This window comes from Oreochromis aureus, linkage group 6, assembly GCF_013358895.1.
Source record: "Oreochromis aureus strain Israel breed Guangdong linkage group 6, ZZ_aureus, whole genome shotgun sequence".
Lineage (NCBI taxonomy): Eukaryota > Metazoa > Chordata > Actinopteri > Cichliformes > Cichlidae > Oreochromis > Oreochromis aureus.
In genome coordinates, this window is record NC_052947.1 from 4,061,767 (window position 1) to 4,347,274 (window position 285,508).

The 285,508-nt window shown below is 43.0% G+C and overlaps 14 protein-coding genes across 26 annotated transcripts; 9 read left to right on the top strand and 5 right to left on the bottom strand.

The window, feature by feature from the left end:
* Positions 1-36,790: 36,790 nt before the first annotated feature.
* LOC116326959 (T-cell surface glycoprotein CD5) lies at positions 36,791-50,980 on the bottom strand. Its single transcript, XM_031748409.2, has 6 exons — positions 50,771-50,980; positions 45,749-45,892; positions 43,453-43,575; positions 42,762-42,812; positions 39,224-39,289; positions 36,791-38,610 (listed from the first exon to the last, which is right to left on the bottom strand). Exons 1-6 carry the CDS (start codon positions 50,820-50,822, stop codon positions 38,540-38,542), a joined length of 507 nt encoding a protein of 168 aa, XP_031604269.1. The 5' UTR covers positions 50,823-50,980; the 3' UTR covers positions 36,791-38,539.
* Positions 50,981-54,803: 3,823 nt separating this feature from the next.
* Positions 54,804-66,739, bottom strand: vps37c (VPS37C subunit of ESCRT-I). Of its 2 annotated transcripts, none has more exons than XM_031748397.2 (5): positions 66,132-66,739; positions 65,631-65,740; positions 63,418-63,589; positions 61,449-61,531; positions 54,804-59,209 (listed from the first exon to the last, which is right to left on the bottom strand). In XM_031748397.2, the coding sequence occupies exons 2-5, from the start codon at positions 65,721-65,723 to the stop codon at positions 58,493-58,495; spliced, it is 1,065 nt and encodes a 354-aa protein (XP_031604257.1). In that variant the 5' UTR covers positions 65,724-65,740; positions 66,132-66,739; the 3' UTR covers positions 54,804-58,492. The 2 variants fall into 2 exon arrangements, with proteins under 2 accessions (XP_031604257.1, XP_031604259.1); XM_031748399.2 differs by lacking the exon at positions 66,132-66,739 and adding an exon at positions 65,881-66,108.
* Positions 66,740-73,716: 6,977 nt separating this feature from the next.
* Positions 73,717-88,505, bottom strand: si:dkey-9i23.16 (uncharacterized protein LOC571915 homolog). Of its 2 annotated transcripts, XM_039613446.1 has the most exons (6): positions 88,369-88,505; positions 79,212-79,278; positions 79,003-79,113; positions 76,035-76,091; positions 74,172-74,330; positions 73,717-74,030 (listed from the first exon to the last, which is right to left on the bottom strand). In XM_039613446.1, the coding sequence occupies exons 2-6, from the start codon at positions 79,272-79,274 to the stop codon at positions 73,923-73,925; spliced, it is 498 nt and encodes a 165-aa protein (XP_039469380.1). In that variant the 5' UTR covers positions 79,275-79,278; positions 88,369-88,505; the 3' UTR covers positions 73,717-73,922. The 2 variants fall into 2 exon arrangements, with proteins under 2 accessions (XP_039469380.1, XP_039469381.1); XM_039613447.1 differs by lacking the exon at positions 74,172-74,330.
* Positions 88,506-88,510: 5 nt separating this feature from the next.
* On the top strand, positions 88,511-114,804 carry tmem176 (transmembrane protein 176). 2 transcript variants are annotated; one of them, XM_031748408.2, is made up of 7 exons: positions 88,511-88,645; positions 92,809-92,937; positions 93,692-93,802; positions 93,878-93,934; positions 94,061-94,210; positions 109,596-109,712; positions 114,000-114,804. In XM_031748408.2, the coding sequence occupies exons 2-7, from the start codon at positions 92,812-92,814 to the stop codon at positions 114,057-114,059; spliced, it is 621 nt and encodes a 206-aa protein (XP_031604268.1). In that variant the 5' UTR covers positions 88,511-88,645; positions 92,809-92,811; the 3' UTR covers positions 114,060-114,804. The 2 variants fall into 2 exon arrangements, with proteins under 2 accessions (XP_031604268.1, XP_039469379.1); XM_039613445.1 differs by lacking the exon at positions 109,596-109,712.
* A 3,691-nt stretch (positions 114,805-118,495) lies between these two features.
* Positions 118,496-121,592, top strand: tmem109 (transmembrane protein 109). The gene is made up of 3 exons (XM_031748407.2): positions 118,496-119,333; positions 119,599-119,701; positions 120,697-121,592. The coding sequence occupies exons 1-3, from the start codon at positions 119,235-119,237 to the stop codon at positions 121,068-121,070; spliced, it is 576 nt and encodes a 191-aa protein (XP_031604267.1). The 5' UTR covers positions 118,496-119,234; the 3' UTR covers positions 121,071-121,592.
* Positions 121,593-121,669: 77 nt separating this feature from the next.
* zgc:165520 (uncharacterized protein LOC571872 homolog) lies at positions 121,670-130,625 on the top strand. 3 transcript variants are annotated; one of them, XM_039613922.1, is made up of 12 exons: positions 121,670-121,742; positions 122,896-123,005; positions 123,119-123,307; positions 123,807-123,881; positions 124,025-124,124; positions 124,206-124,280; positions 124,433-124,503; positions 124,806-124,914; positions 127,243-127,316; positions 128,229-128,363; positions 128,839-128,949; positions 129,467-130,625. In XM_039613922.1, the coding sequence occupies exons 3-12, from the start codon at positions 123,278-123,280 to the stop codon at positions 129,542-129,544; spliced, it is 858 nt and encodes a 285-aa protein (XP_039469856.1). In that variant the 5' UTR covers positions 121,670-121,742; positions 122,896-123,005; positions 123,119-123,277; the 3' UTR covers positions 129,545-130,625. The 3 variants fall into 3 exon arrangements, with proteins under 3 accessions (XP_039469856.1, XP_039469855.1, XP_031604274.1); XM_039613921.1 differs by lacking the exon at positions 121,670-121,742 and having other exon boundaries at positions 121,776-123,005; XM_031748414.2 differs by lacking the exon at positions 121,670-121,742 and having other exon boundaries at positions 121,776-123,307.
* A 661-nt stretch (positions 130,626-131,286) lies between these two features.
* Positions 131,287-151,061, top strand: kdm2aa (lysine (K)-specific demethylase 2Aa). Of its 2 annotated transcripts, none has more exons than XM_031748405.2 (25): positions 131,287-131,426; positions 136,235-136,373; positions 140,655-140,733; positions 140,830-140,876; positions 141,352-141,530; positions 141,662-141,768; positions 141,842-141,935; positions 142,119-142,272; positions 142,343-142,458; positions 142,538-142,664; positions 142,798-143,027; positions 143,113-143,190; positions 144,277-144,404; positions 144,738-144,861; positions 144,962-145,090; positions 145,804-145,887; positions 147,166-147,201; positions 147,308-147,413; positions 147,503-148,126; positions 148,210-148,363; positions 148,873-149,124; positions 149,210-149,373; positions 149,448-149,594; positions 149,943-150,161; positions 150,384-151,061. In XM_031748405.2, exons 1-25 carry the CDS (start codon positions 131,421-131,423, stop codon positions 150,563-150,565), a joined length of 3,705 nt encoding a protein of 1,234 aa, XP_031604265.1. In that variant the 5' UTR covers positions 131,287-131,420; the 3' UTR covers positions 150,566-151,061. The 2 variants fall into 2 exon arrangements, with proteins under 2 accessions (XP_031604265.1, XP_031604264.1); XM_031748404.2 differs by lacking the exon at positions 131,287-131,426 and adding an exon at positions 131,730-132,239.
* Positions 151,062-152,115: 1,054 nt separating this feature from the next.
* spcs3 (signal peptidase complex subunit 3) lies at positions 152,116-157,729 on the bottom strand. Its single transcript, XM_031748406.2, has 5 exons — positions 157,483-157,729; positions 157,018-157,091; positions 156,449-156,525; positions 155,350-155,465; positions 152,116-152,341 (listed from the first exon to the last, which is right to left on the bottom strand). The coding sequence occupies exons 1-5, from the start codon at positions 157,623-157,625 to the stop codon at positions 152,209-152,211; spliced, it is 543 nt and encodes a 180-aa protein (XP_031604266.1). The 5' UTR covers positions 157,626-157,729; the 3' UTR covers positions 152,116-152,208.
* Positions 157,730-162,275: 4,546 nt separating this feature from the next.
* Positions 162,276-169,693, top strand: LOC116326953 (ankyrin repeat and SOCS box protein 5-like). 2 transcript variants are annotated; one of them, XM_031748403.2, is made up of 8 exons: positions 162,302-162,438; positions 165,434-165,528; positions 166,256-166,335; positions 166,441-166,548; positions 166,626-166,779; positions 166,871-167,005; positions 168,319-168,510; positions 168,611-169,693. In XM_031748403.2, the coding sequence occupies exons 2-8, from the start codon at positions 165,477-165,479 to the stop codon at positions 168,748-168,750; spliced, it is 861 nt and encodes a 286-aa protein (XP_031604263.1). In that variant the 5' UTR covers positions 162,302-162,438; positions 165,434-165,476; the 3' UTR covers positions 168,751-169,693. The 2 variants fall into 2 exon arrangements, with proteins under 2 accessions (XP_031604262.1, XP_031604263.1); XM_031748402.2 differs by lacking the exon at positions 165,434-165,528 and having other exon boundaries at positions 162,276-162,438.
* A 424-nt stretch (positions 169,694-170,117) lies between these two features.
* Positions 170,118-184,977, top strand: galnt7 (UDP-N-acetyl-alpha-D-galactosamine: polypeptide N-acetylgalactosaminyltransferase 7). Of its 2 annotated transcripts, none has more exons than XM_031748410.2 (15): positions 170,118-170,620; positions 173,749-173,860; positions 174,352-174,670; positions 175,730-175,896; positions 176,341-176,471; positions 177,483-177,562; positions 179,054-179,236; positions 179,852-179,969; positions 180,065-180,187; positions 180,524-180,639; positions 181,304-181,406; positions 181,919-182,017; positions 182,261-182,389; positions 182,569-182,599; positions 183,262-184,977. In XM_031748410.2, exons 1-15 carry the CDS (start codon positions 170,498-170,500, stop codon positions 183,366-183,368), a joined length of 1,941 nt encoding a protein of 646 aa, XP_031604270.1. In that variant the 5' UTR covers positions 170,118-170,497; the 3' UTR covers positions 183,369-184,977. The 2 variants fall into 2 exon arrangements, with proteins under 2 accessions (XP_031604270.1, XP_031604271.1); XM_031748411.2 differs by lacking the exon at positions 179,054-179,236 and adding an exon at positions 178,680-178,862 and having other exon boundaries at positions 170,119-170,620.
* A 4,093-nt stretch (positions 184,978-189,070) lies between these two features.
* Positions 189,071-204,920, top strand: pex6 (peroxisomal biogenesis factor 6). Of its 3 annotated transcripts, none has more exons than XM_031748394.2 (18): positions 189,071-189,612; positions 190,186-190,791; positions 191,999-192,168; positions 192,257-192,340; positions 193,064-193,169; positions 195,755-195,876; positions 196,031-196,136; positions 196,279-196,481; positions 196,771-196,957; positions 197,256-197,332; positions 198,057-198,174; positions 198,633-198,838; positions 198,970-199,031; positions 199,758-199,866; positions 200,070-200,186; positions 203,711-203,788; positions 204,070-204,209; positions 204,619-204,920. In XM_031748394.2, the coding sequence occupies exons 1-18, from the start codon at positions 189,091-189,093 to the stop codon at positions 204,753-204,755; spliced, it is 3,150 nt and encodes a 1,049-aa protein (XP_031604254.1). In that variant the 5' UTR covers positions 189,071-189,090; the 3' UTR covers positions 204,756-204,920. The 3 variants fall into 3 exon arrangements, with proteins under 3 accessions (XP_031604254.1, XP_031604255.1, XP_031604256.1); XM_031748395.2 differs by having other exon boundaries at positions 196,034-196,136; XM_031748396.2 differs by lacking the exons at positions 203,711-203,788; positions 204,070-204,209; positions 204,619-204,920 and adding an exon at positions 200,593-201,840.
* An 11,223-nt stretch (positions 204,921-216,143) lies between these two features.
* LOC116326961 lies at positions 216,144-224,107 on the bottom strand. 2 transcript variants are annotated; one of them, XM_039614063.1, is made up of 3 exons: positions 223,842-224,107; positions 219,776-219,850; positions 216,144-217,150 (listed from the first exon to the last, which is right to left on the bottom strand). In XM_039614063.1, exons 1-3 carry the CDS (start codon positions 224,090-224,092, stop codon positions 216,772-216,774), a joined length of 705 nt encoding a protein of 234 aa, XP_039469997.1. In that variant the 5' UTR covers positions 224,093-224,107; the 3' UTR covers positions 216,144-216,771. The 2 variants fall into 2 exon arrangements, with proteins under 2 accessions (XP_039469997.1, XP_031604272.1); XM_031748412.2 differs by lacking the exon at positions 219,776-219,850 and having other exon boundaries at positions 216,145-217,150; positions 223,842-223,972.
* Positions 223,359-239,723, top strand: LOC116326962. Its single transcript, XM_031748413.2, has 4 exons — positions 223,359-223,476; positions 236,581-236,910; positions 237,632-237,925; positions 238,044-239,723. The coding sequence occupies exons 1-4, from the start codon at positions 223,416-223,418 to the stop codon at positions 238,151-238,153; spliced, it is 795 nt and encodes a 264-aa protein (XP_031604273.1). The 5' UTR covers positions 223,359-223,415; the 3' UTR covers positions 238,154-239,723.
* A 7,307-nt stretch (positions 239,724-247,030) lies between these two features.
* On the top strand, positions 247,031-253,585 carry LOC116326948 (ladderlectin-like). 2 transcript variants are annotated; one of them, XM_039612955.1, is made up of 8 exons: positions 247,032-248,265; positions 248,471-248,561; positions 248,873-248,926; positions 249,388-249,441; positions 249,544-249,635; positions 249,722-249,847; positions 250,110-250,209; positions 250,319-250,784. In XM_039612955.1, the coding sequence occupies exons 2-8, from the start codon at positions 248,498-248,500 to the stop codon at positions 250,390-250,392; spliced, it is 564 nt and encodes a 187-aa protein (XP_039468889.1). In that variant the 5' UTR covers positions 247,032-248,265; positions 248,471-248,497; the 3' UTR covers positions 250,393-250,784. The 2 variants fall into 2 exon arrangements, with proteins under 2 accessions (XP_031604252.1, XP_039468889.1); XM_031748392.2 differs by having other exon boundaries at positions 247,031-248,561; positions 250,319-253,585.
* Positions 253,586-285,508: the final 31,923 nt, after the last annotated feature.

Genomic DNA, 285,508 nt, shown 5'->3' on the forward strand with positions numbered 1-285,508 from the left:
AGACTTTTTTGCGACCAATTTTAGCCAGTATTCCGTCCCTGACGGTGGCCCGATTGCTAATGCCCTAACCAAATTTATCGTAGCCAAAAAAGCGCAGATACCGTTCCAAACGGTAAAGTGGTCCAACCACTGGCTTATCTCAGGATGCCCTGTACCCCACGGTCAAGCCAAACCGAGCTAACCCTATTCGGTGATAGGTCAACAATGCGCGTCCACATCGAGGAGGGATCGCAACGTCCCGGCTATGCGCTTCTTAAGGGTCCCAGACTCCTCATCCTAAAGTAATTTAGAGTAATTTGAAACAACAATCTACACCCAAAACAGGATTAAGATTGAGGCAGATCTCCCGTTGTGGACATAGGGGACTCTAACCCACAAAATGACCATCACACGTAGACCAGATGACCAACGGGACTTTAACCCACACAATGACCAAATTCCCTATCATTCTAAGTTCACTTAGCAGTCCAACTGCTTGGCAGTCCAACTGCCTTAACTCTCTTCATTCCTTTATTCTCATTACTCAGTACTGTCACTTATACTTCATTATCATTACTTCAACCGGTAAACTTCATGAAAACTTCACCAAAATTAAAAAACAGACATTCACCAGTAATTACAGTGACCAGGCTTTTAATTTGACATGCCCAATGTGACACCTTTTGGAAATATATTTCAACAGGCAGTGTCTTACCTTTAAATGCCCCAGGGAATGCCTGCTCACTTTCACCACTGATTACCGTCTGCCCGTCCAATTACCACGGACCCCGGATCTCTCAAAGTTCCTCCATCTCTCTCACCGGACGAAGCCCCCAAATGTTAAGGGTTCAATGTTGAGAGAGGAATCCATAAATAACCACAGATCCGGTCCAGGGTGCAATTAGACGGCATTTTAATGAACACGTGTGAGTTCAACAACCCAATCAGTATTGAACTGTCTTTACCATATTCAGACAACGGTTTTATGGGGTTAAGATAGTACAGCCCCCTTTTCTGTTGCTAGGCAGATTTAAACAAAGCATACGTCACTCCAAAACCACAATGACTCTTAACATAGTCTAAAACAGAACATCTTCTTCGGGTCGACGGCTGATGCTTCCTGTCTCCATCCTGCCCAGGCTTATCTTCCTGGAACATCAGGTGCACTTCCTGTACAAAATGTCACTCATGCACAACTTTGCAGTCATAAACTCTTACCTACTAAATGAGTCTATCTGTGTGTGCGTACACGTGCGAGGGCGCGTGCATGCTGTGTACTGCGTACGTGTCATGACCTCTCACTATTTGTGTCTGTATGTATATGTCTCGTCTGTCTGTACGTGCAGAGTTTGCATCTGCTTTCTGACCCTTAGTTGACCTCAACTTAGGCAACCAACCAGGCTAAGGCCATCCTGTGTGTAATGATCTTGACTTATATGTAAAATATATAAACAACTGTTTCAATCTACCACAACTACTTAAGGCTTAATCCGCAATAAATGCATAATAAACACCCTACTCTTTGGCTTGCACTTAAACTCTGGTTTCAGTTTCACTTCTGCAAAAGCATGCTCTGCAGACGCGTTTCCTGTCTCATTTTGGCACAGAGTGTATTTTCCTGTCTCTGCCCTCTACACAGAAACACTGAGATCATAGAAGCGTTAAAAACATTTACAATTATAGATTCAACTCAACCGTTTAAAGTGATTCTTCTTGGACCTGTAATAAAGGCTAATATAATACCAATATATTTGAACATCTGAATGCAATATCAATACCTCTTGTATCAATACTTCTTGTATACATATGCTTGCTATATGTTTATGATGCAACAGTAATGACAGTAATACCAATAATAACAAAATAATAAATCAAAATGACAAAACATACTACTCCCTTCTCCACAACGACTATAATAATGATTGAATGAGATGAATCGTTAGCTGGTGGTTCTAGGCATGAATTCCATCAATGTGACATCAGATCGGAAGCGCTGGTTGTAGGTGTTGGGCGTGGCCCGACGTGCCGGGGTGCGAGGGCCCTCATAACGCTGCTTGCAGCTTTAATTAGGGCCCGAGCACTTCGAGTGCGAAGGCCCTATTGTATCTGCTCCGTTTCTTCTTATTAGGGCCCGAGCACAAAAGTGCGAAGGCCCTATTGTATCTGCTCTGTTTCTTATTATTATTATTATTATTATTATTATTATTATTATTATTATTATTATTATTATTATTATTTCGCAAATGAATCGGCCTTTTGAGGGCCTAAACATGCTCGAAAACTCATGAAATTTGCACACACGCGTCAGGTCTGGTGAAAATTTACGTATTTTAATGTCCGTGAGACATGTCCAGATAAAATTGGCTCAGTAGCGCCACCTAGAAAAATGAGAAACGCGAGCCCCGAGATGGGTATGACCTACATGTATAAAACTCGGAACACATATCTAACGTTCGGAGACGCACATAAAAGTCTATTATGGCCATGTCCTAAACCCAACAGGAAGTCCGCCATTTGGAAGTGACGGTGACATTTTGGCTCTAATTTTGCCATTTCCATGCCTCGAACTTTTGCGAACTCCTCATTGGAATTTCATCGTACAAGCTTCATATTTGGTCAGTGTCAACTACACACCTGGGCCATGTTAAATTGCGGAGCTTTTGAGTTTTCGGGTTACTGTGAGGCCGTGGCGCCACGGCGAATTTCGATGACTCGCCATGAAAATCTTATTGCCTCTCGTTCTGTCATACATTGTCCGACCTTGACCAAAGTGGACACATATGATAAGGCTCCACCCTGAACATATTTCAACTGCCATATTTGACACCAGGGACAGCGCCACCTAGTGGGAACAGGAAATGTCATGTTTTACACTTTGGGGTACAGTATTGTAATGGGTGACATCTGCAGCCTCAAATTTCTCCAGGAAAGCCTTAAGGAGTTGGTCTTGGGTTACAGAGAAAACTGTGAGTTTTCGCTGAAGGGTGTGACCCCAGCAGCATGGCGAACATTGAGGTCTCGCCATGAAGAAACAAATTAGTGTAACTCAATGAAATCCAATCTGATCAGTACCACATTTTACAGGGATGATGTCAGACCCGCCCTGAACAGATTGATATGCCCATTGTCAGGAATACGTAGAGCGCCACCTAGTGGCACCAGGAAATGTCATGTCTTTCATTTTGTTGTACTGATTTTCACAGGTTCATCGTGGCCACCTCAAAAGCGGTGAATATCACCATCAGTCCCTCTTGATGCTTCAGTGAGAAAATTGTGACTATAAACTGAACGGCACACCCTGGTGGCAGCGCAGTTCACCATGAAAGATGAAGTGGCTTTTGAGGGGCTTGAAAAGTTTAAAAGTCTTGAAATTTGGCGCACACCTCTAATGTGATGAGGATTTCTTTTATATGTTCATTTTCCTTGAACAGCGCAAAATGGCTCCACAGCGCCCCCTACAAAATTTCAAAACAACAGCCCCTGCTCTGTGTTTTATGTATGAGTTTGAAACCTGGCAAGCTTATTGGAGATATCAAGATGTACAAAAAGTCTCTTGGAGCAATATCCCAAATCCAACAGGAAGTCAGCCATTTTAAAATTAATGTGTAAATTTGGCGACATTTTCCCTCTTTTCAGGCCTCATACTTTGACGAACTCCTCCAAGGGATTTCATTCGATTACGCGATCTCCTGTGTGTGGAATCTAAAGACCTTTGTGATGTTAAATTGCGAAGCTTTTACGTTCAGGGAAGCGGGTGGTCATGGCGGCACGTGGAGTTTCAATCCCTCGCCAAAAAGCAGTAATCTGCTGTCACTCAAAAACACAATGTCCAATCTCTCCCAAAGGTCGCAGGCGTGATGAGACTCGAGCTCGGAAATGTTTGTTATGCCATTTGTCAGTAATGGTTAGAGCGCCACCTAGTGGGACGACTATAATAATGGTTGAATGAGATGAAATTTTAGCTGGTGGTTAAATGCATGAATTCCATCAATGTGACATCAGATCGGAAGCGCTGGTTTTAGGTGTTGGGCTTGGCTCGACGCCGGGGTGCGAGGGCCCTCATATCGCTGCTTGCAGCTTTAATTATTATTTATTATTATTATTTCGGCAAATGAATCGGCCTTTTGAGGGCCTAAACATGCTCAAAAACTCATGAAATTTTGCGCACGCGCGTCAGGTCTGGTGAAAATTTACGTATTTTAATGTCCGTGAGACATGTCCAGGGAAAATTGGCTCAGTAGCGCCACCTAGAAAAATGAGAAACGCGAGCCCCGAGATGGGTATGACCTACATGTATAAAACTCGGAACACATATCTAACGTTCGGAGACGCACAAAAAGTCTATTATGGCCATGTCCTAAACCCAACAGGAAGTCCGCCATTTGGAAGTGAAGGTGACATTTTGGCTCTAATTTTGCCATTTCCATGCCTCGAACTTTTGCGAACTCCTCATTGGAATTTCATCGTACAAGCTTCATATTTGGTCAGTGTCAACTACACACCTGGGCCATGTTAAATTGCGGAGCTTTTGAGTTTTCGGGATACGGTGAGGCCGTGGCGCCACGGCGAATTTCGATGACTCGCCATGAAAATCTTATTGCCTCTCGTTCTGTCATACATTGTCCGACCTTGACCAAAGTGGACACATATGATAAGGCTCCACCCCTGAACATATTTCAACTGCCATATTTGACATCAGGGACAGCGCCACCTAGTGGGAACAGGAAATGTCATGTTTTACACTTTGGGGTACAGTATTGTAATGGGTGACATTTGCAGCCTCAAATTTCTCCAGGAAAGCCTTAAGGAGTTGGTCTTGGGTTACAGAGAAAACTGTGAGTTTTTCGCTGAAGGGTGTGACCCCAGCAGCATGGCGAACATTGAGGTCTCGCCATGAAGAAACAAATTAGTGTAACTCAATGAAATCCAATCTGATCAGTACCAGATTTTACAGGGATGATGTCAGACCCGCCCTGAACAGATTGATATGCCCATTGTCAGGAATACGTAGAGCGCCACCTAGTGGCACCAGGAAATGTCATGTCTTTCATTTTGTTGTACTGATTTTCACAGGTTCATCGTGGCCACCTCAAAAGCGGTGAATATCACCATCAGTCCCTCTTGATGCTTCAGTGAGAAAATTGTGACTTTAAACTGAACGGCGCACCCTGGTGGCAACGCAGTTCACCATGAAAGATGAAGTGGCTTTTGAGGGGCTTGAAAAGTTTAAAAGTCTTGAAATTTGGCACACACCTCTAATGTGATGAGGGATTTCTTTTATATGTTCATTTTCCTTGAACAGCGCAAAATGGCTCCACAGCGCCCCCTACAAAATTTCAAAACAACAGCCCCTGCTCTGTGTTTTATGTATGAGTTTGAAACCTGGCAAGCTTATTGGAGATATCAAGATGTACAAAAAGTCTCTTGGAGCAATATCCCAAATCCAACAGGAAGTCAGCCATTTTAAAATTAATGTGTAAATTTGGCGACATTTTCCCTCTTTTCAGGCCTCATACTTTGACGAACTCCTCCAAGGGATTTCATTAGATTTACGCGATCTCCTGTGTGTGGAATCTAAAGACCTTTGTGATGTTAAATTGCGAAGCTTTTACGTTCAGGGAAACGGGTGGTCATGGCGGCACGTGGAGTTTCAATCACCGTAAAAAGCAGTAACCTGCTGTCGCTCAAAAACACAATGTCCAGTCTCTCCCAAAGGTCGCAGGCGTGATGAGACTCGAGCTCGGAAATGTTTGTTATGCCATTTGTCAGTAATGGTTAGAGCGCCACCTAGTGGGACGACTATAATAATGGTTGAATGAGATGAAATTTTAGCTGGTGGTTAAATGCATGAATTCCATCAATGTGACATCAGATCGGAAGCGCTGGTTTTAGGTGTTGGGCTTGGCTCGACGCGCCGGGGGTGCGAGGGCCCTCATATCGCTGCTTGCAGCTTTAATTATCATTAGGGCCCGAGCACCGAGAGTGCGAAGGCCCTATTGTATCTGCTCTGTTTATTATTATTATTATTATTATTATTATTATTATTATTATTATTATTATTTTTCATTGAAATGAATTGCCTTTTTGAGGGCTTTAACATGCTCAAAAACTCATGAAATTTTGCACACGCATCAGGTCTGGTGAAAAATTTCGTATTTTAATGGTTTTACATATGAGCATTGGAAAATTGCTCTAGAGCGCCACCTATGCCTTTATAAAATGCAGCCCTACGACCACATGGTTTGAGCTACATGTATGAAATCTGGTACACGTATGTATCATGCCAAGACGAACAAAAAAGTCAATGGGCCCATTGACGCAAACCCAACAGGAAGTCCGCCATTTTGGATTGAAGGTCACATTTTGACTCTGATTTTACCATTTCCATGCCTTGTACTTTGCGAACTCCTCCTTGGGATTTTGTCATACAAACTTCATGTTTGGACAGTGCCAACTACACACCTGGGCCATGTTAAATTGCGGAGCTTTTGAGTTTTCGTGATACGGTGAGGGCGTGGCGCCACGGCGAATTTCGATGACTCGCCATGAAAATCTTATTGCCTCTCATTCCCTCATACATTGTCCGCCGTGCACCAAAGAGACACATATGATAAGGCTCCACCCCTGAACATATTTAAACTGCCATATTTGACATCAGGTACAGCGCCACCTAGTGGGAACAGGAAGTGTCATGTTTTACACTTTGGAGTACAGTATTGTGATGGGTGACATCTGCAGCCTCAAATTTCTCCAGGAAAGCCTTAAGGAGTTGGTCTTGGGTTACAGTGAAAACTGTGACTTTTCACGAAAGGGTGTGACCCCAGCAGCATGGCTTAAAGTTTGATGTCTCGCCATGAAGAAACAAGTTAATATAACTCAATGAAATCCAATCTGATCAGTACTAGACTTAACAGGGATGATGTCAGACTCGCCCTGAACAGATTGATGTGCCCATTGTCAGGAATATGCAGAGCGCCACCTAGTGGCAACAGGAAATGTCATGTCTTTCATTTTGTTGTACTGATTTTCACAGGTTTATCGTGGCATCCTCAAAAGCGGTGAATGTTTCCATCAGTCCATCGTGATGCTTCAGTGCGAAAATTGTGACTTTAAACTGAACGGCGCACCCTGGTGGCAACGCAGTTCACCATGAAAGATGAAGTGGATTTTGAGGGGCTTGGAAAGTTTAAAAGTCTTAAAATTTGGCGCACACCTCCAATGTGATGAGGGCTTTCTTGTTATGTGATCACTTTCCTTGAATAGTGCAAAATGGCTCCACAGCGCCCCCTACAAAATTTCAAAACAACAGCCCCTGCTCTGTGTTTTATCTATGAGTCTGAAACCTGGTAAGCTTATGGGAGATATCAAGATGTACAAAAAAGTCTCTTGGAGCAATATCCCAAATCCAACAGGAAGTCAGCCATTTTAAAATGAATGTGTAATTTTGGCGACATTTTCACCTCTTTTCAGGCACTCATTCTTTGACGAACTCCTCCAAGGGATTTCAACACATTGCCGCGATCTCCTGTGTGTGGAATCTAAAGACCTTTGTGATGTTAAATTGCGAAGCTTTTACGTTCAGGGAAACGGGTGGTCATGGCGGCACGTGGAGTTTCAATCACTCGCCAAAAGCAGTAATCTGCTATCACTCAAAGACACAATGTCCAGTCTTTCCCAAAGGTGGCAGGCATGATGAGACTCGAGCTCTGAAATGTTTTTTATGCCATTCGTCAGTAATGGATAGAGCGCCACCTAGTGGGACGACTAATTATCATGATTGAATGAGATGAAATGTTAGCTGGTGGTTAAATGCATGAATTCCATCAATCTGACATCAGATCGGACGTACTGGTTGTAGGAGTTGGGCGTGGCTCGAAGCGCCAGGTGTGCGAGGGCCCTCATAACGCTGCTTGCAGCTTTAATTAGGGCCCGAGCACCGAGAGTGCGAAGGCCCTATTGTATCTGCTCCGTTTCTTATTATTATTATTATTCAGGCAAAACAAGGGCCTTTTTGAGGGCTTTAACATGCTCAAAAACTCTTGAAATTTTGCACACATGCCAGGTCTGGTGAAAAATTTTGTATTTTATTGGTTGTACATATGAGCATTGGGAAATGGCTCTAGAGCGCCACCTATGCCTTGTTAAATGCAGCCCTACGAACACATCGTTTGAGCTACATGTCTGGAATCTGGCACACATGTGTATCATGCCAAGACGAACAAAAAGTTCATGGGCCCATTGACGCAAACCCAACAGGAAGTCCGCCATTTGGAAGTGAAGGTGACATTTTGGCTCTAATTTTGCCATTTCCATGCCTCGAACTTTTGCGAACTCCTCCTTGGGGTTTGATTATATAAGCTTCATATTTGGTCAGTGTCAACTACACACCTGGGCCATGTTAAATTGCGGAGCTTTTGAGTTTTCGGGATACGGTGAGCCTGTGGCGCCACGGCGAATTTCGATGACTCGCCATGAAAATCGTATTGCCTCTCATTCCCTCATACATGGTCCGACGTGGACCAAAGAGCACACATATGATAAGGCTCTATCCCTGAACATATTTCAACTGCCATATTTGACATCAGGGAGAGCGCCACCTAGTGGGAGCAGGAAATGTCATGTTTTACACTTTGGGGTACAGTATTGTGATCGGTGACATCTGCAGCCTCAAATTTCTCCAGGAAAGCCTTAAGGAGTTGGTCTTGGGTTACAGTGAAAACTGTGAGTTTTCGCGAGAGGGTGTGAGCCCTGCAGCATGGCGAACTTTGATGTCTCGCCATTAAGAAACAAATTAGTATAACTCAATGAAATCCAGTCTGATCAGTACCAGACTTTACAGGGATAATGTCAGACCCGCCCTTAACAGATTGATGTGCCCATTGTCAGGAATACGCAGAGCGCCACCTAGTGGCAACAGGAAATGTCATCTCTTTCATTTTCTTCTACTGATTTTCACAGGTTCATCGTGGCCACCTCAAAAGCGGTGAATATCACCATCAGTCCCTTCATGATGCTTCTGTGAGAAAATTGTGACTTTAAACTGAACGGCGCACCATGGTGGCAACGCGGTTCACCATGAAAGATGAAGTGGCTTTTGAGGGGCTTGGAAATTTTAAAAGTCTTGGAATTTGGCCCAAACCTCCAATGTGATGAGGGCTTTGTTGTTATGTGATCATTTTCCTTGAATAGTGCAAAATGGCTCCACAGCGCCCCTACAAAATTTCAAAACATCAGCCCCTGCTCTGTGTTTTATTTATAAGTCTGAAACCTGGAAAGCTTATGGAGGATATCAAGATGTACAAAAAAGTCTCTTGGAGCAATATCCCAAATCCAACAGGAAGTCAGCCATTTTAAAATTAAGGTGTAATTTTAGCCACTTTTTTCGCCTCTTTTCAGGCCTCATACTTTGACGAACTCCTCCAAGGGATTTCATCAGATTAACCCGATCTCCTGTGTGTGGAATCTAAAGACCTTTGTGATGTTAAATTGCGAAGCTTTTTACGTTCAGGGAAACGGGGGTGGCCATGGCGGCACGTGGAGTTTCAATCCTCGCCAAAAAGCAGTAATCTGCTGTCACTCAAAAACACAATGTCCAATCTCTCCCAAAGTTCGCAGGCGTGATGAGACTCAAGGTCGGAAATGTTTGTTATCCCATTTGTCAGTAATGGTTAGAGCGCCACCTAGTGGGACGACTATAATAATGATTGAATGAGATGAATTGTTAGCTGGTGGTTCTAGGCATGAATTCCATCAATGTGACATCAGATCGGACGTGCTGGTTGTAGGTGTTGGGCGTGGCTCGACACGCGGGGGGTGCGAGGGCCCTCGTATCGCTGCTTGCAGCTTTAATTATTATTATTATTATTATTCAGGCAACACAAGGGCCTTTTTGAGGGCCTAAACATGCTCAAAAACTCTTGAAATTTTGCACACATGCCAGGTCTGGTGAAAAATTTTGTATTTTAATGGTTTTAAATATGAGCACTGGGAAATGGCTCTAGAGCGCCACCTATGCCTTGTTAAATGCAGCCCTACGAACACATCGTTTGAGCTACATGTATGAAATCTGGCACACATGTGTATCATGCCAAGACGAACAAAAAAGTCTGTGGGCCCATTGTCGCAAAACCAACAGGAAGTCCGCCATTTTGGATTGAAGGTGACATTTTGGCTCTAATTTTGCCATTTCCATGCCTCGAACTTTTTCGAACTCCTCCTTGGGATTTGGTCGTATAAGCTTCATCTTTGGTCAGTGTCAACTACACACCTGGGCCATGTTAAATTGCGGAGCTTTTGAGTTTTCGCGATAGTGTGAGCCCGTGGCGCCACGGCGAATTTTGATGACTCGCCATGAAAATCTTATTGCCTCTCATTCTGTCATACATGGTCCGACCTGGACCAAAGAGCACACATATGATAAGGCTCCAGCCCTGAACATATTTCAACTGCCATATTTGACATGAGGGACAGCGCCACCTAGTGGCAACAGGAAATGTCATGTTTTACACTTTGGGGTACAGTATTGTGATCGATGACATCTGCAGCCTCAAATTTCTCCAGGAAAGCCTTAAGGAGTTGGTCTTGGGTTACAGTGAAAACTGTGAGTTTTCGCGAAAGGGTGTGACCCCAGCAGCATGGCGAATATTGACGTCTCGCCATTAAGAAACAAATTAGTATAACTCAATGAAATCTAGTCTGATCAGTACCAGACTTTACAGGAATGATGTCAGACCCGCCCTGAACAGAATGATGTGCCCAATGTCAGGAATAGGTAGAGCGCCACCTAGTGGCACCAGGAAATGTCATGGCTTTCATTTTCTTCTCCTGATTTTCACAGGTTGATCGTGGCCACCTCAAAAGCGGTGAATATCACCATCGGTCCCTCATGATGCTTCAGTGAGAAAATTGTGACTTTAAACTGAACGGCGCACCCTAGTGGCAACGCGGTTCACCATGAACAATAAAGTGGCTTTTGAGGGGCTTGGAAAGTTTAAAAAGTCTTGAAATTGGGCGCACACCTCCAATGTGATGAGCGCTATGTTGTTATGGGATCATTTTCATTAAATGGCGCAAAATGGCTCCACAGCGCCCCCTACAAAATTTCAAAACATCAGCCCCTGCTCTGTGTTTTATCTATGAGTCTGAAATCTGGCAAGCTTATGCAAGATATCAAGATGTACAAAAAAGTCTCTTGGAGCAATATCCCAAATCCAACATCAAGTCAGCCATTTTAAAATGAATGTGTAATTTTGGCGACATTTTCCTTCTTTTCAGGCACCATACTTGTGACGAACTCCTCCAAGGGATTTCATCAGATTGACGCGATCTCCTGTGTGTGGAATCTAAAGACCTTTGTGATGTTAAATTGCGAAGCTTTTTACGTTCAGGGGAACGGGGTGGTCGTGGCGGCACGTGGAGTTTCAATCACTCGCCAAAAGCAGTAATCTGCTGTCACTCAAAAACACAATGTCCAATCTCTCCCAAAGGTCGCAGGCGTGATGAGACTCGAGCACAGAAATGTTTGTTATGCCATTTGTCAGTAATGCTTAGAGCGCCACCTAGTGGGATGACTATAATAATAGTTCAATGAGATTAAATTTTAGCTGGTGGTTAAATGCACGAATTCCATCAATGTGACATCAGATCGGAAGCGCTGGTTTTAGGTGTTGGGCTTGGCTCGACGTGCTGGGGTGCGAGGGCCCTCAAATCGCTGCTTGCAGCTTTAATTATTATTATTATTATTATTGTTATTATTATTATTCAGGCAAAACAAGGGCCTTTTTGAGGGCTTTAACATGTTCGAAAACTCTTGAAATTTTGCACACATACCAGGTCTGGTGTGAAAATTTTGTATTTTAATGGTTTTACATATGAGCACTGGCAAATGGCTCTGTAGCGCCACCTATGCATTGTGAAATGCAGCAGCCCTACGAACACATAGTTTCAGCTACATGTATGAAATCTGGCACACATGTGTATCATGCCAGAGACGAACAAAAAGTCTATGGGCCCATTGTCGCTAAACCCAACAGGAAGTCCGCCATTTGGAAGTGAAGATGACATTTTGGCTCTAATTTTGCCATTTCCATGCCTCGAACTTTTGCGAACTCCTCATTGGAATTTCATCGTACAAGCTTCATATTTGGTCAGTGTCAACTACACACCTGGGCCATGTTAAATTGCGGAGCTTTTGAGTTTTCGGGATACGGTGAGGCCGTGGCGCCACGGCGAATTTCGATGACTCGCCATGAAAATATTATTGCCCCTCATTCTGTCATACATTATCCGACCTGGACCAAAGAGCACACATATGATAAGGCTCCACCCCTGAACATATTTCAACTGCCATATTTCACACCAGGGACAGTGCCACCTAGTGGGAACAGGAAATGTCATGTTTTACACTTTGGGGTACAGTATTTTGATGGGTGACATCTGCAGCCTCAAATTTCTCCAGGAAAGCCTTAAGGAGTTGGTCTTGTGTTCCAGAGAAAACTGTGAGTTTTCGCAAAAGGGTGTGACCCCAGCAGCATGGCGAACTTTGATGTCTCGCCATTAAGAAACAAATTAGTATAACTCAATGAAATCTAGTTTGATCAGTACCAGACTTTACAGGAATGATGTCAGACCCGCCCTGAACAGAATGATGTGCCCATTGTCAGGAATAGGTAGAGCGCCACCTAGTGGCACCAGGAAATGCCATGGCTTTCATTTTCTTCTACTGATTTTCACAGGTTCATCATGGCCACCTCAAAAGCGGTGAATATCACCATCAGTCCCTCATGATGCTTCAGTGAAAAAATTGTGACTTTAAACTGAACGGCGCACCCTAGTGGCAACGCGGTTCACCATGAACAATAAAGTGGCTTTTGAGGGGCTTGGAACGTTTAAAAAGTCTTGAAATTTGGCGCACACCTCCAATGTGATGAGCGATTATCTTGTTATGGGATCATTTTCATTAAATGGCGCAAAATGGCTCCACAGCGCCCCCTACAAAATTTCAAAACATCAGCCCCTGCTCTGTGTTTTATCTATGAGTCTGAAACCTGGCAAGCTTATTGGAGATATCAAGATGTACAAAAAGTCTCTTGGAGCAATATCCCAAATCCAACATCAAGTCAGCCATTTTAAAATGAATGTGTAATTTTGGCGACATTTTCCCTCTTTTCAGGCCTCATACTTTGACGAACTCCGAGGATTTCATCAGATTGACACGATCTCCTGTGTGTGGAATCTAAAGACCTTTGTGATGTTAAATTGCGAAACTTTTACGTTCAGGGAAACGGGGTGGTCATGGCGGCACGTGGAGTTTCAATCACTCGCCAAAAAGCAGTAATCTGCTGTCACTCAAAAATACAATGTCCAATCTCTCCCAAAGGTCACAAGCGTGATGAGACTCGAGCTCGGAAATGTTTGTTATCCCATTTGTCAGTAATGGTTAGAGCGCCACCTAGTGGGACGACTATAATCTTGATTGAATGAGATTAATTGTTAGCTGGTGGTTAAATGCATGAATTCCATCAATGTGACATCAGATCGGACGTGCTGGATTTAGGTGTTGGGCTTGGCTCGAGGCACCGGGGGTGCGAGGGCCCTCATATCGCTGCTTGCAGCTTTAATTAGGGCCCGAGCACCGAGAGTGCGAAGGCCCTATTGTATCTATTATTTGCTATTATTATTATTATTATTTTTCATTGAAATTAATTGCCTTTTTGGGGGCTTTAACATGCTCAAAAACTCATGAAATTTTGCACACATGTCAGGTCTGGTGAAAAATTTATTATTTTAATGGTTTTACATATGAGCACTGGGAAATGGCTCTAGAGCGCCACCTATGCCTTGTTAAATGCAGCCCTACGACCACATCATTTGAGCTACATATATGAAATCTGGCACACATGTGTATCATGCCGAGACAAACAAAAAAGTCTGTGGGCCCATTGACGCAAACCCAACAGGAAGTCCGCCATTTGCAAGTGAAGGTGACATTTTGGCTCTAATTTTGCCATTTCCATGCCTCGAACTTTTGCGAACTCCTCATTGGAATTTCATCGTACAAGCTTCATGTTTGGTCAGTGTCAACTACACACCTGGGCCATGTTAAATTGCGGAGCTTTTGAGTTTTCGGCATACGGTGAGGCCGTGGCGCCACGGCAAATTTTGATGACTCGCCATGAAAATCTTATTGCCTCTCGTTCTGTCATACATTGTCCGACCTTTACCAAAGAGCACACATATGATAAGGCTCCACCCCTGAACATATTTCAACTGCCATATTTGACACCAGGGACAGCGCCACCTAGTGGGAACAGGAAATGTCATGTTTTACACTTTGGGGTACAGTATTGTGATGGGTGACATCTGCAGCCTCAAATTTTTCCAGGAAAGCCTTAAGGAGTTGGTCTTGGTTTACAGTGAAAACTGTGACTTTTCGCGAGAGGGTGTGACCCCAGCAGCATGGCGAACATTGATGTCTCGCCATGCAGAAACAAATGAGTATAACTCAATGAAATTCAGTCTGATCAGTACCAGACTTTACAGGGATGATGTCAGACCCGCCCTCAACAGATTGATGTGCCCATTGTCAAGAATACGAAGAGCGCCACCTAGTGGCAACAGGAAATGTCATGTCTTTCACTTTGTTGTACTGATTTTCATGGGTCCATCATGGCCACCTGAAGAGCGGTGAATGTCACCATCAGTCCTTCATGATGCTTCTGTGCGAAAATTGAGACTTTAAATTGAACGGTGCACCCTGGTGGCAAGGCGGTTCACCATGAAAAATTAAGTGGCTTTTGAGGGGCTTGGAAAGTTTAAAATGTCTTGAAATTTGGCGCACACCTCCAATGTGATGAACGCTTTCTTGTTATGTGATCACTTTCCTTGAATAGTGCAAAATGGCTCCACAGCACCCCCTACAAAATTTCAAAACAACAGCCCCTGCTCTGTGTTTTATCTATGAGTCTGAAACCTGGTAAGCTTATAGGAGATATGAAGATGTACAAAAAAGTCTCTTGGAGCAATATCCCAAATCCAACAGGAAGTCAGCCATTTTAAAATTAAGGTGTATTTTTGGCCACATTTTCCCCTCTTTTCAGGCATCGTTCTTTGACGAACTCCTCCGAGGGATTTCATTAGATTTACGCGATCTCCAGGGTGGGGAATCTAAAGACCTTTGTGATGTTAAATTGTGAAGCTTTTTATGTTCAGGGAAACAAGGTGGTCATGGCGGCACGTGCAGTTTCAATCACTCGCCAAAAAGCAGTAATCTGCTGTCACTCAAAAACACAATGTCCAATCTCTCCCAAAGGTCGCAGGCGTGATGAGACTCAAGCTCGGAAATGTTTGTTATGCCATTTGTCATTAATGGTTAGAGCTCCACCTAGTGGGACGACTATAATAATAGTTGAATGACATTAAATTTGAGCTATTGGTTAAATACATGAATTCCATCAATGTGACATCAGATTGGACGCACTGGTTTTAGGAGTTGGGTTTGGCTCGACGTGCTGGGGTGCGAGGGCCCTCGTATCGCTGCTTGCAGCTTTAATTATTAGGGCCCGAGCACCGAGAGTGCGAAGGCCCTATTGTATCTGCTCCGTTTATTATTATTATTTTTCATTGAAATGAATTGCCTTTTTGGGGGCTTTAACATGCTCAAAAACTCATGAAATTTTGCACACATGCCAGGTCTGGTGAAAAATTTATTATTTTAATGGTTTTACATATGAGCACTGGGAAATGGCTCTAGAGCGCCACCTATGCCTTGTTAAATGCAGCCCTACGACCACATCGTTTGAGCTACATGTCTGAAATCTGGCACACATGTGTATCATGCCGAGATAACCAAAAAAGTCTGTGGGCCCATTGACGCAAACCCAACAGGAAGTCCGACATTTGCAAGTGAAGGTGACATTTTGGCTCTAATTTTGCCATTTCCATGCCTCGAACTTTTGCGAACTCCTCATTGGAATTTCATCGTACAAGCTTCATATTTGGTCAGTGTCAACTACACACCTGGGCCATGTTAAATTGCGGAGTATTTGAGTTTTCGGGATACGGTGAGGCCGTGGCGCCACGGCGAATTTCGATGACTCGCCATGAAAATCTTATTGCCTCTCGTTCTGTCATACATTGTCCGACCTTGACCAAAGTGGACACATATGATAAGGCTCCACCCCTGAACATATTTCAACTGCCATATTTGACACCAGGGACAGCGCCACCTAGTGGGAACAGGAAATGTCATGTTTTACACTTTGGGGTACAGTATTGTGATGGGTGACATCTGCAGCCTCAAATTTCTCCAGGAAAGCCTTAAGGAGTTGGTCTTGGGTTACAGAGAAAACTGTGAGTTTTCGCTGAAGGGTGTGACCCCAGCAGCATGGCGAACATTGAGGTCTCGCCATGAAGAAACAAATTAGTGTAACTCAATGAAATCCAATCTGATCAGTACCAGATTTTACAGGGATGATGTCAGACCCGCCCTGAACAGATTGATATGCCCATTGTCAGGAATACGTAGAGCGCCACCTAGTGGCACCAGGAAATGTCATGTCTTTCATTTTCTTGTATTGATTTTCACAGGTTCATCGTGGCCACCTCAAAAGCGGTGAGTATCACCATCAGTCCTTCATGATGCTTCTGTGCGAAAATTGTGAGTTTAAACTGAACGGCGCACCCTGGTGGCAACGCGGTTCACCATGAAAGACGAAGTGGCTTTTGAGGGGCTTGGAAATTTTAAAAGTCTTGGAATTTGGCCCAAACCTCCAATGTGATGAGGGCTTTGTTGTTATGTGATCATTTTCCTTGAATAGTGCAAAAATGGCTCCACAGCGCCCCTACAAAATTTCAAAACATCAGCCCCTGCTCTGTGTTTTATTTATAAGTCTGAAACCTGGTAAGCTTATGGAGGATATCAAGATGTACAAAAAGTCTCTTGGAGCAATATCCCAAATCCAACAGGAAGTCAGCCATTTTAAAATTAAGGTGTAATTTTAGCCACTTTTTCGCCTCTTTTCAGGCCTCATACTTTGACGAACTCCTCCAAGGGATTTCATCAGATTAACCCGATCTCCTGTGTGTGGAATCTAAAGACCTTTGTGATGTTAAATTGCGAAGCTTTTACGTTCAGGGAAACGGGGTGGCCATGGCGGCACGTGGAGTTTCAATCCCTCGCCAAAAGCAGTAATCTGCTGTCACTCAAAACACAATGTCCAATCTCTCCCAAAGTTCGCAGGCGTGATGAGACTCAAGGTCGGAAATGTTTGTTATCCCATTTGTCAGTAATGGTTAGAGCGCCACCTAGTGGGATGACTATAATAATGATTGAATGAGATGAATCGTTAGCTGGTGGTTCTAGACATGAATTCCATCAATGTGACATCAAATCGGACGTGCTGGTTGTAGGTGTTGGGCGTTGCCCGACGTGCTGCAAGTGCGAGGCCCCTCATAACGCTGCTTGCAGCTTTATTATTATTAGGGCCCGAGCACAAAAGTGCGAAGGCCCTATTGTATCTGCTCTGTTTTATTATTATTATTATTATTATTATTATTATTATTATTATTATTATTATTATTATTATTATTATTATTATTCGGCAAATGAATCGGCCTTTTGAGGGCCTAAACATGCTCTCGAAAACTCATGAAATTTTGCAGACGCGCCAGGTCTGGTGAAAATTTACGTATTTTAATGTCGTGAGACATGTCCAGGGAAAATTGGCTCAGTAGCGCCACCTAGAAAAATGAGAAACGCGAGCCCCGAGATGGGTATGACCTACATGTATAAAACTCGGAACACATATCTAGCGTTCGAGGCGCACATAAAAGTCTATTATGGCCATGTCCTAAACCCAACAGGAAGTCCGCCATTTGGAAGTGAAGGTGACATTTTGGCTCTAATTTTGCCATTTCCATGCCTCGAACTTTTGCGAACTCCTCATTGGAATTTCATCGTACAAGCTTCATATTTGGTCAGTGTCAACTACACACCTGGGCCATGTTAAATTGCATGGAGCTTTTGAGTTTTCGGGTTACTGTGAGGCCGTGGCGCCACGGCGAATTTCGATGACTCGCCATGAAAATCTTATTGCCTCTCGTTCTGTCATACATTGTCCGACCTTGACCAAAGTGGACACATATGATAAGGCTCCACCCCTGAACATATTTCAACTGCCATATTTGACACCAGGGACAGCGCCACCTAGTGGGAACAGGAAATGTCATGTTTTACACTTTGGGGTACAGTATTGTAATGGGTGACATCTGCAGCCTCAAATTTCTCCAGGAAAGCCTTAAGGAGTTGGTCTTGGGTTACAGAGAAAACTGTGAGTTTTCGCTGAAGGGTGTGACCCAGCAGCATGGCGAACATTGAGGTCTCGCCATGAAGAAACAAATTAGTGTAACTCAATGAAATCCAATCTGATCAGTACCAGATTTTACAGGGATGATGTCAGACCCGCCCTGAACAGATTGATATGCCCATTGTCAGGAATACGTAGAGCGCCACCTAGTGGCACCAGGAAATGTCATGTCTTTCATTTTGTTGTACTGATTTTCACAGGTTCATCGTGGCCACCTCAAAAGCGGTGAATATCACCATCAGTCCCTCTTGATGCTTCAGTGAGAAAATTGTGACTATAAACTGAACGGCGCACCCTGGTGGCAGCGCAGTTCACCATGAAAGATGAAGTGGCTTTTGAGGGGCTTGAAAAGTTTAAAAGTCTTGAAATTTGGCGCACACCTCTAATGTGATGAGGGATTTCTTTTTATATGTTCATTTTCCTTGAAGAGCGCAAAATGGCTCCAGCGCCCCCTACAAAATTTCAAAACAACAGCCCCTGCTCTGTGTTTTATGTATGAGTTTGAAACCTGGCAAGCTTATTGGAGATATCAAGATGTACAAAAAGTCTCTTGGAGCAATATCCCAAATCCAACAGGAAGTCAGCCATTTTAAAATTAATGTGTAAATTTGGCGACATTTTCCCTCTTTTCAGGCCTCATACTTTGACGAACTCCTCCAAGGGATTTCATTAGATTTACGCGATCTCCTGTGTGTGGAATCTAAAGACCTTTGTGATGTTAAATTGCGAAGCTTTTACGTTCAGGGAAACGGGGTGGTCATGGCGGCACGTGGAGTTTCAATCACCGCCAAAAGCAGTAACCTGCTGTCGCTCAAAACACAATGTCCAATCTCTCCCAAAGTTCGCAGGCGTGATGAGACTCGAGCTCGGAAATGTTTGTTATGCCATTTGTCAGTAATGGTTAGAGCGCCACCTAGTGGGACGACTATAATAATGGTTGAATGAGATGAAATTTTAGCTGGTGGTTAAATGCATGAATTCCATCAATGTGACATCAGATCGGAAGCGCTGGTTTTAGGTGTTGGGCTTGGCTCGACGCGCCGGGGTGCGAGGGCCCTCATATCGCTGCTTGCAGCTTTAATTATTATTATTATTTTTCATTGAAATGAATTGCTTTTTGAGGGCTTTAACATGCTCAAAACTCATGAAATTTTGCACACATGCCAGGTCTGGTGAAAATTTTGTATTTTAATGGTTTTACATATGAGCACTGGGAAATGTCTCTGTAGCGCCACCTATGCCTTGTTAAATGCAGCCCTACGAACACATCGTTTTAGCTACATGTATGAAATTTGGCACACATGTGTATCATGCCAAGACGAACACAAAAGTCAGTGGGACCATTGGACGTCCAAACCCAACAGGAAGTCCGCCATTTGGAAGTGAAGGTGACATTTTGGCTCTAATTTTGCCATTTCCATGCCTCGAACTTTTTGCGAACTCCTCATTGGAATTTCATCGTACAAGCTTCATATTTGGTCAGTGTCAACTACACACCTGGGCCATGTTAAATTGCGGAGCTTTTGAGTTTTCGCGATACGGTGAGGCCGTGGCGCCACGGCGAATTTCGATGACTCGCCATGAAAATCTTATTGCCTCTCGTTCTGTCATACATTGTCCGACCTTGACCAAAGTGGACACATATGATAAGGCTCCACCCCTGAACATATTTCAACTGCCATATTTGACATCAGGTACAGCGCCACCTAGTGGGAACAGGAAATGTCATGTTTTACACTTTGGGGTACAGTATTGTAATGGGTGACATCTGCAGCCTCAAATTTCTCCAGGAAAGCCTTAAGGAGTTGGTCTTGGGTTACAGAGAAAACTGTGAGTTTTCGCTGAAGGGTGTGACTCAGCAGCATGGCGAACATTGAGGTCTCGCCATGAAGAAACAAATTAGTGTAACTCAATGAAATCCAATCTGATCAGTACCAGATTTTACAGGGATGATGTCAGACCCGCCCTGAACAGATTGATATGCCCATTGTCAGGAATACGTAGAGCGCCACCTAGTGGCACCAGGAAATGTCATGTCTTTCATTTTGTTGTACTGATTTTCACAGGTTCATCGTGGCCACCTCAAAAGCGGTGAGTATCACCATCAGTCCTTCATGATGCTTCTGTGAGAAAATTGTGACTTTAAACTGAACGGCGCACCCTGGTGGCAACGCAGTTCACCATGAAAGACGAAGTGGCTTTTGAGGGGCTTGGAAATTTTAAAAGTCTTGGAATTTGGCCCAAACCTCCAATGTGATGAGGGCTTTGTTGTTATGTGATCATTTTCCTTGAATAGTGCAAAATGGCTCCACAGCGCCCCCTACAAAATTTCAAAACATCAGCCCCTGCTCTGTGTTTTATTTATAAGTCTGAAACCTGGTAAGCTTATGGAGGATATCAAGATGTACAAAAAAGTCTCTTGGAGCAATATCCCAAATCCAACAGGAAGTCAGCCATTTTAAAATTAAGGTGTAATTTTAGCCACTTTTTCGCCTCTTTTCAGGCCTCATACTTTGACGAACTCCTCCAAGGGATTTCATCAGATTAACCCGATCTCCTGTGTGTGGAATCTAAAGACCTTTGTGATGTTAAATTGCGAAGCTTTTTACGTTCAGGGAAACGGGTGGCCATGGCGGCACGTGGAGTTTCAATCCTCGCCAAAAGCAGTAATCTGCTGTCACTCAAAAACACAATGTCCAATCTCTCCCAAAGTTCGCAGGCGTGATGAGACTCAAGGTCGGAAATGTTTGTTATCCCATTTGTCAGTAATGGTTAGAGCGCCACCTAGTGGGATGACTATAATAATGATTGAATGAGATGAATCGTTAGCTGGTGGTTCTAGACATGAATTCCATCAATGTGACATCAAATCGGACGTGCTGGTTGTAGGTGTTGGGCGTTGCCCGACGTGCCGGGGTGCGAGGGCCCTCATAACGCTGCTTGCAGCTTTAATTATTAGGGCCCGAGCACTTCGAGTGCGAAGGCCCTATTGTATCTGCTCTGTTTATTATTATTATTAGGGCCCGAGCACTGAGAGTGCGAAGGCCCTATTGTATCTGCTCCGTTTCTTATTAGGGCCCGAGCACTGAGAGTGCGAAGGCCCTATTGTATCTGCTCCGTTTCTTATTATTATTATTAGGGCCCGAGCACTGAGAGTGCGAAGGCCCTATTGTATCTGCTATTATTTTATTATTATTATTATTATTATTATTATTATTATTCAGGCAAAAGAAGGGCCTTTTGAGGGCTTTAACATGCTCGAAAACTCTTGGAATTTTGCACACATGCCAGGTCTGGTGAAAAATTTTGTATTTTAATGGTTTTACATATGAGCACTGGGAAATGGCTCTGTAGCGCCACCTATGCCTTGTTAAATGCAGCCCTACGAACACATCGTTTTAGCTACATGTATGAAATTTGGCACACATGTGAATCATACCAAGACGAACAAAAAGTCTGTGGGACCATTGACGCAAACCCAACAGGAAGTCCGCCATTTGGAAGTGAAGGTGACATTTTGGCTCTAATTTTGCCATTTCCATGCCTCGAACTTTTGCGAACTCCTCATTGGAATTTCATCGTACAAGCTTCATATTTGGTCAGTGTCAACTACACACCTGGGCCATGTTAAATTGCGGAGCTTTTGAGTTTTCGGGATACGGTGAGGCCGTGGCGCCACGGCTAATTTCGATGACTCGCCATGAAAATCTTATTGCCTCTCGTTCTGTCATACATTGTCCGACCTTGACCAAAGTGGACACATATGATAAGGCTCCACCCCTGAACATATTTCAACTGCCATATTTGACATCAGGGACAGCGCCACCTAGTGGGAACAGGAAATGTCATGTTTTACACTTTGGGGTACAGTATTGTAATGGGTGACATCTGCAGCCTCAAATTTCTCCAGGAAAGCCTTAAGGAGTTGGTCTTGGGTTACAGAGAAAACTGTGAGTTTTCGCTGAAGGGTGTGACCCCAGCAGCATGGCGAACATTGAGGTCTCGCCATGAAGAAACAAATTAGTGTAACTCAATGAAATCCAATGTGATCAGTACCAGATTTTACAGGGATGATGTCAGACCCGCCCTGAACAGATTGATATGCCCATTGTCAGGAATACGTAGAGCGCCACCTAGTGGCACCAGGAAATGTCATGTCTTTCATTTTGTTGTACTGATTTTCACAGGTTCATCGTGGCCACCTCAAAAGCGGTGAATATCACCATCAGTCCCTCTTGATGCTTCAGTGAGAAAATTGTGACTTTAAACTGAACGGCGCACCCTGGTGGCAACGCAGTTCACCATGAAAGATGAAGTGGCTTTTGAGGGGCTTGAAAAGTTTAAAAGTCTTGAAATTTGGCGCACACCTCTAATGTGATGAGGGATTTGTTTTTATATATTCATTTTCCTTGAACAGCGCAAAATGGCTCCACAGCGCCCCCTACAAAATTTCAAAACAACAGCCCCTGCTCTGTGTTTTATGTATGAGTTTGAAACCTGGCAAGCTTATTGGAGATATCAAGATGTACAAAAAAGTCTCTTGGAGCAATATCCCAAATCCAACAGGAAGTCAGCCATTTTAAAATTAATGTGTAAATTTGGCGACATTTTCCCTCTTTTCAGGCCTCATACTTTGACGAACTCCTCCAAGGGATTTCATTAGATTTACGCGATCTCCTGTGTGTGGAATCTAAAGACCTTTGTGATGTTAAATTGCGAAGCTTTTACGCTCAGGGAAACGGGTGGTCATGGCGGCACGTGGAGTTTCAATCACTTGCCAAAAGCAGTAATCTGCTGTCACTCAAAAACACAATGTCCAATCTCTCCCAAAGGTCGCAGGCATGATGAGACTCGAGCTCGGAAATGTTTGTTATGCCATTTGTCAGTAATGGTTAGAGCGCCACCTAGTGGGACGACTATAATAATGGTTGAATGAGATGAAATGTTAGCTGGTGGTTAAATGCATGAATTCCATCAATGTGACATCAGATCGGAAGCGCTGGTTTTAGGTGTTGGGCTTGGCTCGACGCCGCTGGGGTGCGAGGGCCTCTCATATCGCTGCTTGCAGCTTTAATTAGGGCCCGAGCACCGAGAGTGCGAAGGCCCTATTGTATCTGCTGTTTCTTATTATTATTATTATTGTATTGTTTATTATTATTATTATTATTATTATTATTATTATTATTATTATTCAGGCAAAACAAGGGCCTTTTGAGGGCTTTAACATGCTCGAAAACTCATGAAATTTTGCACACATGCCAGGTCTGGTGAAAAATTTTGTATTTTAATGGTTTTACATATGAGCACTGGGAAATGGCTCTGTAGCGCCACCTATGCCTTGTTAAATGCAGCCCACGAACACATTGTTTGAGCTACATGTATGAAATCTGGCACACATGTGTATCATGCCAAGACAAACAAAAAGTCTGTGGACCATATGACGCAAACCCAACAGGAAGTCCGCCATTTAGAAGTGAAGGTGACATTTTGGCTCTAATTTTGCCATTTCCATGCCTCGAACTTTTGCGAACTCCTCATTGGAATTTCATCGTACAAGCTTCATATTTGGTCAGTGTCAACTACACACCTGGGCCATGTTAAATTGCGGAGCTTTTGAGTTTTCGGGATACGGTGAGGGCGTGGCGCCACGGCGAATTTCGATGACTCGCCATGAAAATCTTATTGCCTCTCATTCTGTCATACATTGTCCGACCTTGACCAAAGTGGACACATATGATAAGGCTCCACCCCTGAACATATTTCAACTGCCATATTTGACATCAGGTACAGCGCCACCTAGTGGGAACAGGAAATGTCATGTTTTACACTTTGGGGTACAGTATTGTAATGGGTGACATCTGCAGCCTCAAATTTCTCCAGGAAAGCCTTAAGGAGTTGGTCTTGGGTTACAGAGAAAACTGTGAGTTTTCGCTGAAGGGTGACCCCAGCAGCATGGCGAACATTGAGGTCTCGCCATGAAGAAACAAATTAGTGTAACTCAATGAAATCCAATGTGATCAGTACCAGATTTTACAGGGATGATGTCAGACCCGCCCTGAACAGATTGATATGCCCATTGTCAGGAATACGTAGAGCGCCACCTAGTGGCACCAGGAAATGTCATGTCTTTCATTTTGTTGTACTGATTTTCACAGGTTCATCGTGGCCACCTCAAAAGCGGTGAGTATCACCATCAGTCCTTCATGATGCTTCTGTGCGAAAATTGTGACTTTAAACTGAACGGCGCACCCTGGTGGCAACGCAGTTCACCATGAAAGATGAAGTGGCTTTTGAGGGGCTTGGAAATTTAAAAGTCTTGGAATTTGGCGCACACCTCCAATGTGATGAGGGCTTTGTTGTTATGTGATCATTTTCCTTGAATAGTGCAAAATGGCTCCACAGCGCCCCCTACAAAATTTCAAAACATCAGCCCCTGCTCTGTGTTTTATTTATAAGTCTGAAACCTGGTAAGCTTATTGAGGATATCAAGATGTACAAAAAGTCTCTTTGAGCAATATCCCAAATCCAACAGGAAGTCAGCCATTTTAAAATTAAGGTGTAATTTTAGCCACTTTTTTTGCCTCTTTTCAGGCCTCATACTTTGACGAACTCCTCCAAGGGATTTCATCAGATTAACCCGATCTCCTGTGTGTGGAATCTAAAGACCTTTGTGATGTTAAATTGCGAAGCTTTTTACGTTCAGGGAAACGGGTGGCCATGGCGGCACGTGGAGTTTCAATCCCTCGCCAAAAAGCAGTAATCTGCTGTCACTCAAAACACAATGTCCAATCTCTCCCAAAGTTCGCAGGCGTGATGAGACTCAAGGTCGGAAATGTTTGTTATCCCATTTGTCAGTAATGGTTAGAGCGCCACCTAGTGGGACGACTATAATAATGATTGAATGAGATGAATCGTTAGCTGGTGGTTCTAGGCATGAATTCCATCAATGTGACATCAGATCGGACGTGCTGGTTGTAGGTGTTGGGCGTGGCTCGACGTGCCGGGTGCGTGCGAGGGCCCTCATAACGCTGCTTGCAGCTTTATTATTATTATTATTATTATTCAGGCAAAAGAAGGGCCTTTTGAGGGCTTTAACATGCTCGAAAACTCTTGGAATTTTGCACACATGCCAGGTCTGGTGAAAATTTTGTATTTTAATGGTTTTACATATGAGCACTGGGAAATGGCTCTGTAGCGCCACCTATGCCTTGTTAAATGCAGCCCTACGAACACATCGTTTTAGCTACATGTATGAAATTTGGCACACACATGTATCATGCCAAGATGAACAAAAAGTCAGTGGGACCATTGATGCAAACCCAACAGGAAGTCCGCCATTTGGAAGTGAAGGTGACATTTTGGCTCTAATTTTGCCATTTCCATGCCTCGAACTTTTGCGAACTCCTCATTGGAATTTCATCGTACAAGCTTCATATTTGGTCAGTGTCAACTACACACCTGGGCCATGTTAAATTGCGGAGCTTTTGAGTTTTCGGGATACGGTGAGGCCGTGGCGCCACGGCGAATTTCGATGACTCGCCATGAAAATCTTATTGCCTCTCGTTCTGTCATACATTGTCTGACCTTGACCAAAGTGGACACATATGATAAGGCTCCACCCCTGAACATATTTCAACTGCCATATTTGACATCAGGGACAGCGCCACCTAGTGGGAACAGGAAATGTCATGTTTTACACTTTGGGGTACAGTATTGTAATGGGTGACATCTGCAGCCTCAAATTTCTCCAGGAAAGCCTTAAGGAGTTGGTCTTGGGTTACAGAGAAAACTGTGAGTTTTCGCAAAAGGGTGTGACCCCAGCAGCATGGCTTAACATTGAGGTCTCGCCATGAAGAAACAAATTAGTGTAACTCAATGAAATCCAATCTGATCAGTACCAGATTTTACAGGGATGATGTCAGACCCGCCCTGAACAGATTGATATGCCCATTGTCAGGAATACGTAGAGCGCCACCTAGTGGCACCAGGAAATGTCATGTCTTTCATTTTGTTGTACTGATTTTCACAGGTTCATCGTGGCCACCTCAAAAGCGGTGAGTATCACCATCAGTCCTTCATGATGCTTCAGTGAGAAAATTGTGACTTTAAACTGAACGGCGCACCCTGGTGGCAACACGGTTCACCATGAAAGATGAAGTGGCTTTTGAGGGGCTTGGAAATTTTAAAAAGTCTTGAAATTTGGCCCAAACCTCCAATGTGATGAGGGCTTTGTTGTTATCTGATCATTTTCCTTGAATAATGCAAAATGGCTCCACAGCGCCCCTACAAAATTTCAAAACATCAGCCCCTGCTCTGTGTTTTATTTATAAGTCTGAAACCTGGTAAGCTTATGGAGGATATCAAGATGTACAAAAAGTCTCTTGGAGCAATATCCCAAATCCAACAGGAAGTCAGCCATTTTAAAATTAATGTGTAAATTTGGTGACATTTTCCCTCTTTTCAGGCCTCATACTTTGACGAACTCCTCCAAGGGATTTCATTAGATTTACGCGATCTCCTGTGTGTGGAATCTAAAGACCTTTGTGATGTTAAATTGCGAAGCTTTTTACGTTCAGGGAAACGGGTGGTCATGGCGGCACGTGGAGTTTCAATCACTCGCCAAAAAGCAGTAACCTGCTGTCGCTCAAAAACACAATGTCCAATCTCTCCCAAAGGTCGCAGGCGTGATGAGACTCGAGCTCGGAAATGTTTGTTATGCCATTTGTCAGTAATGGTTAGAGCGCCACCTAGTGGGACGATTATAATAATGGTTGAATGAGATGAAATTTTAGCTGGTGGTTAAATGCATGAATTCCATCAATGTGACATCAGATCGGAAGCGCTGATTTTAGGTGTTGGGCTTGGCTCGAGGGCCTCATAACGGTGCGCTTTATTATTAGGGCCCCTCATATCGCTGCTTGCAGCTTTAATTATTATTATTATTATTATTATTATTATTATTCAGGCAAAACAAGGGCCTTTTGATGGCTTAAACATGCTCGAAAACTCATGAAATTTTGCACATGCCAGGTCTGGTGAAAAATTTTGTTTTTAATGGTTTTACACATGAGCACTGGGAAATGGCTCTGTAGCGCCACCTATGCCTTGTTAAATGCAGCCCTACGAACACATCGTTTTAGCTACATGTATGAAATTTGGCACACATGTGTGTCATGCCAAGACGAACAAAAAGTCAGTGGGACCATTGACGCAAACCCAACAGGAAGTCCGCCATTTGGAAGTGAAGGTGACATTTTGGCTCTAATTTTGCCATTTCCATGCCTCGAACTTTTGCGAACTCCTCATTGGAATTTCATCGTACAAGCTTCATATTTGGTCAGTGTCAACTACACACCTGGGCCATGTTAAATTGCGGAGCTTTTGAGTTTTCGGGATACGGTGAGGCCGTGGCGCGCCACGGCTAATTTCGATGACTCGCCATGAAAATCTTATTGCCTCTCGTTCTGTCATACATTGTCCGACCTTGACCAAAGTGGACACATATGATAAGGCTCCACCCCTGAACATATTTCAACTGCCATATTTGACATCAGGTACAGCGCCACCTAGTGGGAACAGGAAATGTCATGTTTTACACTTTGGGGTACAGTATTGTAATGGGTGACATCTGCAGCCTCAAATTTCTCCAGGAAAGCCTTAAGGAGTTGGTCTTGGGTTACAGAGAAAACTGTGAGTTTTCGCTGAAGGGTGTGACGCCAGCAGCATGGCTTAACATTGAGGTCTCGCCATGAAGAAACAAATTAGTGTAACTCAATGAAATCCAATCTGATCAGTACCAGATTTTACAGGGATGATGTCAGACCCGCCCTGAACAGATTGATATGCCCATTGTCAGGAATACGTAGAGCGCCACCTAGTGGCACCAGGAAATGTCATGTCTTTCATTTTGTTGTACTGATTTTCACAGGTTCATCGTGGCCACCTCAAAAGCGGTGAGTATCACCATCAGTCCTTCATGATGCTTCTGTGCGAAAATTGTGACTTTAAACTGAACGGCGCACCCTGTTGGCAACGCAGTTCACCATGAAAGACGAAGTGGCTTTTGAGGGGCTTGGAAAGTTTAAAAGTCTTGGAATTTGGCCCAAACCTCCAGTGTGATGAGGGCTTTGTTGTTATGTGATCATTTTCCTTGAATAGTGCAAAATGGCTCCACAGCGCCCCCTACAAAATTTCAAAACATCAGCCCCTGCTCTGTGTTTTATTTATAAGTCTGAAACCTGGTAAGCTTATGGAGGAAGTCAAGATGTACAAAAAGTCTCTTGGAGCAATATCCCAAATCCAACAGGAAGTCAGCCATTTTAAAATTAATGTGTAATTTTAGCCACTTTTTCGCCTCTTTTCAGGCCTCAGACTTTGACGAACTCCTCCAAGGGATTTCATCAGATTAACCCGATCTCCTGTGTGTGGAATCTAAAGACCTTTGTGATGTTAAATTGCGAAGCTTTTACGTTCAGGGAAACGGGTGGTCATGGCGGCACGTGGAGTTTCAATCCTCGCCAAAAAGCAGTAATCTGCTGTCACTCAAAAACACAATGTCCAATCTCTCCCAAAGTTCGCAGGCGTGATGAGACTCAAGGTCGGAAATGTTTGTTATCCCATTTGTCAGTAATGGTTAGAGCGCCACCTAGTGGGACGACTATAATAATGATTGAATGAGATGAATCGTTAGATGGTGGTTCTAGGCATGAATTCCATCAATGTGACATCAGATCGGACGCGCTGGTTTGTAGGTGTTGGGCGTGGCTCGACGTGCAAAAGTGCGAGGGCCCTCATAACGCTGCTTGCAGCTTTAATTAGGGCCCGAGCACAAAAGTGCGAAGGCCCTATTGTATCTGCTCTGTTTCTTATTATTATTATTATTATATTATTATTATTATTATTATTATTATTATTATTATTATTATTATTATTTCGGCAAATGAATCGGCCTTTTGAGGGCCTAAACATGCTCGAAAACTCATGAAATTTTGCAGACGCGCCAGGTCTGGTGAAAATTTACGTATTTTAATGTCCGTGAGACATGTCCAGGGAAAATTGGCTCAGTAGCGCCACCTAGAAAAATGAGAAACGCGAGCCCCGAGATGGGTATGACCTACATGTATAAAACTCGAACACATATCTAACGTTCGGAGACGCACATAAAAGTCTATTATGGCCATGTCCTAAACCCAACAGGAAGTCCGCCATTTGGAAGTGAAGGTGACATTTTGGCTCTAATTTTGCCATTTCCATGCCTCGAACTTTGCGAACTCCTCATTGGAATTTCATCGCACAAGCTTCATATTTGGTCAGTGTCAACTACACACCTGGGCCATGTTAAATTGCGGAGCTTTTGAGTTTTCGGGTTACTGTGAGGTCGTGGCGCCACGGCGAATTTCGATGACTCGCCATGAAAATCTTATTGCCTCTCGTTCTGTCATACATTGTCCGACCTTGACCAAAGTGGACACATATGATAAGGCTCCACCCCTGAACATATTTCAACTGCCATATTTGACACCAGGGACAGCGCCACCTAGTGGGAACAGGAAATGTCATGTTTTACACTTTGGGGTACAGTATTGTAATGGGTGACATCTGCAGCCTCAAATTTCTCCAGGAAAGCCTTAAGGAGTTGGTCTTGGGTTACAGAGAAAACTGTGAGTTTTCGCTGAAGGGTGTGACCCAGCAGCATGGCTTAACATTGAGGTCTCGCCATGAAGAAACAAATTAGTGTAACTCAATGAAATCCAATGTGATCAGTACCAGATTTTACAGGGATGATGTCAGACCCGCCCTGAACAGATTGATATGCCCATTGTCAGGAATACGTAGAGCGCCACCTAGTGGCACCAGGAAATGTCATGTCTTTCATTTTGTTGTACTGATTTTCACAGGTTCATCGTGGCCACCTCAAAAGCGGTGAATATCACCATCAGTCCCTCTTGATGCTTCAGTGAGAAAATTGTGACTATAAACTGAACAGCGCACCCTGGTGGCAGCGCAGTTCACCATGAAAGATGAAGTGGCTTTTGAGGGGCTTGAAAAGTTTAAAAGTCTTGAAATTTGGCGCACACCTCTAATGTGATGAGGGATTTCTTTTTATATGTTCATTTTCCTTGAACAGCGCAAAATGGCTCCACAGCGCCCCCTACAAAATTTCAAAACAACAGCCCCTGCTCTGTGTTTTATGTATGAGTTTGAAACCTGGCAAGCTTATTGGAGATATCAAGATGTACAAAAAGTCTCTTGGAGCAATATCCCAAATCCAACAGGAAGTCAGCCATTTTAAAATCAATGTGTAAATTTGGCGACATTTTCCCTCTTTTCAGGCCTCATACTTTGACGAACTCCTCCAAGGGATTTCATTAGATTTACGCGATCTCCTGTGTGTGGAATCTAAAGACCTTTGTGATGTTAAATTGCGAAGCTTTTTACGCTCAGGGAAACGGGTGGTCATGGCGGCACGTGGAGTTTCAATCCCTCGCCAAAAGCAGTAACCTGCTGTCGCTCAAAAACACAATGTCCAATCTCTCCCAAAGGTCGCAGGCGTGATGAGACTCGAGCTCGGAAATGTTTGTTATGCCATTTGTCAGTAATGGTTAGAGCGCCACCTAGTGGGACGACTATAATAATGGTTGAATGAGATGAAATTTTAGCTGGTGGTTAAATGCATGAATTCCATCAATGTGACATCAGATCGGAAGCGCTGGTTTTAGGTGTTGGGCTTGGCTCGACGCGCCGGGGTGCGAGGGCCCTCATATCGCTGCTTGCAGCTTTAATAGGGCCCGAGCAAAAAGTGCGAAGGCCCTATTGTATCTGCTCTGTTTTTATTATTATTATTATTATTATTATTATTATTATTATTATTATTATTATTATTATTATTATTATTATTATTATTTTCGGCAAATGAATCGGCCTTTTGAGGGCCTAAACATGCTCAAAAACTCATGAAATTTTGCACACGCCAGGTCTGGTGAAAATTTACGTATTTTAATGTCCGTAGACATGTCCAGGGAAAATTGGCTCAGTAGCGCCACCTAGAAAAATGAGAAACGCGAGCCCCGAGATGGGTATGACCTACATGTATAAAACTCGAACACATATCTAACGTTCGAGACGCACAAAAAGTCTATTATGGCCATGTCCTAAACCCAACAGGAAGTCCGCCATTTGGAAGTGAAGGTGACATTTTGGCTCTAATTTTGCCATTTCCATGCCTCGAACTTTTTCGAACTCCTCATTGGAATTTCATCGTACAAGCTTCATATTTGGTCATTGTCAACTACACACCTGGGCCATGTTAAATTGCGGAGCTTTTGAGTTTTCGGGATACGGTGAGGCCGTGGCGCCACGGGCGAATTTCGATGACTCGCCATGAAAATCTTATTGCCTCTCGTTCTGTCATACATTGTCCGACCTTGACCAAAGTGGACACATATGATAAGGCTCCACCCCTGAACATATTTCAACTGCCATATTTGACATCAGGGACAGCGCCACCTAGTGGGAACAGGAAATGTCATGTTTTACACTTTGGGGTACAGTATTGTAATGGGTGACATCTGCAGCCTCAAATTTCTCCAGGAAAGCCTTAAGGAGTTGGTCTTGGGTTACAGAGAAAACTGTGAGTTTTCGCTGAAGGGTGTGACCCAGCAGCATGGCGAACATTGAGGTCTCGCCATGAAGAAACAAATTAGTGTAACTCAATGAAATCCAATCTGATCAGTACCAGATTTTACAGGGATGATGTCAGACCCGCCCTGAACAGATTGATATGCCCATTGTCAGGAATACGTAGAGCGCCACCTAGTGGCACCAGGAAATGTCATGTCTTTCATTTTGTTGTACTGATTTTCACAGGTTCATCGTGGCCACCTCAAAAGCGGTGAATATCACCATCAGTCCCTGTTGATGCTTCAGTGAGAAAATTGTGACTATAAACTGAACGGCGCACCCTGGTGGCAACGCAGTTCACCATGAAAGATGAAGTGGCTTTTGAGGGGCTTGAAAAGTTTAAAAGTCTTGAAATTTGGCGCACACCTCTAATGTGATGAGGGATTTCTTTTTATATGTTCATTTTCCTTGAACAGCGCAAAATGGCTCCACAGCGCCCCCTACAAAATTTCAAAACAACAGCCCCTGTTCTGTGTTTTATGTATGAGTTTGAAACCTGGCAAGCTTATTGGAGATATCAAGATGTACAAAAAGTCTCTTGGAGCAATATCCCAAATCCAACAGGAAGTCAGCCATTTTAAAATTAATGTGTAAATTTGGCGACATTTTCCCTCTTTTCAGGCCTCATACTTTGACGAACTCCTCCAAGGGATTTCATTAGATTTACGCGATCTCCTGTGTGTGGAATCTAAAGACCTTTGTGATGTTAAATTGCGAAGCTTTTTACGCTCAGGGTAACGGGTGGTCATGGCGGCACGTGGAGTTTCAATCACTCGCCAAAGCAGTAACCTGCTGTCGCTCAAAAACACAATGTCCAATCTCTCCCAAAGGTCGCAGGCGTGATGAGACTCGAGCTCGGAAATGTTTGTTATGCCATTTGTCAGTAATGGTTAGAGCGCCACCTAGTGGGACGACTATAATAATGGTTGAATGAGATGAAATTTTAGCTGGTGGTTAAATGCATGAATTCCATCAAAGTGACATCAGATCGGAAGCGCTGGTTTTAGGTGTTGGGCTTGGCTCGACGCTACCGGGGTGCGAGGGCCCTCATATCGCTGCTTGCAGCTTTAATTATTATTATTATTATTATTATTTTTTCATTGAAATGAATTGCCTTTTTGAGGGCTTTAACATGCTCAAAACTCATGAAATTTTGCACACATGCCAGGTCTGGTGAAAAATTTTGTATTTTAATGGTTTTATATATGAGCACTGGGAAATGGCTCTGTAGCGCCACCTATGCGTTGTTAAATGCAGCCCTACGAACACATCTTTTGAGCTACATGTATGAAATTTGGCACACATGTGTGTCATGCCAAGACGAACAAAAAGTCAATGGGACCATTGACGCAGACCCAACAGGAAGTCCGCCATTTCGAAGTGAAGGTGACATTTTGGCTCTAATTTTGCCATTTCCATGCTCGAACTTTTTCGAACTCCTCCTTGGGATTTTGTCATAGAAACTTCATATTTGGACAGTGCCAACTACACACCTGGGCCATGTTAAATTGCGGAGCTTTTGAGTTTTCGCGATACGGTGAGGACGTGGCGCCACGGCAAATTTCGATGACTCGCCATGAAAATCTTATTGTCTCTCATTCCCTCATACATGGTCCGACGTGGACCAAAGAGCACACATATGATAAGGCTCCAGCCCTGAACATATTTCAACTGCCATATTTGACACCAGGGACAGCGCCACCTAGTGGGAACAGGAAGTGTCATGTTTTACACTTTGGGGTATAGTATTGTGATGCGTGACATCTGCAGCCTCAAATTTCTCCAGGAAAGCCTTAAGGAGTTGGTCTTGGCTTACAGTGAAAACTGTGAGTTTTCGCGAAAGGGTGTGACCCCTGCAGCATGGCGAACTTTGATGTCTCGCCATGAAGAAACAAATTAGTATAACTCAATGAAATCCAGTCTGATCAGTACCAGACATTAAAGGGATGATGTCAGACCCGCCCTGAACAGATTGATATGCCCATTGTCAGGAATATGTAGAGCGCCACCTAGTGGCAACAGGAAATGTCATGTCTTTCATTTTGTTGTACTGATTTTCACAGGTTCATCGTGGCCACCTCAAAAGCAGTGAGTATCACCATCAGTCCTTCATGATGCTTCTGTGCGAAAATTGTGACTTTAAACTGAACAGCGCACCCTGGTGGCAACGCGGTTCACCATGAAAGACGAAGTGGCTTTTGAGGGGCTTGGAAATTTTAAAAAGTCTTGGAATTTGGCCCAAACCTCCAATGTGATGAGGGCTTTGTTGTTATCTGATCATTTTCCGTGAATAGTGCAAAATGGCTCCACAGCGCCCCCTACAAAATTTCAAAACATCAGCCCCTGCTCTGTGTTTTATTTATAAGTCTGAAACCTGGTAAGCTTATGGAGGATATCAAGATGTACAAAAAAGTCTCTTGGAGCAATATCCCAAATCCAACAGGAAGTCAGCCATTTTAAAATTAAGGTGTAATTTTAGCCACTTTTTTGCCTCTTTTCAGGCCTCATACTTTGACAAACTCCTCCAAGGGATTTCATCAGATTAAACCAATCTCCTGTGTGTGGAATCTAAAGACCTTTGTGATGTTAAATTGCGAAGCTTTTTATGTTCAGGGAAACGGGGTGGCCATGGCGGCACGTGCAGTTTCAATCCCTCGCCAAAAAGCAGTAATCTGCTGTCACTCAAAAACACAATGTCCAATCTCTCCCAAAGTTCGTAGGCGTGATGAGACTCAAGGTCGGAAATGTTTGTTATCCCATTTGTCAATAATGGTTAGAGCGCCACCTAGTGGGACGACTATAATAATGATTGAATGAGATGAATCGTTAGCTGGTGGTTCTAGGCATGAATTCCATCAATGTGACATCAGATCGGACATGCTGGTTGTAGGTGTTGGGCGTGGCCCGACGTGCTGGGGTGCGAGGGCCCTCATAACGCTGCTTGCAGCTTTAATGTTTACTTGTGTTATTGTTGTCTAATAGTTACATTTGTTTGATGATCTGAAATGTTTAAGTGTGACAAACATAAAGAAAAATAGGAAATCAACAAGGGGCCAAACACTTTTTCACACCACTGTGTGCTCCAGTTTGTGCGATGTATAATGTTAATATGTTTACATGGTTACATACAGTACATGGTTACTGACTTCGACTGGTTATATTCCAGTTTATTGTGACAAAGCCAACACACAGCCATGGTCTTTTCCTTTTTGTTTCATCAAAGTTCTGCTGAACTGTGCCAATGAGCATGGCTGTCTTCTGTTTGCTTTCCACCTCAGCACATTTACAGTTTCCATTCACAGAAAGAGTGATGGTGTCAGAGCAGGGCTGTTTTGGCTAGCAGGGAGGACAAGGCTTTGTCTGGAGCGTTTCTACATGGTTTGAGTGATTATACGAAAGATGGATTAGTTGCTACAAACTTACCTGTTCAACTCGTGTTGCCATTGGCTGCCACCAGGCCTGAAATGGTAATCTGACATGCCAGGTATTTGCCAGGTGGCATGAAGAGCATGTAGGGCAATGGGTCAATATAGTTTTTTTTCTTTCTCAATATAGTTACACAGGCTGCAGGCTAGGTTATAGTGGTCCTGCGCACCAACCCTACAACCACTGACAGCAGCCCATTTGTTCATTTTCATTACTGACACTGGATTACCCAAATCTCTTAACACAACCAGCCCCTCCCCTACCTCCTGTGTGTGCTCATGCATCTTTTGAGTTTATTGTTGAAAACGTGGTTGATACAGATAGACAAATAAAAGTGAAAAGACAGAGAAAGAGAAAGAGAAAAAGAAACTATACATAGATACAGCAAAATGCATGTGATTGGCACATGAGTCAGTACCAACACGACTAAAGGAATGAGGTGACCTTTCTGGTCCAGTGGTGTAAAAATAACAATCAATATTAAAAACATAGAGCAGTTTCCAGCTGGTTCACCAACTGGCCATTCTGGGCAGGATCCGCCCCACCAGCATACATGCCCCCACATGCTCGGCCTGCAGCCATCATCACAGTCCATGGAGCCGATCCCAAGCTCACCTGTCCCAGCCCCACATACTTGTCTTCCTGTGCAGTACCACAGTTCATTCTGTTATAGTTTTCTCTGCATTTATGCCACATTATAAATTATGAAAAAAGAAATAATGCACGATGCATTACTATTACTAGTTGTATTACAATACTTAGAGTTATTTCTTCTTGTTCAGTATACAAATTCCTTATTGGAAGACTTTTATTCTTATAAAGCTTTTATTTGGTATATCATTGGTTAGCTCTTTAAGACCACATGATGACAAAATGGCATTTAAAAAACTCTATTTAAAATCTGCAACACAAAGTGTGTAGAAATGGTGATTGTGAGGTTATAGGAGAAAGGACTCCTCTACAGTGACATCACTAAAGTTTTTATCAGTAAGAAGCTTTTGGTTCAAATCCTTTCAGTGGTAGTCCAGACACTGTGTGACGACAAACAGATCAACCCTCAGCTCTGACTTCACCACACAGGAGATGGAAAAAATGAGCATAATGAACAAGGAAGGGCTGATAGAAATGCGAAGACAACATGAGAGAGAGTTAATGAAAGACAAGAGGGAAGACATACAGATTGCACCAGAAATAACACAAACAGGAAGCTGGTGTCAACGGCAAAGGAAACCACATCTCTGCACTCGGTAACCACCTTCATCCCTGTCTCTCCCCATTTTCTTTGTCTTTCTGTCTTCTTTAAAATCAACAAAATGTTCAAAGAAAACAATCAGGTCAACTTGGTTGAATCATTTTACTTATGACAAAAAGTTGCACTTAGTATTACAAACAGTACTATATTACCATGTTACACTCCAATTGTTCTTCTTCTGAAAATCTTTTGATGAGGAGAATATTTACAACATGTTGAAGATTGTTCCTGCAGTTCTCAGGATCATCATTGGTTATTCATACACAAAGAGTTCAAGTTGTGAAACTTGTAAGCAAGCAAAGTAAAAAGTATTCAATAAGTGAAAAGTACTGTGAAGCCGCTGAGGCCACTAACTGCACTAACACTAAAGTTATACTCGAACAGACACAACATTTAATAGAATAAAGCACAGAAAGAAAAACATTTATCTGGAAGTTACCATTTAAAAAACTGGAGTGCTTGCTTAAAATAGCATTTTCTGTTTTCCATCCTTCTTGATGACTAACTTTCATATTAAACAATAAATAAAAAAACAAAAAACAACTTTAGACATTTCTAATTGCTTAGTGGATTCTTCTGAATCATTGAGTGACGTGAGCCTGACTAAGCCCAGGAGAAGACAGGTTGAATTTTATTTGTTGTTTATGAACACGTCAAAATGTGATGCAATTCAAAACTTTATTCAATTCAGTTATATTTAAACACAGAGGTTGTCTTAAGGTGCTTTACATTGTAAGGTAGAGACCCTTAATTAAAAATGTTTATGTGTTTGAGATATTAATAGATTAAGTGGATTAAACTGAACTAAAACTAAATGGACTGTGATGGAGATAAGGCTCTGCAAAACAGGACAAAGGATTCGGTTAAAGTTTGAGACGATGAGGGCGACAACTCACATGTCAGAGATGTAGAAATGATTTAAATGGTCCTGTCTCTGTCTTATATTTATTTATGGTTAAGTTACAGGCTTTGTACAACATGTATAAATGTGTAACGCCATCTGTTTCAGTGTCGAGAGTCATTTGGACACAGCTCACAGAAACATAGTTACATTCAGACACACAGAAACATGGGGAGCTTTGAACTAAGGTTATATATGACTATTTTGGAATAGATGTGATTTTATAGCTGTGTGATTGAGAAAAAACTCAACTACATTAATGTAAACTTGGAAATCTAGGTGTGTGTAGACGCACAGCCGTGTGGTACATCCTGTATGTTTTATTGATATAAACTTTACACGACTGGCACGTAAAGCTAAATTCCAGCAAAGCAAACTATAAACAGATGTCTGATTTGATGAAGCTCCTTTTAATGACTTCTTTGTTCTTTTCCAGGGTGGAATGATTGCACAGCATACTCTGACATGACTTTCAAAACAAGAACTGGGTGAATTGATTTGGATTTTATCTACTACAAAATTGTGTGCTGTACAGTCATTCATGAATATTGTGTGTGTGTGTGTGTGTGTGTGTGTGTGTGTGTGTGTGTGTGTGTGTGTGTGTGTGTGAGCGTGTGTGTGTGTGTGTGTGTGTGTGTGTGCTCTACAGTTTATGGGTTGGTGTTGTAGCTGCACTCTGTAAGGCAAGGATGAGACCCTGTGCAACGTTTTTGTTCTCTCACAGTGGATCTCTCACAGTGGTGAGGCCACAATGAAACTCACTTTTACATAACTTTGAACCTAAATTTGTGACTTCTTGATAGACTCACAAAATAGGTGAAATATAGCTACAAATGAAAACATACTACATTTCCAGCTCACATAAGACAATGATGACATTGATGTTGATTATGACGGAGGAAGATGATGGAGGAAGATGATGGAGTAAGATGCAAGTCAGAGGTTGTAGTCACTGTTCCTATTGGATGAAGGCTCTCTGCTGTCAGAGATTACCAAACGATCCAGAGCTGTCGGCACACAGGAGAGACGTCAGATTTAAAGCAACAAAATGAACCCTTGTGTACTCTTGTGAACTCGTGTGTGTGTGTATTTATGGCCTTGTGGTGACATCTCATTGACATAATGCTTTCCCTAGCTGCTAACCCTAACCATCAAAAATGAATGCCTAACCCTGACCCTTACCCTAAACCTAACCATAACCTGACTGTAATCCTGACACTAAAACCACATTTTGACTCTCAAAAAGGCCTTCAAACTCGTGGGGACCTGGATTATGGTCCCCACAAAGATGTTAATACCCATCTACACACACACACACACACACACGCACACGCACACACACATGTTATTGTTCAGTGCTCCCCTTTTACAGACTGGACCAATAACTGATTTGGACAGTCCTAAAGTTTCCTCTACCTGGGATATTTTTCTTCTGTTTAGCCTAATTATGACCTCTTTTATGACCTTATCAGTGACTTGTCCTATTACTTTTGCACTTGTAAAAATATGTACATGTATGTAACAATGAAATTCTAAAATTTGAAATGCATTTTTGTCAGATATTGTAAAGAATTAAAGGAGGAAATAATCATATATATTTTTTGACTTTGTGTGTGTTACCAGGGTAGGAGTGTCTCTTATCTCCATCATTATTTTTAACTGCAGTTTTCCCTCGATGATAAGACACTGAAAGAGACATAGAGATGGGATATCCATTACTTTTTTATGTCTACATGTTTTTCCTTTATTTTTCTGATCATCAACAAAGCACACAAGCCACCCATGTACATTTATGAGTGCAGTCCTATGAACAAGAAAATTACATAAACTTTATGAGTCAATAGCTTGTGGAACCACCTTTAGCAGCAATAACCTTAAGTAATCATATTGTGTATGACTGTCTCTTGCAGATCCTTATTCTGCCTCCATATTCTTTACAAAGTTGCTTTAGTACACTGAAGGCCTTCAGTGTATTTGCATAAATAAATCATATGGTAAATGGCCTGTATAAATAAATACAGGCCATTTACCATAAATGTTTCTCTAAGGTCCTGTCACAGAATTTAAAATTCAATTCAATTCAACTTTATTTATATAGTGCCAAATGACAACAACAGTCACCTCAAGGCGCTTTATATTGTACAGTAGATACAGAGAAAAACCCAACAATCATATGACCCCCTGTGAGCAAGCACTTTGGCGACGGTGGGAAGGAAAAACTCCCTTTTAACAGGAAGAAACCTCCGGCAGAACCAGGCTCAGGGAGGGGCGGGGCCATCTGCTGCGACCGGTTGGGGTGAGAGAAGGAAGAGAGACAGAGATTAATAACAGATATGATTCGATGCAGAGAGGTCTATTAACACATAGTGAATGAAAAGGGTGGCTGGAAAGGAAAAACTCAATGCATCATGGGAATCCCCAGCAGCCTACGTCTATTGCAGCATAACTAAGGGAGGATTCAGGGTCACCTGGTCCAGCCCTAACTATATGCTTTAGCAAAAAGGAAAGTTTGAAGCCTAATCTTGAAAGTTGAGATAGTGTCTGTCTCCTGAATCCAAACTGGAAGCTGGTTCCACAGAAGAGGGGCCTGAAAACTGAAGGCTCTGCCTCCCAGTCTACTTTTAAATGCCGCCCCCTCGGCCTGTGTTTCGAGGTTTCTGGTAGAGTGACTCAGGGGTGTTGATTCATTTAAACCAACACAATCATCCTGCTGCAACCAGGTTTCTGTAAAGCAGAGTAAATCGATTTGTTGATCAATTATTAAGTCAGGTACTAACAGAGACTTGGAAGAGAGAGACCTCTTCAAATGCTTTGAAGTCTGGACTTTGTGCCATTGCAACACCTTGATTCTTTTCATAGTAGACCTTTCAGATTTTCTGTTTTCCTCATATTTGACCCAATTTGAGTCACGCTTTACCTGTCATTCGATGGCCTCACATTTGACTCTAGAGTATTATGCTATACAGAGGAGGTTGTGGCGTGGTGATGTGATCGTTTCCATTGTTCTCTCATAGCAAGAAGGCCCTAAGTTATAATTTACTGGCTGAATGGTTGTCTGTCTCTATATATTACAATCAGTCTTATACAGAGTGTTCCCAACCTCTTGCCCTGTGACCAGTGATGGGAATAACGGCGTTACTTTTTTCAGTAACGAGTAACCTAACTAATTACTATTCCTATCGTTACAACGCCGTTACCGATACTAACAAGAAAATGCGGAGTGGTCGTGTTACTGTTTTCCAACAAACAGACGGTTGAAGCTGTGTTTAGCTTACAGCATCTTATATCAGCTGCATGGAAGTAGCCATAAGTAATCTGGGCGCTACAGCGGCTGATCGCGCTCCCGCGGACGGCAATCACTTTCTGCCTGACGATCACTTTTTGGCACAACACCTGGAGCTAAGGGGGCAAAACAATCGCATGAGTGCTGCTGTTTGACTGAGGAAGAATAAAGTAGTCGTGGTAAGCCAATCACATGGCCACTTCAAGATGACAAAGCAACAAGGTGATATATACCAGTTTTTAAATTGTGTTGATAGGCCACGTAAAACCAGAGTCATGATAAACAAGATATACGCTATTTTTCATGAATAGTTTCGTCACATTTAACGTCTAAGCACAGCGCTAGCAAGCACTCTCTGCTTATGACCAAAAAAAACAAAATAAAAAAACCCACCCCTTTCGTGTTGGTGGAAAAATGCACAATGTCGACCAATCAAAAAATGATAGGGCAACCTGACCTTTGGTTGTTTAGGAAGAGGGGAAAGTTTTGGTGATGGTGAGAGAGAGAGAGAGAGAGAGAGAGAGAGAGAGAGAGAGAGAGAGAGCAGAAAAAGAGAGAGAGAGAGTGAGTTTTGAGATGTGAGAGATTTGTGACGTTTAGCGTGTTTGCAGTGTGTAGTTAATGTGTTGTCTTGTGTAGTTAGTGTGTAGTGTTGTGGATAGTTTTGTGTTGTGTGTCAGAACAATGAGGTGACTGCTGTCTCCGGGTAGAAAACAGGAGCAGTGATACACCTGCTGCTGTCAGACCTGCAGGTATCAGGCTGTGATGTTCTCCTTTATAGTGGACACAAAATATTTTTTTGGAGTGGCACAAATAATTTGTGGCATCTTATTGAAGAACAGCTGATTGTTCTGTAAATAGTTTGAAATGGTTATTTTAAAAAAGGGTAAAATGTAAATGGCTGCAAATAACTTTGTTTGCGATTTTAAAATTGACAATTTATATTCGCATTTAAAGTTATGAAATATGATTTGTGGTTGTTACAGTAAAAAACCTTTTCTACTTGGAATTTATGTTTTTTGTCTGATTTTAGATCAATTCTGTTAATACAGTATGTCAACATGAAAACATAACTGTAAATTCAGACATGTGAGGTTGTGCTGAAAAGGATGATACCAAACAAGGCAAAGTAAATCGTTTTTAAAGGTGAAATGGCCAATTATACCCTGGACCCCAGAGGGTTAATTTTTTTTTTTTTAAGTAACGCAATAGTTACTTTTTAAGTAATTAATTACTTTTAGAATATTGTAATACTAACTCAGTTACTCTTTTGAAGAAGTAACTATAATTAATTACTTTTTCGACGTAACTTGCCCAACACTGCCTGTGACCAATGGAATAAGCCTCTGATTTGGATGGATGGATAGATATGGCTTAGATAGTTCATGGTCCACTCGAGGACTGCAAGATGTCTGGGTTTGCTCAAAGAAATGTCAAAACACCCAGGAGCAACATCTCAGATTAATCTACAGGCTTGTGAAGGCTGATAATAGTACAATATGAAAAAGACTCAACAAGTATAGGTTCTTTGGAAGGATTTCCAGGTAAAACCTCTTTTCCTTTAAAAAAAAAAGAATATGGGAGCACAACTTAAAGTTGCATTTGAACAAAACACAAGACTTCTGGAACAGTATTTGGATCAATGAGACCAAAAATGAAATCCTGGCCACAATGCACAATTCCATATTTGGGAAAAACCAAACACAGCAAAAGTCTGGAAACAATCTAAAGCAACATTGTTACAAACAGGAGTTCCACAAGCCATTGAGTCCTGTGAAACACTTTTTACATGACCATATATCAAACAGGGCACTATTTTGAAATACAGTATGTGATCAATGATATTAGAGCTGAGACTTAGAGTTCATGACTCACCGCTGTGACTCTGTGTAGGTCCTATCCAACGATTCTGCCTCCTGTCTGACACTGGAAATCAACAGTGAACATGTGTGTCAGCACTTTAGCTATGCCATATTCTGGTTTCTCTGTTGTGTACCAATTAAAAACACTGCCAGAAAGTTGATTCTATTCATCAGTACATTTACAAAGTGACCAAATCTAGCACCACTGGCTAACAATGGGCTTTGAGGTCAGTTTCATGATCATTAATATGCAAATTGTCAATATTCACAGAGAGTTGGGGAATGGCTGCAATCACAGCATTGTAAGATGGTGACAGATGTACCCTTAGGCCCCCTCTTTGATTCAGAGATGGTCTTTTCTGGAGATGGTCTCCTTGACTCCTTGATCCTCCTGGCACTTACCAGTGTACTCTATATTACTCTGTTTGTGCCAATGGAACTGATCCTTGGGGTGATTTTTTGCAAAATGATCCTATTGGTCATTGTGCAAATGTACTGTTTATAATGTTGGGGAAACCTGGAGTCAGCTGAGACTAAAGAAGTCACTTGAATTGACGAAATGGTCCCCTCATTGTGATGTGCTGAATGAACTTTCATTATCTGAATGACTGAGTATGCATCAATTTGAATCTGAAGTCTTCCAACAGCACGTCATCTATTCTATTTTATTCTGACAAAAACCTGTGGACTGTGTGTGTACTCACATCTCTTCTGCAGGGCTTTTACAGTAGGTCTGGTGAAGCGCATCAGGAAAAGGATGAGCAATATGCAGAAGAGCAACGCTGTCATCACTTTGTAGGTCTTCAGCTGTGTCGCGTCCTTCTCAGCTGGACACACACAAACATGCAAACACACACGTTATCTGAATAGTACATATACTGTATGTATAAAAGCTATACAAATAATAGTTTAGTACAAATAATAGTTTAACGCAATAATATACAGATAATTTATTTACTTGATAATAGTACAAAGGTGTGGCATCATCTTTTTGAAACATGTAACATTTTTGTGAAGAATCTGCATGGAAGCGTATGTTGCTCCTAAACCTGCCATGTAGCATTAATGTGGTTTTACACAGACTGCTCCAAGTTTTTATCAGAGTACAGCATGAAGCCAGTTATACTTTTGGGAAGCTGCTCTGATCAGTTAAGTAGTGGAGGGGGTCATTAATTAGTTTCAGCTGCTATTGTGTTCATGAAATTACCAACATGTTCACTAGAGGGACGACAATGAGACAACCTCCAAAACATGAATGGTTTTACAGGTGGAAGCCAATATTTTTCCTTCCTCATCTTTTCTGACTGTTTTTTCACTAGTTTTGCATTTGGCTAAGGTTTGTGCCACTACTGGTAGCATGAGGTGATACTTGGACCCCACAGAGGTTGTGCAGGTAGTCCAACTCCTCCAGAATGGAACATCAATAAGTGCTACTGCCAAAAGGTTTGCTGTGTCTCCCAGCACAGTCCAAGAGAAAGGCAGATAGGGCTGTAGAAGGGCCTTAATCCAGCAGGAGGACTGGTATCTGCTCCTTTGTGCAAGGAGGAGCAAGATGAGCATTTTACAGAGCTGCAAATGATCCTTCGGCAGGTCACAGATTCTGATTGTTCTGATCAAACAATCAGAAACAGACTTCATGAGGGTGCCCTGAGCAGGCGACATCCTCTAGTTCGCTCTGTGCTCACTGCCTGGCACCATGGAGTTGGACTGGTATTTGCCATAGAACACCAGAATTGGCAGGTCCACCACTGGCACCCTGTGCTTTTCACAGATGAGAGCATGTTCACTGAGCACTTATGACCAATGTGAGAGGGTCTAGAGAAGCACGATGCCTGTAACATTCTTCTGGATGACCGATTTGGTGCTGCATCAGTGATCCAATCCAATCCAATCCAACTTTATTTATATAGCACTTTTAAAAACAACAAAGTTGACCAAAGTGCTTTCCAAAACATGAGTAAAATAAACAATAAGATATACAATAAATAAGATTAAGAAAGTAAAAAGATTAAGAATGACCAACAGCTGACTAAAAACTGACTACAAACTGACTCTGATAATACTCCTAAAAAGCCTTTGAAAAAAAATGTGTTTTTAAAAATGATTGGTCTAGGGACAGATCTATGTGATATCACAGGCCTCTACAGGCTTGGCAACAGCACCCTGACTCCCATTAGCTATCAGGATGAAATGCTTGGACCCTTGGATCCTACGCTGGTACACATTCCTCCTCATAAGGAGAATGTCGCAATGTTGTCAGGCATGCATACAAACACATGGGGGCTTGTGTGCATGCTTTATTGCTGCAAAGAAATCTAGGTAAAATGGACTAGCCCGCAGCACCCGTCTTTGAATTCAGCCCTCTGTAGGCTGATAATTTACATTTCCATCAAACAGTGTGGGATCCTCTCACTCCCTGGTCCGTATCAGTTTAGATATCCAGCATGGTTTGTTTCCCCACCATCACAGAGAAGGTGCCTCCTCTCCTCAGGTCAGAGGACATGGCATTCATGGTTTTCATTCAGTGAAACCACAGCATCATTTCCACCCTAAATGTGTTTGTGAGTGCAGTGACGACCCATGTTTACAGGTAATGTTTGTTAGTGTTTCTGAGGCCTGGCAATAATTACCAATACAGAATCAATATAGAATCCTGTATTTATTTTCCCTCAGTGCTGCCTAGACTCCAAGATCACAACTGGTTTCAATTGTTGATCATAAATTTAAGAGTATCACATGTGTTGCAGTTCTTAAATGCACCACTTGAAGTCTGCAGCGATAGACAGCGGACCAGCCTTTGACCCACAGCACAGGCTGGCATGTTGTTTGCTACTCTCTCAGTAACGCTGTCACCTTGATGATCTCTCCCTTCAGTCCGATCAAGCTGTGTCTCTCTGATCTGGCACACATCTTTCAAATGATGCCTGAATTGCGTTTGTTGTTTTTTTTTGACCAAACAGGAAGCAGTGGATAGAAAATGCAGGATTCCCACAACATTACCTTTACATTTGGTTGAAGAAGTGAAGTTATCCACGAAGTTTGTACTTTTAGAGGTGGTGGCAGTTGTCGCAGGACTGCTAGTCAGGGAAATGGAGCTGACAGTGTAGTTTTCAGTTTGGTTATAATCTGGAGTTTGGGTATTTCCTGGAGGACACATATCAGTTAGTATATATAACAAAAGTACAACAATAATGAATGTATCCCTCTGTTGTGGACTTCAGTATGTGGACTAGAGATGCTGTGAATCAAACCTTATACAGACGACCTGCAGGGAAGAATAAAGTTACAAGAAACATGGAACAGAATCACACATTTACAAGAGAAACAAAGATATTCTTTAAGATTAAGTTTGTGTGAAAATAAAAAACAACAAACAAAAAGATTTTTCAAGGAACGACATTCTTAAAGTTTATGTTCCATTGGAAGGTCATTGCTGCGAAGTTGACTATGACCCAGCTAAGCTGCTGCAGATTACAGCACTATTATGTTTTATAAACCTTGGATCAATAACTGCAGACGCACATTCAGGACCTGCTCTACTCAAAGCACTTTGGAAATTGGTGAAACCAGAAGAAAAGACTTGATGTTACAAATTTTGTAAAGTTTTGTGAATTTTGTCCTGCATGTTGGAAATTTGTGCGAGATGGTTGGTTAGAGATGATTAGAGCCGTAACAAACTGTAAAAAATGACATCAAAGTTCATTGATTGGATATTTAGTTTTTAATCAGTGATGACTTTCTTAGTAAACTAGTAGCAGGGGTACGTGAGCTCTGATGTGTTTTTAGATATCACCTTCTTATTCTCGAAACACCAGAAACTATCTTCTATTTGGTGCCGCTGAGCTGTAGTGGTGACACAAGTTTCAGCGGCATGGATTTCAAAGCCTCTGCAAACAGAAGTGAAACTATGTGCACGACTAAACCGCTGTAGGGAAACATGTACAGATAAGACCTTTTTATATAAAGATGAACAGTACAGACTGACCCACATTTCAAACTTATCTTACTAATAAAATATAATAATTTTATCTGGAATACATACAAAACATTTCATATGTATGTAGGTTATTTTTAATTTATTTTTACTGGTGTTTTTTTCTTATTTATTTTATAATCTGGCTTGTGTCACGGTCGAGGTCTGTGTGGATCAGAATGAACAGGAAAGCTAAAAAGCAATCATTTTTAGGGACAACTGGTGGAAGAAATTCTGAGATCCTTTCGGCAGCATCAGAGCAGAAAGAGTAAAGTGTAAATTTACAGTAGTACTACCATTAAAATGTACCCGACGTATCAAACCAGTAAAATTACCCTTTGAGTATATCATACACAGTATCAGTTCATTGGGTGCTACTCCTAAAGCATAATTCAGTGCCCATTTGAATGTTAACTCTACTGTATTTTTGCTAACGATAACAACGACTGTTCGCGCTACGACAAGCAGATAAAAAATGGCCGAAGAGGCTGACGGCCACTCTGAAGCATTTTCTCTTTATTTTCTGCAACAGTGTCGGGCAGTGATCATCCGAGGCCGCCTGTGAGGACCCTGAAAGCACCACAGGTGACCTTTGTAGACGGTCTAAACTAATATTACATCTTGAATTCACCTTGAATTTATTCCCTCTTCCTGTTAAAAACGAGTCTTTGTTAGTATCTCCAACACATTGTCTCATGTTATCGATCCATTGCTCAGGATTATTGTGCTGCTGAAGTATCTGTGGAGGGTATTTAAGTACGTTCTACTTTTCCAGCACTAGCTTTTACACTACAAGCCCCAAAATGTACATTCATAGAGTGTTTTCTTCTTCTGTTACCTTTACTACACACACTCGCACCAACAGATAATCAGCAGACTGGGGTTCAGTAACTTGCTCAAGAACATGAAGGAACTCTGCAGAAACCGGGGAGCGATACTCAGATTAGTGGACGAACGCTGTGCTAAAACGTATCTATCAGTAAAACTAGTGTTAAATAAGAGTGTGCTTCTCTCTGTCAGTTAAAGCAGGTTTCAGACTCACTGATGTCATTTCTAGTTTTTGTGTATGAAGAATTCGTTCCAGGTAAATCATTACCTGTAAAAATGGCTCACAGCACATCGCTATCTCTATATATTTACTTTAGTAACTAAACTCATAAAGATTTGTAGACTAAATAAGATCAAAACTTCAGCTGATGGTTGTTTCTGGAGCGTATCATTGATGGCCTGAAATAGGGCAGCTACACCACATCGCACAGGCTGTTAGATGGCTGTAACTGCGCTGTGGTGTCAATGTTGGTGATTACTCAGTTGGTTGTAATAAAAATGAGTTTATGACCTTTTTACAGTTCACAGCAGTTTACCATTAATTTCTTGCATTGGTGTTATGACAGCATTTTTTATTTTGGTTAGAAAAATAGCATTTTCTCATTACTATCCATTCCAAACTAGCGATCGTCACAATAGTGAGCATCACCCTGAATACGCAGTCAACGGTGGACAAACGCTATCGACCCAGCTGCTGGAATATCACAATATCAGCATGTTGGTGAAGACAAAAGAGTCATGCGAACAGCACGCATTAATGACGAGTCGGCCTCAGAAATACTTTTCCTGTGCTCTGATTAAAATCAGTCCCAAATAAAAGAAAGATGAACTTCTGAAGACAAAGTATGATTTGGGTGATACTTCACTAAAAGCTTCCTAGTTCACTGAGATAACGATGAAGGTTTTGACGCTGAGTAAAACCGGCAGGATTATAACTGCAGGGAGGATTTGTGCTTGTGTCAGTGGCCTTTTTATTTAGCTGTGCTCTGTATTGTTTCCTGCTGAGCTTTGCATCATCACGTACTGCATGAAATAATGTGCTGCACACGACTTGGAATCATCAACATTTAAACTTTGAAATCTCTTATTTTAATGGATGTGAATAACCTGCATCTGGTCTCTTTATTATCATGTTATTTGTAACTATCTTCTGTCTGTTTTTAAAGTGTTATTTTATTTTATTTGTTTTTTACTTCTTTCCCCGTTTAAAAGAAGTTTAAAACCATGTTGCAGTCACGCTTGCTTGGTGCAAACACACAAAATAAAACATTAAAAGTGTAAAATCTATGCTTGAAACTTCCTGCATGCAGTGTGGGTGTCTCCTGTAATTTATATTCAGCATTGTTGTTGCATAATGTTCACAGAACCTAAACGACCATAAAGCAGGTCAAATCTCATTTAAACATCCCACATTGATAGTTTTCATTATTTTTCCAATCGTGTGAGCAATGATGGTTCTAAAACAGACATGAATTAAATGTTTAATAAGAGGCTAAAATATATATTTTAATTTTATTTTAATGTTCAAGTGTTCAACAGTAATTTTCTTATTGTCTTGGTGTTATCGATCTCACGGCTTTATAAGAAAAATAATGCATTTCTCAAGTTTATGACAAACTTTGCGGTGCTTGAATTCAAATACACGCTTCTGGCAGCAGTTTCAGGTCAGGTAACAGCTCTTCATTAAAAAGAAGATTTTAGGTGATGGAAAGATGATGAAGGCCGATCAGACCTGTTAGGCTGTGGCGACAGTCGGCACAAAATCACCTGGATAAAAAGGTGAACTGGAAGAAATGAGTTATGGTCTCAGAGAGCGGGTCAGACGCCACCCTAACCCTAACGTCTTCGTTGGAACAGCGCTCTGCACTCCCATCAGCAGCAGCAAACGGACTGACGCTGGAAGGACAGAGCCACTGACACCGTGCTGTTGTGTCTCTTGTCTGCGTTTTATTTCCCAGAAGCAGTTTTTGTTGCAGTGCATCGTGAGGCTGACTGGGCCACACCGATCGTTGATGCTCCTGCATGTTTTCACTGACTGATGGCAAATGACGTGACGCACAGTGTGAGCGTTCCTCTCCAACGCCTGACGTGTGATATGTTAAAATTACTTTGTTGTTGAAAAAAGACTAAACATGCACAGTACTAGCTTCCTGCTGTTCCTTTTGTTTCCATGTCTACAGTATTTGTGAGTGTTTAGGGTCCCTGGACCACAGCTTTGTGCTGCTGGGAGACACTGAAGCCCACGGCGTCAGTGCACATGTTAAACTCGGTGAACAAATAGGAGTGGGTGGCCAGTATTCACATTATCTTTACTATAATTTTAAGTTTGTGGGGTGAAAATAAGTGTTTGCTGCTGCGGGGGTCTACTTCACATTTTGAGGAAGCACCTGCTAGTTAAGTTCAGCTCCACAAAGAGGCCTTCAGCAGAGGAGCAGGACGCTGCTGCTCAAAGCTTTGAGTTCTTAGTGACGGTGACAGTATTTAGCTCATTGTTGGTTGTGTGGTATAGGAGATGCTGCCAGTTAGGTGAAACCAATACGATGAGATACAGCAGACTGTCCGGACTGTAAAATATCCAAGTTAATTTTTGGTGACACGGACGTGTTCCCGTGAGTTAGTGCTGGAGCCATGCTTTAGTAACACAGTGACCGCTACCTTTATTCTCATTTAAGCTAAGAAGTTGATCTAAAGGTTACAGTGCAGGTCATCAGCTCAGCTTCAGCTGAAGACTTGAATGTTTTCAGCACAAAGGCAGTGACAGCACACACAACAACAGGGCTGATACTGTAAGCTGGTCGTGTTGTGATAAGGGTTCAGTGCTGTAGTGTGATGCAGTGATCACAGAGTCATCCACGCGCTTACTGCAGCTTCACTCTTTACCTGATGTTTGTTAGCATAAAATCAGCTCCGAGTGTTCATTCATCCTCATGGTGAATATATGAAAACATGTCGTTCAGCTGTGACAAACCACGAGCTCCACATTACAGCTCTAAGCTCTCGATTATTGCTCGATCATCAGGGTTTGTCTGATGAAAGCAAAGTTTAATGAAAGGACGGACTTTACTGACCACTCGCACCAAAGTGAGGAGTTTATCTTGTGCCCCTAAGCACTGTGTCTACAATGCATCCACAGTTACAGCAAAATGAGATGAACCGGTCTGACTGAGCTGGGCCTTCTTTGCTTTTAGTATTCAGTTTGCCCCAAAATAAAGCAGACTTACCATTAGTCACAAGAGCGAGCGCCGAGATGATCACAAGAGCCCTCAGATCCATCACAGTATCAACGTGCCACCAGAAGGTAAGTGAGAAGGCAGACAGACGACACAAATCAGATCAAGGCACCAACAACAGCAAACCTCATGTGAAAGGAAATGATGCAGAAGTGTCAAACTCCTCTGCCCTACCCTCCCTCCCCCTTCTCCATGCTGTGAATCACTTCATCCCCAGCCTGCTGCTGCTGCTCGTGCTTGTGCAAAAGTGCAAATTTCCTCCCTTCAAAGCGAGCAGAGTGAAGAAAGGCAGAAAGGGGTGGGGAAAGTAGCACGATAAGAATGGAGGAAGAAGGAAGGGGTAGGAGGAAGAGGTGAAGGGAAGAGTTACATGCATGTGTGTATTCATTTTCACTTCAGCAGTTCTGACTCACAAGTCTCTGTCGCCCGCCAAGTCCGACTGCAGCAACATAAACCTGTTTTTGGGCGGCGGCGCTCTCTGTTGCTTCAAGCTTTAACAGAAGGTCTGAGGCTGAAATGGAAATCTTACACTAGTGTGTGTCACTCTGATTTTCATAAAGAGACCAACACACACACACACTGTGAAAGCTTCCTGCGACACCTGACTCAGGTGAATGCCTGACTTTAGGGGTAACAAGCCCACACGTGTTAACATCTATATGTAAACACACATAAAGTACATGTTTACAGTTATGGTCAGACGTTTACATGCACTCATCACATGCTCGAATGTCATGTTAATTTGGGGCTTTTCTTTTTCCAGGGTGGAACGATTGTTCAGCTTTACAAAGAAGAGTTTATTTTGGATTATCCAAAATACATGAACTGTTTCAAAAGTATATATACATACACCCCACTAACATTTGGTTAAGTGTCTCTTAGAAGGTTGTAACTTGACTGGACATTTTTGTAGTCATCAACAACCCGCCTGACATTCGAGCTCTTAAGCAGAGTTCTTTTAAAGTGGCTGGTTTCCCGGCACAGAGCCGGCTTTGGGAAGGCCATTCCAGAAAAACATGTGTGGTGAGCTTTGACTGTAATGAACCTGTATGTTGTTCCTGTGGCTGACTAACTGATTCAAATACAAACAACACAGTTTACAATGTCTACATTCAGTTCATTCTTTGGACCTTGTCTGCATCTTTTTTCTCCCCCTTGGAAAAATATCCATGCACACAGCACACTTGTAGAAGTAAAATTTATACAACACATTATTCCTGAATAAAGTAGGATTAGCGTGAGGACACGAATCACAGGTTTCCTTTCTGTGCGGGCAGGATGGCTGCGTTTCTGCACCTCCCACATTAAACAATGCTCAAAATAAAATCAATACAAAACACAGAACAGTAGCTGTGTGCTATTCTAAGCTAAACATAGAGGATGAGGTACAGGCATGTCTTTTCTTCACTATCTGTGTTTGACAGATAGTATCATACATGATACTGCACATTGTACATAATCTAATGTATAACAGGCTTACAGCAGTTTTAAGATAAATTTAAATTCTTAAAACACAGCATAAAGTCACATGATGTCTAAAATTCACACAGCATATTTATTCATTTTTATTTTTTCTTCTCTGCATCTTTGTTGTGCATTTATTTATTTTAGTGGTATTTCACATTGTAAAGTACTTTGTGCAGCCTGTTGGTAATGTAAACTTGACAATAATAAAAATATATATTAGAGTAAAATCAAGTGTTGACTTTTTTTAATTCTCTATTTTTAACATGTTTGATTTTATTTTCTGTTTATGTTATTTGTCTATGTTTAGCACAACGTTTGACTTTAAAGTGCTTTATAAATAGAGGTGCTGAGAGTCGTTCACCGTCACCCTCCAAAGGGACGCTGCAGCATGAAGAAGAATAAAAACAGTACAGCCATGTTATTAGCAAACTGTAAAGACAAAAAACCAAACTTACTACAAAGTTTTGACACAAAGTACAAAGTGCTCACAGTACGGCACACTCAGTATGTGTCAGGTGTCAGCACACCATGCTGTGTGCAGACACAGACTGGGGGTGAATACAGTTTGGCTGCTGGAGCAGAGCCGAGCATCGAGTTGGCTGTTTGTGGTCATGAATGTAAACGTTTTCACACATGACAAATTAAAATGTTTATACCAGGTTATAATAAATGTAATGTGTTTATTATAAATATCTATCTATACATATATATATTTACATTTTATTAACAGTGAGCTCTCAGAGTACATGCTGATATGAAGAACTGTAATTGGCTGCACTGGAGAAACACGAGAGCTGTGCTGCTTACAGCGAGCTACAGCTGCAGAACGTAAATATCAAGCACATTGTCAGAAATCTTTCAGTATAAGACATGAAGGCAGTTACAATGTTCCAACGTAAAAATTCATATAATATAAATAGTACAGGTAGGGATGGGGTGGCTGTAGCTCACCAGGTCGAGCTACTCATCTGCTAATGGGACGGCTGGTGGTTTGATCCCGGCTGCTGCCGTCTGCATGCTAAAATGATTTCATCAGAGTGTGAATGTCAGATTCACATAGAGGAAGGTGAGACATGGTGTATAACGTGCTATAATCACTGCGGCTTTTTAAACAATGATGTGTTGTGTACATGTGACAAAAACATCTACATTTCCTCACACAGCCTAAACGTGAGCAGTGACTATCACACAGCAGTATCTGGAGGCCCTTATTAGTGTGTGTGCCGTCATGTTAGCAGCAGATTAGCGTTTCCTTAGACTTCAACATGCGCAAAGATCCGAGCATAAATTATGACACAACAAGATAAGATGACAAGTTTCCACAAACACTGTGAGCGGAACCATGTTTGTGCAGGAACTGTGACTAAGTGAACTCAGACATCATCCTTTGGTTCTGTGACAAACAAAAATATCTTGTGTTGTTGATTCATTTCGGCGTGGACTTTGCACACTACTTTACTCCGTCATCTTCATCACTCTCGTTTTCTCTCATTCTCCGCCTCTGGTTTACGGCGCCGTAGATACGACAAAAACCCCACAACTTTCAACTCCTACTCCTCTCTGCACTGAATTTCCCAAATGTCTGAGCATTTTCCCCTCACAGGAGCTGGCGTCATGTGCTTCACAAACCATCAACCACAGCATATCCACGAGCTCGTATCAATCTCTTAGGCAAGAACGTGATGTTTGGGAACAGCGTTAGCAGCGTATACAACAAAACTCACTAACCCTTCCATCTCAAAAGAATTGTAAATGAAAAAGTCTTTGAAAAACCGTACTGAAGTGAAGGATGTAACATTTATTGACATATTAGTTCCTCAGACATGATCAGAAGAATGTTTTTTGCACATTGACACTGATCTATGAATCATTCAAGCATGAAAATTGCACCATGTATCATTTTTAAATGTATCTTTAGTAACTTTGTCAAAAAACACATCATGTGTTCCCATTTCTGTACTCAAGTCTATGAGAAATGAAAGAAAACACTTTGACAGCCATAAAATAATAATTTTACACCAATAAGGTGAATCCCAAAGTGCTAAAAAGGGAAACTTGTGAAGTACATCCTTAAAATATCTGAGGAGGCTCTGGCGTCCTTAAGACTGTTTGAGTCCAGCCGCTGTCTGTGAGTGGTGCATGCTGTGGAGTCTTGCGTCCTTCCACAATGGCTCCTCTCCTTCGTTCTCAGGTTTCTGCTGTCAGTAAGAACACTACACTTGGACGCCATCTTCCTGTGTTTGTGTTTCCATCCCGGATCCTCTCCAGTCCTCGGCCTCCTTCCTTCCACTTAGCGTGCAGTCTCATGGTCCTGGTGTAAAACCCTCCACTCATGGTAAGGAGCTTCCTTGTCTTGATATCAGTGGCTCCTCATTGATCCAGTTAAAACAGGGTTTTCTTGGTATTAGAGAACTTTACACTCCTAACTTTGTGATGAGTGAATGTTTGGATAACATTTAAGATTCATTTTCATTCTCTACAGCATCCCAACCTTTTGTTAGACTCGATGCACCACACAGAAATTCAATGAATCCTAACGTAATAAAGACTCTGAGCATTTTACTTCAAATCAACTTGTTTAATTATTCACAACCAAAACAAGAAAGAAAACATTGTTTCTCTTTTTCCATCTACATCATCAGTAATATAGAATTCCTCCAGATCAGAACCATTAAATCAATCTGATATTTCCCTCCAGAATATTAATGCTAACTATATTAAGACATCTGCCTTGTGCTTTTTCTAAAACACTGTAAAACTATTATTATTATTGTTGTCATTCTTCCTAACAACACTGAAGTCCTCAGGACAAAGCCACCACCACCATCATCATGTCTTCATTGTATATGAAAGCTCGTCATGCTCGGGGTATTGCAGCATCTCTATGTGAAGCAGTCACCTACTCGTGTTCACGTAAAACCAACTGAAACCAGTGAGACATCTGTTGTGTGTGTGTGTGTGTGTGTGTGTGTGTGTGTGTGTGTGTGCGCAGTAAGACCCCACAGGTAACACAAGAGGGCGACGTTAGCACCAAGAGAGGTGCAGCATCGGGACGTCAGCTCTCATCCAATCAGACGGCGCCAGTCTGTCAGCTGGTGCCACTGTGTGGACGTCTGAGGTACTGAGAGCTGGGTTCAGGTGAGCCATCACATGCACTCTGTGTCAGCTACAGCCCATATTTACCTATGAGGAGTAAGGCACCCTTTATAAAAGACAAATTCACCTAATGCTGAAATATTTGTTTATATGTTAGTTTCTATCAAGCATTTAATAAATTCAGAGTTCGCAGTAATCTTAAAACCAGGAAAAACAGTGAACTGCCAATTCCATCTACTACTGCCATGAAACATTTAAAACACATTTCCAGTCACTGCCCTCGGGGTACATGGTTCCCTGCAGAGGAGCTAATGCTGGTCTCTTTCCTTCAGTGTCTTTGCTCTGTGACAGACATCAGCATGGTGAGCGAGCTGTTTATAAAGAGAACCTTACTGCCATGGGTTAGTGCTCTGTGGCTAGTAACAGACAGGGCAGGTCACAGTTACACTCAACAGCTGACTGTACCTGTGCCTCACAGTGTTTTCTATGTGCAGATGGTATACGAGTGACAGTTTCACCAGACTCCCTCCTTTTTGTTCAGAACAGCAAACCTTCCATCTTTGTTTCCAGCAGACCTTACAGCAAGTCTGATGCTCGTCTCTGTGGTGGAGCATGTTCTCCTTCACCACAGCGAGCCGTTTTATATTTCTGCTTTCTTTCTGACAGTCAGCCGTCCATCACAGGCTCTTTCAGACAGGCGGAGGACCGAGGTTGGTTATACTAACCTGGTTAAATAAAAAATAAATGACCTCTCCAAACACCATAGAAACCTCTGTGTCACTGAGTGTACAGTGACTGCTCCAGACTTAAGAGTGTTTGCTGACTGACTGAACACAGCACCTGCTACTGCCACTGTAAAAGCCTTTGTGCTAGCAGTCTTAGCGACAGCTCTTAAACCAGGAAGAATGAACAGTGATCTTTGACCTTGGCAGGGAAGTCAGCTGATATCCAACTTCTTCTAAATCATGTGACATCTGAAGAAGCGTGGCTCACACTGGCTACTACGGTAATGACTGAATGTATCCGCACAGTGCTCGCCCTAGCATTAGCCAGCTCTCAGCTGAAGCCTGCACAGCCTGTCTTGAGGTACTGACTGCACAGGTCCGGCCTGCAGCTATGATGCAGATTTACTGTGTTTTGATTAACAGCTGCATCTCGATTAAATAATCCAGCAGGTTCAACTTTGCTCTAAAAGGAAATCTTTAAGTCTCTGACATGCACTGAAACAAAAAGGATTTCTGCATACTGCTCTCCGCTGCACAACCACACTGGGATTCCTCCCCCTCTTTAACAGCATCATCATCATCACTCAGTCGCCTAAACTCTGAGCTCGCTTCACTAATGCAGCTTTCTGGAGCGTTAATAGCGGTGCAGTGTTTCTGAGTCCCAGATCACTTTAGATTCAGTTCAATCACTTCGAGGGACATAAGGTACAGCTCGTCACCAAAGAAATGTGAGATTTACGCGTTTGTCTGTCACAATATTGGCACTTCAGTTTAAAAATACACACATACTAAATTCCCTTCAACACCTCCACCTCACCTACGATGGTCTACAGCGCCAAAGTGTTTGAAGCCAGCAGGCACACGTACACAAAGCTCGACTTTGGAGAGCCTCCACGGACCAATCAGAGAGGTGCAGGGAGTGCACAGCAACATGAGTGACACCAACTAATCCCTTTGTGTCAGCTTCTCCATGATAAGACATGCTTATAAGGAAATTAAGAGTGTGACCGTTAGTCTCCTGTTAGTGACCGTTCTGACAAGCGACCCTTCCTGGGTTTCCCTTTCAATTACTTATTGGAACAAAAACAAAACAAAGGATCATGAAGATGTGCGGAGAAAACCAGAAACCTGCGTACAGTGTCGGTTCTCCAGCTAGTGCTGCACAAACCAGCCCTGTGAGTCATCTCCAGCTAGGCTTCCACTCACAGAAACAGACATGTTTGTTGACTGTACAGAAAAGTAGGAAAGGACATCACAGTCGGGATCAGGAATCTGAAGAATTTTCCCAAGTCTGCCTGTTTCCTCTTCAAGTGTTTTAAGCAGGGCTGAAAGGAGAAGACGCTGACACAGCTGCAGCTGGGGACGTCACAGCACCAATGTTTACAGTAGCTTCCATACCAAATGCTGTACATGTACTGTGACCTGAAAATACACTTGGTATTTTCTATGTAGTGTACTGTAGGGAACACACTGTGGGCTCTTGTTTTAAAGGGGCAGTGCACACTGAGCAGTGCTCTCGTCTGTCCTTACAAACACTGCTGCTGCTGTCGAGATAGTCACCGGGTGTTTTTACTTGGGTATCTAGAATGCTACTGGCATTGGTGTGCACTACTACAAACGTAGTACTGTGACATCTCTTGCTGCAGTTTGCTTCCTCTGTCAAACACTAATGAAAGGAAGAGGAATGAAAGCAGTGTCATCAGCAGAAGTTTCTTTGGTTAAAGGAAACAAAGTGGCCGCATTCACATTCGCCTACAACTGGAAGAGCTGAATATCCGGGCAGCTACAGATAAGAATATGGGAACTTCAGACCCTGCGCTTTAACTTCATGTAAGAATCTTACTGTGTACCGGCCTTCTCCGTTTTAAGGGCATCGTTTGAGCCCAGAGGTCATCAAAGCAGAACATAAAGCTTCCATATCTCGTCGGTGCTCACAGAAAGCAATGTGAACCACACAGATTATGGCAGGGGATGGGGACACTGTCAGAGTGTGATTCTTGCCATGTATTTGTCATAAGGGGGAGTGCACTTGTGTCTATAAGGACTTTCTGATTGCCAAACAGCAACACACACACACTAATGACACGGAAGAGGAGGGAGGAGACAACGATGTGCAGAAGGAAGAAGGTGAGTGAACCAGAGACAGTGTTTGAACACTTAAACACAAACGCAACAACCTGAGACCAGAGTGGGGGGAGTTAGTGGGTCGACAAAGGAAGGGCAAAGAAATAAACAGAGACAGACTGATATTAGAGAAATAGTGCAACAAAGTAAAGCGAGAGACCTTTTGAGTCTGGGAGCATCGGAGAAAGGACAGGGAGAGGAGGATTAGGGCAAGGAGAGCAGGAGTGAGGGAAGAGAAAATGGTGAGACAGCAAAGGAGGAAAGATTTAAGAAGAAGAGAGACAGTGGAGCAGTAGTGCTTTCAGGAGTACGGCTGTGGAACTCCATATCCCGGTCTGTACATGGGTCTCCCTGGTGCTGACTGAGAATTGGAATAGGCAGGCCCGGATGGGTAGCTGTAGCCCCCGTAGCTGTAGGAGGCCGGGTAGGGCGCAGGGCCACTCTGAGTGTGGCTCGGGGTGTACTGGCCAAATGCTGAGCCCGGATGTGGCGAAGGAAAGGAGGGCTGGGCCGGGTAAGGGCAGCTGGCCGAAGCTGGAGGCCCAAAAGGGGGGCTAGGGCCAGAGTAGCTCCCTGCCGGAGGGAAAGGTGAAGTGGGACCTGGGTAAGGAGGGAACTGTGACGGGGCATTGGCTGGAACAGAACCTGCTGCTGCCACTACAGCAGGAGGAGTAGGGCCCGACACGGGATATGGACTGTAGGGGAGCCCAGAGGAGCCTCCTGCAGACGCGGACACAGGCTGAGAGGCGTTCTGAGGTTTGGAACTCGGCTGCTGTTGGTTCGTCGTCGTTGCTGTTGTCGTCTGTTGATCCCACGGTGACAGCGGGGTAGCAGAGTCCTCTTTCAGGCATGCTGACGACGTCATGGCGGTGGTATTGCCCTCGCTCCGCTGTCGCAGGATTTCTTGGAGTTTCTCTATCCGTACGCGTCTTTTGTGAGCGAGTGAGCGTAGGGAGAGGAATCGGTCGAGGAAGGAGTCCAGTGGAAGAGATCCCTCCAGAAACTCATCTGCTAGAGCCTGCGGAACGAGACAGGTAAGACGAATGAGCGATGCTTACTGCTGAGCAGGTCTCAAACTACCTCTAAGGTCAAATAACTTATAGGAGCCACAGACTAATGATGTGGGCTGTGGGGTGGGACCCACTGCTTCACAACCTGCACATCTAAACTCCATTTAGTGAGAATGTGACGGCACCCTGAAAACAAGCCCAAAGCCGGCCACAGCCCAGATAAACAGCAGCCGCTGTTAAAGGAAGTGCAAAATCCTTCAAAGTAAAAGCATTTCTAGTTCGGATAGGTCTGCACTGCTGAGCTGCCCAACTAGATAACACAGTGTGCCCAGGGGCGCACTTAGTCCAGCTAGTCTTTAGTTGAATTTCCTGATGAATGAAGCAACTAATCCAAAACACAGCACAGAGACACAAGCTGTTCAAACAACACCACAGGTCTCCACTAGGGTTGGGCAATTGGATGAATATATCGACTATCGCCGATAGGCTGAGCCCATTGGCAATCGTTTTCACACGGACGACTTATGTATTTATTTGCCCATGAGTAGGCTTGCTAATAATGATGGAGCTAATAGAAGCAGTCAACAGAAAAAAAAATAATAATAGCGCTGTTTTAACAGCACCCTCTTTCATCTGTCAGCAAATGCCCACTCCTCAGAGTGCGCCCAAATGCTTGTTGGAGCTGCAGAAGCTGGTGATAGCCCAGCATACTCCGCTGGATGGTGGACACGTACATGCTCATGCAAGTTAGTCATGTTTCAGTACTTTGCTCACACTATATGTCTGCACAAGTGACACACCGCTTTGGTTACATCCTTAGGTTTACCCTTTTCATCCCAAATTGGTGATTTTATATTTTTTTATTGCTGTCAGCGTTAATGCGCTGTCATCACGACAAACGCGATTGTATGACAGACTGAGTCAAAATCCCTGAAATGTCTCTGTCAACGCATTTCGGGCAGATTGTCCAAAGTTTGTTCATTCTGCACTCCAGATTTTAATCGCGTTAATCATGATGACCGCGTTAATGCAGCGTTAACGCTGACGGCCCTAATTGTTTTTGGAAATTAGTTCGTCCATGTTTGGACTTCTGTGTCGTAAACACGCAAATCAGTCCGTGCATATTTACATTGCTGCGCCCATCAAAAAGTCTGTGCATGCGTGAATATATCACCCATCGTCGATTATTGGACTGACGATTGTCGGTTGGAAAATTTTTACATATCGCCCAACCCTAGTCTCCACCATCCTACCACAAACAGGTGGGTCACATATTTACAGGCATCAGGAGGAGGAGCAGAGATCATGTCGCACACAGTCATCAGGAGGTCACGTGGACCCTCACACTCGCTGCCTGATGGTGACGTTTACGTCATTCACATCTGACTGGAGCATAGTGAGCTCTTGGGAAGTATAATCCCAGCTCACCCATCCATTGCTGCTTATCACGGGCTGGGTACCAGAGGCAGCAGCTCAGATGCCCATCCCTCCAGCTCTTCCATGAGGACAACAAAGTGTTCCCAAGCCAGCTGTAGTCTGATCACTTCAGTGAAAGCTGACCACATCCTGACGCCTGTGGCTGTAGCTCAGCTGGCAGAGCAGGTCACCTCCTAAACAGACTAACTAACTTTATACTGGCGTAGATGTTCACAGGCTGAGACCTTCTGAACCAAAGACATCATCTGATGGTGATATGTGTGATTCCAAAACCTGCATTTATGTGTCAGCATTAATTGGCTCTTCACTCGGGAGCAAATCACCGTACCATGTGCACTAATGCACAGCCCATCATAGATGCAGAATGCATTGTGTAATGATATCAGACCAGGTGGTCTATCTGTTCCATCTCAGAGACGGTGGAATCAAAAATCATTCTGATTGGTCAGACCACAGAACAGTTCAGTCCATCTGAAACAGCCTCAAAAATCCAAGTTAAAACTCATCAATGTTTCATCAAGTGGTACATGCATTAGTGGGTGAAGCAGGAAACGCTGTTCCTGAGCCCACACACTGACTTCCACCACACTGTCATGTCTGCATGCATGCAGAAACTCATAAGAAACAACACATCCCATCTTCAGGAAACTCTTTAATCTATTCGTGATCGTCGTCGTTTAGAACTGAACTTTAAACTGTTGCCTTTCGTTCATATTACCTGAACATGCTGACCCCACGTTAAAAACATCGAAGCGTCTGCCTGTACGTTAAATGATGCACCTGCAACATGTTTGACAGTCCATCACTGACCTCTGACTCTTCTTCTGTTTTGCTGCCCTCTGTCTGTAGTCTTGAGAACAGTGCTTCTGGAGACACCTGACCTGCCATGCCATCTGAGGAGAGCAAGAGTTAGAAAGAGACTGAGTATGAGCCTGGGCGTGTCTGATGATGGAAGCATTAAATCCTCAGACTGATGAGAGCTGTGGAGTCACATTATTATAATGGTGAGAGATTAAAAACAAAGGCAAACTGAGAGGCATGCTGGGAAATTCCCACCTGTGTGTCCCACAAATAGACTTTACCTGGGTGGGCTGCACAGGTACAAGTCCACCTGTTAAGGACAGAGATTCTGCAGGCTGTTTCCAAACAAACATTCAATAACAGTGCTGAAGTGCACACTTTCAGCTTTGAATCAAGAGGGTTTATACAAATTCTGAATGAACCATTTTACACACAGTGCCTCGCTCACTCTGGCTCGGTGGCTGTACACAGACTCAATACTAAAGAGGTACCATGGACTGGACATGGTCCCCTCATGTATTGATCCATCTATCTGACAGCTCCTGCACAGCACTGTGCAGGTGGAGGAAGAACTACGACTCACTACAACACTGCACATTCATCTGGTGCCAGTTTATTAGGATTTGTATGTATTCGGCACATATAGACTGCTTTGCCCTTGACTCAGCTCTCTGAAACTGGCGCTCCCTGCTGTTTTTGATTGGCTTTTTTAAACACAGACACAGATAACCATGTACTGTCACACAATGAGCCACTTTCAAATCACCAGTTAGCCTCCCAAGCAGGTTTTTCATCAGGTTCAAACTGGGAACCCTTCTTCACTGAGGTGATTGTTTATTACTGACTCACTCATGTAACTGCATCTGACTACACTATCAGGTCCATAAGGTTTGTCCCACCCGGTCTTAGTTTAGCCCATGGTACATGGTCTGTCGTTTATAAGGTGTTTTTCACTCTCACCTAACACTTCAAGGACATTTGAACTTTGAGCTGCATCCATGGACACATTTTAACACCCTCACATGCAAACGTAGATGGATGCATGAAAGAGTACCTGGGGTATCTTCTCCAAAGGCACTTCAAACATACGGATGCAGGAGAGAAATGCATCAATAATAAAATCCTGAGTGACATAAAGCAAGGCTTTTAGGGGCCACGGTGAAGAATGGGTCCAGTCCCCACACTGTGTGTACTACTACTACACCCAGGGCCCTGTCACTGCCAGCCTCCTACTAGGAGCACCTGTGGAATAAATGCGAAAATCTTAGGTGATTTTCAGAAAAGCTGACCTCTGATTTTGAGAGTCAAGGTCACCGGGATTCAGAGTCATCTGAGACTTTAATTTTAGTAGATGTCAAACTCATTTTACATTATCACCTGACCCTGACCAGTGACACTCCACTTTGTGTGTTTAACTACACATTAAACGATAGAGAAACACTGCTGTAGTAAATGATGCACGACTCTGAAATTGTCAGAAATAAATGTGTAAAATGACACCAAGTGTACCTATGTAAAAAAAAAAAAAAGAGAGAGAAATCCTATAACAGACTGAAAAATAGGAACAGTTTGACAACCACACCCCATCAGATGAAAAACAAAAACAGAGAAACACTTCTCAGTGACACTATAGGTCACTTACTAACCAGAAGATTGGTGGTTCGATCCCTGCCTCCTCCAGTCTGCATGCCAAGATACTCAACCAGGTTCAAGTTCATCCATCAGAGTGTGAATGTGTGTGAATGTGTGTGAATGTTGTATTAAGAGCTCCGAGAGAGGAGAAAAGTGCTGTACATGAATCAGTCCATTTCCCATTTTAGACATTTAAAGTCAACTTCCAAAAAGACAAATCTACTTTAACTTTTTTTGACAATCATTGTGGCTTTTATGTGTTCATCAGAAGTGATGAAAACTTACTCAGTGACACAGTGAGTCAGGTGTAGTCACTAGTGTGCACAGTGTTCATCCCTCCCCCTACCTTTCAGGGAGCAGTGCTGTCTATAGGTTTCTCTGACTGCCTCTAGTTGAGAATATCTCTCCACCAGCAGCTCCTTCTGTGACTCCAAGCGAGGCTTCATATCCAGGTTTTGCTCAGCCAGGCTGCGATTTGATGCCAAAGCCATTTCTCTCTCCAGCTGGATGTTCTGGATCTGAAACAACAGCATGTAATGCAATGGGAATTATAACTTTAAGTGTTGGCATCAAACACATGTCTATGTAAATCCTTCAGTGTGTCTGCATTACCACATATACAAGTACTGAAATGTGGCATTAAGTAAGACTCAGCAGTCTTCTTTAAAAGACCGAACAATGGACTGACTTGGTGGAAGGATGTCAGCAGATTATCCTCGTGTAGAATATAGAGTCATATCAAAAGTACTACTGCAACCACAGTGACTAACACAGGAGCCTCGTGTGTGCTGGAAATGGGCCGGATGCTCCATCTTGTTCTTGGCTTGTAAAATAACTGCAGTAAATAAGTTTGTTAGGCTGACATAAGTCTGTGCGTTTCCTGTTCCTGTACTGTGTGGCAGAGTACGCATCACAGCCGAGCACAGAGAGGTGTACAGCTGAGAGATATCTTTACAGTTTCAACACGAGCCTGTGTATTTGTGTGTACAGCCCTGTGATGTGAAACACCTGAACAACTTTCCTAATGCTGCGTTCAGTAAAGTCCAGACCAGGATCCAGCCCTGGTCTGGACTTTGGTGGGATCAGGTGGACGGGACAGCTCTGCTGCCCTGACCCGTCTGCTCTCTGCACAGCTTACCAGTTTTATCTGACTGCTGTTTTTCATGCGTTAGTATATAATGTTTATTATTTTGTGACGCACAGCTATGGGGACATTATTTCCATGATTACGACCCAAAAACATCACTCGACTTTCACAACAGTCTTAATATGAGACGACTAGAACTCAAAGGAAACTGTGTCACAGTGTCATTATTTACTGACTCAATACTACACATTCGTCAGTGGAAAACTTCTGTTGGCCTCTGGGATTAACAGCATGTTTGAAAGTGTCTCTGGAGTCAGGCTGGCATAAAGTGTTGTCCAAAAAGCCTTCGCCTCATTTCTTTCCATTTTGCTTCCACGCAGTCAGACGTGTCATTTTCAAAGTGAGCAACAGTTCTCAGGCTTTTCTTTGGACACTGGCTCTTTTCAGTACTTGTACCTGATCATGTTCAGAGGAATGTTATTTTGTTTGTTAAGCCACCTAACTCTGACCTATAAATCACTCAAGCATAAAAATCGCCTAACTCAAGGGATGAACCAGTATTGTGTCTGCACATAACAGGCAGCTTAGTAAAGTTATAAATGACATCTTCAGGCACTTTGTTGCTAGCAGCATGCTGCAAAGCACGCCATTTGTTCCCATTTCTCCCAGTTGAAGTTATGAAAACGTAACACAGTCTGACAACTGACAAAGTGATTCTCTACAAGCTTTAACCTGAAAACCTGCTATATCTTGGCGTGCACTCAGTCCTTAAAAATCTGATTAAACTGGATGACAAATGAAGAAATGGCAGATAAACCACTGAGACTGTTCTGCACGTGTTCCTCTCACAGGTGACTGTGCTGTCTCTCTTCACCTTGAGCAGCTCAGGTTTCTGCAAGCTTGTGTCAAATCAGCAGTTGAAAGTCAGTATCTAACCTAATGATTTCAGGAGATTTGCCATCATCAGAACACTTTCACCAAAAACAAAAACACCTGAAGTATTCTGGTCTCAGTTTGACCCAGCTCAGAGACAAGGGGACATGAGTCAGTCGTTTGAAATAGGAGGTGATGAAGAACAGGAAGTTCCTACGTACAACTCAACTCTACAATTTTGCATAACTGCAAACAAAGCAAAGGTTACAGGGACATAGGCAAATCCCTATTTGCTCACTTCTAGGACAATTATAACAACTCCTAACTTTATCATTTTGAAGAAGAAAAATATCACACAACTACTGAACATTGTTTTTAAAACTAAAATCCTTCCCACTGACCGCCTAGTCTTTATCACTTTTCACTGAGCTGATGTAACCTTGGCAGGAAGACCATAACTTTATAGACAGTTTGAGATTTAAATTAGAAACCAGTTGTAGGGTCACTGCAATGCCACATAATCAAATTCCTGAATTCTCATTAAGGGAATTTAATCCGCCTTTCGACAAAGGGGTTAGAAGAAGAAGCACTAGTTTCACCTCATCGGACTCCAGAGCCATCGATTCCACCCTCTCCGGGCTGTCCAGGAGCTCCTGTAGCTCTGATTGGCTGAGGTCCTGAAGCTTCTCCATTTGATTTGCCAGGATGGCTGTCCAACATAAACAAATCAGGAAAGAGACATTAAAAACGCTCTTTAGAGACAGAAAGTTGACATATACAGTCTCTGAGCAGCGATGAGCCGCTCACACAGCTCTGTGAGCCAGCTCGGAAAATCAAGAAGACACTAACCACGTCCCTCGCTGCTGCTCCCTAAAGAAAGTCACCACGATGTAGGCGATATATGGAAACTGTACTTAGTTATTTTCCCGCAATATGCCATTAGACAAATTATAATACAACAAATTAGCCAATGACGGCTAACAGCTAGCTAGCATAATAAAAGCGCATATGGAGGCAAGTGACTGTAGGCCCCAAAACACAACAAGCTGTCCGGGCGCACAGTGAAGCAGGAACACGGGTGAAAATGAACCGGTACTTACACGACGCTAGCAAACCAATTTCAGTGCGGCACAGAGTGGCGGTGACATCCAACAGCACCTATTTATTCCCACTGACAGGTGACGTGACACGTCCTCAGGATCTGTAATCTGCCCCGGCTCGATCCACAAACACAAACACCAACCGCTTTGTTTCCGACGCCCTTTGGCCGCAAAGCTATCTACTGCTAATCGGCCGACGTCCAACCTCACCTGACGGCTCGGCGCTAAGCGATACGATGACAACAGTCGCTATGATCGCAATGTCAGGCACTCAGCTACCGTCAACTTCGAAGGAAGCTCAGCGATTTGGTACTCAAAACCGGAGCTAAGAGTCACCCCCTCAGTCCTGGCGACGACTGTCAAACGTCGGTGTCTTCCGAAGATGCCTACTTTAATAAACACTCGACTACAGTCGACAAAATGCTAGAATGGAGGAAGAATTTCGCTAAAAATAGGAAAGTTTCACTCCACACTGACAGAAACCGCCGCCATTTTTGGAAGCCTACACGAATTGCGGGTGGTATTCGGAGAAATCCCAAATATTCTGAATACAGCACTTGTGAACTTTAACAACATCGAAGTTTGTATTTATAAATGCTTCCCGATAATTATCATTTGTGGGCACACTTGGGTGTAATTATTTTAACTGTGTCCGTTTTCCCTAGTGTGTCCCCCATAAGGCAGGGTAATGGTACAGTCCGGTGCTCAGCTGATATAAGGGAAACCCCTGTGTGACGGTAATGTTCCGTCCTCTGCTGTGATCTCCACTTTCCACAGCGGCAAAAACACCACCAAATCCATAAAAGCGAGCTCTCACATATTTGACTCATATCGCATACGAGTTTGTGAGCAGTAATAGCTATATTATTAATACTAATAATAGCCTATTGTAGTATTTTTTCGAGACTTGTCTTCAAATGTTATGTTTTCCTAACTTGTCTGTTGACGACAGCACAGGTGTGTTGTTGATGTCATGGTGTTCCAGGATCAGATGCAGATTTGTCATTAACAGACTAAATAAGACTGTCGTTGCTGCGGTAGAAACTAGATGCACAAATCACTGATGCAGATTTAAAACACACTTTAACTGAAACATAGTTCCAACTGTTCTTATAATGCGGGGGCATTGCTGTGATTTATAAAGTGTCTGCTTATTTTTTACTTGTTCTCTAAATAGCGTCTAAAACGTGCGTCTTAAATCACCGGAGATTATTAGCTCATTTTAACCTTCCGAGCCACGAGGCTAGAATCCCAACTAGAATCATAGCTAGCTACCTGTGATAATGGGAAGCTGCATTCATGTTAACTGGGCATTGCATTGTGATTGTTACCGGGCACAGTGTTGTGGGGAGAGTGGAGTAAGATTTTTTATGCATAGTGGTTCCAGATAAGGCAGCAGTTTATTTGTCAGCGTCTAATCAAATGATTTCAGGAATCATCCGAAGGCCTTTACAAAAAAACAAAAACACAAATGTTCTTGTGACCCAGTTTGTCCCAGCTTATGGAGGTGACACATGTTGCACCACCAAACTGACCGTCTAACTGAATCTGATTCAAAGCCACGAGAAATGTTAAAGCTAGATTTTTCAAAGTTAAATTAATTTCTTTTGTTTTCCTTTTTGCATATTTCTTTTCTTACAGCAAACCTTTACAGATGTAAAGGAAAAGACTATTAGTGCTTGTGCAGCCGAACTGCTAATCCCTGGGTAACTTCAGAAGATCAAGCCATTTCCAACATAATGGATTAAAGTAAAAATTCATCCATGTTTTAACAGCCTATCTAATATGTGGTTATGAAAGTGCACACATAAAGCTGTAAAAGTAAAATATAAATTAGTAAACACTAAATGTTTACTCTCCAACTTGGCTACAGGAATACATGCAGGAAAATTCTAGTTAATAATAATAATAATGGATTGCATTTATATAGCGCTTTTCGAGAACCTCAAAGCATGGTACAAATTCCACTATTCATTCACTCTCACATTCACACACTGGTGGAGGCAGCTACAGTTGTAGCCACAGCTGCCCTGGGGCAGACTGACAGCAGCAAGGCTGCCATATCGCACCATCGGCCATCACCAGTAGGCGGTAGGTGATGTCCAAGGACACAACAACCAAGGCTATCCAAGCTGGGGCTCGAACCGGCAACCTTCCGATTACAAGACGAACTGCCAACTCTTGAGCCACGATCGCCCCTAACAGGAAACATAACACAGAGACACGGACTTGACAAGGACTTGTCAATGTAAAGCGTAAATATGAAGGATTTCTCTCTATTATTTTATGTGTACTTTTCTGCAGAGAATAAAAGCTACTGTGACATCATCTATTAGTCCTGTTTTAAGGGTAGGATGTGACGAAGAGGGCGGGTCTGACTGTGAAACTGTTTGCCCATTTCCTGATGACTCGTCAATCATAAATCCTCAGTCTAGATTAGATTAGATTAGATGAAACTTTATTAATCCCTCGGGTGGGTTCCTCCGGGAAATTCAGTCTGTGTAATATAATGTAATATATTCCTCCATTGTGAAACATAGTATCAGTACAGAATGCAGGTTTAGGAGCTTTGTATTTTTGCACCCAGAAGCTATTGCAATGGTTTTGATTTATAGGTTTTTTTGTTTGTTTCCTTTGGTGTAGAAGTCATATCCTTTAACCCTTAAAGCTCTATCTAACCATCTCTGTTTTATTTATTTTACTTTATTATTCACATTATTATCTGTGCCCTGTGACTGTCCAGGCAAAGAAGAAGGCCAAGCCACCTCAGACCACAACCCCCAGGAGAGCAGGCCAGCAACCATCCAAAACGAGCAACGACGAGTGGGGAATGGTAGGAGGGGAGTCCCCACCCCCACCCTCAATGACAGTTTCTCACAGGGACCAAGGCTCAGCGAGCCCCAGACCCAAGTCTAGCTACACACACAGACACACATCCACCACACCCTCTGATTTGCCTGGGTCATCGACCCAGAGTTTTCAGTTTTGTGTTATTTATAAACTTTGATTTTGATATTATTTATCATTTCTAGTGTTTTGGTTTCTTTGTTAGTGTTCTGCGTTCTGGTTTCCGTCTGTGTTCCTTAGTTGCTCTGGCTCCCCTGTCTGCTGTATCCCCTTGTCAAGTCCACGTCTCTGTGTTATGTTTCCTGTTTTACTTGAAGTCCGTGGGCGTTTATCAATATGCGTACTTGTGCGTACTTGCGTTCTCGTGTACTCGTGATACGTCATCAGTCGGAGACCAAGTACTGTTCCAATTGGCACGCATCACGCCGAGAACGCGAAAAAGTCCCGGATGTGTTCTCGATCCGCCCATTTTATCGAGCATGCATCGGTGTAGACTTGGGACAGCTATATATCCCAGAATGCATTTCGTCCAAAACTCAACAGCGGACTCCCGGCACATCGCCCCCGCTCGCGGTCTTCTCACTACTGAGGTTAAAGAAACCCCAGCAGCTGTCTATAGTATTGAGTGTCCACTAGAATAGAAATAAAAGCGTTCTAACATCTCACCTGCTTGTTTTTATTAAGGTATGTACACGTATGTACATGTACACTATTTTTATTAATAGAGGTTTCACTACTGAGGTTAAAAATGATATATAAGTCACGTAGATCACTTCTAAATGTTAATGTTTGGTTTATTTCAGTGTGTTATTTGTTCCTGAGTAAACCGGTTTGGCTGTGATTAAAGGTAAGCTTCATAACATGTTACTTACAGTTACATTAAGAGGGGACGGCAGTAAAACTCCGGACCTGTGACATCATCACGCACGCTGGTGTTCGACTGTACAAATCACGAGTCCGTGCTCGCGTTTGAGAATTGAGAAACGCCAACGAGTCCGTGCTCGCGTTTCGGCGGTACGCACTCCCGTGCGTGCTCGGCGAGTACGTGCTCACCGAGCACGCGAGTACGTACTCGCGTACTTGGGCATTGATAAACGGCCCGTGTCTCAGGTTATTGTATCAGGTTTTGCTTCCCCTGTCTCGTTAGCACTGATTTGCCCCAGCTGTGTTTCCCTTCTGTCTCTCATTCACTGATTGCTCCTCTGTGTATTTAATCCCTGTGTTGTGCTCTGTCCGTGTTGTGATCTAACTTCACTCCGTACTGTGTGTTCTGCCTGCTAGTCTGCCTGTTTAGTTTTTGGTATTTTTTTTAGTTTATTTCATTCCATTTATTTATTTATTTATAAAGCACATTTAATAACAACAGGGAGTTGACCAAAGTGCTGTACAAAATAACAATTAAACAATGACATTAACATCAACAACAGGTAAGAAAACTAAAAGAAAATTAGGATAAAAGAATTGGTAACTCTCATGCAGTATCAAAAGCCAAAGTAAAAAAATGTGTTTTAAGATAAGATTTAAAAAGAGTAACAGTTGGGGCCTTTCTAATGTGGAGAGGTAGATCATTCCACATTTTCGGTGCCACAACCGCAAATGCCCGATCTCCTCTATGAACCATCCTAGACTTATGTAAGCTAAGGAGTAAATGATCACTTGATCGAAGGGCTCTAGAAGGCGTATAAAGCTGCAAAAGGTCAGACAATGAGTGAAAGCAGATGTTATGCTTCTTAAAGATTAGGCCTAGGGGTAACATATAGATTGAAAAAAGAATTGGGCCTAATACAGAACCCCGCGGGACACCACAAGTAAAAGGAGTTGGGGAAGAAATAAAATCATCAAGGCTCACGGAAAAAGTCCTCTCGGAGAGGTAAGACCTAAACCATTCCAAGGGGATACCTTTGATACCACATTGCTCCAAACAGGAGATCAGAATGCTGTGGTCAACAGTATCAAAGGCTGCAGTTAAGTCTAGGAGCAAGAGCACAGCTGAGTCTCCTGAGTCAGTGATTAATAAAATATCATTAAGTATTTTTAGGAGGGCAGTTTCTGTGCTGTGGTGGGTTTTGAAGCTTGACTGGAACTTCTCAAAAATATTATCACTATTTAGAAAGGTTTGTAGCTGATCAAATACAATCCTTTCTAGAATTTTTGACAGAAACGGAAGCTTGGAAACAGGTCTAAAATTAGCAAGAACAGAGGAGTTAAGGTTTGGTTTTTTAAGTACTGGCTGCACTACAGCGTGCTTGTATCCAGTTGGTACTACTCCAGAGCTAAGACTACTATTAAAGATAGTTAAAATGTCAGGGCCAACTACCTTAATAATCTTTTTTTAGAAAATGGGTTGGGACTCCATCTGAGGGGCAGGATGATGTCTTTATGCTATTACAAAGATCTTCCACCTGGTTAAGACATACAGGCTCAAACTGGTCAAAAGCAGTTGAGCAGGTATATGTTAATGAGACATTATACAGAGGTAGGGTAGACGCAGATCGAAGCACTTCTATCTTATTAATAAAAAACTGCAAGAATCTATCGCAAGTTTCAGCGGAGCTATCTATATGGAAGGCGGGGGAGGTATTCAAGGCCGAATCAATAATTGAGAAAAGAGTTCAGGGATTATTAGAGTTGTTCTCAATAATGCTTGCGAGAAACTTTTTCAGCTTTTACGATGGCTTGATATCTAGATAGGCTCTCTCTCAGCAGCAGGAAAGAGACTTGTAACTTGTCTCTTTTACATTTTCGTTCAGCCTTCCTGCACTGTCGCCTAGCTGATCGAGTCGACTCGTTTATCCATGGGTCTGAGTAAGTTGTCGATCGCGCTGATTTAAATGGGGCGATCACATCAAGAATAGTCTTGCATTTACTATTAATATTCAATTCCATCTGCTCATTACCATCGCCAAGGGAAGAATTCGACAGTCTTGCAAAGGCAGTGGAAAACTGTTCTGTGGCCGTTGGTTTAAAAACACGATAACGTCGTGTTGAGAATGTAGGTTTAAGATGGCAGTTTAGTTATGGTTTTTAACAATAAAGCTGTTTCAAGTCTACGTCTTGATGCATGCTCAATCATCCAGGTAAGTAAATCTCTAAAAGTTGATTCTGTTCATCTGGACGTTTTCAGTGGGAGAAACGTTTCGTCACTCATCCAAGTGACTTCTTCAGTCTCAGCTGACTGCAGGTTTCCCCAAACCTTATAAACAGTACATTTGCATATTGACTGAAACCAGCCCACTGAAGGAACAATGGGCTGTGAGGTCAGTTCCTACATCATTAATATACAAATTCTCATGACCATTGATCAACAATCACTGACCAAAACCCACTGATCAAAGAACACTGATCAATGGCCATGAGTACCATTCACAGAGAGTTGGGGAATGGCTGCAATCACAGCATTGTAAGATGGTGACAGATGTACCCTTAGGCCCCTCCTCGATTCAGAGATGGTCTTTCCTTTTCACGTAAATGGCCTCCTTGACTCCGGCGCTCAAACCAGCGTTCTTCCCTGTCCAGGATGTGTACATCCTCATCATTGAAAGAGTGTCCACTGGCCTGTAGGTGTAAATAGACTGCAGAGTCCTGGCCTGACGAGGTAGCTCTCCTGTGTTGTGCCATCCGCTTCGCCAGAGGTTGTTTGGTTTCCCCGATGTATAAATCCTGGCACTTAACAGCGTACACTATGTTACTCTGTTTGTGTCGGGGGACCCGATCCTTGGGGTGGACCAATTTTTGGGGCAGCGTGTTTTGGGGTTTAAAAGCCACAGAGACCCGGTGTTTAGAAAAAATGCGTCTCAACTGCTCCGATACTCCTGACACATATGGGATCACTACAGGTTTTCGCCTGCGCAGCGGTTGTCCTTCTCTCCTGGATCGGCTGGAGCTTTCTTTAGATGTCTTCCCAGCTTTGACAAAAGTCCAGCTGGGATAACCACATTTACTCAGGGCCTTCTTGATGTGATGTTCTTCTGCCTCCCTGGCCGCTGTGTCAGTGGGGATGGTGTTCGCTCTGTGTTGTAGCATCCTGATGACACCCAGTTTGTGCTCCAGTGGATGATGAGAGTCAAACCTTAAGTACTGTACCATAAACCTATATGGTACATATCAGATTTTAGATGTCCTACATTACTGATGGAAATCTCACAGTCTAAGAAGGCTAACCTGCCACTTTTCATATCCTCCCTTGTGAATTTGATGTGTCGGTCTACTGAGTTAATGTGACCTGTGAATTGTGGTACGTCCTGAGATTTGATTTCAGGAGATTTAATATCACGCATGAGAAAACTCATGCGTGATATCTAAACTCATATGGACTGGGGAAGGTGTGGAACAAAAGTGAAACAGGCTCTGTGTGATATGGAAGAGTTGACACATGACTGAGAAAATGCAGCAGAAGCTATTAAAAATGAGATTCCTTATTTATTAAAAATAACTATTTAATATAAGTCAGGAAAGATATTGAAAATTAAAATATGTAATAGCATAACTAATACATGGATTAGGGTCACATGATTCAGCCCTGACTAAAGGTGTTATCAAAAAAAGTTTGAAGACTAACAGTGAGGCCATCTGTCTACTGAAAGCAGACTGGAAAAGGGAACAATGGGTACAATGCATGCACTTACAAACTTGTAGCTAGGCCTCCCCATCACCAGGGGCTCAACACAAAATTGGATGGTAACTTTAGTAAAACCAAGCTACCATTCACAAAGAGGTAAAACCTGTGAGGACCACATAATACAGTAACAACCAGTAATCACATTTATTAATGAGGGTCTTTGTTATACAGTGGTTACAAAACATAAGATATAGTGATAGTAGTTGTTTGTACAGAGGGTGGGATCAGTAGATAATCTGACTTGTCAGCAAAGGAAAAGTCAGATTCCATTAAGTTTTCTTACACCAGGAATGAATGACTACTACAATGGTTTTGGTTTGCGTGTCTTAGTTTGTCTTCAGTGTTTTGAAGGCGGAGATAGAGAGGAGACAGTGCATGACCACAGCACCAGTGTCAAAGAGCAGCAGCAGCAGCGTCACACTCCAGGAGTAGTCCTGCAGAGAACAAGAGAGACACGCTGTACTACAATCCACAGGACTTTAAGTTTTAGGATTAGAAAGGGAAAAAATGAAAAGAGAACAATGTGTCAAAATAAGTGAAAGGGCAAAAACCAAAACATAACTGATGACACTGACTGCCAGTAGTTGTGGGAGGCAAACCCTCGAGTAGCCATTATAATGGTCATCCAAGCATGTGACTTTGCTGTGTGATGTGTGGAGGGTGTAGTAATACAGGCCGAAAGCAAGCAACGTCCCCAACAGACCAACCACATTGCTGCAGACACAACCTTGAAGCTGCAGAGGAGACAGACTGATTTTGTGAATCATGTGACATTATGTAATATAAGAAATGTGATATGATCATTTTATCAGGAATGTCATCAGGTATTGTGACATTGTGAGACAATAGTAGTCTTAGTCTTTTGGCATGTTTCTTATACGTACTGTACACGTTTCAGAACAAACTAATTTTAAGATTAGACAAACCTGAGTAAACCATTACTTTAAAAACTGTATTTTTTAAATGTAATGATTTTACACCGCATGCAACAGGACTAAAAAAAATTCCAAAACACTTTAGCTTTTGCCTCATCGGTCCACAAAATATTTCTCAAAATGGCATCATCACGATGTTTTTTGGGAAACCTGAGTGCCTTTGTGTTTCTCTTGGTCAGCAGTGGGTTTCTCCTAAGCCTACGCCCATGCATTTTTGCCCAGTCTTATTGTTCAACCATGATGTAGATGTAGATGCTGTTCTGGCTTCTTGGAGTAATTTTGCTCTCACTGTCGTTTACTGGAGTCCCAAAGCATTAGAAATGTGTTTGTAACATTTTCTAAACAATGTGTGGGGAACTCCAGGCCTTGAGGGCCAGTGTTCTGCAGGTTGTAGATGCGAAACGGCTAAATGACCTCCTCAACATGTCTTCATGTTCTCTAGAGGCCTGGCAATGAACTAATCATGTGATTCAGGTGTGTTGACCCAGGGTGAGATCTAAAACCTGCAGGACACTGACCCTCGAGGCCTGGAGTTCCCCACCCCTGGTCTAGACCGACAGACGTTGATGACTGTAAATGACCTCATTAATATTTTGTGAAGTAGTTTGTAAAGTTATGAGTGACTATTATATTGTTGGAGCGGATGCTTTTATTTTGAAAGTCACAGAGCGACAAGGTGCCGTAAATTAAGTGGCGTAAATCATATAGCAGAAGTGTGGGTTTTAATGCACAGAGAGAAGGTGTGCTCTATGGTTAATGGACGGAAATGGGGAAAAAGAACGGCTATTAAGGTGCAATCCTGAGTTGAAAGCAGTTTCTTAGCACCTGGTTGATGAGGGAAAAAGGTTTGTAACAAAGTTTGTCCTGTGGATTTGTACTTTGTTGTTTTACGGAGCATATAGCTGCTGACCGCTACTAAGGATAAAGGCTAAGTTTTCACCCACTAGAGGGTGCTAATGTACCTCATCATGTTTAGGCAGCGATGCAACGATTTCGCTGTTATATGCAATAATTTACAAGTTTCAGTGTTATTTGTTATGTAAGGTAAAGAGAATTGATTTGTGATTAATAAATAAGTCAAAAGGTTAAAGGTAACACACTGTTTGATTTACTAATAGTCTTTTATTCTGTATGTTGTAGCTCTTACGGTGTGTTCACATACACGGCTGTTTAATAAAAGGATTGTGAACCATCAGTTTGAGAGACCATCTTTTCAACCGGGGATGCTACAATGACTATTGTCTCAGCTGTTTCTTTAGATCGTTGCTTGCTGTGTTACTTTTTAAGGTCTTTCAGGCGACGTCACAAAAAAAAAAGAGTGCTCAATCCCAGTTATGCCATTTCAGGATACACACACACACACACACACACACACACACACACACACACACAGTAGTGTATTTGCTGTTAGAAAACCTGTCTCATGTGATACTTTAGTTTTTGGGTTTTTGGTTTCTTCTTTTTCAAATCTGACCTTCACATTAGCATTTTATGCCAACTCACTAGTAGTCTGCTAGGGTTCTTTTCATTGGCCATTGTGAAGGACCCCCCTGCCATAACCTGCAAGACACACAAGAAATATAACTGGAAGGTTAATGTTGCTTCAATGATAAATGATAGCAAGCATGAGCGCACAAATCAAACAAAATGCAGCAGTGTACAAGTTTGAATGATGAGAGATTCCAGTTGTTCTACAGTTTGTGGCCTCCTTGACTGTATGACCTCTTATGAGGCACCATGCTTTTGGAGTACATGTAGGACAGGATTCACACAAGGCCTTCTCTGAACAAAAACAACATGCATACTGTATGTATATAGAGGCAATGGGCAACTTTTTAGCTCTTTTCTACTGTACTTGATCACTTAAAGCACTTTATACAACATGCCTCATTCATACAAGCACTTTTTTTCTACATTTTTTTCGACTTTTCAGTCGAGGTGAACTCAGTCCTCCTTCTCTGACCTCTCTCACAGACAGTTTTGGGTTAATGTAGACAACAGGGCTGTCGACCCAAAACAGCCCCCAGGCTTCTGTTCGAGGCATCCATCTACAGATGAAAAGTAAGGGTGTGGAGTAGGGGTTCCCCACAGGGAACTGGTAAAATGCCACGTGGGACTGGTCCATCTGTCACAAAGTGAAAATTTGTGTTTGTTTTATGGTTTGTTGTTTTGATCATACTGGTTTTATCCTGATATTTATATTGCCTGTTTTGGTGTTGTTGCACGATATTCTTTTAATCCACTGTGGACTAGGCGGACAATAGCAGGCACCTGTTGAGGTTTAGGCGTTCCCTGAGGCGGCCTATTAGCCATCAAACTGACTTGTTAAAGGGGAGGGTGAGCGCAGAAACAAGGAAAGAAACGCGTGCAAGCCAGCGTGAGCAAAGAAGGACCTGCTGCCTGATCATGTGGTGTGACGGGTCATTTGGCGGACTGGCCAGCATAACATGGCAACCCAGTCCCGAGAGCAAGAAGAGTAATGGGGGAGGCGACGTGTGTAATCGACAGCAGGCCTTCCAGCCTTAGCGGCTACACATCCACTGAACTGGATCTGAGGCACCTTTGTGAGTGAGATCAGATAAGTTGCTGGTCAGCACCACGAAACCAAGCATGAACTAGCAGTAGTTGCCAGTCAGACCCAAAAACTGCTTCACCTCTTTTTTGGTTCTGGGATGATGGCTGTAGTTTTCTCTCTGCAGGCGCACCTACCTGCCTCCCAGGTGATGCCCCAGATAGGGTGCCGCCCTCCATCAATGTGCTCCCTTCTTTTTGGGTTGGCTATGAACCCTCCTGCCTCAGGGACTCCAGGACTACAGTAGCCCTTGGTAAATCCAGCATTGTGAAAAAACAAGCAGTGCCTAACTGGACCAGTAGCTTGTCAAACTGGGGCATGGAATAAACATCAACCTGACAGCTGGTGGTATTCCACACAGAGCCATAAAGACCCATTTCTCTTCACCACAAGTACTATGGGGCAACACCAGGTGCTATAGGGCTCTATCATTTCCATCTCCAGCATAGAAGCCACCTCCTTCTGATAAATTTGTCTTTCATGTTCAGGTAACCAATAGGTGCATGACTGAACCACCACACCAGAGCACATTTCAACAGTGCTCTGAGTGTAGTACAACCAGGCAGGGGGAGAACACATCTGCAAAATGCTGTTGCAGTACAGCAACATCTGCTATGTGGGCCTGTGTGAGATGGTCATCACAGTGGAGGAAGACAGGAATGGTGGGATCTGGCACCTCTGACTAACTCATCTTTCCTTTACCAGTCTCACCTGAGAAGCTGTTCCAGCCTCTCTATACACTTTGACTTAGTGGTATATCTGCGTGTCCCCACCCCTGTCCGATCGCACTACTTTATAGTCAAGATCACCCAATCGCTGTGTGACCACAAAGGGTCCTTGCCTTTAGCAAGGATCCTTGAGGTAGAAGAAAGGAGCAATACATGCAAAACTGTCTGAGCCTAGCCCCTCTGTTGTACAAGCTCTGCTGACGTTCCTGGGCCTGGAGCAAATTTTCCCAGGACAGTCTTCCATATGGGTGTAGCTTTGCTCTCAGGTTCTGAACGTACGCCCTAGAGCAGGACATCTACATATTAGAATTGGATGTCTCGAGACCGGTTTTGAGACCACTTTTACGTGGTCTTGGTCTTGTCTTGGTCTCAATGGATTTTGGTCTTGGTCTTGTCTTGGTTGCGCTGTCTCGGTCTTGCTGTCTCAGATCGACATAGTGGTCGGGAGATTTGGAGTCAACAGTATCCATGACAGACAATGTAATGTTCCATAATGTGTCATGTGCAAAAGCATCAGCTCTAAGAGCCGTGCTTAGAGAGTGCTTTGTAGTGAATCAGAAGAGTCGACTCCCATTGAGCGAGAGCCGGCTCCTCACTTAATTTCCTTTGGCTGCTCAGCTCTCACACAGTGGCTCAGCTATGCTCCGATCCCTCCATATTGTGGCCAATCAAATGCAAGGATATAGGATAATATCATTATGTGAAAAAAAAAAGAAAAAAGAGGGTGAGAGACGCGACATTCAAGTGGAGCGTGCGTCTGTCCTCTCAGTGAGTGAGACAGTAGACAGAGGTGAGGAGGGCTGTGCGAGTGCATCGCAGAAACACATAAATATGCCTGACACCCGTAAACGAAGCAGCATCTGGCTGCAGTTTAAAGAATTTTTTGTCTCGGTCTCATCTCGACTTTGTCCTGATCTTGACTCGGTCTGTCTAGGTCTTGTCTTGGTCTCAATACCCTCTGGTCTTGGTCTTGGTTTAGGCGGTCTTGACTACAAGTCTACTACACATTGGAAGGTTGGTGGTTCAATCCTTGGCTCCTCCAGTCTGTGTGTCAAATATCCTGGGCAAGATACTAACCCAAAGTTGTTCTCTGAAACGTCCATCAGAGTGTGAATGTGTGTGAATGTTACGTTATAGCTGCAAATTTGTGGAGGAATCATGAAGTACATACCACAATTCCTAAGACTAGTGGCAGTATGAAGAGTTTTGGAAAACTTTGGTCAATGTAAGCAAACGGGGCAGAGAACAGCACCTGGAACAGCCCCAACAGGATGGTGAGCACCTGTGCAAACAAAGACGTGCAAAAGACAACCACTGAATAATATATATGAAGTTACAAGTGAGCTTCAGATACACAGCTTAGTTGTGCCTAAATCTCACCGCAACACTTTCAGGGTCAAACCAGGCAAAGAGGCGACGTAACCTTGCTCCCTCAGAAGCCATGTCACTGCAAAACAGGAAACGATATATCAAACTGCAGTATATCAATAGTACAAACAGTTCAAAAATAATAATATGACTAGGAGCTTCAGTAAGTGTTACTGGTAGACTAACCTAAACATGGTAACACTGGAGCACTCATTATTAGTGTCAAATCATGTATTTAAACAGGTAGTCCAATAAAGATCAAGATTCGTGTTAAAACACATATAAAACATTGATACAAACGGCTACATAGTAAAAGTAAAGATTATACATTACACACAAATTAACTATGTACAAAATACAAATTCCTATAAACAATATCTCCATAATAAAACACAGATAACACTGTAGATGTACAATGATCTTTTGACTTGTGAATTAGTGTGGTTTTTTTGTTTGTTTGTTTTTGTTTTGTTCCCCCCAATTTTTATCTATAATTTTCTTGAAAGGGCTTCCAGATGGTTTTCAAACGGGGGTCTGTTACCCAGCCTGGGTCTAAAGTATTTATAACTGTCAACATTTTGACTTTTATGACCATGAAAGATTTGGACTTTAGGTTGGATATGTTGACCTTCTCAAATATAAAACAATAAAACTAGTGTAACAGTATGATTAAGGTTAACATAAATACGATAAACTGTTATAAACACATGCACCTGAAATCTTTACAAAACATTAAAAACAAACTGATCCACTGTCAAAAGAGAAGCCTTGGATACACGGAAGTAAACAAGATACCACTTCATTTTGCAGACAAAGTCTCTAACCCTAACCCCTTACCTGGTACTCTGCATGCTGTCTTATGCTTATATGAAGATCAGAACTATGATGAGTCATTACTAGCCTAATTTGTGAAGTCTACTAATCACAAAGTCGTCACAAAGGGCAATAAGAAAATGTAAGGTAAAATGGGGTCAGTCTACAAGACATGGGGCACAATCTGGAGGCCTAATGGAGAACATTAGGAACACGCTATGATGTTCCCAAACGTTCAGTTGTTAATGTACTTTTGCTGTTCAGGGATTTATTCTTCCCGATTTCTTTTTTTCTGCTAGAAAAACAAACAAACAAAAAAATCAGTTCTGTTCTGGTCAGAACTCAAAGTCAGATTTATTCTTAATCCCACAAAAAAAATAAACCAAGTGCGGCAAAATAAAAATAAAAATAAAAACATACACAACCGGACGATAAAGCAGATTAAAAAAGAAAAAGGCTATGCACAGACCCACATACATATATGTGTGTGTATGTGCTGTTTGTTTGGAAAGGCTCTCATGCATCGAAGAACAGAGAACATAATGAGATAGGGAAAGATAAAAGTAACTGCATGTTAGTTCATTAAAAGCACATGTCAGAATCCTCTTGGGAAGAACAGGAATGCTGCAGGACAAGAAACAGATGGTGGTGAGAAGAAGGAGAAGAGAGAAGGAAAAAGAGGAAAAGGCATGAAGAGGGAAAAACAGATTGATAGGCAGGTTACAACAATGTTTTCTCCTTCACTACTCTGCAAACATTCACTCCTTTGTTCATGTGATGTATTCTTACCAACGTGGGGATCCCATATATACACAGGTTTAGAAGACAGTACAGTTTTGCCAAAGAAGCAGAACTTTGGGGAAATGGGATTCCAGTTTTATATTTAGTAGAAGTGGTTTTATTCTTTGTATAGTATTAGTATTGAAAAATCATGAACAAAAGCATAGCCTGCAGTGTGAGGGCGAAGTGCTCTAATAGGGTGATATGGTACTACAAGGTCATTAAGATCAGATGGGGCCTGATTATTTAAGACCTTGTATGTGAGGAGCAGGATTTTGAATTCTGGATTTAACAGGAACAGGGGCGGATCTAGAAGGGTGGCATGGGGTGGCAAGTGCCACCCTAAAATCATCCCTTGCCACCCCAAGTGCCACCCCAGTTTTGCATATGACAGTGTTGTTTATTAAAATAAGATAGCATTAACAGTTTGAGCGTAGTTACAGTCAGCAGTGAATATAAATGCTAAAACTGAATATACTGCATAGTGTTCCCCCCCTCCACCATTAACAAATGGTTCAGCCCATAGCAGGACCGCCTTTTTTCTTGTTTTCAGTAGCAAGCCATGCTTATGATTGTGCCAGAGCACATTTTGAACAACACCATGGGAATTTCGGATTTTACACAGGTGGTTGGATGTTACACTCTGGAAATGGAAGGAAGGTGAGTGTTATTAACCCTCTGTGGTCCACGGACACGCTGCACCTCCAAATCACATGACTTGATGTAAGCTGACACAGCAACAAGCTGCAGCCACGCTGAGTCTCTATTTCAACCCACATTGAAAGTTCAGACTTCAAAGTTTTTAAATTTTAATTACAGGCCAGTAAATCCGGAGTTATGATAATATATATAAGCCACGCTTTTTTCTAAATACTGTCGTCACGTTTTTTATGTGTGTGTGTGTTTTAAGCGTTTTCTAAGGACAGCGCGAAAACAGTAAAGAAAGGAAAAAAAGCCACCTCTTTCCTATCGGTGGAAAAATGCACCATGTCGACCAATTTTTTAAAAAGTCAACACGTGAGATTTGGTTGTTTAGGAAGAGGGGAGAGTTTTTAGAGTGACCGTAACGGCAGCGAGACAGAGCGAGCGAGTGAGAGAGAGAGAGAGAGAGAGAGTTTTAGATGTGGGAGATTTGTGACGTTTAGTGTGGAGTGTATAGTTAGTGTGTTGTGCTGTCTTGTGTAGCTGTTCTGTTGTGTAGTCGTTTTGTCTTGTGTGTCAGTGAGGGCACTAATGAATGTCACTAAGGCACATTTGCAACGTAAACACTGTCACTAAGTAGAAAACCAGCGGAGTGATACACCTGCTGTTGTCAGGCCTGCAGGTTTATCCCTGTGCTGCTCTCCTCTGTTTTTTGGTGGAAAAACTTTTTTTTACTGGCACACATCATTTGTGGGGCATCTTATTGCGACACCTGATTGTTCTCTCATTTTAGTTTTAGTAATATTTTTAAATGGTTGTACAAAATGAAAGAAACAGCAGGTGTATTGGCTGCATTTTTAGATAAATAGTTGTATATGTTTACAAAATGTACATTTTATATTTGCATTTCAAGTTATAAAAATTTACTCAACATGTCTGTTTTTTTACAGTAAAAAATACTACTAGGATTTAAAGTTCTTTGTGTGATTTCAGATCAGTGATACTAATGCAGTATGTCAGTGAAAAAAAAAAAAACTAAATTCAGTTGAGCTGAAAAGATACCAAACAAGGCAAGGGGGAAAATAAAATGAAACAATTTGAGGGTGAAATACAAACGTAAACTCAAAAGGAGTCAAAAATGGCCGGCTGTGTTTCAGACCTCAGAGGGTTAATCCAACAAATGATGAAAAATTAGGTTTAAATTTTTGTTCATGACAGAGCAGATTTCTGACATTTTGTGTAATTTAAGCTGTAACAATGTGATTGTTTTCTAACAAAAAACAGTGAAACTTAAGTTAGACTTGTGTTTGTAAATGAACCGCCCCATGTTGTGTAGCTTTCTGGGTTTTATACTTATTGGGCTACATATTTATTTATTATACAGGCTATACAGTACATAAAATCAAAACTCACATGTTTTATGTAACTAAAGTGTTTAATTATGTGGGCTACAGACAATAATTAAGTTATAGACTATATTTATATGAAAAACGTGTATACTTACTGCATTTGAATCATTTTAACCATATGTAACCACCTGCATATGTGTTTGAAAAAAAAGCCTTGATTTTGCCACCCCATTTGATTTCTTTGACACCCTCTTGCCACCCTAAGAAAATTTCTCTAGATCCGCCCCTGAACAGGAAGCCAATGAAGGGAAGCCAAAACAGGAGAAATCTGCTCTCTCTTTCTAGTCCCTGTCAGGACTCTTGCTGCAGCATTTTGGATCAGCTGAAGGCTTTTCAGGGAGTTTTTAGGACATCCTGATAATAATGAATTACAGTAGTCCAGCCTGGAAGTAATAAATGCATGAACTATTTTTTCAGCATCACTCTGAGACAGAATATTTCTGATTTTAGAGATGTTGGGCCTCGATCTTAAAATACAGTGAGACAGCTCGATCACTGAGAACAGCATTTCCCGTACTGATGCAATGTTTTTAAACAGACATGTGATCTGTTGACTTTTTCATTTCATCTGTACAATCGTTCCATACTCTGACACCTGCGACTGTGATGCTCTGATATTTTACATTAGTCCTTACTGCCAGCGTGCTGAACATGATGATTTGGTGATATTTGGAACAAGTTCTGAACATTGTGGGGTAAAGAGTGTGTGAAAGGGTGTTTTAATGTAAGCATTTAACGTGATAAAAAGTTTTTTGGACGTTTCTTTATTCTCTGTTATTCATGTATATGTGGTGTCCAGCGACTGACAATGTGTATTACAGTTCAGACAATGGGTACAGACAAGATACAGACAAACGGAAAATGTAGTGAATATGGGCAGCTATAGACAGAACACATACAAAGCTCTGTCAAGCATACTGCTTAAAGCTTCTTGTGTTCTTGGTCTATATGAGTTTTGTACACTTTGACTGTGGAACCTCATTATTTTCATCCTTCAGACCAGATTGGATGCGAGTCTCCATCTTTAGATATCATATACTTTAATCTGCTAAAGCTCCAAAACTGTGGAAAAGCAAACTACCCACTCCTCACACCTTAAACAGGTTTAAACTCTGTCACAGTGCCTGGGTAGGGTCTGACTGGTTCATGTGTGTCAATTTTAACATTGACTGTTTTATTTTACTTTTATTTTTTAAATCCTTAAATATAATCCTTCACTATATAAATACATTTAAACGTGTGTGTGTGTGTGTGTGTGTGTGTGTGTGTGTCAAAATTGGGGTCTTCTATCAGCTCACACACCAGTCAATTGGGGGCACCTGTCCCTTTGGGGACCAAAACCACCATCCCCAATTAGATTTACCTCTAACAACATTCAGCATGCTCTAAAACATATTTTAATCCAAAAATCTCACCTGTGCCCACAAGTGACATTTTTTTGGATTTTTTTTTTGTGTGTATGTGTATGACCTTGCCTCCAAAATTTTTCTCAATCTGTGTATAACTCTATGTTGCCCCTAGTGGAAGTGTGTGAAATTGCAAAAATTTCTACTGTCCCCAAAAGTGACATTTCATGGATTTTGATTTTTGATTTTTTTTGTGTGTGTGTATGACCTCTCGCTAACCCTTATAATATTGTATTTGTAGAAATGTTTAGCTTATTTTAGAGTTTAGACATGTAGGAATGTTTAGTTTGTTTTAGAGTTTAGAAATGTGTTAAGATAGAATGTAGAATTATGGTAGAGACACTGACACTGCCCTGGATATAAATAAAGGCCTCACTGTGTCATGAACTTAGGAGTAGATCTTAGGAGACCCTCCCCAGTTGAACTGTGAAAGTAAGACAAAGAGGAGTTAATGCTGAGTGGAAATTCCCCAGAGGATACCTGTGTGGGGGTCTCAATATTTGTAACTTGATAACTGTGGTTTGGAGGGGAGATGGTATTTATGGCCCCTAGGAAGAGACACACACCCACAGTGTTTTAACTGATATACTCACACATCCACATGCACACAGTCATTCACGTGCACTCACATAGACACGCGGGTTCACGCACACGCAGGCACTCACGTGCTCGTGCACATAGACACAGACACAGAGTTTGCAGCACATTGTGGGGGATTTATGATGGGGTCGCTGCTATAAAGCTGGGTGTAACTAACAAAGGGGTGAAGATTGTTTCAGAGGGACACCGGCCTCGTCTTCCCTTCTAGGCATGCTTAAAGAATGAGTAAAGAATAAAGAATAAGAAAAGATGAATGAAGATGAGTAAAGATGAAGATGAATAAAGATTTTGTAAAAATGACTACTGGGTCCGGTGCATCTCTGGAGGCCCGAGGAATAAAAAAGAACCGGGGTAAAACTGATTTCCCAACATAGTGTAAGACTTCTCTTAATATACTGATCTTTGTTGAGGATCTTTTTCAACATTCTATTGTATGAATGGTTTTATATAAATAAACTGTTATTTTCTTGACTAAAAAATAGAAATCAGTAGATTATTTGTTAGAAAGTAGATTATATTTTCAAAAGATAAACAGCACACTAGAAAATACAAAAGAGTCATATTTGATGTAATTATGATACAAATATTTTTAATATTTTTTTTAAAGAGTCATTTGGCATGATCTGAAGCAGTTACATAAAAATATCAGAGCACTTTAGGTTCATATTTGCTTTCTAAGCTGCAGCTTGACATAAATTACTCTTGGTGTTGCAACATATTTGAGATGTTTCTTGAATTTCTGTTGAATCGTGCATGGATCCAAAATGTGGTGAAAGAGCTGAGCTAAATTTAAATTTCAACCCTAATACCTTTTAGGCAGTATGTAAAATTGGGAGATAAAACTTAATTCTCACCAAAGTCTCTTTAAGGGCTGATCAAAGACTGTGGTAATTAGATATGGATAATGACAGAAAAAATTATATCCTGGATGCAAGCGGGATAAATTAGCTTCTGTAGCGTGGTTGGACTGGGCCTTAGCGATATCTGCAGAGCTTGACTCAAGTCAAAGTCAGCTTTATTGTCAAGACCCATATGTACAGATCATACTCAGGAATTTGAAATTGCAATGCTCCGACAGCCCTCGGTGTACAATGAACAACTTAAAGATAAAAACAAAACAAAAGTCTTATATACAACACAATACAATACAATCTTACATAAACAACAGTGTGCTTGTGGGCAATAGTTCATGTGCAAGTGGGGGTGGGGCAGTCAGTGAAAGGGCGATGTTTTGTGTCTGTCGGGTGGGGGGTTCAGAGGAAAGAGGTGAATGCAGGTCCAGAGTTTGTGTGTGTGACAGTCGAGATGGACAGAGCAGGGACAGCCTAAAGGCAGGGGAGGTGAGGTAAGGTCACCATAGGCCTCGATCGCAGCCATGGAGGTGTGCACTGGGGAGCAGCAGCATGTAGAGCAGCTTTAAAGGTAGGGATAGTAATTAAAACTTTCTTAGCTTCTTATAGCTATATCTTAAGGTTTCTGCTGTAAAGGAAAAATCCACCAAAAATCTAAGTTTTAGCATTTTCTGTCTGAATGTAAGAAAGTTATTTAGCAATAAATGCTAATATTGGTTAGCTAGATGTGCCCTTGATAATTTGGAAAATAAGCTTTAGCTACTTAGCCAGAATAAACTCGCCACATATAAATTAGAAATTCAGAGCTGTCTTAGATTGCAAATCAAGGCATGTTTGATTAAACTTTTCTGTGCTTTTATGATTCCAAAATAAAAAAGAGGTTTATTAGCGTCCTTAAGTTTTTCATGTGCAAGCTAACAATGAGGATTAGCTTGTTAATTAAGAGGTGCTAATCAAACTGAAAAACTAAGCTTCATACAAACGAATATTCTGATATTTGTTTAATTTATTTATTTACTGTTCTTAAATAAAGAAACATACATAGGCTGCAGGTTTTTGAATGTCCCCATTTAGGTTAAAGCGGAGTGTATTTGTGTTAGAAACGTCCCCAGAAGTCATAAGAGTCGAGCGTCTCTTTTGGCAGTTTTCAATTGTCCAATTAAGGGAAGTAATATCCCCAAAACTGAAGTAAAATAATTAGTGTATCTGTGTATCGCTGAAGACCCCAAAGGGGACATTAAACATTCCCAGTCCCCAATAGGAAGGTAAAAATACTGTCTGGATAAATGTTGCTTAAAATGAAAGCAAATAAAATTTTGTAAAATTCAGTTGCCAGCTTGCTTCTAAACCATACCGAAAGTGTTGTCCCCAAAGTGTGGGAGTTAAGAAATGCAACCTGAAATGGGACTCAAGCGTGTGTGTGTGTGTGTGTGTGTGTGTGTGTGTGTGTGTGTGTGTGTGTGTGTGTGGCGTGTGTTAGGGAGGGTTGGGTTCTTCTAGTTTCCTGTAGCTGAGCAGATTGTCACATTAAAAGAAGGGACTGGATTCACAGTGAGCACCAGGGCATTAACAACTGCCCAACATTTGTTTAATTTCTGCCTTTTTCTCTACTTATTTTTTGCCATGTTGAATTAAAGTATGAAAGGAACTGAGAAGTTGGTAATGAGTCACTGCTTCCCCATTTGGACTTTCAGGCATGACAGGAAAGGATTTCATCAGCAGCCAGGGCATTCTTCCTCTTCTGTCTCATTCAGCTAAGACCAGTTTCAGAAATCAGCATTACAATAAAATAGAGCAGTTAAGTTGGAATAAAATCAGGTGATTTAATTATGTGATTCCTATTATTTGCTTTAATGAAATATTTTGCACTTTAAAGTCCAAATTTGTGGACATTTGTAAAACTTTAATAGTAAAAGTTAAAACTTGTTAAAAAAAATAGTATTGCATCTTTTTCTTACCAGTTGCTCTAGGTCCTATTCCTTTCCTTGCCACTCAAGTATTAACCTAGCCTTTCCTCCCTCTATAATCAGGAGGGCTACTTGCACTTGAGTAGATTTTCATCATCTAGATCGATCTACTCACCAGTTTCTGCACTTGCTGTTGGGGTACACCCTTTGGAATCAGAAACTCAGACCCTTCAAAGGGAGAGTCAGTCCAGACTTCCTGTACAGGAGTGAATGGCTGATCCACATTTTACAGTTGTAAACTGGAGCCATAGAGGTACTCCAGAGTATATAACCACAGCACAGTACAGACAGGGAAAACTGTTGTTTTGGGTAATCAGCTGCATGAAGCCATTTCAAGTCATTTTCCTGGGCTGTTTGTTTTGTGGAGCTATAAGGCATCACTCCATTTTCACTTATTCTAGAGTGTGCACTACTAACTTTTACCATATACTTCTCCGTCTATTCCCATGTTTATGCTTTTTTTTTCCTCTTTTAAATATCTAAAAATTAAAAATTCAGTGCAAATAAAGTGTACTTTGTACACTCACTGTGTGTGTGTGTACACATTCTTTCTAATATGTCAACATGCTGAACTTATGGATGACATTCACATAAATAGCACCAAAACAGCAGAACATGTATTGTGAAAGGCGCGTGGGCTTGTGTATCCTATTCAACTGTCAAAGATGAAGACATAAAAATAAAAAGCAGGCCAACCTTACCTCCCGTAAAAGTCTGAGGGGTCTCAGGATTATACCACAAAGGCACAAAGGTCTATGTGTCGCTGCTTCTCTGGAATGTAGGAAAACAGAACAGGAAGCGAAGGAGGCGCTCTGCTGGATGGCAGCCAGAGACAGAGAACAAGTTCCCTCTGCCCCTCCCCGTCTCCCACCAGCTTGTTTGCTCTTATAAACGTCCCCTCAGACACTGGTCTGAAAAACAGGAGGCGCATTAAAAGAAGAAGTATTCAACTGAAGGCTAAAGTGATCAGCAGAAAGGGTAGGAATGACACAATTTGATGCTTTTTAATAACTGCAGGGCTTCTTAAAAATACAACAGAGGTATTTGGTGTTAGGCTTGTTTTATAGGAGATGACTGGTAGATCGCGCAGAGCACAGAAGTGTTTTCACTTAACACAAATCAAAATACGGAAGAAACAGCCTTAGGCAGGATGGCACAGTATCCTTTTGCATCTGATCTGATCACTTCCTTTATGGTAGAATGTGAGTGCACGCTGTTTTAACTTTTAATTCTAACTTTACTTCTTTGGATTGCTATATAACAGAGGTAGGTACCACTAGTCACCTTCTAAAGTTTATATTTAATACTCTGGCTGTTCTTTTAAAATTTAATTAATTAATTAAAATTTGAAATTGGTTAAATGTATCTGTACTGTTGTCTCTGTGTTGAACTCCCTGAGCGTGAACATAGATAAACAGCCAGCCAGCCAAACTCCTTTTCAAGAGCCGGGAAGGTGAGCGTACTCGCTCCTTTAATGACTTCGAACATAGCAATCAGTCATGTTGAACTGACATCACTGAACTGGAGTGAAACTAGAAAAACACATAAAACAAAACTCTTAATGGATTGTCATATAATCAGCAGGTAAGTATATTTAGGCACTAACATAGGAGACAACAAAATATCCTGTAGATGTACAATCTGATATTAATACAAAGAACAATAGCATAAGTATAAACTTGTATTATTAGCTCAGAAGCTACGACCTATAACTACTGCACTTCAAGGAAAGTACAAAATGTCTCAAAACACCCTATTATTAATTGCCTAATATACAAAGAACTGACAGAGCCACCTCGTCAGGCCAGGACTCTGCAGTCTATTTACACCTACAGGCCAGTGGACACTCTTTCAATGATGAGGATGAACACATCCTGGACAGGGAGGAACGCTGGTTTGAGGGCGGAGTCAAGGAGGTCATTTACGTGAAAAGGGAAAGACCATCTCTGAATGGAGGAGGGGGCCTAAGGGTACATCTGTCACCATCTTACAATGCTGTGATTGCAGCCATTCCCCAACTCTCTGTGAATGGGACTCATGCCCATTGACCAGTGGCTGTTGAGCAACGGTCGTGGCAATTTGCATATTAATGATCATGTAACTGTTTCCTCCATTTTGGGGAGTTTGAGAACAGATTTAGTGACTTTGAGGTACTTGGAACATGTTTGTTATTCATTTTAAATCCTTTGATGCAAGTGGAAATGATCTAAAACAAACTAAAATAATATGCAAAAATGTTCAGTGGAAGACAAATGATAGGAGAAGAAAGAACATTGGTGGCACTTACTATGTGGGTCACCACACTGGGAAAGGATTGCCACTGCCCCACAGTCACAAGTGTGTAACTCCACAAACTGTTTGTGTGAGTCAGGTTGGATCAAAATAGGAGTGGAGCTGTCTCAGTTTCCTTGTCTACATCTGCTGTTCATACAAAGCAACAGTGTGAAAAATCACACTTTTCTGCCTTGACACATGCTGATACAAACCAACCTTACATGCTCACAATACTGCTTCTTAGAGAAGATGAGAATATCATCAAGGTATACAAACACAAAAAGACTGTAAAACATATTGTTTACTAGGGCCTGGAAGACTGCGGGAGCATTCGATATCTTAAAAACCATGACCAGGGATCCAATGCTTACAGTGCCAGAATGAACGGAAGACTAGACAAGGTCAGGGTAGTTCTTTTCTTTAGCATGTTCACAGAGTACATTATCAAATCTTAATCCCAGTGAAATGATTCTGACGCATGCTCAATCATCTAGGTAAGGAAATCCCAAAAAGTTGATTCTGTGAAACAGTTCCTCATGGGCCTGAGGCTCATCCCTTTCAACAGGTGGAATGTTTGACCAGGTTACCAAAGAGTGGGCAAGTTTGCAAATTGCAGATACAAACAGTGGTAGAGAGTGGGCAGGCAGGTAAGTTACTGCATTGTCCTTCTCTTTACAGATTGGGGCTTCTAGATGTGGTTTCAGAGGAAAGTGGCAAACTCTTTGGACAGACTCAGACACAGATTCAAGAGAGAGGGGAAGAACGAACACAAAACCCCAACCCTGACAATCAAACCATAACATGCTTGAATAATTTGACACATTCGATTCTTGTTTTCGTTTCCTATCAGCAATGATCATCAAAATTACATACAAATGAACTTCTTCATATCATTCAAATTTCTTGAGATCCACTAGTACAGAGACAATGGTGATTGCTCACTGGAACACAGACCAGACTACAGCTCTGTTGCTTCTAATATCTTAATACTTGCTCATTTTCATGCTTTGTGCAGACTCAAAGTCAAAACCAGTGTTCCTGTCTTAAGTCTGTAGTAGTCACAGAGGACAGGTAGTTCTCTGTTAGTACTTATAGTAACTGCAGGTAAGGCTTTGATTTCTGGATCTTTTATAGCATCTTGCAGTGTTCATGAACCCGATGCTAAATGCAACCAGTGATGGGAATAACGGCGTTACTTTTTTCAGTAAAGAGCAATCTAACTAATTACTATTCCTATCGTTACAACGCCGTTACCGTTAATAACAGGAAAATGCGGTGTGGTCGCGTTACTGTTTGTCAACAAACAGACAGTTGAAGCTGTGTTCAGCTTACTGCATCTTATATCAGCTGCACAGAAGTAGCTGTAAGTAATCTGGGCGCTACAGCTTTAAGCAGCTGAGCGCGCTCCCGCGGACGGTAATCACTTTCTGGCACAACACCTGGAGCTAAGGGGGCAAAACAATCGCATGAGTGCTGCTGTTTGACTGAGGAAGAATAAAGTAGTCGTGGTAAGCCAATCACATGACCACTTAAAGATGACAAAGCAACAAGGTGACATATACCAGTTTTTAAATTGTGCTGATAGGCCACGTAAAACCAGAGTCATGATAAACAATATATACGCGACGTTTTTTCATGAATAGTTTCACATTTAATGTCTAAGCACAGCGCTAACAAGCACTCTCTGCTTATGACCAAAAAATTAAAAAAAAAAAACAAAAAAAAACAGCCCGTTTGTGTTGGTGGAAAAATGCACCATGTCGACCAATCAAAAAATGATATGGCAACATGACATTTGGTTGTTTAGGAAAAGGGGGAAGTTTTAGGAGTGATGGCGAGAGAGAGAGAGAGAGCAGAAAAAGAGAGAGAGAGCGAGTTTTGAGATGTGAGAGATTTGTGACGTTTAGCGTGTTTGGAGTGTGTAGTTAATGTGTTGTCTTGTGTAGTTAGTGTGTAGTGTTGTGGATAGTTGTGTTGTGTGTCAGAACAATGAGGTATAGAGTGTGGCATCTTATTGAATGTAGAACAGCTGATTGTTATGTAAATAGTTTGAAATGGCTGCAAATAACTTTGTTGTTTGCAAAACTTGTGCATAAGATTTTAAAATTGACAATTTATATTCGTATTTAAAGTTATGAAATATGATTAAATAAACATGTTTGTGGTTGTTACAGTAAAAAATATAACTTTTTCTACTTGGATTTTATGGGGGGTTTTTGCCTGATTTTAGATCAATTGTGTTAATACAGTATGTCAAAATGAAAACATAACTGTAAATTCAGGCACGTGAGGTTGTGCTGAAAAGGATGATACCAAACAAGGCAAAGTAAATAGTTTTTAAAGGTGAAATGTAGACGGAAAATCAAAAGTAGTTAAAAATAGCCAATTATACCCTGGACCCCACAGGGTTAAACTTTTTTTTTTTTAAAGTAACACAATAGTTACTTTTCAAGTAATTAATTACTTTTAGAATCTTGTAACTCAGTTACTAACTCAGTTACTTTTTTGAAGAAGTAACTAGTAACTATAATTAATTACTTTTTCAAAGTAACTTGCCCAACACTAATTGCAACTATGCTACACCTCTGAGTTTGCATTTTGCAACACCATGTACACAGTTTTAAAAATGATGGTGAGTCGTTGTTTTGCCTTTTTTCCAGGAGATGGTAGTAAAGAGACAAATATCTGCTGTCTACACACTTTGTTGGGATATAATTAAATGGAACATAGACTACTAAAAGTCTACATATGTGATGTAGGAAAGTTCTGCAGCTCCCCCAGTGTTCCCTGCACAACTCTGCAGGGCATGTGTTTTGATTTGCAAGATGAGTGCAGTGAGTGCTTTGCTGCTCATTTGCTCATTGCAGGTGATGGCAGTGTCAGTTTCCAGGGATCTCACAGTACGGGTGCTGGAAGACCCGAATACTCTCAAGCTTGCGGAGAGACAGCAGGCACTGAAGATTGCCATCCAGAAAGGAGAACCCAAATGTCTGGGGGTGAGTTTTGACCTCTGTGTAGTTGTGTTTGTATATGTGTGGATACAGAACGTCTGTATTTTGATTTCTTTTCCCTCCCCATGCATTTATATGCCACTTCTACATGTCATTAGCTTTTGTCCTTTCCACTCCATAGTGTGTATTTTGTCCTTGATTCCCTTTGCAATCCTTACTCTACAGCCAGTCTTGGCAGACAGCTGCCCCTAAATTGGTCAAGTTCTTTTGGCGGTTGCATCCTATTAAAAGGGAATCCTTTCTTTACATCTTTGCTAAGTGCTTGTTCACAGAGGTCGTCCGTATTGTTAGAGATGTCTCTGCAATGCTGTAAATGGCTTGTATTTGTATAGCGCTTTATTTAGTCCCTAAGCAGCACAGATGCCCTGGGGCGCACTGACAGAGGCGGTCTTTACCTTGCAAGGTCTTTACCTTGCAATATGAAGCAACTTAATTCAGTTGTCTTTGTTATTACTGGTGTACAAATGGAATTCAATGGAATTACCACCTCCATGTTTCACAGATCAGATGAGGATGCAGCATGTTCCTGTGTCATAACAGAAAGTCTCTTATTAATGTGTTTAATTTAGCACAAACACTAAGCATAAAGGGGCTGCTGTGCAAATATGTGCCTTTGTATACAGTGATAGAGACTACACAATGCAGCACCGGCACTTCTTTCTGCTATCTTGTGTCAGAGAGCTGGTTGATAGTATTCTGTGTGTGTGTGTGTGTGTGTGTGTGTGTGCACGCATCCCAGGTTAGTCAGGTGATGCTAGGACTGATGGTCATGTCCTACTCCATTCCTCTGCTCTTCACTGAGTTCACAGAGGTGGTCGCCCTGGGAGTTCCTTGGTGGAGCGGCCTGATGGTGAGTTTGTGCGTGCGTGTGCGTGTGCACGTGGGGGGGAATGGTATATTAATAAATGAATTTTCCTGCTCGCAGTTCATCACAGCAGGAGCAGTGTCAATATTCTTGGACAAACACTGCACCATGAAGATTGTGAGTCTCTTCTAAAACTTGAAACATCATTGTTTCAGCTAAGTTGAAAATAACTGAACAACAGCACCTGATTTAGAAAAAGCTAATATACTAAAGTAAAATGTTTATTGGGGGGCGGGGTTTCAGCTGCAGCTGTGTCTCACGATGAGCATGGTGTCTGTTATGCTGTCAGTGGTGGCTGTGATCATCTACTCTGTGGACATGAACAAGAATCCTGAGGAACCTTGCATGAAAACTACAGAAGACAAAAGATGTGACGAAAAGCACTACGAGACGGTTGGTGCTTAATGTATTCTGGGTGTCTTTCGGTACCTGTCATTCTGGATTTCCTTGTACTTAATTTGCACATTTTTGTTGTGCTCCAACCTTTTTCTCGTCTCTGTAGTCTTTTTCTCTATCATTTTGTACACTCATCTTTTTCTCTTTGTAGAGTTTTGTGTGTTACTTTGTATTTATTATGTGTGCCTATGCCAAGAGGCACACATATTACTATTCGTCGGATTTATTATTCTTATTATGTGTGCCTATGCCAAGAGGCACACATATTACTATTCGTCGGATTTATTATTATGTGTGCCTATGCCAAGAGGCACACATATTACTATTCGTCGGATTTATTATTCTTATTATTATTATTCTCCATCTTCCGCCTAAATTTCGGCACGTATCACGCCCGCAGTTTTGAGACAAGCTTCATATATGTTACCTCATTTTTGTGCGGCCGGATCTGGAATGGTGTGCTATGACTTTTGGTGTTTATGAATTTTATAGTTTTTAAATATTAATATTTTAGTGAAAATTTTCCAGCGCTCCTCTGCCAAACAGTTTTGACATTAGGGTTACATATGTTAGATCATTTTGTGCGGCTGGAGCTGGACTATTATGTTATGACTTTTGGTGTTTATAACTTTTATAGTTTTTAAATATTAATATTTTAGTGCAAATTTAGGCCAATTCATCTTTTGGCGCCAAATAAACAGACTTCATTTGTGGTGTGTTGGCTCTCTCTAGTGGTATGCCGGGAGTGGTACAGCCTGTGTACCCTTATTTGGATTACCGTAATGATGACAATTTCAGCGGTGCGCACAGCGTCGCTGCTTTCAGGAGCCCTTGGAATTTTTAAGGTTGCGCAAATCATTCAAAAGTTACGGTAATGCTTGGTGGAAAACTCAATATCCCACAATTCATAGCGCCTCTACAGAGTGAACAATGGCGGCCACCACTTCGTTTTATATGTCTTTTATTCGTGTTTCTAGGTCACAAAATAAGCTTTTAAGATATTTTCAGGCGAGAATGTAGGTGTGTAAACTTCAAATATCTGCTTGTTTTATCAAGACATCCCATATTTAGCGACAGTGCTCTGACTACGTCGGTCCTGCCTGACAGCTAGCCGGCTACCTAGCTGGCTACCTAGCTAGCTGCCGCACTTGGCTGCAAATGGATAGCGAGGGACTCTCTCTGTCGTTTCACCTCCCTGGTCTCTCGCAAATGCTCGCATAGAATCGGAGTTACAGCTGGATGTGGAAAAAATAACTGAGTTGTTTGGTGGTGGAGCTACAACAGAGGGCAGCTACCCACCGGTGTGTGACAGAAAGGACATGCCGCCAACGAGACATATGAGGCCGGGCAGGCGATTGCTAACGCGGTGGTCAATCATGGATCAGGAAAGCGAAGGCAGGGCGTGAGGTGAACTGAATTTCAGGTAAGAAGTTATGAACTGCACTCTATTTGGGTCAGATATAAACCGAGTTTAGGTGTAGTTTATTTAGCAGCAGTTCTCTTATGTGTTGCTGATAGTCGGCTAGCTAGCTAGCGCCGCTAGCATAGTTAGCTCGCGCCGCTAGCAACCCTTCGTGAAAAAGCACCCAGGCTTGGCTTATATTGAGGCGGGTGAAACTCGTGTCAGCACCGGTCGCTCTCTATTTGGGTCAGATATAAACCGAGTTTAGGTGTAGTTTATTTAGCAGCAGTTCTCTTATGTGTTGCTGATAGCGGCTAGCTAGCTAGCGCCGCTAGCATAGTTAGCTCGCGCCGCTAGCAACCCTTCGTGAAAAAGCACCCAGGCTTGGCTTATATTGAGGCGGGTGAAACTCGTGTCAGCACCGGTCGCTCTCTATTTGGGTCAGATATAAACCGAGTTTAGGTGTAATTTATTTTCGTTGACCTTTACAATCGTAATGCCACGGGAGTTTATATACAGCTGTGTGCGTACTAAGTTACTGACGTTGGACTTTATTTTATTCATTAGGGTTAGTTCATAGAGTTGCCGCATACAAGCGGAATCGTCCCACATTCAGAGAAAACATTATGATTTATTCTGTCGTTACTGAAGCCTCCCTGTCATTCTCTCTCGCGTGTTGAAACGTCAATCATGAAACTGATCAATGATCGGCTGTTCGCTCTTATTTATCGCGCTAAACAACAGCAGCACGTTTAAGCTTGATCAGCTGTTGTTAGAATTCTTTTGATTTTAATTTCTAGTATCAGCTGATGTTTGCTGGAGCATGAAGATGAAATCAGGAGATGTCCTTACTGAATCATCAGAGCTGAACTGGTGATGGAGAAACAGGTTTACACTTTAGGTGACATGAATGAGTTGAAGGAAGTTATGAGTTGTTTCTGAGAGACAAAGACCAAGCTCCTTTTTGTGTAGCTGACAGCTGGTAACTGTGCAGGGGCGGATCTAGCAAAGCTTTTAGGGGGGAAGCTAGGGCATTAACAGAGAAAGGTGGACACAAAGATATACTTTTCTTTCTTACTCTCATATAAAATATTTAGCTTTTATTAAATAGTTATCTGAATCTCACAACCAAAGTTTGTATAATAATACACAGGATTGGCTGTAGACCATTGTTCATAATTCAGAACACTGTGTAAAAATAACAAAAACAAAAAGTGAATGCATGTGTGAAAAGTGGTCTATAATGTAATGCTTCAAAGTGTGTTCATGCAAACATTGTCGGGTCTGCCGTGGTACAATGGGACTTCTGCTCATGAACCTGTGTGCACAGCGTCTGCAAATCGGCGCTGTACAAAGTAACTTCATCTTTACACAAAACTGTAAGCTGTCATCTGTGAAGCGTGAGCGGTGTTTGTTTTTACCATAGTTCATGGTGGAGAATGGCTGCTCTTCTGAGTTTTGCTCTCTGTAGCCGTATGAATGGCAAACTACAGTGATTAGCAGCGGCATAGGCACACATAAAATTTCTTCTGAAATTTTCGCTTTCTAGTTCTTATTATTATTATTCTCCATCTTCCGCCTAAATTTCGGCACGTATCACGCCCCGCAGTTTTGAGACAAGCTTCATATATGTTACCTCATTTTGTGCGGCCGGATCTGGAATGGTGTGCTATGACTTTTGGTGTTTATGAATTTTATAGTTTTTTAAATATTAATATTTTAGTGAAAATTTTTTTCCGCGCTCCTCTGCCAAACAGTTTTGACATTAGGGTTACATATGTTAGATCATTTTGTGCGGCTGGAGCTGGACTATTATGTTGTGACTTTTGGTGTTTATGACTTTTATAGTTTTTTAAATATTAATATTTTAGTACAAATTTAGGCCAATTCATCTTTTGGCGCCAAATAAACAGACTTCATTTGTGGTGTCTTGGCTCTCTCTAGTGGTATACCGGGAGTAGTACAGCCGAAAAGATTTATCCTTGTGTTGAAAACTCCATATCCCACAATTCATATGCGCCTCTACAGATTGAACAATGGCGCCACCACTTCGTTTTATATGTCTTTTATTCGTGTTTCTAGGTCACAAAATAAACTTTTAAGATATTTTCAGGCGAGAATGTAGGTGTGTAAACTTCAAATATCTGCTTGTTTTATCAAGACATCCCATATTTAGCGACAGTGCTCTGACAACGTCGGTCCTGCCTGACAGCTAGCCGGCTACCTAGCTAGCTGCCGCACTTGGCTGCAAATGGATAGCGAGGGACTCTCTCTGTCGTTTCACCTCCCGGTCTCTTGCAAATGCTCGCACAGAATCGGAGTTACAGCTGGATGTGGAAAAAATAACTGAGTTGTTTGGTGGTGCTATAACGCGGAGCTACAACAGTGGGCAGCTATCCACGGTGTATGACAGAAAGGACATGCGCGACCGCCCGATCGACCGGTGTTTGCTAACGCGGAGGTCAATCGTGGATCAGGGAAAGCGAAGGCAGGAGCGTGAGGTGAACTGAATTTCAGGTAAGAAGTTATGACCTGCACTCTATTTGGGTCAGATATAAACCGAGTTTAGGTGTAGTTTATTTAGCAGCAGTTCTCTTATGTGTTGCTGATAGCGGCTAGCTAGCTAGCGCCGCTAGCATAGTTAGCTAGCACCGCTAGCGACCCTTCGTGAAAAAGCACCCAGGCTTGGCTTATATTGAGGCGGGTGAAACTCGTGTCAGCACCGGTCGCTCGCCGACAGTATGTGTTTTAGCTGGACTTATTTTTCGTTTATATGGACCGATGATTTATTTATTTATTCATTTTAGTAACGGTATAAACAGTGAAAGGTGGTGGATTGGCCAGATGTAAACTTCAAATATCTGCTCGTGTTACCAAGACATCCCATATTAGCTCTGATGTTTTCGGTGCCTGCAAAGAGCTAGACAGGTAGCTAGCTAACCCGAGCTGGCTGTCTTTTTGACTCAGGGTCATAGCTGGACTTATTTTTCGCTTTTTATGAGCCGATGAGGGGTTTTTTTAGTAACGGTACAAACAGTGAAAGGCAGTGGATTGTCCAGATGCTGGTCGATGTGGAAAAAATAACTGAGTTGTTTGGTGAGTCGCTGACGCGGAGCTACAACCGAGGGCAGCTATCCACCTGTGTGTGTCAGAAAGAACATGCGGGAACGAGGCGGCGGCGCGCATCGCCGATCGACCGGTGGTAGATCGTGGATCAGGGAAACCGAAGGCAGGAGAAGCAGGCGGCTGCCGGTCGGAGCGTGAGGTGAACTGAATTTCAGGTAAGAAGTTATGACCTGCACTCTATTTGGGTCAGATATAAACCGAGTTTAGGTGTAGTTTATTTTCGTTGTGCTGACTTTTTACAATCAGTTATAATAACTCGTACTGCGTGGTAGCTAGCACGATGGAGTTTCTATACAGCTGTGTGCGCGCTAAGTTACTGATGTTGAACTTTATGACAGCCTCCCTGTCATTCTCTCGCCTGTTGAAACTTCAGTCATGAAACTGATCAATGATCGGCTTTTCTCTCTTGTTTGTTTATCGCTAAACAACACAGCAGCACGTTTAAGCTTGATCAGCTGTTGTTAGAATTCATTTGATTTTAATTTCTAGTATCAGCTGATGTTTGCTGGAGCCACAGCTGTAGAAGCGGCTGGTCGAAACCAGGAGATGACCTTACTGAATCATCAGAGCTGAACTGGTGATGGAGAAACAGGTTTACCTTTTTTTTTAGGTGACATGAATGAGTTGAAGGAAGTTATGAACTGTTTCTGAGAGAAATAAACACCAAGCTCCTTTTTTATTTAGCTGACAGCTGGTAACTGTGCAGGGGCGGATCTAGCAAAGCTTTTGCCAGGGGGCCAGGTAGGGGCGTTAACAGAGAAAGGTGGACACAAAGATATACCTTTCTTTCTTACTCTCATACAGGAGTGCAGAATTATTAGGCAAGTTGTATTTTGAGGAATAATTTTATTATTGAACAACAACCATGTTCTCAATGAACCCAAAAAACACATTAATATCAAAGCTGAATGTTTTTGGAAGTAGTTTTTAGTTTGTGTTTAGTTTTAGCTATTTTAGGGGATATCTGTGTGTGCAGGTGACTATTACTGTGCATAATTATTAGGCAACTTAACAAAAACAGATATATACCCATTTCAATTATTTATTTTACCAGTGAAACCAATATAACATCTCCACATTCACAAATATACATTTCTGACATTCAAAAACAAAAACAAAACAAATCAGCGACCAATATAGCCACCTTTCTTTGCAAGGACACTCAAAAGCCTGCCATCCATGGATTCTGTCAGTGTTTTGACCTGTTCACCATCAACATTGCGTGCAGCAGCAACCACAGCCTCCCAGACACTGTTCAGAGAGGTGTACTGTTTTCCCCTCCTTGTAAATCTCACATTTGATGATGGACCACAGGTTCTCAATGGGGTTCAGATCAGGTGAACAAGGAGGCCATGTCATTAGTTTTTTCTTCTTTTATACCCTTTCTTGCCAGCCACGCTGTGGAGTACTTGGACGCGTGTGATGGAGCATTGTCCTGCATGAAAATCATGTTTTTCTTGAAGGATGCAGACTTCTTCCTGTACCACTGCTTGAAGAAGGTGTCTTCCAGAAACTGGCAGTAGGACTGGGAGTTGAGCTTGACTCCATCCTCAACCCGAAAAGGCCCCACAAGCTCATCTTTGATGATACCAGCCCAAACCAGTACTCCACCTCCACCTTGCTGGTGTCTGAGTCGGACTGGAGCTCTCTGCCCTTTACCAATCCAGCCACGGGCCCATCCATCTGGCCCATCAAGACTCACTCTCATTTCATCAGTCCATAAAACCTTAGAAAAATCAGTCTTGAGAGATTTCTTGGCCCAGTCTTGACGTTTCAGCTTGTGTGTCTTGTTCAGTGGTGGTTGTCTTTCAGCCTTTCTTACCTTGGCCATGTCTCTGAGTATTGCACACCTTGTGCTTTTGGGCACTCCAGTGATGTTGCAGCTCTGAAATATGGCCAAACTGGTGGCAAGTGGCATCTTGGCAGCTGCACGCTTGACTTTTCTCAGTTCATGGGCAGTTATTTTGCGCCTTGGTTTTTCCACACGCTTCTTGCGACCCTGTTGACTATTTTGAATGAAACGCTTGATTGTTCGATGATCACGCTTCAGAAGCTTTGCAATTTTAAGACTGCTGCATCCCTCTGCAAGATATCTCACTATTTTTGACTTTTCTGAGCCTGTCAAGTCCTCTTTTGACCCATTTTGCCAAAGGAAAGGAAGTTGCCTAATAATTATGCACACCTGATATAGGGTGTTGATGTCATTAGACCACACCCTTCTCATTACAGAGATGCACATCACCTAATATGCTTAATTGGTAGTAGGCCTTGAGCCTATACAGCTTGGAGTAAGACAACATGCATGAAGAGGATGATGTGGACAAAATACTCATTTGCCTAATAATTCTGCACTCCCTGTATAAAATATTTAGCTTTTATTAAATAGTTATCTGAATCTTACAACCAAAGTTTGTATAATAATACACAAGATTGGCTGTAGACCATTGTTCATCATTCAGAACACTGTGTAAAAATAACAAAAACAAAAGTGAATGCACAGCCGGCTGTGTGGGTAAACCAACCATGTGTGAAAAGTGGTCCATAACGTAATGCTTCAAAGCGTGTTCATGCAAACATTGTCGGGTCTGCCGTGGTACAATGGGACTTCTGCTCATGAACCTCTGTGCACAGCGTCTGCAAATCGGCGCTGTCTGAAGTAACTTCATCTTTACACAAAACTGTAAGCTGTCATCTGTGAAGCGTGAGCGGTGTTTGTTTTACCATAGTTCATGGTGGAGAATGGCTGCTCTTCTGAGTTTTGCTCTCTGTAGCCGTATGAATGGCAAACTACAGTGATTAGCAGCGGCATAGGCACACATAAAATTTCTTCTGAAATTTTCGCTTTCTAGTTATTATTATTCTCCATCTTCCGCCTAAATTTCGCACGTATCACGCCCGCAGTTTTGAGACAAGCTTCATATATGTTACCTCATTTTGTGCGGCCAGATCTGGAATGGTGTGCTATGACTTTTGGTGTTTATGAATTTTATAGTTTTTAAATATTAATATTTTAGTGAAAATTTTCCCGCTCCTCTGCCAAACAGTTTTGACATTAGGATTACATATGTTAGATCATTTTGTGCGGCTGGAGCTGGACTATTATGTTGTGACTTTTGGTGTTTATGACTTTTATAGTTTTTTAAATATTAATATTTTAGTACAAATTTAGGCCAATTCATCTTTTGGCGCCAAATAAACAGACTTCATTTGTGGTGTCTTGGCTCTCTCTAGTGGTATACCGGGAGTAGTACAGCCGAAAAGATTTATCCTTGTGTTGAAAACTCCATATCCCACAATTCATAGCACGCCTCTACAGAGTGAACAATGGCGGCCACCACTTCGTTTTATATGTCTTTTATTCGTGTTTCTAGGTCACAAAATAAACTTTTAAGATATTTTCAGGCGAGAATGTAGGTGTGTAAACTTCAAATATCTGCTTGTTTTATCAAGACATCCCATATTTAGCGACAGTGCTCTGACGACGTCGGTCCTGCCTGACAGCTAGCCGGCTACCTAGCTAGCTGCCGCGACTTGGCTGCAAATGGATAGCGAGGGACTCTCTCTGTCGTTTCACCTCCCGGTCTCTCGCAAATGCTCGCACAGAATCGGAGTTACAGCTGGATGTGGAAAAAATAACTGAGTTGTTTGGTGGTGCTATAACGCGGAGCTACAACAGTGGGCAGCTATCCACGGTGTATGACAGAAAGGACATGCCGCGACCGCCGATCGACCGGTGTTTGCTAACGCGGAGGTCAATCGTGGATCAGGAAAGCGAAGGCAGGGCGTGAGGTGAACTGAATTTCAGGTAAGAAGTTATGACCTGCACTCTATTTGGGTCAGATATAAACCGAGTTTAGGTGTAGTTTATTTAGCAGCAGTTCTCTTATGTGTTGCTGATAGCCGGCTAGCTAGCTAGTGCCGCTAGCATAGTTAGCTAGCACCGCTAGCGACCCTTTCGTGAAAAAAGCACCCAGGCTTGGCTTATATTGAGGCGGGTGAAACTCGTGTCAGCACCGTCGTCGCCGACAGTATGTGTTTTAGCTGGACTTATTTTTCGTTTATATGGACCGATGATTTATTTATTTATTCATTTTAGTAACGGTATAAACAGTGAAAGGTGGTGGATTGGCCAGATGTAAACTTCAAATATCTGCTCGTGTTACCAAGACATCCCATATTAGCTCTGATGTTTTCGGTGCCTGCAAAGAGCTAGACAGGTAGCTAGCTAACCCGAGCTGGCTGTCTTTTGACTCAGGGTCATAGCTGGACTTATTTTTCGTTTTATGAGCCGATGAGGGTTTTTTTTAGTAACGGTACAAACAGTGAAAGGCGGTGGATTGTCCAGATGCTGGTCGATGTGGAAAAAATAACTGAGTTGTTTGGTAGTCGCTGACGCGGAGCTACGACCGAGGGCAGCTATCCACGGTGTGTGTCAGAAAGAACATGCGGGAACGAGGCGGCGAGGCGACCGCCGATCGACCGGTGGTAGATCGTGGATCAGGAAACCAAGGCAGGAGAAGCAGGCGGCTGCCGGTCGGAGCGTGAGGTGAACTGAATTTCAGGTAAGAAGTTATGACCTGCACTCTATTTGGGTCAGATATAAACCGAGTTTAGGTGTAGTTTATTTTTGTTGTGCTGACTTTTTACAATCAGTTATAATAACTCGTACTGCGTGGTAGCTAGCACGATGGAGTTTCTATACAGCTGTGTGCGCTAAGTTACTGATGTTGAACTTTATGACAGCCTCCCCTGTCATTCTCTCGCCTGTTCAAACTTCAGTCATGAAACTGATCAATGATCGGCTTTCTCTTGTTTGTTTATCGCGCTAAACAACAGCAGCACGTTTAAGCTTGATCAGCTGTTGTTAGAATTCATTTGATTTTAATTTCTAGTATCAGCTGATGTTTGCTGGAGCCACAGCTGTAGAAGCGGCTGGTCGAAACCAGGAGATGACCTTACTGAATCATCAGAGCTGAACTGGTGATGGAGAAACAGGTTTACCTTTTTTTAGGTGACATGAATGAGTTGAAGGAAGTTATGAACTGTTTCTGAGAGAAATAAACACCAAGCTCCTTTTTTATTTAGCTGACAGCTGGTAACTGTGCAGGGGCGGATCTAGCAAAGCTTTTGCCAGGGGCCAGGTAGGGCATTAACAGAGAAAGGTGGACACAAAGATATACTTTTCTTTCTTACTCTCATACAGGGAGTGTAGAATTATTAGGCAAGTTGTATTTTTGAGGAATAATTTTATTATTGAACAACAACCATGTTCTCAATGAACCCAAAAACACATTAATATCAAAGCTGAATGTTTTCGGAAGTAGTTTTTAGTTTGTGTTTAGTTTTAGCTATTTTAGGGGGATATCTGTGTGTGCAGGTGACTATTACTGTGCATAATTATTAGGCAACTTAACAAAAACAAATATATACCCATTTCAATTATTTATTTTACCAGTGAAACCAATATAACATCTCCACATTCACAAATATACATTTCTGACATTCAAAAACAAAACAAAAAAACAAATCAGCGACCAATATAGCCACCTTTCTTTGCAAGGACACTCAAAAGCCTGCCATCCATGGATTCTGTCAGTGTTTTGATCTGTTCACCATCAACATTGCGTGCAGCAGCAACCACAGCCTCCCAGACACTGTTCAGAGAGGTGTACTGTTTTCCCTCCTTGTAAATCTCACATTTGATGATGGACCACAGGTTCTCAATGGGTTCAGATCAGGTGAACAAGGAGGCCATGTCATTAGTTTTTCTTCTTTTATACCCTTTCTTGCCAGCTACGCTGTGGAGTACTTGGACGTGTGTGATGGAGCATTGTCCTGCATGAAAATCATGTTTTTCTTGAAGGATGCAGACTTCTTCCTGTACCACTGCTTGAAGAAGGTGTCTTCCAGAAACTGGCAGTAGGACTGGGAGTTGAGCTTGACTCCATCCTCAACCCGAAAAGGCCCCACAAGCTCATCTTTGATGATACCGGCCCAAACCAGTACTCCACCTCCACCTTGCTGGCGTCTGAGTCGGACTGGAGCTCTCTGCCCTTTACCAATCCAGCCACGGGCCCATCCATCTGGCCCATCAAGACTCACTCTCATTTCATCAGTCCATAAAACCTTAGAAAAATCAGTCTTGAGATATTTCTTGGCCCAGTCTTGACGTTTCAGCTTGTGTGTCTTGTTCAGTGGTGGTCGTCTTTCAGCCTTTCTTACCTTGGCCATGTCTCTGAGTATTGCACACCTTGTGCTTTTGGGCACTCCAGTGATGTTGCAGCTCTGAAATATGGCCAAACTGGTGGCAAGTGGCATCTTGGCAGCTGCACGCTTGACTTTTCTCAGTTCATGGGCAGTTATTTTGCGCCTTGGTTTTTCCACACGCTTCTTGCGACCCTGTTGACTATTTTGAATGAAACGCTTGATTGTTCGATGATCACGCTTCAGAAGCTTTGCAATTTTAAGACTGCTGCATCCCTCTGCAAGATATCTCACTATTTTTGACTTTTCTGAGCCTGTCAAGTCCTTCTTTTGACCCATTTTGCCAAAGGAAAGGAGGTTGCCTAATAATTATGCACACCTGATATAGGGTGTTGATGTCATTAGACCACACCCCTTCTCATTACAGAGATGCACATCACCTAATATGCTTAATTGGTAGTAGGCTTTCGAGCCTATACAGCTTGGAGTAAGACAACATGCATGAAGAGGATGATGTGGACAAAATACTCATTTGCCTAATAATTCTGCACTCCCTGTATAAAATATTTAGCTTTTATTAAATAGTTATCTGAATCTTACAACCAAAGTTTGTATAATAATACACAAGATTGGCTGTAGACCATTGTTCATCATTCAGAACACTATGTAAAAATAACAAAAAACAAAAAGTGAATGCGAAAGTGCATACATATTTATTTTATGTGTTTGATGTGTGTCGGGGCGTGGTCTGCAGTGCCGCTGCAGGGGAGGTGGACCCACGGGTGTAAAGTCTGTGCTCTCTTGGCTGTTTTTTGGGTGTGTGTTGGGCTATGAGTTGAAAAGCTACGGCTGCCTGTGTGGGTACACCAACCATGTGTGAAAAGTGGTCCATAACGTAATGCTTCAAAGCATGTTCATGCAAACATTGTCGGGGTCTGCCGTGATACAATGGGACTTCTGCTCATGAACCTGTGTGCACAGCGTCTGCAAATCGGGGCTGTACGAAGTCACCTCATCTTTACCCAAAACTGTAAGCTGTCATCTGTGAGGCGCGAGCGGTGTTTGTTTTTATCATAATTCATGGTGGAGAATGGCTGCTCTGCTGAGTTTTGCTCTCTGTAGCCGTATGAATGGCAAACTACACTGATTAGCAGCGGCATAGGCACACATAAAATTTCTTCTGAAATTTTCGCTTTCTAGTTTTGTTTACTCTTCGTATGTGTTTCAGTTTGTAGTTGTTTTGTCTTTTTGTAATTATGTTATGCATGATGCTCTTTTTTTTTTTTTCCCCTTTTGCCCTCACATCCTGATTAATAGTGACATGTCCAGTGTATGGATTGCATATTTAAGCATTTAGCCATCCCCATAATATATAAAATATCATTAGAAATAAATTAAGATGAAGTGTTTCTATAGTATAGTGAGATCTATACGTAAAAACAGTTCCAAACAATCCGTGCTCCGACCCATAGCTCCAACACACACACTTCCCTCTTGTGCTCCCAATCTGTGACTCTGTCCAAGTGAAGAAAAAGGCTCCGCCCCCGACCCCTGGTGACAAAAACAAACACACGTCGGCAAAGGTATCCACAACAAGCGAGGTTCAAAAAACACCGAGGAACACGGCCATACTAACGAGGGTAAACTCAATAACACAGCGTTGACTGTAGCTCAGCCGCACTGCTAAATAGGACACCCATGGAGAAGGTAATCAGTGCAGCTGGTGATGGCTTGATGAGCTGCAGGTGCGGCTGCATGTTAAGCACTAAAAGCAAAAACTGAAATCTCTAATTTGCAGAAATATTCAAAGTAGAGTTCCCAGCCTCAATGCCATTGGAGCCCTGAGTCTTCTTTTAGTTTCCACAAACATGGTTTTAAGGTTTTATTGGACTTCTCTTGTACAACACCATGATTTATACAATACTACACTGTACGAAGTATGAGTGAATGGTTTATGATGTGTGAATGTATGGCTCACTCAAGAAAAGTAGCTGGATAGTCTAGTGGTAAGACTACAAACCTTCGGAGCGGGAGTTACAAGTTCAGTTCCCACCCAGTAGCTGGTAAGGGTCTATGCTAAAAAAACCAAGCCCTGGAATGGTGAGGCTATGTCCGAAGCTCGGGCCCAAGCATTTCACTGCATGGTGGACTCCATATGATTGTGTATGTGACAAATAACGCTTCTTTGTTGAAGAGATAAACTTGCCCTGGGGCCACCGGTGAGCTGTAAAATGACATTCTGTTATTGATCACATAATCGTTTTCCTTAATGTGGTGGCACGATTGAGGAATAACCGGGAATGGTAACTAAGATGTTGACAACGCTACCTGGGGGAGGGAGTTACACCCCAGGAAAGATTTCTCTAGCCAATGTAAATGTTACACTGGCAACTAAAGCCCACAGACTCGTTATTAACGGCAGAGGTGAGGCAGGTGAATTTTTACAAATCAAAGTTTATTAAGAAGAACTACTAAAAACATAGAATTATAAAATCAAAAAGGCACCTAAGGTAGCAGGGTTGAGATGGCAAAATAGATCATTAAGACACTTTATTAACAACCGATGATGAAAACGACCAGACTCCCTACCACGATGCTACCCTAAAAACAATCACAACATGATTCAATTCAATTCAATTTTATTTATATAGCGCCAAATCACAACAAAAGTCGCCTCAAGGCGCTTTATATTGATAAAAGAATAACTAAAAATGGTGGAGACTGGCCACTTGAGGAGACAACCTACAGGGAGGAGTGCCCAAGCGTGCCACCAATTACTCACCCGTGTGATTTCACTGCAGACCTCACTCACACTAAACTCTAAATGGTGCAGTCTACCTATGCCCGGTGTGTACACTCGCATGCATCGGGGAGGGGATTCCACCTCACGTGCCTAGCCCCTCAACAAGCGGCCGCACCTCCACTAAAGCAATAAAAGAAAGGATAAAACGTTAAACAAATTAGTAAGAGATCTACATAAAACAAATACACCCCAAATTACTGTTCGTTATAAAAGCATTGCATAACAAACAAAACAGCATATGACAAGACAGCAGCAGTATAGTGCACACCTGCAACAAAAGAGGGAAACAGTTGTCAAAGTCCACCCTACTACATGCCACATTATGATAACGCAAGAGTCCCACTTACCACTCTCTAAAGGGCAATACTAAACTGAGTAGCTTTCCTGGAGAGATCTGCAGTGCTTAGCTGCCTAATGCTTGCAGCCACCTCAGATGGACAAGACTGCCAAATGCCTCCTTCTGGTAGTGAAGCGCAGCTGTTTCTTATAAGCCTGCTAATTGTTAACTGGGAAGGTGTGGATGTCAGTGGTGCGTTTGTGGACATCATGTAAAATCCCTACCGCCTACTGGTGATGGCCAGAGGGGCTGATGGCCCGATATGGCAGCCTCGCTTCTGTCAGTCTGCCCCAGGGCAGCTGTGGCTACAACTGTAGCTGCCTCCACCAGTGTGTGAATGTGAGAGTGAATGAATAGTGGAATTGTAAAGCGCTTTGGGTGCCTAGAAAAGTGCTATATAAATGCAATCCATTATTATTATTTTTAATTAAACACCAAACCTTAAACAAGCTTTCTTTGTTTTTCATCTCTGCAAGGGGCTGTGTTAGAGCGACCTTAGAGTTCTCACCATGTCCTAACCAAGGCCCTTCTTGCCATGTTAAAGGGTCTGACTGGAGGGCCAGTTCTGTGGAGTGTTTTACTGGTTGACGAAACATTTCTGTTAGGCCAAGGACAATGCTGACTACTAATATGAAATAGTGGCGATATTAAAAACAGATACAAGCCTGTGTTGGAAATCACTGTGTGGGCTCAGAAAGATTCATGCAACAACTGGCAGTTAACACAGTACACTATAACCACAAATGCAAGTTAAAATTGTTCCATGCAAAGAAAAAACAGATGTAAACACAGTTGAGACATTTCTCCAACTTCCCTGGACCTAAGCTGATTTAAGATGGACTGATAAGAATTGGAAAACTGTCTTATGACATACCAAATTTACCAAACATTTTTTCAATGGGGAGGTTATCTTGTTAGAGGACACAGACTATAGACGGCGTCTCTGACGGTATAGGAGTGCAATAGTGCACCTATGTTTAGGTTTTACATCTGTGAAGGACCAACTCATTCTGAACATACATCTAGGTTTTGCAGCAACAAATGCTGCCATGCAGATAATGTTTGTTTTGGGGGGTTTCTCAGATGATGCTTATTTACCAAACCCCATTCTGCACATATCCAAGACACAGCTTCATAGTAAATGAGCACTAAACTAGCCTGTCTGGAGTCCAAACACAGGAAACATTTGGACCATTATGAAACAAGAAATATGATAAAGAATTTCAAAATAAGAATTTCCCACTTGTAACACTTGCCTTCATACTCTTTTCAATAAAATATAGAATATATAAAATAATTCATCATTCATGTTAATGATCCATCCATTCATCTATCGAACCATCCATCCAGACATTTATTCATTAGTTTAAGTAGATAGATGGATGGATTACTTTGCTTGTATACAGCAAAAGCAAAAGTAATGGCACCGAGCATGGATAAATGTAAAACAGCATTATGCAATCATTAATGCATCTTGTGTGAAATGTATGTCTCTTACTTTTTACAACAGAGGCTGAGCAGGGGAGTGAAGTCGTCCCTCCTTGTCTTCACTGTGGCCCAGACAGTCATCGCTGCCATTCTCTGTGTCCTTCTCTTCAGGCAGAGGCGTAGCTTTGTATCATACACTGTAGGTATCTAGGTCTCAAACTCTTCATACTCTTCATATTCAAAGTGCATCTAGATTGGAGGAGATTTTAATCAAATACTGGATCAAGACCTAGATAGATCACTTCCTAGGAGAGGCACAGAGAGTAAATCTGTAGTTGCCATAAGGCAGATGACCTCAGATTTAGGTCTGAATGATATTTGGCGGACAATGCATCTAGAAGGCAGGGAATATTCCTTTTACTCTCCGCCTCATAATGTTTATACTAGAATTGACTACTTTCTTATCTCTGAAGCCTTAGTCAATAATTCTATATATTCAAGTATTGGTAATATAGTAATCTCAGACCATGCACCAATTTTTCTATGTCTTGGAAATATTTTACAGATCCCCCAAAGCCGCAGATGGCGTTTAAATGTGTCCTTAATTAAAGACTCTGGGTTTATTAAATTGATAAGAGATGAAATACAATTCTGCAAACAGACAAATAATCGAGAGGACACTACATTGGCTACTTGGTGGGATGCTATGAAGGCATACTTAAGGGGGAGGATAATTTCTTACGCTTCCTTTAAAAAGAAGGCAGCTAACAAGAATATTATTATGTTAGAAGCCAAATTAAAGGCACTTGAGGCAGTACATTCCCATACAAAAGACAGAGTTACGTTGAATAAAATTGTTAAAGTTAAATATAAGTTGAATGTACTGTACAACAGAAAGGCAGAATATGCTTTATTTCGCATTAATCAAGCATATTGGGAAATGGGAGAAAAGCCGAGCCGTTTATTAGCATACCGTCTTAAACAGAAAGACAGTATGAACCATATCCCAGGCATACGACAATCAGAAGGGGTTATTTCAACTTCTATTAGACATATAAATGATGGATTCAGGGCCTTTTACAATAATCTTTATTCAACACAAGGCAGTTTAGATAAACAGAAATTCAAAGCATTCTTTACTGATTTAAATCTGCCACAGCTTTCTGCTATTGACCAGCAGACTATAGCTGCTCCAATTACAGTGGAGGAGATTACCCGTGCAATTAACAGTATGCCACTTAATAAAGCTCCAGGATTAGACGGGTTACCATTGGATTTCTATAGAGCATTTGAAGATATGTTAAGTCCCCTGTTGTTCGATGTTTATAATGAGGCGTTTAAAGTAGGCTCATTACCTCAGTCAATGCACTCTGGACCTATAACATTTATTCCTAAAACTGGGAAAGACCCTTTAGACCCAAGTGGTTACCACCCCATATCTTTGCTTAATTCTGACCAAAAAATCTTGGCAAAGGTCTTAGCAGGTCGATTAAAAGTAGTAATGGCGAAAATAATACATGCAGACCAATCTGGTTTTGTTCCAAACCGCTATGGTTCAGATAATATTAGGCGGTTGGTTAATTTGCAAAATTATGTATATGATTCAGTAAATCCAACAGTGGCCCTATCGCTGGATGCTGCTAAAGCTTTTGATTGTGTTGAGTGGGATTATCTGTTTAAGACATTAGAAAAGTTTGGTTTTGGTGACAATTTTATTAGGTGGATAAAGATATTATATGATTTGCCTTCAGTGCCAGTATTGACGAATGGGCTCATATCAGATCTATTCCTTTTACAGAGATCCACAAGACAGGGTTGTCCCCTTAGCCCCGGGCTTTTTGTAATTGCTATAGAGCCTTTGGCACAAAAACTGAGAAATAATGTAAATATATTTGGAATTTCGATGGGTAATAGTCAACATAAGCTTCTATTATATGCAGATGATATGTTGTTACTTATGACCCAGCCTGGGAAGTCAATTCCAGCCCTATTAGAATGTATAGAAAGCTTTACGCTGCTTTCAGGGTATCGCGTCAACTGGGATAAATCAGAGGCAATGCCTATGTCAGGACACTGCCCTCATACTTTATTTAAACAGTGGGAGTTTCGGTGGTCCGTGAATGGTTTGAGGTATTTAGGGATACAAATTACCTTGGATTACACTAAGATGGTTTGAGCAAATATGGAGCCAATGTTTGAAAGAATACAAATGGAATTTGGTAGATGGTCCAGAGCAGGGGTGCCCAATCCTAGTCCTCGAGAGCTACCGTCCTGCAGCTTTTAGATTCATCCTTGTTCCAACACACCTGAATCAAATGAATGTCTTGTTATCAGGCCTTTGCCAAACTTGATGGCATGCTGAAGAGGTCATCAAACCATTTGATTCAGCTGTGTTGGAGTAGGGATGCATCTAAAAGCTGCAGGACAGTAGCTCTCGAGGACTAGGATTGGGCACCCCTGGTCCAGAGTATGTCTCACAATATGGGGTAAAATTAGTTCTATTAAGATGATGACTGCACCCATGATCTTTTATATTTTATCCAATATTCCATTACACATTCCAGATAAGTATTTCAAAGATCTAGATTTTTTGATCCGGCAGTTTCTTTGGGGTAGCTCACCACATCGTTTAAGTATTAAGAAACTTCAAGCGAGTGCAAAACAAGGAGGTTTTTCATTGCCTAATTTCGAATGGTATTATTGGGTGATGAATGTGAAACAACTTAGAGCTTGGTTACCTACTGCACCAATTAAACCCATCTGGTCCCATATAGAGACGGAAGTTAATGGTGGTATTTCTCCTTGGAGGGAGCTGTTTGATACCAGTCATAAACTTACCCATCCTATAATTGCAAATGCGAAGACATTGTGGTGTAAATTACATAGGGCGGGTTACTGGGACTTTATTAAATCTCATTCGGCAACCTTACGGGGGAATAAAAGAATTTTAATTGGAGGGACATCGGTTGACTGGTTACAGTGGCGTAAGGCAGGCATCCTTTATGTATCAGATTTATTTGACTGTGGGATCAAATGTTTTTTAAGCTTTGATAAAATTGTGGAGTTATATAAGTTGCAGCGTAATCAATTCTGGAGATATGTCCAAATACATAGTTCATTATCGAAGTGGCTGGGAACCCCCTTGAGTTGTCCTGTGGGCAGCCCTGTGGAAGTCCTGCTCTCAAGATCATCCTTGGGTAAAGGTATCACCTCTAAGATTTATCATTTATTGCAAGAACGGTCAGCTGTCCCTCTCCTTAAAGTTAAGGGCTACTGGGCCCAGGACATGGCATTGGACATATCTTCAGTTGAATGGGATTCATGTTTTCAAAATGTTAATACTATGTATAAAGAAACAGGCAGTAGATTTATTCAACTTAAGATAATCCATAGGTGGCATCGAACACCGCAACAATTGTATAAATGGAACCTGGCCCCTACGGACCAATGTTGGAGATGTGACGGTCAAAATGCTTTGATTTTACATATCTTATGGAGCTGTTCGGCACTTCGGGATTGGTGGGAAAACATAATGGAGGTAATTTTCAGTGTTTTGAAAAGGAGATTTGGTATCTCACCAAAACTGTCCATACTTGGTATAACCACAGAACTTTCTGATGGAGATTTTTCCAGTTATACAAAAAGATGGATTATTCTGGCTCTTACTAAGGCCAAACGGGTCCTGCTAAGACATTGGCGGAAAAAGAACCCCCCTCCCTATGAAGAGTGACTAATGACAATGGCTAAGTTGGCGTCTTACGAAAAAGTGACTTATGGTTTATTAGACAAATTGCATCAATATGATTGTATTTGGTCCCCCTTTACAAGCTGGCTTTCTGTAACTTGAAGAACAGAGGAGTAATGACAGAGTGGTGGTGTGGGGATTGGTGTGCGAAGAAAGAATAGGATAACTTCCCTTTGTTTTTGTTTTTTGTTGTTTTTTGTTGTTGTTGTTTTGTTTTTGTTTATCTATATGCAAAGTGCATCTAGATAAAATCAGCAACAATGTCAGCTACAATACCCATCTCAAGATTTTGTATGCTGCATGACAATCCTCTCCAGGTTAGTGCAGGAGAAACAGGTTGGTTTGCTGCACTGTGATTGATGGTTTCAAAGTAAAGACCAGTGTGTGACTGGTGCACAGTGGCTGTGGCTTCATGGTCAGAGATTCATATGAATTTTAGCTGATGATGCTGAGATCCATTGACTGAATTCCACCTTCACATCAACTTTATGCTTTGCACAAAAATAGAAACGCCCTCCAAAGAACTACTATTTGCTGTCTTACTTTGAGTACATTTTGGAGCCTGTACTATTTACTTTTACTCGAGTAAATGACTTGAATCAGTACTTCAACCTTTACTGGAGTATTTTTTAACAGTATTATCTGTACTTCTACTTAAGTACAGAATGTCTGTACTTTTGCCAACTCTGTTGTGATTTGGAAAGATGTCTGAAACACTGACTCTCTCTACTTCTTTTTTAGCCTCTCGGTCAAGCAGCTCCACCCACTTCAACTCTGCTTACGTCCCCCGACCTGAACTGATCAGTCATCCATTGACTGATTGATCAGCTGTGTCCTGATGATTGAAAGTCTTGAATTTGTCTATCCACTTACATCTACCACTTATTTACTCTGCTACCTGGCATGTTTGCACAAGTGTGCCAGTTCTGTCAAAGGGCCTTTCACACAGACGTAATAACTGTTCAACACTGGATTAATGGTTCATGGACATCAGAGTACATCAGAGTCTACACAACCGTACTTTTTATGTGTGACAGATGATGTCACATATTATGTATGTGGAGCTTTCGGCTATGTCCAGTCACAACTGCTGAATAGCATACAGGGACCATATAGAAATGCACTGCCTTGAAAGAAAAAATGGATCATGGCTTTTGTATCTGAAGAATTTCATAGTTGAAAGATCCTGATTTTGTAATCAAGAGAAAAGGTTCTGCAATTTTCAAATGACATAAACAAGAAACTTCACTAAATGTTGAAGAAACGTACCTGCATGAAGAAGGCACCCAGTCAGAAACAAACCCTGTGACTTCTTTTTCACAGTCCAGTCCAGTTTTTTTTCCTCTTTCAGTTTTAAACGCATGTATGGCGCATAGGATACAATATTGTGTGCAGTGTTTAGACTATGTTTAAAATAAAAATATGTTATTATGATAAGATTGTGTTAAGAGAATTGCTCATGCCATCTTTGACAGTATTTTGTGTAAAATTAGAAAACAAAGTCATAAATGAATAAACACATCAAACCCACTGTGTGAAACAAAAAGGCACACTGTCAACATTTGTGTTAGCATTCTCACTTGAGACTAATTTTATAGCTCATAGGTATGTATGTAAAGTGCTCTGAGTGGTCAAAAAGACCAGAAAGTGTTCTATACTAAAGTCAATTTAATTCAATTCAATTCAATTCAATTTTATTTGTATAGCGCCAAATCACAACAAAAGTCGCCTCAAGGCGCTTTATATTGTAGAGTAGATAGCACAATGATAAATACAGAGAAAAACCCAACAATCATATGACCCCCTATGAGCAAGCACTTTGGCAACAGTGGGAAGGAAAACTCCCTTTAACAGGAAGAAACCTCCGCAGAACCAGGCTCAGGGAGGCGGGGCCATCTGCTGCGACCGGTTGGGGTGAAAGAAGGAAAACAGGATGAAAGACATGCTGTGGAAGAGAGACAGAGATTAATAACAGATATGATTCGATGCAGAGAGGTCTATTAGCACATAGTGAGTGAGAAAGGTGACTGGAAGGGAAAAACTCAATGCATCATGGGAATCCCCGGCAGCCTACGTCTATTGCAGCATAACTAAGGGAGGATTCAGGGTCACCTGGTCCAGCCCTAACTATATGCTTTAGCAAAAAGGAAAGTTTTAAGCCTAATCTTGAAAGTAGAGATAGTGTCTGTCTCCCGAATCCAAACTGGAAGCTGGTTCCACAGAAGAGGGGCCTGAAAACTGAAGGCTCTGCCTCCCATTCTACTTTTAAATACTCTAGGAACAACAAGTAGGCCTGCAGTGCAAGAGCGAAGTGCTCTAATAGGGTGATATGGTACTACAAGGTCATTAAGATAAGATGGGGCCTTATCTTAACAACTTGCCCAGAGGTTAAAGTGGGATTTGAATAGTGGGAGAACCCAAGCTTCCAGTGTAGCAGTGCTGCACAGGGGAATGAGCCACATTGTAATCCCTGTTGTGAGTTTCTGTCACAGTCCTCCTGTGTTCTCTCAGTTTCCCTTGGGGCTGTATTTCTCACTTTTGTTATTCACCTTAGCTTCTCTGTGGAGATAGACTTTACAGTATTATTGTTTCAGTATTTGTTAGTTTGGTCAAGTTTGTTGTTACAGCTTGGTTGATAAGGCTTTGGAGGCGTACCAGTCCAGGGTGTCGTCTGGCCAGCTCCAAAGACGGACGCAGGGCCAACACAGAGAGATGTTTTCAAACCTGTGTGTGTGCAGCAGAGGGGCGCTTACATGGTGGTTTGTGAAGGACAAGTACTCACTTGTTAACCATTTTATCTTGCTGTATATACTGCAGATCTGCAGTGTTGGCATTTCCTGTTCTATTAAAAATGACCAACCTGCAGGCCTTCTTTGTAAATAAAGAATAACCAGTTCTTTCTATGGTGAGAATTAAAGTTTATAAGATGACAAAAAAGACATTAAAAACATTACGAGGGCACTTACAGGGCCTCTGCTGCCATCTTCAGGCCAAAAAGCTAAAGCATTTCAGAACATTTTGGAATAAAATATGCTCTATTCATATTTTTTCTATATTTATATGGTTTTTATTGCCTGGATTTGTTTGGATAATTTTCCATTTTTTACTGGGTTCTTAACAGTTAGTAGTCTACAGTAGTAGTAGTCAGTGAAAAACAAGATAGAAAAGTGACTTCATATTTTTCACAAAGCTAAAGAAAGGAGGCCCAACTGTCCGTGAGAGCTTAATTTGTAGTTTACTTTGGGTGCCAGAATGTATGCTTAAGTCTTGAAGATGTATCCATACATTGATCCATTGATCATACCTCCACAGCAAAGGAAAAACCTCTAATCTGATGCTCAGCATTACAAAAAGTACTACACTCAGTATAACAGTCACCAGTCTCTATGGGAGGCCGAGCACTTCAGAAGGTTGACAGACCAAGACTCTACTAATCCAGCTGGCTGTGTGGTCAAGCTCAGCAGTCCAGAACTATCCACACTGGATGTAGAGGTGGTGTGATCCCTGGCTGCTCCACTCTGCATGCCAAAGTATTTCTGGGCGGGCAAGACACTGAACTCCACATTGTTCTCTGATGTGTTCACTGCAATGTGAATGTCACATGGAAAGCACTTTCATTCATTCATACAACACAAACGTGCTCATATGAATGAGTGAGTGAGTGATGTTGCATGAAGTGATTAAAGTGCTCTGGTACAATACATAAGTGCTGTATTAGAACCAGTGTGTTCCCACTGAAGGATTTTGGATGTCCTGCCAAACAGATACCAATGAATACGTTGAGGAATCTTTCTGTGTTATTTTTACTGCCGTATGGCAAAATGTGCGTTACATGTTAAAGCTTGTTACCTTTTCAAACAAACATAACACTTATCTTAGTTAGGGCTGGATCAGGTGACCCTGAATCCTCCCTTAGTTATGCAATAGGTGTAGGCTGCTGGGGGACTCCCATGATGCACTGGGTGTTTCTTCTTCTCTCACTATGTGTTAATAGACCTCTCTGCATTAAATTGTACTTGTTATTAATCTCTTTCTCTTGTCCACAGCATGTCTTTATCCTGTCTCCCTCCTCTCACTCGCAGCAGATGGCCCCGCCCCTCCCTGAGCCTGGTTCTGCCGGAGGTTTCTTCCTGTTAAAAGGGAGTTTTTCCTTCCCACTGTCGCCAAAGTGCTTGCTCATACGGGCTCATATGATTGTTGGGTTTTCCTCTGTATGTATTATTGTAGGGTCTACCTTACAATATAAAGCACCTTGAGGCGACTGTTGTTGTGATTTGGGGCTGTATAAATGAAACTGAATTGAATGATCTGGGGTTTTTTTTCAGTGCATACATTGAATTTATTGCAGTCATTTGTGTAAAAGGTTATTAGACTTTTTGCTTACATTGTAGAGGTTGTGTAAAAGTAAAATACTTTGATTGTATCTGTAGATTATGACCTGGTTCTGCTGGAGGTTTCTTCCTGTTAAAAGAGAGTTTTTCCTTCCCACTGTTGCCAAAGTGCTCGCTCAAAGGGGCATGTCTGATTGTTGGGGTTTTTTCTCTTTAGCCTAAAATGTAAAGCACCTTGAGGTGACTGTTGTTGTGAACTGGTCCTGTATAAATAAAACTGAACTGGAATTGAATGTGCTGTTTATTATTGTTACTGAACCACAGCTCTACTAGCTCTCTGGCGCTGCTTCAGACTCTATGGGGTGCTTAGCACTAATAGGTACTAATAGGTCAGCATCTTTGTGAAGTAAATTGTAACAGAGCTGGTTCAACATGCATTTTGATTTCTCACACCCTCCATTTATTGTGAAGATTTACAGGATATCAAGCCAACCTTTTATTTCCAGCCATGTTTAGTGTAATATGTAACCTGTTAAATGCTACCATTTGTATCATAAGCTACTGAAATGCACCCATGAAATGCATGTCAGGTTATTTTGAGAAAAATCGTTTTTCCAGCTAACTGCACTATTTGTCCGCTCACCTGGTTCTTCCTGCTCTTGTACAGACTCTCTGTTGTCTCTCTCTCCATCCTCCTTCTTTGCACTGACAATCACACATTAATATTTTGAACTAGAATGACAAACCATGCTTTGGAGGTACACAGCGCCTCTGTGTGAGCGCTCTGACGTCATCAGATCAAAAACACTGAACAGTATTTTCATTCTGTCCTGTACCTTCTCCAGTACATGAGTTAGCAAAATATGACAAGGTAATATCAGAAAATAATACTCAACTAAATTATTAGTGTAGTTATTTCTATAGTAGAGTTGCTGTGATGAAATTTAGGGGTGTCTGAGCACCCCCAAAAAAGGTCTAAACTTGCCTGTTGGGGGTAGCCATCGACCACAACCAGTTTGTAGCTGAGCAGAAAGAGAAGAGAGAAAAGGAGAGCATAAGAACAAAACACAAGAACAAACATCCAGTGGCATATACTTCTTCCCTGTCCTCGTTCCTGCTTCTTTGAACTGTTTTATAAAACTGTGTCAGCTGCCAGAGGTTTTTACGAGTGTTCCTGTGAGGTCTGCTACACCATCCCGTTTGAGCATTGAATTTAAATATTCTGTAAATACACCCTAACACTACCAACATGGGAGAGAACAGACTTTTCACCTGCACAGATAAACAATGGCAACAAACCACCGCAGCTCAGTCCGTGTGCAGTGACGTACAGCAGAGTACTGTGATGTGTAATAGAGTACAGTGTTGTACTGTAGCGTACATAAAACTTTCATGTTGCATGCAGCTGCACACTCGTTCCAGCAGGGGGCAGACGTCCTTCCTCATTCATACGGACTTTTTCACATCCTGTTGGAAAAACTTGTGACTGTGTACTTGTAGCTTGATGTAGTTTACTTTGTAGTTCTTCGGAGTAGACAGTGTGATTAAGAAGCAGTGCTCGCGGAAGCTGCTCGCGGAAGCAAGCGTTTTTGTTTTTGTGCTTTCAGTTTAGGGGGAGACGGTGTTTGAGACGCTACCGGAGACCATGCAGGAACTCCGGGACAACCTGGCTGACTTGGCCGAGCAGGGCACGACCTACCTGGGCAGGCTGGTCGGAGAACAGACGCTGCTGTCGGTGCAGAAGGTGATAAGTAGTCCGGTTTACTTGGAGCGGATTCCCGGCTTCCAGTTTTCAACTTGTGTGTACATGATCAGGTTTTATTACCACATTAGCCTTGATCAGAAATAATAATAATTAGACATAACCAGTGTAGGTTCAGAGAGAGGAAACTGTTCGCTCTTACTGACAGTCACATCAGTGAACTTCGGCTGTAAGTGTGATAGATGCCTGGCTTCTTTTCACTGTGTTCTTACCCTCACTGTTGTCTGAAACAAACCTCCCTCTGCAGGCTTTCTCTCAGGTCCTAGCTGTGGTTGCAGGCAGTGTGGCCGGTGCTCTCAATGTCCTGCTGCCCTGCATCTCACAGTTACTGCAGGCCTCTGGGATCCAAGGTGAGCATCGTTTGTTTCTGGGCTGCACTAAAGACAACTTAAAATATGGCAGAAGTAGGTGCTGCCACCTTGTGGTGTCATCAAATCCAGAGACTGTGGGCAGAGAGCCTTGTTTTTCCAGCCTTGACTCTTCTTTTGGATAAAAATGATTGGTAGGTGCTTAACCTGCTACACATAAACCTTTTAATCAGAGATCCATGGAGCCTTTGACCTGTATCTGTTGGATGGATCCAGGTGAATAGAGACGAGACTCTCAATATGAGCGGTTCAGTACAAGAACCGGTTCTTTCCAGTAGTTTAACTCCTTGGCACTGTTAGTCTGCCTGCCTGTTGATCCTGGTTATTGGTTCTCCAATCAGCTGATTTCAGTTGGTGTGCAGGAGGAGGAAAATAATGGCTGAGTCTGCAGCGTGAACATGGATGTTACTTTAATTATTATTGCACAAAGGACGAGAGCGTGATGGTAAAGTGTAAACTGCATCCAGGACACAGCAGCTGCATTATGCTGCTAACACAACATCAGCTGCACAGACAGCATGCTAACCCCATGTTTGCTCTGTGCTCAGACCTGAATACTGAGACACAGATCACATGTGTGTGTCCTGATCTATGTTGGTGTGTGGCCTACAAACCAGCACCTGGGTTTATGTGGTTAAATGAGACAGTGAGTTTCAGGTCATTGTGTTGTACTTTAGGAAAAGAGTAATGTGAAATTAGTGTAATACGTAACTTTATAGAGGAAACACCTTCAGCATGCACAAACATTTGACCAGACAGCGTGTAATTAATCTGCATGATGTAATGTCTTTGATAGGCTGCTTAGAGATGGTGGAGCCTCTCAAAGCAGAGCCAATGAGAACCCAGTGATAGTCAATCAAATGTATAAGTGATACTGATAAATAATTTTCAGTTCCCATCTGTAGCTTCACAGTAAAACTGTCAGTGGAAATGAGCAGTTTTGTATTAAATGGAATTTCTGGTGCTTTTTTCCACAGTTAGCCTCCCCACCAACAAAGTGACTCCAGAGGGCCTGATCTTCGTCATTCAGTGGGTCCTCGCAGCTCTCATCTGCTACTGGCTGATTTCTCTTGCCTTCCGATTGGTTGCCTCCACTCTAATGTCCGCCCTGTGGTTTCTGAAAGTCGGAGTCGCTTTAACCTGTTTTGTGCTCATCCTGAGCGACTACAACGTGGGCACGGAGGTGATGGCCATCCGACTGGCTGTCCTGCTGTGTGTCTGCGTCCTGCTGGACGTTGGGACTTGGGGAGGTTTCAGTGCGGCTAATCAAACTGCTCGCCTCGAGGAGCAGGTGAAGATCCTGGAGAGACGGCTGAGGGAGATGGAGAAGTGGACGAGGACAGAAGAGTGACGGAGAGAATTTTCTGACATCCAAGTCAAACGACAGTCGCCCGAGGATCTGTTGTTCTTCAAATTCACAGAAAGCATGGCACATTACAAACAGACTGCTGAGCGGGAGCAGATGGAGCTCGTAGATGAGCTGAATGTATGCAGCTCCCTCCCAGATAGGCCCACATATTTGGATGAAGTTTACTTTAATGAGAAACACTTTCTCCTCTTCCACCATTCATCTCCCTAAACACAGTGCTGTCCCAGAGCCCATCGCCTCAGCTCACTTCTGTTAGATTTGCCCTGCGAGCAGCAGCTGGTGGAGGAGTTCCTGCGCTCGTTACACCAGCAGCTGCATCCACTGCCTCTGGCTCCTCTGTGTGTGGTCCTGTCGGATCACAGAGACGTCACAAAGAGCTTTACAGGTTTTCCTCTCACTGAATATAGTTGCACTTCAGCTGCAGCGACTCAGGAGGAGGTGCAGGACAAACTGGGACACATCAATCAGGTGATAAACTCCTAATCTCAGGCCTGTTTTCAGTCATTTCACTAATAAATAACTTTTCAAAAACATGTGCTCCTTTTTCTTTTCATCAAGTAAAAAAACCAAGTTTGAGCATGACGTCACCTCACACAGTCTCTCGCTCAGTGTGGTGGACGTGCTGGAAGTAGGGCCTTGGTTCTGGTTGGACTGGTGCGTATTTACTTGTACTTTAACTACATTTAAAAATGGGGATGTTGAACCTGTAGCGTCTGAGCTACCTGTGGCTCTGTGCAGCTTTATCAAAGAAACAAATGAAGATGATAAATGGTGCTGGAGTGATGTAAATGTCAGGTCTGCTCCTGAGTCTCCCAGGCTCAAATCCATGCTGTGGAGGAAAAGGTGCAGGTAGCGTGGACACTTTCAGGGTGTCTGATCTGCTGCAGGACTATAGTCCCAGGCTACTAGTCTGTTATTTGTATTAATTTTTTAATCAGCGTAGGCTCTTTTGAATCATTTGCACAGGAACAGATGAGGCCTGCACACCTCTGACTGTTTCACAGACAACATTCACGTACTGAGAGAGAGTTTGTCCTCCACGTCACAAATGTTCCATTGTTCTTGTGATGGGAATAAGTAAATAATTAGTAAACAGTTCTAGTTATGGTTGTTTTGTAGCTTCAACACAAACATGGAAATGTAATCAAAGCACCAAATAATGATAAATGCACTGCAGGATAGGTGTGGTGAAAGATGAGAGCAGGCTCAGTCATACTGCCATCTTTGACATGAGAATAAACTCATTTGTTACAGATGTGTAGCAAATGGCTTAAATAAGCAGACTCAAATATATTTTGGGTCTAAGCAGTCCCTGCTGGAGAGTCAAGGACAGTCATCCTCCATGGGGGTGGGGTTGTGCTGACAGTGATGAAGCAGAGACCTGGTGAAGTAGGCACTGGGCAGCCTGGCCTGTGATGGAGTGCTGGGTGGGGAGCGTGCCAGCGATGCTGGGAGTGCCCCCTCCTCCACCCCTGAACATGTGCTTCATGGTACTGTGAGGTCGGTCGGGACTGTGACAGCTCTGCTGCTGGGTCTGCTCAGACTGGCTCGTTCATGCATCAGAGGGACAGCAGGTCACAGGGTCTCGCTGCATACACATTCTTCACAGGAGACTGCTGCCTGCTCTGTTATCACTCAGGCCTCCGTTACAGTCCCCCCTCCCCACCTGCTTACCGGGCGCTGCACCGACTCCTCCCAGACTTGCAGACATCATCCTTATTCATGGTGCTTTGTGTTAATACAAATAATAAGACACAGTAATATTACATCTTAAGACAAAGGCCAACTTCTGTTTTCCTTTCCAAAGAGAAAATCCACAGGCTGCCGTGTGGGAGGAGGGACCAGGAAGAGGTTTATCATGGTCAACACTGTCGTCCTAATCCGCTCTTAGAGGATAGAGGCTTAGTGGGACCTCAGGTTAGGTTGATCACAACTTGTCTCAGACACAACCATCCATACGAGCAAGGCATTCATTGGTGTGCACGCATGAGTTATTTCACCTCACCCTCAGACGTCTGTCTTCTTCTTAGTTCTGCCGGATTCATTAAAGGAAGCAAACATTTGTCTGGGCAGGTTTAGAGGCTGTTTCAGCAGCTCTGTAGACCTCAGAGAGCACACCTGCCACACTCCAGCTACACACTAGCTGTTTCTTTTTTTGTATTTCTTTAATTCAACCAAGACTTCTGAAGATGAAAGACCGACTGGCTCAGCTGAAGGAGGTAAGCAGGACTTCTCCTCTATGGCGCCTGTGTTGTTCGCACGGGGCCTGACTACAGTAGTACTATAGATGTCATGGTGCGAGGCGACTGCCCCCACTGTGGAGCTTAACTGAATATCAGAGATATTAGCCCGCAGATGTGAAACTCAAACTCATATTTCAAAAAGATACAGAAACTGCTTTCTTCTCATTCTTTTATATTCTGACTGAATTTTTAGTGAAATCAATAAGTCCTCATTAATCTTTATTTAATGTGAAGAGGTGATAATCACACAAATGACAATTAATCATAGTTTATTTTAGATGTGTCAGGCACTGATTCAAAGTGCAGCTGGTGTCATGTGACTCTGAAACACAGGAAGTCGTTTCAGGCTCAGTGCAAATGTTCTTCTCTTATCTCAGAGACAGAAAATGTCAGTTAATAATGTGTGTACACTTTGGAAATAACAGCAAATGTCCTGTAGGTCACGTGGGTTTAAACGTGTGTGTGTGTTTAACAGAAGAGCGATGCAGGTGGTGATGATATTGAGGTTCCTGTGGAGAGTGAGGCTTTCATGGATGATTTCTTTGCTCAGGTATGCAGTGTGTCTGTCTGCTCCACTCTACATGCATCATAACACAAAATGCATTTCTACTCTTTGATGCCTCTGTGTGTGTGTGTGTGTGTGTGTGTGTGTGTGTGTGTGTGTGTGTGTGTGTGTGTGTGTGTGTCTGACAGATTGAAGATATCCGCAGCAGTATTGACAAGATTGACGAAAGTGTTACAGAAATCAAAAAACTCTACTCCACCATCCTGTCTGCACCGACCTCCGACCAGAGTAACGCAGATAAACATGTTCAAGTGTGCTGCCTGTGATTCTCAGTGTGTGTGCATGATGCTCCATTTCCCCCTCTTGCAGAAACACAGGATGATGTCGAAGCCCTCACCAATGAGATTAAAAAGTCGGCCAACAACGCAAGAAACAAACTGAAGAGTCGGTATTGGTTTGGTTTCCTTCTCCGGCACACTCTCTGGTTCCCGTTTGTACAAACATACGTGTGATCAGAATGTCTCTGTAGCACGCCTAATGTTGTGTTTACATGTGTGAGTAAAAGCAGCAGTGAACATTGTCTGTGTGTGCGTCAGGTATCGAGCGCCAGCTGGAGTCAAACGCAGATGAGAGGGCCTCGGCCGACCTCAGGATACGCAAGTCACAGGTCAGGCAGTCGTACAGTAGCTCTGATTCACCCGACCCAACGACACAGACGAGAGCGGAGCACGCTGCTGTTTCTCTTTTGAAGCCTAAAACATCCACACATGTCACGTTCAGGTTCACCGAGTGTAGCAGGCTGCACACACACACACATCCTTTTACATTCAGTGCGTGTCTCAATCGGGTGTGTAAATGAGTCAACAGTGCAGTCCTCTGTCCTCACGCTCAACTGTAAAGAGGGCAGCTTTAACTTACCGTGTGTGTGAGAGCCTGTCATTGGAGTGTCTGTGTTCTTATCTCCCCTAGCACGCAATTCTGGCCAAAAAGTTTGTAGAGGTGATGACAAAGTACAACGAGGCTCAGGTGGACTTCAGAGACAAGAGCAAGGGACGGATCGCCCGCCAGCTGGAGATCAGTGAGTGCCAGCTGCTGAATGGATGATATGGTTACATTCAAGCTTGATGTGGAGGAAACCACAGCTTCAGGATCCATTATATTTTCCATTTTTTTGATGTGATATGTGAACAGATTCACAGCATAAATGATCTAAATGCTCCTTAACCCTTAGATACACACGTGGGGTCAAAAATGACCCCAGGGGTTGTTTTTCTTCAAAATCTTTAAAATGAAAAGTTGTAATATGTTCATATTCCAGGTATTCCTCATAAAATATGTTTGTAACATGAGGCCATTTGCATTTTTATTTATTTTTTCATTAATTTAAAACAAATGCAGTTTTTGTATCACTACCCCACTCTTCCACAAGTGGGGTCAAAAATGAGCCCAAGCAGTTCCTATGGAATCGTATATGAAATGTTCATTCTTAGCAACTCTGACTGACCCACTTACACATCTGATGGATCAAGAATTAATTTTTACACAATAACATACATGATTTATAGTCAGGGCTGCACATAAGTGGTCTGAAGGTGCGCATTTGCTGTCAAAATAAAAGTATTCCCTGAAATTCAGAGAATATGCGCTTCTTTTGCAGTGGAAGAACACCAAAGTAATTTCTTACGGAGCTTGCTTATTCAACATCTTTAAGAGTTCTGAACAAATGTCTGTCCTCCTCCAGAACATCTAATGTACGCAAACGAGCGTTCCAACTTCTCATCTGGTGCGCGTCTTTTATTTTGACAGCGAATGCACACCTGCGAACCATTTATGTGCAGCCCTGTTTATAGTGTCCTGTGCATTTCAAACATTGTCCTTTATGATGGTTTTTTTTTTATATCTAAAGTAACATGGCTGCTATGAGGCCAGCTAGGATCCCTGTGGCCCTACAAATGATCCTGGACGGATGGGATGAAGAGCCCATCCGAGGCATTTACTCAAAATCTGACATCTAAGACATAGAGGACCCAGACTATTGTCCCCCCCACTGAACAAGGCCAGTCAGATACAGAGGAGTCCTCTGATGAGTCCTCTGAAGAGGAAATGGATATTGAGTCTAACAGGATGAGCCCCTCTTATTGCTCTAGTCACAATATTCTGAATTAGTCGGCCAGGGCCTGCACCTGGGTTTAGTACTGTCTCCCCAATAGATGCATGGAAGATGTTCATGTCTGATAATATAATAGAAAAGGTGCTGTCATACACAAACATGGCACGGAGAGTAGCCACAGACAGGGGAAAACAGTGGAAAAATGTAATCAAACTTAAGCTCATGGCCTTCATTTGATTGACCATTCTTGTAGGAAGTGAGAAGAACTGGGATGTACCAGTCAGTGTGTTTTTTGGGAGTCCTCTGCATAACCCATTGTGCAAGGCCACTATGTCAATTCAAAGATTTGAAGATATTCACCGTTTCTTGCACTTTGATGACAAGAGGACCAGAGCCTACCGACTGAAAACAAACCACATGGCAGCTTTCCGCTACATATGGGGCCTGTTCCTGGTCAACTGCAGGCAGAAATTCATCCTCAGTGATTGTGTTACAGTGGATGAACAACTTGTGCCTTTCAGAGGGAAGGCCCAGCTTCTGCAGTATATGCATACAAGCATACAAAGTTGATACAAGTGATACAAAAACAGCAATTTCTTAAAATTAATGAAAAGATAAATAAAAATGCAAAGGGCCTCATGTCACAAACATGTTTTATAAGGAATACCTCAAATATGAAAATATTACAACTCTTTGTTTTAAAGATTTTGAAGAAAAACAACCGAGTTTACAGCAAAATGCATTGTTTCTATTTGGGGTCATTTTTGACCCCACTTGTGGAAGAGTGTAGGTATTGGTAGGTTGTGCATCCAAGGGTTAAAACCTCACAGTACCCTGGTCACGGTGCTATCACTGCCTTCTCCTGTCCTATATCGTAGGTTTTATCACAGTTTCAGGCCGTCAGACTAAAGAGAATTCGACTTTCTTTTAGCACTGACAACTGCTAGGCTTTAAATATGTTTATGTGCCAACTTATTGTTGTGTACTGTGCTCAGATACATGCTTTAGTTTTTAAATAAAATGACAACGATGAGTCCAAAGAGCTGTGTGTGTAAAATTAGCCAATGTGGTGTTTTTATGGTTTTACTGTGTCACCACGTCAGCCCTGAGGGCAAACAATCACCTTTTACATCAATCAAAGTATTAGTACAACAGGCACCTCGTAGCATTCTCAGTGTAATCACATGCTGTTGTGTGTACAGTGATGTTTTTACTGACTGATGCATGAACAAGTTCTTGTCTCTGTGATCCGTTCTGCTGTCTTTGAGCTGCATGACTGTCCTCTGTTTCTGCCAGCTGGGAAAACAACAACTGATGAGGAGCTGGATGAGATGCTGGAGGGAGGAAACTCTGCTGTCTTCACAGCAGGGGTAAGCCTACATGCATGTGCACGCATGGGCACACAAACACCTGCAGCAAACCAGCATCTTTGGTCAGAGGCACGAACTCTTAGCGGGTTGTTGAGCGCAGAGGCTGTTACAGCTGTCTACAAACCAGAAACTATTATCATAGTCCTGCTGGTTTGTTTTTGATGGTGTCACTGTGAGCTCCACTCTGTCGCCAGCTGGTCGCCTTTTTCATATTATCTGATATATCTCATTTAATGACATCTCCATATGAATTACAATGACGTCTCTCTGTGTGTTACATAAAAACTTGTCAGGGAAATGTCCCCTCACCCCCAACCGTGGCCGCCCCTCCCTGAGCCTGGTTCTGCTGGAGGGTTTTTCCTGTTAAAAGGGAGTTTTTCCTTCCCACTGTCGCCAAAGTGCTTGTTCATAGGGGGTCATATGACCGTGGCAGTTTTCTGTCTGTTATTGTAGGAATTCTACTTTAAAGTGTAAAGCACCTTGAGGTGACTGTTGTTGTGATTTGGAGCTGTAGACTGTTCTAGCACACGGGTCAGCACAACCTTCATTTCACAACTATTTTTAACTATAAGGATAAATATTTAAGTCAGCTAATCAATAGAAAAGACATTGTTATGTATTTGATAGCCAGTGAAGTCATTTCTCATCAAAATGTCTCCATTAAACTCTCGGCTTTTCAAATGCGGTGATTTTCTGCTTGTCTGGGTGTGTGTTTGTTATGTAGGCACATTTCTTACTATTTAGTGTTGTTACACCAAACTGGGAGATATTAGCTGGACTTACAGATAGATGTATCTTCTGCTAACCTGTAGTTTGGCACTAGCAGACCCTCTGTTTGTGAACGTCCACTTGTTTGTGGTGTATTCTTTTAACTTGTGTGTCTCTGGTCACCTCACACTCCCTCCCCCACAGATCATGGACTCTAAGATCAACCAGCAGGCCCTGAATGAGATCGAGGCTCGTCACAAAGACATTATGAGGCTGGAGAGCAGCATTAAAGAACTCCACGACATGTTTGTTGATATTGCCATGCTGGTTGAGAACCAGGTTTGTGAGATCCTGAACAGAAGTGTTCTCGAGCATTCACAGTTCTCGATTACCTTACGTGGTGACACAGACTATTCTCACCCTCTGAGCTGCACTTCTTCCATCTTAGCCGTGTTATAAAACATGCAGGCTTGCCTTCTCCTGTAAAAAGGAACTGTGCCTTCCACTTTGTGCTGACTTGCATGATTTATAAAATTGAATAGTAGCCCTGTTTAGTTCTACATAGAGTCGTGCACAGCACGAGTTATTCTTTTAAAGTTTTTAAACAGTAACTCTCGCCTTGTTTCCCCAAAAAGCCCTTTCATGACTTAGGCTTCAGTGTGCAGCCGATAAGAAAAATCATGTGTAATAAAACACATGTGCCCATGTTTCTGACACAGTGGGGTACGCTCCCACTTCCTGTGTAAACAGCAGACAGGCACAAATCTTACTTTCCTAAACTTTGTGTTGTCTCTCGTGTTGTGTGCCCTGCTAGGGTGGGATGATTGACAGAATCGAAAGCAACATGGACCAGTCGGTGGGCTTTGTAGAGAGAGCCGTGGCCGACACCAAGAAGGCTGCCAAATACCAGCAGGAGGCACGCAGGGTGAGTGCAGAGAGCAGAGAGAGGCCGTGGGAATGTGTTAGTGCTCTGGGTCAGTGTTTCCTCTAATGATGGCATCGGCCTATCCTCGAGCAGAGAGCCCACTAGTGAAGGTTAGATGCTGAAGTTGCACACGCTGACTGTCTGCTGACTGTACACCTGAGTAAGAAACACCTGCTGCTGTTTAGGATCCTGCTACAGTGCGTCTCTGAGTAGTGTACCATCTGAGCCATGTCCCTGCTACAGCATGTTACAGCGTGGTGCAGCCACGTTCAGATACTCCTGGGGAAAAATGTCTTTTTGTGAAGCAAACGGGTTAAACCTCACTGACTTGTGTGCTCCAGTTACTTTGAGACTGTTGTGTTTTGGGCACTTTAGGAGACTGTTGAGACCCTGGGGGCCTGGGCTGTAGATGTAGGGTGTGCTTTAGTCTCACTCGGGCTGACCGAGAGTCATCTCGTTTAACACCACCTTCTGTCTCTGACCCCTCCTCCCTCCCCAAACCAACCTGTCTCTCCAGAAACAAATGATGATCTTCTGCTGCTGCGTGATTTTGGCCGTCGTCCTCGGTTCATTTGTCTACAGCTTCATCAAATAGAGACCCTAATAAAGAAAGTCTCCCCACCATCTGAGTCCACGGGAGGCCGCAGGACACGTCTGCACTCAGTTTGCTCTCATTTCATTACATATCAGGAACAAAGCGCCACATTCATGATCAGTTCAATCAGAAAAACATGACGACAGCTTTCTTCTTCACGGTCTCGCTCCAGTCTGTGTTCCTAACCTGTCCAATAACAAACTGAATATGACTGTGTGCACAAAACAGAAAAGAAATGCTGGAGACCTTTCAGTGCAGCGACCGACACGTCCATAATCCCACCAAGAATGTAGACATTATAGGGCTACATACATGTTTAATGTGTTTGCATTAGTTCATCTTAGCTGTGCTCAGAGAAGTGCAAATGTGTGTGATACGTCTTACCCTAACCCTGCTACAGTTGTTCTGCTGTGGAGCGATTTTTCAGAACCAAACTTGGAATTTGAAAACGTGCAGTATGAAAGGTCACCAACAATCAGGTCCAAGGCCTGTGAATTACTGAGTGTGACTGCTAGCCTGCTCCATTTCATTTTCATTCACTGATTTGTCCACTTATCATATCCATATTCAGGAAAGTGCATCTGATTTGTAAACAACTTTTGAATAATGCAGCCATGAAAAGCTTTTATTAGGAAGATTAACTGTTGTGTTACTGTGTAAGGAATAAAAAGCAGAGGGTGTCCATTAATATTAGAGTGAAGTGATTACAGCAGGTGCTGGTACCTGACACACCTGTGCTGCAGACTGCATCCTGCCCCGTGTCCACAGCAGGCCTGTCTAGAGGCCTTTAGGATTCTCAGTAAAAATCCATGTAGTGAGCTTTTAACCTTGAAGTGATTAAAAATGGCTTATCTTAGACGCTGTGCAACCAGGAATTGATGTTCATTTTGAAAGTGTTAGATTAGAAATACAAATCATTTGATGATTCAGGTATTTGGTTTAGATCTTTGTTATTTGTGTGACGACGGAATTCTCATATTTGTATAATGTGCTTGTGTGTCTCCTTAAAGGACTGTTTCTATGCTTGTTATTCTGACACTTGCTCTGACCCACACTTTGGTGTTGGATGCAGTGCAGCCCACTCATGAACTGAGAGCCTGCTTTCCTATATCAAGATTTTGGAAAATGTGTATTCCAATAAAATTCCAATTGGAAGTTTTCTGAGGCATCTAAACAAACTGATGGCAGACTCTTTAGTTGCACAGTGTGTTCAGAAAAATATGAACAAATAAAATTGTCTTCCTGGGAGAGGTCATCGACAGTCCACAGGCAGCTGTTGTGTGACAATGAACTATCATAGATTTTATTCATCTTCAGATTTGATCCTAGGACCGTTAAATATCAAATTCCGGGGAGTGAGGTGTGCATTCACAGGGCCACGCTGTATGGTCTGGTCTGCCGATGCTTCCAGCTCTTCATCGTTAGCTTCTTTGTACACGCTGTGTGTTTGTATCTGCTGCTGACTGAAGGCTGTGGCTTTGAGCACGGCGAACTATTTGTAAAAGTGCATCGTTTGTAGTTTTCTTCATTTTTTGAATACAAATCAATCTGTCATTTACAACACTTCCACTTCCATTTTATTTCACCTAAGCGTTTGCCGACGTTTTCCTCTCGCTCGCCGTACTCAAGCTGTACGCGTTTGACAAACAGTCCCTGCCACCAATCACGAGCGCTACGCAACATTTTCCAGCCAATCAACAGTAAGCTGTTCAAAGTGCACTTCCATTTATGGGGCTGCGGGCACTTCCTTGTTGGGTTGAAGGCTACAAAACGTGTCCGTCCGCCGTGTGCCTCTGGGAGAAGGAAACAGGCCACAGAGGGCGTAATACGTCTCAGATTACGGCAGGTGTTTGTAAGTGGACGGATCTCCGTTGCGATGGGGGTAGGCATTTAAAACGCATTATTTTTGTGTAATTGTGTTATTTGAAAGTAATGACTAGTTGTATTGAGTGATAGGCGGTGGTTATTGTGATAACTGTTTGCGCGATTGGCTAGTTCTTTTAACTGATTACGCATTTGTCCACTAGTTGACCTGTTTTGACTATATCAACCAATTAGATGTGAGTTTGTTTTGGATGTGTGCTGTTATTGGTCCCTTCCCAATTTCTTTATTTGTTGATTGGTTGGCCCTATCCAATCAGAAATTACAGCTCTTTCACGTGAGTGGCACAGCTGTAGTCCAATGAAAGGGTCGTGGGCATGTCTGTGAATGGTCCAGTGTCCGTTTGTGGGCGGGGTATAGTGAAAATGGCGGCTGTTCGGTGAAGGAACAAACTTTATTACCATGCTAGGACTAAAGCCAGTAATAGTGCCAGCTTGTTGTTGGTTTTTTTTTTTTTTTTTAAACGTTGATAACCGTTTCGGAGTCATGTCGACTTTGTGTCTGTAGGGTAGTGACAGGGCAGCTACATAAGCTAGAGACGAGTGCGGATGTTAAAAAGCAGATAAAGAAGCTCGAACATTAAACGGTCCTGTCGGATTTTCTAAAAGCCAGCGAGTCCGGCTCTGTATCCGACTAAGCTGTAAGAAGTGAATTAGGCAGAGAGCCCTGCCAGGACAGGCCACGCCACAGAGTCGGCTCCTGTGGGACCATCACTGCCCATTGGTTTCTGTAGGGAGCATTGGCACTCAGGACCCGCGTTTGGTTCCATGAATGAAAATGGATGATTCCAAACCGCGCTACAGCAAAAGACTGGTAAGTGTCGGGCAGATTCCAACACACTGGTTCTGCTACCTCAGCATGAGCCCTGTTTTCTGTTACAGCGCGAGACCACTGCAGGATGCAGGGACACAGGCTCTGGTTCAAGAGCAGTCTCAACACTCAGTGTCTGCCTTCAGTCAAATCACTGCAACTTTATCCCTGAGCTTCAGGTTCACGTGCGTCTTGTGCAGCACCATATCTCTGACAAAGCTGCATCACAGTATGCCCTGGGTCTGTGAGGGTGAAGCACAGAGGGTGGCATTGTTGGAAGATATGCTGTAGAGCAGGAGTGTCCAACTGAAGAGAGGTGTGGGCCACTGCTGGCACTGTTGTCTCTTTGGATGACCACTTTGGTGTTTAAGTAATACAAACAAACAGGAAAACACCCACAAATATTTGTTTGTTTTTAAATTTCAAATATTGTATAAGAAGACAAAACTGCAAACTCCCTCTTAAGTAACTGAATCCTTTCATTGATCTACCAAATAAACACACTGGTCCTCTCTCTGTCCGACACATGGCAGCACGTCTGCTATCATTGTGTTCATATTTAACAAAATAAAATGTGTGCACATTAGTTTGTGACTCTCTCACTGACCTAACACAGCCAGTCCCTCCGCATGTTAGTACTCTCTGCTCATGTTGCCTTCATATTCAATTATGTGGGTGCATTTCTGTAGCCTCCATCACATTCACATTTCTTTTGTTAATACGTGTGGTTGTTGGCATCGACCTTCAGACTTCATGTGAGCTCTTTTTCTTCAACTGATATTTCTGTCTTTTTTTTTGTAGGATAAGTAGAATAGACTTTATTGGGGTTATAAAGGTACAACAACATCTTGGCTACCATCTTTTCTGTGCCCATTTGGCTATAAAAAAACGAGACCCAATTACGTCACGGACAGGTCTTTAAGGTGTCGCGGATACAACAAAATAAAACCAGTACCAGTTCCAAAAAAAGATTTATTCATAACAAACGAGAAAAGACCCAGGGAAATAGAGTTAACGATAAAAACAATTTAAAAAAAATAACAATAAAAACCCTGAAAACTATAAATTTCACAGCTCAACACTGTGCTGGTCCGTGTCCCGGGGTTTGGGTCTGCTGGGCTAAGGAGCTCTGAAAGAAAAGCATCTCGACTTTAAGTTTGAAAACTTATGTCCGTTCTAATTATGTCTCATTAGAACTGAAGAAGCTTCTTGCATGAAACGTCTTCAAGACACTTGAAGTCGAGATGCTTTTCTTTCCGAGCTCCTTAGACTACGATGAGCTGGATGACTGAGAAACTTCAGACGTACAGTTTTTGGTGGGTTTTTGATTCAAGTCAGCTGTTTGGACCAGGTGCCCTCACAGAACTGTGGAGTGTCCACATTCTGTGCATAAAGTGGTCTCTAAGATACTTTTTGTTTTGCCTTTAAATGACCCATAAGGGGACAAATGGGGGTGCAAGCCATGATACAACAGGCCAACAGCTGCTATACACACACTGAAATCTGACTGCTGTGCAGAGAAAATGATCTGTACAAGCCCATGAACATGGAAAATATATTGAGTAGATTTATTTTTTTATTGTATTGCGTCTACATCCGAATGGAGTACAGCATAAACATGTTTTTTCAAGCTTTCATCAGGAGTTAACACACACACATTTCTGTATGGAGAGGAAGCCGGTGTGGAGTGGTGATAACCGTGCTGGTTATCACCACTCCACACCGGCTTTAATGTCCAAATTCTTTTCTTTTCTTTTCTTTTGAATAAACAGACACACTTGCTGCTTGCAGTTTTGTGTACCTGCAGAATTACTGTTCATGTTCCTTAGAAGGGTTTTGAAATCGTAGGCAAATTCATATACAGGAATTTTATTTACTATGAAAATACAGCTAATAAGGAGGTTATTGAGGGGAAACTATATAGTTAACCTTTTAGTTCTTGTACGTTATACAAAGGAAAATGCTGAATGACTTATAATGACCAACAAATGGCCAAAAGTACTAATGAATCTGTGCCTGAGGCATTAGTTAATGAAGAGTGTGTGTATCTTAGTATGAGGGGTTAGGATAAGATGGCACCCAGTGCCTTTTTCCCATCATTTTCAACTCCAGAATACTCTACAGTAGTCCTGTTTATTTTCTTTAAAAAGGACCTAATAAGGTAGGAGTCCTGAGAAAATGAAGACGGTGATGGATGTTTCACATGCAGGTTCAGTGTACGTGTGTTATCAGTATATACCCCCAAGTATTTGTTTGACATCACCATAATAATGATAATAATGCTGCAGGGCCAGGATAAATGTTGCAGCCAGCCAATGACGTCGCCTGCGCTTTCAGTTAGCATTATAAAAGAAGTCAGCAGGTGTTTATAAAGACTAACACTAGCAAACCAACATCAGTGAAATAAGTTGGCTGTTATCCTAATTTATCTTGATAACTTGTTTATTAACACTTAGGCTACGTTCACACTGCAGGCGAAAGCGCATCAAATCCGATTTTTTTTCGCCCCTATGCGACCCGTATCCGATCTTGGTATGACAGTGTGAACGGCACAAATCCGATATTTTCAAATCCGATCTGGGTCACTTTCGTATGTGGTACTGAATCCGATACGTATCCGATGTTTTAGAAAGCGACTGCTGTGTGAACGGTCAAGTCGCATTAAATCCGTCTTTTACGTCACTGACACAAGACAGACGCCAATTATCAGCGCCAGAGAAGCGCCCGATAGGACATCGCGAACGATTTCCTCCCATCCGGTGAAACTGTTAGGAAGACCACGTTGGAGAAATGTGAACATTTTATTTTTACTGTATTTTCTGCAGATTCTGACAGAAATCTGCAACTATCCTTTGAAGCACCGCTCCTCTAAAACTGCAAAAAGGATCATTATTAGGTTATTTGCATTATTATGTAAATAACAAAATAACTTAAAGCAAAAATCTGGAAACATAAAGTCCGAAGTCTTTATATTAAGGGCCATCAGTCAAACAATATTGTTTGCTCTGGGTCTAAACAGAGCGAGTTGTGTGTGACGTCTTCTTTTGCGCATGCGGGCCGCTTTGAGCGTTCACACTGGAGCGCGTTTGATGTCGCATTTTATGTGTAGTGTGAACAAGCAGACAAAAAAATCGGATTTGATCAAAAAATCGGAATTGAGCATTAAGACCTGCAGTGTGAACGTAGACTTAGAGAGCTTGTGGTTTGCTCCAGAAGACGCTGATATAAACAACTATGATATCACAACAATGTGATGGTCAGTTGCAGTCTTGATCCTGGACTAACAATATGATGATGATGATGCAGAATACAGCACCAGCTGTCCTTGATGTACACACATGCCTCTGCCTCCCTTTCTTTGCTGCAGTTCACATCTGTCTGAATGTCACATCTGTACACGTGAACCCGAATAAGTTCTGTGACGCGACAGCTGCAACCAGAAGTCTCACATGAAGTGTGACCTGAGTGTGTGCTTGTCTCCGTGTGTCAGCCCCGTGGTGGGCTGGTGTCCTCTCGGTGTCTGCTGAGGGAGGCTGCAGCCTCGGGCCCAAAGTTGGTGCTGATTTTATAGTTCCTAGTGTGTCACAATGAAGCCGTTTTCATCTTCTTAGTCAAAAAGAATTGAGGTGGGCCCTAATGTGGACTGCCGTTCAAGTTGGTCCCATTTCATTTATACCCATTCAGTACTCAGTAGCTGCTATGTCAGGCTTACAATACAACAGGGGTGATCCCTGTGAGTGAACACTTGGCAGTGCTGGGAAGGATCACCTACAGAACCTCATGAACCATAATTAGAGTTTTCAGATATTTGGCACGAGGCTATAGAAATGGTTACTTATTATCCTTTTAGCTGCCACTCTGTGAAGTGCCACTTTGAAACACCTTTATGGACTTTTTTCTTTTGTGGTTGGTTTAATAAGGAGGACTGTCCAATGTCCATCCAAAAGACTTCAGTCCTCTGTCTTTTACCATCCCTCTTACTCTGTTCTCCTCTCTAGCGTGCTCGTAATCAGCAGCGTTACCATGATGATGGCATCTCAGATGAGGAGATTGATGGGAGGAGGATGTTTGACCTGGAGGAGAAGGTTAACAGTGAGAGGTTCAGCTCTGACAGAGTGCTTCGCATGGATGGAAAAGGTTGGTGTGAACACTGCCGTCTGCATCGTTCTCTCCCAAAGGGAGGCAGTATGTCCTGGGTTCTGTCCGTCCAGCAGTCCAACAGCCAAACCCACATCAACATATTACATTCAATGTTTGTGTGACAGTAGACACCGATATCAGCTGATTTAACTGGGTCAAGGTTGTATCAAATGGTAAAAGCACTACATTTTATACGACCCATAATTTTTGTGAATAGTCTTTAAACTAAGACGTGGCTACGTGTTTGATGTTAACCTTCATTTTTTTGCCGCCCAAGGTCAAAGTTGACCTGTCAAGAAACCATTGTGAGATATGTCAAAGGAGCATTTTCTGTACATTCAATGAATAGTTCAAAGTACTATTTTACTTTTTTACATGAAAGTTAAATGATGTAAAGTGAAATGAATATGGGCCTTGCATGGCGTTATCCTGTAGCAGCTCACACTAGGTGACCCCTGTGGTCGGGCTTCCCTGAGGCCTTATTACTGCTCCCGTATGGTCATCAGAAACTATCCTGTCTGCAGAGAGTCTGTGCACTGTTAAGCTCTTACAGGGTGCGTTGTTCGGCTCGTCCAAATACCTGTTGTTACAGCGTTGCAGATTGGCTTGATACTCGGAATATAAACTAGGCCACTCCCTTTGTCAAATCAAATAACTTTTATTGTCACATCACATGTGCAGGTACACTGGTACAGCACATGCAAGTGAAATTCTTGTGTGCAAAATACAATAACAGAAGAACAAGCAAAATATAAGAATGGGAATCTGAGAATTATAAGAACAAACATATGTACAAATGTAAGAATGTATGTGCACAAACATCTATATATAAAAACAAACATCTATCTTATCTAATCTATCTGGTCGCACCGGTGCGACCAAATATTTTCGGGTAACAAAAATAAAAAAAAAAATCTCTGCAACTCTCTGTGTGGTCAACAACAGACACACATTATGCCCCTATCGTGGACTAAACCAATCAGAGATAGTCAGGGGCGGGACCTCTCTGATTGGCCATGGTCCAGTTGAAAGTGCAGGTGGAAGAGAGAGGTGAGTAGCTTGAATAAAGCGACATCAATTCATTAACGGATTCCACACAAAGACGGAAACACAGCGCGGACCGACGCATCAGAATCAGCTTTGTCTTTCTCGGCTTTCTCACCCCACGGCCCGAACACGGACACGCTGTCGGAGCTCAGCGATTCTGATGCGTCGGGTCCCGCTGTGTTTCCGTCTTTTGCGCTGATTCTGAGCTGCAGGTTTTGTCTCTCCAACCAAAATTCGCCGAGCCAGCAGCAAAAAGAAGCAGCAAACCACGCTCACATTTGATCAATGTCGTCATGAATTCACTCTGACTTTTGCTGTTTTGCTTCCACCACGATAAAAATCACACTTCATGCACAGCTCTCTCTCCCTCTCTCTCCCTCTCTCTCTCTGTACTTCAAGAACAGTTTCCCGTCTCAAATCTCTGTTTTCTGCATTATTCATTGGCTTATTACCCACCAGTCTACCGTTGTTTACAGCGCTGTCGGCCGCTGTCTTTTTCTTTTCTTTTTCTTTTTTTCACTTAAATGACCTCGGACAAGAAAGCCTAATTTCTGCTGTTCAATACTGAAGAAATTTAAACTTCTTAAAATTATGCAAAATTGCAGAATATTTTTAAGGTTATCTGCTATAAAACGCCAGGCCAGGAAAATCTCCTTCATGTTTTTCTGTGTTTTATTCTCAGTTACTTTGACACAAAGGCATCTGCTGTGATGTTCACAATTCTGATGAAGTCTCACATGTGTCAGTGCTGATAAATGATCAGAATTATAATATTTCTGACTGTCTGAGGCTAAACTGAATCGAATCAGGACTTTGAGATCTGGAATCGAATGGATTATAGAAATCAGTGATGATACCCAGCCCTAGTGAGCAGCCTAGGCCTGACAGAAGTGGATGTAGCTGTGGGTAATAAGAAAAGATGAAAAGAACTATTGATAACTTTTGTGTTAAGTTAAGGCCTGATCCGTCTGAAATTCATAGCCAGCTCTGACACGGTCCCATCAATCTTTGCATGCTGAAAAAACAGCAGTGTATCCAGAAAACACATTATATGCTGCAATAAATGCACTGCCCAAGTGTCCCCTCTCCCCACTGCCTTTCAGCAGCAGGCAGCAGCAAACAGGTCGTCAGAGGAGCCGAGATGATGATTAAGTTTAACATTTTCTACAATATTGACAAAGCAATTTAAACACAAGTTTGTTAGTTAATAATTTAGAAATGAATATTGTCTGTATGGACTTCCCCCCCAAAGAAAGTGCACATGTAAAACTGCGGTGTTAAGCGATGCGGTTGAAAAATTTGAGTGCGCCTAACTTTTGTGCCGGTATGCCTAAATTTTTAAAGTTAGGCGCACCGGTGCGCCCATGTCAAAAAGTTAGTCCAGAGGCCTGTGTGTGTGTGTGTGTGTGTGCGCGCGCGTGCGTGCGTGCGTGCGTGCGTACACACACACACACACACACACACACACCTATCTAATAATGAGTCTTGAGTTGAATGTTTTTAATAGACAAAAAATACTTAAGTTAAAAAGTAAATGTTAAAAAAAAATTTTCTTTTTTTGCCAATCCGAAAATTGATCCGATCCGTGATCTGATCCAAACTTTTCTTCTGACGATGCGGTCTGTGTTGAGCGCTCAGTGGATCTGCATTCGACTACTGTGCCTAGGCTACACTGTCGAGTGCAGATCCACTGAGCGCAGCGCAAGCTAGCAAGACAGAAGCTAAGCTCGTTGCAACATGGCAACTGCCTCAACACTACCCGAAATTGAGCCTCCCCCACCCTCATTCAGATCTGGCGTTTGGAACTATTTTGGTTTTCATGTGAAGCATGACCCTGATGGTAAGCGGGTCATGGACAAAAGTAAAACAGTATGTTGGATGTGCCACGCAATGCTCAATTACATTGGTGGGAACTAGTGCGTTAGCGCAGTTAGCTTGTTAACGTGTTAACGCCGTCCAGCCCCACGCACGGGGCGATCCGTGGTAACTCGTTAACGGAGATTTGCCGCGTTATGGCGTTAATGTCATTTTAACGAGATTAACGCTGACAGCGCTAGTGGGAACACAACGAATATGACTGCACATTTACGCCGACATCATCTTAGTGCAAAGACAAGTGGAAGCAGACAAAAACAACAAGCACACATGCTACAAACTTTACCCAAGTCATTTAGACAGCCGTTAGCACATGATTCTCCTTATGGGGACCTGATATGTTTAATATGCTGCTGAGAATATAGCCCAGAAGAAGGGTATAGTATAGCTTTTATTTTGGAAAGAGCCATTTCTCTGTAATAAACTCTCTTTTCCAAAGATGAGTGATTTCTCGATCAGATAGATTTATTATTGTGTTGTTTCAGCAACATTAAAATTAAAAACTGTACTTCTGAGTTAAAATATATATTTATAATTTCAATAAATGACAAATTAAAAAGGCATGAACATTTTTTTGTATCGAAAAAATATCGAACCGTGAATTTTGTGTATCGTTGCACCCCTAATATACACACACACACACACACACACACACACACACACACACACACACACACACACACACACACACACACACACACACACACACACACACACACACACACGTGTGTGAAGTGTTTTGGCTGGACATGTACCTGCCGTCCATGACCAATGCACAAAGACCCTGTATTCATAGATATAGTGTCTTTGTGTTTCTTATATGGGGTGCTGTTCTAAGCTTTGAGTCTGAGGTCTATTTTCAGAGCCTGACGCTTTTTTCTTTGCTTCTTAAAATCTTATAGCGAGGGAATATTTAAATGAAAAAGCATGTCATATAAAGCAACAGTCATTGCTGCACTGAGGTGGTGTCACAGAAATTTAAGAGATCGTGCTTGAAGAGTGCGACATGCCAGTTTATTAGGAATGCCACACAAAGATGTGCTTTCAGGACCCTGGACAGTGCACATGGTGTTCACCGTGATCTCATGAGCTGTGCTCTAACATGTGACCTGTAAAAAGTCAGCTGCATGCACTCTGACATCACCTCCCCCATGAAATCTACAAATCCCAGCGTACGAAACGTAACACACCAGTTACAGAGTGTAGAAATAAACTGTCAATCAGGCATTTGTGGAGGATTTTATCTGTTGAAAGGATGGAAGCTGTCCTAATATAAGAAACGACAACAATACTGTTAAATTCTTGTCCTATGGATTATAGTCCTGTATTGAATGACGCTTGTATATTTCTCTGCAGACTTTACATATGCATTCATTCAGAGAGGTGGTCTGAGGGACCCCATCATTTTTGAGAAGCCTGATGGACTGGGAATCAAGTAGGCCCCTCTGTGTAACTTCAGTGTTATTAAATACGCCAGCGTCTATAAACTAAATGAGCTGATGTAATAATGTTGTGTCCTTTGGTTCTGCAGGATGCCAGATCCTGACTTCAGTGTCAATGATGTCAAGATGTTTGTCGGTAAGACTTGTTCAGTTACACACTGCTGCTAAGCATCAGCTTCAGTCCTGGCTTTGCCTCGCTGTACAAAGTTATTTAGGTAATAAATGCTGAAATTACACACGTATTTAAAATACAGGGTTTTCTATTAACAACAAAGATGAAATTGATCCTAATTGTTGAAAATTAATTTCAGTAATACTAATTAGTGACGATTTCTAACTGAATCATGTACATAGGTGTACAGTTAGCTTCAGATTAGCACCAACTGAATTTTATTCATATAGAGCCAAATCATCCAATGAGCCTGTATGTGAAACACACTCACTGCTGATTAACTTAAGGACAAAATAATAAATAAAGTCATTACTTTGAACGTTGCCATTGTCTCGACGTTCCTCACTCAGTGAGGTTTCTGGAGAAGCTTGACGTCCGTCCAGCTGTTGTGAGCAGCCTCTTCTGTCACGCTGTGTCTAACAGAAGGCTCCCCTCTCAGGTAGCAGACGCATGATAGATGTGATGGACGTGAGCACTCAGAAGGGGACCGAGATGTCCATGGCCCAGTGGACACGTTACTATGAGACCCCCCCGTGTCAGAGAGAGAAGCTCTATAATGTTATCAGCCTGGAGTTCAGCCACACCAAACTGGAGAACTGGGTCAAGAGACCTGCCACAGTATGTACCTGCAGGCTTATTTGACTGGAACTGCTGACACAAAATAAAAACCTTTAAAGTGAATTTAATCTGTTTGTTTGTTTGGTTTTTTTTCTCACTGTTTGTATTTTGTCTTACGTTTGCACGTGTAGGTTGATCTGATCGACTGGGTGGACAACATGTGGCCTCGGCATCTGAAAGAGAGACAGAGAGACTCGACTAACTCTATCAATGACATGCAGTACCCCAAAGTACAGAAGTAAGTGTCCTGCTGTATGTAAGTGTGACGGTAGGATGTAAGCCGTGATGATGATGATGATGTGTCTCCACAGATACTGTCTGATGAGTGTTGAGGGCTGCTACACAGACTTCCACATCGACTTTGGTGGGACTTCAGTATGGTACCACATACTGAGAGGGAGCAAGGTGAGGCCACGAGGGGTCAGCTAACTTAGGGAGACGATCTCTTTCCCGTTACAGCTTCGGGTCAACGCATGAGTCCTGTTGTCAAGTATAAAGAACATGCTAGAAGGGGAGGGGCCACCTGAAAGAGTGTCTGTTTTGTCCCGTCCCAGAGCAGAGCACAGTGAATTGCACTTTTGTTTTCAGGTGTTTTGGCTGATTCCTCCGACTCCTCAGAACCTGGAGCTCTATGAGAACTGGGTACTGTCAGGGAAACAAGGAGATGTGTTCTTGGGAGACCGAGCGTCTGACTGTCAGAGGATTGAACTGAAGCAGGGCTGCACCTTCATCATACCCTCAGGTACACACTAACGTGCACTCACAACCTGCAGAAGCATTCCGGTGGTATTATAATCACCTGTGTGCTACAGGTTGGATCCATGCCGTTTTCACCCCGGTGGACTCGATGGTCTTTGGAGGAAACTTCTTGCACAGCTTTAACATCCCCATGCAGCTCAACATCTGTAGTATAGAGGACAGAACGCGGGTAGGTGAACAGGCTCTGCATGAGCTGCTGAATGACAGAGGAAAGTGAATAGACTTTAATCCTTTAACCTCCTCTGCAGGTTCCAGCAAAGTTTCGTTACCCCTTCTACTATGAGATGTGCTGGTACGTGCTGGAACGCTACGTCTTCAGCCTGACGAAGACCTCCTACCTCACCCCAGAGTTTCAGAAACACTCCCTGGGCATTGGTATGTACACGGCTCTGTTTGTAACGCCTCCTCGTTACTTTCAACCCCCAGTCACTGCCCACTGGGGGACACGCAACCGTGTTGTGTGGTCCATAGTGGTCGGTTCTGAGTCTTTCTTATTTCCTTTGTGAAGGTCTGAAGAATCCGTGTGGCTCAGATCCAGTCAATGAGCAGCTGAAGACTGAGGGGGAGGGTGTTGGCAGTGAGGAAGACTCTGAGAAACTTCCACTTAAGGTCCACCTGACCCCCCTTGAACTGGAGGGACTCTGGAACCTGCTGGGTAAACTGGAAGCTCTGCCCTCTAACAAGAAGTGTGTCCCAGCAGGGATACACAATGCCCCAGCGCTCATTACACACATCAAGGTATCGCTCCTCTGTATGTCGTCGTGGAGGTCCACGTGAGCATCGCTGTTCTTTCTGTCACGCTCATGTCTCTGCTGTCCTGCAGGCACTACTGAAGGAGCACGCTAATGACAATCCCAGCATGTCATACACAGGACGGCCCATCGTCAGGTGGCCAAAGAGGGTAAGTGGTGTTTATTCACCAACAGACTGCACACTCGTCATGGTAACCCTGCCTCCGGTCCGTGGACCACTCAGTCTTTGCAGAGAGAGATTGAGTCAGATGAAGGAGGTTTATGATCCTCTCCACAGTCCTGTGAAGTACACCTCATGATTCAGTAGTTTTTTAAAAAAGCACCTTTAACACACATAACTGGAAGCAGTTTCTGTATGTACTGTTTATGGACACGTGGCTCCACATCTGACTCTGCGTTACAGACACTGATTGCAAATCCTCAGCTCTCCACTCTGAGGTGTTCGTGCCGACTGTGGTCATAATACACAGCACCAAGTTTGGACACATCCTAACATGTCCACTCTGGTCTCGTCTGTCCAGCAGAGCTAACAGTGCATACGTGCAAAGTTGTGTGTAAATCGAGCGGACATTACAAACAATCGTAAAAGTCCCTGTGACCAGCCGTGCAAGCGGATCACAGCCGGGCTGCCTCGGGAATTTAAACAACAATAATAATAACAGTAATAATTATTATTATTTATATAACAATAACATGCACATAAAGCAAACCCAATATTCAGCTCTTTTTTTTTTCCATTTGTTTTCTTCTGCTTCACGGGGGTGGGTGGGGTGTGTGACTCCACGTCACCTGGAGGTAAATGTTTCCTTATACAGCCAAACTGGGACAGGGTAGGATGACTACCATTTGTTTAGTTGTTCGCACACTTGTTCTGTCCTGCAATTTAAAAGCGATTGATGGTGCATAAGCTAGGATGAGAAGAGAGTGCAGGATGATGGAGCAGGAGGGAACAGGAAGGCCTCAGAGGAGGTTCATGGATGTAGTGAAGGAGGACATGCAGGGGGACAGGGTGAGATGGGGGCTGATGGTCCGCTGTGGCGGCTTCTGAAGGCAGCATATATACTTCCTGTGTCATCGTACCAGTTTACACTGCTAATGTCCGTCCCAGTGTGCTGGACTGCTGGTAACTGAATTTGAACAATCCATCAAGTCCAAGTGATAAAAGTCATTTTCTAGTGTAAATGATTAAAATGTTTTTCCACCTGTACCTATCTGTTTTTCTCTTATACTTCCAGCCGTCATGGTACCAACCTCCTCCCCCTCCCCCACCACCACCTCGCCCTAAACTGTCCTCCACTCCCATCACTCCACGACCTCAAAAACCAGCGTCTTCCATGTCCGTGTTGAGACGACGCAGGGTTAGGTAAAGAAGTCGTACCTGCATCAAACCTTTTGTTACTTCAGTTTATGCAGTTTTTTGCAATTTATTAAACTTCATATTTAAGACAACATATCAAATGTTTTAACTATTTACAGTGCAGTGAAATGATTTTCACATTTAGATTTCATTCTGTCCCTCCCACAGCTGCGTGCTTTGTTTTAAGCCATCCTGTTCTGTCATTGTGTGTGTGTGTGTGTGTGTGTGTGTGTGTGTGTGTGTGTGTGTGTGTGTGTGTGTGTGTGTGTGTGTGTGTGTGTGTGTGTGTGTGTGTGTGTGTGTGTGTGTGTGTGTGTGTGTGTGTGTGTGTGTGCGCAGGTGTAAACGCTGTGAAGCCTGCATGAGACCTGAGTGTGGAGACTGCAACTTCTGCAGAGACATGAAGAAGTTTGGAGGCCCAGGGAAGTTAAAGCAGACCTGTGTTCTACGACAGTGTCTCTCTGTTAGTAACTCGGTCCTTGTTTTTATTAGTAGAGTTATTGTCTTTGTAATTAGCAACATGTAGGTGTGTGTGAGATACTTGAAGACCCCGTCTCTTCCAGCCGGGCCTGCCTCTGTCTGCGGTGTGTGAGATCTGCAAAGAGCCCAATCAGGAGGAAACCGGAGACCCCTCCCTCACTCTGATGGAATGCTCCAATTGTGCCCAGATCGTCCACCCTGCCTGCCTCACGGTACGACACACACACGGAGCATATAGGAACTCAGCTCAGTGGGATGTACTCTTCTTGTTGTTGACAGTTCAGGGCTCGTAGCCTCGCTACATCTTATGTTTTCACTTTGTTTTATTGATTTCAATGATGACATACAAAGTTAGCAAAATATACCTATTCAATATTCCGCTAGAAAAAAAAATTGAGGAACTAGGATGTATCTTACTATACAAAAACAGACAAAAGAAAAGCACAAAAAAAGGCAGGCTGAGGTATTGTTGTCCACCATTTGTGCACGGCAAGAATCAGACTGTAGGAGAAGTAATAATGATGAAAGAATGTGTGTTTATATAAAGTAAAACAGTATACACATATATGTACGTAGCAGACTAGCATACCAACAGCGGCATTAGAGCAAGGTATAAACAGGGGTATTGTAAAGGAAAATATGAAAAAAAACAGAGAAAAACAATGAGGTTAGAAATACTCGTACCATACTGTCCTCTAGGTAGCAAACCTCGCTACATCTTAAATAGAAGCTGGATCCTTAGTAACTATGACAGCATGTCATATCTGAAGGATGGGCACAAACATGAAGGTTCCAGGTTGTATTTAGATTGTGACAAAGGCAGACCCAGGCATAAACTGTGTTTTTTTTTTGTTTTTTTGTTTTTTTTTTCTTATCATTAATCCTGTGTGCTAGCATGAGTAACTGTCTGCATGTTTGTCTGCAGGTTCAGGGGGAAGGAGTGGTGAATAAAGACCTGCCAAGCTGCTGGGAGTGCCCGAAGTGTGTGCAGGGCATCACTGATCCAGAGGTACACAATACATTAATTAGCCACTGTTATCAGCCTGGGTGCACACACACACACACACACACACACACACACACACACACACACACACACACACACACACACACACACAGTGTGAGAGATCTAATGGGTTTATGTCTCTTGTTTGTTTGTTTGTTTGTTTGTTTGTTTGTTTTCATTATTATTTAATTTTGACTTTGATTTAATTCCGTCACAGTCATCAGGCAGTGATGAATCGCTGGCTGCTGGCCACCAACAGCGTATCCGTCCCCACGGCCCCCTGGTCCTCAGGCTGGGTCCAGGGCCCTCTCCTAGCATAGGGGGTCCTGTGGGCCCCCATCAGGACGGGGAGGTTGTCCGCTGTGGTTTCTTCCCTGCTCCTTCTCTTCCTTCCTGCTCTTCCTCCTCCTCCTCAGCGTCACTTCTCTTGGTGGCGGCCCCTCTGCCTTCTCAGCCAATCAGCTCGAGACTGGTGAGAGGTGCCGCCTGTTTGTGCATAAATCCACCCATCTGTCGCTTACATCACTCCTTTTTCTTTGCCATCTTTTTTCTTTCTTTGTTAAGAGAAGAGACACAAAGCTTGGTCTAAAGGATGTCAGCGACTCAGTGCCCTGGGCTTAGTGTCTGTGCTGGGACGCAGTCAGGGTCTCATCCTGACTTCAGCTGTAAAGCAGCAAATATCCATTTATGCTTGGACACATATGTTATACTGCAGGGTCTGTATAATTAACATATGACACACTGAGGTGTTTCATATAAATACAAACGAACAGAATATGTGGTTGTTGGTGTTCTGTGGTCCTGCTGACTCAGCACTGACTGACGTTCTGTGAACAGGAAATGGATATTTTGAACCATTTTCTGTGAGCGTGCTAATCATTCTGCTGCTCCCAGCATCGGAGAGCAGTAAACAAACACGAGTACCCTCTGCATCGTCTCATTGCACTTGTGTTCAGTGATAAATGTCCTTTCTCTGAAGCTAGAGAGGTACTGAGTTAAGAATGAGTGTCTGAGCTTCAGCGCTAACTTGGTGGTTGTGGTGGAGGTCGCTGTGAGCTCGTAAAACGCCGACTGTGACAGGATTTCATGTAAATGTCTGATGGTGTGCACACCGTGAGCACTGATTGGTCGATGTAAAAGCATGCTGATGTGTGGACGGGGAGTTTGTGAGGGATTAAAAAAACACGTATCTGATGTTTGTGTTGCTCCAGTGTTTAATCGAGGTTTTGAGTTGAGCTGTTGGTCGTTTCTACTCTAAAAGAATCCGTTTTGTCTTTGCAGCAGTCTAAAGGTGACCGAGGTGACAGCCTTCCACTGGTGAGTGTTCCTCAGATCCCTACTCTAAGATTGGGAACAACCATAGTCCTCCTTTTTCATTCGTTATGTCTCCCATCGCTTTGATTATTCCTCCCACGGTGTCCAGAAAAGGAAGTCCTCCTCTCTGCTTGACGCTCGTATGGCTAAGATCTACAGACGCCAGCGCCACAGCCGCGATGGAGAAGACTCTGTCAGTGACGATGACGATGAAGGTTTGTGGCTGTTAAAATCTGTTTTCATCGATTCAGTCAGCAACAGCATCAAGAAAACAGAGTTGATTTCTTTGTTCTTCCATGTGCAGCCTCTCAGAGAAGCAAGATGGCACTTCACGCTCGGGGTGGGACTCACTCTTCCAAGAGGGCCTTTGGCGCTAACAGGAGAGGCCTGCTGAGAGGAGGCTTGGCCCACAGAGGCAGCAGAGCAGGGCTGAGTCCGGGATCGTCTTCGGTCCTCAAGCTTAAGCGAGGTGTTGGCATGAGGGACGCTGGACGCCGAGGACGAGGGGTCAGGTTGCGTGGAGGCTCAAGAATGCAACGAAGAGGAGACGAGTCTGACGAGTCTGACGAGGACGACGATGATGACGAGGACGATGACGAGGACGACGAGGATGACGACGATGAAGAGGATGAGGAAGAGGAGGACAGCGAGGATGGAGATAAAGAACAGCATCGTCGACACAGGAGACGGCGCAGGACTGACGATGATGAGGATGAAGACGTAGACAGTGAGGGGCAGTTTGACCCTGAAGAGGAGGAGATGGACACTCTGGAGGATGATGAGGAAGAAGAGGTGGAGGAGGAAGGACGCTGGGATTCGGACCCAGAACCTCCGGTCCTGCTGGTGTCTGATCTGAGTGATGACCTGCTGAGTGGCTCCTACCTGACGGTGACTCTACAGCGCCCCAACAAGGCCAAGAGACAGTGTGGTAAGAAACCAGCACAGCAACTTAGGATTGGCTCACATCTGCAGGCGCAGCATGAATAACAGAAGACTCTTTTCATGCCGCAGGCTCCATAGTTCCAAAGCTGGAAGCAGCCATGGGCCCGAGGGCTGCTGCAGGGCCTCAGGGCTTTATTCAGAGAAAGGGCGCTCTGTCCAAACCTGCACGGCTCCGGTGCACAGACTCCACGGCTGACAGCATAACCCCACGAGGACCCGGCAGGTAGACTTTAGCACATATTGAGCTTTCATGTCACGTGTTGGTGTTCCATCCATGATTCAATGACGTCCGATACCTCTGAGCAGTCCTGGGACAGTCAGCTGCTGTGATTGGGCATCTGCTGTTGGCCAGCTCAATTCAATTCAATTCAATTTTATTTATATAGCGCCAAATCACAACAAAAGTCTCCTCAAGGCGCTTTATATTGTACAGTAGATAGCACAATAATAAATACAGAGAAAAAAGCTCTGCACAATCCACTGTTTAAAATATTAAATCAAAGCACAGAAAACTTACATTTCTTATAGTAGCAGAGGCCAGAGTGGAGATCTTATTGGGAAGATTTCCATCAGTCTGTCAGTAACAGACTGCTCATAAGGCTGTTTGTATGTATGTTGAACATTAGATGACCAGACTTGGTACATAAGGGAGCGATTCAGCTTTTTCCTGCCTGTGTCAAATGTGCGTGATTGCATAGCACCTAAGAACTACGTTGTGCTGTGTTGTCATAGGCCTCGCCTGCGTGGTAGCCGTGGTGAGAGAGGCGCTCGAACTCGCTCTGTGTCTTCTTCAGAGGAAGAGGAAGCTGCTCTTCACCCTGCGTCCTCCACCCTGTCTTCCCCAGCGTTGCCATCTCTGCTCTCCTTTAAGGATGTGGGCAATGAGAGAGGCGGGGAGAAGGAGGTTTGGGTGTCTGTGTTCAGATACTTGAACAGAGCTGAGCTGCTGGCGTGCATGACTGTCTGTAAGGCCTGGTACAAGTGGTACGTTACACTCGCTTCACCTTGTTCTGTACATGCAAAGCTCTGCGCTGCTTGTGAAACGACCACCGCTTCCTCCCCTGTGCAGGAGTTGTGACAAACGTCTGTGGAGCCACTTGGATGTGAGTCGGTGCAGCCCGCTCAGCAACCAGGCCCTCGCAGGCATTATCAAACGACAGCCCACCTCTCTGGACCTTTCCTGGACGCCCATGGCCAAGAGACAGCTGAACTGCCTGCTAACGAGACTCCCAGGTACGAATGCGCAGTGTCCCAAAGAGAATGTCTCCTGTCCTGAAGAGTCTCATTAAACCTTTGTTTGTGTTCAGGCCTGAGAGAGCTGAGTGTGACAGGTCTGCCCTGGTCCTGTCTGTCGGCGATGGTTTCTCCCACTCTGCCCCATCTACGGCTGCTAGACCTGCGCTGGTGCGACGGCGTCAAAGACGCCCAGATTAAAGAGATCATCACGCTGCCTGGTCAGTGGCACGGTGGGCTCAGTGAGCTGTGTTTCACCCCCCTCGCCCCCTCCTGTGGAGGGGGTGCAGCGCCAGTGCTTGTAGTTCAGTGGCCATGCTGCCGAGCAGCTCGGGACGTGTTCTTTAGTCACTGATTGTGATCAGCTGAAAACTGCTGATTGGGTTTGTTTCATCAAGCACAAAATGTTTTCAGGTGTAACCCGCAGAGAGAGAAGCACAGAAATCTTCATCCAGATACAAATGTAACCAAATCCAAATAAAAAGCAGTAGTAGTAGTACACCTGTACAGCTCATGGGATACTGTGTGATCAGAATACAAGCTATAATCTGCTGTACTTGTGTGTGTAGGTTTGGAGTCGTCCCGCAGCAGACTGAGGAACATGGTGACGCTCCGCCTGTCCGGTCTGGAGATCACGGAGTCCACTCTGAGGCTCCTGCAGCGCCACATGCCGCAGCTGGAGAGGCTGGACCTGGCTCACTGCAAGGATTTAACAGACTCCTCGGTCGCCCTGTTGGCAGCAGCTGGGACTCACACACGCAATAACCTCACCGAGCTCACGCTGGCAGGTTTGAATAAACACACTGATCACTGTTGGCTTTTTCACACACCCGAGTATAGGAAGCCTTCTGTTCCATTGGCAGACCCTCATCCCTTTGATTCCTGCAGGAAACAACTTCTGTTGGCCACTAATAATGACACATGGTCATTCATAATTGCTCTTCTTTCTTGATCCAAAGCCTGAAAATCATATAAAGACATTAAATGTGTGTCTGTGTGTGTGTTTGAAGGCTGCAATGAGCTGACCGATGGCTGCCTGTCCTATCTGAAGCGTCTCTCCTCTCTGACCCTGCTCGACCTCAGAGGCTGTAAAGGCGTCAGCAGACGAGCCTGTGACGCCTTCATCTCCGACCTGTCCCACGTGGCTGTCTACTGTATGATGGAGGAGAAACTCATCCAGCGCCTGGATTAACATGAGCACACACTAAACACGAACATTTTATTTATGATCACACAAGCTGCCAACGTTGGACTGAAGCATTAAAGCTGCCAAAAGGCTTACTTTAAGTCCCCATGTCATCTGATGTCATCTGATGTCAGTTAAATAATTTCTGTTAGTCTCTGGTCTACAAGAAACACTCGTACGCTTGAAAATTGTTATCTGCAAATGCTGCCAAAATGTTACCAGGAGATCAGATTGTTCCCTGAATCTCGAGTTACTGCCTGAATACGAAGCTCTGTTACAGTTGTATTTCCTTTATGTCTAAAATGTTCACCTAACCTAGAACCACAGATCTTATTTCTTATGAAACATTTGCACTGTTTTGTTTTTTTTAGGGGACTTGGGAAGGAAAAGTCTTGGTGGTCAGTGTTTTGCTCTTCTGCGTCTTAACACTTATTCCCTGTGTACATATGTTGTTTGTTTCATATATGATAGTGTAGCATATAAAAGAGTCCAAGTTTCTGTGTCCATTTGTTAAGCACTGTGTTTACAGATGTGCCAAAACATCCTGTGTATCTGATGAACTGTGTCCCACATATGGAAACGTTGTATCATGCAGCTGCAGCGTGGCCACCAGCACATACGCACTTGACACTCCTTCATATCTGGTTAGTTGGGCTGTTGTCTGAGTTTGCAGTGTGTCAAGACTAATGCAGGTTCAAAATTATAAGGGTGAGGTGTTCTGATAACAGACTTTCCAAGAACCGTCTGTCAGTCTTCATCCTCCTATCCAGTGGTAGAAGTCCAGACCTCCATCTTATCCAGGTGAACACCAATGAGTTCCCAGGCCAGCTGAGAACTCTCTCCAGCATATTCTCGGTCTACCACAGGGTCTCCCCGAGTAGGACACGCCTGGCAACAGGTTAGGCTTCAGAGGGTTAAAGATGGGAACCGTCCCAGTCTGCTAATACAGAGAGCTTCAGCCCATCCAGGGCCCAGACACTCATGTCGGCACCAACTTATTTAATGTCTTCTCTTATATAGTGCTTTTCTACTCTGCTTCATGCAACATGCCTCAGTCACACGTGCATTATTACTACCCTCACCTGCTTATTATCAAACATTCATAGAGCAACCTGGAGTTTGTATCGTGCAGCCTGGAGCAGCTGGTGATTGAACCACCAACCTTCTGGTTAGTACCTGCCATTAGCCATCACATGTCAAGTCTGTAACACCCACTCCCCTGCACCGCTTTCCCCTCCTGAATCAGCTGACCGTCTGCCAGACTCCCTTGATAACAAAGAGCGCTAAATGAATGTTTGGTTACCTGTAAAGCGCTTTGAGTGGTCAGTGAACACAGAAAAGCACTTTATTGACACCACTAAGGAAAGGTACAAAGAGATTATGAAAAGTGACACTTTTCATATAAAACTAATGTAAAGTAGCTTTACCAGGAATACACACATCCACTGTATGAGCCAGAGCTGCTCCCTCAGACCAGACGGAGGTACATGAACACACCGATGCTGACAGCATCACTGTTTGCTTGTCAGAACACAGCAGAGTTCTTCACAAACACACACGTTCCAATTTCAACTTTTATTACAAACCAAAAACTCAGTTACATCTCGTTTCAGCGGTCAGAACACAGTCACTGCTGGATGTGTGCGTCTCTAATAGCTCTTAGTGGTCTCGTAGGTCTCTGGGAAAGGTATGCTGACGTGTCCACTTCCAGCCACCAGGGGCAGGATTCCAGCGTTGGGAACTACATTCCAGGACAATGTCAAGGTGACGTTCCTATTGGCCCTGAAGACGAGAAATAATGACAATCAGCCAATCATGTCCAACGTGTGTGAAGAGCATGTGAAATACGAGACGACAAAGGCTCCGGGAAAAACTGGACTGCATTATGGGAAACAAATCTCCTTGTCAGAATACTCAGGATGTTTTAAATTTCATACTTGATGCCATTTTTGATGCAATGGGGGAAATAATAAAAAAAAAAAATGAAGACGTATCATTTTTTTTAAACTCAAGACTGGGACTCGACTCTGAGACTGTTACCATTTCCATTAAGCTGCTAGTAGACCTGTCTCTACATCAATCGGGGACTTTAAACATGATCGGTCCTACCGTCTGTAACATCAAACATTTTGGGTTCAAATGCTTTTTCTTAAAGCCAAGCTCCAACATTACAGCTTTATTAGGAGCCATTGCTGCTAAACGCTACCTTTGATTCAGTTCAGTTTTATTTATTTAGTGCCAAACAACATCACAGCTGTCGCCTCAACATGCTTTATATTGCAAGTTAAAGACCCTACAATAATACAGAAAAAACCCCAACAGTCGTATGAGCCCGTATGAGCAAGCACTTTGGCGACAGTGGGAAGGAAAAACTCCCTTTTAACAGGAAGAAGCCTCAGGCAGAACCAGGCTCAGGGAGGGGCGGGGCCATCTGTGAGTGAGAGAAGGAAGTCAGGACAAAGACGCACTGTGGACGAGAGCCAGAGATAATAACTAAGGATTAAATCCAGAGCGATGTATTAACACATAGTGAGTGAAGAAGAAGCAGTGCATCATGGGAATCCCCCAGCAGCTGAGGCCTATTAGTAAGTAAGGGAGGACTGAGGGTCACCATATCCAGCCCTGCTTTATCATAAAAGAACATGTGAGGGAGGGACTGTGTTTGCGTGTCAGCTGAAGGTGGCAGGAAAAAAAATGAATGGAAGTCCAAGTTAAAGCCTGTACAGTGATGAACATGTCATCGGAGGTTCACGCCTGCCTGTTCTTTGTGACCGTGTGGAGCCAAGAACCAAGCAGACTTGGCCCCCTAACCCCTGTTGACATTTAATGAGGCCCACCTACTACCAAAGAAGATAAAGCAATATGATGATGTGAGCTTGATCGTAAAAGCCTATCAGGTAACATGTTTAGCATTAGGAAACACTGGTTACAATTATGCACAGAGAGAAAAATAGAGGTCAGTGTAATGAACAGTTAATAATAATAATAATAATAATAATAACAATAAATTTGATTTATAAAGCACCTTTCAAGACACCCAAGGACAATGTACAATAGATAAAAACACATAATAGAACAATGACACAATGAAGAACAATAAAACAAAAGCACAAGATAAAATTACCAAACAGTGGGTTCACAGTGAATATGCAGATTTGAACAGATGAGTTTTGAGTTGCGATTTAAACTGGGGGAGAGAACCAATGTTTCTTATATCTGTGGGTAGAGAGTTCCACAGCCTGGGAGCAGAGCAGCTAAAAGCTCTGCTTCCCATGGTGCTGAGGCAGAAGGAAGGCACAGCAAGCTGGATAGAAGAAGAAGATTGAAGTGAGCGGGCAGAAAAGGCAGTGCTTAACAGGTCAGAAAGGTAAGGAGGTGCGAGGTTATGAAGGGCCTTGAAGGTGAGCAGAAGAAGTTTGTATATTATCTGGAATTTCACTGGGAGCCCTGAAGAACAGGGGTGATGTGCTGGTAGGAGGGAGTTCTGGTGATAATGCAAGCAGCACAGTTTTGAACCAGTTGAAGCTTATGGAGGGATTTTGGGGGAGACCATGCAAGAGAGAGTTGCAGTAGTCAATACGGGAGGTAACAAGACGGTGGACAAGAATGGACGTAGACTGGGTGGAAAGAGAAGGACGTAATCTGTTAATGTTGCGTAGATGGAAATAGGCAGAACGGGTGAGATTACTGATGTGAGATTTATAAGAAAGTGAACTGTCTAGGATGACACCAAGGCTCTTAACCTGAGGAGAAGGGAAAACTGTGGAGTTATCGATACTGAGTGAGTAATGGTTGGCCTTCAAAAGGTTGGATTTGGAACCAATAAGAAAGATTTCTGTTTTATTGTTTTATCCTCATTGAGCTTTAGAAAATTAGAACTAAACCAGGATTTTAATTTGGATAGGCATTCTGTGAGGGAAGAAGGTAGGAGGGAGGAATCAGGCCTTCAGGAGAGAGATACATGGGTGTCATCAGCAAAACAGTGGAAGTGAAGATCAAATTTGCGGAAAATGGTACCTAGAGGGAGGATGTATATTATGAAGAGAAGAGGGCCTAAGACTGAACCTTGGGGTACACCAGAAGTGACCGGGAATAGGCGAGAGCGGAATGATTTCAGTTGAATAAACTGGGAGCGGTCAGGGAGATATGACTGAAACCAGGCTAGAGGTCTGTTTGAAATGCCAAGAGAGGAAAGTCTGCTTAGAAGGACAGAGTGAGAGATGGTGAGAAGACCAGAGTCAGCTCCGATTAGAAGATCATTAGTGACTTTAAGTAAAGCAGTTTCTGTACTGTGACATGAACGAAAACCAGTTTGAAATCTCTTGTAGATGTTATTATTAACCAGGTGTGAATGTATTTGAGCTGCAACTACTTTTTAGAGTATTTTAGAGATGAAGGGTAGATTAGAAATCGGACGGAGGTTGTTAAAGGTGTTAGGATCTAAACAAGGTTTTTCAGTATGGGAGTGACTGAAGCAATCTTGAATAAGGAGGGAACGATACTGGTGGTGAGTGAAGAGTGAATGATAGCAGAGGTGAGTGGGAGTAAGGAAGAGAGGCAGGATTTCACAAGCCCTGTAGGCATAGGGTCAATATGACACGTGGCAGGCTTTGATTTACATATAAACTCAGAAATATCTGATAATTCAGGAAGATGAAAAGTGAAAAACTGCTCAAAATAGAGAAAAGGTTCTGGAGAGGGGGTAGACACAACATTTGAACTGAGTTGCTGGTGGATGTTATTGATTTTAGTAGTCCAGAACATGCGTTGATACACATCTGGTATCTCACCTCAGTCCGTTTCCATCGTCAAAGAAGAAGTACTTGGACTTCATGTCTCTGAGGTTCAGCTTGGTGTTCTCACCTCGAAGAACGATCTTATCCCACAGGACGACCTGGTTCAGAGACTGACACACACACACAGATTATTTATACTGCAGGACCTCCATCCATGGTCAGGCAGCGGTTCATCTACCAATCAGGCTGGTGGTTTGACCCCTGCCTCCTCCGGGCTAAAAGGTCCTTTGCGTATAACAATGTATGATTGTTAGGGGCTTTCTCTCATGTATGTATAAGGACATAAAGCAGCCTTTGAGATGAATGCTGACACTGAATGCTGAATCTCCATCCCTCAGAATCACTGAATTAAAGTCTCATTTTAACTGAAGATCTAATCCACCCTTCTGCTGTAGGTTACCTTTACAGCCGTGTTCCTCACAGCTACAGTCACACATTTCCAAAACACTGACGTATGACAATGTTGTGGTTACACTGTTACAGACACACCAGCTGATCCTATTAAAGTTGTTACGAGACTGTCTGAGCTCCACATAGACGCACACGCTTACACACAGATCCTGCTGCTGTTTGCAGTTACACACCTTCAGGGAACTTCTGGAAACAGCTGGGAGACTTGGGCTCATCTTAATCCTGTCAAACTCGGATTAGATGAACTACCGAGTTTTGTTGTTTTTACACACACACTCTGCAAACACCTTTCACATACTCTCTTGCTCACTGTTACATATCAAAGCAGTCCTACAGTTCCAATCCTCTGACAGCTAAAACCCACCCAGCTGTGTGTTGTTTGCCGTCGGTGATCTGTATGGACCGCTGTCACTGACTTGTGCAAAAACCCTCATGCTCAGCATTCTCATAACAACGTGATGATGATGATGATGATGATGATGATGATGATGATGAGGTGAGATGAGTGACTGAATGCTTAAAGTGATCCATCAGAGTGCTGGCGTGCATTCATGCATCAGACTTGTAGTTTCACCTGTGCACTAACCGTCAGACACAATGTGATGCTTTGATAAGCCATATGTAGCATGCTTCATGTCTGCTTCTTACTAAAAGGTCGACGTGTGTGTGCATTAGGACTTACATTGCTCTTTGTGGCATACTCAGCAGACAGATAGAGAAACAGCTGCTTCACATTCCAATCAAAAATTGGCTGCAAATGTGGGAAAAGTTAAGGACCATCGACAGAACCGAGAGAGGAAAATAAAAATGAATCCGAGCATCTTCACTGCATTGTCAGTGCCTAAAACAATGGTGTACATCGCCATGGTAACCAGGGCTAATGTGGTGTTAACGCGACTTGAACTCAAATGTGAATGATTCAGCAATGGGCGTGCAGGGTTAGTTTGGTTTAAAAATCAATGTGATGACTGTATAATTACAAACCTTTGGCTGAAATCTCTGTCAGACCTACTGGCATTCATTCAGATTCCCAGTTAAGTAACGCCCAAGAAACACAGCTGCTTGAAACTGTTCTTTTGTCTCAGGATGTAGTTTTTATAAAAGACGACAAAAAGCCTACAAAGAACTGAATGAATGCACAATCATGAGCAGCCACACAGTGCACTCTTATTGCAAAGATTCTCTGAAGCAGCTGCAACACATGGCAAGAAGAAAAGATCAAAGACAGCAATGCTTTAACAGGAAGGATATCAGCTGAAAGGTCAAAGGTGATGAAACCCAGGTCACTTCGTTCTCGGGGTCCGGTGAAGTCGTCAACGTTCTTCCTGTGAGGGAGAGAGAAGTTACAAACTTCACTCGATATGTAGAAGTTGGGACGGACGCATGCAAAGGTGAAAGAAACGACTGCTGTTCCTCACATGACCCTAAATGCTTCTGTGTTTACCTCTGTACCACAGCTGTGGTACAGTACATATCTGTACTATAGTACAGATATGTACTGTACCACAGCTCTGAACTGTACTACAGCTCTGTACTCCTTCCAGGCACAGTGAGTATCCCGAGGCTGAGGATGCTGTCCAGGCTCAGGACCGTAGGCCACAGAGCGGCTCCCACCAAACAGCTAGCATGTAAACCAGCCACCAGCCTCTGCTACACGGAACAAAGACACGACAGAACCTGGTGTGATGCTAACAGCTGTTGAAAGCAGAGACTTACAGCATGACTTTAGAGACATGGATGTCCACAGGAACTCTTCTGTCTTTAAACGCTGTGGTGATGAAGCAGCCGAAAGTCAGAGCCGCCATGACGCTCAGGGAGAAGGCAAACAGCGAGTTAGCTCTCGACAGGACCGTGTTCATGTTGGGATCCAGCAAGTACCACACAGACACTAATTCAAACGACAGACTTGTTCCAAGCCCTGCAGCGGATGTAGAGTTAACGCAAACCGGAAACGTGAAGTTGCGTGAATTAACACATACTTCCGGTTAAGGCTTTTCAAAATAAAACTGTATAAAAATAAAATTTGAAGCGTTTTCCGCCAGAAGAGAGTTTAAAAAGAATCACAGTCTAAGTGAAGAAGCATAGGTGTGTAGGCCAACATGGCTCTGATTCACATTAAACATGGATCAGTGTTTGTGACTCTCGGCCGGGTTTAAACATGTGCACATATGTGCTCGCTCAACTCGCGCGGCGGCAGGAACCGGAAAGAGCTGTGGAACGATGAGTAAGCGGAAGCTCTCACTTCCTTATTCAAAACGTTCCGTCGGTTTAAAATAAGGCAGGTGAACTACAACCTCTGTAACACACACACACTCGTTTTCATATCTCAGTGGGGACATTCCTTTGACAATGCCTAACCTTAACCATCAGCCATAACCTAACTGTAACCATAACCATTAACCCTGATAATAAAACCACATTTTGAGCCTCAAAACTGTCTTCAGGCTCGTAGGGATGGACATTTTGTCCCCATAAGGTCTGTTGGTCCCCACAAGTATAGTAGCATGCCAATTTTTTTCTGTCCTCACAAAGATGTCTAAATATGTACACACACACACACACACACACACACACACACACACACACACCGCATACAATTCAAAGACAGACTTTCAACAAAGAAAATAACTTTTTTCCTCTTTTCCGTTCTCTTAAACCTAGTGAGCAGCACTCTCAGCCCTTCTGTGATTCTCACAAACGAGAATGATTGATTGATGTGTTAATAATCCTTGACATCCACATCAATCAATCATTCTCATTTGTGATCACAGGTTTTTCATGTGAAAGGAGCCAGACATTTTTGCTGCAGACTTATGATCTATAAGAAGGTTCTTCCATTGTACAACATTTATACTTGTTTTTGATTTCCAACATCAAAATGTGACCTTCTTGGCAATAGTAAGGCCTGGTCTTTCCCATCTACCCCATCAGACAGTCCTGTCCTATAATGCAAGAATAAATCTGTGTGCAGTGAAGGAAAATCTCAAATAAATATTGTTTTTGCCTTTCACACCCTCAGCCCCTAGTAATGTACACTGCTCAGTGAGTAAGCAAGAGAAAAGTCAAAGAGTCAAATGCTTCCTTCTGAGGTGTCTCCCACTGGGACTTAAAGTCCACATGAGCACAGATGTTCCTGTACACTATCCCAGCCACTTCTGAGTGTACACTGTCCTAGCATGCCTCTTACATCCTGCTGCTACAGTGGGGCAAAAAAGTATTTAGTCAGCCACCGATTGTGCAAGTGCCCCCACCTAATATGATGACAGAGGCCAGTAATTTGCACCAGAGGTACACGTCAACTGTGAGAGACAGAATGTGAAAAAAAATCCATGAATACACATGGTAGGATTTGTAAAGAATTTATCCGTAAATCAGGGTGGCAAATAAGTATTTGGTCAATAACAAAAATACAACTCAATACTTTGTAACATAACCTTTGTTGGCAATAACAGAGGTCAAACGTTTACTATAGGTCTTTACCAGGTTTGCACACACAGTAGCTGGTATTTTGGCCCATTCCTCCATGCAGATCTTCTCGAGAGCACTGATGTTTTGGGGCTGTCGCCGAGCAACACGGACTTTCAACTCCCGCCACAGATTTTCTATGGGGTTGAGGTCTGGAGACTGGCTAGGCCACTCCAGGACTTTCAAATGCTTCTTACGGAGCCACTCCTTTGTTGCCCGGGCGGTGTGTTTTGGATCATTGTCATGTTGGAAGACCCAGCCGCGTTTCATCTTCAAAGTTCTCACTGATTGAAGGAAGTTTTGGCTCAAAATCTCATGATACATGGCCCCATTCATTCTGTCCTTAACACGGATCAGTCGTCCTGTCCCCTTGGCAGAAAAACAGCCCCATAGCATGATGTTTCCACCCCCATGCTTCACAGTAGGTATGGTGTTCTTGGGATGCAACTCAGTATTCTTCGTCCTCCAAACACGACGAGTTGAGTTTATACCAAAAGTTCTACTTTGGTTTCATCTGACCACATGACATTCTCCCAATCCTCTGCTGTATCATCCATGTGCTCTCTGGCAAACTTCAGACGGGCCTGGACATGCACCGCTTCAGCAGCGGAACACGTCTGGCACTGCGGGATCTGATTCCCTGCCGTTTTACTGTGTTACTGATGGTGACCTTTGTTACTTTGGTCCCAGCTCTCTGCAGGTCATTCACCAGGTCCCCCGTGTGGTTCTGGGATCTTTGCTCACCGCTCATGATCATTTTGACCCCACGGGATGAGATCTTGCGTGGAGCCCCAGATCGTGGGAGATTATCAGTGGTCTTGTATGTCTTCCATTTTCTGATGATTGCTCCCACAGTTGATTTTTTTCACACCAAGCTGCTTGCCTATTGTAGATTCACTCTTCCCAGCCTGGTGCAGGTCTACAATACTTTTCCTGGTGTCCTTCGAGAGCTCTTTGGTCTTGGCCGCGGCGGAGTTTGGAGTCTGACTGTTTGAGGCTGTGGACAGGTGTCTTTTATACAGATGATGAGTTCGAACAGGTGCCATTCATACAGGTAACGAGTGGGGACAGAAAAGCGTCTTACAGAAGACGTTACAGGTCTGTGGGAGCCAGAGATTTTCCATGTTTGAGGTGACCAAATACTTATTTGCCACCCTGATTTACGGATAAATTCTTTACAAATCCTACCATGTGTATTCATGGATTTTTTTTCACATTCTGTCTCTCACAGTTGACGTGTACCTCTAGTGCAAATTACTGGCCTCTGTCATCATTTTAGGTGGGGGCACTTGCACAATCGGTGGCTGACTAAATACTTTTTTGCCCCACTGTATGTATTAGATAGTCTCCAAGGCACTTTTGCACAGCCTGCAGCTTGGGTTAGAGAGTATCTTCCTGATACTCTCGTGGATATGCCATGTTTCGTCCAGGATTATGGCTGTAACACTCACCAATCCTCGCCATCCCAATTTCCTCCTCGTAGAGCTTCAGTGTGTTGGACTTCAGGTGGGGCCTCCTTCCAGTCGGACATGCCCAGAACACGACACTCCTAATCAGATGTAGGAACTACCTCAACCGGCTCCTTTTAATGTGGAAGCGTAGCAGCTGTGTGGAAGACAGAACTCCTCATCCGATCCCTAAGGGAGACCCACCCTTCAGAGAGAACTCACTACCCAGTGCTTGTGACCATTAGTGAGAGTAGGGCCATATGCTATATTGCCAAAAGTACTCACTTTATAGACCTTGCTTTCTACGCAGTCATGTCTTTCACTCTAGAGGACACATCTATCTCTGTTACTGCCACTGTTACTGACAGTGTGGCTTACACCACTGCCTCTGATATTTTGATTTTACTTGGTGATGCAAGGCTTGGATCAGCTTCATGGAAACCGATTCCATGAAGCTCTCTGTGCACTTTTCTTAAGCTAATCTGAAGATGAAGTGTGGAGATCTGTAGTGATTGACTCTGCACAAAGTTGCTGAGCTTTGCACACTGTGCGCCTCAGCATCCACTGACTCCACTGTGATTTTACAATGCCTACCACTTTGTGGCTGAGTTGCTGTCGTTCACGTCCACTTTGTCCTCTCACAGCACCACGCTGGACTTCACTGAGCTCCTGAGAGTGAGTCATTCTTTCACAAATGTTTGTGGAAGCAGTCTGCATGCAATGGTGATAGCCTGATTTTGTACACCTGTGGTCATGGAAGTGATGGAACACCTGAATTCAATGATGTGGCTGGCTAAATAAATACTTTTAGTAATATAGTGTATTGTCTTGAGGAATTCTGGACTGAGACAATATTTTAGTGCTGCATATCTTTAAAAAGGTCCTCTATGCTGTTGCATTCTGGGGCAGCAGGCTGAGGGTCGCAGATGCCAACAGACTCAATAAAGTGATCTGCAAGTCCAGTAATGTTGTGGGAATGTTGTCCAAGATAAGGATAATGTTAGACAACACCTCCCACCCACTCCATGAAGTCCTGGCCACAGGAGCAGGCTCAGTGAGAGACTGAGATTACCCATAATGCACCACCGAACGACAGGAAATCATTCCTGCTGATATCTCTGTACCACTCCTCCATCAGCAGGCAGTGCAGCAGTCACAACCTTCTGCACACCTCCACAGTGAAAATAACAAACACCAAGGTTTTTTAGTATGTTGTAACACTGTAATATATTGTATTGTTTAATTTAGTTCAGTCTGTTACTGTTCTTATTGTCTCGGAGCCACTGTTACCACATCATTTCTTCAGGGATTGATAAAGTATTGTGACTGTGACCAAGCAATAATGACACATTGGGTGTAAAATGCGCACACTGTGAAAGTGGAATTAGAGAGAAACAAACGACACCAAGGCTGGAGCTTACGGTCAGTCAGATCAGTCTGGAGTGGGTCCGACTGTGGAGCGCTCTGTATCTATGCTCCGCACGTGGGCGTGCATGTGAGATGGCCATGTGCCCCGAACGCAAACAAAGCTCTTCAGCCAATCATAAGACTCCCAGCTCGCCCTCCTCCTCCTCTCCGAGCTGCTGCCTGCTGCTGCCTGCCCTGCAGTAGTGCAGCGGAGTTCGGAGGAGTCGGAACATGCTGCCGGGGCCGTGTGGAGCTCCCGAAGTGTCCCGGAAAAGAGGTGCTGAGCCGGGCCTGCTGCCGAGGCACGTCTCGGAGAGGAAGCGGGCCTGCTGGGGAATTCTGACCAGCCAAGGTGGGCGCATTGATGTGTTTTGGTTGGAAGCACATTGCTGGCGGGGGGATTTCTGTAAATAATCCCTACCAGAGTGTCAGTGTGAATAACACACTTTCTACAAGTGTGTGGCTATCAGGTGGAATTTGAGCGTGTTTGGAGCAGCCCTGCTCCAGGGCCACTGCTCACCTCCAGCAGTGTGACTGGAGCTGAGCAGAGGTATGGAAACATTGCTGGCCGGGTGCTTTCATACTAAGGTGGTACATTTAAACGGGGTTTGCACTGAAGAGCTGCTGCTATTTGGAGCAGCTGGATTGTAGATCCTTACGCTAAATCAGCAGCACTGCCTGTGAAAATACCCACGCAAAACTCCCGATTAATGCCACAGCATCAGTATATCTGTCCAAAATAACTGTGTTTGAACTTTATCACGTGAAACTGCAGTGAAGCCTATATTTAAATGAGAAGAACACAATAAGCTCTTTATTACAAGCTGAAACACTCACACAAGCACAGAGCACTCGCTTCTGTGTGTTTACAACAGGCACTTTGTATCGTGAAGTAAAGATCTCACCACATTACACAGAAAACCCAACAATGTGCCCATCGCCTATGTTCTCCAAGCACCTGGTAACAGAATGGAGGAAGAACTCCCCTTTAACAGGAGGAGACCTCCAACAGAACCAGGCTCAGGGAGGGCCATTTATGCTCAGGGCGTTGGAGGTTTGGGGAGAAAAGAATGTCATGAAGGCAGCTCAAGGGTCTTTTCCCCTTAGGTTTCTTTGAAATCTGATTTTTTTAATCATAAGTGGACATGTCATTCCTGCTGGCTGTTAGAAACAATGGAGGTTCACAGACCTTAGCATAGACCTCCATTTTCAGCTGTACAGTCACTAGGCATGTTTCAGGCATGCAGCCTGTTATGCCATGTTTGAATAATGTCGGTAAACAAAGTTAAGTAAAAATTCTGTGTTAGAGGAATTCATCATACATTCAGTTATTGATACAGAAATGCATAAATGTGCTTTAATGCTGGGTCATAATTAGCCAAACACAGAAAGCTGCTCAGTGTATTTGTGAGCTGTTTGTTACATGTTCAGTCAGGAAATACTGATCTTACCACAGGCGACGTCTCTAATGTTGTGGCCCTAATGGAGGCAGCACTAAGATCTATGACATGATGAACAGAATGCATATTCTTGTCCTCCCACAGTCCACAGACACGCTTGTTAAGTTCACTGGTGAGTGTACACTGGCCACAAGCGTGAGTGTGAGTGGGACTGCCCTCTGTGTTAGCACTGTGCAGGCACCCTGACTTGCAGCCAGCTAGCTGAGAGCAGCTCCAGCTGTTTATGACCTTCATAGGAAGTTTCTTTGTGCTTGCAAACAAGCTTTGCATTTATTTTTCTTCTATTTTTGACAGACTTCTGTCATGATCTCTGTCTCTATCTCTGACTTGACTGCACTTTTTTTTCAAACCTGCTAACTAAAGATAGCCTGGCCATATCAGACTTGCTTACTACACCCTCCAGCGTCCTGTTTTAGAAAGCCAGTTTCAAATAGTCAGGATACCCAGGTCTGGCTTCACTGACAAATGTTACCAACCAGCTGACCCAGCTAGCACAGAGCTACACTGGCAGATGTTACTAAAAGTTATTTTCAAAAGATGTGTGAATGAAATGTTCCTACAGAAGGTGGAGGATGAGGGAAAGTGGGCTGTTTCAAGTAAAACATCTAAAAGATTCCTGCAACGTTTCATTCTAAGAGTGAGGAAGACTCCCAACGCACCAGCACGATGGTGACTAATGCTGTGAACACGTCACACAGCGTGCAGTTTGCTTCACAGAAGGTTCAAGGTTTCAACCTTTGGTTAATGAATGGTTCTAAATTGGTTTTGGTTAGTTAGTGTTAATGTGGGCCATGCAGGGTTAGGGTTATTACAGTTAACTACAACTAAAAGACTTTTTAGTTCATAACATAAAACTAAACATTTTCAAACTGTCAAAAGATTTTATTATGTTTATGCTTAAAAGTACATTTTATTTTCTAGATGTGTTTGCTCTTTTAGTAGCTCAAATAGAGAAGTTACGCTATCCGTTATGTTACTAACTGTGCAAGCTCAACAGGAAGCCTGCACGCAGCACAGTTCTATTTTATCTCTTCCTGTACGTCTCTGAGAAGAACATGCTACACATATATGCTTGAGTATAAATAAAGGCTGAGAACTGTTGCAGGGTGTGAGTCTCCGTTGAGCTCTCACCCGTGTGCACGTTAACTTGCAAACCTGTCTGAGTGTCATTTATTCCGACCTGAGTTGCACTGCAGGAAAACTCCTGACACAAACAATTACGACTAAACTGAACAAGGAAGCTCATTCTGGAACATAACTCAAACTAAACTGAATCAAAAGCAAAAAGTCCAAATGAAATAAAACAAATTAGAAAATAGAAAACTATGATAACATTCACTTAAAGTCAGCCCCTGTGAACATGTTTTTGATGCAGAATGATTTAATGACTCATTTGTAAAACCTGCAGAAAGCTTATTTAAATGTAGCCCAGTTAAAGCCCCGTGGCAGCTGTGTCGTACCATCCACAGGACGCCAGCAGCAGACCGCAGCTTACTGGAACAAGGCTGCGTTCCTACTTAACTGTGTACTGTCACCTGGATGATGACGAAACGTTTCTCCCACTGAAACATCCAGATGAACAGAACCAACCTTTTGGGATTTCCTTACCTGGATGACCGAGCATTAACTGTGCACTCTTAGCAGAAACATTACACGTTTCTTTGCGGCTGAAGGCAGACTCATTGAATTAGTGACTCACTGAGAGAGTGGGCTCAGCTTTTTGATCAGAGAGGTTCGTTATTATGATCTGGAGACACTGCTCAGTGCTCTGCCACAGGAGGAGCCTGTCAGTGATCCAGCTCATTATAAGCTCATCTGATCATTCTCAGTGTTTTGTTGGTGTTTAGATGGCGAGGTGATTCTTAGTCTGACGTGTCCCGCATACAGGAAGGACAAACAGGAGGAGTGGAGGGATTCTGCTTAATTCAAAATGTCCTATATCTACCAGTGGCTGGATGTGCCGTGGGGAGACGGAGATATGGGTATGTTGGATGTGAGACTGTGTGTGGGTCTGTGGTGTGTGTTGCAGTGACAGCTGAGGACGTGCTGACGAGCTCTAAATGCAGGTGTTGACGCCCTGCTGCAGCACAAAATAAGTAAAAATCACGTTTCTCATTAAGTGCAATTCTGTGTGATTCGTCCTGTTTTCTACCTTAATTGGAGATTATGTATCGGGACCATGCCTTCAAACACGCTCCTTCCGGTTCTCATCTATATAGGTTCCCCCAGTTCTGCAAGCTGTTCATTCTCGTTTACTCATGTCCAAGCATTCACCTTTACCTAATAAAATGCTGTCAAACATAAAATGAGGGCGTGGGCCCAGCTAGTGAAATGTTCTATAAGAGGGAAATAAGATATAGTGGAGAATGGAGCCACATGCCTCCAGTGTGTGTGGGAATCAAAGCTTTCCTGTTGTGGTTTTGGGAGCGTGTCAGGCCGCACGTGCACCTGTGATGTGTGTTCATGGGTTGGAGAGAAGGGAGAGGCTCTACTGCTTAGTGTTCACCAACACGACTGCAGGGTGCCATCATAGAAGTCCTCACATGGACAAACATGTTGTTACTGTTTCATCATGGAATTCCTGCTCTTTAAACTAAGACTGAGACAGAGTTTGAAAGCACATCAGTCATTATTGAGCTCAGGCTGGTGCTTTGTATTCCAGTTCCTATTACACGTCTGCATGTTTTCTGTGTGTGTGTGTGTTTTCAGGGTCCTGGGCAGATCGTTCTCCTCTCCATGAAGCAGCTTCTCAGGGTCGGCTGCTTGCCCTGCGCACTCTGCTGGCCCAGGTAACTGTGTCCCTCTCCGTAAACACATCAATGTGAGGCTCCGGTAATCACTTATGAGTTTGAATAAAGCCGACACACATCCCGTTATTTACATCTGTTTTTCAGGGCTATCACGCCAACATTGTCACCATTGATCATGTGACTCCTCTTCACGAAGCCTGTCTATCAGGACACGTCGCCTGTGTCAGAGCTTTACTAAATGCTGGAGCTAATGTGAGTATCAGCACCATCTTTACATCTGTGTGGACGCACTGTGTGTTTGTGTCCAGCAGCTGTTTGTGTGTGTCTAGGTGAACGCTGCTACCATTGATGGTGTCACTCCTCTGTACAACTGCTGTGCGTCGGGGAGCATCGGCTGTATGGAACTGCTCCTGCAGAGCGGCGCACACACACGTGCGTCTCACACACACTTCCCCTCAGCTTTGCACGAAGCCTGCAAGAGAGGTAAATATAGCCAGCGCACTGTTCGACTGTGAGTAACACATGTTAACTACAACTACGTGAGCTTTGTGCTGTGGTGTGTGTACACGTGCAGGTAACAGCCACTGTGTGGAGGCCCTGCTGTCTCATGGAGCAGATCCAGATTATGAAGTTTCCCACCTGGGCTCTCCTCTGTATGTGAGCTGTCTGCACCGACACACAGCCTGCTCACAGGTCCTGCTGCACAGAGGTGTGAGACTACACTACAAAGCTGAGTAGCTTTACCTGATGTGGCTCATGTCTGCAGGGCTGTGACTGATGTTTCATGCTTTAGAGTCCTCTGAACAATCACCTGACAGCTCTCAGACACTCGTACTAACATGAAAGCTCCCGTAATCGTGGAAATACATCTGAAGGTGGAAAAAATGAAAATATGAAGTCACTAACGTCTCTTAACCAGCAGCTCGGGTCATAACTCGTACCCCTTTAAGAGACCATATTACCCCAATTCTTCAACAGCTTTACTGGTTGCCCATAGAATCCAGGATAAATGTAAAAATCTTACTTTTTACGTTTAAGTGCATCCATAACCTTGGCCCTCCTTATCTCTGTGATCTGCTTCATATCTCCACTGTTTCCTGCTCTCTCAGATCTGCCACTCAACTTGTTGTTCCTTGTGCTCGTCTCCTCACTGTGGGGAACAGATCTTTCAGTCGCTCTGCTCCTCGGCTCTGGACTCACTTCCTCCACTCGCAGGAAATACAGATTCCCTGATTTAAGTCACAGCTCAAAACCTACTTGTTTAAACTGGCTTACTCGCTTTATTACAGGTCATACTTGTTGTCAAATCTTGTTTGTTGTTTTTCTATTTTAATGTATTTAAATCAATTTTTAATCTACTGTTTTATTGATATGTTTTTTCTTTTTGTAGGGCATCCTCAAATAAAATGTATTATTATTATGATTAACCCGGAGGATAGACTGTGGGGAAATGTAGATGCACTATAAAGAGGAGAGTGTGAGGTCAGGGTTAGAGACCAGAGTCACGGTCATGTCAGTGTTAACACACAAGAGTGCAGTTTCCTCCCGGGCGTGTTAGATAAGAAGGGTTTAGATAAGATAAGATAAGGTAAGGAAAGATAAGGAAAGATAAACCTTTGTTAGCCCCACACCTGGGAAATTTGTTTAACAGGCCACGTGCTAAAAAAATAATAGAGGACAGTCCGCATGGTGGTGAGCACTGCGCTCTCACAGCAGGAAGGATCTGGGTTTGATTGTTCTGGTCGGCTGGTCTTTGTGTGTGGAGTGTTCTCCACACCCACAGTCCAAATACATGTATGAAGGGTTTCTTTGATTAATCTGGATTGGCCTTGTGTGTGAATAAAAGCTCTGTAAAGTGCTTCAGGCTGCAGAAAAAAGTGTTGTAGGATGATGTGTGAACAAATGTGCTTGTGGCTTGGAGCAGCTCAAGTGGTCTGTCAGACAAGAGCAGGTCTTTCTAAACGTCTCTGTGTCGACTGTCCACGGTCACGTTTCATGACTCTGTGGGTGTGTCTGGTCTAGGAGCAGATGTAAGTGTGGGCAGAGGGGGCGACAGCCCTCTGCATGCGGCTGTCAGACAGGACAGCGCAGATCAGGTGTCACTGTTGCTCGACTACGGGGCGAATACTAACTTCCGAGACAGCAACAATCAGCGGCCGGTGGAGCTGGCGCCCCCTGGTGGGAAAACACACCAGCTGCTGCTGGCCTTTGAAGGTACTGGTTATGTGCTGCTGTGGTGACTCTGTTATTGTGTAGAACCAGATGAAACCAAGTCGGTCTGAGTCACAGCAGCTCTGTCTCTGTCTCCTTCTAGCTTCTCCAAGGAGTCTCTGCCAGTTGTGTCGTCTTCAGATCAGAAATCTGATTGGGCGATCCAGACTGAACTTTCTCCCTGTGCTTCCTCTGCCCAGCCCGCTCACTCACTACCTGGAGTACAGAAGCAACGAGCAGTGACGCCACCATGCACGCTAATATCACGCCGTGGTTTACACCGAGTCCGCCGACATTTCACACGAGAACACGCAGACCTTCTGCTGCATGCTGTACTCGCTCTGTTGCACAGCAGATTACTTTCATATCGCCATAACTGACGATCTGTTTTTTTCACTAGGACTTTAGTTACAATGGGGACAGTTTGTCTCTGTGTCTTAAACAGAATTTGATTGTTTTTCTTCCTTTTGTTTAGCTTTCCTAATGACTCCTCATGAACTTTAGGTGTGTTGACCCTGTGCTGAAATGACTGCTGTTTGTTCTGCTGGTCTTATCAGGTCTGAGTCTGTAGGTCTCGCCGTAGCTTGGCGATGGACAGTCTTCACCATGATTGTGCTGGCAGTTTTAGAGTAATCCTAATGGAGCTTTGGGGGTTTCAGAGCTGGAGCTGAGCGCCTGTTTCAGCCATCATTGTAGTTTCATTGTTCTGGCTCAACTTCACCTGCTTCCAAGGGTCACGGAGAAGACAAAGATCTGACGACGGGATGACCCTGATGTCGCTCACCTAATAAAGTTGTTTAAGTGTCGCTGGAGTCTTCACATCACTCCTCCTGACTGAGCCAATCAGGAGCCAGGAGGAACAGTGACTTGGATGAATATATTTCATGAATGTCCTGGACCCCAGTGTGATGGTACCTGTCCTCCATCATTGCTGTTACCGTCTGAATTCAGTCCAACACAGAACAGAAATATACTGGATAACTCTGAGCACCCTGCATGACTTACTTTGTGATTTCACATGTATTTATTCATTTCACTTCAGCTTCGTGTGTATTTTTTAATCTTTCTGAGCTGCTTGTTTTGTGATGTCATATTTATTTTATGGAGTGAAGCTGTTTTCATGTTGTGACTGCTGTAATGGGATCATTTCCCAACATTTGGGATGAATAAAGTGTGTCATATTTAATCCTCTTCAATTTGTTATTTCCTAGGTAAAGTGATTTATTTGAAGGTCGGGTGTGGAAATACCTCAGTGAGGTGTGTGGTTGTACAAAACATGCAGGCGTTTAATTGGTTAGTTGAGTGCCTTTCAGTGTGCTGGCATGTCCACGTCTTTATGTGGCTTAAATTAGGCCAGACACGTCTGAGGTGTTGTACAGTTACCTGTACACACCTGTGATTCAGCTCTCCGCATTCTCTTGGTACCAAGAGGTGAGACCGAATCATTGCTTCTAATGATTTGGACTTATTATCACCCCGTACCTTCATTCTGAATGCTTTCATATTAACTCCGTGTGAATGCTACCAGTGGCTGCTGTTCCCTTGGATGCACTCTTTACAATTATATATGACGTGGACAATGAGCCACATCCCTCCTAATGACGAACAAACCAGACAGGACCGACCTCTTGTTTGTCTCCACACCCAGTAATACCTGCTTTTAAGCCCGTGCGTGAGCCTGTCAGCAGTGGAGACCACAGCCTACCAGCATTATTTGTCATCCGTGCAGTAGCACAGCCCCACAGGTGGTGGTACTGCGTCTACATCTACACGGCGCCTCAGAGAACGGGAGAGCCGGCAACGACCGAGAAACAACCGAAGAAGAAGAAACTGTTCCTAGCATGGAGAGGCACGGCGTGTCGGTGTAGTGGAGGCGGAGGTCGCTGCGTCAGCAGGAGCCTGTTCAACACTCAGCACAAGCTAGCGACCTGTTAGCTGCTTAGCTCACGTGCTAACTTGAAGCTAACGCAGCGTAGCGGCTGCTGCTAACATGAGGCTCAAAGTGGGATTCATTCTGCGGAGTCTGCTGGTCATCGGCACGTTTCTGGGCCTCTTGGTGCTCTGGTCCACCCTGACCCCCAAAGCCAACAGCGACAGCCCGTTTGAGAAAAGGGTGAGTACACAACAGACTCTGAGCCACATCAGTGTTAGTGTGTGAGCAGTAATCACACACACACACACACGCTGTTGCACTGTGTGTGTATTGGGCAGTGAGCGGACGCTGTGGTCTGGACTCTAGCTGCACAGTTGCCTGTACAGTCGCTGCTGCTAACAGCACCGTGGCTCCCAGGATCTATATCCGCATATGTCACCATGTTGGAGTCAAAGGCGGAAGTGGGTTGTAAAAGTTGTTCCGGTATTGCGGTTTTCCTGCAAGGTGTTCAAATGATTGCATGTAGACATATGACCAGTGTGCCACTGAGCCACACGGTCATGGCCAGCGGGAGGTTGTTGGTTCAATTCCAGCCGGAGACGCAGATCCTTTTGGGGTTATGTAAGAAAGGGCACCCCGTGTGGAGAATCCGTGGACCCGGTCCTGAGGACGTGTTCTGGCACTTTGATGGAGGCTTCAGCAGCTCCTGGTGCCTCAGTCACACCTCAGAGGCTTTTCCTGTTGTCACTACAGGAGCAGATCTGTGTGCACGCCGCAGCCCACAGTGGGACACCTTTACGTGTTGTGTCCATGTCTGCAGCTGTTTAATGATGTAGGCCACACTCTGCACAGTCATGCTGGTGTTGTCAGAGGACAAGTGTCCAGTACGTCCTCTTTATTTGTGCCAGAACAGACGTTCTCTGGTGTCCTGATGCCCTGAGCAGTCTTACAGCGCTGTCAAACACAGGAGACAGACAGGCTGCACCGTCTGCACTGTTGTCACATCTTTAGGACATTATCTGCCTCTTTGGCTGGAGGCAGGTATAGGTAGGGGGGACTGGTGCAGGGTTTCACACAGTTATTGGATCTGGTGTAAGGAGGCTGCCCCAGAAATGGTGTCACGTCTGCAGGGCTGGGCTATATGGACAAAAGACGTATCCCATTCGTTTTATTCACATTAGTGTATTTTGATACATATGACGACAGTTTTTGTGGTGGTGGATGGATGGGTGGTTGGAAGATTGGACCATTTCCAGGCATTTGCCCCACAAATACTCAAAGTACTAAGAAGGAGTTCTTTTTGATACTTTGCTGATAATTCATCCATACTTATAGATACAGTAGGATGTTTTTGAATGCTGGACTTGTACTGGTGTATTGGTGTATTAGCAGTTTTAGGGCAGTAAATGAATCCTTCTGCCACGGCTGACAGACAGCAGTCTGGTGCAGAGAGGCTGTGTGTGTGTGCTGTGCCTCTCTCTGAACATGGATTCAATTCTGCTAATTTCTTGTTGTTGTTGTTTCTTGTTTGCAACACCGAGTCTCTTGAACAGTGTGATGTTAGACAGCTAACAGGCAGCACCCATCACACACTCCCTGCTATGGTCTTCGGTATGCTGCGCTGAGGTTGTGCTGTGGGCTTCAGGCAGGACTGCTGCCTCTCAGCCAGCTCGTGTCACAGTTTGCTGGTGAAGCATCAGCGGAGCGATCACAGCTGTTTGCAGCTACTGATGATATTTAATGTTTAACGCGAGCTGCTTATGAAACCCACCTGTAGTCATGTACCTGCTGTGGTGTGTCGGTCTCCATCTGGGCCTGCCACCACCCTTCAACACTGAGTAATACGCCACCTGGTGGTTTGTACTGAGGGTGAGAGAAGCTCTCTCTCCATGAACCATGACCTCTCAGAGCGGTTCACGTCATCATTGCTGATCGGACCCTCATGGCCAACTCTAACAGGGTTTCATCTGATTTAGCTTAGTGAGCAGCCACAGGCAGCGTGTAAAACTGTTTTTGTGGGCTATAACCATAATGTGTTATTATTACTAAATAAACTGTGCGTAGAAGAACAAAGAACTCCTGTGCTCCTTCAGCTATCAGTGGGGCTGGTTCAGTGTCAGGAGTGTGGGTGAGTGTGGGACAGTCTGAGGTTTGATTTGTGTGTCCTGGCAGCAGTGAGGCAGATACATGATTTAGTACACACATGCACAAAGAGTGCGCCTGCACCCACTAAGTGTTGGCTAAACACAAAAACATTATTTTTCTAGTAGAAATAAGGTAAACTGGCTAACACTGAGGAAGTCCAGCAGCACTTTCCACCGGTGTGGCTTTTTCTGAAACCCATCCCACCGTCTGCTCGGCTGTTTAACATAAGCTTGGAGTGGCTGAACCTGGACCAGACCAGATCATCAAACAAGGGGGAGGCGGGGTTTATTCTGCATTGTCAAATCAGAAAGACGGGAAGCTGCAAAAATCCATCGCTGACTTCTGTAAATGAGGAAAGACTGAAGCAAGCTGACCAACACATGCTCATACACATTTATTACCAACTTGTTTTTATTTCTTTGTTGGCGTGCTGAGGTTTGAGAGCTGCTCACACTCAGTCAGTTTTCCACATGCAGAGCTGCAGATTTGGCTAAGCGAGCCCATGAAGAAGTAACAGGCTCTCATCATCTTAGGTTAACGTTGCTAAACGAGCAGCTTTGTTCTCTGCTGAAGCAGGTGAGTCACCGAGCCTGTGAGCAGTTACCTCTGCTTATCCCGGTTCGGCCCCGGGGATGCTGGAGCCTGACCCAGCTGTCATAGAGTCAACTGAGTCACACCTCATTGTGTTTGTATAGATTTCTGTGTTTGTGTTTCTTTTTTCTTTTGGTTTTGGTTTCAGGGACTGTACACAAAAGGAAAAGCTACAATTAAAATCAACACACACAAACACACACTAACAGATATATCCGAATATTAAACATATAAATAAAATTCCATAAAGCACATGATTAATGCTCACAATCCATTTGTTCACATCATGACAGAAGAGCTGAAAGCTGTGCACATTTGGAAGCATAGCCCCCCCTTGTGGTGGACCTGGTAACTGTAGTGGAGCAGCATTATTTCTGATCTTGTGTACTAACCGTATGTTTGAATCACGTTTGATGATCAGAATTTAACATCTAGAACATGACAGTAATGATATTGATGTGCTCTTCTCTGCAGAACCTTTCAAGTTTGTTTGTTTGTGATGTGGTTGGTTTTGATTCGCTCGTGTTTGTGACCAGCACGGCGCGCAGACAGAATCGCTGGATTTAAGAGTCTCTTGGCTGCATTACCTCTGTGAATGTGTTTAAAATGGGCTGTTGTGTTTCATCATGCAGGATGACAGCTTGTTGCCCAAAGGTGACCTTGCAGAGCAGTTTAAGCCTGTGATGCCCTGGCCTCATGTGGAGGGGGTGGAGGTCGACCTTGACTCCATCAGACTGAAACACGGTGAGGGCTGACTTTTGTTTTTTCCTGACTGTGGCCGAAGCGGGTGACTGTCAAAGTGACAGCCCACTGTATTTAAATCACCAATATTGGCGTATACCTCCTGTATTAGACATAAGTCCATCAGAGAGGCTGGGATGGTTTGTACATGTGCAGAGGAGGGAGGGTGGCTGTTCTGGACACAGGATGATGAAGACAGAGCAGGAGGGAAAGAGGAAGACCTCAGAGGAGGTTCATGGATGTAGTGAAGGAGGAGATGCTGGGATAGGGAGCATCTTCTGTCTGCTGTGGAGCAGCTGACAGAAGATGATCCTCATTAGTGATTGTTTGTTGGTCTGTAATCACTGCTAATTAATATCAGCCCTGAGAGCCCTGACAGTGGTTTTCTTCAATATTCAGGTAAATTTGGTGTTTTCTCCTGCCAAAGACATAAAGTCTAATTTTCTTAGAACTTGTGTGTTGTGCTCCTGTGTCATCTCTTGGTTTGTTTTCAGGAGGGGCCGACCTTCCCAAGGATTCAAAGGAGCAATCCAACCAGAAGCAGGTGATTCAACAGCAGTATGTGACATTCAGACCTCACACACATGCCTACACTAGCCCCGTCTTGAAGAAAGGTATCCTGGGAAATTTTGAGCCTAAGGAGCCTGAACCTCCAGGGGTCCCCAGTGGACCCGGAGAGGGTGCTAAGCCGTTTGTCCTGGGTCCAGAGTACAAAGACTCGGTTCAGGCCTCCATCAAAGAGTTTGGCTTCAACATGGTTGCTAGTGATATGATCTCACTGGACAGAACAATCAATGACATACGCCATGAAGAGTAAGTACTGCTTCCTGTTACCACTGAACGCACGTCTGCCATCTATTGTCTTTCTTTTGTCCTGCAGTCACATAAAGCTGATTAATATTACAGAAGATAAACTTTAATAACCACAGGGAACACAGGCAGTCAGGCTAACACCGATCGTCCTCCTGTAACCTCACTCAGGGAAAAACATGGTTAATCATTCAGGAAATGATACTGAATCATGCCCAGTGTGCAGACACGTGTTCACAATGTGTTTCTCAGAAACAGAAAAGCGACAGATCATTAAGTACGCCGTATCCTCTGTTCTGAGTGCAGAGATGGGCGTGATGACCAAATCACTGTGGCTGATTTCTAACACGAGACCTTTGGCAGTGTGTAGAGTGACACAGGTGCTGCCTTATAGCCTTTTCAGGTGACGCTGCTGACTTTATCGCTCAGTTGAAGTGAGAACATAAATGTTTCCACTCAGATCCTCGTACAGGCTGTCAGTGCATCCACTGACTGTATGATCCTCAATCCCACTAAGCTGGGACGCTGTGGAAAATGTCATTGAGGCACAGTCAAACATTTTCATGTCCTGAAAATGTCAAACATTGAAAAGGTTTGTTGCCTCTGATGTTTATTACTTTTTGATTTTGAAGTGAGCGACACGAGCAGCAGAAGACGGGAACAATTCTGTAGCTGAGAAAAGCAAAAGCCTTACAAACCAATTAGGTGAATTATGTTCTTGGGTTTGCTTCTACATATACGAGTGCAGTTTGAAAGGAACATTAACACAAGACTCAGGCTACGGGTCCTGCTGCCGTGACGTGAAATGCACTGTTAGCCTCATTCTCACCCACACATTTGTGCATATGCTTTCTCTGTGCCTACGAACTTTAACCTGACGTTCACACGCTCGCGCTCTGATAGATGCAGAGCTGAAGCAGTCGGACTGTTAGACGGCGCCTGTGTCACAGTGTCGATGCACAGTTTAAACAAGTTTTACCATGTAGGAGCTGCGTTGGTGCAGCGAGACTGTACTACGCTGTGCAGCAAGGTTTCTCATGGCACACCGTGTCCTCTGTGCAGGTGTAAGTACTGGCACTACGACGACAGACTGCTCACATCCAGTGTGGTGATAGTCTTCCATAACGAAGGCTGGTCAACGCTGATGAGGACTGTCCACAGTGTCATTAAGAGGACTCCTCGCAGGTACCTGGCTGAGATTGTCCTGATTGATGACTTCAGTAACAAAGGTGGGTCTGTTTTCCTCCCTCCAGGAATAAAAACATCATTTTAGATGCATGGTGGTTCCTCTGTGAACAGCCTCGTTTTCCCCTCAGTGTTGTTAATGATCACCTGCAAAGGCGGTTCTGTTGGTTCACGTGGTGCTGTCTGCTGCAGTCTGTGGTCAGAGGGAAGGTGTCATAAGGTGTCTGCATGCTCCTCAGACATCCACGTGGGCGTAACGAAACCTGCCTATGATAGAAACGTCTGTGTGTCAGCTGCTAACAGTCATGTGGCACTGAACATATCAATGAGCTGGTGCTGTGTGCAGCACGTATGTGGGAACACGTCACCAACTCGTGTCTTTACTCCAGCATTCGTCTGTCAGCAAACCAAAACTGCCACGTATGTTTTATCGAATCCTCATTGGTCCAAACGCGTGCACTAATGCTGGTTAACCAATGCACTTGCAGTCCATCTGAAGGAGCGCCTGGAGGAGTACATCAAGCAGTGGAACGGCCTCGTCAAACTCTTCAGGAATGAGAAGAGGGAAGGATTAATACAGGCCAGGAGCATTGGAGCCAAGAAGGCCACCAAAGGACAGGTACCATGTGACGTCACTGTTGCTTTTCCTCTCTCACGCTGATGATGGCTCTTAGACTTTTTTTTTTTTTTTCTGCCTGTCCTGTTTGGCTCTTTTGCCATCAGAATTATTGTCTAAAGGCGAAGAAAGATGCCCAACGGATTTACTTTAGCAAATGGACCATCCCAGCCTTGCCGTAATGGTCTATTTGATTCACCTTTTATTGTTTATTTTATTTTATTTTCACTTGTTAAATACGGGACAGACTTGACTGGGGAAAAGAAAGGGAAAGAAAAAGAGCGGGGAAGAGGGACGGGGATAAAGGGCAAAAAACAAAAACCAACAAAATAAGCAGACAAAAAATACATATATCTTATAGCTCTTAGACTTTTAATTAGCAAACTGATCTGAATTTAAAATAAATACAGTGAAGTACACGGTGTGTGTACACACGACTAATTTATCAGCAGAAACTGAGAATTTTTAGAGTTTCTAATTTTCAAACTGTGCAGATAACAGGAGGGAGGCCTCGTCTTTGTTACGTGAAGTTTAAACATGCTGGTGAAAAACCACTTTGAGGTTTGTCACAGTGTGACTGGAGGTCCGAGTAATGCCAGCCAGTAAGAGTGGACACTGTGTTTGTCAGATTTTTACCAACAAACACAAACACAGCACTTCATCTGTCCTTAAACATGCCTGCAGTTTAACCCTCGTTTGTGTCATGTGACGCCAAACGCACTGCCAGATTTGCAGATGCAAACTTGCTGTGTATCATGTGCACACACCGAAGGCGTTGTGTGTTTTTGCTGTTGACATCAAGCCACAATGAACTGGTCCTGATGTTTCTGAGCAAGAAAAGGAAGAATTCTCACGAGTCAGCAGATTTCATAACCCAGGAGTCGGAGCTGCTGTCGTACATATTTCAGGATGTCAGTGTGGCGCATGGAGCTCTCGTTGCTGACTGATCTAAGCAACATTTAGACAGAGGCTCGGATTAGCAGCATCACATTTCAAAGGGTTTCCTTTTTAAAGGTGCTGGTCTACCTGGATGCTCACTGTGAGGTCGGGATCAACTGGTATGCTCCACTGATCGCTCCCATTTCAAAGGACAGGTAGCACACACACACACACACACACACACACACACACACACACACACACACACACACACACACACACACACACACACACACACACACACACACACACACACACACACACACACACACACAGTGTAGCATCATGTTATAACAGCTGTCATGGTTGTGAAGCTGTGGTGTCTGTTAACCTGCAGCTTGTTGTTTTTCAGCAGTACTGATGTGACAGTTTATCAGTTTTTCTGTTTGCACATGTCCAGTTCAATGACATGAATTCAGGTATACAGACATTATTATTACGACATTATCTGTAATGTTGCGTCTGAGCTCCAACGTGATTGATCTTAAATCAAATCACGATGTGCAGACTTTCAGCTTTAATTCGAGGGCTTTGAGTCAACTTAGTGAATAATTTAGTTAGCTATCTTTGAGTTTGTTATTGCAGCAGCAGATTCACACAAAGACACAAAACAGATGCATTTTAGAGGCTCAAAAGTCACTGGCTGAACTATCATAAAGTCAAATTTAAGATTTTATTTTTAAATTAAGTAAAAGATATGAAATGTGATGAACTGCAGGTCTGTGTAGTGTGTCTTGGACAGATGAGCGAACCGGCCTCGCTAACCACGAAGTCAGTGTCCTGTTGCTTTCTCATTTCTGCAATATAATCTACATATAATATAATCTGGATATAAAATGGCTCTGATTCAAAACCAACGCATCACCGTCCAGAACAATATGGATCCAACTGTTTAATGTTAAAAATGGCTCAACAATGTGACGCAGATGGTTTTGATCTTATGGCCGATCAGTGGCTGAGTACCTGAAGTGTACTATGCTGTATTCATGGAGCCTCTGTGAGTTACGGCCTACCCTCCACCAGTCCTTTAACATTTTATGCTTTTTAATCAGTTTTCTGTATCAGAAAGGTCTGATGGTGGTCCAAGGACGCGTCATCGTCCCACTTTAGCACCGTAGCTGCTGATTGCAGCTCAGTCTGCGCGCCTCTAGATCGTCTGCTGTGCTGCATCACTTCTACACTCTGAGCCACACACTCCTTTACTCTGGTTTTAGAGTGCTGTTATTGAAAAGCAGCACATCCAAAGGCTTGTGTGTGTTTATGTGTATGTAGGACAGTATGCACAGTGCCCCTGATAGACTATATAGATGGTAATGAGTACAGTATGGAGCCCCAGCAAGGCGGAGACGAGGACGGCCTGGCTAGAGGAGCGTGGGACTGGAGCCTGCTCTGGAAGAGAGTACCACTTAGCCAGAGAGAGAAGGCCAAGAGAACACACACCACCCAGCCTTACCGGTACACACACAACACACCAACTTGGTAAAACTGACCTCTGTTCTGTTTGTGTCTCCACCCCCCACCCCCGCCTCGCACCGTGTGGCACCCTTCCCTGTGTCTGTCTGTGTGTTTTTCCTGGCACTGCTGTTATCCCCTTCATGTACACCCCTCCTCTCCACGTATGCTGTATGCGTGGCCCTCTGTGTCAGAACGGTGTGTACGGTGCCTCTGATCGACTCCATCCACGGCGAGACGTTCACCTTTGAGCCCCAGGGTGGAGGAGACAGCAATGGTTTTGCTAGAGGCGCCTGGGATTGGAGCATGCTGTGGAAGAGAATCCCTCTGGGAGCCAGGGAACATAAACTGAGAAAAACTCAGACTGAGCCATATAGGTACACACAGTCATTCCTAACTCATGTAGACGTGTCCCGGGTCATTTCTCATAGGGCTCTCAGTAAGAGTAGTGCAGCCTCACCTTAACAGAAAAATGCTAATCTTAAAGTCATGTCAGCAATGCTTGTGTGGAGGTAACGGCCATGAGTGTGATTCATTGTTTAGTGTCTGCTTTTGGGGAATCGCTGCACACATCTATCTTACACCCACTGGAGGGAAGGAGCTTGTTGTGTTTCTGACTCCACTCTTCTTTGTTCAGTGTAGCACAGCTTCCTCTCAGGTGTCTCTTACCCTGAGTCTGTCTGAAAGGACTCCTTCTTTACTTTAAGTGGTTTTGGCGGCAAGCTGTGTTGCCTGAGGTGGGCTGGGTCCCGACCTGAAGGCCGTGGGACTTTGGGATATTTGTGGGGTCTGTGGGTGAGCTTCTGGTGTGAACTGGGCTCGGACTGGGGCACCATCACTCCTCTTTTCTGTCTTCACATTTTCATTCGTCCTCCTGCTGTCTTTCACTCATGTCTCTGTCAGTGTCACTTGTTCATTATTACGTCAGCAGAGGGACTGACCACGTAGAGTCACATAATTACAGGCTGAGGACTGTGTCTTTATACCTGCAGGTCTCCAGCCATGGCAGGAGGTCTCTTTGCTATAGAAAGAGACTTTTTCTTTGAGCTGGGACTGTACGACCCTGGACTGCAGATATGGGGAGGGGAGAATTTTGAAATATCATACAAGGTAGACTTTGAATTGCCCAGTTTATGTACACTGCTGATGGCTCCCCACACATTTTAAAGATATCATAGTTACTGTGACTCTCTATGCTGGTCCAGATCTGGCAATGTGGTGGCCAGCTGCTCTTTGTGCCCTGTTCCCGCGTCGGCCACATCTACAGACTTCAGGGATGGCAAGGCAACCCTCCGCCAGCACATGTTGGATCCTCACCTACTCTCAAGGTAAAAGCAGACAAACGTATGAATGGATTGAAACTTGTATAGTGCACATCTTCTGTTTCAAGTTTCCACAGAGTCCTGCATTTCCAAGTTTCTGTCTACAGAAAAGAGGTGTTGCTGCCATTTGGCCCTCCACCTGCATGCATGGAGCCAGGTTCAATAGCAGATGCATGCTTTTCCCATTCTGCCCACTTGGCTCCGCTGCCTCAGCAGTTCCACCCCAACCCTCCCTGCTGCAGCGGAGCTCACCTCAGCCTACAGTCACCACTACACCTGCACAGTCACTCTGTCATGAAATGAATGCTACTTCATCTACATATGTTGTATTTGTGTTTGCAGAACTATGTTCGTGTTGTGGAGGTTTGGTGGGACGACTATAAGGACTACTTCTACGCCAGCCGGCCTGAAACTCTCACTCTGGCCTACGGAGACATCAGTGACCTTAAACGATTCAGGTGCACAAAAAACGCTCTTCTACCTTTTTACTGAGTGAACGCCCACTCAGAACATAGTGTAGGTCATGGAGGGACTTTGTCACAACAACAAACCTGTACACACAAATACAGACAGACGACGTCACACGTGCACGCTCGCCTATCTGCAGCTGAGCACTGACTGACTTTTCCCAGGATGCAGCAGCGTTTTAAACCACATGTATTCCTTCAGCTGTGCAGTGTGATTGTATGATTTACAGTCGACGAGTCGGTCTTCATTTAGGAAAAAACCTGTTTAATTTGAAGAAACATAGGAACACTGAGGAAACCCAGAAGCACACAGTGGTCACAACTCGCACACAAATGACTGTACACTTTGTAAATTGTAGTGGCTACAATCATATCATAAAGGTTTGTCATGCTTTTGACACAAATTCACTCCATCGCTGTGGAAACGTTAAACACTGACCTCCAACTGTGCTCAGAAAGATGTGCCTACACATACACCCTTTATCAAGCTGTAGCGTAAATGTTTTAAAGGTTGTGTGTTACAGGTGTGCAGTAAATAACAGCCACTGTCTGCAGTAACATGTAGGATTATGTGACCTGAGGATGAAGCGTTTTTCTGTCTGAATTCATCTTTAGCTGCTAACCACACAGCTGGTGTCATGTTTGTTTGTTTCAGGGAGGAACATCGATGCAAAAGTTTCAAGTGGTTCATGGAGGAAATAGCATATGACATTCCACTGCACTACCCACTTCCTCCTAAAAATGTAGAGTGGGGGGAGGTAGGTGTGCTCACACACACACTCTCATTTTGATATCATAGTGAGGACATCTACTTCACATAATGCTTTCCCTAGCCGCTCACCCTAACCATTAAAGATGAATGCATAACCCTGTCTGTGGCCCTAAAACCACATTTTGAGTCTCAAAACTGTCTTCCCACTCGTGTGGACGGGCATTTAGGCATGCTTGGCCAACTCCAGGGCGAGAGGGCCGGTGTCCTGCAGGTTTTAGATCTCACCCTGGGTTAACACACCTGAATCAGATGATTAGTTCACTACCAGGCCTCTGGAGAACTTCAGGACATGTTGAGGAGGTCATTTAGCCTTTAAATCAGCTGTGTTGGATCAAGGACACATCTAAAACCTGCAGGACACCGGCCCTCGAGGCCTGGAGTTTGGACACCACTGCCATAAGGGCTGTTGGTCCCCACAAGCCTGCCAATATTTGGTCCTCACAAAGATGCATAAACATGTTTGACACACAGCGTGCTTCATTATCCCTGTGATTGCAGATCCGGGGCTTCGACACCAGTTACTGCATCGACAGCATGGGACACACTAACGGAGGGAATGTAGAGCTGGGCCCGTGCCACAGGATGGGTGGAAACCAGGTAGTTAAACACTGTCACATGTGATGTGGCTCTTTGTTTTCATCTGGTCTGACGACATGAGCCAGTATTCCTGTGATCAGTGGGTTAAAGTGACAGTTGGCTGCTTCTGTAGATGAAAGCTTGGGTTCCTTGTCTCCCCGTGAGCCTCGTGTCACAGAAAGGATGGAGGCAGGCTTTGTGTTAGGTGTCCAGTCTCTCACACCAAGATCCTGACTCTGGTTTTTCACCCTGAACTCTGTGTAGCTGTTCCGCATCAATGAAGCCAACCAGCTGATGCAGTATGATCAGTGCCTGACCATAGGAGGCGACAAGTCTGCTATCATCATCACACACTGTGACACGAACCAGCACATGGAGTGGAAGTACTTCAAGGTGAGACACACACAGATCATAAGAAAAGATGGATGTAGTGTTGGTCTTTAGATGTTTGCTCAGCAGGGTGTGGAGACTGGAAGCACTGAGATCACACTAACATGTAGGAGGCAGAAAATATCTGACACAAACTGAATTTACTGCCTTTTTTTTCTCTCCTTTCCTGTCTGTGTCTGCAGGATCTGCATCGATTCACTCATGTGCCAACAGGTAAAGAACTGCACTGCCATTTTAACTTCTCTTTTCTCATCATTTAACCAAAGGCACTTTTGCCATTATCACACATGGAGTCAGCTGCTGTTCGCATCATTTACTTCAGCCTCAGAAGTGCAGAGGCTTTTGGTCCCAGTTTATACACACGCACACACACACACACACACACACACACACACACGTCATTCATGTTTTGCCCATGCTCTGGTCTGGTCTACATCCTGCAGTGTGGGTGTTGGGCAGAATGTAGACCAGACCAGCACAGAAGGTTCTGGTTTGGTTTTCCGTTACCCTGCAGTGCGACACCCTGCACGCTCACAGCAGTAATAATCGTGTCCACACCAATCATTGTTAAAGTCTGAAGGGCAGGCTTCCCCACAGTTGTCCCTCACTGCATGTGAACAGCACTAGTGTGTAGACCAGGGGTGGGGACCTCCAGGCCTCGAGGGCCTGTGTGTTTCAGATCTCACCCTAGTAATGATGAGTTCATTACTAGGCCTCTGGAGAACTTCAAGACATGTTGAGGAGGTCACTTAAACCAGCTGAGATGTCTAAAACCTGCAGGACCTCGAGGCCTGGAGGTCCCCACCCCTGGTGTGTGTTTTGTAGGTGGCCTGTGAGCGTCCGTCAATAATCCCGCTGCTGTGTTCTCCTTATAGGAAAATGTCTGGACCGCTCCGACCTGCTTCACAAAGTGTTCGTATCAGACTGTGACACCAGTAAAACCACTCAGAAATGGGAGATGAATAACATCGTGGCTGTGTGAAGACATCTGGGAGAGCGATCTGTCCCTACCATCCGTTTACAGGAAAAATACCTGACACCCAGGTGTTGGTGTACCTCCAACAAAATGAAGCCCAAATGGTTTAACTGTTGACATCAGCCCAAATGTGAAGGTTGTTCTGACACTCCAGAAGAAGAGTGTGATCCGGAGCTGCTGGATGAACACTAAACTGTCCCTGGTGGTTGTTTACACTGTCTCTGTCCTTTCAGGCTCTCAGGTCTTTTCTAATTTTCTCATTGCATTTGTGAAATGAATCCCATCGAGTCTTAAGATTATTAGGTCTGTTTAGTCCTCAGCCAAACTGATGAGCTCGCTTACCAAAGAGTTTAGACTTCAGTCGCATCATCATCATCATCATCATCATCATCATCATGGGTGTGGTTTTTAGTCCGCCGCTGAAAAAAGACCAGGATGAAGAAGATCCTCAGTTTAACTGAGGAAAAGAGCGAGAAGCAGCACATTTTTGAAGAATATTTGGACGTGATGACTCGCTGCTGTCGTGTTTGCTTTGATTTGGTTTTATTGGAGTCTTCACAAACAATCCCCTCATCTGGCCTAAGTGTGATTTTGATTGCACAGGCTCAGTTTGGCTAATTGGTGAGTTTATTTTCATTTACCAAAATGTTGAAAAGGCAAAGAAAAAGGATTTCCTCCCATTCGTGTCCCTAAGCCATGGCAGCATTTCCTTCCTCTGTGCTGAGCTGTCAAACCAGCATGAACTCCTGAACTTTAGCGCTTTGCTCCTCACGGTCTTCATTTGTTCTCTGACATACACTGGGATACTCTAAAGGATGTGTGGGTCGCCGTCTTACCGACAGTCTGGATGAGGAATATAGAGTTTAGTAGCTGACCAGTACTGTGACTCAGTAATAATCGGGGGTGGGGTTGGGGGCAGGATTATTAACATGTAAAAAATGCACAATTATTGTGGTTTAAAAAAAAGAAAAAAGAAAAGATGTTTTTGTTTTGTGTGCAGCAGGGAGGGGCTTTAGTGTTTGGATGATCACGTATGCAATGTTTTGTACTGTGTAAATAATCATTTCTAAAGATGATCGTGATGAATTTTGTGGAGGGCTTGAATGATCTTGTAAATAGCTAACTTATAGCAGAGATTTCATAATATGGGCTGAGGAAATAAATGACCTGATTTTTACTACTGTAACTGTGTGACTGAAGTGGGACTACTTCATCAGACCTGTGCAATAATCTTGCCTCACAGCAACAAGGTTACTATGGATACGACCCCTCCCACAGGCCAAAGATGTGCAGGGTTATGGACGCGAGTGGTGACACAGCCTGCAGTCTAAAGCAGGTCGGGCAGAAAAGGCGAGAGGTGTCAAGACGGAGGGGTGGAGCTGCAGTTGGATGTGTCCGGTGTTGCAGGCTGTACAGTGTGCTTCACTTTTTTCTCTGCTCTTCTTTCTGTTTAAAGAATAAGAATAATTTCTTTTTGTGAAAAAAGTAAACAGAAAAAAGATTGAGAGGAAAAAAACCCCTAAATTTCCCAACAAAATACACTAACAGACAATTGTAAATGCTCCTGTGTAAGGTCATTAAGATTAAACAGTGATGATAAACTTGGCCCATTAAACAATATTAAATTGCTTGAATTACCTGCAGAGTTTGGGGATCAAAGTAAATTCTGCATCATGACAACAGGCTCAGTGGTCTCTGATCTAAAAGGTCGCCAACATTAAATCAGTTGTAGCTGGCACATACACATAGAAGGGATCATCAAAATATTCAGCTGACAAAACTGTGACACAGCAGTGCCTGTACCTGCTCACACTGTGGATGCATGTGAACTATTTCACCAAACAGGTGTTCACTGCTTGTGTCATAGTTAACCTGTTCTGTAGGTCCAAACACTGTAATGGTGCGTACCACACAGAGATGAGTGTAATAACTCTGGATGTGGGGATTTCATAGATGTGCTCCAGAAATGAGAAGACAGACTGCAGTTGGGCGGGATAAACAAGGTTGCAAACCAAATACATCTTGACCAGCTTGTCCTCTGTGCTTGTCAGCCCTTCTTCTCCAAGTGGAAGACCTATGCTATCACTTCTTGTGAGGATCACATACTGTTGGGTAGATCCACTTGGGTGTCCGAGGGAAACAGTGTAGCTTGGGGGCGTCTTTGATTCAGGATTTTCAATCAAAGAAGAGATGCATGTTACAGTCTGTAACACAAACACCATAATCCAAAATCAGGAAGATGAATAAAATGATGCAACAATGATGAAACAACAACAACTTACCTTCACTGGTAAGGTTTCATTTAATAGGCATCAGATGAGTTGGATATACCTCATGCTTCAGTAATCCTGTGCAACTCATTTTGCAGCTCAAATAGCATCACATGACTGAACAAAAGAGATTCAATTCAATTTTATTTATACAGTGCCAAATCACAACAGTCACCTCAAGGCGCTTTATATTGTAAGGTAGTCCCTACAATCATATGACCCCCTATGAGCAAGCACTTTGGCGACAGTGGGAATGAAAAACTCCGGCAGAACCAGGCTCAGGGAGGGGCGGGGCCATCTGCTGCGACCGGTTGGGGCGAGAGAAGGAAGACATTAATAACAAGTGTGATTCAGTGCAGAGAGGTCTATTCTACACAGATTCTACATCCTTAAACCACATTGACCTTTTTTCACTCACTATGCGTCTATACACAACTCTGCATTTATGCATTAGTTATTAATAATCTCCTGCACTCTTCCACAGCATGTCTTTGTCCGCTTTTCCTCCACTAACTCCCAACCAGTCGTGGCAGATGACCATCCCTCTCTGAGTCTGCTTGTGTTGAAGGTTTCTTCCTGATAAAAGGGAGTTTTTCCTTCCCATTGTCCCAAAACAGCTGCTGGGGTTTTCTCCATTTTGCCAGATTTGTCTGGTGACACCACATAGCTAAACGATCTTTATATGAAGTATTTAAAACCTTGAGAAGCACACACACCATGGTATTGTGAGTCAGTCACGGTGTGTTCTGCAGTACCCCTCCATGAACATTGTGCTGATAATATTCACTTTTACTCATAAGAATTTCTTACAGTTTGACACATATTTACATTTTCACATAACTAATTGACAAATAATCATCATAAAATCATAAAAAGGAAATCCATTATTTTTTCAGTGTAATGTAAATTCGTGGTAGGCAGTATCAGTGATGGGAATAACGGCGTTACAAATAACGGCGTTACTTTTTTCAGTAATGAGTAACCTACTATTCCTACCGTTACAACGCCGTTACCGTTACTAACAAGAAAATGCGGAGCGGTCGCGTTAGTATTTTCCAACAAACAGACGGTTGAAGCTGTGTTTAGCTTACTGCATCTTATATCAGCTGCACGGAAGTAGCTGTAAGTAATCTGGGCGCTACAGCAGACGGCAATCACTTTCTGCCTGACGATCACTTTTTGGCACAACACCTGGAGCTAAGGGGGCAAAACAATCGCATGAGTGCTGCTGTTTGACTGAGGAAGAATAAAGTAGTCGTGGTAAGCCAATCACATGGCCACTTCAAGATGACAAAGCAACAAGGTGATATATACCAGTTTTTAAATTGTGCTGATAGGCCACGTAAAACCAGAGTCATGATAAACAAGATATACGCGGCGTTTTTTCATGAATAGTTTCGTCACATTTAACGTCTAAGCACAGCGCTAGCAAGCACTCTCTGCTTATGACCAAAAAACAAGAAACAAAACAAAACAAAATCAGCCCGTTCATGTTGGTGGAAAAATGCACCATGTCGACCAATCAAAAATGATATGGCAACATGACATTTGGTTGTTTAAGAAGAGGGGGAAGTTTTAGGAGTGATGGCGAGGGAGAGAGACAGAGCGAGTTTTGAGATGTGAGAGATTTGTGACGTTTAGCGTGTTTGGAGTGTGTAGTTAATGTGTTGTCTTGTGTAGTTAGTGTGTAGTGTTGTGGATAGGTTTGTGTTGTGTGTCAGAACAATGAGGCGACTGCTGTCTCCGGGTAGAAACAGGAGTGATACACCTGCTGCTGTCAGACCTGCAGGTATCAGGCTGTGATGTTCTCCTTTGTAGTGGACAGAAATGATTTTTTTGGAGTGGCACAAATAATTTGTGTGGCATCTTATTGAAGAACAGCTGATTGTTCTGTAAATAGCTTGAAATTGTTATTTAAAAAGGGTAAAATGTAAATGAATCATATTTCATAACTTTAAATGCAAATATAAATTGTTGTTTGCAAAACATGTGCATATGATTTTAAAATTGACAATTTAGATTTGCATTTAAAGTTATGAAATATGATTCAATAAACATGTATGTGGTTGTTACAGTAAAAATTATAACTTTTTCTACTCATTTTTTTGTCTGATTTTAGATGTCTGTGAAGGTTCTCAGTCATCCAGGTCATCGTAGTCTAAGGAGCTTGGAAAGAAAAGCGTCTGGACTTCTTTGAGTTGCTTGAAGACGTTGTCATCCCCTATGTAGCCGGTGTATCAGAGAAACTCCGGAGAGTTTTCTCCAAGCACGACATCCCAGTGTACTTCAGACCCAGCAACACACTCAGACACAAACTGGTTCACCCGAAAGACAAAACTCCGAAACACAAACTTAACAATGTGGTGTATGCTGTACAGTGCAGCGAGGAATGCCCAGACCTCTACATTGGAGAGACCAAACAGCCACTTCACAAGCGCATGGCACAACATAGAAGAGCCACCTCCACAGGACAAGACTCAGCAGTCCATCTGCATCTAAAGGTCAGAGGTCACTCTTTCGAGGATGCCAATGTTCACATTTTGGACAGAGAGGACAGATGGTTTGAAAGAGGAGTGAAAGAAGCCATCTATGTCCACTGTGAGCGACCATCTTTGAACAGAGGCGGTGGTTTACGACACCAACTGTCTGCCATCTATAATCCAGTTTTGAGTTCCCTCCCCAGACGCCTTAACGCCCACTCACATCCTGGGCCATCTGACCTCAGGAAATCACATGACAAGGTGGGGCCAGGTTTCACAATGAGCTCACCCGAAACCCTGGCTGATTAGGACCTACACCCGCTTTCACACCTTGGCTCATGTGATTAGGTAGAGGATCATCAGGGGGTCCTTTGTCCCTCTTTGGGGGGGAAACTCCCACTGGGTTCAAATCTGGGACTCCCCACCAATTGACCCTAGAACTGAAGAAGCTTCTCGGATGAGAGGTGAAACGTCTTCAAGCAACTCAAAGAAGTCCAGACGCTTTTCTTTCCAAGCTCCTTAGACTCTGATTTTGGATCAATTGTGTTAATACAGTATGTCAAAACATGACTAAATTCAGACACTTGAGGTTGTGCTGAAAAGGATGATACCAAACAAGGCAAAGTAAATAGTTTTTAACGGTGAAATGTAGACGGAAAGTAGTTAAAAATGGCCAATTATACCCTGGGCCCCACAGGGTTAAACATTTTTTTTAAAGTAACACAATAGTTACTTTTCAAGTAATTAATTACTTTTAGAATCTTGTAACTCAGTTACTTTTTTGAAGAAGTAACTAGTAACTATAATTAATTACTTTTTCAAAGTAACTTGCCCAACACGGCAGTATATCGTTAGATGTAATGAAAAGAAACGAAAACCCAAGCATCGAGCTCGTCCTCAGGTTCTCTTGTAGTACCTCTACTCGTCCGCTGGGTCGCAGTAATGAGGAAGCGGCAGAGGCAACGAAGAAGATTAGTTATGGCGGTTCAGGTTGAGCTGGGTTATTTGGAGACTTTCCCGTCTCACCTCAGTCCTCTGGATGTTTTGATGTTAAAACCACACTTGGACCGTGTCTTCCTAAATGACACTGATCCGCCGACCGTCCTCTTCACGCCTGAGGGGCCTCAGGGCTCCGGCAGGACGGGCATTTTGCTGCGTGTTCACCAAACTACCGAGGAAGAGACGGCCGACGGAGTGACCTGTCCTACAGCCAACACCGAGTCAGCGCCACGGGTTCGGCTCTTTACCAGCCGGCTTTTCCTGCGGCACCACGGGCTCCAGCAGTTCAGAGGTACCGGAACCGTCCGAGCTATGGAGCCCGTCAGCCTGGACAGAGTCGTAGTTGGAGCCCGCAGCAGGCAGAGCCTCCGCCTGGCTGGATCGGAGCAGTTCAGCGACAGGTTGCTGGAACTCTGCCGCCCGGGACATTGGCTGCTGGCTCGGCAAGGAGACCCGCTGCTGCTCCCCCGACATACAATCCTGGGAGAAGACCCAGGACAGGTGATGTTCAGAGCCAGATTGTCCCCACACTGATTTAGAATCCCACTGTGAAGAAATGCTGTAAACATCGTTTCTGTTTTCAACTGATAATGTTTGTTTTAACTAGCAACAAATGTTTATGATACTTCCACAGTGCAGGTTAGCCTACGTGTTTTACTTATATTTGACTCATGTTGTGATGCTTGTTGCTTTAGATTCACACGTCATATTAGTAAGACGAGGATGGAAAAGGCCCTTTATTTACTTACACTTGTAAATGTTAGAATTATGGTGAAATCATTCTGAGGCCATCTCGCCCGCCCTTTAATATTTTAAACACAATGCTCTCATTTGGATCTTTGATAGTCTGATGTTTATGTGGCAGCTGAAGACAAAGAGCAGGACTGATTGAGTACTTAAACGCATGTTATTTGTTTTGTTCAAAGCTCTAAATTCAGCGATTCACTGATTCTAATAATCGCAGTGAATCATTTTTCACTGAGCAGCTTCTTGTTACAGCTCCAAAATAGAGATATGATAGAGAAGATGTGAGAATACAGACTGATTTGCTTCTGTTTTCTGTTCATGGTGCAGCATCAGCTGTTGGAGCTGCTGGTGCTGGAGTGCAGTCCTGTAAGACAGGGGAGGATCACAGCTGATACGTCTCTGGTTCTGACAGATTGCTGGGATTCAGTCACCCCCCCACCCTGCAGGCCACTCAGACTCTGTGTGTCAGACTTTGCTCATTACGTTGATGGCCTTTGTGCTGGCCCATGTCTGCTTGATAACAGGAGCGTGCTGGATTCTGGGTTCCCAGGTGTCCCGTGTCCACTGCTATGCAGAGTGGAAGTTCGGGTAATGGACACCCAGCGATGGCTCAAGCTCAAAGAACAACACGGGGTAGCCGTGGATCTGGACAGTTGTGTGTTTGTGACCAAACAGCTGCTTCTCAGACTGGGGCTTTTCAATCAGGAGTGGGTAAGACTGTCGAAGCTCGGCGAATCCAGAGGACCCATAGGAGAGGGCGATGTCACGGGGGCCATCTGCAGGGAGAGGCTGGTCTCTGTGGTGGTGATGGATCTGCCACCAAGTCCAGAACTACAGAGCCATGACAACCTGGGCCTCATCTCACCTACTCTGTGGTTCAACATGACTGAAGGAGAAGTGATCCCTGTGAACAGCTTTATGCTCAGGATGAAGGTGCTTTAACACACTCTGCAAACACTTCAATAAACAAGCAACTGTAAACAGATAACAGATTAGCTAGCCATCTGCGCAGTGGGTTTTTTGCATTGTGGGTGGACTGCACCTGGTGGCAGTCGTCCTTGTTCTGCTCCGTAGCCTCGATGAGCAAACCAGTTGAATGTAGAGTAGCTCACCAGCTCACAGCGAGTCTTCAGAGCAGAAGAAATGTCACCAGCTGCAGCCAAGGAGTGCATTGCTGTGAGGAGGCAGTTAAATTATGTCAGGAACCACAACACCTAACCAGTAAGCCCATCCAAGACTGAGAGAGCCAGGCTGAACTTTCAGTAAGTGCATGGTAACTCCCAGTCTATCAGTTTTATTCTTGGTTGCCCCGTCGTAACACGTCTGTGCCCACGGGCCCGTTGTTCTCTAGTTGGTCCGCACTTAAAAAAAAGAAGTAGGTAAGAGTATGAACCAGTCGGGGTTTGCTTGCTATCATTAACCTTTTGCTCATCCTTACCAGACATGGGCCACAAACAGTATGTTCAACTTGGAAACATGTGTTTGGAAAACTATAAGCACAGCCACCAGCTGGATCCAGCAGAGTCGGATAAATAAATTACTGCACAGCTGTGAGCAAGTCTGTTTCCTCAGATACATTCGAATATCAGGTTTTTAAATTCAAAGCACACTGCACCTCTAACAGGAGAGTTGTGTGTTTTCAGACCCAGACGTTCCAAACTAAGAAGAAACACAGCGTGTCTTTATATCTGTTTAACTAACAGCACGAATGTTTTCAGCGCTCAGCGGGCGCTCACAGAGGAATCAGCTGTCTGATAGACTGCATTAGTGCCAATGTTCACCAGTCGTCTGACCTTTGAAGGTCGCTCTTTTCGTATAGGTCTGATTGTCTGATAATCCATTAATCTGGAAGAGTTTATTATATTCCAGGATTCCAAATTCATTCAAATATAGTGTCGGTGTAATAGCTGGCACCAGCAGGCATTTTATATTTGTTGAAGACTCATTTTTGATCAGTTGAACTGTTTTGATCCTTCCTTCTTCTTAAAGTTATTCAGGGTTGTACACTTCACACCATAAATATCCTGAATTTGAACCCAGGACCTTCTTGCTGTGAAGCCAAAAAAAAAAGTTTCATCCCATCAGCAAATCGTCAGTGTTTGGTTTTTTATTTTTGTTTCTGTCTCTCGTCTGGTCTCAGAGATGGGACCCCCCTCCTCCACAGCCCGGTGGTTGCCGCTCTGACACGTTCTGCCGCTTGGCTTCTCCACCGTATGCCAGCGAGCTCCACATCCAGCCGGTCACCTCTCCACTCTACAACAACCTGGGCTGCTATGACAACCTGCTGGCTCAACATTTCTGCACGCCCAGGTTGACTGATGCATCCAAACAGTGTCCTTAACATGTAGAAAGAAAGCAGCACTGTTTTACTCCAGCAGTTTGTCCGGGCTCGTTTCAGGCTGGTGTCACCAGGAGACGTTCTGACTGTTCCAGCTGGAAACCATCCAGACCTGCTCGAGACCCACTCTGAGGGGATCCACAGGTGCCGCTTACTACTGGTTAATAACACAAGTCTTTATGCTCATTACCTAAATCAGATCAGTGTTTCTTAGGAGCACCTTTTTTTGTTAAAGATCAAAGCTTTTGAAAAAATAATTCAAACATTTTAATAAATAAAATGATCAGACGAGGTTTCTCCGAGAATACTGTTAAATGTCAGAACAACATTGGTGGGTGGGTTCATTTACATTTGGAGAGAAGCAAATTGAGTCTAATAGATCAAAAACCACTTTGAGGCTTTAAGTTTCTAAATTAATGTTAAAATCATCCACAATAACCATTTTGTCTGAGCTGAGCTCTAAACAATAGGCAGAAAAATCCTGAGAAATCAGATGAATTCAAATGAATTCTGAATTCTCGTCGAAACACAGGCTGAGGAGGAGGAGTGGCTGCAATCTCCCACTACAGCTTATTAAGCAACCAAAGACCCAGACAGTTAATGTGACTCCATGGTGTGGATTCATTTAGGCCATCATAATCATCAGATTTCTGTAAGAGTAAATCAACAAAGCTCAGACGAGAGAAAACTAATGTTTAACTGTTTTATTCTTTGGTGCAGTGGAGGATGCTGTGTGTTATTTGGAGGGCACCAGAGACGGCTGCAGTTAGAAACTGTTTACTGACCTCAGACTGACGTAGCTAATGCACTGCATCACTCTGTCTGTGACTGTTCAGTGAAAAGTGTGTTTCCTCTGAACGTCTTCAGGTGTCCGGTGCTGTTCTTCAGGGTGCAGAAGGTGTGCTCATCTGCAGGAAGAGAAGAAGGAGGAGGAGCTTACTTGGCCAGCAGACAGCACACCTCGCTCTATTTGGTGAACAGTGACAGCTAACCTCAGTCATTCTTCTTTATTTCATTTCCTCTGTGTGCTCCAAACATGCGGTGTGTTATTGGATCCAGAGACTTTGATTTTGGTCTCATCTGACCAGACCAGTGTTTCACAGGCTTGTCTAAATGTTCTTCAGCTAACTTTAAACACTCTTCAACACGCTTTTTCCTTCAGCTATGTGTGATGAACGTGCATACAAGTCATGGTTGAGTGGATTACTTGTGTTTTCTTTGAAACTATTGCACCTGCAGGTCCTTAGTCTTTCTGTGGCTCTCCACATGTCAGCCCCTCGGCCCCTCGGACAACTCTCAGTAATTCTTTTCACTCTGTCTGAAATCCCGAGGGCAGCAGCTGGCCATGGCCAGTTTATGGGGAGCTGATCAGGGGCGGATCTAGAAGGGTGGCATGGGGTGGCAAGTGCATACAAACAGTGAATATAAATGCTAAAACTGAATATATTGCATAGTGTTCCCCCCCTCCACCATTAACAAATGGTTCAGCCCATAGCAGGACCGGCTTTTTTCTTGTTTTCAGTAGCAAGCCATGCTTATGATTGTGCCAGAGCACATTTTGAACAACACCATGGGAATTTCGGATTTTACACAGGTGGTTGGATGTTACACTCTGGAAATGGAAGCAAGGTGAGTGTTATTAACCCTCTGTGGTCCACGGACACGCTGCACCTCCAAATCACATGACTGATGTAAGCTGACACAGCAACAAGCTGCAGCCACGCTGAGTCTCTATTTCAGCCCACATTGAAAGTTCAGACTTCAAAGTTTTTAAATTTTAATTACAGGCCAGTAAATCCAGAGTTATGATAATATATATAAGCCACGCTTTTTTCTAAATACTGTCGTCACGTGTGTGTGTGTGTGTTTAAGCGTTTTCTAAGGACAGCGCGAAAACAGTAAAGAAAGGGAAAAAAGCCACCTCTTTCCTGTCGGTGGAAAAATGCACCATGTCGACCAATTTAAAAAAAAAAAAAAAAAAAGTCAACACGTGGGATTTGGTTGTTTAGGAAGAGGGGAGAGTTTTGGGAGTGACGGTAACGGCAGCGAGACAGAGCGAGCGAGTGAGAGAGTTTTTAGATGTTCTGGTCTCCAGCAGTGCTCACTTTAGAAATTCTTCTGTAAGCGATGCCATCAGTATGTTTGCAACAAAAAGGCTGTGAAGGTCTTGAGAGAGCTCAGTGGTCTGACCATCATTTCTTGTGTGACACCTTGGTAATGACACACCTTTTTATAGGCCATCAGTTGGGACTGAACCAGCTGATATCTGCACTGAGTGTTGCTTTCTGATTACTGATCGGGTTCAGCTGGTGCCTGTTTGCAGCTCCCTTTCTTCATGTGTTCAGTACTGTCTCCCCGTGCCATTTCATCATTTATGGACATTTATATGGACATTTATGGACAGCAGCACTTTTACACATCCGTTTAGTTGGTGATGTGTTCAATACTTATTTTGGATATGGCTGCCAGTGAAACTGGGTTACTGATGTTCATGAATGATTGTGGGATTACTGGTCCAAGTAGCATTTATGGGTGGCTGTAGCTCAGGAGGTAGAACAGGTTGCCTACTAATCGGAAAGTTGGTGGTTCAGTCCCTGGCAAGAACCCCAAGTTGCTCTCCGATGCATCCATTGGAGTGTGAATGTAGTTAGAAAGCACTCAGTTTAGAGACAGTGCTTGTGTGAATGGCTGTGATTGGGTGCATGTGGCGTGTTGTATAGAGCGCTTTGAGTACTCCGGGAGAGTAGAAAAGCGCTATATAAGAATCAGTCTGTTTACCATTCATTTTGAAGTGTACAGGATTGGACTGTCTGCTCAGATGCAGCTGAATGCTGTGAAACTGATTGATAAATACTTCAGTGTAACACATCCTGTAAAAGCTACTCGAGTTTTTCCAGATATGGTTTAGTGGCCATGTCAGCCAACTGATCTCAATGCTTTAGTTAAACCATTGAATAAACCCATTTTTAGAGTCAGTGGGTTCGAGTCCGACCCGCTTCCCTCTCTGTGTCCCTGCCTTCATGTCTGTCTTCACTGTATCTGTCCAATAAAGGCTCTTTTCCCAAAGTGTCAGACAGCAGCTTAGCTGTGTCTGAGGATGCTAGCTCAGGGGAGCCCTGACTCACAATAGATGCACTGATGAAACGTGAGTTGTGTGTATTTTGTTATAAAATGTGCCGAAAGTCTTTTTTTCTTTTTTCGCTTGATAATTTTTCTACATCTTTGTGTTTTTTCTTTATTTGATTTCCATTTCCATCTTCAGTGTTTTGTTGTCATGTTTCCTGTCTTTGTAGTTTTTCTTTCCTTCTCAGTTTTATTATTATTTTTGTCCCTCGTTCATGTGTGTGTGTCTTTCATGTCCTCTGTGCCTGCACTTCTTATATTCTGCCTTATTTGCCTTAGCTCGGGGATAACAGGGTTGCAGGCACTGTTGATTTATCACAGCAAGTAAATGAGACTGTTTGTTTGCAGGGATCTTACTCACGGTGCAGTCTTTTCTAAATCTAAGCTGTTGTTAGTCAGCGTTGTTGCTCTGACAGCTTCCCCCCATCTCCTCAGGGAACATCTATAAACAGCCCCGTCCCATGTTCTCTCCTTGAGGGAGCAGCTCTGTCTCCTCCAGGCCTTAACAAGACTGTGGAGCTCCTCATCGACACCATCCTGCCTCACCTGCAGCACAGGTAACCGACCTGTCTGCTCAGATTTACAACAGCAGGCAGTGAAAAATACAACTCAATAGGACCTGAGCTTGAAGTTCACATAAACAAACCTAGTTCAGTAACAGAGGGATGCATGATGGCACACTGCTGATGTTGGCTGCATGTCTGCTCTCAGCAGCTCTCTGTCTGGTTGCACTGTCCTCCTTCACGGTGCTGCAGGAAGTGGAAAGATGGCAGCAGTGAGGGCAGCAAGTGGCAGACTAAACCTCCACCTGCTGAAGGTACAACAGCCGTGCTCAAGTTTTAGAATCATAAGATAATTAGACATCAGCACATTCTTCTTAATTCCTCTCTGCAGGAGAATATTTTGTCTTTAAATAAAAGGCAGCGTATTGTTTGGCTGCTGTTGTATCTCGTTTGCAGGTAGACTGTGTGAGCCTGTGCGCTGACAGTCCTGCAGCCTCTGAGGTAAAGCTGGCGTCAGTGTTTCAGAGGGCCGAGGCCCTGCAGCCCTGCGTTCTGCTGCTCAGGAACCTGCAGCTCGTCCTCAGATCACGAGGGGCTGCCGAGAGCGATTGCAGGGTCCAGGCAAAGCTCTGCCAGCTGCTCAGCTGTGCCCCCACCAGGTCAGTGACTGCCTCTAACCCTCATTCAAATACACTGGTCCAGCTTATCAAGTAGGTGATCATGTTGATGAAATGAGCTTTCCTTTTATTACATCCCCTACCTGTAAACCATGCACCACTACAGGAGCACAGAGTTTGACTAGGTGCCACACCAACAGCTGCACTTTCACTCGGCTCTACTTCAGAGCATGCAGCAGAGACGTGCACAAGTGTTTTTAGTCAAACCGGAAGTCTCCTGTGTGACCCATGGCTCAGAATATAATGAAATGTATCTGTGGTTATCTTTCAGTGTGGTGATGGTGGCAACTGTCTGCAAACTTCGAGATTTGCCTGCAGGCATCATGGCAGCGTTTGTCCATCAGGTAGCAATAGAGAGTCCAACTGAAGAGCAGCGGCGTGCCATGCTTTCCAGCCTGAGCAGAGACCTGCACTTAGGGAAGGATGTCAACTTGGAGAACCTCTCCAGACTCACCACAGTGCGTAATGACATCGACTCTACTTCACACCACCACTGGGGCAGAATGATTATCGTTAAAGCTCAGCCGTTCAGGTGAAAACATGTTAGGCAGCTGTGTTGGTCCAAATTAGAGACCTTTGTAAAGCTACTCTGGGGAAGGTTTCAGGTTGTTTCTAACCATGAAAGCCTAAAAGCTTCTTCTAGCTGCTCCTGTGTTCAGGAGTTGCCACAGCTGGTTGGATTTGGATTTCGATGCTGGTTGCCCTTCCTGAGTGTGGTTCCTGTTTCAGTCCACATGTTCTTCCTCTGCTCCACAGGGTTTTGTGTTGGGGGATCTCAGTGCTTTGCTGGTTGAGGCTGGTAGAGCTGCCTACAGGAGGCTGATCCACAGCTGGTGAGAATAACTACATCTTACAGGACAAGATTACCTTCTAGTCCAGATCAAATGTGTCATACTTCATCACCTGTAGTTTATAACCCAGTCTCTGAAACATGTTGGTTTTGATGGTTGTGGTCCTGGAAACAGCGAGGCGGCGGCGTATTTAAACGCTGTGGCTCGGTGCTCTCAGCTTCTTGGGTTTTGTGTCTGAAGCTCTAATTCAGTATGGAAGGGTTGAATGCTCCCCTCTCATCTCTCGACTGAACGTCCTTCTGCCTCCTGGAAAAAGGTGTAGACCGGGGTGGGGGACTCCAGGCCTCGAGGGCCGCAGGTTTTAGATCTCACCCTGGGTCAACACACCTGAATCAGATGATTAGTTCATTGCCAGGCCTCTGGAGAACTTGAAGACATGCTGAGGACACCGGCTCTTGAGGCCTGGAGTTCCCCACCCCTGGTGTAGAACCCTCAGATGGAGAGACAGCTTCTTCTCCACAGCACCATGTCTACCTCACCCCTGCATACCTCATGCTTAAAGAACTGAGGACACTTGACAACAGTTAGTACAGTGCTACTTTGTAAATTGTTTGCCTCTTACGTATCCTGTTGTCTGTGTCTTAAATACTGCTGTTCTACTCTGAGAGTTACCGCCCAATGAATAATGAATACTTAATCGTGACAGAATGAAGAATGGTGTCTTGCTGAACAGCCTGTAGTTCAGTCTTTATTGTTGTTTGTGCAGTGGTGCTCAGCAGCAGGAGGATCTGTGCTCTAGCGGAGTGACCATCCTGAACCAGGACTTCACCTCTGCTCTGGAGATCCTGCAGGACACCCTGTCCAAGGCCATCGGGGCCCCGAAGGTGACCAAAGACTAAAAGAACGTTATATTTCCATTTTTTATTGTTTTTGCTAGCGCCCCTAATAAGGCCACACACACAAATTTGTTGTGCATGACTGGTTGTCTGTGGCAGACTGTGGTGGAGTCGACTAAAGCAGAAGAATAACCTTTACTCAGTTTTTAGAAATTCAAATCCATGTTTGGAAAAATGAACTGACACAACAGGCAGTGATCTTTGTTTGTGTAAACATAATATTCTTTATTTACAAAAAAAAGTGAATATAACAGTAAAGACTTCTGTGTGTCATCAGGTTGTCTGTTTACAGTGAGAATAGAGAGTTGTGTTTAAGTCATTCCTGTTGTATAGATACACTGAGGAGGTGTGTGTGTGTCACACAGGTGCAGCTTAATAAATTGGAAAGAAGCTGCTGTTTCTTGTTTCATCACGTTGTTGTCCTTTGTGTCCCGTGTTGTGAGTAGATACCTAATGTGCACTGGGAGGATGTCGGCGGTCTCCAGCATGTGAAGAAGGAGATCCTAGACACGGTTCAGCTTCCTTTGCAGTGTCCTGAGCTCTTGTCTCTGGATCTGAACCGGACTGGAATCCTGCTGTGTGGACCACCAGGGACAGGAAAGACTCTGCTGGCCAAAGCTGTGGCTACTGAGTGCTCCATGACTTTCCTCAGGTAGATTTAGTTCCACTTCATAAGAACGAAACAGGCAGAAAGGTGTCACGCTGAAAAGAATCAGCATTTGTTTGCTGAGATTTGCTGCTAATGGCCAAGTGTTCACTGACACCTTTACTTCTGTTTTTTAGTGTCAAAGGTCCAGAGCTCATCAACATGTACGTGGGTCAGAGTGAAGAAAACATCAGAGAAGGTCTTTCTTAGTCTATACATTCAACCGTATTTGCTTTGTTAATATTGTCAGGTTTAAGCTAACGTCCGACATCTGGGGGGGTGGCTGTAGAGCAGGTCAGCCACTAACCAGAAGGTCGGTGGTTCGATCCCAGGCTGCTCCAGGCTACATGCCAAATATCCTTGGGCAAGATGCTAACCCCATGTTTGCCTTCTGGTGGTGGTCAGAGGGCCCGGTGGCACCAGTGTCCGGCAGCCTCGCCTCTGTCAGTGCGCCCCAGGGCAGCTGTGGCTACAATGTAGCTTGCCATCGCCAGTGTGTGAATGGGTGAATGACTGGATATGTAAAGCGCTTTGGGGTCCTTAGGGACTAAGTAAAGCGCTATACAAATGCAGGCCATTTATCTGAGACTGAAAACTCACTGAGTTACTATAAAGCCACATTATTATTTTTCTTGGAACATTGTTTCATTTCAACATGACTTCAAACAAAAATCCGACTTGTGTGTACTGCAGAGCGCCTGGACAGATTGTCGCTCCTTCTTCAAGCCATTACAAATGGCTCACTTTAAAAAAAAAAAAAAAAAAACCAGTCGTCTCTTCCTGTTCTTCTTTTTGTTTTGCTGCATTTACAGTGAAAAATATTCTTGTTTCCAAAAATGAATCACCCAGAGTTAAATTAGAACAGATTTTTAAATAAATGTTATATATTTTTGTACATGTAGACTGATGTGGATGTTGTCATCAGTTTTCCACAGAGCACACTCAGCAGCTCCCTGCGTCATCTTCTTTGACGAGCTAGACTCTCTGGCTCCCAGCAGAGGGCGCAGTGGAGACTCTGGAGGGGTGATGGACAGGTGTGTGCATGCCTTCATTTTTATTTTGTTTGAATATTTATAATATTTGGTGTTTTTGATTTTTTTTTTTCTTTTTGTTCAAAAGAAATAAATCCTGCCTTTTTCTTTATTGGGAAGCACTCTTTGGCACCTTGACCGAGAGACATAATTTACTGTGCTCAGCTCTTGTACCATCGATAAATTTTACTTGCCTTTTTGTACAGAGTTGTGTCTCAGCTGTTGGCTGAGCTTGATGCGCTGCACTCATCTGGTGGGGTTTTTGTAATCGGAGCCACAAATCGTCCAGACCTTCTGGACCAGTCACTGCTCAGACCTGGCAGGTCAGCGCTCTCACTAACTCACACACAGTTATGTTTGCATCACTTCACATGAACCACAGAATTACCCTGCTGCTTAGTTGAATTGTGATGTGATTTATTACTTTTCCTGATGAGTTTTTGTTTGCAATTCCTAAATTCAAGACTTCTTCAATAAAGCAATTCTGGTTCCCTTTCAGTTGTTTCACTTGGTACAACACATAAGCATGGGGTCCTCCCCTCTCTATTTAGCTCTGTTGTCTTCCGACTTGAAGTTAGCTTAACTGCCCCTGTTGGTATTAGCCTCCAACGCACAGTTGGTGCATAGGATGCCCGTGGAGCGATAATTTTGAGTTTTCCTTAGCGTTTTAGAATGGACACCAAATCAAAGCAAGCAAAGCAAAAATCTTCTGTTTGCCCCTGTCCTCAGGGGTGCGGTTTCTCTTTGCACGACAGGGACCAGCACGATGCATGGGATTATCCACGCTATGAGAGCATTGATGGAGCCGAAGCCTGTTATTTTGTCACTAGCTCTGGCGTTCGAGCTTGGAAAGACGGGTAATGTTTGTGGAGAAAGTGCTGGGACATACGGTTGTCGCACTCCATGACCCTCTCCTCTCTGAGTCTGGGGCCCCGGCTTCATCCGAGTCATGAGCTCCGTCACTATGTTCCAGATGTACCAGGTGATGTGCCTGGCGGAGCTCAGATTGCTGGTTCCTGATGAAAGCCCGCTGGGACCTCGGCCTGCGAGTCTTGAACAAATATTTACGAAGGTACAAGGTCAAGATGCTAACAATCAGCTTTTGAATGCAGTCGGCCTGGAGGATTGTTTCAGACCAACTGATCTAATAGATGCTTATTTTCTTGTGAATATACACCCGAACCATAGGCAGTTTCTGAGGTTTGGATTCGAGGGCGTAGCCTACGAATACCTGGTGCTGCCATTCGGGTTGTCTCTCACTCCTCGCACCTTCGCAAAATGTGCCAAGGCAGCATTGGCACTCCTCAGAGAGAGAGAGGCATTTGCATCTTAGCCTATGTAGATGACTGGGCTCTCGTAGCTTGCTCCAGAGAGTAGGTGGCGACACAGCTGTCACTGGTTCTGTCAAATATTCAGGCACTGGGTTTCTCTGTGAACTTTCAAAGAGCTTGCTAGTTCAGAGTCAGGACATTTCTTTCCTTGGTTTGGAAATATGCTTGCTTTCCAGCTGCGCACGTTTGTCGGCTGCATTTCATTGCTGATTTACTTAGTTTCAGCTGGGGTGCAGACTGCATTTCCAAGCAATATTACGTTTGTTGGGCATGATGGCATCTATGATCACTGTAGTGCCACTTGAATTGTTAAAGATGAGAGCGTTTCAGTGCTGCATCTTGCACGCTAGCTCTTGGTCCTGTAGGGAGCCGGGGTGCTACATCAGGGTGTTGTTTCACAAGGTGGTGTCCACAGATGCTTCCCTAAGGGGGTGGGGAGCGCTGTGCTAGGGCACATCAGTGAGAGGGATCTAGACTACAGTCCAGCGTGATCTGCACATCAACCACTTAGAGCTGCTAGCAGTGTTCTTGGCTCTCAAGCATTTTAATTCAATTCAATTTTATCTATACAGCGCCAAATCACAACAACAGTTGCCTCAAGGCGCTTTATATTGTAAGGTAGACCCTACAATAATACATACAGAGAAAAACTCAACAATCATATGACCCCCTATGAGCAAGCACTTTGGCGACAGTGGGAAGAAAAAACTCCCTTTCAACAGGAAGAAACCTCCGGCAGAACCAGGCTCAGGGAGGGGTGGGGCCATCTGCTGTGACCGGTAGATGGCTGGTGATGATATGCACAAATGAGAGCTCATTTCTGTCCAGTTCTGATGCGCCAGCATGTCCTAGTCAGTACAGACAAATCAACAGAGGTCTCTTACATAAACAGGCAGGGAGGAAGACGCTCCCTTCCCCTGTTGAAGCTGTCTTACTCTCTACTGTTATGGTGTAGTGTTCGTTTTATGTCTCTGAGAGCCACCTATGTTATGGGCCATTTGAACCTGGGGCCAGACCTTCTCTCCACAGGGGGTCCTCTGGTGAGGGAATGGAGGTTCCACCCTTTTGATAGTGGCCCAGATTTGGGATCTGTTTGGCAAGGTGCAAATTGCACCAATCTTTTTGCCTCCAGGGTAAACACTCACTGCCCCCTGTTCTTCTCCATAATTGACCACGTTGAACCCTTGGGCATGGAGGCGCAAGCGCACCAATGGCCAGACGTGCTCCTGTATGTATTTCTCCCGGTGGCAATTATATCTCCAGTTCTAGAGAGAGTGGCTCACCAGTGTCTTTCTCTGATTCTAGTGGCCCCTTGGTGGCCCACAAGGTCATGGTATGCAGAGATAATTGGTCTGCTAGCAGTGAGTCCTTGGCAGCTTCCTCTCCGCAGGCACCTCCTCTCACCCGTGATTCACCCACGCCAGGTCTGTGGTGCCTTCATGCTTACCTGGTCAAACTTGATTGCTACTGCAGCATCCACTAGAGGCTGGTACCCTCACAAATAGCAGGCCTTGGAGCGATGTTGCTGAGACCGCCACACTCTCCCATTCCAGTGCTCCGTTGTGGATGTGTTGACATTCCTGCAGGAGCTGCTGGATAAGGCCCTTTCATTTTCTACAGTTAAGGTTTATTTAGCAGCTATATCTGCTTGTCATATTGACTTTGACAGGGTGACACCAGGTGCACATCCCCTTGCCATACGTTCTTTGAAAGGGGTTTGCTGGCTGAGACCCGTGGTTAGGTTAATGTAGGACACCGGCCCTCGAGGCCTGGAGTTGGACACCCCTGGTCTAAACAGAGGCTGTCCCACTGGATTATAGAAGCTATCTCAATGGCGTACAGTACCGAGGGCCTTACTTTGCCCCAGGGGGTGAGAGCCCGTTCCACCAGGGGAATGGCGACCTCATGGGCTCTTTTTAAATGCGTGCCTGTAGCTGATATTTGTGCTGCAGCTAGTTGGGCATAACCACACACTTTTCTGTGGTTTTATCGGTTGGACGTTACGGCCCCTTCAGTGGCTCATGCCATCCTTTTTGCTCGGTCTGCTAAGGTGGTCCGACCCTAGTTTGGTGACAGCTCTGCGGGGCGTGTACATATGTCCCATACTTATGTGACGTACCAAGTGAATCGACTGAAAGGGAACGAACAGTTATATCTATAACTTCTGTTCCCTGAAGGAGAGGAACAAGGTACAACACAACGTTGCCCTACCGCACAGCTTGGCTCGGTGAAGAGCGACTATTGAACTGAGGGATGCCTGTGATGACACGGGGTATATGTGCAGGCGGGGCCGTGTGCATGTCATCACAGGTCATTCGCTTTAAAGCCGTGAATAAAGGTTTCTTCAGCCAGGGCACGTGGGAGCGTAATATCAAATACTTATGTGTTGTACCTCGTTCCTCTCCTTCAGGGAACAGAAGTTATAGATATAACGTTTTGTTTCATTTGGAGTCAATTAGACAGATTTCTCTGATTTCAGTGTGTGTCTGAACCTCTCCTGGACTTTGTCTTCTTAGGTTTGATAAGCTGGTCTACATGGGAATCAATGAGGATCGTGTTTCCCAGCTGCAGGTTTTTCAGGCCATCCTCAGAATGTAAGAACGGCACTTCCTGCGAAGGCCGGGCCTTTACACAAGCTGCACAAAAGCTAGGCACAAAAAACGGCCATCGACCTTTCTTCTCCGACATATTTCATTCTCATATGTTTCATAAAATACTTTGGTCTTCACAGCTTCAGTACAGTGAACCTGTCATCGGATTAAAATAAAATTATGAGCATGAAAAATTTGTGTTTACGTAGCATCAGTCCATTTAAATGGTAAGTACTATACTTTAACTTCATCTTTTAAAACACAAGCTTATTTCTTGGTTCCAGGTTTCAGTTAGACCCTGCTGTGAATCTCCAAGAGGTGGTGGACTGCTGCCCTGCTCACATGACCGGTGCTGACCTATACGCTCTTTGTTCAGATGCCACGATGGCAGCCATCAAGAGGAAGATCTCTCTCATCAATGACGGTGAGGAAAGCACTTTTGGATGATGTTGCCCTGTTGGACAGAAGGGAAAAAGTTGGCTAAATTTGAGAAGATAAATGTGGAACTGATTGTTTGTGTAAAAACAAAAATTTGATCACAAAAGATGCACTTCCTGTTTCTCTTTCTGTGCTTGTTGTTGTTTGTAGTAAACACTGATGGGACTATATGTATAGAAAACTGAGTGCCATGTCAAACTGCAGTCTGCCAGCTGAAAGTTGTGCCTGTTAACAGCTGATTCTGCTGGTCTAACAAAAATGATGCAAAAAGATCACTGTTCCACATCTTTAAGCTTTTGAACAGGTGGTGAGATCGGCGCGACTTACCTGTCTGCTCTTCTCTGTTCTCCCTTCAAACCTTTTACCCTCTCCATCCCTTCCTCTCTCGATGTCAGGTCTAGACTCTGAAGACTCTCCTGTCCTCCTCTCCACTGAGGATTTCTCCACTGCTTTAGAAAACTTCAAGTCATCAGTTTCTGATGAGGAGCTCCTGCGATACAAAGACATTCAACAAAAACTCGCTGCAAAGTAGAAACACACAGACATCTGTTTGTCATGGGGCTGACAGATGTTCAACAGTTAAAGTTTCATTTAAATCACCTCAGAAAAATCACTGCTGTACAATACTGCACGGCAATGTAAATCATGTAAACAGAAGTTGGTAATATATTTAATTAATAAAGACACTAATGAAAAATGGTTTGTCTGTCTCTGTGTTAGCCGTGTGACGGACCGTCAGTCTGTCCCGGGTGTACCCGGCCTCTCGCAGCCTATAGGCTCACTGTGACCCTGGACTGGGTGGATGAAAACTGGTGTAGAATTTCACTGTTTTTGGTGGAGCTGCCATCATTATTTGTAATTGCCACATAAGCGGGACATCGGAAAGATCTGGAATGGTATTTCAGCACCTTCAGTAAATCTGAGAGGCAGCTTAATGCTGTTAAGGAAGATCTTTCTATTTCTGTGCTGGAGCCATGGTTCCACCTGCAACGCTCGCCACACAGCCTGCTTTCCTTCTCGTCTCTGTCATGCATGTAAGCATGCATAGGTCAAAGTTGCAGCCAGTGTTTCACATGTAACTACCATGAACAAAGCTGATGATACCGTAAACTCCCACAAAACAGGAATCAGCAGCAGACATCCATCCATCCATCCATCCTCATCCGCTTTATCCGAGGTCGGGTCGCGGGGGCAGCAGCCTAAGCAGAGAAGCCCAGACCTCCCTCTCCCCAGCCACCTCCTCCAGCTCATCCGGGGGAACACCAAGGCGTTCCCAGGCCAGCCGAGAGATATAATCTCTCCAGCGCGTCCTGGGTCTGCCCTGGGCCTCTCCGGTGGGACATGCCCGAACACCTCACCCAGGAGGCGCCCATGGGGCATCCTTGTCAGATGCCCGAACCACCTCAACTGGCTCCTTTCGATGTGGAGGAGCAGCGGCTCTCTCTGAGCCCCTCCCGGATGGCGAACTTCTCACCCTGTCTCTAAGGGAGAGGCCAGCCACCCTTCGGAGGAAGCTCATTTCTGCCGCTTGTATCCGCGATCTCGTTCTTTTGGTCACTACCCACAGCTCGTGGCCATAGGTGGGGGTCGGGACGTAGATCGACCGGTAAATTGAGAGCTTCGCTTTTACACTCAGCTCCCTCTTCACCACGACGGACCGGTGCAGCGTCCGCATCACTGCAGCCGCAGCACCAATCCGTCTGTCGATCTCCGGCTCCCTTCTCCCATCACTCGCGAACAAGACCCGAGATACTTAAACTCCTCCACTTGGGGCAGGAACTCATCCCCGACCCGGAGTGGGCACTCCACCCTTTTCCGGCTGAGAACCATGGCCTCAGATTTGGAGGTGCTGATCCTCATTCCCGCTGCTTCACACTCGGCTGCGAACCGTTCCAGTGCGAGCTGGAGGCCCCCCACCGATGAAGCCATCAGAACCACATCATCCGCAAAAAGCAGAGATGAGATTCTGAGGCCACCAAGTGAAAGCCCTCCGCCACTTGGCTGCGCCTAGAAATCCTGTCCATAAAAATTATGAACAGAATCGGTGATAAAGGGCAGCCCTGGCGGAGCCCATCACCCACCGGAAGCGAGTCCGACTTATTGCCGGCAATGCGAACCAAACTCTTACAACGGTTGTATAGGGATCGAATGGCCCGTAGCAGTGGGCCAGACACCCCATACTCCCGCAACACCTCCACAGGACACCCGAGGGACACGGTCGAATGCCTTCTCCAAGTCCACAAAACACATGTAGACTGGTTGGGCAAACTCCCATGCACCCTCAAGTATCCTCGAGAGGATAAAGAGCTGGTCCAGTGTTCCGCGACCAGGACGAAAACCGCATTGTTCCTCCTGTATCCGAGGTTCGACTAACGGACGAACTCTCCTTTCCAGCACCCTGGCATAGACTTTCCCAGGGAGGCTGAGGAGTGTGATCCCCCTGTAGTTGGAACACACCCTCCGGTCTCCCTTCTTAAAGATGGGGACCACCACCCCGGTCTGCCAGTCCAGGGGTACTGCCCTGATCCCCACGCAACATTGTAGAGGCGTGTCAACCAGGACAGCCCTACAACGTCCAGAGCCTTCAGGAACTCGGGCGGACCTCATCAACACCAGGGCTCTGCCACCGAGGAGATGTTTAACTGCCTCAGTGACCTCGACCCCAGAAATTGGCGGGTCATTCCCTCATCCCCAGACTCTGCTTCCTCCTCGGAAGACGTGTCAGTGGGATTAAGGAGGTCCTCAGTATTCCTTCCACCGTCTGACAATTTTCTCAGTCGGCGTCAGCAGCGCACCGCCAGCACTATACACAGTGCAGGTAGAGCACCGCTTTCCCCTCCTGAGACGCCTGACGGTTTGCCAGAATCTCTTCGAGGCAGTCCGAAAGTCTTTTTCCATGGCCTCTCCGAACTCCTCCCACACCCGAGTTTTGCTTCAGCCACTGCCCGAGCCGCATTCCGCTTGGCCTGTCGATACCTGTCAGCTGCCTCTGGAGTCCCACAGGCTAACCAAGCCCGATGGGACTCCTTCTTCAGCCTGGTGGCTCCCTTCACCTCTGGTGTCCACCATTTGGTTGGGGATTACCACCACGGCAGGCACCAACCACCTTGCGCGGCCGCGCAGCTCAATGCAGCAGCCGGCAATGGAGACGCTGAACATGGTCCATTCGGACTCAATGTCCCCAGTCTCCCTCGGAATGTTGTTGAAGCTCTGCGGAGGTGTGCGTTGAAGATCTCGCGGACTGGGGCCTCTGCTAGACGTTCCCAGCACACCCTCACTACGCGTTTAGGTGCACCGGGTCTGTCCAGCGTCCTCCCCCGCCACCTGATCCAACTCACCACCAGGTGGTGATCAGTTGACAGCTCAGCCCCTCTCTTTACCCGAGTGTCCAGAACATATGGTCGCAGGTCTGGTGACACGATTACAAAATCGATCATCGACCTGCGGCCTAGAGCATCCTGGTGCCACGTGCACTTATGGACACTCTTATGTTCGAACAAGGTGTTCGTTATAGCCAAACTGTGATTTGCACAGAAGTCCAATAACAAAACACCACTCGGGTTCAGATCAGGGAGGCCGTTCCTCCCAATCACGCCCCTCCAGGTCTCGCTGTCGTTACCCACGTGAGCATTGAAGTCTCCCAGCAGGACAACAGAGTCTCCAGGTGGGGCACCTTCCAGCACCCCCCCCAGGGACTCTAAGAAGGCTGGGTACTCTGAACTGCCACTCGGCGCATAAGCGCAGATGACAGTCAGGACCCGTTCCCCGACCCTAAGGCGCAGGGAACAAACCCTCTCATCCACCGGGAAAAACCCCAACGTACCGGCAGCAAGCCGGGGGGATATAGAATACCCACCCCAGCCCGCCGCCTCTCACCAGGGGCAACTCCAGACTGAGACAGAGTCCAGCCCCTCTCCAGGAGACTAGTTCCAGAGCCCAAGCCATGCGTGAGGTGAGCCCGACTATATCTAGCGGTACTTCTCAACCTCACGCACTAACTCAGGCTCCTTCCCCACCAGAGAGGTGACATTCCATGTCCCTATTGCCAGTCTTGGCAGCCGGGGATCGGTCCGCCAGGGCCTCCGCTCCTGGCCGCCGCCCGACACACAATGCACCCGACCCCTATGGCGCCTCCTGCGGGTGGTGGGCCTGCGGGAGGATGGGCCCATGTCTCCTCTTCGGGCTGTGCCCGGCCGGGCCCCATGGACTAAGGCCCGGCCACCAGGCGCCGCCCTCGGGCACCCTCCCGGGCCTGGCTCCAGGGCGGGGCCCCGGTAACCCTATCCCGGGCAGGGTAAACTGTTCCCTCGATGTTCTTTTCATACGGGTCTTCTGAATCGCTCTTTGTCTGGTCCCTCACCCACACTGTAAAATCTAACTTGTTGTTTCAACTTAAAAATATCAGGTACAGGGCTGCCTTAAAATTTTAAGTTAAGTCAAGAAATAGAGTTTGTTCTTATAACACAACCAATTGTTATCTTAATGAAAAATCACATGTTGTCTAAACTTTTGTCTTAGTTTAGTTGACTGAGATTTGTTAGTCAGTTCAACTCCTTTAATTGTCATCTTTACTTGGGAAAACCTTTTCAGCTAAATTAAAATAATCTATTGTTTAAACTCTTGTCCTAGTTCAGTTGACTTGGGTTTTTTAGTTAATTCAAATACTTTAGTAGTTCTTTTAACTTAGGAATCTATTTTAGCTTAACTAACATAATCTGTTAGCTAAGTTGATTTAAGTTTATTAATTAACTGAGCTCCTTAAGGTGGCTGAGTGAACTTGTAAATCAGTTTCATTTTAATTATCAGAGTTGATTGACTGGATGTAAAGAAAAATGTGTATTAAACATCTTAAGTTTTTTTTTTTTTTTTTTTTTTTAGCTTTCTAACATCCATTTCAGCAAAACTACCTGTTAGGTTTATCTTAGATCTCAGGTTTAAATATCTACATTCCTTTAAATTAATTTTCTGTTGTTTACAGAAAAAAAATAAAAACCCCACAGATTCCATTAAAGTCTATCTGATCATTTCAGGCAGAAAGTTTGTTTTAAGAACATGACAAGACAATTACTAATGAGCACCCAACATTCACCATTTATTGTGCCATCTTAGTCATCTGAGAAACAGAAAAATCAGTGACGTAGCTCATCAGGCTCACAATCCATCAAAACTCAAAGGCTGCTCCCTGTGAAACAATAAATTTGAACTTGGTCTTGAGCCCAGTTTGGGTGAAGATTAAATTCTGACCAATACTCTAGGAGCAGTAGTGATTCTTGTGAAGTAACAACATAAAGTCTGCATTAATGTAATGTATCAACGGGACACTTGCTATTTTAGAAAAGTTATTCTTTACATTTGCAAAATTTTTAAACTTCATTGTGCTCAGTCATACCTGTTAGCATAAAACTTGAAATATTAAAATAGTACAAAACCTTTGATAAGTGACAGTAAAGATCAGTTTATAACAACTAAGACATCAAACTCTTGTATTTGTCTTCGTTTACAATTGCAACAAATTCCACAGAACCAATATCTCTGAAAATGACTGCATGCTTCTGAAACATTTGATAATATGGATATTTCAGAAACATCAGTTTGAGTCTGCTCAATTGCAAAACAAAGGAAAAACTACTGACTTGCATGAGATAAGCATCTGCAAAGTCCACCATTATATTGTTGTTCACATAAGTTTCTTAAACCATGAACAAATGAGTAATTGTCTAATCTGGAATATAAAGTGCAGTCATTTAGTGACATACAAAAGTGAGAATGAGAACTTGCAAGAATAAAAAAACAAACAGTAAAATAAAAACTGTCCTTAACACTGAGGCAACTGTATGCTGTGAGCATACAATTACAGTTCTGCATGGCTTTCTGCAAGAGTCTGTTTCTTAGACCATGCACTAGTGAGATGCACTGCCTTCCACCAATGTTCATTAGGATGTTCTGAATGACTTCAAAGATGTCCTTAAGTTCCTTTGGATAGTCTATGTTGAGGGCAAAAAGAAGGCCCATCAGCATGGAAATGGCACTTGAGACATCCCTCAGATTAGACAGGATTACTGCCGCCTCAAGGACAACCAACACATCGATGATGTCTTCTTCTTTCACCATCGCAATGCCAACTTTCATCCTCTTAGAAAACGTGTCTTCAATACCTGTCGGCTATAAAAGAAAAAAAAATAATAAAATTACACAATTACACTTACACAATATCCCTTGTGCTTAAGAAATCATGTCTTTCAAAGAAGAGCCATACTGATGCTTTGGATGATGGTGATTGGCTTTGGGTAACACTTATTAGTTGTTAAAGTTTTTTCAGAATGAGATATGCACCCCATGTTACAAATCCATTTCTTGCTTTAAACAAAGACCATGTTCATAAATAACTGAGCATGTCTTCAATTGCAGAATTCAAACAAAATTTTCAATTTAAATGGTAAATGGCCTGTATTTGTATAGCGCCTTACTAGTCCCCTAAGGACTCCAAAGCGCTTTACACATTCAGTCATTCACACACATGGGTGGATGACTGAATCGTGACTCAAGAGTTGACAGTTCGTCTTGTAATCGGAAGGTTGCGGTTCGAGCCCCGGCTCCGACAGTTTCAGTCGTTGTGTCCTTGGGCAAGACACTTCACCTGTTGCCTACTGGTGGTGGTCAGAGGGCCCGGTGGTGCCAGTGTCCGGCAGCCTCGCCTCTGTCAGTGCCCCCCAGGGCGGCTGTGGCTGCAATGTAGCTTGCCATCACCAGTGTGTGAATTTAAATCTACTTATACTAAATATTGGCTGTGCTCTAAACCAAATCTGGCTGAGAATACATGAAATGTGCAAACTGCAGGATCAGATTATGGCTCCATAGACAATGTTTCTTTAATCAGTTTATTGATTAAAGTTTATTTTTCCCCTATATTAACAGCATGAAAAAGAGCATATAGACATGGCTGAACAGGTTGCATAATTGGCACTGAATATCAACATCCACCTTTACCCAGCTGCCCAATGACTCTCGGCCAGTAACCTTTAATTGCTTACCCAGTCTACACAGTCTTTTCCAGGGTCCAGGACATTTCACCAAAGTATTGCCCCCACAGCTGTAGCAGCCACTGCAGCCCCTTAAATATCCTAATATCTCTGCCATTACAATATACAATGTGAGAAATCAAAGCGTAAAGCTGAAGTGAACAGTACAGCAGCGAAATGTCAAAGACCCTGGTGAAGACATGAATAAACACAAGACACTAATAATATCAACGCTAGCTTGCCAGTTAGTTTCTCTGAAACCTAGACCAACTTCAGTGTCAAAGATCTTGTAATAATACATTTGGTGAGGAAAAAGTACACATATTATCATGTGGCATCTATTGTTTCATAGATGCCACATGTTTCATTTAAAATCCACTGTGGTGCTGTCATTATTAAATTTACTAAAAGAAACAATGCTAACCTTCACAGTCTTGAAAGTGTGTGAGGGATCTTCCTTTAGAAAATGAGGTCCTCTCTCCTCTTCCTTTGTGTAGGGCTCTGGTCAAAGAAGTCAAAAAGAAAACAAAAACACTCTTTAAACAGTGTTTATGAAGCATGTAGACAGCTCCAAATTCACAGCTTTTTGATGCATAATTCCATCAATATATGATTATCATTGGAGATTTTGAATCAGGCTTATCAGGACATTCAAGTAGAATATGATATCCAACCTACCACCAATATACACAGATTCTGTAAAAGTTACTGGACACTAAATGTCCAGTTGTGAAATATGATGACTGACTTTACTTATCAGCTTTCTTTCAATGAGTTCATCAGTTGAACTGGATAACCTAAAACTTAAACAAAGGAGAACATTTCGCAGTTGAACACTTACATCATCATTGAAGCATTTTATGAGCCTAGTCAGCCCTCCTATGCCGCTCTTGATTTTGTACAGCTCCACGAACCTCTCCATAATGGTCAAGCACAGCAAAAAGGAACCCTTTCAGGTCAACAGATGTAAGACGGGCAAATTCTGCTTCAACCTGAGCAATAGAAGAAGAGGGGTGGAGAGTACAGGCAGAATAAAAAAAAAGATTCTTTGAGACCCAAATTTAAGCAAACAGTCATCTGAGGCCCATTAGAGAAAACACACACACACAAAAGCAAACAAACAAAAGATGCACTTTACCTGCCGTTCAGCAAACAAGGAAGTTCAGAGAACATTAAGCTCTGTCTTGAAATCTTTTAAAGTAGAATGATTGTGAAAATGACTTATGTGATATAAAACTTTAGTAAAGCGATGCGATTAAAGAACACTGAGTAAAAGGACAAGTAACAATTTCCTTATTCCTCAGATGTTTACCTTGATGAGCAATACTGTTTTAGTCCAACTGCCTCATTAAAGTTACACAACAGGCTTTTTACATTAAAGCCAGCAAGTCCATTACATACTCCCTTTTAGATCTGAAATACTGTGCACATTCTGTGTATATGTAGTGGACAGCAATTTACCCAAAAAGAGCTTAAAGTTTGCAAGTCCACCTCATTTAAATGACAAAGACAGATGTGATCATCTAGACCTGTGAAAATAAATTAATGACAAACTTGCAGTTATGGATGTTATTACAACCACAAGAACCTAAACAGTCTGCTCCATTGCTTTTGTTAATGAATCATTTGTTGGCAACACGTCTGAATATTTAGTTTATGCCACCTGCATGTGATCATCAATAGTGCCATATTACTTCTTAAGAAGTACCCTGACACTACAATCTTTATATCATTTCTTCTACAGAGCTATTAAGTTACAATATGATCTGTGGTGTTTCCAGTATGACAAAATGCACAAATTGTAACTTACCATTTGACTCCACTGACAAAAATAAATCCCCAGCATCAAGTTTGGCTTCACAGACCTAAAATAAGTAAAATAAAAATATATGTTATAATTATATTGTTTTTGCCATTTATTCATGTTTGCTAATTTTCTGACATATAAACAATATTAGTTTTGTTACAATACAGAGAATGCAGTTTAATTAAAAGGTAAATTATTCCAAAAAAAAAAAAAACCTTCTGCAGTATACCATGCCAAAAATCAGTGTCTCTGATGCCAATTATTTTATCACTACAGCTCTTTTAGTATGGAAACTCACACAATCTAGTCATACTGATCACATGAGTTCAAAAATAAGTCAAAATAGTGAGCTGTTGTTAAGCATAAAGCATTTCAGGGTAACAAATAACTGCACAATAGAATTAAAGCAAAAATAAACACACTGGAGGACTATCTGATAAAAACTAATATAATGCTGGTTTGTAGACCATATTTTGTCTCAGTCCTCAGTGCACTCTTGCAGCTTAGCATGCAGCAGTTAATAACAACTTAAGTGATTACATAGGGGTAAACAGATGACAACAAGCATCGGAGTCCTGCCAAAAGTTCTTTTTGAACCCAGTCAGTTATTGGAAATATTGCCAAAATGAACTTCCACCAAAATACAACAGCCTGTGAACTTGAAAGAAATTTACAAGTACAGAGACAATATGAAATAAGCTTTATTAATTAGCTGAGTTAGCTTGCTAATATCGCAACAGTGGTTGAGTGCACAACCTTAAAGCTAGCGGCACAATACTTGTGATTTGGTCAGTGCCACATTAAACCCATAAAAAGGCCATGTGTCAGTTTATTAGGTCAAGTTTGGTCATGACACACAAGCTGGACCTTGTCGGCTAAAGTTACATTAGCTAAAGCAAACATTTCGTAAAAGAGAAAAATACACATCATGCAATAAATTCAAAACATGTTCCAACTTTTGTAGCTCTCTTTCCTTATAGTTATAACCTATGTTACTCACCTTGAAAGCATATTCCAAAGAAGACGATTAGAAAACGTCCAAGTAAAGTGAGCATGTCGTTAACCGCCAATTCCCCATGATGCACCTCGGTAGCAGTCACGTGAGGCAGTTTTGAATCCTGCTGTGCTCAACTTACCCGCATTGTCAAGTTCACATAAGTTGCTGATTTAGCTGGACATGAGTTTTCAAGTTAGCTTTTTTTGGTGTAATTGGGACGTTTTTAACTTATAATTCTATGTTATAACAACAACTTCAGTCATCTATCGTCAAACTGATATAAAATAATATGTTGAAATAACAAACATCTAGAATTACATTTTACAGTGCAGGACCAATTTGCCATGGGAGACCCTACCAGGGGGCAAAAGCCCCCAGACAACATAGCCCCTGGGATCCCTGTGACACACAAACCCCTCCACCATGATAAGGTAGCGATTCACGGAGAGGCAGCAACATGTTTAAGATAATCTGTTGGACCCTTTTGACAGCCACGTTAGTGATACTCATAGTTCCCAAAGTGCCACGTTATACTTTCTACTTTTACTTTAAACTTTATTCCTTTTCATTTCCTGGACAGCGAGGAACACTGGTTTGAGCGCCGAGTCAAGGGAGACCATTTACGTGAAAAGGGAAAGACCATCTCTGAATCGAGGAGGGGGCCTAAGGGTACATCTGTCACCATCTTGCAATGCTGTGATTGCAGCCATTCCCCCAACTCTCTGTGAATGGGACTCATGGCCATTGGTCAGTGAGCTTTGTTCAATGATCATGAGAATTTGCATATTAATGATCATAAACTGACCTCCCAGCCCATTGTTCCTTCAGTGGGCTGGTTTCTGTCATTATGCAAATGTACTGTTTATAAGATTGGGGAAACCTGCAGTCAGCTGAGACTGAAGAAGTCACTTGGATGAGTGAGGAAACGTTTCTCCCACTGAAAGCGTCCAGATGAACAGAATCAACTTTTTGGGGCTGTTATAATAGATGTAATTTATCCACCTGGGGGCAGGGGTTGTTGGTATTACATGTCCAAAGAATAGAAGCCATGATGTGATCCTGCAACAATTTAATTGCATGCTTTAAATTTATCAGGGACCTCTGGGGTGTCTATGTATCTTTGTTTGAAATCATTAACAATAGCAGCCCGTCTGACAGCCTGGTGGAAGTGTTTTAACAAATGTGTCCTTAGCACCATCTAAATAAACTTCTATTTTGAACAGTTCTGACTTTACAATTAATATGTGTGTGATCTGTGTGCTGTGGGTGGGTGCGGTCCTTAATGATGTTGTGTGCCCTTTTTCCAATCTGGGTGATGTAAATCTCCTCTAGTGGTGGGAGGGGTACTCCACAGGCAAATTGTGCCATTGGAATTACCAAACTGTGATGGAGTTTGTTAGGATACTCTTCGCTGTGCATCTGTAAAGGCTGCTGAGAAGTTTGGAGGTTAATCCAAATTTTAGGAGAAGAGGTTTCAAGACTGAAACCATCAGTATCATGAACTGAACACACCTGCAAAGCAGGTTGCTGAATTTAGATGCGATTAATTTAGATGCGCGAGTGTCATTGAACACCTGTGCCTGTGAAAGAAGTTAGTTGCTCATGATTATGTTCTTTCTTGCATATGGCTTTGGAAATAAATATAATTTCATATTTTAGTTATAAAAAAGGGGGTGGTCATAGTTTAGCCCTTCAACATCAAGCAGGTAACAAGTCCCAAAAAACTGAAGACCTCCTCAGAATCTGGAACTTATTCCTATAAGAGATCTGGAAGTGACTCAGAAAAGGGAATAAATAGGCAAGTCCACTTTTCACATAATAAATCTGCAACAGCAGGGCTGCACATGGTGAGAAATAGAAATCTATTCTAATATTTGACCTCTGGCAAATATGTCTTTAAATTAGTTGGTGTTTATGCTTCTTATCACTTTTCTCTTAACTGGTCCAAAAGCCCATGGACGGTGTCTGCTCATTATACTGGAGTGCTTTTGAAGAGACGTATTTTAAATATAACTTTGTAAAGTGTAGTCCCCTGACTTATGTACTCATTAGTAAAATAGCCGTCTTTGTGCCATCTGAATTTCATGTTAATTACAGACAGATGATTTTTTTTTTTTTTTTTAAAGGTTTATTTGAAGATCATCACACACTGACAATGTTTCTTTTTACATTGGCATTTCAGTTGTAGAGCACAGAGGCAACTGTGTCGATAAAGTAACTATCTAAACTCTAACAATAAAATGCATTGTTTCACTATAAAACAGTCACATCACATAAATCCTGCTGAGGGGAAATTACAAGTGCAGTCTCTTCAGAATCTTCATTTTTATTTCCACCACTCATTCCTTCGGAATGACTTTGACCTTCATCACTTGAGGTACTCGTTTCATCCTCATCCTTGCTCTGGTTCCCCTCCTCTTCATTCTGTCTGTTTAGTGCCCTCTCCCTCAGATCATCCCCCTCCAAACTTGAGCAGTCATCCGAAGTGTCGCTGTCTTCCTCCTTGTGTTCTCCTTTTTCCTCGTTGCTTAGTTCATTATTAGCTCCTTCTCCACCCCTCCACACCTCTCCCTCATCTGCCTGTCCTCCTTCTGTGTCCTCCATGGCATCCTCTGCTGTTCTCTTGTCCCCTGGCCAAAGTTGAACACCCAGGTGGTCCTCCAGGTTCCTGATCCAGGTTCTCAGCCTCTCCCTCACATCTAATAGGAACCTGGGCACAGAGCCGCTATGGTCGGACTGCTGGCACACATGATGGAGATATGCCACAAGCACCATCAAAACCATGATAACCAACAGAATGACAATAAGCCAAGTCTTCACTGCCTTTCCAGGTGGGGAGGGTGAGGGAGTTGTGCCAGATTGATCTGTATTTTTTGTACCTGATGGAACGACTGTAACTGAATCGGATGTTGGGAAGGATGTTGTTGTGCTGTTTGTAGCTCCAGAGGGAGAGTGTGAATAGCCTAAAGTTTGAGTAGATGTCATATTGTTCTCTAGAGTATAGTTTTGAGAGCTGGTAGCAAAAGATACGGGAATCAAGAGTATCAGTATAAACACTGACGCAAGAAGGATGGCTTTGGTCCTCATGGTGACTCTGTAAATCGCTAAAAAGACAAAAAGCAGAAACTGCAGTTAAAATGATGTGAATCACAAGAAATGACCTCAGTAGCTCTAAACCCAATGAACAACCTGTGAACAGATTTGTCAGGTAATGTTTCTTTAAACACTAAATGATTATTCAGTTTTATTTATATAGCACCAAACCACAACAACAGTTGCCTCAAGGCGCTTAATATTGTAAGGTAAAGACCCTACAATAATACAGAGAAAGCCCAACAGTGACACTACCCTTTTTGAGCACTTTGGTGACAGTAGGAAGGAAAAACTCCCTTTGAACAGTCAGAAACATCTGGCAGAACCAGGTGACCAGGAGGGGCTATGGGGAGGGAGATGGTCAACAGCGAGTAATTATGCCTCCCCTACTAAAGAAGCACGCCACGCCGTGGTGGAATGCTGGGAAAAGAAGCAGCAGCAACAACAGGTGGACACTACAAAGGCACACACAGGAAGACGTGTGTGTAAATACATAAACCCCACGTTGTTTGCAGTAAACGATTTCTGTAAATGTGCAGATGTGATTATTTGCCAGCAACTTTCCTCTCTATTTGGAACTGTATACAGTAGATACAGCAGTGACTGTACTCTGTAGCTCCATCCAGCAGGTAAATAGTTATATATTATTAATGTACACATTTTAAATGTTTGAACGAACTTCAATAACTCAATAGACTCAAGAGTTGCATGACATTAGCCTGAATTCTAAAGAAAAGAATATTTAAAAAAAATGATATCCTGTTTTATGATGATTTATTTTCACTCTTCCATGATATGACCTTAGTGTCTCCTCACTGTGCCAGCTGGTCTTTTTTCCTGTTACTTATCTCTTCTCCTCCATATTGCATTACCATTCTGAACATGTCTCTGTCTCATGGTTACAGCGTCACCAGTTTGCTCTGGTTTTTAAGAGGTTTTTCTTTCCCACGTTACCGAGTGCTTGCTAAGAGGGGAATTTTGCATTACACTGTATACAACAGATGCATAGAGTCTGACAGATTGGAGATGAAACTACTTTAGCAGAGGTACAAAGGTGAAGAAGAAGCAAGAAATCTGTTATATTTAACATCATAAATGATAAACACACTGTGCGGTTACAGCAGCTGTGATTTAGCTAGAAGCCAGGCAAACCGTTTTTTCACTTGCATTTTATTTAGAATTTAACTATTGTCATTATTAACATCATATTTTATAAATTCATATCTGAAAAAAAATGTTCAGCTATGATTAGGAGACACACACCTGTGTGAAGTGATAATCAGTCATGCTTGTATTAGTTACAGGAAGTATGCTGTCATAAGAGTTTTAGTTGCTTTTAGGATAATTTTAACAATACAAGACTGACTGATGAAAAGCACACGGACACTCGCTGAAAACTTCATGAGGTACACCTGGTCAGCTGCTTGTTAATGCAAATCAGCAAATCACATGGCAGCAACCAAATGCATGTAGGGATGCAGTCATGGTCAAGATGACGTCAGAGCAGTGAAGAAAGGTGATTTAAGTGAATCAGGTTGTACTGAGTATTTCAGTAACTGCTGACCTACTGGGATTTTCCCATATAACCATGTCTACAGTCTACAAATAAACTGGTCAGAAACAGAGCAGCAGCAGCTCCCTGCGTGAGAACGCCTTGTTGATGCTAGAGGTCAGAATGGCCAGGCTGTTTTGAGCAGAAGGGAAGACAACTGTAATAACCTTTCTCTATTTGAGTTATGTACTCTTCTTTGTGCATTTCAAAAAGAGCACCTTGGAATGCAGAACACATGAAACTTTAAGCAGATGGACTACAGAAAAAACACACTGGCTTCCAGTCCTGTTAGCAAAGAACAGGAAACTGAGTCTACAGTTTTTGTGAAGCCATGAAAACTGTTTGCACAGAACACTCCACTAATAACGAGAATGCCAAATGTTAAAGTAAAAAGGTTATATTTGCCCTGTTCACTGACTCACACTCATTCAGGCTCAGGATGTGGTTAGTTCTGTGCACTCTGCATCTGTGTTTCACTGAAAAAAAACAGGAAACCGATTTTGCACCTATCTGCAACTTTGCAACAGCAACTGCAGTAATCAGGTGGTTTTCTAACTGGCACCTGTGGACCCTCGTGAATTCTGACTGTTCTATACACAGCACTAAATGTTCTTTTCACTGACAACAAAGTGAGTTTCACTGCTTCAGCCCACTTCAGATCAGTGAGGTCTGCACGTGGCCCACCATGTTAAATATTTATAGTGTGGTCACTGTAATGAAGTTTTCAATAAGTGCGTTCCTCATGAATAATGGCAGCTGCTGAACTCTTATGAATCTCTGTAAAAGGAAACTCAGTTTTAGTTTAGTTAGTTAAATCATCCCAGGACTGAAGCTGATTCTAGCCACATGTTACATATTTTATTACCTTAAATTCAGATTCATTTCTCTCATACTGTAACACAGGAAAACTTTTGTTCTTTAAAAAATGAAGAACATTTACAACAGGGGGAGGCAGAAGACGAGGAGGTGAATAAATACGGCTGATAAAGAAATGAGTTAAAATAAGTGGAAAACTCTATAATACCAGAAAGATACAATATTAAAATGTAACAAACCAAACTAAAAACTGCAAGTATTTACTTACTCGACAAATGAATAATTCAGTGAAGTAATGCCAAGCTCCCAAGAAAGACAGGATGTGAAGGAGGCAAAGTTGTAGCTACGTATGTGAGAAGACTTAGAGAAAGGAAAGAAAGCAGACATGTGAGAGATGACTGAGGGTGGGTGGGGGAACAACAAAGATGAAGGCTTCAGAAAATACAGTGGCTTGCAAAAGTATTCGGCCCCCTTGAACTTTTCCACATTTTGTCACATTACAGCCACAAACATGAATCAGTTTTATTGGAATTCCAGGTGAAAGACCAATACAAAGTGGTGTACACGTGAGAAGTGGAAGGAAAATCATACATGACTCCAAACATTTTTTACAAATAAATAACTGCAAAGTGGGGTGTGCGTAATTATTCAGCCCCCTGAGTCAATACTTTGTAGAACCACCTTTTGCTGCAGTTACAGCTGCCAGTCTTTTAGGGTATGTCTCTACCAGCTTTGCACATCTACAGACTGAAATCCTTGCCCATTCTTCTTTGCCAAACAGCTCCAGCTCAGTCAGATTAGATGGACAGTGTTTGTGAACAGCAGTTTTCAGATCTTGCCACAGATTCTGGATTGGATTTAGATCTGGACTTTGACTGGGCCATTCTAACACATGGATATGTTTTGTTTTAAACCGTTCCATTGTTGCCCTGGCTTTATGTTTAGGGTCGTTGTCCTGCTGGAAGGTGAACCTCCGCCCCAGTCTCAAGTCTTTTGCAGACTCCAAGAGGTTTTCTTCCAAGATTGCCCTGTATTTGGCTCCATCCATCTTCCCATCAACTCTGACCAGCTTCCCTGTCCCTGCTGAAGAGAAGCACCCCCAGAGCATGATGCTGCCACCACCATATGTGACAGTGGGGATGGTGTGTTCAGAGTGATGTGCAGTGTTAGTTTTCTGCCACACATAGCGTTTTGCATTTAGGCCAAAAAGTTCCATTTTGGTCTCATCTGACCAGAGCACCTTCTTCCACATGTTTGCTGTGTCCCCACATGGCTTGTGGCAAACTGCAAACAGGACTTCTTATGGTTTTCTGTTAACAATGGCTTTCTTCTTGCCACTCTTCCATAAAGGCCAACTTTGTGCAGTGCACGACTAATAGTTGTCCTATGGACAGATTCCCCCACCTGAGCTGTAGATCTCTGCAGCTCGTCCAGAGTCACCATGGGCCTCTTGGCTGCATTTCTGATCAGCGCTCTCCTTGTTCGGCCTGTGAGTTTAGGTGGACGGCCTTGTCTTGGTAGGTTTACAGTTGTGCCATACTCCTTCCATTTCTGAATGATGGCTTGAACAGTGCTCCGTGGGATGTTCAAGGCTTGGGAAATCTTTTTGTAGCCTAAGCCTGCTTTAAATTTCTCAATAACTTTATCCCTGACCTGTCTGGTGTCTAAATCCAATCGAGAATCTGTGGCAAGATCTGAAAACTGCTGTTCACAAACGCTGTCCATCTAATCTGACTGAGCTGGAGCTGTTTTGCAAAGAAGAATGGGCAAGGATTTCAGTCTCTAGATGTGCAAAGCTGGTAGAGACATACCCTAAAAGACTGGCAGCTGTAACTGCAGCAAAAGGTGGTTCTACAAAGTATTGACTCAGGGGGCTGAATAATTACGCACACCCCAATTTGCAGTCATTTATTTGTAAAAAATGTTTGGAATCATGTATGATTTTCCTTCCACTTCTCACGTGTACACCACTTTGTATTGGTCTTTCACCTGGAATTCCAATGAAATTGATTCATGTTTGTGGCTGTAATGTGACAAAATGTGGAAAAGTTCAAGGGGGCCGAATACTTTTGCAAGCCACTGTAGGTTACCACATGCTCTCTTTCACAGGTCTCACGCAGTCATCTGTCTAACTTTTCTTTTTTAGCATACAAATGCAGTTTTTTGTAACTTTCTCCTTTTTTGCACTTCTAGAAAATTCACTTTTCACAATAAAATAATGTCATATTCTTTAGGTTTTCTTAACCAAATTTTACATGATGCCAGTCGACAAGCTTTGTGCGGTACAAGTGTATAAGTCGTAACTATGGGCACAAGCATGCATTCTTACTAGGAGGGTGAGATTTGGGTGAGAGTCATATTGAACAATATATGTGTCAATTGTAAATCTAAATGTGTGTGAACAAAAACTTTCACCACAGATATGTCCTTTCATGAAAACTCAAACTATGCCCAGAGTCAATAGTGAGCAACTTTATTTATAAAGCACTTTAGCCACAGCAAATAAAAAATGCTAAAGACAGAAATTAAAGCTGCGAACAGTGATGAGAGGGCAGATGACCTGTACTGCATTCGAGCAGGAGCTAAAGCTTGGGCGAGCTGGTGGTGATCATACACATGCAGTCATTCTTATGAAGCATGTGAATTTTAGGACAGATTACATGATGTACAACTGAGAAAAACAATGTCATGTCCAGAATAAAACAGCCCTACAGGTCATGTTGATCTCCTAGGAGAAGGCCCAAAAATGATGAAACGAGAACATTTTAACCCTCTTGTCCATTGTGAAAATTTAGCATAAACATTGCTGAAATTGCTGTTGTTGGTGCTCCCTTAGCAGACCACAACAAAATACACTGCACTCACCACAAAAGGCAGCATTTTGCTATTCCCTTTGAAATATCTCAGCTTGCATAGGAAATAGCCCATCCCTTCTTGTAACCAGCCTTTGTAAGCCTGTTGTCAGTCTAAATGCCCAGGTGCTTATACCTACTGCAAACATACTACTTAAATCCTGTTCTGCCCTCTTCTTTCACCATCTCTGCAGTCTTATTGATATTTAGAAGCAGACGATTTCTCCCAAACCACGCCGTTAGTGCTCTGTACTCCTGCTGCTGTCATAAATGCACAAGAGATAGTTTCACCAGGTGGAGCAAGACTTTTCTCTGCATGTGTGCCGAGGCTACTGCAATGACATTTTGTGGCACTATGGATGCGTTTGCTATCCACGTGTATGAGACCCACACTTTCTCTGCATGTGCGTGTCTAAGCTTAAGCAGTGTCAGAGCGTAAATGGAGCGGATACACCAACATGGCTCCAAATTTACATCATTTCAAGTTGCTAAATTAAGTGGCACAAATTGTCCATTTGGTGCCATCAGACCATTGTGAAAGAGGTTATCATAATAACATAATAAATCAAACTCACAAAAGAAATGAATAAAAAACACATTTCACTATTTTAACTTCCTCAATGCTGCACACTGATTAGATATTTTATTTTAGGTTTCTGTAATGGGTAATCCACCACTATGCGCAAGCTCTTTGATCAGAATTATATTATTAGTACTAAAATATACATTTTCAATTGACTTTAACAAAAAGCAGAGGGAATAGTAAAGCTTGTTCTTATTTTTCATTAAGATATCAAATTACAGTTTTAACTTGCATTCCTGAGCAGAAAAACATGTTCTATTGGTCGAATGTTATGCTTGATTAATGCCTGACTTCCCAGAGAAGTACCAGATTTCTAAAATTCATGTATGTCTTCTTGTTTTTATGACAGGTTGAAGGTTTCGGCTGATGTATCACTGCCCACATCAGCAACAGGAAAAGTGCAGCTAAAGTGACGCAAAGGCTGAACCAGAAGCACCACACTGTCAGCTCTCGTGACACCACACTGTCAGAGGATGCATGTAGATGCATGCGGCATGGAAAAAACACATTTTTTCTTTGTGTGTTTCACAGCAGGTAAGCTTGCTTGTTTCTCCTCTCAGCTAGTCTTTTTGGTAAAATGGTTCTAGGAAGCTTTCTTGATATAGCATTTAAAACACAAATGAACAAAAAGGTCAATACATGTCAGTAATAACTAACAGGTGACAGAATTAAATTATAGATGAAACCAGAAAAATGCAATTAGAGCTACATGCCTAAGGAGAAGCATGACACCCTTCAGAGATCTTTTCCCTGCTCTTGTTTGCATCTTTTTCACCAAATATTATCATGGTCCTGGGTCGGTGGCCCAGCGCTTTAAGTTTATTATTATCATTTCTCTAGTTTATTCTGATTTTGCATTTGTTCTTAGGGTTTGAGTTGTGTGTTTCTTTCATCCCTACCTGTGTCTCTCCTCTGTGTTCTGTTCGTGTCCCCAGTTGGTTGTGTAAAACAGTCTGTGAGTTTCCTGTTTTACTTTGTAGGTTTGTGTCTCATTATGTCCATTAGTTCCAGCTGTTTCCCCTCCTGTGTGCCATTTCCTGATTACCTGATGTGTGTATTTATACTGCGTGTCTGCCTGTGCTCCTCGTCGCGTCGTCTGTGTTCCTCTGTGAATTTTCTGTGTACTTAACATTATTCCGTGTTTCTCCATGTCCTCCCTTTTGTATTAGTTTTCCCAGTTTAGGTTTATGTTTAGTTCTGCCCACATCTTGGTTATTGTTCCCTGTTAATAAATCCCACTTGCACCTCCGCCATTGTCTGCTTTTGGTTTCTCCTTTCTCACCTTCATACGACCGCTGCCCCAGTCATGACAAATATGTTTCCATTTTCCTGCTTTCCCTGCTCCATTTCTCAGCATATTATCTTGATATATACACAGTACCGCAGCTAAAATAACTATTGAACACAACACTACTTTTCCAAGTAAATACATGTCTAAAGGTGCTGTTGACATGAAATTCTTACTAGATGTCGACAATAATCCATCCAATACACACATGCAAAGAAATCAAACCATAGATGTCCAGAATACATGCCTCAAAATGTATTTTGTAACGTATTCTGTTACGTTACTCAATGAGAGTAACTTATTCGGAATACTTTGGATTATTTAATATATTTTAATGCTTTTTACAACTACATGAATGTACTATTGCTGTGTGATTTATTACTATTACTGAAGGCTACTCGCCATACCAATACCAACTAGATGTTTAAATTTTAATATAAAATGAGTAACAGTAGGGTGGACATTAGGTAAGGCTGCACTTTTTGCACCAATCTCATATAGAAAACTATTCTGCGCGTATATAAAACGTACACTCCGAACCGTAGTAAAGGGACCTCTGGCTAATACGTCGGGTTCATGTCGGGCTCGTAACCAAAAACTGCTTTACTTTGTTGTCTGGGTCAACTTTTCTAGGGAGAGACAGAGAGAGGCGTTGAAAGGCTGCTCCAACGGAACTTATTGTTTCGGAGAAAAACACGAACATAGTGTACAGGCGAGTCTTAATAGCTTACTTACAACTGGGCTAGACTACCCATAAGGCTACATTCTTTAGGGCTATGCCTGTAACACTCTGCCTATTGCCTTCATATTAAATAATTTTTTGAACAATAATTTCTCATTATGCGGGCCGCAAGTAGAGGTGACATGGGCTGCGAGATTAGACATTAGACAGGCATTAGAACCTCTTAATGCATGTTTTGTTTGAGTTTCCACTGGCATGGAATTACCAAAAAACATATACATATGAAACAGGAAAAGACCGCCATGTAATCCATTTATTTCAACAAAGTAACTGTATTCTGACTACCACCTTTTTAAATGGTAACTGTAACGGAATACAGTTACTCATATTTTGTATTTTAAATACGTAACGCTGGTACATGTATTCCGTTACTCCCAACACTGCAGCTTCAAGGGCTTGAGGGTCCTGGGCAGTATCTTAGCCAGGGTGGCTATATCTCAGGAGGTCCCTGTCTGCATGCCAAGTATCCTTAGTATCCAAGATACTAACCCCAAGTTGCTCTCTGATGCATCCATTAGAGTATGAATGTGTGTGAATGTTAGTTAGTAAGCACTTAAAACCAGAGAAGAAAGTATGAATGGCTGTGATTGGGTCAGTGTGGCATGTTGTGTAAAGCGCTTTGAGAATCAGTCCATGTACCATTTATTGTCCTAGAACACTCTTCTGGACAGAGATCTTGGATGTTATTTCTGGGATCTGCTGGAGTCAGTGCACCTAGTGCTCTGATTACCACTGGGACCACTGTTACCTTCACCTTCCACATCTTCTCAAGCTCTTCTCTGAGCCCTTGGTACCTCTCCAGCTTCTCGTGTTCCTTCTTCCTGATGTTGCTGTCATTCGGACAATGTTGCACTCTAGTTTTGTCTTGTCCCCTCCCCAATCAGACCAGGAGTGACGTGTTTAGCTGCATGTTCTCCTTAAATGGCTGTCTGTCTGAGTGGTGTCCAAAAAACGATGTGGGCTTCATAGATAATTGGCAAACCTTCTGGAGGAAACCTGGTCTTGTTAGGAGAGACGGCATCCATCCCACTTTGGATGGAGCAGCTCTCATTTCTAGAAATATGGACAAATTTATTAACCCCCCCCAAAATATGACTATCCAGAGTTTGGACCAGGAAGCAGAGTTGGAGTCTTACACGCCTCTCTGCAGCTTCTCTGCTCCTGTTATCCCCCCATTAACCCATCTCCATAGAGACTGTGTCATCTTCCAAACAGACAAAAAACAAACTAAAAACCAGCAATAAACAACTTGTCACAAGCACAGGAGGGACTCAGACGCAGACTGGAATTAGAGAGATCAGTTAGTTTATTTTCACACACCAAGTGCCACTATGTACAGGTGAAGGAAAGGGGTTTGGGGTTTTCTGTAGGTAATAGAGAAATTGAATCTGGTGAAAAAGACAGCCCACCTGGCTTACTGGGAGTTTAGGCGTTTGGCGGATCCGATGTATTCCAAGTTCTTATGGTCGGTCCACACAAGGAAAGGATGTTCTGCGCCCTCTAGCCAGTGCCTCCATTCCTCCAAGGCCAGTTTGACTGCTAGCAACTCCGATGTCATAATTTTGTTCTGCGGAAGAGAGGCAACGAGAAAAAAAGGCACACGGGTGCATGGGTGAAGTTTACCTTCAAACTGCTGGACAGTACTGCTCCTACCCCCATGTCCGACACGTCCACTTCCACCAGGAACTGCTATTCGAAATGTCCAAGGTGTGTGTTGAATGCGGTCTTCCACTCATCCCCCTCTCAAATTCTCACAAGATGGTAAGCGTTACGCAGATCTAGTTTGCTGAACACAGTGGCTCCCTGAAGCAGTTCAAAAGAGGAATTCAGGAGGTGAAGATGGTACTTATTTTTAACAGTGCGCCCTCTAGCCAGGCTGTGGTAATCTATACATGGACGAAGAGTTTTGTCCTTCTTGTCAACAAAAAAGAAACCTGCCCCCACCAGAGATGATGATGGACAGATAATGCCGGCCACCAAGGAGTCGGTGATATATTTCTCCATGGTCTCTCTCTTGGGCTGGGTGAGGCTGTAGAGGCGCCCAGAGGACAGCGGCGCCCCAGGGAGGAGGTCAATGGTGCAGTCGCAGGGCCTGTGCGGTGGGAGTGAGCATGCCTCATCCTTACTGAACACTGCTGCAAGGTTGTGATAGACGCAGGGAACTGATGACAAATCTGGTGCTTTAGAGGGCTTTCTGGAGAGGGATGAGGGCACAGGCAGAGTGGCAGCCCGAAGGCAGTTCATATGACAGTCCGTGCTCCATCCCGTAATTTGCTCCTTTTTCCATTCGATGTGTGGGTTGTGTTGTACTAGCCAGGGGTAGCCTAGCACGAGTGGAGTAACAGGTGCTTTGAAAACACTGAAGCTAATGTTCTCAACATGGTTACCAGAGAGGGCCTGTTTGTTTTTTTATATTTCTGTATGGACATACTGCAAATCAATTTCCCGTTGGAGACAATAAAGTTACCACTGACCATTGACCATTGAGTAACAGGTACGGTGACAAGCGTTATGTCTGGCAAACACTGACCGGACAAGGCTGACACGCGGAGAGGATGGGGTAAAGCCCTAGTGCCAATGTTGAACTTAGCCACTAGCGAGGCATCAATGAAATTCTGCTCCGCTCCCAAGTCAATTAATGCAGAAAGTGAATGAAACGTAGCCTGGATGGTGAGTTTAGCAGCCAACAAAAGACGGGGAAGAGGATTTTTGCCAGACAGGTCGCCCACCAGTACCCTCTCAACTACTGGCGGGCGCGCCCTTTTGCCAGCACCAGGCAGGTGGAAATGAAGTGCCCTTTACGGCCACAATACAGGCACTCACCCGCAGCGAAACGGCGTTGTTGCTCTGCAGGCGAGAGCCACGAACGCCCCAGCTGCATAGGCTGCTCCCCCTCCTCCTCCGCTCCAAGAGCTTGGCCCTCTCGCGCCTCAGGCGGGGCCTCCCTAGACGCCAGAGGCTCCCGAAATGGCTGCTTTCGTGAGCTCCAGCGCGCCTGCAGGCGGTCATCCTCCTGGATGCATAAAGACATGAGTGCGTCAAGAGAGGAGAGCTATCACTATTTCATCCTTGAGCTCCTCACATATATTGTTTAACAAGGTGGTTTTGAGAGCTTCAGGTTCACATTTTGTCTGTGCAGCTAGAGTCCAGAAATCAAAGGAAAAGTCAGCCATGCTTTGCCTACTTTGTTTAAGATTAATTAAGCGGTGGCCGGCAGCCTTTGCACTAGAGCCCTTGTAGAACACAGCTTTGAACCGAGCCAGGAAGTCGGACGTTCCGGGGCAGGCCTGCAGCTGGGCCTGAGCCCAGGCTAAAGCTCGATCCCGCAGTAAGTGGGTGAAATAAGCAATCTTAACCCCGTCATTGGCAAACACATTAGGCAACTGTTGGAACTGCATGGAGCACTGCATTAAAAATCCTGCAGACCTCCCCATTTTCCCAGAAAAGGCCTCAGGTGTAGGCAAAAGTTTATCCAGTGACATAGCGGAGGCTACTGGGGCTACCGTGCTAGCAGCTGGAGCTGCTGCAGCAGCCGACGTAGCGACAGGAGCGTGTGTCAGCTGAGTGGGGGGAGTGGGTCTTCTACCAGCGGGATCCTTTGGACAAACGCCTGTGTTAGCGATGCCACCTCTCCACTGAGTCGCACTAACATTTGTTCATGTCATTGCAAAAGCTCCTCCAGTGAAATTGAGGCTGCTGCTGCAGGTGAGTCTGCTGAGTCCATAGCATGGCTGGATATTTCTGTCATGAGCACAGGAGGGACTCAGATGCAGACTGGAATCAGAGAGATCAGTTAGTTTATTTTCACACACCAAGTGCCACTATGTACAGGTGAGGGGAAGGGGTTTGGGGTCTCCAGGGGTCACGGGGGCAGTGACGGAAAAAACACAAGCGGGTTAACTTCTCCTCCCAGGGATTCCTCTTTGCACTCACACCGCACCAACACACCACACTCATAACAGGTCAGTAGCAGGTCCTCGGGCGGGGCATGCAGGATCTGGCAAGAAAAGAGGAGATTGGAATTAGGATGACACTTCGAAAGAAACTTGAAGAAAGCTGATGAAAACAGGAAACACTGACAAGGGTTACACAATAATCCAGTGACGAGGCATTCCCAGCAGCTGCCTTAAGTAGTGAACTTGTGAGTTTATAGATCACAGATGATTGTTTGCAGGTGCGGAAGCCAAGGGCGGGAGTCCACAGTGAACTCCGCCCCGGTAGAGCGCAGGGCACGAGAGGGGAGCGAGAAGGGACAAAATAGACAAAAACACTTGTAGCCAAACTGAGTCAGCTGAACAGGCATGACACAACTTAAAAAATCACAAAGAAAGAACAATACAGTATCCACATCTGAACCAAAGAGTAAAACAGTGAAATGTGGATTATTAAACATTAGGTCTCTCTCCTCCAAGTCTCTGGATCTGACTTAATAATTGATCAACAAATCGATTTACTCTGCCTTACAGAAACCTGGTTGCAGCAGGACGATCATGTTAGTTTACATGAATCAACACCCCCGAGTCATTCTAACTACCAGAAACCTTGAAGCACAGGCCGAGGGGGCGGTGTGGCAGCAATTTTTCACACCAGCCTATTAATCAACCAAAGACCAAGACAGACTTTTAATTCATTTGAAAGCCTGATGCTTAGCCTCGTCCACCCCAGCTGTAAAACTCAGAAACCAGTCTTACTTGTTATCATCTATCGTCCACCTGGGCCTTACACAGAGTTTCTCTCTGATTTCTCAGACTTTTTATCTGATTTAGTGCTCAGCTCAGATCAAATAATTATTGTGGGTGATTTTAACATCCATGTAGATGCTAAAAATGACAGCCTCAACATGGCATTTAATCTGTTATTAGACTCAATTGGCTTCTCTCAAAATGTAAAAGAACCCACCCACCACTTTAACCACACTCTAGATCTTGTTTTAACATATGGCATAGAAACTGAACATTTAACAGTGTTTCCTGAAAACCCTCTGCTGTCTGATCATTTCCTGATAACATTTACATTTACAATAATTGATTACACAGCAGTGGAGAGTAGACTTTATCACAGTAGATGTCTTTCTGAAAGCACTGTAACTAAGTTTAAGAATATAATCCACCCACTGTTATCATCTTCAATGCCCTGTACCAACACAGAGCAGAGCAGCTATCTGAACGCTACTCCAACAGAGGTCGATCATCTTGTTAATAATTTTACCTCCTCACTACGTACGACTCTGGATACTGTAGCTCCTGTGAAAACTAAGGTCTCAAATCAGAAGTACCTGACTCCGTGGTATAATTCTCAAACACGTAGCCTAAAGCAGATAACTTGTAAGCTGGAGAGGAAAAGGCGTGTCACAAATTTAGAAGATCATCATTTAGCCTGGAGAAATAGTTTGCTGCTTTATAAGAAAGCCCTACGCAAAGCCAGAACATCTTACTATTCATCACTGATTGAAGAAAATAAGGACAACCCCAGGTTTCTCTTCATCACTGTAGCCAGGCTGACAAAAAGTCAGAGCACTGTTGAGCCAACCATCCCTTTAACATTAACTAGTAATGAATTCTTGAACTTCTTCACAGATAAAACTTTAATCATTAGAGAAAAAATTACCAATAATCATCTCACAGATGTAATATTATCTACAGCTACCTTTAGTACCATTGATAATCATTTAGACTCTTTTTCTCCAATTGATCTTTCTCAGTTAACTTCAATAAGTACTTCCTCCAAACCATCAACGTGTCTTTTAGACCTTTCCCTAACCCTAACCAGCTTCCAGTTTGGATTCAGAAGACAGACACTATCTCTACCTTTAAGATTAGGCTTCAAACTTTCCTTTTTGCTAAAGCATATAGTTAGGGCTGGACCAGGTGACCCTGAATCCTCCCTTAGTTATGCTGCAATAGGAATAGGCTGCTGGGGGACTCCCATAATGCATTGAGTTTTTCCTTTTCAGTCACCTTTTTCAAACACTGTGTGTTAATAGACCTCTCTGCATTGAATCGTACTTGTTATTAATCTCTGTCTCTCTTTCACAGCATGTCTTCTATCCTGTCTTCCTTCTCTCACCCCAACCGGTCGCAGCAGATGGCCCCACCCCTCCCTGAGCCTGGTTCTGCCGGAGGTTTCTTCCTGTTAAAAGGGAGTTTTTCCTTCCCACTGTCGCCAAAGTGCTTGCTCATAGGGGGTCATATGATTGTTGGGTTTTTCTCTGTATGTATTATTCTAGGGTCTACCTTACAATAAAAAGCACCTTGAGGCGACTGTTGTTGTGATTTTTCGCTATATAAACAAAACTGAATTGAATTGAATTGAAAATTCGGAACCGCTACATCGATCACTACGGCCGTCTTCTTCTGTTTGTCTACCACCACCATGTCTGGTTGGTTAGCCATCACCAGTTTGTCCGTGTGTATCTGGAAGTCCCACAGGATCTTAGCTCGGTCATTCTCCACCACCCTTGGGGGAGTCTCCCATTTTGACCTCGGGACTTCCAGGCCATACTCGGCACAGATGTTTCTGTATACTATGCCGGCCACTTGGTTATGGCCTTCCATGTATGCCCTGCCTGCTAGCATCTTGCACCCTGCTGTTATGTGCTGGATTGTCTCTGGGGCATCTTTACACAGCCTGCACCTGGGGTCTTGCCTGGTGTGATAGACCCCAGCCTCTATGGATCTTGTACTCAGAGCTTGTTCTTGTGCTGCCATGATGAAAAATTTATAGGCCGTTTTAGGTTTAGATCAACAAGCCACAAAGATAAGCATCCCACAGTGAAAAACCTCTAATAGCAATGAAATCAGCATCGAACAAATTTATAGAAAATCAAGTGTTTTAACAAATTAGAGTTTAAGAATTGATTTCAAGTCTTGTTTCTAACAAGAGAGCCATCCTCTAAGAGAGGATGGCTGCTATTTACATGTGTACCTTTAGTGCAGGCTACTATGAAACTTTCCATCTATAGAATGTTAATATCAACACTTCACCGAGTTCATTTGATTCCTCAGAGGCATCCGATGGAAGACAAAACACTGCTCAGTAGACCATTTCACACTTTATTTCTCTTTCACATTACTTCTAGAAGGGAGATGCATCCTGCATGACACTTTGCCGCGGATCTCAAAATGGTGGTGTGCCCCTAACAGTTTTATTACAGAAGCTCTCTCATTCTAGTCTAAACAACAGTGTCTCAGTAACTTTCCACTAGAGATGGTCCCCTCTTATCTACATTTTTTCCAGGCAAGCATGAGCGAGAGTCTGCAGCTTTCTACTCCCCAAGGACACATGGTCTCATGCCTTTATTTTTCAGGGCTGTGTCCACTTAATACTACACTAAATAACTTTATAACACTTTTTAATAAAAAAGCATAGCATTATTGAAGCACTTCAAATAATTTTATCTCAACAAGAAACATAGCACTCTGTGAATAGATGGCCCACAACCCCCAAACATTTTCTTTGCAAACTCCTTTGACATTGTGGTTAGCACCTTTTTTTTTTCTCCAAATGTAGTGTTTGTCTTTAGTCTACTGCATGTTACAAAGAATGTTTTTGTTCTTTGTTGCTATTTAAAGTTTTGAAAGCTCAGAGGAGGGTTGTATATGAATCCTGCAAGCCTGCAGATGATTGGAGGACTGTTCAGAACTACGTAAACTTGTGAAAATTTGGTGGGGTTTTTGTTACCTCTACGCAGAGTGCTCTTAAAAATGGAAAGATAAAGTATTTCATCCTCCTCAGTATCTGTGTGTAGAAAATTACCGCTTGATCATCGATGAAGCCTGTTACTGTGACCTGAAGGTTTATTGGCTTTAGTTTCTACATCAGAAAAGCATCACCGCTTATCTAGCAAGGTTTAAATCTCATTGCTTTGTGTTACTAAATGACCCTGTATGTTAATGCTTTCTAAATGTTTGTGGCAAGGTTTTCAGATATCTAAGACATCTGTAGCCTTTTTGCACAATCTTGGGAAGATGGCGGGTGAAAAAACAAAACTGAACACAGGCAAAAACCGCAAACTTAACAAACCAACATAACTGACCTGGACATGAAATGACACACAATGGTATATATAATGGCTGATCAGACCACTATGACACATGAAGGGGTAATTAAACAAAACACAATCATAAACAAACAATGCAGTACAGTCTGGTTTGTTAATAAACTAAAGATCAAAGAAAAAAAATCAAAACTACTAAACTCTAAACTCAATATCCAATTAAATGCAAATACTTTTTCTTTAATTAAAGAAAACACACATTCTCCCCTTCAGCAGGAAGTGTTGGTGCAGTCCAATTATCCCTCTTTGTATTTAACAGCTTCAAACCCTGGCAACTCCCAGGGATCATGGCAGGTAAGAAGTAAAGAAACAAAGGTTAGTCAAAAGTCAAATTAATGAACTGGTATGAATACATAAGTAAACTAAATGTGCGTGCTTACAAATAGAAAAAATGTATCCAAACCAATCAATAAACTTATTGGAAACTAAAGTGTGTTATTGTGTTCAAATGAAGAAATGAAAATACACAACAGTTACCGACTTTAGAGTGTGGCCATGGGTTTGGCCATCACATGGCGCCTGTGTTCAATTTTGGTGCTGCCACTACCCGTTTACCTGTTGTTTTTGTTTTGTTTTTGGCTTTCCTGCTAATGTGTCTTTCTTCTCGCTGGGTGCATGATCATCAAACTCTATTATACATCCAAGCTGCTATGGGAAATCACAGTGCTTCTTTTCTGTGCATGGTGAATCTCACCCTCAGTGGCCTCAGTATGTCCTCTCAGCCAGCACCAGTGGAGCTACTCGGTGACCTCTCACTGGCACAGATGGAGGACAGGGCTAGAGTCCAAGTGAGACTGTGGCTGCTTTGGAGACAACAAATTGGTGGGAAATCCTTGCCGTGGCTACCTTCTGCAAAGAACTCAGCACTGGACTCTCTTAGGATGGCAGTGATAAATTTGTGCTCCATCTCAAATAAAATTTTCATCTTTGGATTTCTTGGCAACTTGGCAGACTGAATTGGATTACACCCCCCTCACTGAACTATCTCCAAAGGATAATTCATTTCACAGGCACACTCTGTTCTTCAGAATGTGCTGGAGGCCTTGCCACAATTTTTAGGAGTAGCGCTTTGTGCCAACTCGTGAGCACAGATTCACTTATTTTGAATGTGGGTGATTTTAATCTCCACACAGATGATGCTACAAATAAACCTGCAACAAAATTCATAAGCCTGATAGACTATTTTAATTTTATTGTGTCAGGCCCCACAACAAGGACATTTTTAGATCTGGGTATGAACATAGTCTCTTTATTCTAAAGACATTTTTATTTCTGACCACATATTTTTTCTTTTTCATTTATTATCAGATGTAAATACTGGTCATCATTTAATCACCTCTCATTTTTTTAATCATCTTTCTTTGCTGCTATTTTTAAAATTGGTGATGCTTTTTTTCTGAACAAAGATGTAGAGATCATGGTTTTGTCATGAAACGCCTGTGCAGGCAGGAAAGGATCCAAAAGCAGACTTCACTGAGGCGGGATGTGAACTCCAAAATCGCAGCTTTCTTTGTTGGGAAAAGGCGATACAAAACCATACAAAACTAAACTGGGAAATTCTAACTCACGAGGAAACACAGGAAGAGTGACACAGCCATGAGGGAAGACACAACACGGAACTGAGGGAGACGCGGACATAAATTCACAGAAGGATCAGACGTGGAGCACACCTGACACGAATAACCATAACAAGACAGGAGAAGAGCAAACCCAACACGATGCACACTGATGGGAGACTATCAAAGTAAAACAGGAAGTACACTGGAGGAAGAAAGAGGACATGGAGGAGCTGGGGAACGTGGATAAACATGATGAAACGAGGGGCAACGAGGCACAAGAACTTACACCACTATATACAAACACAGACACACAGAGGGCAACAACTCAGGGGGAAATCTAATAAACTAAACTAACAGAACAACCCAGGCTCTTCTAAAATAATAACAAAGTAGCCTTAACATGATACAAAATGACATGAAACTACAAGAACACAAAACAAGTATTTTTTGTTAATAGCATTCATGATATCAGAACAGTTACTACCCCTCCTCCTGGCTCTCTGACCACATGCCTTAACTGGCTGACAATCTCAAAGATCTTTGCATCAATATCTCTGAACACTCAACAACATCAGGTCTTTAATTTCTGGCTGTTTCCCTAAACAGGCTGTTATTCAGCACTGACCCCTCCCACCTTCAGAATTTAAGGGTAATTTAAAAACTGCCTTTTATCTCCAAAATATTAGAAAAAGTGGTGGCCAGCCGGCTTCCAGAGGTTTAAACTGCTCACAACATTTGAGATACATTTCAGTCTAAATTTCAAAATCTCTTCTTACATGATATTTCACATGATATTTGAATGCATAGAGATGCAGGTGAATATTCAACCCTTTTACTCTTGGAAGTCTCAGCTGCCTTTGGCATATATCACAGTACCTGACTGAGAGACTTACATCTTTGGGTTGCAGCTCTGACTGGCTTCTTCCTCTGTCTCTGTCTCTCTCACTAAAGCTTTTCAGTTCCTGTTGCTAATTTTGTGTCCTCCTCTGCGACTCCATCTTGTGTTGAGCTGCTAGGTTCTGTCCTGCTGTCGTGTTTGCTGTGTACACCCTCCCAGTTTGACACACCCTGAATAACTTTGAAGAAGTCTCATATCTTTTTTACACAGATGATATTCAGCTGTGCATGTGTTTCAAACATTAGAATATAGCCAAATTATCTGTCCTTCAAGACTGTATACATACTGCAACAGAGAAGAAGACACCAGAGGGTCTTCATCAGCTTTTTTTAAAAAAAAGACCAACCTTGGCCATTAGACACACAGACAGGACTAGTCCTGAGCTTTTAGCTGTACTAGGTCTTTGCTAGTATTTTTTCTGCATTTCTCTTCGATTACATTGATGCTGATGCACATTATTGTAGAAATGTGGAAGAATATACAAGAGAAACCAATAGATCAAAGATGTTTGTTTGTAATTATTATTCTTTGAATGATTTACGTAACTGTTTGTAAAGTTACTTGCAAATTCAAATTAAGTTAAATGCAGTGCAGTATCTACTGAAGGTCAAGCTTTGCGCACATTCGTCAAATGACGCTGGAGAGATTTTGAAGCCTGAAGCTGCAGTAGTTGCTTCTTAGTCCAGAGTCAGTCAGTGTTATTACAAACGATCTTGCATCCCATTTTGAAACAAATTTAATGGTGTTTTGATTTATTTATTGTGATGATTTTTTACTGTGGTAAAATCAGGAAAGGTGATTTACCTGTATGACCTCTTCAGCATCATTGAACAAAAAAGTAGTTCTTAGTGAGTGGTGGAATTCTGTCTGTCATACTGGAAACATATAAGAAAATATTTACGCAAAAGTTCTCCAAAAGTTGATTCTGTTCATCTGGACGTTTTCAGTGGGAGAAATATTTCTCCCACTGAAAACGAATCAACTTTTGGAGATTTGCTTACCTGGATGATTGACCATGCATCAAGACATTTACGCAAGAACAATTTTAGCATTTTTACAAGGAATTCTCATGGAGCCACATCTTCTCTCTCTCAGGAATCCTGTGTTGTTTTGGTGGAAATGAAGGAAAGACTGCTGTGAAAGCAAAAGAGAGAGCAGATGTCACCCTACAGACAGGAGAAAGTCCAAGTAATGCCAAGATAATATGGACTTTTGGAGCTGAAAATCCAAACATGCTACTTGCCACCATAAAGAAGAGAGAGGTGAAGAGTGACTATGATGAGTCTTTTAGAGACAGACTGCAGCTGAACAGTCAGACTGGAGCTTTGACCATCACGCAGCTCAGTGTCCTGGACTCAGGCATCTACAAGTGGCAGGCCATCAGCGACACCATCTCATGGAAACAGTTTAACCTGACTGTTTATGGTTCGTACATCTGCTCACTCTCGTCACTGGATCTGGAAAATTAAGACAATTTAATAAAAAGGCAACATTTTTTTTCCACACTGATTCATTAAAAGGTGTACAACAACTCCTCCTTACTGCTGCTCTGTTTAGACACATCAGCCTCCGTCTCACCTCATTTCTAGCATTCTCTTCTGTTACAAAGGCCCTCTGCATGTCCTCCTTCACTACATTCATGAATCTTCTATGTGCTCTTCCTCTTTTCCTCATTCCTCACAGCTTGACATCCCGTCTTTTTGTTAGTGCCTGTCTCCGAGCCATACATCATAGCAGGTCTCATTCCCCTTTCACTCTTGCTGTTACCATTCTTTCACAAATCAGTCGGAGACTTGCCTTCACCCATTCAACCCTGCCTGCCCTCTCTTCTTCACCTCTCTTGTGCATTGACCGTTCCTTTACACTCTTGTCACTTAAACTCATCTACCTTCACTATCTCTACTCCTTGAACTTTCACTTTTCCAACTGTGTCCTTCTCATTCACACATATGATTCCACTGAATTTCATTCCCTTCTCCTCTTCTCTCCGGAGCGTACCTCTACTTCATGTGCTCCTTACTTACACTACACTACATATCGCAATGTCAGCTACAGTTAGTAAAGTCAGAGACTTCATCAGTATGATAACTCTGTCAGCACTTATCAAATCACATCAATCATATTTTCACTCTTTTTCCTTCATCAGGTTCTCTTGGTACTCCCTCCATTACAGTCAGATCATCTTTCAATACCAAAAGCTGTTCCTCAGTCACAGTGGAGTGCTCAGTGCACAACAGCCAAGACTTGGTCCTGTCCTGGTACAGAGTGGAGGAAAGACTGACAAATATTAGCAGTCCTGATCTGTCCTCCAAGCTGTATCTGGCTCTGGAAATAGAATCCCATGAAAGAGGCAGTTACAGCTGTATAGCTGAAAACCCTGTTGAAAAAAAGATGACCAAACTATCGGGAGAAGACACAACTATGAAGATAGAGTCTGGAGGTATGATGGTGATAAATCATTTTGACCTTTATTAAACTAGAACTATTACTTTTTTGTTTATCACATTCTTATGATTTAAGAATATCTAAGCTCCAAGCACTTCTCCCCTCCCCCCAAGAGTCCAGAAGCTGGTGTCAGACTGAATCTACGGTAAGACTGGTTATCTCTACCGTCTTTGGCATGGCCTTGATTATTCTTGTTGTGGACCACATCAGACTCCGAAGATAAACCACATGCGCACCGAAGTTTTTCTCAAGCTTCACAAAATGCAGTGTGTCAACACATCCGCTTTAGAGCTGCACAGGACAATGGGACGTAATTCTTTTCAAAAGTTCTCTAAAATTTGATTTTGGATCTCAACCAGAAATATCATAAGGTAAGGTGAATAATACACAGAAACCCCAATAATCAAATGACCCCCTGTGAGCAATCACTTTACAACAGTGGGATGGAAAATCTCCCTTTTAACAGGAAAAAACTTCCAGAAGAACAGGGCTCGGGGAGGGGCAGCCATTCTGCTGCAAACACCTTAAAAGAAACCTAAGGATGCTTTACAAAAGAACTTTAAGAGTAGTTCATTCTTATTTTTTCTTAAAGTGCATATAATACAAATGTCATGGTCCTGGTGTTTTGTTTTTGAATTATTAATAGTCTTTGATTGCATTGTTAGTTAGTTTCTAGTCTTTGGATGTCTGTCTCTGTGTTCCTTGTTTCACGTCTGATCTAGTCATGTTTTCATGTCTGTGCTTCTCCTTGTTTTAGTGTCAAGTCCGTGTCTCTGTGCCTGTCTCATCTTTCCTGTTTTACTTTGCCAGTCTCGTGTCACGTGCTCAGTGTTTTCAGTTTTGCTTCCTCCACGTCTCGTTAATTGTGATTACTCCCAGCTGTACTCTCCTCCTGTGTCTCATTCCCTTGATATCCCTCTGTGTATTTAAGCACTGTGTTTTCCTCTGTCTGCTGTTTCATTGTACCCTCATGTGGCTGTGTGGCTCTCCCGTGGTTCTTTTAGCTTCGCTGTTTATTGTTTTCCTAGCTCCCTAATGTTGGCTTCTCATTTAGGTTATGTTTTGTATTTTTGTTGCTTGGATGTTCACAGCAATAAAGCTGTCTTTTTGAGTTTATCCCTGTGTGTGTTGACTCCTGCATTTGGGTCCGCATCCTGCCTGCTGCACAGCTAATCTTGACCGGTGTTGGGTAGTAACGGAATAAACACCAGCGTTATGTATTTAAAGTCTAGGTGATAATTAGAATACAGTTACTTTGTTGAAATAAATGTAATACGCAGCGGTCATATCTTGTCCCATATGTTAGGCTATCCCCTCTCTAACTTTGGTAATTCTACGCATTGCTGGAAACCTAAACAAAACAACAAGAGGCTCTAATGTAAGTGTCCTGTTAATGTTGGTGGGGTCAGGTACACAATGGACCTGGAGCCAGCACAACAGAGGCAGCAGTGCACGGGCAGGAATGCATTTCTTAGTTGGAAAGTTCGACACCACTTCACATTTAAAGAAGAAAGGGATGAAATCTGAGCGTGCAATGCAAACTCTGTTTGTCAGCAACCAAGTTGCTCTCAGCGTCTAAAGACTCCAACCTAAAGAAACATCTGGAAGTAATTTCTTTTTTAAAAGCTAATGTTAACCTACTGCAGCTAGCTTGTTTTAGTTGTGGTAGCTACCTGGGTCATGTGCCACTTCAGTATCTTCGATGTACTATTGCTGTGTGATTTATTACTATTACTGAAAGCTGCATTAGAACCTGCTAGCTGCAAATAATCATGTGCAGTTCTGAAAGCAGACAGAAAGAAAACATATTACTGATATTTCCAAAAGTTGAATCTGTTCATCTGGACGTAGCGTTTTGTGGGAGAAACGTTTCGTCACTCATCCAAGTGACTTCTTCAGTCTCAGCTGACTGCAGGTTTCCCCAAACCTTATAAACAGTACATTTGCATAATGACTGAAACCAGCCCACTGAAGGAACAATGGGCTGTGAGGTCAGTTCCTTAATCATAATTATGCAAATTCCCATGACCATTGATCAACAATCACTGACCAAAACCCACTGATCAAAGAACACTGATCAATGGCCATGAGTCCCATTCACAGAGAGTTGGGGAATGGCTGCAATCACAGCATTGTAAGATGGTGACAGATGTACCCTTAGGCCCCCTCCTCGATTCAGAGATGGTCTTTCCCTTTTCACGTAAATGGCCTCCTTGACTCCGCGCTCAAACCAGCGTTCTTCCCTGTCCAGGATGTGTACATCCTCATCGTTGAAAGAGTGTCCACTGGCCTGTAGGTGTAAATAAACTGCAGAGTCCTGGCCTGATGAGGTTGCTCATGATGAGGTTGGAGGGGGCCTAAGGGTACATCTTTCGCCATCTTACAATGCTGTGATTGCAGCCATTCCCCAACTCTCTGTGAATGGTACTCATGGCCATTGATCAGTGTTCTTGATCAGTGGGTTTTGGTCAGTGATTGTTGATCAATGGTCATGGAATTTGCATAATTATGATTAAGGAACTGACCTCACAGCCCATTGTTCCTTCAGTGGGCTGGTTTCAGTCATTATGCAAATGTACTGTTTATAAGGTTTGGGGAAACCTGCAGTCAGCTGAGACTGAAGAAGTCACTTGGATGAGTGACGAAACGTTTCTCCCACAAAACGCTACGTCCAGATGAACAGATTCAACTTTTGGAGATTTACTTTCCTGGATGATTGAGAATGCATCAAGACATATTACTGATACAGAAATTGTTTTCTATACGAGATTACTGCAAAAAGTGCAGCCTACCTAATGTCCACCCTACTGTTACTCATTTTATATTAAGATTTAAAAATCAAGTTGGTATTGGTTTGGCGAGTAACCTTCAGTAATAGTAATAAATCACACAGCAATAGTACATTCATGTAGTTGTAAAAAGCATGATAATGTAATAAGTAATTCAAAGTATTCAGAATTCGTTACTCACATTGAGTAACTTAACAGAATACATTAAAAAACTACATTATAGGGTGTGTATTCTGTAATCTGTATTTTAAAAGTAACCTTCCCAACACTGCTTAGAATATAAAGCACCTTGAGTTGACTGTTATTGTGATTTGGGGTTGTATAAATAAAATTGAATTGAATTGAATTAGATGCCATTGGTATCAAAGGTTTTATCTTTGTGACAAACTCAACCTTAAGTAGTACCTTTTCTGAAAGACTTTGCAGGTTTGTTCACTTCATGCAATATTCCCAGATGCTGGCCACTGCATTTAGGGCATGGCTTTTTCAAAGTGCAGCCTCCTGCTTTGTGTGTCCTGCCACATTTCCAGCATCTGTTTCATTCATTTAGACATTTTTTCCACTTTATCCATCAGATAAAGATAAAACATGATTTAGACAGTTATTGAATTTTTATTCCAGTGTTTTATTCCATATGTTGACACATCCATGATTCCCTGGAAAATATGTGGCCATTTTTATTGTTGTTTATTCAAAGTACTTTCTCTTTCACTTACAAACCCAATGACTTCTTATTTTCCAGAAGGAAGTCTCATTTTACTTCTGAAGTTTATCTCATAAGTGTTTGCTGTAATCACTCATACTCATTAACTCATTGCACTTTGAGTAACCATAATAAACCTAAGAGAATCACCTATAAGCTACTTTTTAAACTCCCTTATCATAGGGGGTAACCACAGCAGGTAGCTCAGAGTCTTCAGAGGTACCTGCTTCATTTGAGTTTTACAACAGACGTCCTTCTTGACACGACTCCAGAGGGGGATTCATATGTCTGGAATCAAGCCAGTGACTTTTTGTTTGTCAAGAGTGTTAACTACCGCAGTATGGTAGATAACAAGGAGAATCAACTGTGATATTTATAAAACACATTGTCTATCATAAACTGTCATCTAGCCTAATGACAGCAGTGTACCTGTTTACCTGACCTCCTCCCTGTAGTAAAATGGGCAGCCTACAGATGTTTATCTGCCAGCTATGATTTGTAACATTTAGTTCACCTCAGAAACAGTTTGTTATATATATAAAAAAAAAAAAAACACCCAGCACGCCCCTGCGGGCGGTTTATCCTTCAAGCTCGGGTCCTCTACCAGAGGCCTGGGAGCTTGAGGGTCCTGCGCAGTATCTTAGCTGTTCCCAGGACTGCGCTCTTCTGGACAGAGATCTCCGATGTTGTTCCCGGGATCTGCTGGAGCCACTCGCCTAGCTTGGGAGTCACCGCACCTAGTGCTCCGATTACCACGGGGACCACCGTCACCTTCACCCTCCACATCCTCTCGAGCTCTTCTCTGAGCCCTTGGTATTTCTCCAGCTTCTCGTGTTCCTTCTTCCTGATATTGCTGTCATTCGAACTGCTACATCGATCACTACAGCCGTCTTCTTCTGTTTGTCTACCACCACTATGTCCGGTTGGTTAGCCACCACCATTTTGTCCGTCTGCATCTGGAAGTCCCACAGGATCTTAGCTCGGTCATTCTCCACCACCCTTGGGGCATCTCCCATTTTGACCTCGGGACTTCCAGGTTATACTCGGCACAGATGTTCCTGTACACTATGCCGGCCACTTGGTTATGGCGCTCCATGTATGCCTTGCCTGCTAGCATTTTGCACCCTGCTGTTATGTGCTGGATTGTCTCTGGGGCATCTTTACACAGCCTGCACCTGGGGTCTTGCCTGGTGTGATAGACCCCAGCCTCTATGGATCTTGTACTCAGAGCTTGTTCTTGTGCTGCCATGATTAGTGCCTCTGTGCTGTCTTTCAGTCCAGCTTTGTCCAGCCACTGGTAGGATTTCTGTATATCAGCCACCTCCTCTATCTGCCGGTGGTACATACCGTGCAGGGGCCTGTCCTTCCATGATGGTTCCTCGCCTTCCTCCTCTTTCTTGGGTTTCTGCTGCCTGAGGTATTCACTGAGCACGCTGTCAGTTGGGGCCATCTTCGTGATGTATTCGTGGATGTTTCTTGTCTCATCCTGGACTGTGGTGCTGACACTCACCAGTCCCGGCCCCCTTCCTTCCGCTTAGCGCACAACCTCAGGGTGCTAGACTTGGGGTGAAACCCTCCATGCATGGTAAGGAGCTTTCTTGTCTTGATGTCAGTGGCTTCTATCTCCTCCTTTGGCCAGCCTATTACCCCAGCAGGGTACCTGATCACGGGCAGGGCGTAGGTGTTGATGGCCCGGATCTTGTTCTTACCGTTCAGCTGACTCCTCAGGACTTGCCTGACCCTCTGCAGGTACTTGGTGGTTGCAGCTTTCCTAGCGGCCTCTTCATCGTTCCCATTCGCCTGTGGGATCCCCAGGTACTTGTAACTGTCCTCTATGTCTGCAATGTTGCCTTCTGGTAGTTCAATCCCCTCAGTTCTGACTACCTTCCCTCTCTTTGTTACCATCCGACTACACTTCTCCAGCCCGAATGACATTCCAATGTCATTGCTGTATAGCCTGGTAGTGTGTATCAGTGAATCGATGTCTCGTTCACTCTTGGCATACAGCTTGATGTCATCCATGTACAGGAGGTGGCTGACAACCGCTCCGTTCCGTAGTCGGTATCCGTAGCCAGTCTTGTTAATGATCTCACTGAGGGGTTCAGGCCTATGCAGAACAGCAGTGGGGACAGAGCATCTCCTTGGTAGATCCCGCACTTGATGGTGACTTGTGCTATGGGCTTGAGTTGGCCTTTAGTGTTGTGTGCCACATTCCCATTGAGTTCCTGATGAAGGCTCTTAGGGTCCTGTTGATCTTGTACAATTCTAGGCATTCCAGTATCCAGCTGTGGGGCATTGAGTCATAGGCCTTCTTGTAATCAATCCAGGCTGTGCACAGGTTGGTCAGTCTGGTCTTGCAGTCTCGGCTGACTGTTCTGTCTACCAGTAGCTGGTGTTTTGCGCCTGGTGGTATTCTTGCCAATCCCTTTCTGTGCCCCGCTCATGTATTGACCCATGTGCCTGTTCATCTTAGCCGATATGATGCCTGACAGGAGCTTCCATGTAGTACTGAGGCAGGTTATTGGTCGGTAGTTGGATGGGACCGGTCCTTCTTGGGGTCCTTGGGGATCAGGACCGTCCGACCTTCGGTTAGCCATTCCGGTGTCTCTCGTTAACTAGCAGCTGGTTCATTTGTGCTGCCAGACGCTCGTGGAGTGCAGTCAGCTTCTTCAGCCAGTAGGCGTGAACCATGTCGGGCCCTGGTGCTGTCCAACTCTTCATACTGGAGACCCTTTCTTGGATGTCTGCCACTGTGATGGTTACTGGACCCTGTTCAGGAGGTCGCTATGGTCTGCCCTCAGATCCACTAGCCACTGAGCATTGCCGTTATGGGTTGCGTCCTTCTCCCATATGCTCTTCCAGTATTGCTCCGTCTCCAGCCTTGGTGGTGCTGTTCTGTTATTGTTCCTTGCCACTGAGAGTACACCTTTGCTGGTTCTGTGGAGAACAGCTGGTTTATTCTCCTGCCTTCTATCTCTCTGGTGTACCTCCTCAAGCGGCTGGCCAAGGCTGTGAGTCTTTGCTTGGCAGTTTCAAGGCCTCAGGTATGGACAGCTTGCTGTATTTCTTATGCACCTTCTTTGTCGCGCCTTTCTGCAACTCCGTTAGTTGGCTAACCTCCTTCGTGCTACTTTGATCTTGCCCTCTAGCCTCCTTCTCCATGGAGGGTACTGCCCTTGTGGCTGTTCAACTTGTAGCCAAGCATCTCACTGATCACTGCTGCCGTAGTGTAGATCAGCTTGTTAGTGTCGGTAATCGTGGTTGTAGGTATCATCCGTAGTGCTGCATTAACATCATCTAGCAGACCTTCTGAGGGTACTTCACGTAATCTTGGTAACCGGCTAGGGGGGTCCAGGTTTCAAGCTTGGCCATGATCCTATCTTTCAGGTCAGTTCCTCTCGCACTCAACGATCCTTCTCCTATCGCACTTGGGGCTATGTACCCAATCTCGGGTGGGGTGATGATATCTCCCCTGACCTGGCGTCCTGACTCCTCCTTGCCGTAGCATTTATGTTGTACCTCGTCAATCTCTAGCTGTGAGAGCAGTCCCTTCTTTCGAATGTTGGAACACTGAGCTACTAGTTGTTTCGCCGTCATTGTGGATGTTGGGTATCGAAGAATCCATAGGTCCCTCATCCTATTCATGTAACCCTCCCGCCAGGGTTACTTGCGTAGTAGCATTCCAACAACGCCCTGTTTTCGTCTCTTGCCCACCGATGCCTTCTTGTTCCAGTAGCCCACTTGTCGTCAGGGTGCCCTGGTTCCTCAACACCTGACGCGGACCTTGTTGATCCGGGCGACGTCCGAGCCGGCATGCCTTCATATTTATCTGTCTCGCTCATGTCTGCGGTAGGCTCACTTTTAGCATAGGGGTCTAGCCTTAGGACCCTTACTGGATACAGACGCCCAGGCAGGAATCGAACTTGCGATCTTCTGCTCCAAAGGCGTGTGTAGTTTAACCACTACGCTATCCAGCTGCTATATATATATATATATATATATATATATATATATATATATATATATATATATATATATATATATATATATATATATATATATATATATATATATATATATATATATATATATATATATATATATATATATATATATATATATGTATTAGATATGTATTAGATATGTATTAGATATGTGCAAAGCAGCTGGAATTTGTATCTGTATTTGTATTTGTTGAGGGTGGAAAAGTATTTGTATTTGTATTCCAGTAAAATTCAAAATAGGCCTAAAAATCCAGTTTTTTTGCGTTCTTCTTCTAATTAACATTATAGTGTAAGTATTCTTTAATTATATCCATTATAATAATAATGGATATGCAGTATTAGTTGATGTTTTTCCATAAATCCAGCAATGAACATGTAGCAAGGAACGTCATTGAAAAGAAAATAACATAACAGCCATTGCCTCATCCATGGTTAAACCAACAACTGATAAAATACCATTGTGAACATCATGAACCCCCCCCCCCGCCGCCCGTCCTTGTTGGAGGACGCTGAACAGACAGCGAAACTGACTTGCAGGGGCAGAACATGGCTGTGATGATGAATTGGTGCTTGTGGGGGAGTTGGCAGACAGTACCAGGAGAGGATGCATTAAGTGCATGTGATTATGCATAGCAGATGTTGACAGATGTTTGATATATCTGCCTCTGCTGATTTGACTTTTTTTACACATTACATATCACTTTGGTTTCATCTGCAGTACTGACTGTAAAATGCTTCCACACAGCAACACTGTTTTTATTTGATTGCCCAAATCCATGTGGGGAGTTTAAGCTAAGTTATTGAGTGACGGGAAGCTATGCTAAAGTTAATTAGTCTTTAGCCTACATCTTGCTGTCTGCAAAACTACCCTAAACTAACTTAAACGTACCATATAACTCGCACAAGTGCATAAAATTCGACACAATTACACAAGCATCATTTTAACCTTTTAAACCAAACGTTAACATTACTCTGTCAACAGCCTATTTGTAAATTATCGAGCTAACAGAGCTATGTAAACAGAACGAACATGAGAGACCCGACTGCAGACGTCAGTAATGCAGCGTAATGGAATAATGTCCCGATCTTCGCTAAAGTTATAAACTGCCTCCAGAACCCAGTTAAGGTACAAAAAAATCCTATTCAACAAAAAATCGTGATGCTGTTCAGTCTTTTTTTTTTCCCGCTCAGCCGAGCCTTCTTTGTTGCTGTGTGCAGCAGCCCGTGTCAGTCACCTCTGTCACACGTCACTCACTTATCCAGTCATGCACAGTGGTCTCATAAAGAAACAGCTTTTTGATATAAAGCTTTTGTTGTTCCCAAATACAAATATTTTTTAAAGTATTTGTTCGAAATAAGTATTTGTAAAAAACACGGTATTCGTGCCTTTCCGAATACCGTATTCGGGTTCAGCTCCACCCCTAATATCTCTCTCTCTCTCTCTCTCTCTCTCTCTCTCTCTCTATATATATATATATATATGTATGTATGTATGTATGTATGTATATATATATATATATATATATATATATATATATATATATATATATATATATATATTTACACACGTGTGTGTGTGTGTGTGTGTATGACAACATGCCATTATCTGATGAATCATGATAAATTACCTACTTTTGCCAGCTATAAAAAACTGGTCACATTCTTTTCAGTCATAAAATCTCATGTTTGCTTCCTGGGGTTTGCTGTAATCCCTCATACTCATTAACTTACTGCACTTTGAGTAACTGCCCCTGCTGTTTTAGTCAGTGTTAAGTGCCAAGAATATTTTTCTTTGTTTCTGTTCTTTAAGGTAATGATTAATCAGATATCTGGAAGTGAAGTTTTGACTGAAGTGTAGATTTCAGCTTTAATTCAAACAATTTAAGTCTTTATCCTTCCGTCCATTAATTCTCTTCTGCTTTTCCAATTCAGGGTTGCAGGGGTCACCAGCCTGTTGCAGGGCTAACACATACAGACAGACAGCCATTAACAATTTAGAATCACCAATTAACTTAATTCCACTACGTCCGTATCTTTGGACTGTGGGAGGAAGCATGAGTATATGGAGAGAACCCATGTAGCCACCAGCCAGATCATGGATTCAAATCCAGGGCTTTCTTGCTGTGAGGCAACAGTTAAATTAAGGCCACCATGCCATCCTGAATTTAACTAAATATAATGAAATAATAAATTAATTGTTTTGATGTGTGTATGGGCTCATTGTCATATTGGAACATCCACTTGCGTCCAATTTTTAACCATCTAGCTGTTGATTAGAGATAATGTTTAAGAATTTGGAGGTAGTCCTCCTTCTTCCTCGTTCCATCCACTTTGTGCAGTGTACCAGTACCACTGGCAACAACAGCCTCAGAGCATGATGTTACCTGTTTGCTGCCATCAATGTGCTTGACAACTGTTACAGTGTTCTTAAGTTTGAAAGTCCCACATTTACAGGGAGCAGCTGGAGAGGCTTTCAGATCCATGTCTGAAGATCATCGCCAGCGGTTCCGTAGAGACTAAATTGTAAAAATTGTTTTTTTCTCCAAATATTTGTTGCCTTTGCTAGGCATTAATTTTCCTACACATCCATAATGATTCCAGAAAATCACTTCCTTAATTCAGTCTAAGCAGTAAGATACAAGGAAACTAGCCATGCACAAGACTCATTAAAGGTTTGCTGGGAAATTCCACTACTTTGGGAAAACACTTCCGGCAATTGGGTGCTGACACACAAGGTGAAGTATGTCCATATATAAACAGCACTGAACACCACTGCTTCAGGCATTTCTCAACTCAAAGAAGCTTAACATTTACCTTGCCGCTGCTGCTGGATCTTTCAGTAAGTCATACTTGAGCGCTGTCTATCTCTTTCTTCTGCATTTTATAACTCTAGTCTGGTTAATGGTTTGACCCTGTTTGCCTGGGTTCTATGTAAAATTCTTGCACAATCCTCCAGTAAGCACAGTAAGCATATATGTATTTACAAAAAAGTGCAATCATGTGTGAGCATTGACATGGAAAATCTGCTTCTCATGTTTATCCAGTTGTTAGCTGAAGACTCTGAAGACACCATGAAGACTCTACTTATCATCTCTGGCATCATCTGTGCTCTTCTGTCTATCAGGGCTGCAACAAGTGAGACAAAATACCAAATTCAAATACATATATATTCAAATATGTGAAATGGTTTGAAAACACATTTAAAAATTATTGTTTGGAAGGAAATGGCCAACAGTTCATTTTAAAATTAATGTTTTTTCTAGCTGAATTCCTAAAATTTTGCTGAATTGTTTATCAGGAAAATGAACGTTGTTCTACATTAATAAAGACAGATATGGAAGTAGGCAGAGTTGTCATTTCTGATCTCTAGTTACTGTCTGATACTAGTTTTTTTGTACTTGAAAACTGCAAAACTGAAGAACTACATGGTGGTTTCATTCTTTCAGTACCTCCAGCTATGGCTGCTGCAGGACACCAAGACAGACATGCACCAAAATCAGGTAAGTGGCATTTTTTTAACCAAATATTTATAACTCCCACAAGCTGTTGTGCTGAAGCATGGCATAGTCACTGTTCTCATTTTACAAGAGAAATATTTTCCAAATTTCCTTTGCACAGAGAATAATATCAAATTCAATTTTATTTATACAGTGCTAAATCACAACAGCAGTCACCTCAAGGCACTTTATACTGTAAGGTAGACCCTACAATAATGGTAATTATTATCATTATGGAGCTGATGTAAAACCTAGACACATGAAGAAAGCTTTCAGATTACCCAGTATAAGTCAGCAATAATGTAAGACAGAAGTTAAACTAGTGTTATACTCCCTTACACATATATTGAAAACAGTTTTAAAATGCTTTTATTTCCAGTTGTGTAACAAGAAAAAACAGAAGTGTATATGTCATGCACAGAGTAAATAAGCCTGATTTTGGCCCTGACGTTTTATATTTACAGAGGAGAATAGTGACACTGCTGTTGCTCCTGGCAGTGCAGCTCTTCAACCCCAAGGTAAGACAAAGAAACATTTCTTAATCAAATCTCTAAAAATAAACTTTCTGTTGTTTTACCTAGTGTAATATCACTGTATTGTTTTTTCCTGTTGCATTTCAGCTCGTTTTGGTTTCTGCCCCAATGGTTGGCTTAGTTATGGCGCTAGCTGCTACTACTTATCCAATATTCCTGAGACCTGGGGAAATGCTGAGGTAATTACATGAAGATAGAAACCGAAGTTTGATTTCAGATATATTTAGATATAATATATCATATTCTCTCTCCCCCACTCCTACAGAGGTTCTGTGCTGATTTTCAGAGCAGTCTGGCCTCTGTCCACAGTATCTGGGAGCATAATTTCCTCCAACGTATGGTCCAGACTGGTGGTCACTCCTTTGCCTGGCTTGGAGGTTACTACTTTGAGGTTTGTTCGAACATTCAACCACTGAGTAGAATATGTAACTGTTACCATAACTAACAAACTGGATATGGTTTTGTTGCTTTATTTACTAAAATAAAAATCCAGATTGCCCTACCATTGTAATGTATTCACTAATTAAAAGCATCTTAGCAAAGTTAGTTAGTCCAGCCACTACTTTTGTTTTTCATTGAAAAGTGAAACAATGCTGTTGTTTTAATTTTGTTTTTTAATCATGACTAAAAGGTTTTTTGTTTGTTTTTTCCAGCGCGATTGGCGATGGGAAGATGGCTCATTGTTTGACTTCCACAATGGCGAACTCATAAGCAATACTGCTAGATACCAATGCCTGCAGCTTAACACTCAAGGTGCAAATTTAAAAAAACACACACACACACACACACACACACACACACACACACACATTTATATGTCATTCATTCGCTTATGTATTTCTTTTCCTTTTTTTTCTTCTAGCATCTTCAGGCTGGTCCAATCATGGGTGCAACATGCTCTTCCCATTTGTATGTCAGCGGAGGTTAAGCTGTTAGTTGCTGCAGTGTAAGCAAAGTCACTGCAGACACTAAACCTGCCTGTTGTATGCCATAGGAAATGTCACTGTCATGAGCAAATATGCTGAAACCAAATCATGCAGATGCAATGGACATGTAAAACAAATGATAACAGTGTACTCAGTTCTTTATATTTTTTTCACTTTAAAGATCTGGAATGTCACTTGTTCATGTGATTGTGTTTGAATGTGTCTGAGTGTAAGGAATGGTGTCTACTCGATATAAGTGGTAAGATATCAAAAGTTGTGGCACTTATAATAAAGCTGAAGGCAGTTTTGTATGTTGTCCTAGGCAAACCTACCTTGGTCTCAAGTGCAAGAAATCAAGTTAAAAAACAAGTATCAGACACCTCGGACATGTACATACAAGTTTATATAGTCAGGATTATTGTTCTTAATATACTCAATATCACTGTCAAAGAACTTATTATAAATTCAGTTCCACTAGATATCTTAATAAGTAACATATTCATATTCAAATAAATGGTTAATTTCAGGATGTTCCTGTACTATTAGAAATTACTACTAACTCTAATTTTTCAATGCATATATGAATATGGACTAGAGAACCTTATGTTTTCCAAATGCTAATTGTTCATCTGCTGTAAGCTTGTTATGGGCACCTGGACACAAACACAGAGCACAGAAGCAAGGGTGATATGCTGGACTGAACATCAGTTGAGAGACATTAAAAACATGAATTATCATATAGTGTCCGGCAGCCTCGCCTCTGTCAGTGCGCCCCAGGGTGGCTGTGGCTACAATGTAGCTTGCTATCACCAGTGTGTGAATGTGTGTGTGAATGGGTGGATGACTGGATATGTAAAGCGCTTTGGGGTCCTTAGGGACTAGTAAAGCGCTCTATAAATACAGGCCATTTACCATACTCCTGGGAAACTTAAGGCAGACCGAGACAGGGTTATCTCCGACTCACCATAGTTCACTACGGTGTCAGGGTTTTCCATCAGGTCATAGTACCTGGTACCAGGTACTAAAATAGTACCTGTTCAACCGGAGTTCCAAGCGATCCGAGCAGGTACTAAATTTGATGCCGTCAAACTGCTTGCCACCGACTGGCTGGTAAGTAGCATCACTCGATGAGTCATGAGAGTGTTTTGTCCCCGAGTCTGACAAAATTCTACAAACTGAGCAGCAGGTATATCCTTGCCTCGAAGTCCACCTTTGTTGTAGTGTTCATGTTGCATATTAATTACGGCGTGGGACGCTCGGACACATTGCTTTGACAACAACCACGCACATTAGGAGGTACCCAATTGTAGTGGAAAACCAGAAATCCAAGTTGAATCGTGGTGAGCTGTGGTGAGTCAATCTGAGTAGGTACTAATGGAAAAGGAGACTATAATTCATTTGATAAAGGGATAATTTTGGAGGAAATTCAAACATTGGACCTAGACCTACCCTGGAGTCTAGTCAAGAACTGGCCTCCCGTGACAATATACCAGCCACTTATTCTGTTCCATCGTCCAGAGCAAAGCTGTTTTGGTGGCCTTCCACAGGCGGCAACAGCGACAAAGACGGTGCTGGACTGACAAGACAGACAGTTTAGTCTCTTTACTCAAGAAGACTGGCAGTTGGTACCCCTGGAAGAAATGGGGGCAACCCAGTGGCAGTGGAGGTCAAATAGTTGTGGGCATAATCGAGGCAGGCCAAGTATGAAATCCATATTGGACCAATCAATGCCTGGTTCTCAATCTCTGTCTGCACACTAAACTGTAGGTGGAAGCCAGAAGGAAGGCTAACCTTGGTTCCAATGGCTGTGCAGAGCTTTTTCCAGACTCAAGAGATGAACTACAGGCATGCCCTGTAACCTGAAGTCACATGGCATCACCAAGCAAAATGGCTGCACACCAAACATTATCCAAATAACTGTAATTCATTTGTGTAACATCAAACTTTGAATATCTTCACAATGGATTACAACCCTTTATAATCAACCTGTCTACTAATCTGTCAGAAATAGACTACGACTTCATTTTCGAAATATTTCAAAAAATTTACCTGGGTATCAAGATGAGCCCAGACCTAAACAAAATGCCCACATCGATCTTTGATCCACTGCTGAAAGCAATACGAACATAGGGAAGTGAGGGAAGTTAAATCTGACCAGTGGCAAAGTAAGTGTTATCAAAATATTGATAGCCCTAAAGATTAACTATGTATTCATTACACAGCATACCTGATTGTATACTAAAACAATGTCATAATCTCATTAAAGAATTTCTTTGGGCAGGGAGGAAGCCCAAAATGGGCCACCACAGAAAAAATTCTTGTCACACCTTTTCACGCTATACAGATGTCATCCCAACAATCCTGTGGTAAAGAGAGAGACAAAAACCCAATTACTGAGCACTCTGTTATGGAAATTTTAACAATAACCTGCAACACACCCAGTGAGCTTGATTTGAAGTGAGTTTAATAAACACATTGCAATGTGGAGAGAGCATCCCAATGAAACACTAGGATCATCTCTGAATTGTGGCTACCGCCCTTACATCTTATATACAGAGACACAGACAAAGAACATTCCATGAACTCTTACATGTTGGCCCCTCTCACGGGGGGGCTATACACCCTCCCTCACAGAGAGAATTATGACCTTGTTTTTTGCTTGCCCATCACATAAGGATTTACATCCCTGATAAGTAGGAGTCTCACTATCTGTTTAACGTCTCCCATTACAATGGCCTCACTGTGTTGACATTCCACATGCATGCAAACTAGTGAAAGGAGGGCTCTTACTATAGTAAAGTGAGAAAGTGATATTACTATAACTAATGTGATATGATTAAATATGTGATTAATACATGAGAAAAGAAATCTGCCTCCACAACTCTCATGAGGTTTATGCAGAGGCTACAAAATACACAAACTCTCCCATTACAAACAGCAATGCAACAATCCTTCACTTTGGTGTGTTCCGTCTGATCCAAAGCCATTCATTCCGTTAAATCCCTCTAAGTGGCAATATGAGTAAGTTCCTTGTTTGTGTTTATTTGTCAGACAGGAGATATATTATTGAAGGGATCTGTAAATGTTTGATGTATTTTATATGTCCACGTAAGTCTAATCCAAACTAATGTTTATGTGACATTTCTGTATTTTGTATAATTTCAGTTTCACACTTTTTTGCATTAAATCCTGTCCAAATTCAACACGTGCCTGTTCCTTGGATGAAGCGATGAGAGAGAGAGTTTAGCTGGCTGTGAATCTCAATGTAGGACACGGGGTCACATTGGGTGTAACAGTACAATGGTATTCTTAAATTTTTTGTTGAGTTTGTTCAAGAGTACAACCTATGAAATAGGGGTGACTTGGAAGTATTTGCAGATTAGACATTGCATAGAAAAGTTTCAGGCAAACAAAGCAGATAATTCAGTAGTTAACCAAACCCCATCTAATCATAAGCAGTGTTGCAGCCTGTATAATGACGTGAAGAAATATTTTTAAAATTATTATTGAAAAAATGATTTAATATGAAGGCATAGCCCTAAATAATGTGGCCTCATGGGCAGTGTAGTCCGTGCTGCAGGAAGAATGGACTGCCATGTTTCGTTCTAGTACTTTTGGAGAGGAGGAAACCCCAAGAGAACTGCAGGTCCGCCTAAAGGAGTTATACATCAAGTGGATGAATCCTGAACTAAAGACGAAGGATCAAATTGGAGATGCTATCATCATGGAACAGTTTCTCAAGGTTCTGAATCCTGATCTTTGGACGTGGGTTAAGGAATGTAACCCAAAGACTTCCAAGGAAGCAGCAGAACTGGCTGAAGCTTTCTTAGCAGCTCGTCAACCATCAAAAGACTTCATTCAAGCTAAGTCAATTTCCAACATGCCATCGAACAAGTTAGGTGGTGGCACTGACTTGAAAGTTAAGCACACAAGACAGAACTGGTATAATGCAGATCCTGCCAGGTCTGAGACAAAAAATAAAACCAATAAAGCATGTCATTTGTGTGGTCAAATAGGTCATCTTAGAGCTCAGTGTACAAAGATGTCTGTTAGTAAAAATGACATGTGTTCTGCTAGACAAACTGAAGTCAGTGAGAATCACAAAAGGGAATTTGAATGTCAGCAACATGAGCCATCAATTGGGGTACTTGTTGAAAATAAACCCTGTGTAGCTCTGTTAGATTCAGGAAGTAATCGTTCTCTGGTTAGACAAGACAGTCTTCTTATGGATGTGATCTTTTCAGGAGCAACAGTGGATGTGTGCTGTATTCATGGTGATAGGGTATTGTTGTCATGGCTGTGTGCAGGCAGGCAGGAAGAGAGGACCCAAAATGCAGGACTCACGGAGGCAAAACGTGAACTTGAAAGCAGCTTTATTGCTGACCAAGGGAAAACCAAATAGAAAACCTAAAGTGGAAAGCTAGAACCAAAATACACAAGAAAACATCAGGAGAAACACAGCACGAGGGAGAACTGACGTTAACGATGCGACGCTGAACACTGGAGGACACACACTATAAATACCCAGGCAGGAACATGAGGGAACGAGGAACAGGTGGGAACAGAGCCGGGAGAAATTAGACTTAACGAGACAGAGGAAGCGAAACTAGAAACACTGACATAAGATATGAACCTTCAAAATAAAACAGGAAATCCACAGACTGAACACAGATAACTCTGACCGAGAACAGGAGGAACACAGTACAGGGGCCAGAGTGACATCAGGGGCAAAGGAATACACAAGCTAAGAAATATAGAACAGAAACCAAAACACTAGTAGTCGTAAGCCAAGAACCAGAAGGAAAAAAGACCAATAAACAATAATATAGAATCAAAACACTGGGCTACAGGCCCAGGACTGTGACAGTACCCCCCCCTCAAAGGGCTGGCTCTCGACAGCCCTAAACAAATCAACAGACCCACAAAACCAGAAAACCAGACCAGGGAGGGCGGAGGGGGTCCAGGACGGAGGGACTGAAACAAAACACAACACAAGGAGCACCAAGAGTCCAAAACAAAAAGTTCACAAGGAACAAGGGAGCAGTTCAGGGGGTCGGCCCGGTGGGTGACGATACAAAAGTTCACAGATTAAGTCAGGGGGCCGACCACGTGAAAAGTGGTAGTGGCAGCGGCGATGCAGGTGAAGGAGATCCGGAGGCCGGCCGCGTGGAAGGCAGCAGCAGTGACGCAGGCGAAGGAGATCCGAAGGCCGGCCGTGTGGAAGGCAGCGGCGGAGGCGACGCAGGCGAAGGAGATCCGGAGGCTGGCCGCGTGGAAGGCAGCGGTGGCGATGCAGGCGAAGGAGATCCGGAGGCCAGCCGCGCGGAAGACAGCAGTGGCGATGCAGGCGAAGGAGATCCGGAGGCCAGCCGCGCGGAAGACAGCGGTGGCGACGCAGGCGGCGACGCAGGCGGCGACGCAGGCGAAGGAGATCCGGAGGCTGGCCGCGTGGAAGGCAGCAGTGGCGACGCAGGTGAAGGAGATCCGGAGACCAGCCACGACGGCGATGACGCCCAACCAGTGGCCTGGAAAGCGGCCAGCGATGTTGAGGTGGTGGATGTGGACTTGTGGTGGCGGGGCACCCGCAGTACCAGGCGAGGCAGACGCTGAGGCTGGACCAGGCGAGGCAGGACCAGACGAGGCAGGACCAGACGAGGAAGCCAGAGGAGGTGCTGCAGGCGACAGCGTGGAAGCCGCAGGGGGTGGCGCTGCAAGCGACGGCGTGGAAGCCGCAGGTGGTGGCACTGCAGGCTGGACGGATCTCTCGGACCCTCCAGCGGAGATAGGAGAGGAAGGCTGGAGCGGTCCCACTATTCTCTTCACTCACACTCTCTTGTATTAACTTTTGTTTAACTTTGTAATATCAGTTTGCTAATTCGGTATAACGTCACTGTCACTCTCCATCAATGCCTTAATTTGAATGGCAGTGGCCCCCCACAGGGCAGTGGCCCCCCACACCCTCTAGCAGATCATTACATGAAGGAACCTCTTAAAAACAAGCGCGTTCATGCTCACAGGTGTACACACGGGTGATCACACACACAAACTACACCCTTTTGGGCTCCTACCTCAAAGCACACTGTGCGCTGTCGATCTCACGTGCTGCACCATAATGTTTAATATTTAATATTTACTGTCATATTCCCATATATCATTGTGATCTTGTTTATTACTCTTGTCTTCTTCTGCTTGCTTTCTTTTTTCTTTCTCAACAGGTGATCCAGGTGATCGATATGTATTTTTTTTTTTTTTTTGTCTGCTTATTCTGTTGGTTTTTGTTTTTTGCCCTTTTTCCCCGTCCCTCTTCTCAGGTTTTTTTTTTTTTTTTTTTTTTTTTTCCTCTTTCTTTCTCCCTTTCTTTCCACCAGTCAAGTCTGTCCCGTATTCAGCAAGTGAAAATAAAATAAACAATAAAAGGTGAATCAGATGGACCATTACGGCAAGGCTGGGATGGTCCATTTGGTAAAGTAAATCCGTTGGGCATCTTTCTTCGCCTTTAGACAATAATTCTGATGGCAAAAGAACCAAACGGGACAGGTTACAAAAAAAAAAAAAAAAAAAAAAAAAAAGGACGGTAACTCATCCCTGACCTGGAGTAGGCATTCCACCCTTAACCGGCTGAGGACCATGACCTTAAACTTGGAGATGCTGGTTCCCATTTTGCCATTTCACACTTGGCTGCAAACTGCTTCAGTGTGAGCTGGAGGCCACCACTTGATGAAGTTGAGAACCACATCTTTTGCTAAAAGCAGAAGACGCCTAAAAATTCTGTTCATAAAATTATGAACAGAATCAGTGGCAGGGCAGCCCTGGCCCGACTTACTGCCAGCAGTGCAAACCAAGCTCTTACAATGGTTATATCAGGACTGAATGGCTTGTAACTATGGGCAAGACACTCCCATCAGATGTCTCACTGTGTGTCACTTCTTGTCTTATTTTGATAGTCTCTTGTCCTGTGTGTGTTATGTTTAGTTTTGCTTCTCCTGTCTCATTAGTTAGACTTAGTTCGCCTGTGTTCCCTGCTGTGTTGCATCTCCCTGATTGCCTCACGTGTGTATTTAGGTCCTCAGTTTCCCTTTTTTCCGTGTCATGTTGTTATCATTTTTCCTCATGCTGTGTGCTCTCTAGTCTGTCAATCAACATTAGTATCTGTCAGTTTGCTCCAGCTTACGCAGCCTTATGTTGTGTTATACCAGCCTTTTTGCCAGCTTACAAAGCTGTGTTATGATGGACACTGGCGTGCACAGATAGAGACGAGGTGGTGCTGAAGCACTTGCCCTTTTGCCCTCAGTCCAAAAAAGTGCCCTTTTGAAAGACGTGATTTTTTTTTTTTTTTTTTTAAAGCTGCGCGATTTAAAAAGGTGTGAAAATAATGGCTTGATTTGTGCCCTTCTTCAAAGACACCCGAACCCTGTCGCTTTTCACTGTCACCGTGTCACGTGAACACGCTTGCAGTTCATTTGTTGTGAGGCGTGTAGCAGCGGCATGACATAGGACTACTTGGAGTAGGCATAGTAGGCTAACTATAGCGACTGGGAGCCACGACGGACAACACGGCAGCTCTTTCCCTTCCCAACCAGTCAGGTAACCCATGAATCGAGTGAAATTATTCTGTTTGCCCTCTAAGACCAACCTGCAATTGTTTTGTTGTGAAGTAGCCTGTCAGAAACTGCACATGACAAACTTTGCCAGCTTGCCCCCTCCATCCATCCATATGGATAAACAAAAAAACGACACATTTAAAATGTAACCTAAACCATTTAGGCAACCCCACTCTCCATCAATTCCGACCTTTTGCATACACTATTGAAAATATCACGTTATGCTATAGGCTACATGCCGTTAGGCAGAGGGCTCTTTTGAGCCCATTTTTCGTTACAAATTTTAGGATGATCTCACGGAAATCTGTGAATAAATACAAAGTTTTCAAACTGAAGTCAGTGACGGGAAGACATCACACTTTTTAGAGATGGAACTGCAGAAAAACCTAAAACCTTGACATGATTATGAATAATAGAATTATGGACGTTTCTCCGTTTTTGTGGATTAGCCTTTCCATAACTAACGTCAACTACTGTCCTACTTTGGTAAGATTGAAATTAATGTCTTTGACTGTCTTTAGTAGGTGTCTCCTGTGAGAAAGTTAGAACACCGTCCAACTGTCTAAAGATGCAGTCTTTAGCCTAACTGGTTGTTACTGACTCAGCGATGCTCATGAGACATTTACGCACTGTGTTGTGACCTGATTGTGACAGAACAGTGACGTTGTTATTGGTAGTTTGAAGGGTACGGTGTTGGGGTGGTGCATGTTAAAAGTTTTGAGAAGCACTGGTTAGACATGTTAATTTTTTTGGTGTAACATATTGGCAACATTAACACATTAATTTGCTAAAGGAAAAATAGGCAGTTCCCAATTGCCTGTGAAAACGACCATTCTGCCCTGTTCTTGTAATGACCACAGTCAGTCTTATTCGTTCTCATACATTTTGGTCTATTTATTTACTAATTTCAGCAAGCATAATGCCTAGGAAAGAGAGGCTGAGAAAGGAGAAAGAAAGGGATCTACAACAGGCAGCCCAGGGAAGCAGTTCTCTGCTCTCCTGGATGAAAGCAAAGGAAAATGAAGATGAAAGGTCAGAGTCAAGGGCAGAGTCAGGTTCTATTTTAATGTTTTAATGTAACCTGCTCCTTGCAGTTAATTCTATTGAAAAATCTTAAAAGCTGTTCACACTTAGTTTTTAATGAACTTAATCAGCAGGCATTGAGCTAACTATTATTTTGTACCTACGAAAGTTATTTCTATGTTACAAGACTTGCAGTATGGGTTATTATTAAAACTATCTGTTTAAGCTTATTATTATGATAAATAATAATACTATTATTATTATTATTGTTCCATTGTAGTCAGTCACAGCAGGGAAGCAGCTCTATGCCATCTACCAGCATGCGATTTTTTTATTATAAAAAGAAAAGGTTTTCCACATATGCAAAAAGTGCCCTTTTTTCCCCTTGGAGCACTTGCCCCCCAAAATGTCTGTGCACGCCACTGATGATGGAATTAGGCATTTTCTGTTCTGCAGTTTGCCCTCTAGTGGTTGCTTTGTGTATTTTATTCTGTAAGCTCTAGTCAGGGGGAGTTTCACCTGTGTTAATATGGAATGGAATATGTGACTTGTTGCTGTGTGCACCTTTCGCTAAAATTGTCATTCATGCTGGTTTTTGCTGCTGCTCCAAATGAGGGATTTTTGTGTCTGTGTTGGTTCCCTCATTAATCACAGTGCTAATGTGCTGTATTAGAGATGAGACAAAAGTGTATAATATCCCATCTGTGCAAAAATGCACTCTAACTGCATTTTTATACAGATGGGATAAAAATTATTATCTCCTTCTGACATTGTGGTAAAGATTTGGAGGCGTCTTTTGGAGGGAACCCCATCGAGAAGAGGGATAAATGGACTTAGGAGGAGGCCCTCTGAGTTTTTGTGCACACTTATAATAAATAAACGTGAAATAAAATTAAAAAAAAAAACAAAACAAAAAAAAAAAATTGAATGTTTCCGTTCTTATTCCCTTTTTCCTCTCTCTCTCTAGTCGCTCACCCTGCTCTTTGGTTTCTTTGCTTCTCTTTTCTATCACTGCGTCGATCACCTGTTTCCCTACCCATCCACAAACAACACCCTCTATTTCTACATGCTCACTCTGCACGATCACGCACACACATGTGTTTAAAGGCAACACATTTACAACAGCCTCACAGTGCACACAGATATAGGACACACACACTCAGACGTGCATACACTTGCTCATATTAGTTATTATGCACACACATAGTCAGACCTTTGGACCTTCTTGCCGCGCATTTTTCTTCTCTTTATTTACAAACAAATGATGTGTTTCCATTTTCCTCACCCTTTTAAGCGAGACACACAGCGTACATCATTAGCCATACACACACAACTATGGGCACACTAAGGTTTGTCACATGGAATGTGCACGGAGCTGGCTCCAGAGAAAAAAGGTTTAAAATATTTAACCAACTTAAAAACCTACAGGCAGACGTTGTTTTATTACAAGAGACTCACAGGCCTGTCACAGGTTTGAATGAACTTAAAACACCTGAGTTTCCCAATGTGTTTTCAGCCTGTTATAATTGTAGACGAAGAGGAGTAGCAATTTTAATACATAAAAATATTAATTTCACAATATTCAACACAGTTATAGATCCAGAGGGCAGATTCCTAATCGTTAAACCATCTATACTTAATCAAAAGTTATGTATTGTAAGTTTATATGGTCCAAATGTTGATGACCCCTCATTCTTCCACAGATTTTTTAGTACACTCCCTGAACACCTAGATTGCACACTTGTTCTTGGGGGCGACCTCAACCTGGGGCTAAATGAAGAAATGGATAGGCTCAATATAGCAGGAACTCAGCGCAATTGGCAGTCCACAAATATAATCAAACAGTATATGAGCAACTTTGGTCTTTGCGATGCATGCCGCTTCCTTCACCCCAACAGTAAGGAATATACTTTCTTTTCACATGTCCATCACTCCTACTCTCATCTGGATTATCTCCTAGTCAGCAGCTCACTGCTGAGTGACATCTCAGACACTGAGATTCACCCTATAACTGTCAGCGATCATGCTCCTGTATCTTTAACACTAATACACAAGAATAATACTACGGCAAGTAAAAACTGGAGATTTAATACATCACTACTCAAAGACGAAGCATTTATCAAATACTTGAGCTGGCCCCCTTTCTTCCCTCCCCATCCTCAGCTGCCTCCCTCTTCCCGCTTCACCACACCCACACACACACGCAGGGCTTGGCTTGGGGTGCAGGTGTGTCACCAGGGTGCAGGGGAGGCACTCCCCCTCTGTCCCCTTCTGGCCGCCTGTGTCTCAATTTTATTCCGCAACCTAGACATCCACATTACTCATACTCTCATAACAAATACATATAGGGCCTTGGGGGTGGGCACGTTATACAGCGTCCAGAGGATGGTCTGTGTATTCAAACCCGCCTCTGGCGCTGGTGCCCTACCCTCAATTTTAAGTGCATATAGACACTGAGGGTTTTCGGGAGGAGCCGTGCTGGTCTCTGGCAGGAAGCACCATGCCCTCCTGTGTTTTAAATGCACTTTAGAACAGCACGCAGCAACACTACATATGAGCAGGCGGAGGGAGGTTTGGGGTCTTCACTCACCCCCGTTCTGTTAACCGTCGGGGCTGGGGGGCTGGGAGGAGGTGCTGGCCGTCGGATTGGGGTCTGAGATGCGGGGCCTCCCTGCTACTGCAGATCAGAATCAGAATCAGAATTGTGTTTATTGGCCAAGTATATGTGCAGACACATACAAGGAATTTGGTTCCGGTAGATGGAGGCTCTCAAGCACAGCAATGTAAATCACACGCACACACATAACACACACACACACACACACACACACACACACACACACACACACACACACACGTGTCTATATATACATTACACATGCATACACATACATAGACAAAGCTGTGTAAACCAACTATAAATAACCAATCTAAACTTATAAGGAGGCGGTCTGCTTTCCTCCATCCCAGAGAGAAGGGTTACATCTCCTGGGTCCGGGTACGGTTTGCCCCTCTGGGGGCAGGGGTATAGAGTATGTTTGGGGAGTGTGAATATGTGTACAGTGTCTATTTGTGTCTGTCTCTACGTCGGGTGAGTGCCGAGTATTTGTTTGTGTATATGGGGGTGGGAATGCACGTTTGTGTCTGTGTGTGCCTGTTCGTCTGTGTCTATATGTCAGGTCGGGTCTTAGACTCCACCTCTCTGGGAACATCTCAGGCTCTCCGAGGTATGGAGGCCTATCTCCCCTCACCACACTCCCTGCCGGTGGCTGATGCCCTCAGACGTTGGTGTGTTGGTGGTTCTTTGCGTCTGGGGCTGGGCGCTCATGTATGTACCGACTCACTCTGGTCGATTGGCGGGGCCTGGCGCCTGTGGCCCGACTGGGCCCCTTCCGGGGGACGGGGTGCCCTCAGGCCTCTGGCCTCTGGGCCTGAGGCCCGGTCCTCTCTGGCACAGCTGGCTGCCAGCAGAGCCTGCGGGCAGGTCACTGCAATCCCTTCTGGCCTCTGCTCCGTGGCTGCTGGATTCAATTCAATTCAATTCAATTCAATTTTATTTATATAGCGCCAAATCACAACAAATGTCGCCTCAAGGCGCTTTATATTGTACAATAGATCGCACAATAATAAATACAGAGAAAAACCCAACAATCATATGACCCCTATGAGCAAGCACTTTGGCGACAGTGGGAAGGAAAAACTCCCTTTAACAGGAAGAAACCTCCGGCAGAACCAGGCTCAGGAGGGCGGCCATCTGCTGCGACCGGTTGGGGTGAAAGAAGGAAAACAGGATAAAGACATGCTGTGGAAGAGAGACAGAGGTTAATAACAGATATCATTCGATGCAGAGAGGTCTATTAACACATAGTGAGTGAGAAAGGTGACTGGAAAGGAAAAACTCAATGCATCATGGGAATCCCCGCAGCCCACGTCTATTGCAGCATAACTAAAGGAGGATTCAGGGTCACCTGGTCCAGCCCTAACTATATGCTTTAGCAAAAGGAAAGTTTTAAGCCTAATCTTGAAAGTAGAGATAGTGTCTGTCTCCGAATCCAAACTGGAAGCTGGTTCCACAGAAGAGGGGCCTGAAAACTGAAGGCTCTGCCTCCCATTCTACTTTTAAATACTCTAGGAACAACAAGTAGGCCTGCAGTGTGAGAGCGAAGTGCTCTAATAGGGTGATATGGTACTACAAGGTCATTAAGATAAGATGGGGCCTGATTATTTAAGACCTTGTATGTGAGGAGCAGGATTTTGAATTCAATTCTGGATTTAACAGGAAGCCAGTGAAGGAAGCCAAAACAGGAGAAATATGCTCTCTCTTTCTAGTCCCTGTCAGTACTCTTGCTGCAGCATTTTGGATCAGCTGAAGGCTTTTCAGCGAGTTTTAGGACATCCTGATAATAAAGAATTACAGTAGTCCAGCCTGGAAGTAATAAATGCATGAACTAGTTTTTCAGCGTCACTCTGAGACAGGATATTTCTAATTTTAGAGATGTTGCGCAAATGGAAGAAAGCAGTCTTACATATTTGTTTAATATGTGCATTGAAGGACATGTCCTGGTCAAAAATGACTCAAGGTTCCTCACAGCGTTACTGGAGGCCAAGGTAATGCCATCCAGAGTAAGAATCTGCTTAGATACCATATTTCTAAGATTTTCAGGGCCGAGTACAATAACCTCAGTTTGATCTGAATTAAGAAGCAGAAAGTTAGCGGCCATCCAGGTCTTTATGTCTTTAAGACATTCCTGCAGTTTAACTAATTGGTCTGTGATACCTGGCTTCATGGATAGATAGAGCTGCGTGTCACCTGCATAGCAGTGAAAATTTATGCTATGTCTTCTAATGATGCTGCCTAAGGGAAGCATGTATAATGTAAATAGAATTGGTCCTAGCACTGAACCCTGTGGAACACCATAATTGACCTTAGTGTGTGAAGAGGACTCTCCATTTACTTGAACAAATTGGAGTCTATTAGATAGATATGATACAAACCACTGCAGTGCAGTACCTGTAATACCTACAGCATGTTCTAATCGCTCTAATAGGATATTATGATCAACAGTATCGAACGCTGCACTGAGGTCTAGCAGGACAAGCACAGAGATGAGTCCACTGTCAGAGGCCATAAGAAGATCATTTGTAACCTTCACTAAAGTTGTTTCTGTGCTGTGATGAGCTCTGAAACCTGACTGAAACGCTTCAAATAAGCCATTCCTCTGCAGATGATCTGTTAGCTGTTTGACAACTACTCTTTCAAGGATTTTTGATATGAAAGGAAGGTTGGAGATTGGCCTATAATTAGCTAAGACAGCTGGGTCTAGAGATGGCTTTTTAAGTAAGGGTTTAACTACAGCCACCTTGAAGGCCTGTGGTACATAGCCGATTATTAGAGATAGGTTGATCATATTTAAGATTGAAGCATTAATTAATGGCAGAACTTCTTTGAGCAGTTTTGTAGGAATGGGGTCTAAAAGACACGTTGATGGTTTGGAGGAAGTAATTATTGAAGTTAACTCAGAAAGATCAATTGGAGAAAAGAGTCTAACTTAACATCGATGGTACTAAAGGTAGCTGTAGATAATATTACATCTGTGGGATGATTATTGGTAATTTTTTCTCTAATGATAAAAATTTTATTAGTGAAGAAGTTCATGAAGTCATTACTAGTTAACGTTACAGGGATTGTTGGCTCAGTAGAGCTCTGACTTTTTGTCAGCCTGGCTACAGTGCTGAAGAGAAACCTGGGGTTGTTCTTATTTTCTTCAATCAGTGACGAAAAGTAAGATGTTCTGGCTTTGCGGAGGGCTTTCTTATAAAGCAGCAAACTATTTCTCCAGGCTAAATGATGATCCTCTAAATTTGTGACACGCCATTTCCTCTCCAGCTTACGAGTTATCTGCTTTAGGCTACGTGTTTGAGAATTATACCACGGAGTCAGGTACTTCTGGTTTGAGACCTTAGTTTTCACAGGAGCTACAGTATCCAGAGTCGTACGTAGTGAGGAGGTAAAATTATTAACAAGATAATCGACCTCTGTTGGGGTAGCGTTCAGATAGCTGCTCTGCTCTATGTTGGTACAGGGCATTGAAGATGATAACAGTGGGTGGATTATATTCTTAAACTTAGTTACAGCACTTTCAGAAAGACATCTACTTTGATAAAGTCTACTCTCCACTGCTGTGTAATCAGTTATTGTAAATGTAAATGTTATCAGGAAATGATCAGACAGCAGAGGGTTTTCAGGAAACACTGTTAAATGTTCAGTTCCTATGCCATATGTTAAAACAAGATCTAGAGTGTGATTAAAGTGGTGGGTGGGTTCTTTTACATTTTGAGAGAAGCCAATTGAATCTAATAACAGATTAAATGCCATGTTGAGGCTGTCATTTTTAGCATCTACATGGATGTTAAAATCACCCACAATAATTATTTTATCTGAGCTGAGCACTAAATCAGATAAAAAGTCTGAGAAATCAGAGAGAAACTCTGTGTAAGGCCTAGGTGGGCGATAGATGATAACAAGTAAGACTGGTTTCTGAGTTTTACAGCTGGGTTGGACAAGGCTAAGCATCAGGCTTTCAAATGAATTAAAAGTCTGTCTTGGTCTTTCGTTGATTAATAGGCTGGTGTGAAAAATTGCTGCCACACCACCCCCTCGGCCTGTGCTTCGAGATTTCTGGTAGTTAGAATGACTCGGGGGTGTTGATTCATTTAAACTAACATACTCATCCTGCTGCAACCAGGTTTCTGTAAGGCAGAGTAAATCGATTTGTTGATCAATTATTAAGTCATGTACTAACAGAGACTTGGAGGAGAGAGACCTAATATTTAATAATCCACATTTCACTGTTTTACTCTTTGGTTCAGATGTGGATACTGTATTGTTCTTTCTTTGTGATTTTTATGTTTAAGTTGTTTATTGCTGGTTTTAGTTTGTTTTTGTCTGTTTGGGAGCTGACACAGTCTCAATGGAGATGGGTTTTTGGGGGGGTAGCAGGAGGAGAGAAGCTGCAGAGAGGCGTGTAAGACTGCAACTCTGCTTGACCTCTCGTTTGGGGCTCTCCTCAGCTCTTCCCAGGAGGGTGGCACGGTGCCCCCCTGGTGGTCCTCCTTGAGTCCTCGTATTCTGGGGCCTCTGGATGTCTGGGGCCTGGATCTCTTCCATACCTGCTTCATGCCCTGGGGGACGGGGCTACGGCTCCCCACACTTCCTAGCAGATCGTTACATGGAGAAACCTTTTGAATACAAGCGTGCTGATGCACACAGGTGTACACACGGGTGTTCACAGACACAAACTACACCTTTCTTGGCTGCTACCTCAAAGCACATTGTGCGCTGTCGATCTTGTGTACTGCACAATAACATGTAATATACTCTCCCTTAGCTTCCCTGCTTAGCCTCTTGTGTCCTTGTCTAGTCTCGTGTTTTTTGGTGTATTAAGAGTTTTTTTCATGTGCTATGTGCAGAGGTGTTTTTTTCTGTTCTCAAACTGATCTCCCTATTGGAGCTCAGTCTGAGGGGAGTTATTTTTTTCTCCTTATCTTTCCTCATGTTGTGCTTTTTCCATGTTATACCCCTCTGACCTGTCTTCCCCATGTGATGTTTGTGTAATGTATGTATGGTCGGAAGGGTAAGACGGCGCTGGCAAGGCTGACAGCCTTAACCCAATTTCCCTCGGGATGAATAAAGTATGATCAATCAATCAATCATTCAAACAATCAATATTTAGTATTTATTGTTATCTACTGTTAGCTAGTTTATTGTGATGGTGTTGTATTTATTATGTTGCTCTTTTTTGTTTGTTTTCTCTTCTGTTTTTTCTTATCTCCATACAGGTGATCCAGGTGTTTTGTTTGTTTTTCTTTTTTTTTCTTACCCCCTTTCTCACAATCTCTTCTCCCCTCTATTTTTCTTTCTGCCCCTCTCTTTCTTTCATTCTTTCTCCCTGTCCTATCCCCCAGTCATGTCTGTCCCGTCTGTAACAACCAAAAATCAAATCAAATAAATACATAATTATAATAAAGGTCAATCAAATGGACCAATATGGCAAGGCCATGATGACCCAATTGGTAAAGTAAATCCGCTTGGCATCTTTCTTGGCCTTCAGTTAACAATTCTGATGGCTAAAGATCCAAACGGGACAGGCAAAAAAAAGAAAAAAAAAAAGAAAGAAAGCAAGAGACAGAGAAGACATGAAAAGGTGAAGGGAACAAGAGTAGCTGAACACATTTTAGATCCTGTAACGTCCAAGGCTCTCCCTAGTGCTAGTGAGGTTGCTAGGCTACAGACAGAGGATCTAATGCTTGAACCATTGTTCTAAATGTGTTCCAGAATCAACTAAAGTTGAGTGAAGGCAGGAAGTGTTTGTGGTTAAGGGAGATGTTGTATCGCCGTAGCAAGATTGGTGACCAGTTGGTGATAACACAGAGTTTGAGATCTACCATTTTGAAAATGAGTCATTCCATTCACTGGGCCGGACATTTGGGACAATCTAAAACATTTTCTAGAATGATTCCCAGATTTTACTGGCCCCAACAGTTCAGTGATACAGTGCATTACTGTAAAGCTTGCCCACAGTGCCAGTTAACAGTTCCAGGCAGGAAAGCAGATAGGGCTCCGCTTATCAGTATGCCCATCATTGATACACCCTTTTCACGCATTGCCATGGACATTGTTGGCCCACTAGAACAGAGTAAAGGAGGTCATAAGTACATACTTGTAGTTTGTGACTATGCTACGAAGTATCCTGAAGCCTTCCCCCTGAAGAAAATAAAAGGCCCGTCAGATTGTTAACTGCCTGATTCAATTGTTTTCCAGAGTAGGTATCCCAAGCAAGCAAGCAAGCAAGCAAGCAATTTATTTATATAGCACTTTCAGATCAGCCCCCAGCTGAACACAAAGTGCTGTACACTTGACATGCCAAAAATGATACATTGAAGATGTTAAAAAATAAGAAAAATAATAATAATAATAATAATATAAAATAAATAAAATATATATATATAAAAAATGACATTTAAAATAAATAAAATTAGCACAAATAGCAAAAACAATAATAAAATAGTATAAAAAAATGATGATGAGAATTACATTTAAAACAATAAAATCAGCACATTAGATTAAAACAATAAAATCAATAAAATCAGGGTCAGACTGTGTCATAAGGCAAGGAGTAAAAATGGGTTTTAAGAAGTGTTTTAAAAGTGGACAGTGAAGGGGCCTCTCTAATGTGCTGGGAAAGATTGTTCCACAGATTAGGAGCAGCAATAGAGAAGGCCCTGTCCCCTCTGAGCTTTCTCTTGGACCTGGGTACCTCCAGGAGCAGCTTGTCAGCTGACCTGAGAGACCTGGGGGGTGAGTAAGGATGCAGAAGCTCAGAGAGGTAAGTTGGGGCAAGACCGTTTAAACATTTAAACACAAACATGAGAATTTTAAAATGAACTCTAAGATATACAGGCAGCCAATGGAGTGAAGCCAGGATGGGAGTTATGCGCTCTCTTTTACGAGCTCTGGTTAAAAGTCGTGCAGCAGCATTTTGGACCAGCTGCAGACGAGAGAGTGCATTACAGTAATCTAAACGACATGAAAGCATGGATTACCGTTTCAAGATGCGGCCTGGATAAAATAGGTCTTATCTTTGCCAAGCGCCTTAGATGATAAAAACTGGACTTGACAGTAGCCCTAATTTGAATGTCTAATTTAAAATCACTGTCCATCTTAAAACCCAGGTTTGTAACAACAGATTTAAAATACTCTGCCAGGGGTCCCAAATCAATAGCGGAGGGTACACAAGGTCCACTAGGACCAAACAGAATCACCTCAGTTTTGCTTGAATTACATCTTAGAAAGTTTAGGGACATCCAAGATTTAATGTCTTCTAGACATGCTAGAAGTGGCTTAATAGAGAAGGCCTCTTTCTGCTTCAGAGGCAGATAAATCTGACAGTCGTCAGCATAGCAGTGGAAGGATATTCCATGCCTTCTGAGGATGGTTCCCAGGGCTGTAAATATAATGAAAAAGCAGAGGCCCTAAAATTGAGCCCTGCGGGACCCCAGACTGAAAAGTGGCAGAGGAAGACTCATACCCTAAAAAGTTAACACTAAAAGTTCTGTCACAAAGATAAGACCTAAACCATTTCAAAGCAGTACCACGAATGCCTGCAAGATGGTGCAAGCGAGACAGTAAAATGTTGTGGTCTACAGTGTCAAAGGCAGCTGTTAGGTCAAGGAGGACAAGAACAACATGATTACCAGAATCACAGGAAAGGAGGATATCATTAAAAACCTTTAAGAGTGCTGACTCTGTGCTATGAAAGTTTTTAAAACCTGATTGAAAGACCTCCAGGACACCATTCTCATTTAAAAAATCCATCAATTGGCAGTGTACAATTTTCTCTAAGATTTTAGACATAAAGGACAACTTGGAGATAGGCCTGTAGTTAGCCAATACAGTGTGGTCCAGGGCAGGTTTCTTAAGCAAGGGTTGTACTACCGCATGCTTAAAATTAGCAGGGACTACACCAGGGCCCGTATCCCTAAAGAATCTTTGTGCAAAAAGTGGCTCCTAGCGGCCAAATTCTAAGAAAATTCTCAGAGTCATGACGTTTTCTTAGAATTTCCCCTAAAAGTGACACGATAATCCCAGTTAATATAAAAGCTATTCCTCAAGATTCCTAGCGCTTAAAAGGGCTCCTAAGGCGAGATCTGCTAAGAGCAGGAAGAGGACTTTAGTGGCTTAGGAGTTCCCTAAGCAGCTGCACAAAATGGCCAACAGAAGAGGCAGGAGAGATACCTTTATGTTCGTTCACCAACTGGGCCAGCAACAAACCTTGCTCCTCAGTCCAGTTCGGCTTATGCAGTCCCTTTTTCTCCATTTTCTGTGTTTGTAGGATATTTGTTAACAAGCCTTTATAAATAGACCAGCCAGCAATCACAGACATTGATAAAAGCTGAGCCGTGTTACCCTCGTTAAGACCACACTGGACTTGTAATGTTGTGATTTCTACTTCATTAGGGACAGCCCTTGAGATAGAGCCATCTTGTTTTCAATGGGGTCCATATGGGAGTGAAAGTACAAAATATGCCAGCTAGGATATTGATATGAGCAAATAAGACACGAATCATTATTTGAACAGGGTGTAATGAGTTTAAGTTTTCACATATTTTAGATTCTAATGTTAGGCTATAACCCCTACAGCTTACTATTCATTTTCCAGATATTTTCTTGAATGTGAAATATTATTTGCAATTACAGTCAGCATAAGATTAGAGTGTATTTATTTTATTTTTATTTATTTAACCTTTATTTAACCAGGAATGTCCCATTGAGATTAAAAACCTCTTTTTCAAGGGAGTCCTGGCCAAGAGGCAGCAAATTTCCAAACAAATACATACAAACAAACAAGATTAAAAATTACACAAAACAATTACACATTATTGAGGCAGTCTGTAGGCCTTTGAGTTTAGTTTTAAAAACATTTAAATTATAACATATAATTATGTTTATTGATTTGAGGGTACATCCTTTGCTCATTCTCACCAAAAGCTCATTTCCATCAAACTTGTAGGATCAACCAATCACGGCTTTTGAAATGATGACTCATACCTAGCAACGGGGTCAACCACACCTCCTCACTAAGATAGGATTTTCCATCCATTCCTTGCTCAGAGTTCACTGAAAATGTTCTGGGATCACTTCTAAGCTAAAACTCCTGGCAAGGAATTTTTAGGTTAAGTTAGGAGCTCTCTGAGAGGATTCTCAGAATCTTTAGGGATACAGGCCCAGATATTAAACTGCTGTTTATAACAGTAAGAACAGCCTGGCCTATGCTAGGAAAAATCTCCTTAAAAAATTGTGGTGGGACAGGATCATTTGAGGAACCAGAGGGCCTCAGGTGGCCGACCACATCCTCTAAATAAGAAAGAGTCACAGGCTCAAACTGGTTAAAAACAGCAGAGCAAGGGATCGAGACAGAGGGGTCAGACTCAGGGGAAGAAATGAGAGCCTGCGTGGTTGCAACCTTCTCAATGAAAAAACACATAAAATCATTAGACAGTTTATGCGAGGCCTCCAAACAGCCACTTTGTGGAGCATTTAAGACTGAGTCAATAGATTTAAATAACACACGTGGATTGTGACTGTTGGAGGAAATGATCTTAGAGAAGTATTTTCTTTTAGCCTCTTTGACTGTATCCTGATAGAGGCGCCAGCAGTCCTTTAGGATTTGAGGAGACACCTGCAGTTTGTCCCTCTTCCATCTGCGTTCAGCTCTACGACACTCCCTCCTCACAGCCCAAGTGGCGTCATTAAACCAAGGGTCAGTTTTAGCCTTGGGCTTCCTGGTTTTTAATGGTGCCACAGAGTCCAGAATAGTAAGGCAAGAATATTGAAACCAGGAGCTGAGGTTCTCTGTATCCAAGGGAGTACGATCGGTGGGGATAGACAGCTGGTTAAAAGCAGTTGCGAACTGGGCAGCAGTGGAAGGGTTAATAATCCGACAGCGGCGAACAGGAGCACTGGTTTGAACTGTAGTGCGTGAAAACACAGCATCAAATAATACAGCCATGTGGTCAGAGAAAGCAGTGTCAGTCACTTCCACGTTAGACACAGGTAGACTGTGTGACAAAACCAGGTCTAGTGTGTGTCCGTGTTCATGTTGGGACTAGGGATGGACTGGACCAGATTAAAAGAGTCAATAAGGCTCCTTCACCAGAGGTTTATCAGGGCAGCAGACATGGATATTAAAATCTCCCACAATAAGAACATGATCGTAGTTGGGCATAATCCCAGCTAAGTCATTTATGAAATTCTTATTGTATTTAGGGGGACAATAAATAACAGCAAAGAGCACAGAGTTAGAGCGATTGACTTCAAAACACGTGAGCTCAAAGCTGGAAAACGAGGGCTGTAAAACACACTGTTTAAACATTTAAAACCTTTTTTAAAAACAACCGCCGTACCTTTTCCTCTCCCTGATGACCTTGGTGTGTTAAAATAGGAACAACCCGCTGGTAAAAGTTCAGATAAAGTACTGGACTCACCAGTGTTAAGCCAAGTCTCCGTGACACACATGAAGTCTAGTTTCCAGGAGATGAATGACTCATTCAGAATAAAAGATTTGTTCACCAGCGATCTGGCGTTTACCAGCCCAATCCTGACAGGAGCCGGGGATGAAGTAAAAGCCCCAGCGGCACAGGGAGTCCGACACAGCGGCCTCAGATTGCGGAGGTTCGCCCAGCGCACGTTGAGCCGAGGGGGACAGGGGTCACGGAGGAGCGGCGCGTCATCCTGGCAGACCACGGGGATGAGGCAGGAATCCACAGAGTCCAGGAAATGTCGGTGCACAAAAACTCCAGGAAATAATCTATGTATTCCTTTGATGGTAGTGGGATGGTGTGCTAAAGAGATCTTGAGTTTAACCAGCCGACCACTGCGCGCCTACCCGGCGTCTTCGCCGGGAGGTAGCATGACTGCTGCGGCATAGGCAAGTTGGGATATGTGACAGCAGCGGACACCATGAATTCTGACCTCCGTTAGAAAATGGAGCTGTATTTTGTCCAGAACTTCTGAGGTTCAGAAGCGATTGGCGATCGTACACCAGTAATGACCCGATTTCTGAGCATTCCAAGATGCTCAAAGAAGTATACAGTTTGTTAGAGATCCAGGGTGTTAAGACCAGTCCCTACCACCCACAGACCGATGGCCTTGTGGAGCGAATTAACAAGACCTTAAAATCAATGCTCAGGAAGTTTGTGAATGAAACGGGGTCAGATTGGGACCAATGGCTCCCATTTTTGTTATTTGCCTACCGAGAGGTTCCACAAAGCTCTACTGGGTTTTCACCATTCCAGCTACTTTATGGGCATCCTGTCAGAGGTCCAATGGATGTTCTGAAAGAAGCTTGGGAGGGTTCAATGTCAAAACAGAGGTTTAGTGAACTCTCATATGCCCTCAAAATGAGAGACAAGGTGGAACTTTTTCAAGAACTTGCTAATAACAATCTGGCCCATGCGCAACAGCAGCAGAAAGAAAGATATGATAAAGTGTCAAGAAGAAGAGTTTTCCGTGAGGGTCAGAAAGTTCTTCTACTGTTGCCAACTTCAGAGAGCAGTCTTCTTGCAAAGTGGCAGGGGCCATATGAAATGACAAAGAAGACAGGCCCAGTCACATACGAGCTTTATTTGCCAGACCGTCAAAAGAATCATCAAGTGTTCCATGTCAATCTTTTGAAAGAGTGGACTGACCAGCCACAGAACTCAACATCCATGTGGGCATGTACAGTTGTGGATGAGGAAGAACCTCAGGAGCAGTACTTCCCTTCTTCAGCTGTCAAAACTGTGTTTCCAGACTTGCACCATTTGCCTTTGGAAAGACGTCAGGAGGTGCAATCACTTATGACCAAGGAACTCTTCAGTCTAAAGCCAGATCGTACACACATCATTGAACACAAAATCACTTTGCATTCTCCAGACCAACAGCCAATTAGAGATACCACTTGCCGTATCCCAGCTAAGCTATTGCCTGAGTTGAGAAGTGAGCTGGAGGAGATGCTGGCTGCAGGAATCATCGAGCCTTCACACAGTGAATGGTGTAGCCCTGTTGTGCTTGTACCAAAGAAAGATGATCCTAAGCTTAGATTTTGTGTAAACTTTTCTAAGTTAAATTCTGTATCTGCTTTTGATCCTTATCCAATGCTGAGGGTTGATGAACTAATTGATTGTTTGGGAAATGCTAAATTTCTGATAACCCTTGACCTCTGTACCCTTGACAGACTCGTCTAAGGACTTAACAACATTCAGAGTGCCAAGTGGATTATTTAGATTCACAGTAATGCCCTTTGGTTTGCATGGCGCACCAGCTACATTCCAAAGGTTGGTGGATCGAGTGTTGAAGGGTGCAGAACAATATGGAGCTGCATACATTGATGACATTGTTGTTTTCAGTAGTACATGGAACAATCATCTGAAACATCTTGCTGATGTGTTTCGATGCATCACAAATGCTGGACTTGTCATAAATTCCAAGAAATGTCACATCGCCAAGCCCGAGGTGCAGTACCTGGGTTATGTAATAGGGGGTGGAGGCATTCGCCCTCAGGTGGGAAAAGAGGATGCAGTTGCTGCAGCACTCTTACCAAACACAAAGAAAAGGTTGAAATCATTTTTGGGGTTAGTGGGTTGGTACTGTCAACTAATTCCCAATTTTTCATCAAGAGCAGCTTTATCGACTGACACGACAAGAAAATCTAGTCCTACAAAGATCAGGTCGACGAAAGATGCTGAGAATGCATGTAATGATTTGAAAGACTGTTTGTGTTGGAAACCTGTTTCGCAGTGTCCAGATTTTAACCTTCCCCTTACAGTACAAACAGATGCCTCTGAGGTGGGTCTGGGAGCTGTTTTACTGCAAGGAGAGGAAGGGCGGAAGTGTGACAAAGTGGGTGAGAGCACCACTTGTCCATATTCTTAGTTAACATTCTTGTTTTGATTTAACCATATTTCATATGTAGTCTGCAATAGGGAAACAGCTACTATCCCGGGTTTGTTTATGTTTTGCACTTTTACAGATTATATAATATAGCATCTTGGTTTAAATCAATTCTGACAAGTTTGTTAAGTTAACATGTTATTTATTTTAACTGTTAATTGGTTTAGTTAGAACTCACCTTACCTGCCTGTATTCCAGGAACAAAAGGAAGAAATATCGTTTCTTCCTTTTGTCACTTCCTGTATTTATAGCTTCCTGGTTAATCTGAGGTCACAGGAAGAGACCAGGAGAAGAAGGGGGAGCATCCTTGTAATTTAATAAAGTTGATTTTAGAGTGTTAGTAGAGAAATGGATTTGTTGTAATATGTATTGACCATACCTTAGAGTTGATAGGTTCGTAGCATAAACCTATTCGCTGGAACATTTAAGACAATTCTACTACACAGCAAAAGCAAGACACGAGTAGGCAAAGTTCTTTATGTTTCTCGTGCACGGGAGAGAACTGGACAAACACCGTTCCTTCGCTTGACCCGAGTTGCTCTCGTCCGCTTCCCCGTAACACTGCTCTTTTATTGAGGTTACATGAATATACATAGATTCATTAACATATGACGTATACATACAAACAAAGAGTACCTTGCCTGTGCGTTGTGTAAGTATGTGTGTGTGTGTGTGTGTGTGTGTGTGTGTGTGGGGGGGGGGGGGGTCAGAATGTGACCCCATAAATGACTTCACTAAACCTGCTGGTCTGGAAGTCCAGCAGTTCATCTAAACAAAAGGCACTTATACTTAAACAGATATACGTGTGTGACAGGGAATTTCTTTAAATCACCCCGTAGTTCTTCAGCTGAGACACCTGAGTTAGAAAACACAAACACTGCAGTTGTCTTTACTCGCGAGGGCAGTCATGGACGCAAGACCTGCGTCTCATCACTGTCTGCGTGCTTTATTTATACTTTTCTTGTGTCTCTCTGTGTGTGTGTACAAAGATAACAGAGTTATTCTAAGAACTCAGAACTGAGGTTCCCCTTTTCTAAGTCCGCATGTTCTTACAGAAAGAGGAAGTGGTTAGTAGCTGAATAAGTTCATCACACAAGTTATGAGGTGAAAAGTCACATAGACATGTGGTTTGCTTAGTGATCCATAAAAAGAGCACATTTCATGTAGCTCAGGGGTGTCAGACTCCAGGCCTCGAGGGCCGGTGTCCTGCAGGTTTTAGATCTCACCCTGGGTCAACACACCTGAATAAAATGATTAGCTCATTACCAGGCCTCTGCAGAACTTCAAGACATGTTGAGGAGGTCATTTAGCCATTTAAATCAGCTGTGTTGGATCAAGGACACATCTAAAACCTGCAGGACACCGGCCCTCGAGGCCTGGAGTTCGACACATGTGATGTAGCTGATCACATTATGTACAATTTTCTTTTAACATTCCCTCCTGTTGATCAGAAAATGAAATGTACAATTCATCAGTTAGTAACTACTTGTCTTTCACATTTTCAGTTACTACATCATTAGTTACACTTCATCTTCATCTAACAAATAGGAAAATAAGTCTTCATGATCTTCATTGGTTTTTGGTACATCTGCATATGCTGTGAGTGACAAACTTATCATCTGTGAAATTACAGCTTTTAAACAAGGAATAACTCAAATAAAGAAAAGCAAAATAAAACCAGGGAAACTCCAACGCCGATCAACAGTCTCTTTAAAACCTGTTAAAGTTGAGCGCTTCTTCCTGGATGAGGATGTTGATGTTGTTGTTGTTGTGCACTTTACAAAAGTCATTCTGAAGGTGTGGTTGGAGATCAGAATTAGTGCACCTGTTCCAGGGTGTTTCCCATAAATGGTTGTGTTAATACGCTCGGCATGTGCGAGCAAACGTAACAGTCTTTCTCTGTGGTCCTGTTAAACACGTATCTGTATCAGGCATTTTCATCCAAGGATGGATGTAGTCTCGTGTCATGTCCATTAGGTGGAGGTTGTCGTACGTCCATCTTCTCAGTCTGCCTCATGGCTCAGCTGCTGTTGGCATCAGCTGGGGTCCTGTAAGGGTGAGCTTTGTAGTCAAGGTAACCAAGAGGGGTTCCCCTTGCCATGGTTGCACATAGGTCCATCACACCTGCACCTGGCTGCCCTAAAGTTGATCGGATGGAGTGCGGGCTTACCCTACGGGGGCCCAATCAGCACTTCCCCCCCTCACCCCCGAAGCAACCAAGAGTAGGTGAGGCTTCCCCAATGTGCTTCCTCCTTGGTGTCGGGGTTTCCCGGGACCTCAACCTTTTTGCTGTGGCTCTGATGTATCCAGGAGGGTCTCTCTGCAATTTTACAGGCTGTGGGTGTGGTCAATAACACTTGATATGGGCCCTCCCAGTGAGGCGAGCTCCAATTTCTCCTCTGGAGCACACATAATAGGACCTAATCGCCTGGTTTCAACCTGCAAGAGACTGGAGAAGAGTCGTACGGCAGTTTATTGTTCAAAACAATATCCTTATTTTCTAGTAGTTTCGCCATCCATTCTGCCAGAGTTGTTTCTCTGACAGATTTGTCTAAAGGTTCACTTTTTGCAACTGAGATTGCATCTGCTTTTTTTCACTGGATAAATCTCTGGCCATTTTGAGAATACGTCTATAATCACTAGAGCATATTTTGAGCCTTGACTTTCACTTAATTCAATAAAGTCCATGTGAATGGTGTGAAATGGATGAGGTGGTGTGGGGAAATGTCCTCTTTTTGTCCTCAGATTGCCTTGTGAATTGTGTCTCTGACAGATCATGCATGTCCTCACAAATTCCTTTGCTGAAGTTTCAAAATGTAGAGTATAAAAGTGTGTGTCTATGACCTGGACCATCCCTCCTGATGACACATGGGTAACCCCATGGGTCACTAATGCTGCTATTCTGTGTAGGGACTTAAGAAGTATTGGTTTACCTTCACAAGTCATCAGATCATTTTCCAGATGTGCTCCACACTTTAACCATTTCTTCTGTTCTGTAGTTGGCGCTGCTTTTTTTCCATCTTTAAGCACATCAAGTGGTATTTGCATAGAGGATGCAGACATTAATGTGTCTACAGTTTGTTGTGCGGCTAACTTAGCTGCTTGATCTGCAAAGTTATTGCCTTTAGTTATTTCTGATTTATCTTTCTGATGTGCAGCATATTTACATAATGCTAACTGCTCTGGCAATATTATTACTTCTAATGGTGTCTTCAGAAGATTTCCATGTTGTACTGGGTGTCCAGTAGATGTAATCATTCCTCTGTTCTGCCAAATTTTTGCAAAGTGATGTACTGCTGAAAAGACATACTGACTGTCAGTGTATATATTTATATCTTGGCCTGCGAGTGTGAGGATGTCAACGGTTTCGCTTCTACAACTCTGTCTGTTGTAGTTACCACATAACCTGGGCTATTTTTAGACGCTGAGCCGTCTACAAAAACGTCAGTGAAACCAGCTTGTGGTGTGCTGTAAATGTCACCACGTGGCTTTGTCTCCTCATCTAATTTTTTCATACAGCAGTGTGGATGACCTTCTTCGGGTGAGGCCAAAAGTGCGCTCAGGTTCAACTGACAACATTTCTCGATTCTAATCTGTGATTGCGACAATAAGATTCCAACATTTGAGAGTTGTCTCGCAAGTGTGGGGTAAGAGAAATTGGCTTAGATTAAAATTGAAATCACTGCGTGGGGTACTCTGATGATCAGAGTGTGCCCTAAAACAATGTCAGGCAATGCTAAACTATATTCATCTGTAATGCTAGTTTGAAGTTACTGAATGCTTCTTCTGCTTTTTTTCGTTGTAGATGCAACACTACATTTTTACTTAAGGCATTTAGGTCATTTCTATTTTTTCAAAGAACTCACACATCTTACATATTTCAAACTTCTAAGTTAGGATTTAAAAAACTTCTTTATGTGAACTTTTCCCACAAGATTCCATTCTTTCTATAGCAGCTTCATATACAGTATGCACCAGGCTTTTAATCTCTATATGGATGCATTGCTCACAGCTCTAAAACTAGACATTAGTAAATCATATGCCTAATCAATATGTGTCACTGTGATCCACAAGCATGATCACAAATTTGGTTTTCAAACCAACAAAACAAAACAAACAAAAAGAAACAAAAAACAAGTTGCTGATGGCATGAACGCTTTATAGACATGAGTCAGAAGACAAAAAGAAAAAAAAAAGCTGCTGCCAGAAACAAAGTAGAAGTGTGAGGAAAAAAACTGAGCTCACAGACAGCTGCATGTGTGAGCTTTAATATCATGCAGCTTCTGCTCTAAAAAAATAAAAAATAAAAAATGTGTAACTTGCTCATTAGCTTGGTAGTGTCCACATATTTAATTCAGCTTCTCGAACATGTAGCTTTAGCTGTTGTATACAGGGTTTGGCTTATTAGTTGTTAGTATATGTTTGCTCTTCATCTCAACAAAGTCTCATCTAGGATGACAGGTTTTCAATCAGGTCAAGTGACTCTATGCACTTAATTAGCTTAGATATTTTCTTTATTTTCTTCATCTTATATATCATTGTACTGAGTTTGAGCAAACCTTAAGCTTGATGCAGATTACTTTTAACAATTATCCACTGTTAAGGGTCCGAAATTGAGGACGAGAGTAAAACAATGATGGTCCAGAAGAGGTCAATCAAACAATTGATTTTAATGAATACACGCAGCGTGGAGAGGTGCAAACTGCAAAACAGTTGTACATCTCTACCCAAAATACACTCTAGATTGCTTTTATAACATCAGGGTATTGTAACGCCCCTTCTTGCGTTTACAAGCACATAATTTGCATGTACAGAACATTCATGTATTTTAAGAATTAAATGCAACATAGAGGTTCCTCCTTGTGGCATACTCTTCCGAATATGGTGATGACCTAAGGCCTTTGAGGTCACCATGGACTGGACATCCTTCCGTCACCTGTAACTAAGCAAACTCAAATACCACAAGAAGCTGAATACATTCAGGCCTTTGCTCAGCTACTATTTTACTGTACCAATATACTCAGCATATGAGTTATGATACATATATATTTAACTCAATCATTTTAAAGTAGTTATAACTGCACCTGTAAGAAACATGTTAATATTTGATTATGATAACCCCTATAATATAAATTATAACATAATGCCAGCAGCTTCAATAAACGCTTTGATGAAATGATAATTAATACAATGTTAAGGATGGTGGTTATATACAGTTCAGCAGTGACCTAATTTCTTTAAATATTACAATCCCCTCTCTTGACCTCTTGCCCACAAGAGGTCACTATACTGTGTCTTGTGTCACCGCTCGACCCACTCTGTCACCTCTACATCCATTAATGGCACCATGGGCGCCGAAACCACCATTCCCAAGTCCACTATGTCGCTCTTACCCTCTCTAGTGGAAATCTTCTCCTGTAAGGGATAAAAACAAACAGCCTCTCTCTGCTACACCTTACTAACCTACTGTGTTCATCTAAGGTTCCTTTAATTATTCAAAGTTGGTTCACAATATCATGTTCTAGGCTCTATCCATTATATTAACTTGACTTAATCTCAATACTCTTTATGTGTGTGAGCAACGCTTTCAGTTTTCTTAAACACACCCCGAGTAAATTACACACCATCCCCCTGTCAGCCTAAATCTCCGCTAGAAAGCACACTTCAAAGCTTTCTATCAGGATTTACGCCTCTTTTGGCTTCAAGCATATACATAACATGCAAAGGTTACTGTTAATGCCCGTTAGACAAGTTTCCATTATCTACAACATTTTGTTTCACCCGGCTCACCTTCACACATTTCCTGTTCACTTATTGCATATTTATCTTTAACACCTTCTACCTCAGTAGTTGCTAAGCAGAAACAAAGCAACCTGTGGTCCACTTTTACCCTGTAAAATAAACCCCTGTCATGTTTGTGTCTGTAAGCATGTTTTGCATTCATTCATTACAGTCCCCGCCATTCCTGCAAGTTAGGAGCTGTAAAGTTGAAAGCTGCATCAAGTCCAGGCCTTTGGCCTGGCCTATATATAAATCATGTGTGTTTGTAAGCGTGCATGCAATTAACCTGCTATGTTCTCATCTTCCCTCAACATGTATCACCTGGACACTCTCACCAGTGAAGCTTAAAACCCTTTTGGACGGAACATCAACTCTAAACAAGCACAGTTATGCACTGTGTATAAAATGAACTCAACCTGCAAATAGAGACATCACTGTTATGACAAACATAAAATAATACTGTACAACACATTATTAACACAGTCATCCTAAGGCAGATTATATGATAGCAATAAAAAATCTCTAAATCCCCAATCCCAACAGGTCCTGCTTTTAAATCTTCCCTGACTTTCCCTTCAAGTTCTGCTTTCTTAGTACAATAATTAGGTCCTCCTAATCCCATTAAATCTGCCATATTGATTCCTTCATGTGTAAATGTCAGATTTGGAGCTTTTTTTTTTTTTTTTATTTAATCATCTTCCGGGGGTGAGAGACCTCTGCACAGCTCAGACGCCAGTTGCAAGAGCTCTCTAACATTAGAATCATCAGCTGTGACTTATATGGTGTTATTTCGGTACTTTACACGTCACACAGTTTTGAACGTTGTTTATATGGGGAGTTCCTCTTTTTGTGTCTATATTTATTAATATGCCTTGTGCACTACAGCTTCCTGTTTTTCAGTCTGGCTGAGCACTTGTTTGTGAGTAGAAACTGGCCTCTACAAGCCTTCATCATTATAATGAGCAGATACACATTACAAATGCTTCATATATACAGAGAAAAACCCAATAATCCACATTTCACTATTTTGTTCTTTGGTTCAGATTTGGATTCTGTATTGTTCTGTATTTATTATTATTTATATTTAGATTGTTTTTTGCTAGTCTTGGTTTGTTGTTGTCTGTTTGGGAGCTGACATAGTCTCTATAAATAAGCTTCTTTTGGTGGAGTAGCATCAGGAGAGAAGCTCCAGAGAGGCATCTTCCATGTTAAACACTAAAATATAACAAAAGAGATCTCCTCAACGTGTTGTATATTTTTAGTATTTCCTTATTATTTTGTCATAAAATAAATCAACCAAATAACTTAAGCTGTGTGACAGCACCTTGCGTTTACGCCGGGCTGTGAGCTGCCCTGAATCTACTTGCTACACCCCCCTTTCACCCAATTTAATTTCTCAATCTTAGTTTAAACTATTCCTGACCTTGCCCTTCTCTCATCTGATCATCTCAAGCACGTCCTGTACCAAATTTGCTTCCTCTTTTCAAGCCCGCATTTAATTACAAGCTCTAACACATTTCCCTTATACGGCGGTCTCTACGTGTTTCCTGTCTACTTACAAAAATACCAGAGTTATTCTCAGAACTCAGAGCTTAAGTTCCCCTTTTCTAAGTCTGTATGTTCTACAAAAGAGCAAGCTGCTAGTCGGTAAACAACTTTATCATCACATAAGTTATTAGGTAAAAGTCACGTAGACATTTGCTTAGTAACCCTAAAAGAGCACATTTCATGTAGCTAATCACATATATACAATTTTCCTTTGACATATCTGTATGTGCACGCCTAAATTATAACCTCTTATTCTAGAAATCAAAAATAACCTGAAAATAACACTTTCTGCCTCAGTTTTACCATACCTAAATTATCAAAAAACCTAAACATCATCAAGTAATCCTAAAACCCCTTTCAAATTAAACCTTAAATCCTGTAACTCCCCCCTTTTTGTGACACATCTCATGTGTTACAAACTCAAAATCCTTCACTCAGGTTATGGCATTAAAAGAAAAGGTTAGTCATATCATATTAAGTCTACATGCTCCGGACCTTCAAACCTGTTTTTAAGGAATGAAATCAAATTAATCATCATGTCAAATCTTTTCTTGGCTCCATCCACAGCCTGCATCCTTGGAATGTCCTAGAAACAAAAACCTGTGTGTTAACCAGAACTTCACATTTCATACTCAGTTTCCCCACTTATGATCCAACCTGTGTTATAACACAAAATAAACTTAAACAGAACAGTTATTAATCATGTGTTACCTCAGTTAATGGTAACTTGAGTTACCTCAAACAATGTTTCCCTTTTAGCATTTGGCATTCTATAATGTAATAACATAATCCAACCCCAGTAAATAATTTTCTCAAAACAAACATCAACATCCCCAGAATTAAGTCTTCCACTCCTCCTGTTTGTCAACCTTTTATTTATTTCCCCTCTTGGTCCGATCACTCGCATTCACTCACATGCATTCACACATGATATTTTTTGCTGATACTGCAGCCTTCTGCGCACGTCATCAGATGCTCCACATCAGCAAAATGAGCTCAATCATTTGTTTTATCTCGTTTTCCTTTTAGGAAAATAGTTCTCTATACTTTTGACTGGATTGACTCGCTGCAATCCTTACTTGGTAATTTGTCCGCGCCGTCAGTTCACTCTCTTCCAGGCCTGCTTAGAGCAAAAATGAGAAAAAAGAGAGCTGATTGTTAGCTCATCAAAGTACAAAACAAAATCACCTGACAGGTTTTTCTTTCTAAGTGCACTGTTACAAACCACCCTTAAACATGTCCATGTTTATTAAAACTCCCTCTATTAAAAATAAAACAACAACCTCAAAAATCTTCAACAATCTGAAATTTCACCCGTTCAACACACTGAAAACCTCGCCAAAAGCTGCACCGTTTAAGTACACAACAATATCCCCTTTAAGCACTTTACCATACTCAGATTCAGCCTAAGATATAAACACGTTATAACAATGTGTCAACACTAATTTATAAACCTCTTAATCAAATTTGCACCTCTGAACAGTCAACTTCTCCTTTAAGGCCTCAATCACACACACAGCAAGCTCCTCTGTCCGCACTCACATGAGCTCCCGAACTAATTTGCATACTGAGTCACATCTCAACAACTTAACTTGGCAAAATAAATACATGTTTAAACTTTATCACATTATTCGATTATTTTCATTTTCTTTCTATACTAATCACTTGTTTTGATCAATCAGTGCAAGAGCACTCCTGAGTCACTCTTATAAACACTAATCACTTTTCTTTTGTTTTTCCCATAACTCACTCCCTTGTCATACAGCTTCGTTTGAGTTATTTCACAACAACTCTATTTTATCCAAGTGTGTTTTAAGTATATTTTCTACAACATTCACACCATTTTAACCCTCATGAAATTAGCAAGCTGATCTTCATTGCGTATGCTTGTGTTCTTAGCCAGGTTTTAATCACTATCTTATGCATTAATCTTCATGAGCTTGTCTTTGTAAGGTTAATACATTCTCTGTTTGTATGTGTATGTGTACGTGTTATTTTGCATATATGGCTTCGCAGTCTGTCAGACACCTTTCCAATCCTCCAGTTAAACAGTCAGTTTTCTCCTTCCCGAATTACTAACCCAGACTTTTGATCTCCCACCTTAAATAAAGCACTCCTGGTCTTCAGCCAGGAGTTAGGGCTTGCTTTTCAGGTTCATGGACACATCATTCTGTGAACAATTCAACCAGAAACTTGCCTTAACTTATCCATTGCTGTTAACCTCTAACTTTCTTCCGACTGCTGCTGTGGAGAATTGATCCGGGTCTGCTTTACTCCTGAAAATAACAAAACTAAGACATTTTCATTATTATCACAAGTGCTTAAATGACCCATTTCTCTATCTCTGGTCAGAAATACCAATTATGCCATGCATGTAAGCGTGTTCTTCCTTGCATTTTATGTTAATTGAGTGTAAACTGCTTCTTCATTGAATTAATTCATTGAGTTCTTCGTTGCATTTCTATGTATTCATGTTAATGTACACTACGTGTAAGCTGTTTCTTCATTGCATCTTAAATTATAATCAGTTTTACTTCATGCATTTTTCACTGAGGTTTAGATTCAAACTATCTCACTTCTAATTCATTTCAAAAATAATCTCACATGGAACAATTTGTGTATGTGTGTTTTCAATTCGTGTTTACCTCTTTTAAACGTGATTTGGTGGACATCACTAAACAATCATGAGTTCCCGCTTCAATTTTTATTCCAATTATATCCTATATTCTCGCAGTCAAACTCGTCCAGCTTCACCTGAGACTGGACCCTATCCCTTTCTCACAGTGCCCTGTTCGGGCTTCAAAGCTCCAGCAAACACAGTCTGTTTCTTCTCTGTTTTGGTCTTTCCGTATTCTTCTTCGACGTTAAGTTCCCGTCCGGCTTTTCAGTCTTCTCTTCCAAGATTACTTCAAACATGACAAATATGACACTCAATGTCCAGTGCTCTTCCACAATTCTTTATCCCACTGTTCAACTGCCCAGCCTGTATTTTCACAGTACATGTTGCATTACTCTTACATGCTGCTGCTGGTCGTCAGTCGTCATCAGTGTTAATGGATCGGGGGCACTGTCGTTTGCCTGCTGTATTCGAGTCCGCGATGTTCTGTCGGTCTTCATCAGGCGATTGACTGTCCTTTGAACTTCTTCTCAGTTTAGGGACAAAGTGACAGGTGAAGCTGTAGAATTTCAGCCAAAAAGTGGCCTGTTTTTCCCAATTGTTCCTCTATACTTTCTGCCGGTTACTCAAGGTTCAATGTTGAGAGAATTCCACCTGTATTGGCACACTAAAGCATACAATTAGTATTATATTCATTTTTTATCTTAAAACCTCGATTTGCTTCATCTTCTTAGAATTTAACTCTGTCCATTTCTCTGGGTGCTCCCCTGACATCATCAGTCACACACACACCTTCCTGTCACACACACAGCAGCACAGTATTTCCTATTTCTCTTTCCTGTTTCTACAGATTAATCAAACACTTGTTTTTTCATATTTACAGTCTACAAACCCTCTTTAGTTTTACTAAGTCTTGGTCTAAAAACAATACACCTTCCTTTCATACACACTTTTAAATAGAGCTCTTTCAAACATAAAATAAACTCAACCTCTCATACCATCACTCAAGGTCAAATATCTTCATAGACCCAAAAGTAAGCATATTATTTCCCTAGTCAAAAGTCAA

Coding starts and splice junctions, on each gene's coding strand:
- LOC116326959 (XM_031748409.2), bottom strand. CDS start 50,822: ATGGATCTGAGGGCTCTTGTGATCATCTCGGCGCTCGCTCTTGTGACT. Junction 45,893..50,770: donor GCTCGCTCTTGTGACTAATG/GTAAGTCTGCTT, acceptor TGTGTCCTCCAG/GAAATACCCAAACTCCAGAT. Junction 38,611..39,223: donor TAAGAGACACTCCTACCCTG/GTAACACACACA, acceptor GTGTGCCGACAG/CTCTGGATCGTTTGGTAATC.
- vps37c (XM_031748397.2), bottom strand. CDS start 65,723: ATGGAGAAGCTTCAGGACCTCAGCCAATCAGAGCTACAGGAGCTCCTG. Junction 63,590..65,630: donor TGGCTCTGGAGTCCGATGAG/GTGAAACTAGTG, acceptor CTGTTGTTTCAG/ATCCAGAACATCCAGCTGGA. Junction 59,210..61,448: donor AAACAGAAGAAGAGTCAGAG/GTCAGTGATGGA, acceptor CTCGTTCCGCAG/GCTCTAGCAGATGAGTTTCT.
- si:dkey-9i23.16 (XM_039613446.1), bottom strand. CDS start 79,274: ATGGCTTCTGAGGGAGCAAGGTTACGTCGCCTCTTTGCCTGGTTTGAC. Junction 79,114..79,211: donor TTGACCCTGAAAGTGTTGCG/GTGAGATTTAGG, acceptor TTGTTTGCACAG/GTGCTCACCATCCTGTTGGG. Junction 76,092..79,002: donor CACTAGTCTTAGGAATTGTG/GTATGTACTTCA, acceptor TGTGTCTTGCAG/GTTATGGCAGGGGGGTCCTT.
- tmem176 (XM_031748408.2), top strand. CDS start 92,812: ATGGCAGTGTCAGTTTCCAGGGATCTCACAGTACGGGTGCTGGAAGAC. Junction 93,935..94,060: donor AACACTGCACCATGAAGATT/GTGAGTCTCTTC, acceptor GCGGGGTTTCAG/CTGCAGCTGTGTCTCACGAT. Junction 94,211..109,595: donor ACGAAAAGCACTACGAGACG/GTTGGTGCTTAA, acceptor TTTTTACAACAG/AGGCTGAGCAGGGGAGTGAA.
- tmem109 (XM_031748407.2), top strand. CDS start 119,235: ATGCAGGAACTCCGGGACAACCTGGCTGACTTGGCCGAGCAGGGCACG. Junction 119,334..119,598: donor CGCTGCTGTCGGTGCAGAAG/GTGATAAGTAGT, acceptor CTCCCTCTGCAG/GCTTTCTCTCAGGTCCTAGC. Junction 119,702..120,696: donor GCAGGCCTCTGGGATCCAAG/GTGAGCATCGTT, acceptor TTTTTTCCACAG/TTAGCCTCCCCACCAACAAA.
- zgc:165520 (XM_039613922.1), top strand. CDS start 123,278: ATGAAAGACCGACTGGCTCAGCTGAAGGAG. Junction 124,281..124,432: donor CGCAAGAAACAAACTGAAGA/GTCGGTATTGGT, acceptor TGTGTGCGTCAG/GTATCGAGCGCCAGCTGGAG. Junction 128,950..129,466: donor ACCAGCAGGAGGCACGCAGG/GTGAGTGCAGAG, acceptor CTGTCTCTCCAG/AAACAAATGATGATCTTCTG.
- kdm2aa (XM_031748404.2), top strand. CDS start 132,198: ATGAAAATGGATGATTCCAAACCGCGCTACAGCAAAAGACTG. Junction 132,240..136,234: donor CGCGCTACAGCAAAAGACTG/GTAAGTGTCGGG, acceptor TCTCCTCTCTAG/CGTGCTCGTAATCAGCAGCG. Junction 144,862..144,961: donor TTCTACGACAGTGTCTCTCT/GTTAGTAACTCG, acceptor CGTCTCTTCCAG/CCGGGCCTGCCTCTGTCTGC.
- spcs3 (XM_031748406.2), bottom strand. CDS start 157,625: ATGAACACGGTCCTGTCGAGAGCTAACTCGCTGTTTGCCTTCTCCCTG. Junction 155,466..156,448: donor AGTATGCCACAAAGAGCAAT/GTAAGTCCTAAT, acceptor TGTGTGTGTCAG/TCTCTGAACCAGGTCGTCCT. Junction 152,342..155,349: donor GACGATGGAAACGGACTGAG/GTGAGATACCAG, acceptor TCTCGTCTTCAG/GGCCAATAGGAACGTCACCT.
- LOC116326953 (XM_031748402.2), top strand. CDS start 162,318: ATGCTGCCGGGGCCGTGTGGAGCTCCCGAAGTGTCCCGGAAAAGAGGT. Junction 162,439..166,255: donor GGGAATTCTGACCAGCCAAG/GTGGGCGCATTG, acceptor GTGTGTTTTCAG/GGTCCTGGGCAGATCGTTCT. Junction 166,780..166,870: donor GCACGAAGCCTGCAAGAGAG/GTAAATATAGCC, acceptor GTACACGTGCAG/GTAACAGCCACTGTGTGGAG.
- galnt7 (XM_031748410.2), top strand. CDS start 170,498: ATGAGGCTCAAAGTGGGATTCATTCTGCGGAGTCTGCTGGTCATCGGC. Junction 177,563..179,053: donor GCTCCCATTTCAAAGGACAG/GTAGCACACACA, acceptor CCTCTGTGTCAG/AACGGTGTGTACGGTGCCTC. Junction 182,600..183,261: donor ATTCACTCATGTGCCAACAG/GTAAAGAACTGC, acceptor TTCTCCTTATAG/GAAAATGTCTGGACCGCTCC.
- pex6 (XM_031748394.2), top strand. CDS start 189,091: ATGGCGGTTCAGGTTGAGCTGGGTTATTTGGAGACTTTCCCGTCTCAC. Junction 192,341..193,063: donor CACTCTGAGGGGATCCACAG/GTGCCGCTTACT, acceptor GAACGTCTTCAG/GTGTCCGGTGCTGTTCTTCA. Junction 199,032..199,757: donor TGAAGAAAACATCAGAGAAG/GTCTTTCTTAGT, acceptor TGTTGTCATCAG/TTTTCCACAGAGCACACTCA.
- LOC116326961 (XM_031748412.2), bottom strand. CDS start 217,133: ATGAGGACCAAAGCCATCCTTCTTGCGTCAGTGTTTATACTGATACTC.
- LOC116326962 (XM_031748413.2), top strand. CDS start 223,416: ATGCATGTAGATGCATGCGGCATGGAAAAAACACATTTTTTCTTTGTG. Junction 223,477..236,580: donor CTTTGTGTGTTTCACAGCAG/GTAAGCTTGCTT, acceptor TCTCTCTCTCAG/GAATCCTGTGTTGTTTTGGT. Junction 236,911..237,631: donor GTTTAACCTGACTGTTTATG/GTTCGTACATCT, acceptor TTCCTTCATCAG/GTTCTCTTGGTACTCCCTCC.
- LOC116326948 (XM_031748392.2), top strand. CDS start 248,441: ATGGAAAATCTGCTTCTCATGTTTATCCAGTTGTTAGCTGAAGACTCT. Junction 248,927..249,387: donor CAGACATGCACCAAAATCAG/GTAAGTGGCATT, acceptor TTATATTTACAG/AGGAGAATAGTGACACTGCT. Junction 249,848..250,109: donor TTGGAGGTTACTACTTTGAG/GTTTGTTCGAAC, acceptor TGTTTTTTCCAG/CGCGATTGGCGATGGGAAGA.